Source organism: Chionomys nivalis, chromosome 5 (assembly GCF_950005125.1).
Source record: "Chionomys nivalis chromosome 5, mChiNiv1.1, whole genome shotgun sequence".
Classification (NCBI taxonomy): Eukaryota; Metazoa; Chordata; class Mammalia; order Rodentia; family Cricetidae; genus Chionomys; species Chionomys nivalis.
In genome coordinates, this window is record NC_080090.1 from 67,667,551 (window position 1) to 67,911,343 (window position 243,793).

Here is a 243,793-nt window from a genome sequence, read left to right on the forward strand (position 1 = left end):
GATCCTAGAGAAGCTAAATAAGAAAGTGAACCCAAAGAAAAACATATAGTTATCCTCCTGGATATTAACCTTCATCAGGCGATGAAAGGGGACAGAGACAGAGACTCACATTGGAGCACCGGACTGAAATCCCAAGGCCCAAATGAGGAGCAGAAGGAGAGAGAGCATGAGCAAGGAACTCAGGACCGCGAGGGGTGCACCCACACACTGAGACAATGGGAATGTTCTATTGGGAACTCACCAAGGCCAGGTGGATTGGGTCTGAAAAAGCATGGGATAAAACCGGACTTGCTGAACATAGCAGACAATGAGGGCTGCTGAGAAGTCAAGAACAATGCCACTGGGTTTTGATCCTACTGCACGTACTGGCTTTGTGGGAGCCTAGGCTGTTTGGATGCTCACCTTACTAGACCTGGAAGGAGGTGGGAGATCCTTGGACTTCCCACAAGACAGGGAACCCTGACTACTCTTAGGGCTGCTGAGGGAGAGGGAGTTGATTGGGGGAGGGGGAGGGAAATGGGAGGCGGTGGCGAGGAGGAGGCAGAAATCTATAATAAATAAATAAATAAATTTAAAAAAAAGAAAAATCAATATGGCTCAGCAGGGTACGGTGGTGCAGACTGTAATCCCAGCGAGAGGCGGCAGGAAGATCACAAGTTCAAGGTCAGTCTGAGCTACATAGTGAGCCTTTGTCTTAAAAATAAACACAACCTAACTAACAAGCTCTAAGATAACCAACCTGCTGGTGGTTGATCTTGGTGGTCAGATTGACTGCACCTGGAATCATCTAAAGTGCAAGCTGCTGGTCATTCCTGTGGAAGCCATTCTTGATCAGATTATCTGAAGCAGGAAGATCCACCGCACATGTAGGTGGCACTTTCTGTGGCAGCCCAGAGAAAGGGACTCGCTTTTTGCTTTTTTTTAATTTTAGACAGGATTTTTCTGTGTAGCTTTGGAGCCTGTCCTGGAACTTGCTTTGTAGACCAGACTGGCCTCGAACTCACAGAGATCCACCCGCCTCTGCCTTCCGAGTGTTAGTACTAAAGGCGTGTGCCACCATTGCCGGGCAACCTCCTCCCTTGAATGGCAAGTTCATCTATCTCGCTGTTGCGGCATTCTCTCACCAATGTTAAAATCAACTTCTCTGGAATTCCACATAGACTGAAGACCAGGAGATCTCCAGGACTCCTCCAGGCTTTCTGTGCAAAATGGATTACGAAGACACTCAGCCTCGTGGGCTGTATTCAACCCTGCCAGATTTTAGGCCGCTCCAATATGAGACAACCACTGTTGGACTACCTAGATACATCTTGTTATCCAGTGTAATAACACACACACACACACACAGACACACACAGACACACACACACACCACATTCTATCAGCTCTGTTCCTTTAGTGGAGACAATCAATACACCAATTAATTCACTAACTATACTGGTATAACTCTTTTTAATGAGGCCCATTTAAGGATGTTAAGTTTCATGAAATGACCTTCATGAAACAGAAGCACTGGGCACTAGGACTTCTTTCTCTGTCCCCTCCCCATGTCTCCTCTCTCTGAGTCTTCAGGGCAGATCTCATAGGTCTCATCCCTTGCAATATTTTCTGTCTATCTATCTATCTATCTATCAATCTGTCTGTCTGTCTGTCTATCTATCATCTATAATCTATCATTTGTCTGTCTGTCTATCTTTGTGGCATAGGCTGTCCTTGAGCTCACTACAGAGTAAAGGTTGGCCTGCTTCCACCTCCTGAGTGCTGGGCTAACACCCATTCACTGCCACACTTGGCTTCCTTTTGCAATCTTTAACTTCTAAACTTAAGGCCATATTTTTCTTAAGCATCACCTCATTTTGAAATATAATTTTTCTCACACTGTACTTATTTCAGTTGCACATCATCATTTTATATTTATTTTAATCTCCCTTCATTGTAAAAATGCATGAGTTCACTTAATTTTACTTAAAATAAGAAAACTCGGGCTTTAGAATTAGTTTTTCCTCTAATAAGGTCAAATCTGTATAGTATTAACTCAGTAATCTTGTTAACATTCTTCAGGGGTAATTTAGATAAAATATAATTTCCCTCATCACATTAATGTTTAACATGCACTGAAGAACAGTGAGTGATTTCAGTTCATAAAGTAAACAGCAAACATCCGTAGTGTAGGCAGACATTTTTTCCCACCCACCAGTTCCCAAACAACCAAAAAGGAGATTTAATATTACTTATAAATGCTCAGCCAATAGCTCAGGGTTGTTACTATCTAATGCTATTTTAAATTAATCCATAATTCTTATGCATCCTCTGCCACGTGGTACCTTCTTTCAACACTAGATGTTCATCTTGCTTCTTTCTGTGGCTCTCTCCACTTCCCTCTGATTCCACCCTCCTTCTTCCCAGCATGCTCAGTTTGGCCCTTCTGCCTAACCTTATCCTGTCCAGCTATTGGTCCGTTAACTTCTTTATTAAATCAGTCACAGCGACATATATTCACACAGTGAAAAGGCATATTCCACAATATAGTCCATTCATTCCAACAGATGTTCCTGAAGGTTTGTTTAGAGAGAGGCTTTGCGGCTGGAGCTTGGGGCTGCTTGCTCACATCTTAACCAACGAGCCAGGGAGCAGAGACAAGAGGCAGCACCTGAAATAGGGCTCTACTACAACCCACAAGGTCTGCTCCACAGTGACCTGCCCTGCAAGGCCCTACCTCCTAGAGGTCCCACAGCTTCTCAGAAACATTGGTGCCAGCTGGGGTAAAATGTTAAGCCCATTAGTTAGAGGGGGCATCACACATCTAAGCCATAAACACTTGTGAAGATATTTTTCTATATAGAACTCAAATAATATATATATATACATATATATATGTATGTGTGTGTATGTACATGTACAATTTTTAGCATAAATAAAATCCATTCTAAATTGACCTTAGGCATATAAGATGTAATCAATTCTGAGCTAAGGGTTGCAGAACAACGTAGCTACTTTCTGTTGACTTTCACAGAGCATCTATGTAACTTCCAAGGGATGGAGAGTTGTCTCAGTCTTACAAGGCACATGCTGCTCTTCCAGAGGACCCAGGTTGATTCCTAGGACCCACGTGGCAGCTCACAACTGTCTGTAACTCCAGTCCTAGGGATCTGACACTCTCTTCTGACCTCTGTAGGTAACAGGCACGCACAGGTGCACTTATATCCATATAAGCAACACACTCACACACATAAAACAATGAAATAAAACTAAAAAAAAAAATTAAGTAACTTCTAAGGGTTATAGAGGACTATTAATAATAAAGTTAATAGAGGTTATGTTAATGAGCAAAGACATTTATAGCTTTGATAAAGCAATGGCAAATTTCATTTGTTGTCTTCATACAACAAAAATCAGACCATTAAAACAATTGTCTAAATCATTCAAACCTATAATAAATTTACCTAAAATAACTAAATCCTCCAGGCAAATGTATCACTTTGGTTTAAGTCATTGGAATCACTGAATTAATTAAGTCTCTTAAGAATTCATCCAAATAGACAATTTGAGCCTGTCGAAAATTTTAAAGTAAAAAAGTGTCTCTAGATCCTCTGATTGTAGCTCTCTTCATAATTGCAGTGCAGAGGGGCAGCTTCGCCTTTGAACCCAAATCAGGTCCAGTCTTCCACTAGGCTTCCTGCAAAAAGCACCGTCTGGGAATGTTTGGGGATTTCTGTGCAACCCAGTCCTGGAAAAGTTGCACCCCATGATATAGCTACTAAATCCTTGCGTTCTTACAGACTGCTCAGGCTCCTTCCAAATGCTAAAAATACCTTCCAGTTATTTTAAGGACTTAAGTGGAGTTGTTTAAATACAGTGCTCTAACATCTGGATTAAGGTATCAGACTCAGAGAAAACCACTCAAGAACCGACTGGATAAGATAAAGGATGTTGCATAAGATCTGACATCGTTGTGCATCAGGGAGTGACCAGAGGTAATGTGGGAAGGGAAAATGTATCTTCAGTAGACAGATCTTGTTTATTGTTGATTTTGGAGAGGACAGTCCTGTAGGACATCATGTATGTAATGGAGATTAGGCATTTCTTCTTTTACTTGATATGTAATTCAAATTTTTCGTTGTTGGAGAAAGATATATTTATCCAGTGAAAAGCTGAATTGTCTTGATATTGTAGCTTAATAATGACTCTAAAGCAATGGTTCTCAACCTTCCTAATGCTGTGATCCTTTTATACAGTTCTTCATGTAGTGGTGACCCCCCCATAAAATTATTTTTGTTGCTACTTCATAAATGTAATTTTCCTACTGCTATGAATTGTAATGTAAATATCTGTGTTTTCCGATGGTCTCAGGTGACCCTGTGAAAGGGTTTGGTCAACCTCAAAGGGGCAACAGCCCACAGGTTGAGAACCACTGCGCTATTGGTATGGATTTGTGAAGGAGACTGACAACCCCAAAATAAGAATATTAATGGCATGTGCTTTGTGGGTACGGTGGCAAGGAGCACACCCTTTCATGCCTGTGCAGGCTCTGGGCACATCTGTATCCGGTACAGTCTGCCTGGCTTTATCAACTGTCAACATTATTGCTATGAATTTAAAATGTGTTCAGTGTTTCCTATTTAAGCAGAGGATTGGACTCTAACTATGACAGAGAGTTTCAGATTTAATCATTCAAGCTAGGAATTGTGGAAATGCTTTCCATTGAAATTTAGAACCATGCTTAGAAAATATCCTTTCCACCTTCCGTGAGCCCACTTCCAGCTCTCCTTGCCAAGCCTGCAGCGGTCAGTTCGGACCCCACATGTACCCCATGGCAGCGCAGGGGAGAACGTCACCCAAGTGGGGCTTTGGTTCTCTTTCAGATCTGTAGCTGGGGGCCAAGAGGAAGACAGGAGAGGAACCGTCAGCTCCTGGAGGGTGAACAGCTTCCAGCTGGCTAGTTAACACCCCAGAAGGCTGCTTAGCTCCTCTCCAAGACTCTGCTTGTCCTCTGGATTGGTTTTGTCTCTTCCTAGGCAAGCCTTCCTGTGTCTCCTCATTAGCGGTGTGGAAAATGAATATCCCTGTATGAAATACATCAAAAGAGATGCAAATAAGGCGTGTGTGTGTGTGTGTGTGTGTGTGTGTGTATTTCCCTGGCCAAATATACCAACCAGCCAACCTCCGACAAAGAGACGCTCCCCCTGGGCTCTGTTCTGGCTTCCGGAGCTCTGAACCTGCTGAGGGCACTCTGTGTGTGCTGCTGCACAAAGTGGAATTGTGCCACTTCAGTTAGGGTTCTGCTTGAGGGAACATGGTTTCCTGGAGTCCAGCCAAGCTCAGGGAATTTATGCAGCTGATCCAGGAAACACTGAACCGTTTCCTTTTAAGGGCATTTTCCTTTACCCATTAAAAACAAAGCCAGAATTAGTTTGGTTTTTTTTTCTTTCTTTTTCTTCTTTTTTTCCACCTAACCACTGTATTTTTACATTTAAAACTTTAATACAAATGATGATATAATTAGAACTTTCCTGGGGGCGACTTTCTGGAGGGCAGGGAATTGGGGCCCACAAGTCTGTCTCTGTAGCTGGCATGCTAATGGCCAGTGCTTTAGTTTTATCATAAGTGAGTCTGAAAGCAAGTGACATGCCAGGCATTCCTTCGGAAAGTTAACTAAGGTAATGATGGAACCGGAGGCAAAAACCAGCATGTCACCTGTGATTCTCTTTGGGGCTCTGGGGCCTGGAGAGGTGACAGTTCCGTAAAATGATTTACACGGCATTATAAAAAGGAAATTCCCTTGGGTAATGACCGAATTGAAAATGCAACAATAACAGACAAAGGGGACTTCCAGGACTCAGCTGTGCAGGCCACGCCCAGTGGGAATGCCCCAGAACCTTCCAGTACTGTGGCAGCTTTGGGAACATGAGGCAAAACTCCAAGAGGCAACTTCCGGGGAAAGGAGAGTCCAAGATGCAACTTCCGGAAAAGGGAAGTTCAAGACGGGTTTGAAATTTGTACCCCTAAGTAAATATTCCAGAGAGGCCTGGCTACCTTTAGAGGTCGCCAAAATGGACAAGTTTCCAGAAGCGGGGCGGGGGGGGGATGGTGTTGAGGATGAGGGGGTCCTCCTGTAATTCCCAGGTGACATTTCTACCATAAGGACTGAGCTGGCTGCTTAGAGCGCCTCAGACCAGTGGAGCTGGCTTCGTCTCTCTTACGAAGACGCTGGTGTGTTTCTAGCAATGGCTTTGCCCTTGCACATTTGAAGTCAATCTCATCCCAATGTTCAAATACAGTTTTTTGAGATTTCCCCCCTCTTTTGTTTTTGTTTGGTTTGGTTTTTGAGACAGGGTTTCGCTGTAGCTTTGGAGCCTGTCCTGGAACTAGCTCTTGTAGCCCAGGTTGGCCTTGAACTCACAGAGATTCACCAGCTTCCAGTGCTGGGATTAAAGGTGTGTGCCACCACCACCACTCGGCTCCCTCCCTCCTTTTAAAATAGCCTCATTTTTACTTTTAATCCAGTGTTTGTGTCTATGTATTTGTGTGAGTAAGTGACAGTGCCCATGGAGGCCAGAGGTGTCACATAGGTCGTAAATTACCTGGCATGATGCTAGGAATCAAACTTGGGTTCTCTGCAAAACCAGCGCTTTCTTACAAATGAGCTCTCTCTGGCTCCACCCTCCCTTTAGTATTGCTTTACTGACGCAATTTACATACAATAAGTTTACCAATTTTTGAAGCACAGGGTATATAGCTAATAGGTAAAACATTTGCCTAACATGTTCTATCCTCAGTACAGCAAAATTATTCATTAATTAATTAAACAAACAAGCCAAATTTGCTGACATTAAGTATACATTTAAACTACATGAGTGCGTGTGTTCACCTGTTCAGATGTATGTAAGGTGTGTGTGAGTGTATTCAAATGTGAAGGCCAGAGGATAACCTGGGTATCATATTTCAGATGCCAGCTAGTTTGTGTTTTTTGAGATAGGGTCTCTCATCTGGGGCTTGCCTCTTTATCTAGCTGGCCATGGAGTCCCAGGGATCTGCCTGCCTTTCCATTCCAACCCTGGGATTACAAGCACTTTACTAACTGAGCTATCTCTGAAAGACCTAAGTGACTTTTGACTGTACGTGTATTTCAGATTCTCTTTCATCCCCAAACAGTATCGTCATATGCCATTACAGGCATTCCCTGTCTGCGGCAGCTATACTCCGCTTTCTTGCACTGTGAATTTTGCATTTCTACAATTTCCTACAAATGGAGTCACTTAGATCCTTCTGTCTGCTTTCTCATGGCACAGAGCTTCGAGAGTCATCTATGCCCTCCTGTGGGTCGACGGTTCATTCTTTACTGCTGCAGGGGAGTATCAGTTTGACTTTTGTCTGGATTTGGAAAAAAAGATATATTTATGTTGCCAGAAAATCAAATAAGTTTTGCTGCCATTTTGAGAATCACATACTAAGCTTAATCATAAAAATACAGTGGACTCAAATAATGACATCTTGAATTTTGCAGACAAATGGATGGAGCTAGAAAACATCATTTTGAGTGAGGTAACCAAGACCCAGAAAGACAATTATCACATGTACTCACTCATAAGTGGCTTTTAAACATAAAACAAAGAAAACCAACCCACAAATCACAATCCCAGAGAACTTAGACAACAATGAGGACCCTGAGAGAGAAATACATAGATCTTACATGGGTAGTAGAAAAGACAAGATCTCCTGAGTAAACTGGGAGCATGGGGACCTTGGGAGAAGGTCGAAGTGGAGGGGAGAGGCATGGAGGGAAGCAGATAAAAATGTAGAGATCAACAAAAATCAATAAAAAAATACAGTGGAATCTATCATCTCTTTATATTTTGCTTAAAATGTAGGAACTCAGTCCACCCTAAATGAAGTTCTAAATGGAAACATTGAACCTCAGGCAAGCGAATCTATGTATGAAATTTCCAGCTTTAGGGAAGCATAACGGACTGAGCCTGTCTTGTTGTCCTAGGAGGAGGTGGGGGCAGGAGCATCAGGAGGTGAGGGGTGTCCTTCCTTACACAGTGAGTTCAAGGTCAGCTGGGAAGGGGAGTGAAGCAGACAGCTGCAGATGGAGTAAAAATGCAAGTTAGTTAACAAATGAGTAAATTTGGGTGATCTAGACATGAACTGGGATAAGAGGGTCCCTGAGGTTCAAAAGTTAAGATTAAAATCGGTTAGCAAAAGCGGCGCTTGCTAGTGTACAAGGAAAGACTGGCTGGCGCTCTCCAGAGACAGCAGTGCTGCCCCGGCCACCACAAACAGTCGCAGCGGTGGAAATGTCATTTTCGAGCATAGTGTGGGCCTGGTGCTGTTCTGAGCCCTCGCTCTGGCATTTCTCAGCAGCCCTGCTAGATAAATGCTCTATCATTCTCCCCGTTTTATAGTAGAAGAAACCGAAGCTCAGAGAAAACCCAGAAACTCGCCTTGGTATTAGTGAAGGTAGGATCTGGACTCCGGATCCAGGCCTTAACTTTGGCTGCTGGAGTCCTTAACTCCAGGGAGGTACTGAGAAGAACTCTGAAGCTCATACAGGGTTGGGTACTGTTCCTGAATAAAGGGCGTGAGACCAGAGCAGAGGACACAGGCCCGAGGAAAGGGGCTGTGAAGAAGGAGAAACTGAGTCAAACTGGAGAGCGCCTGCCTGAGGGCATAGAATCCTGTTCTGCCCACAGAAATGAGGGGCTGGCTCATCTGGACCCCAGATGCCTGGCCAAGTGACCAGTGGGTCCTTTCAGAGCTGATGTCTTGGGGACCAGTATTTGTGGAGATTCCTGTGAGACTCGGCTTTCTGGACGTGTGCCAACAGTCATCAATCTGGCCATGTTGTGATGGCTGCTGCTGACTAACCTTTGACTGCATACAGTCCATTCGGTATTGTGAACTTATCTTTCTTTATGGTGCTTTTAAATCTGACTATCAAAGAGTGTATGAGTGGTGGAGCTAGATTGCCTGGCTTTGCCATTCTTAGCACGTTACCTAACCTCTCCAGGGCGGAGGCATGGGGATATCACAGTGTATCTCATCCACGGGGTTATGTTGAATGTTAAAAGGGCTAACATGTATCAAAGACTTACAGCAGACAGGTCTCTATGTTATTATTATTATCACTATAAAACGGTAGCGATGAAAACATTTGTTCCAACGTTCGAGATGTGATAAGCAATGGAAATCTGTGCTAAAAACACATTTTGTCTTTAAGATTTCATTTTGCGGGGCCCCATGCCTTCCTCCTCCTGCACCATGGACTTGGACTTGGCTGGCACAATTAATCTCAGTGTTTTCCAGTGGGTGGGTAGACACCTAAGGATCATGGCACCCAGAAACAGGGTCTCTCTCTTCACTTTATAGCAACTATCGGAAGGAAGGATTCTAGATACCTGCTCTCTAGGATTTAAAGTGTTAACAGCAGTAACTTGACACTGATTTTGAATGACTAGCTCTTGTAGACCAGGCTGGCCTCGAACTCACAGAGATCTGCCTGCCTCTGCCTCCCGAGTGCTAGGTGCTGGGATTAAAGGCGTGCACCACCACCGCCTGGCCTGTTGTTCATTTTTTGTTTGTTTGTTTTTTATTTTGTTTTGTTTATCGGGACAGGGTTTCCCTGTATTACAGTCCTGGCAGTCTTAGAACTTGCTCTGTAGACCAGGCTGGCCTCGAACTCACAGAGATCTGCCTGCCTCTGCCTCCCGAGTGCTGGGATTAAAGGTGTGTGCCACCACCATCTGGCTCTGTTACTCCTTTTTGTGCTAGACTTTAGAGGCGATGTCAGGCAGAACCCCATCTTGCCCCTGCTGTTCTTCGATGCTTCATCCAGTTCCTGGTTATAACCAGGTGTCTAGTTCAGGTTCTGTGTTCTATACAAAGCCATCCACAGTTCTGCCAGTCCGTTCCTACTAGCCACTATCACAGATAGAAACGGGAATTCTCACACCTTTGGCAATAATGAGTGGGCTACATTGTCTGTTATCTTAGAGTGTTAGCTGCAGAATTATCTGTAGTAGAGTCATTCCTTTAGTCAGTGACTAGGCATTTGTGGAGGGCCTCTGCCGTCCTACCATGGGAAAAGGGATGGGCTATTGGTTGTGATGGTTACAACGTGTCTATATAAATACTGGTCATTCTTAAATCTCTAGCAGGAACCAAAAGCTTTCTCTGACAGTCATCTCTAAATCATTCTCCTTACAAGTCCCCAGGACAGTGTGGGGCATCCCCTCCCCCACCTGCTGTTACTCACTTCAACTAGCCAGCGTGGATGTGGCTGATAGAATTGCTCCTAACGTTTTCTAGTGGATCTAGAGAGGATGACATGAAAAATACTCTCTAAGATGTTAAAAGCATAGGAAATTGCGGTCCTTTTTTCTTATGAATAGAGAGTTTGATGAACATCAGTTGTGAGTTAGACACTGCATCAGTAGTAGGGGTACCCAGTCTTCACCAGAGGCTGGCCTGCCGACAAGTGACTTCAGGAGTTGCTAGCTCAAGATTAAGGTAGGTAGACATAGGAGAGAGGAATCTTTGGTTCACCCTGATGGTTTTGTGTGTGTGTGTGTGTGTGTGTGTGTGTGTGTGTAGAGGGGGATTAGATGTGAGTAGATATGGATGGTGTGTATACCTGCAGTATTTCAGGAAAAAAAAAGTTGCCCCTTGATGGAGAATGGAGAGGATTCTGTTGAGACCCTCGGTCTGGTTAATTTGCTTCTCTGTCTTTTAGACCAGGGCAGAGGGGACTTCTGACTCCGAGGGATGGGTCAACGACTGTGCCCTTGAGAGTGTCCCGCCACCCCCAATTTGAAGACGGAGCGGCCACTATCCACGCGGTGAGTTCTGCCCGGGACCACCCCAGGAGAAGGGCTGTGGGTGTTGTGGCGCATTCCAGAAGGATCTCTGGGCCGCAGCCTCCGCACCACGCCCTCGGCGGGGCCAGGTGTGCGCCCTGGTTGCAGAGGGGGGAGCCGGGGGACCGCAGCGAGCGGGTTTACTGCTCGGCGTGCGCTGAGTGTTTGTCTGCCTCGGAGGGCTGGGTCCTCCTTGTTCACAGGTGAGTCACGCCCCGAAACACGGGCTTTCTTCCTGTCAGGACTGAGTCAGGTAGAAGAGTCGATAAAACCACCTGATCGAGGGCAAAGGAAGGCACAGCGGGGCGAGGACTCGGCGCCCGGCAGCCACCCGCAGTAGCGGAGCGCGGCCCGGCCATGCCTGCGCTCTGGCTCAGATGCTGCCTCGGCGTCGCGCTCCTGCTGCCCGCCGCCCAGGCCACCTCCAGGAGGGAAGGTGAGTGCTCCCACTGCGCCGACGACCTGCCTTTCCCTATCGACGGCGGTGACTGTCCGAACTCACCTCGAGGATTCTCACTTGGTCAGGTCAAGGGTCTCCGCAGAAAGCCTTCTCCCTACCTGGGGCTTCTTCCCAGGTGGGCTTTAAAGTGATAAAACCCCCGGAGTTAAAAATCACGAAGCCGATGGGTTGTGCCAAACAAGAGTTTCCTCATCTTAAAACTATTCCTCTTTCACATTCCTCCCTTTCTTTTCTTTTGTACCAAGGACAACCCCCCCCCCCCCGCGCCCGCAGCGCCCCATTCAATTAGTAACGTGGGGCTCTTTAAACCCGCCACTCTCTGTGTATTTACCAGCGGGAGTTGGGTGGCAGTTTTGTCATGCCTGGCAGCACCACACAGACTAAAAAAAGAACTTCTGTGATCCCGCTGTTATCCGTGTTGCATTTTTAAGATGGAGCGTGAATTTAAGCTTTTCAGTAACACTCAAAACTTCTGCAAAAATGCTACTTCTTAGAACAGCTTCACCTCCCAGCTATTTGTTGGACTCAAATGTGGAGTATCATTTTTTTTCTTACATCGGGCACCAGGTGGCTGTCATGTCTTGAGGAGTTAACTTCATGTAAACAAAACTTTGTGAGAACCTAGCAACTGCTTTTCATAGGCATGTGTCCTGTCAATAAGATGACACATAAGGCGGGTTGTCCCTGACACTTAGTCGAGGTGCTTTCTTCTGATTGCCCCAGCGTTTTACGTTTGTGTCACTGTTGCTTCCTGGACTCGGTGGCATTCCAGCCCTCGCAGATCCCAGGCCACAGTGTGTTGATTATGAAAATTGTCACCCAAAGGGGTAACTGTGAAATAGTAGACATGCTCGTTCTCTATAGTAACCATTGTGCTCCTTGTATCAAAACATGCTGTGTGCCTTAGATTTGCAAAATGAACTTTAAAAAGTACTTATGACAGTGGTCATGCAGAGTAGGCTCCCTTTGAGTTAGGATAAATTCGTTGAAACCTAGTAGAAAACATCCTAAGGACAAAAATAGTCCCCGAATATTAGATTTAAAAGCAGCTGTAAATGGATCAACCACTAAGAATCCTTTGATTGAAAAGGTGAGTGGTTGACAGTGTGTTTGCACAAGGCCACCCAAGCAACTCTTGGCAGTGCAGAGTCTTTGATCCAGGGGTTCTTAAACTGGAGCCTTTTTGACCACATAACAAAAGTAACAAAGAGAAATTTATATTATTATATTATATAATATTTTGTATGTATGCTTTTTCTTTTACAGGGTAAGTAACCATTACAGCAACTTTCTTCTTGGCAATAATTAAATGTATATGTGTGTGTTCATGTTAGATAACAAAAACAAATATGTAGGCTGCCACCAATTGTTTAATAGTAGCATCAACATCTGGGACACTGTGTTCTCACAGCGGACTTTGTAGCTGAGCGTCTCATCCAGACAGAAATTCAAAAGTGCTGCATTGAGTCATGGTCACACTTTCCCCTCCCTTAGAGACAGACTGAGATGTTATGCTCCCTTCTCAAAGGGCTTCATTTGGGGGCCAACTGAGACTATGAAAAACGTGTCATGATGGTAGGTCGTTCATAGTTTTTCATTCAGGGCACACTGGGATGTGCTAGGAGTTGGGCTAAGAGCATAGTACCTGTTCGAATCCAGAGTGACCTGTGCCTGAGGCTCCTGCGGCCTCTGAAAGTCTGAAGCAGTAATGTTGCTTCCTGGGTTTTTTCGTGCAGGTGAAATTATGGTAAAGATATAATTACCAAGACTTACAGGGTTGGCCTCAGCTAAAACATCAGCTTTAGAGTCAGCCTGACCTGGCAGATTTTTTTTGGTTTATTCACTTGTTAATGCCTGTCTTGGTTACTGCTCTGTTGCTGCGTAGGAATCACCATAACCAAGGCAGCTTATAAAAGAAAGCATTTAATTGGGGCTTGCTTACAGTTTCAGAGGGCAAGTCCATTAGCATCATAGCAGGGCGCAGTCCCTGAGAACTTATATCCTGGTTGGTAGGCAGCAGGCAGAGAGAGAAAGAGAGAGAGAGAGAGAGAGAGAGGACCTGACCAGGGGTTTCTGAAACCTCAAAGCTCCCCCATCCCCCATCCTCCTCCAACAAGGCTACACCTCCTAATCCTTCCAAAACAGCCCACCAATTGGGAACCAAACATTCAAATATATGAGCCTATGGGGCTCATCCTCACTCAAAACCGTCACAGCACTCTCTTAGTACCTGTACAGGCTCCTCAGCTGCTTGGAGTCCGCGTCACCTGCTAAATAAAAGCGTTAGAACTATGCAAGCTTTTAGCCTTGGTGAAAGGTAAACTGCCTTGCACAGCTGAGGTCCACATTTCTTTGAGAGTCTGGAGCCAGGAGTACAGGCACAGTGAATTCAGATGCCCAGAGGTCAGTAAGAACCACACAGGTTCCCATTTGGTATCTCATAGCTGGGTGAGAGACTACCGACTTGCGTACCCGAGGGTTTGGATCATAGCTCTGGGGGAGGTATGTCTGGAGATGAGCAAGGCGGAGAGGAAGATAGAAGCGTAGTGGTGCATCTGGCCATGGAGAGCCTCACACTCTGGGCTGTATATCTAGGATGGTGCCTTGTGAGCAAAGAAGAGTCGCAGAGAGTTGGTGAGCAGGAATGGCGTGCTCACATCCGTGTGTTAGGAAGGGCTCTGCAGGGCTAAGCCGGTAGAGAGAAATGAGGGGAACCAAATCAAAGCCATTGCAATAACCCAAGTGGGAGATGGCGGGAGTAAGACAGCAGAGAAGAGAGAGACCACAGAAATGCTAGGGTAAAGTCTAAAGAACGTGGTGACCCACTAAATGCACTGGATCTCTGGGGACTTCCAGGGCTTGGCTTTGCTTTCCTTTCAACACCCCAAGGAAGGTGCTGAGCATCCTGCTGTTCAGGCTGACACTACTCCAGGGTGTATTTACCCTGCCACTCAGGTGAGACATTAGACAAAAACAAGGTAGATGAGACTCTCAGTTCCGGCCTTTCTGTCAGTCCTTCTTGCTTTTGGTTGTCGCCCGGAACACATCACACACCGATTTATCAACCCCACCCCACACTCTATAGAACATGCCCGAAGCATGTAAGGTGGCCTTGCACTTTCTGATGAAAATTGGCCAGCTTGATTCTGAAAACACTTCGTGGTATATATGTAGTAGTTAACTGTCTCTTTATGATTAACTCAGTAAACGAGTCACACAATATATTTAAAGTCATGTAACGTACAAAGTGATACACTTAGTTCTGATTAGTTTGCTTTTCATGAAATAATTGCATCCATGAAGTAATTCCCATTCATCTTCAGAATTCAGATGCTTTCCTTCCTAAAGCTGCTTTCACACAAGTTCTTTCCCCAGAATTTTTTTTTTGTCTTTTTGAGATAGAGTTTCGCTGTGTTGTCCAGGTTGGCCTCGAACTCATGACCCCGTTGTCTTCATCTTCTGAGTGCTGGGGATCTAGGTACAAGCTACTGCACCTGGCTTTGAATCTCTCTCTATTGTCAATTGAAGGTACTAAGTTTTCCAAACAGTAGGAAGGTTTATATATTTCAGGAGTGCATTGTGATCTTCACAGCATAGTCACTGTGAACTTATTTGTGACAACTTCCAACACTTGTGATGTGAGATAAGAGATGGAGTGTTATGTTAGAGCATTTGGTATTTTTCTTACCGCTAAGTTTCCTGTATATTGAGTGAGGTCATTTTTAGCTTAGTGTCTTCCCCAGATAACACATAAGTCATTGAGAAAGTTCTCTGTAGCATGTAATATTTGCAAAGGACTTAAATGCACCTTTGCTCTCCCCAGGAATCATTTTTGGTAAAATAAAAAGTCTATACACACAGTAAATATGAGTAGAGAATTGGGATTCAGTGTGAGCTGGGAAGTCCTTGGGGGAAATTCATTTCAGTGTCCTGAACTGGGGCAGCTGATTTAGCTCTAGTGGTCCCTGAGACTGTTGATTTGTGATTGTGTTTATTGGAAAGTCAAGCTATGCAATTACCGTGTTGAGGCAATCCTGGGAGTGTGCTTCTTGTTTAAGTCCTCAGTAGGCCAACCAAACTGACATTGTTTTTTCTTTCCCTGGGGGAACTTTGCAAGGCAAGGGACAAGACCTGAATCATCAATCTCAGACAGTGCAGAACTAGGAGCCCTGTGATTCTAGAATTCTCTAATTTAGTCCCAAATGAAATTTAGCAGATTACTGAAGCATTCCTGGGGCTGTGTTGTAACATAAGCCCCAGAAAGGTGATGTAATGTTTGGATCATCTCCAAAGCCAAAAGCTGTCTTTTTTGGTGTTTGTGGGTGACTGCGTGTCGGCAGACGCCCCTCCCTGCTGCTCAAACCCTTGTCTCTTCGCATAGCAGCTGCGAAAGCAGAAGCATGTCGGGGCCGTCCCTCTCAAAGTGGCCAGCGCGTGGCTGAGTCTTCCCCTTCTGCGGTGTGAAAGGAGACGTGGAGACCCCGAGCCAAGGGTCTGTATCCCGGCCTTCCTCAGACAGTCCGTCCGTTACAGAACTTCCGCTGGATCTCTTCTGGATTGTATTTTTATTTATTATGGGAACTTATTTATTATATGAACTTCCATGTTGGGGAAAAATCAATTTGTAGCCAAATCACTTCCCATGGCTAACTCAAAATTAGACAAATTATCTAAACTTCAAGTTGTACTTTAAATGGAAGACTTCTTATAACAAAAGTTTGCATATCTCTGTTGTTTCCTAGAGCCAAATGCTTCTCCCCGTCCAATGCAGGACAGGGCAGAAGTAGAAGCTCCATTCACTCTGGAGCAACCTTGCTTCGTCCCACAAGCCCGAATGAGAATGTATCAGACACGGATGGACAATAAGTCTAAGGGGTCTCTTCACAACCTCTTGTTTTACAAGAGAGGATGATGATCAGGGAGCTAAAATCATTGCTTGGATTCCCAAGCTGGGCTCATCAAGTAGAACGCATGTATGACAGGGAAGTCAGGGCACCAAAGATTGCCCTAGCTAGGATCCTACACTAGTAAGAGGGCCCTAAGGGCCAGGATTCACTTGTACGTGAATGTTCAGTTCTCAAGATAGCTCCTTGACTTATTTCTCGTTGTAAAAAACACCCCCAAACAAAATGAAACAAAAACTATACATATTCCTTTTTATTAGTAAGAGTAGATTATGGAAGCTCTTAAAAATATTTTATTTATTTTTAAGAATATTTTATTTTTATTTGTGTGTGTGTGTGTGAAAGAGAGAGAGAGAGAGAGAGAGAGAGAGAGAGAGAGAGAGAGAATGTCATATGTTTGTGTGGACTCTAGAAGGGGATGCCTGATCTCCTGGAGCTGGAGTTACACGTATTTGTGATCCACCCGATGGGAGTGTTGGAACCTAGGTCCTCTGGAAGAACAGCAAGTGCTTTTAACCACTGAGCCATTTCTCCAGCTCTTATTTCTCAATCTTGTTATATACATTCATTTAAATTAACTTCTGTGGCTGGAGAGATGGAGCAGGGGTTAAGAGCATAAGTTGTCCTTCCAGAGGACCTGAGTTCAGTTCCCAGCCCCCCATGTCAAGTTGCTTACATCTGCCTGTGACTCTCGCGCCAAGGGATCTGATGCCCTCTTCTGACCTTTGAGGACACCAGCACACACATGGCAGACGTACATTTTAGTGCATGTGTATAAATGTTTTTGTCTATGTCTATACCACATGAGTACCTGTTAACCTTTGTTCAGCTCTGTTGTCAGAGTCTTAAAGCGGCTTGATGTTGACCAAGTGGTTTTGTTAAAAAAATAAAAGACTGGCAGTGTAGTTCGGTTGGTATAGCCCTGGTTTTCACACGCAAGGTTTGCGATCAGATATCTAGAAGACAGTCAAGGAAAGGTAACAAGCCTCTTTATTCCCCCTTCTCTTCCCTCATTCTTTTCGTTGACAGTTTGAATTTGTATGTGTATAATTATGTCTAGAGGTGTTTTTCCCTCTGACTGCTACGGGCTATTGAAGGCTTTCATGGATGGGCCAGTTACATGGCCAGAACATTGACCTCGGAAGTGTTACACAGATGACTGTTTCCTGTCGCTACCCACTTTGGTTTTGGTAAAAGGGGATTCCCAATGTTTAAATATCCTTTTGCATTTCAGTTCAATCTTTTCTCCCATAACAATGGATCCAGTGGCAATCCCAACCTGTGCTCTTGCCTCATCCAGGAAGCAGTACCATGATAGGATTTTTGTCCGCTGAGCTGTGTGGAGACCTGAGCAAAGTCACAGCTCCTGTGACTAAGACATCATAGCAGACTTTCTTTTGGCCACCAACCAGCTCCCAAATAAAGACATGAAGACTTATTAATTATGAATGCTCAGCCTTATCTTACGTTTGTCCCACCAGCTCCTATAACTTGTTTCTCTTCCCCTACATTTTGCCCCAGTGTATTTTACCTTTCTTTCATTCTGTCTGTCCTAACTGCACTGCTTCCTCCAAGTTTGGCTGGCTGGTGGCTGGCTAGTGGCTTACTGGCGGCTGGCTAGCCCTGGGAATCTTCCTCTCTTTCTCAATCTCTCTTCTCTCCTTGAACCTAGCTTCCTCCTCTTGTTCTCTTTGTCTGCCAGCCCTGTCTATCCTTCCTGTGCCTAACTAGTAGCCTTTCAGCTTTCTATTAGACTACTCAGGTGCCTTAGGCAGGCGAGGTGAGCAACACCACATCTTTACATAGTCAACCAAATGCAGCATAAACAAATGTAACACACCTTTACACACTTAAAGTAATAGTCCGCAACATAAACAAATGTAACACACCTTTACTCACTTAAAGTAATAGTCCGCAACATAAAGAAGTGTAACACACCTTTACACACTTAAAGTAATAGTCCACAACATAAACAAATGTAAAACACCTTTACTCACTTAAAGTAATAGTCCGCAACATAAACAAGTGTAACACACCTTTACACACTTAAAGTAATAGTCCACAACATAAACAAATGTAACACACCTTTACACACTTAAATAGTCCGCAACATAAACAAGTGTAACACACCTTTACTCACTTAAATAGTCCGCAACATAAACAAGTGTAACACACCTTTACTCACTTAAAGTAATAGTCTGCAACATAAACAAATGTAACACACCTTTACACACTTAAATAGTCCACAACATAAACAAATGTAACACACCTTTACACACTTAAAGAGTCCGCAACATGAACAAGTGTAACACACCTTTACACACTTAAAGTAATAGTCCACAACATAAACAAGTGTAACACACCTTTACACACTTAAAGTAATAGTCCACAACATAAACAAATGTAACACCTTTCCATAGTTAAATATTCCACAGCAGGCCATGTTGTTTCTAACACCTGGTGGGAGTTTTTATGGTCCATTTTCTTGGGGTATTTGCTACTTCCCTTGGTGGGTGAATAGCTGTAGTTGGGCCTCTAATTCATTCTTCTGACTTCAAGCAATACAATCATTTTAAGGAGGATTTTTACAGAAAATCATCTTACAAATATACTCCATGCACATTTTCCAAACCTTGTAAATACACAATAATTACAGCCATCCTTTTGCTAAAACTCGGAAGAATAGCAGTGCATAATAGACAGGCACTTATTTAAGTGAGTACGGAAAGGGTTGTGGTGACAGCCATAAGCTGTAGCTGACATTTATGTTTGAAAACTTCTTGCTCATAAAAACAGTAAGGGATTTGGGAGAAATATTTGTCTGCCTGGGCTCTGGTGTCCTTACAGGGTGTTGTGGGAGATACCTCTAGGTCATCAGGTTGAGTCACCTGCCAGCCACACACGGGAATGCTAGCCTAGGTTGTGATGACATGAACAATTAACAATGTGTGTAATGAGCTAGTAGTGAAAGTGAGTACCGTCTTTTGGCTCTGTAGTGCGCCTCGCTGGGGCCTCTGCACCCACGCGGCATGGGCAGCATGTGGATCGAGGGCCGTCTCAGTAGTTTTGGCTATGCTGACTTCAAATGCAACTGCCAAAGAGAGGATGGGATTCAACGAAAGGCCTCTTAGTGAGGGAAATACCCTTATTCTAATTGTGTCATTTAAGAATTAAACTGGGACAGACATTCACACACTAAGCCTTAAAGTTCAAGATAAGTTTGAATGATGAAGTATTCATACTTTGTTTTATTTACTTAAATGGAGGATCATTTTAAGATGTCAGAAAGAGACATTTCACGGAGGAGATTTTAAAACTCATAAATCTTAGAGCTGGAGAGGTGACTCAGAGGTTAAGAGCACTGGCTGCTCTTCCAGAGGTCCTGAGTTCAATTCCCAGCAACTACATGGTGGCTCACAACCATCTGTAACAGGATCTGATGCCCTCTTCTGGCGGGCAGGTATAGACGCAGAACTCTCATACATAAGATATAAATTTACAAACCTAGGAAATCCTTATGACTTTCTCATTGTCACACAGAAGCATGGTAGGAAGTAGCATTTTCATCTTGCGTAGCTCAGATTTGAAGACTGATTTTTTTTCAGACAGGATCAAAGATTCTAATGAGACTGGGACCAAGTGACAGCTGCAGGGTGTATTTTGCTTTGGATTTTGTAAGGATTGTATGATTTGAATATTTGTAAAATAAATTTAGGAACACATTCGAATAGATTCCTGTCACCTTTGATCACTGTTTTTGTACTTCAAGCAGCCTGTGGCAGGTGTTTTAAAGGGGAATAAATGTTCTCTCCTTAAGCCCTATTCTCGGAGTTCAGCGCAGGTGGACTTCTTACTGCGGAACCTCATGATAGGTGAGTTATCAGAGATGGGGGGTGACAGTTGCTTCCGCTGAAATACTAGGGTTGCTAGTTTACGGGAGACCAGTCCTTTGACTCAGAAGTAGGGCATGGTGTCCAAGAGGGTAAACTGACATCTAATGTTTAGTGTAACTTCTTCGAACAAAGGGAAGAACTATTTGAGATTTTTTTTTTTTGCCTTAACTCACTACTCACTATTCCCCATGATGGTTTCCTTTTATAAGGAAGAATTATAAGAAGCAGAGGAAAGAAAGAGATCAACTAAATAGTGTAAGCCAGGCTGCTGGAAGTCCTGCAAACCCAGCTCTACAGGAGGGTGAGGCAGAAGGACCTCAATTTCAAGGCCTGTTTGGATCATAGAGCAAATTCAAAACTACTCTGGTTAATGTGCGTGATCTTGTTAAAGTAAAAGATGAATGAGCGGACCGAGGTTAGCTCTGTGGTAGAACAGTCACCTCGCTGTCTAGGCTCAGTGCTTACTACGATCGATCGATAGATAGACAGACAGACAGACAGACAGACAGACAGATAGATAGATAGATGATTGATAGATAGATGATAGACAGAGAGATAGATAGATAGATAGATGATAGACAGATAGATAGATGATAGATAGATAGATAGATAGATAGATAGATAGATAGATAGATAGATAGATATGGTCATATGGAGGCATTATGTGAAACTAGGCTGAAAAGAAATAGAATCAGGGGGCTGGAGAGATGGCTTAGCAGTTGAGAGCACTGGCTGCTCTTCCGGAAGACCCGGATTTAATTCCCAGCACCCACATGGCAGCTCAGAACTGCTGCTCATAACTCCAGTTCCAGGGGATCTGACATCCTTACACAGACATACATGCAGGCAAAACACAAATGCACATAAAATAAAAATAAATCATTAAAAAAAATAAATAGGATCAGAGCATGTTCATCCTTATAGGCAGCATGAAGGAATCCCAGTGTTTAATCTTAGAAGAAAATAATGGCAGTCGAAAGCTTTAAACAGAGAGGAGCTAAGAAAATTTATATTTTGAGAAGATATTCTGGCTGCTGAGTGGGTGGAAGGAAGTGAGAGAAGCTTCATGGAGTCCGGTCAGAAAGCTGGTGTCAGTTCTGATTTGCTCAGGGTTGAATCTAGAATGTCCATAGTGGAGACAGACTTGGGTGGACTTGAGCTGTTTGGTGGGTTAAACGCCAGTGTGGGATAGGCTACTGGCAACTGAGGTAGTTGTCTCTGAGTGGTGAAGTTGACTTCCAGCCATCTGACTGGAAGCAGTGAGGTTTTGTTGTAATCTGTTTGATTATTTGTTGTTTTGGGACAGGATATCACTGTGCAGCCCAGTCTGACTTCTTAAACTCTAGTTCCACCTGCATCAGTCAGTCAAGTATGATCACTATAGGTTTCTGCCATCATGCTTGGTCTATGAGTTTATTGTTAAATAGTTTTTGTCCAAAGATATAGCCAGCTGGAGAAGTGGAGTGGACGGTTGAAGTTGGGAATGAGATTTGGTTAGGGAACTGTGTTGGAAGGTGACACCTACTTACAGTGGTTATGAAAACCCTTGTCTTCAATGGGAAAGTCAGGAGAGTTCTGGAGGGAGAGTCACAGGGCACAGGCCTGAGTCTTGAGGAAACAGCATTTGGAGTTGGGAAAGGTAGGATTCAACAGGGCTTGGTGGTGGAGATCAAGCGCCAGGAGGAAGCCTGTATGACACCACACTGCCTAAGAGGGCTCGAGAAAAGCAGGAGGATCTGATGTCTTGGAAAGGGAACCCAGAAGGCAGGAGAGGAGGCAGGAGACAGGCAGCTTTCCCTAAATAAGGAAGACAGCTCTGTGTCAACCTTAAACGTTCCTACTGGATGCATTCACAAGAGATGACTGTAACGCATGCAGAGCTGTACCCAGAAGCTGAAATGGCAGCAGAAGCAGCGAGGCTCGCGTTGGCCAGCACAGCCGGTCAGGTTCAAACTTGCCGCTGAGATGCCTGGCTCCTGAGGTAGTACTGCTTACGTGGCAAGCACTCTGCCCCATCCGGACCTGCTGAGCTCATGCCCCCAGCCTGCTGCACCCCTACCCCTCCTCCATGTAGCCCTTGGCTTGCTGCCCACCAGTGGCTCCTGTCTCACAGGCCAGGGAGAGAATGTAAGGCCAGGACAGAGATAGTTCCTCTGGGGTTAGAGGCAACCTGCCAGAAAGTTCCAGTCCTTCCTTGAAAACACCTTCCTCTCTGGAGTCTTTGCTTATCTCACTGTGGATAGTTTTCTGTTGAAACAGTCATTTTGTTGTTGTTTTTGTTTTTAATACAATGAATGCCATACAGAAACAATAACAAATGTGCATCGTATCGGGAGATTTCCTGGGGTGCAACCTGGAGGTATTCATGTAGCAGACACTGAACCCCCTGAGCTACATTCTCTAGTCCTACATTTTGTGAAATGTCAAAGTGTGTTCCTGGACTTCTGGGGAATTCTGGGGTTCTGGTTTTTATTTGACTTTTCTGTTTTTACATTAATTGCTAATTTATTTATTTGTGTGTGTGTGTGGTTGTGCACATGCCATGGAGAACATGTAGAGAGGTCAGAGGACAACTTGTAGGAGGGTTTTCCTCTTTCTACCATGTAGACTCTGTGACTTGAACTCGGGTCTTCAGACTTGGCAGCAAGCTCCCTTACCCACTGAGCCACCCCCACCATGAATGACTTTTCTTAAGGTCAGATTGCCTTTATTACATCTCTCCCTACTCTTCCTCCTCCTTCTTTTTCTGCTCCCTTCCATCTCATCTGTCCTAGCAACAGTGGTGCCAAGCACTGGACCAGGTACCGTTAGAATAGAGGAGAGAGAAATTCTAGAGATGAACTGAGTATTGCCCACAGATATGGTGTTGTAGACGGGAGCCGTGAGCTCTGAGGATTACTACCGGTATTCAGAAAGAAGTCTGCAGGTTGTGAGCAGGGAAGTGCATAATCTAATACATGTTTCTTAGAGCATCCAGTCAGTTCTGCGGAAATGTAAACCCGAAGATCAGAGGTAGCAAAGAGCTTAGGGTTCTGAAATTCGTGCAGGGGTCTAGGTGTTGAGGCCCCGGGAAGAAGGTAAAGAGAGTTAAGGACATGGGCCGTGTATGCAGGGTTTTCAAAGGAGTTTGTGTCTTTTCATTTTGTTATTGCCTTTAAGGCACCAGCAAGCCCAGTGTTCACACACTGCTCTGAGGTGGAAATCAGATTGCTCTGGTGAAAAGTTGGGTGCATATATTATTTGTTTTTGTGGGGTTTGCTGTTGTCTGTCTGGGACAGATTTAGGCTAGGCTCACCTCTGACTCACGGTAGTCCTCCTGCTTCAGCCTCCTGATTTTTAGAATTACAGGCATGTGCCCCACAGCTGGCGCACAGCTTGCTTTTAAGTTTAGCACAATAGATGTGTTCTCTGTAACACCGGCGATCCTAGGCCTGCCAAGTTCTTACAATGTCTGGCAGCTCCTTGTTCCAAAAGATGCTATTTTCTTGTGGGAAGTTTAAAAAGAGTATTGCCTGGATGAACCTGTGCGGCCGCTGGTGCTTTCCCACGGCCTGGCCCCAAGCACAGCCTAGGAAACATCTCCACTTTCCTCTCCTTCTCTGGAGTCTACGGCTTGGAAACAGCCTTTGCCCCTCGGCTTCCTGTCCTAACTTGTCAGAGGCCAAGTGAGGGGTGGGAGTGCTGGGAACACCCCAGAGGGATTCCAGGAATCCCAGGCTCCATTGTTCCTTTGATCTGTTCTCCTGAGGAGCGTGGGTGGTAGTGGGTGGACCAGCCCACGTCTGGCTGCCTGGCGGTCTCCTAAGAAGCACCTGGAGGGTCAGCGACCAAGCTATCGGAGTTATCATTATCACACATACTGCAGATTATCACACACATACTGCAGCAGCGCACAGCACCGTCAGACACAAGTGCCAGCCACGCTTTACTAGACTTACAGAAATGTGTGAAGATCTTTGTAAGATGATTCCGGTTCCGAGTGTTTATTTAGGGCTGGAGGTGAACTTGATGAATTGCATTCCTTTATCTGTGGGGAGAACCTGGCTGGCTGTCAGGAGCTGGAGTGAGGGGACAAAGAAGCAGATGAGATTTGAAGAGGTGTTTCTGGCTTGGAAAGAGGGGCGTGTGAATGTCTATGTAGATAAATACTGACTGGGGGTAGCAACGGCGACAGTGTCATTCTGAGTCCCATGCCCAGGGTTCATGTGTGCCTTTTACTTTCTGTTTTTTTTTTCTCATTAGTTTTTGTTTCTGTGCATATATGTGTGTGTGTGTGCGGGCACATGCCACAGCCCATGTGCAAGTCAGAGGACAATTTATGAGAGTCATTTCTCTCCTTCCACAATATGGGTTCCAAGGATTGAAGTTGGGTAGTCAGGCTTGATGACAAAGTGTCTTTCTTTATCTGCCAAGCCATTTTGCCAACTCTGATTTTGTGTTTTCTGATGGAATATTTCATATTTTTTATCTAACTGTATATATGCATGTATATATATTTAAATTGTGTGTATGGTTTGTATGCACATGAATGTGTGTACTAACATGTATGTAGAGATCAGAGGACAATATTTTTCCTCAGGAGCAGTTTTTTGAGACAATCTCTCATTAGCTCAACGCTCACTGATTAAGCTAGCCAGTTGGCCAGCAAGCCCCAGGAACCCAGCCCTGCCTCTCCAGTGCTGGGGTTATAAGCATGTGCCAGCACGCCCACAATTTTAATGTGCGTTCTGGGGATCAAACCCAGGTCTTCATGTTTGCCTAACAAGCACTGACTGAGCTATCTCTCCAGCCCCTGTAATGACATCTTAATGCCAGCTCTAGATCCAGGCCTACACATAGGGAAGCTGGAAAACATGGGTAGTGTGGTGTTTAATGACTATATACAAATTATATATGGATCCAACATCATCTTTGGAAAAATACGTTGGTAGCTCTCTTATGAAATCTTGCTGGCTCATGAAGTATTAGTGTCCAAGCACCCAGTGTAGTCTCCCTGTTGCTAAGTGGTATCTATTAGTTCAACAAGATAAAGTCAGGTATGGTGGCTCACAGTGCTGGGGGGAAGATGAGATGGAAGAATTGCCATAACCTAGGCTGTATGGATTCTAGGCCAGCCTGGTACACACACACACACACACACAGAGAGAGAGAGAGAGAGAGAGAGAGAGAGAGAGAGAGAGAGAGAGAGAGAGAGAGAGAGAGAGGTAAATGGAGTAGGTGTGCATTTCCTGGGCTAAGAGCATAAGAGGGAAACTCAGTAAACTACAATCTGTCAACGTGATGGGGCATGGCGGCCCACACCTAAAGTCCCACACACTCAGGAGGCTGAGGCAGGAAGATCTCAACCTGGAAGCCAGTCTGGCTACACAGTGAGCTCCATTTCAAAACAAAAACAATAAAATCTGCTAAAGAGGCACTTTGGGGAAAAAAAAAAAAGATTTACCAGAAGGGGTAAAAGAAAATCTATAGCCTGGAATAAAATAACAAGGAATAATTTGTTATGCTTTTATGTTTGTGGTAACTTACTAGAAAGTCACTGTGTCCAGTAATAAATGGGCAGAGACAAGCAAAATGAAGCCTTAACTAGCAGAGAGCACTTTTCAAGCCTCCCACCGTGCCCTGTTCTCCACCCCATTTTTACACTTAGTTCTGTCTCCTGGTTTATATATTGCTCCTTAACAAACATCACTATCCCGAGGAGCTCTCTGTGCCACTCATTTATCTTGGTTATCTGACACCCAGATTCTCATGCAAACTCTGCCAGGGCTGGGACAGATGCTGGCTTTGTTTGCTGCTGGCCCTGGAGCTTGGAGTGGCCTGGCACATATTAGACGCCCAGTGTGTATTTGTTCAGAGTGGATGATTGAAAGTCCTGCTGCTGACTCAGGGGATGCCCAAGACGCTTGTCTTGACTTGCATGGTCATCACTTGCGTGTGTGTCAAGGCCTCCTGACGAAAGCTGGATGGTTTATTTATAATGTTTGACACAGGGTCAGAGTTTGGAAGAACAGCAACAAATCTGAAAAATGAAAGTGGAAAAAAAAATTTCCAGGCATAAAATCAAGCGCATCTAAACATAAGGGAAGGAAAAGTATGAAAATAAGGACGTTTTTAGAATTTTTTCTTATTTCAGAATCTATTGTAGGCTTGCATTTCAGTTCATCTAGGTAGAGTGAGCTAAGTTGGACTCCCATGGAGGACAATAGGAAAGAGTGACTGCTGAATCTGTATTTTTAATACATGTGCAGACACATGGGGGTAGCTCTTTAACTGGTGGAAACACAGATTTGTCTAGAGGGGTGGTGCTGGGGTCAGGTGAAATCAAAGCTCAAGCAGTTCTGCAAAAGAACCTCTATTTAGAGCAAAGCAATAGAAAAGGTCAGAAGACGCAGCAAGGAGCATTGGGCCACATGAGTGAAGACACTCATGCCCTGATTATTGTTTGTATTGTCTTCTGGAATTCAAGAGACGGAGGAATTCAGTTACTAAGGGTGTAGTATACACAGTTCTCTATTTTGATTGATTAGGTCATATAATCATTTTCTTTGTGCATGTCCTTTCTCTTAATGCATCTGATTTTAATCGCATGCATGGCCAGTATGCATAGGATGATACACACAGGCTTTTGCCTGGACATTCACTCGAGGACAAACACCAGCTCAGGCTGGTCCAGTCTTTCTAGTTCTCATACCTAGATGCCTTGAGAGTAGAGACTATACTTGGATAGACGCTGTCTTCGTTTGATGGCTATTAGGAGAAGACAAGTATCTTATTGTCCAGAGAGGGGTGTGCATGCAGGCTGATGCAGGTGCGGAGGGCACCCAGGGTATCTGGGTGCATTGTTTGGAGAGGGGCATGTTTACATAGTGTGTGCAGGTAAAGGAGTCAGGCTGCCGTATGCATCATTGGTAGAAAGGGGTGTGCATACTCCAAACCAATCAGAGTCCCAGGTTACTTCACATCAAAAGCTAGTTAGCGCTCTCTCCCTCTGTCTCTCTCTCTCTGTCTCTGTCTCTCTCTGTCTCTCTCTCTCTGTCTCTCTCTCTCTCTGGCGCACGCTCTTTCTTTCTACAGAATCTCATTCTGTAGCCCAGGCTGGCCTGGAACTATGCACTCCAGGTTGGCCAAGAACTCCCATTGATCCTTCTTCAGTTTCCCGAGTGTAGCAATTCCAGGTGTGAACCACCACATTCAGCAAGAGGTTTCCTAAAATTCAAAAGAACATCTATTTATTGGTTCATTCGCGAGTACTGAACAGCTGCTATGGAGCAGCTCTGAGCGCTGTGTGGTACCCAGGGATTTAATTTTCCCATTTCCTGTCTGTTGGAAGTAAGAAGCAAAGAATAGTACTTTATCCTTAACACAGCTTTGTTTTCTAAAGAACATTTTAATTTTTTTAAACAAACGTTTAAAATTCAATAGATTTCCTACACAAACCCAGATTTCCTTTGAAAAGTATAAATGGAAACCCTGATTAGAGTAGCCCTTCACCTGGCTGCCTGCTGCCTGCCGTCCCCTGAAGGTGAAGAGCCATTTTTCCTTAGGTTTGCTGACACAGTCTCTCTACTGGTTAGCCTACATCTAGCCCAGTGGATGCCTGGGGTCACCAGTAAACTCATGGTACTAGCTGATAAGAAATGACCCCAAATGAAAGACACTCATATAGACTGTATTATGTTTATTTTATTAGGTCTGGTTGCAAGAATATTCTGGAATTTAAAATATGAGGGGTTTTGATTTTTGTTTGTTTTATTTTCTTTTCCCCCAGTTAGGAGAGCAAATTGTCATTGGTTATAGGGACATCAGACCAAGGAGAAAATTTGGAGGAAGTCATGGTTCAAGAATAGACCAATGGCAGAAAGAACAGTTCTATGCAAAAGAAACAGGGTGAATTTTCCCTCATTGTCTGTGTGTGAGCGCTTGAAGCCTCAATGTTGCATCAGTACGGTTCTGTGGAACCCTAACCCTGCCTGGTAACTTCAGAGTCCTGCAAGCAAGGCTACGAGGAGAATCTTCTCCAAATTCTCAAGCAGTGCAGACCACTCAAGGCCAACACACTCCCCAGGTGCAGTCCGTCTGTGGGATGTGCTGGCAAACCCATTATCCCAACACTTGGGAGATGGGAACAGAAGGGTCAGAGTTACAAGGTCATTTTCAGCTCAAACTGAGTTCCAGGCCAGCCTAGGCTACATGAGATTCTGTCTAAATAAAATAAAACAACAGTCTTCTCTGAGTTAGAAGGGCTAATGTGGTTGCTTGGATACTGCACCTAGGAGGCACGGGCAGGGAGGGCACTGGTTTCTTGGCTGGCACAGTGGAAGAGCCTCACAGGGACCTAACACATGTGTTGGGCGTACCCTTCCTCGGTAGAAATTTCACAGCACTTGCCAGCTGTGTGGCACATCTGCTGGAGATTTTAACAATCAACTTCACCAGCATTAGTTGGGAAAGACTCAGCTTGGCAATGGTTCTGTGGGAGAAACAGAAAACAAACACCTCCAGAAGATTTTAATTGGTAACAAATTCAGTACGCTGTGAACTTAAGGAAATGTTGGGTTTTGTCCTTGTAATGAAGGTGTCTAGTTTCAGAACAGACGGGATTCTGTTATGAGCTGAGCTGTTCAGGCCTTGAAGGACCATAGTCAGTTTTTATCTTTTAAGTAAGGAGTGTGCAGCACAGGCAGTTAACCCCAGCACTAGGGAGGTAAAGGCAGGTGGATCAAGGCCAACCTGGTCTACTGAACAAGGTCCAGGGCAGCAGGGCTACACAGAGAAAACCTGTCTCAAACAAAAACAAAACAAAACAAAACAAAACAAAACAAAGAAAGAAAGAAAGAAAGAAAGAAAGGAAAAGAAAGAGAAAGAAGAAGGAAGACAAGTGGGGTTTGTTGCTAAAGGAATAGTCAGGAAGACTCTGGAAACCATGACAGAAATGGTTGACATGTCTAGATCAATTAAATAAATAAATTGATCAATTAAATAAATGAATGAAAATGAAAAGAGCGTATGTGTGTGTTTGTGTGTGGGTGTGTTGCTTTTCAGGGAAGAAGTAGGAACATGGTGAGAACTCCAGAGATGTAGACTTAAGACTACTCAGAAATAACCTGTGGGCCAGTGAGAGAACTCAGTGGGTAAAGGCTCCCACCACAGAACCAGACAATCTGAATTTGATCCCCAGCACCTGTGTGGTGAAAGAGAATGTTTGACTACTGTAAGATGACCTTTGGCCTCTGAAAGACCCTCGGAGTGGGGAGACTCTCACTCAAGTCTTGGGATAACACGACCCCCCAGGAACTCACGAGAGACCGCCCTTGCTGCAATCACACGAGGTTTATTGATAGGACAGGAGCCAGTGCGCTGGGGCCGAAACTCATTTCCCACGCAGGGGTAGAGAGTTCGACCCCGAGTAACTGGGAGGAGGGTATTTAAGGGAAGTAACCATAACCCAATAACCCAAAGGGGGTAGGGAGGGCATCATTGGAAAATTCCGAAAATACCAGTGATAATCACAAGGGGGTAACTCCCTGTTTCTCAAGATTATTCTCAAGATTATAATCTAACTTTATGGGTCAGCTAGTTCCTGGAACAGAGTCACTAAACTGGCTAACCTACATTTTTGGTTCTTCTCTCCCTGCTATATATATATATATATATATATATATATATATATATATATATATTTGGCTCTACTTTTTCTGCTAGAGGGGTCTGAATTTATCCAGGTCTTTCACCTCCACATGTATGTTATGGTGTATGACACTCCCCACATATGTGTTATGATGTGTGACATTCCCCCATGCAAAAATATATAAAATGATTGTATAACCAATGCACATAGTTGGTGTGTGTGTGTGCACAAGATTATGAGCTATTCCAGAAGAAGCCATAGGACCTCTGTACCAGACTAGATTCTTGAAAAGGGGAAGCAACGTAGACAGAGGCTTTGGAATCTCAGACCAGGGAGCAAATTCTGTCTTTGCTACTTAGCTGTTTGTGTAACATAAGGCAAGATTCATACCCCTCTAAGCATTCACCTCCCCATCCCCTAAACAGAGAGGTTAGACAATATCATGAGAGTTAACTGACTAATGGATGTAAAGTCCCAGAAAGAGAGCAGTTTGGTGGGAAGCAATCTCTGTAGATAAAGGCACCTGCTGCCAGGCCTGAAGATCTGAGTTCGATTCCTGCATCCCATATAGAGATGTAACCGATTCCCCAAAGTTGTTCTCTGTCCTCTACATGCATGCAGTACCATGCACACATAAAAGCACAAACACACATACAGTAGATATAATAACATTTAAAATAAATGAACCAGAGTGGCTCTGGGGTGATGCTACATATTCAGGGAGCCATTGAGATTGGTGACAGTAGATTGTGGCTTCAGGAATAGACGCGGGGCGTACGCAGGACCACAGCTCAGCACATGGGGCACATTCTCTGGCTTTATGGTTATTTCTCTGGACACTCGAGAAACAGCTGCGCATGCACCAAGGCGTTTCCTTGCACACCAAAGCTACACGACCAATGAAGACAGCGTGCAAAGATTTGCCTTCAGACCCTATGGTTCAAGCTTCTTCACCTTCAAGTGTTGGTTTTCATCTGTTTCTTCTGAGGGAAGAAAAGGAACTCACGCAAGGGCATTGACTGGTCCTTATTCAGACAGACCCTCTAACAGGTGCCAGGCACATTTGTAGAGGAGGAAGCAAGATGCAAAAGTGAAAGCGATCTGCCCAATGGATATAGCTCACTGCTAGAGTGCTTGACTTGTATACGCAGAGCCTTGGGACTGAGTTACAGCCACATCCCCAGGAAGGAAAGGAAATTTGTTCAAAGAAATGTTTCAGTTTTTTTGATTTCAAGGCCCATCACTTTATCTTGTAAACCATGATTAAAATGTTTTGAGTATCTATAATATGTCGGACACTGTGCCAGTTATTCCCATATGTGACTGTGCTGGCTATTTAGACCCCCACACAGAGTTGGCTGACATTATATGATGGTTTTCTCTGACGACTGACTTTCGGAGGGACATGCTAGTGAGGATGAGAAGGGACTGGTCCAGTATAGTCAGACGTTCTTTGGGCCACTAGTTCCCAAATGATGGCACAGAGCCCAGCGGTGGTGCACGCCTTTGATCCCAGCACTTGGGAGGCAGAGATAGGTGGATCTCTGTGAGTGTGAGGCCAGCCTGGTCTACAAGAGCTAGTTCCAGGACAGGCTCCAAAAGCTACAGAGGAACCTTGTCTTGAAAAAGAAAAAAACTTAATCTATTTATATTAATCTATAATCTGCCATGGGGCTGGTTATCTCTCCTCAGTACCATACATCTAACTTCCTCCATGTCTGACTGGCGAATCCTCGGCTTCAAATTCTTTCCCAGAATTCCCATCTCTGCTCGGAAGTCCCACCTATTCTTTCCTACCTAGCTATTGGCCATTCGGATCTTTATTAAACCAATCAGAAGGTGCCTTAGACAAATGAGGAAGGACATAGGCACATCTTCACATGGTGTACAGAAATAATATCCCAACAGTCCAGATGGTCAAATCAGCCACTCACCCTTGCTGTTGTTGAGGGACAAATGGTGTATATCTTCAGTAGTGGACATCACAGACTGCTAGAGAGTTAAGTAAGAGTTCATGACTGGCAATTCTCTTAGCTTGTTGACTTGCTGTTTTGGTTTACACAGTGACCAAACTGAATTCTCTGCAGATATTCGAAGCATGATTTGTCATATAAAAGCATTACCTAAGCTTTTTGGTTTCTCTTATGTAATTGGACAGTTTGGTGACCCTGAATTCGTGCTTCCCAGACAATGGTCACCCCAGCACCGTGTAATTGCTGCTTCCTTTAGGTGGAACAAGAGTCCTCATTATCCCCTAGTGGCCATGTCACTCTCTTTACACTGAGTAGTGTAAGCCAACATGTAGTGGTTCCTGTATAACCGATTTAAACACCTGGGAGAATATTCTGATATTTTTGTTTGTTCGTTTCTGACACTTTCTCTTCCCCTCTTCCTTAGTGTGTGATTGCAATGGGAAATCCAGGCAGTGCGTCTTTGATCCAGAGCTCCACAGACAGACAGGCAATGGGTTCCGCTGCCTCAACTGCAACGACAACACAGCCGGAGCTCACTGCGAGAGGTGCAGGGAGGGCTTTTACCGGCAGCGAGAACGAGACCGCTGCCTGCCCTGCAACTGCCACTCAAAAGGTAGGTTGGGAGAGGGCAAAGGAAGGAGAGAGTGGAGACGAGGGCGGGAAAGAGGACGGAGTGGAGAAGCAAGCCAAGATGAAGCTGCTGCACCACTGGGTCCCCAACAGACATTGGTCGTTTAGCAATTTCTGCCTGTAAGGGAACAGTTCTCTAACATTGGGGGTAATGGGAGGAGCAGGGTCTTCAGCACGAATTCTAGTGCGGAGAGTTACATACTTTGTTTTCAGTACTGAGAATTTAACACAGAGCCTTGTATGTGCTGGGCAGTGTTCTACTGCTGAGCTATATGCCCTTTCAGTGTTTGCAGTTTTGAGATGTCCTAAGTTCCCTAGGCTGGCCTCTCATGCTTGATCTTCCTGCTCAAGGAGTAGCTGGAATTACAGATAAATGCTACCACACCTGAAAGTCAGGTTGCTAACTTTTCCGTGACCTGGGGACAAAGGAAGCTTGGTTTCTTTCAGTGACAGTTCTGCACATCCACCATTGCTTCGACCAGGCTGTTGGGAAGAGTGATTCGCTGGGCGTGGTGGCATCAGTTTGTAATCCTAGGCCTTGGGAGGTAGAAGCAGGAGGGTCAGAGGTTCATGGTCATCCTCACGCACACAGGGAGTTGTCTAGGCTACAATGAGATCCTGTGTCAAAACCCAAAAATGAGGGAATAGACGGGTGGTGAGGACCTGTTTCTGTGGCCATGCTAGAAACAACAGAAAACTACAGGGAAGGACCAGAGCTGAGGAAGCTGTTGTTTGCAAGAGCAACCACCAGATAGGAAGATCCTAACTGGAAGGCGGGTTCACAGAGGAGCTAGGTATTATTGGTTTTGTTTTATTTATTTATTTATATTATTGATTCTTGGTATCTCCTCCAATGCCACTGTCCCAAACTGTAGGTGACTGTTAAGCACAGAGATGCCTACGTTGGATTGTGTTCATCACGGGTAAACAGTACACACAGATTAGTAAATGCATCAAGAGAAGAAGGGTCTGGAAACATACCGAGGTTTTTATTGGCTCCTCATTTGTCTCTTACCTTTCCTGGAATTTGTTGCTTCTCCTTGTTGGGAAGTGTTTAAGAGCATAACATGATGCGCACTTAAAGTGTCAAGCTGCGGTGTGGCTCTGTAGCCTTGTGGAACCAATGGACAGCCACAGCTGGAGGAGTCTGAAATCGAGCAGATTTTGATGGAGTGTGTCAGGAACTACCAAGAATACTGGAATGACCTGGAATGATGTAGCTCTGGGGTCAGTCCCAGGTTCACCTGGGTTGGCTGTTATGGTGTAGTCCGAATCCAGTCTGTTCGGTGTTTAGTTAATCCAGCACCCACAGCCTTTAGTTTTCTCAGTTCTCACTATGAACTGAAGGACTTCATGAAGCAAAAGCAAGAGAAAAATTATTCTATTTTAATGGGTGTTTGAGATTCTTGGGGAGACAAGATCCCCAGAAAACACGCAGCTTCACTGCATGTCACAGGAGCTGAATTGGCCTCACAAAGTGGTCAGAGTGGATGTAATCAGAGGCTCAGCGGGCTCCCCTGCAAAACCTGGGCAGAATGCAAGGTCCTAATTCCAGGGGAGACGAGGAATGAGCTGCTGGACAGAGAGGATAAGGAAGGTTTTCTCATCAGTCCTCAACTCGGTTTCAGGAAGCAAGTCTCTCTCTAGAGGCATCTGGGACTTTATGGGAGCCTGGTGGGGGTGGAGTCTGGTGGAGCCTAGTGGGAGGTGGAGCCTGGTGGGGGTGGAGTCTGGTGGAGCCTAGTGGGAGGTAGAACTTGGTGGGGGTGGAGTCTGGTGGAGCCTGGTGGGGGTGGAGACTAGTGGGAGGTGGAGCCTGGTAGAGGTGGGGCCTGGTGGGGGTGGAGCCTGATGGGAGGTGGAGCCTGGTGGGGGTGGAGCCTGTGGGAGTTGGAGCCTGATGGGGGTAAAACCTGGTGGGAGGTGGGGCTTGGTGGGAGGTGGAGCTTGGCAGGGGTGGAGCCTAGTGGGAGGTGGTAGAGACACATGGTGATTAATTTCTGGCACTGTGGTTTTTCAAAAAAATATTTATTTATTTATTCTGTATAAATATTCTGTCTACATGTATGCCTGCAGGCCATAAGAGGGCACCAGACCTCATTACAGATGGTTGTGAGCCACCATGTGGTTGCTGGAAATTGAACTCAGGACCTTTGGAAGAGCAGGCAATGCTCTTAACCACTGAGCCATCTCAGCCGCCAAACAGTGTTTTTTTTTAATGCAGTAATTAATTAACCTTCAGATATAACCATCTAGATAAGGTTTCTATCTTAGAAATGAGGATAGAAGGGACAGGAAGATGTCTGTGCAAGTCTGCAGAGCTGAGGGGCAGAGCAAGGATTTTAGCCTAGGTTTGCTTACACCACAGCGGACAACGGTGGATTTGGGAGCCAGACAGCCCAGGTTCAGTTCTTGCCTATGAGGCTACCTCTGAGTCACTCAGGACATATGGTGTCACCTCTCAGTGCTCTGACGTTCCCATTAGAGAAAAAGTGATCTCAGTATTTGCATCACATTATAGTTCAGGAATAATTAAGTACGTTGATAGACAGGTTAGCAAAGTATAGTCAATAATAGATTTTCTTATGAAGATGGAGGTTCCAATCACCTGGAACAGTGACTGTTTCAAACTATGTCTCCAAAAGAAAAAAAAAAGAAAAATAATAAAATAATATCCTGGTGGTCAGGTGGTGGTTTACACCTTTAATGCCAGTACTTAGGAGGCAGAGACAGGTAGATCTCTGTTAGTCCAAAGCCAGTCTGGGCTACAGAGTGAGTTCCAGAACAGCCGGGGCTTGAAAATCTAAACAAATAAAATCCTGGTACAACAGAAGCCTTGTAGTGACTATATATGGACCTAAAATGATTTTGTTAATATTTTATGTATTATTACCAACCTCACTTTAGCACTGAATATCTGGATATCTGAGAGTATTTTTTTTTAAGTCAGGGTTTTTCTGTGTAGCCCTGGCTATGTCTGTCCTGGGAACTCACAAGACCAGGCTGGCCTTGAATTTACAGAGATCTGCTTGCCTCTGCCTCCTGAATACTGATATTAAAGACATGCACCACTATTGCCCTACCTGAAAGTATCTTTTAACAGTGGAGAAGTTGACCTAGAAATAGTAGCCTGAAATCTCCTGGCAAGGTACTATGAGAAGGTATAAATGTGATTCAGGTCTTCTGTCCCCAGAACAGGTCCTTCCTGTATCTTCCCTATGAATGAAAAAGAGAAATCAGAATACTGAGTTTATATCCAAGGCAGTCAGGTCCCCAGAAAACCTAGATTTCCTAAGGGCTGACTAATGCTTTATCTTTTCCAAAAACATTTCCATAGCCTGGCAGGCTGAGCAGCTCACACACCCACATTCCTGGTGGAGAGACAAGAACTAAAGGCGGGCTGAGGGCCACACGGGTGGGAGAGACTGTCTCCACACTTGTAGCTGCGCCTGGGCTTTGTGCGTCACTGAACCAGTAGCCTGATTTGAGGAAGAACCTAGAGCCTGGAGCGGGCTGGGCAAGTGCCCTCTCTCTGAACTCTATCCCAATTATCTCTTCAGATTCTTTTACTTTGAAACAGAGTCTCAAAAATTAAGCTGCCCAAACTGTCCTTAAACTTGCTCTGTAACCAGCAGACCTTGGGATTGCAATCCTCCTACTTCAGCCTCCCAAGGAGGTAGAATTGCAGGTCTACTTTCAAGTTAATTTCCTGTGTGATTTCCTAGTCTCCAATTAACTGCAAGGCCATTTCTATTTTCAAGTAATTATTTGAAAGAATTTGTAATAGCAGTGAAATTGCTATTTGAATGGAAAAAAAGTCTTTAGAAAGAGAAAATAATTCCCATCACTTCACGTGTGGTTAATTGTAGTCAGTCTTTCTTGTGGGACTTTTTTTGGACTGCCAGCCCCCAAATAATGACCCAGAGACTTATTATTAACAATAAAAGCTTGGCCTTTAGCTTAGACTTGTTCCCAACTGGGTCTTTTAACTTAAATTAACCTGTTTCTGTTAATATATGTTTAGCCACGTGTCTCTTTATCCCTCCTCCATTCTGTACATCTGACTTCCTCAAGGTCTCACTGGTGTTCTCTATGGTGTTCTAATCTCTGAGTTCCTCTCACTCCCAGGAAGTCCCGCCTATTCTCTTTTGCCTAGTTATTGGGCATTCAGCTCTCTATTAAACCAATCGGAAGGCACCTTAGGCAGAAACACATCTTTACAGTGTACAAAAATATTAGCTCATGTCAGAAAATGAAGCCAACAGTTCAATGGTGCTCAATGTAGTTTGGCTTTCATACCAATTTCTCATAAATTTAAAAGTGAGCTTGTGTCACATACGTGTCTGTGCAGATGTGGTGTGTTTATGTGGGAGTATGTATGTCTGCATGCATATAGGCACAGGTGTGTGTGGGTTGGTGTGCATGGTGTGGAGACCAGAACTCAGTGCTGGGTGTCTTCCTTGATTGCTCTCCATTTTCTTCACGGAGGTGTAGGGTCTCTCACTGAACAATGACACTGTGTTACTCTGATTAGCATATTTCAGTTATTTAAAACATCTTTAAAATAAGTTTATGTGCATGTGCGTATGTGTATGTGTGTGTGTTTACAGTGTTGATGCTTGAACCCAGAGCCTTGCAAATGCTGAGCTATATCCCTAGTGTGTGGACACGGACACACACACACACACACACACACACGCACACACACGCACGCGACAGGGGGAAGTGAGAGAGGGAGGAAGACTTGGCTTTATTTTAAGTATTAATGACTTTGACACCCCCTGCCCCCTCAGATGCACACAGAGATTGGCTCCCCGAGCCCTGAGAACACTCCCTGAGACACAAACCGGAAGACTGCTCTTCAAAGTCAGTTGTTCACGATCCCGGAGCCCGGATCATAGTGTAGATTCAGGGCAGGTGATTTCATTCTAACAAGGTGCTTTTAAAACCCAGGGCTGTTATTTTAGCTGTTTCAGAACGTGAGTTAAATTAGTCATGTTTGCATTGGGAGACATCAAACAGTCCCATGCCAGCTTTGAAGACCTGAAGGATGACGCCTCAGGGGTAAACTGCTAGTATGGTGTTAACACAATAATGGTCTATTAGTGTGCTGTCGACTACATTTTTAAGCACTATATGTGAGACATTGGACCAGGCACCTCTTAGATATTAGCTCTTAGTCTTACAACATCCCTGAGAGGTGTGTGTTTATATGTTTTCATTCGCGGTTGAAGGGCCTCACAGGGGAGCAGTTTGCAGAGAGACGTGCAGCTAGAAGCGCCTGCTGTGTGACCTGAGATCCACTGGACTCAAAGCTGGTGCTGTTTTCTGGTCCTCCAGCTTCCTCTAGAGCAGTGGTTCTCAACCTTCCTGATGCTGGGACCCTTTAATACAGCTCCTCATGTTGTGGTGCCCCACAACCATAACAGTGTTTGTGTTGATTCTTCATAACTGTGATTTTGCTACTGTTAAGAGTCGTAATGTGAATATCTGAAATACAATCCATGGGTTGTGACCCACAGGTTGAGAACCTCTGCTCTACAGCGCTATTCTGCAGGTCGGGTATATAAAGATAGGGTCTTTCAAGTGGTAGCAGGTAATTCCACGAGAGTTCCAAATATGTTTGGAAACATTGGCATTGAAAATTTAAACGACAGGGCAGGAGGTATAACTCAGTTGTAGAACACTGGCTTGGCATATGCAAAAGACCTTGATTCCATCCCCAGTACTGCAAGTAATCTAACAATTACTATCATTATTAAGCAAGCTTCGGGCCTATTGTATATATGATGTCATAATCCCCATTTTGAACACAGTATTTATTTTCATAGGCTAACAGTTAATACCTCTTAGAAGAATATTCTAAAGAATAAAATTTGGACTATTTGGGCCAACCCAAAACAGAGTTCTCTTTGCCACTTCATGATAATAATAATTTCCTTCAAGGGGAGGAAGAGCTCTTAATTATTTTGCCTTTATTCATTTATGGGTGAGGGGATGACCATGCCACAGTGGACATGTGGATGTCAGAGGACAGCTTGAAGGAGTCTGTTCTCTTCTTTTACTATGCAGGTTGCAAGGATTGAACTCAGGTCATCAGATTTGGTGGTGAACACTTTTATCCACAGAACCATCTTGCCAGCACAAGAACAATCATTTCCAAATATGTTTTGGGATTATCAAATCGTCCATTTATGTTTTAAAAAAATTCAATACAGAGGGACGTCTGTGTTCAAAATGGGTAGAACTGGAGCTCATATTAGCCGCTCATATTAGCCATAATAAGAAAGACGCAGAAAGACAAATATTATGTTTTCTCTCATGTATAGAACCTAGGCTATATACACATGTATGCATGTGTATGACATGAAGATAGAAGCAGGAAGCAGAGCAGAAGGGAAGAGTGAGGGCAGGTGGGTAAGTGGAATGGGGGAATTAATTTGGTCAAAGGCATGATACTCCTGAACTAAATGGTCATTCGGAGCTGGGGATGGAGCTTGGTTGGTAGAGGGATTGCCTAGCATGCCTGAAGTCTTTGGTTCAATCTCCAGCACCGCATAATTGGTGTGGCGGTACACACCTGCAATCCTAGCACTTGGGGGGTGCAGGAGGATCATGTGTCCAAGGCCATCCTTGGCTACAGAATTGTAAGCAAGCCTTACATACATGAGGGCCTGTCTCAAAAATGCCCTTATTAAGCCCATCAGTGTATATAATGAATACACACTATTGAACAAAATGAATAAGACCACTGCTCTAAGACAGTGACTGGGCCACCAGGAGATGTCCCATAAGTGAAGTTTTCTGCTTCTCTTGGTAGGTGGGCGCATTCTTGGCTAAGGGACTTTTTTCGTGTGTGTGGTTGACACGGCCCCAGGGCTGGGGAGATAGCTCAGTCAGTAAACTGCTGGTGGGACCGCAGTTTGATCCTTAGAACCCATGCTAGAAACAAACACTGGGAAGGGTGGCACACACTTGTAACCATGGTGCCAGGGAGGCAGACGCGGTCAGATCCTGAACTGCCTGGTCTACTTGGTGAGTTCCAGGCCAGCTAAAGATCCTGCCTTGAGGGGTGGGGACGGCGGGGGGCAGGGTGAGGGTGTGAGTATGGGTGGAGAATTCCTGAAGAAACACAATTGCAGGTTGTCCTCTGGCCTCCATCTGCCTGCTCACGTTCACATAAGCACACACGAGTCGAGTATTGGCCCCTAAAAGACGGTCTCTGGTTGCTGGATACAAGAGAGAAAGCTATTCCTTCTAGTATGCTAACATGCTCATTCGTTGATTTTTCTCCTTGAGTCTTGAACTAACCATGTAGACCAGGCTGACAGAATTGCGGTCATTCTATTGCAGCCTCCAGTGTGCAGGGATTATAGGCATGCATTACTACACACATAGATGGGATTTAAAAAAGAAGAAGAAAGAGAAAGATAGGCACAATGTGTTCCTTAATGTTCAGCCAGAAGGAATATGTAAACAAAGCTGTTTTTGTGAGTCAGTCCCTTCTTCCTGTGACGCAGCCATCCTCAGCTGTCAAAACGTCCCCTCCTGAGTAGAGCATCCAATGACGCGGACTCCTCGTTAAAGGCGCTGAACAGTTTAGTGGGTACAGAGTTCCCATGGGGAGATGGACATCTTTTTTAATGCCTAACAAGTATTTTTTTTTTCTTTTCTCTTTCTTCCCACCGTGTGGGTTACAGGTTCTCTCAGTGCTGGATGTGACAGCTCTGGACAGTGCAGGTGTAAGCCGGGTGTGACAGGACCCAGGTGTGACCGGTGTCAGCCTGGCTTCCATATGCTCACTGACGCTGGGTGTGCTCGAGACCACAGACAACTGTAAGCATCTGCCCTGATTTTTTTTTTTTTTAAACAACTCAGGGAGGAAAGGGTTTACTTTATATTTCACTTCCAAGTGACAGACCACTGTTGAGGAAGTCAGGGCAGGAACTCAAGGAACGAAGACCATGGAGGGATGCTGCTTCCTGGTTTGCTTTCCAAGCATGCTCAGCTCCCTTCCTTACACAGCTCAGACCCGCCTGCCTGGGAATGGCTCAGCCCACAGTGGGCAGGCTCTCCTCCATCAATTAGATATCAGGAAAATGCCCATAGGCTCACACCCAAGCTTGATATGTAGCTCAGGCTGGCCTCAGATGAACCCCCTGCCTCACCCCCACAGTTGGGGCTATAGGTGAGAGTCACAGCATTCAGTTTAGAGCATTCCTATTTCTTGTCCCTCTGGTGTGGCCTTCATTGTGAGGGCCTTGGTCTGGGGGACATGGATATTATGAAAAAGTTGGGACATCTCCATCCACAAGTTCTCTTGTATCCGTTTGGTTCCTGAATTTTGGATTCAGCATGAATAACAAGAAGCGCATGCTCCTGGCCAGCTGTTTCCAGTGGTTGGAAATGTTTATTCCATCTCCATATTCAGGCCATCAGATTGCAGCCTTCAAACCTGGGTGAGGTCAAGCTGTGGAGAGGGAAAAATGCTAATTTTCTATAATACCATGTAAGTACAAAATTGTTTAGACTCTGGAGAAAAATCATACGAAAATAGGACAGGCTTGATAGCATCACTTCCCTGTCACACCTGTTTACAGTCCGTGCCCAGATAGGCACATCCTCCCGGCCTTACTGGCAGTATCCTAGCTACCATCCAATTTTCTTTCCTCTGGGCCTTTGCATAGATCACTCTCTTTTAGCCTTCCCCGACCTTTTTAGATCTGTTTCTCATGGCTCTCCTGGTCCCCGCACTCCAGCCACAGTCCCTGCTCCAAAGGCATCAGTGTGTGGCCTCCATCCCTTTTCCTGCAAAGCCATGGAGCTCTTCAAGGGCCTCCAGGACACTGCATCCTCTCCTCCAGGGCACCACGTCCTCTCCTCCAGGGCATGCATCATCTCCTCCAGGGCATGCATCCTCTCCCCCAGGGCACCGCATCCTCTCCTCCAGGGCACCACGTCCTCTCCTCCAGGGAATGCATCATCTCCTCCAGGGCATGCATCCTCTCCCCCAGGGCACCACATCCTCTCCTCTCCTCCAGGGCATGCATCCTCTCCTCCAGGGCATGCATCCTCTCCCCCAGGGCACCGCATCCTCTCCTCCAGGGCACCGCATCCTCTCCCCCAGGGCACCGTATCCTCTCCCCCAGGGCACCGCATCCTCTCCTCCAGGGCACCGCATCCTCTCCTCCAGGGCACCGCATCCTCTCCCCCAGGGCACCACATCCTCTCCTCTCCTCCAGGGCATGCATCCTCTCCCCCAGGGCACCGCATCCTCTCCCCCAGGGCACCACATCATCTCCTCCAGGGCACCGCATCATCTCCTCCAGGGCTGGTTCCTATGTCTCATCCACCCCTTGGTTCTTAGCGCAGTAGATGCAGAGAATTTGTTTGTTGGTTGATCTGGATAAGTACACGGAAGAAGCACAGACACAAAGGATGCCAGGGGAACCGAAAGACAAAGTCTGGGGAGGGATTCTGGATTTGAGCCTGATTAGACCTAGCATTGATTGGATTGGGGGTGTTGAAGGAGTCAAGCAGGCTTCAGGTTTGGGTAAGATTTGATGGGGTCACAGGACAGCCAGAGGCGAGCATTGCTCACTCTCCATACTAAAGTCTCTGGGGTGGTTGAGAAGGGTTTGGACAGCAGGGAAGAGCTAGCAACTTCTAGACTGATGAGTTAGATATGTGAGTGGGCGATGGAAACCAGTGCGCACCAGGGAGACGGTGCCAGAGTGAGCGACGGAAACCAGTGCGCACCATGGGCCAGGGAGACAGTGCCAGAGTGAGCGATGGAAACCAGTGCGCACCAGGGAGACGGTGCCAGAGTGAGCGATGGAAACCAGTGCGCGCCATGGGCCAGGGAGATGGTGCCAGGATCGAACGACAGCCCTGATGCTGCTACTGAGAGTCTCATCCCTAAGGAATGCAAAAGCCAGCAAAATCCACAATTCCACTCCTAGATACGCATGCGTGATAAGTGAAAATGTGTAAAATACACAGAACCTTGTATACAGAAGTTCATGGAAACATCATTCATTATAGCTAAGAACCAGGAGCAAGACAAATACATATCAGCTAGTGAAGAGATAAACGAGTTATGGGAAATCCATGTAGCCATCAGAAGAATATGTACTCCATGGTATGACGTGGAAGAGGTCGTCACAGGTGGCCACATGTGGTGTGACTTCGACAATAGGAAGCATCCAGAACAGGCAAATCTGAAGGGACAGAAAGACCACTAGTGGCCACATCCAGCTGGGTGTGGGACTAAAAGGAGGGACTGGTATGGTTCTCTGAGGAGACCGGAAATGTTTGTGACTTAGTCTTAGTAGAGGCCTTCCCCAAAGGAAGAACCTGAACATACTACAATAGCAAATAGATGGGTTCCACCGTCCTAGAAGACATTATTGAATTAAGTTACTTCATGTATTAAATTATTAAATTAAATGATATAGAAATAAATTACAAATTTAAGACTACACTCTTTGGTCAACCAAACTAAAACAGTTTGTAAGAACTTGACTTGCATTCTGGCATTCTGGTCTCATTCTGGGTAGCTAGCAAAGGATTCATCACTGGTTGCTGCCCCACTGGCTTAGTTAGTACATGAGTCATTAAAGGCACGAAGAGCTTGATTGCTAAGGGAAGCCCCCCCCGAAGAAGGGCGTGGCCAATAGATGCTGCTCGCTAGGGGCAGCTGACTTTAGTTGACTGTGACGCATTAGAAACTGGCTCCTAACTGTCTTTCTCTCTTTTCCCAGAGATCCCAAGTGTGACTGTGACCCAGCTGGCATCTCTGGACCCTGTGATTCTGGCCGCTGTGTCTGCAAACCAGCTGTCACCGGAGACCGCTGTGATAGGTCTGTGTGAACCATGTCTCTGAAGGCTTCGGGGAGACTGCCCTGGCACCTGGCATAAGAATTAATCCCCCACGTACCGTTGCGGAAAGCAGATTCTGAACAAATGTTGAGAACTTCTTACAACCTCTCTTCCAAAGCTGAGCTTCCAAAACAAAAACCCAAGGCCCGTGGTTCACTGCAGTCCATTTTCTGCTTTGGGTCCCTTCTCTTTGCTTTTACTTGACGGAGGCAGAGGACCCCAGAGAGTCCCCTCGCCAGTTGGCTGGGATTCCTAGGTGCTTGCGTGTGAGATGGTATGCAGTAATGAGATCATATAACCGAAGTGGGTCTTGGGAAATGCCGGGCCTAATTAAACAAGTTGAGGAAAACCCTTGTAAGGGAACCATGGCAGCGTGTGGCCATATATAACCATCCCGTACTGAAAAGGACCCGCCCCAGGGAGGGGATGGTGGTTACATGCACGCACATGAACTGAGGCACCATGTTAGAGCCCTTTGGGCCCGAGCCATGTTGGGGCAGGTGGAGCAGTGAGGAGTCGTTTGCCCTCAGTTGCTGCCTCAGGACATCCCTTAAGTACAAACTGTGTTCAGACTGTACTCGGCTCTCCCCTGAGATGGCGGTGCGCAGAGGGGCTGTGAGGGTGGCCTCACAGCTGAAAGCCTCCTTCACAATTCCTTAAAAGAAAGCAAGCGTTTTCCTGGCACCCTGCCAAACGCTTCTACCTGGGCGGAAGAAGTGCCAAGTGCATTCCTAAACTTGTGTTTGCAGGGGCTTCTTTGCTGCTGAAGAGAGAGTTAGGAACAAATAGCTTGAGTGTTAAGAAAACAATCTCTTTGTGAAAGCCTTCATGTATGTGGTGGGGGGAGGCCCTCTGGAAACACGCTCATCAGTTAAGAGTCCTTGCTGCTCTTCCAGAGGGTCATAGTCGGAATCCCAGCATCCCTGTCCAGTGGCTCACAACCACCTGGAACTCCAACCCATTAGTTCTAGTGCCCTCTTTTGGTCCTGCCTACATACATGCGTCATACCCCTACCGGATACACACACACACACACACACACACACACACACAATTTATTTTTAAAAGAAAGCGTTTGTAGCAGTGGTGGGGAGACAGAGGCAAGTTAAAACCGAGTTTTCCTCTGTGACATAGACAGGCTTAGAACTCATTGTGTAACTAGGCTGGTCTTGAAGTCCTGGCAATCCTCCTGCCCCATCCTCCCAATGCTAGGATTATACCACTTCCTACTTGAAAGTATTATTATTATTATTATCATCATCATCATCATTTTACTGTTTTGAGACAGGGTTTCAAACTAGCTACAGTAGCAGAAGGTATCCTTCTGCCTCTATTTCCCAAGTACTGGAATTAGAGACATGCCACTAAACCTGTCTTTGAAAGCCTTTTTAATTCTAGACTATGAAATAAAATAGCAAGCTACCTGAAGCAACAGCTGCCATCACCACAATTAGTGTCCCACATGACACTGGTGGTCCATTTGAGTGGCCACTGCTGGCATGCATGCTGATCGTCCTTGCCTCTTCATCCTTTGCCATCCGACAGCATCCTAAAGTCTTCTTTAGGGTCCGCATGACCCCTTTTCCTTCTTCATCCTCCTCTCTCCGTAAGTTTGAATCTTGCCTCATCCCTCTGTCCTCCTCCCCTAAGCACATCAGAAATGATCCCAATCTCCTCGGCTTCAGGGCCACTAAATGGAGCAGTAGACATAGGGCCTGAAGCACTGCAGCACTGAGCAGTCACAGGGCAGTTCTTGTTCCATGTAGCTCAGCTTGGCCTGGCAGCTGTCCGAAGAGAAGCTGCCCGAAGGCTTGGACTGGAAGCAGGGGTGGAATGCCAGCCTGTGGTTGGCTGCTTCAGGGTGTCTCTAGACCTTTATCTTGGTTATGTCCTTAGTGGCTCTTTCCTCCCTGGGCCAGGACTGGGTTATGATGAACAGGGTGCTAATAAACACTCAAAGGTCTTGGGGACTGGGGCAGCTGAGTAGGCACTGAGGTAAGAGACTTGCCCTTCTGGTCCTCACTTTGCCTTATGGCTCTGCATACTCCTGTGACCTCCCTCCCCGCATCACACACCACCCTCATCCATCACTGAGGATGGGTCAGTTATCAAGTTTTCAGACTACCAAGGCTCTGTTGAAGGCAGAAAAGTGAACACACTTGTTTGTGTGTGTGTGTGTGGGGGGGGGTTTGTGATCGCCTCTGGTGATCTGGAGTGTATGTAAACCTTGCCGTCTTCCCCCCTCTGGGAATTAATAGTGCCAAGTGGGAGAAAAAGTAGGCAGAGGCTGAATCAGCATGGTTCAGCATGATCGTCTCTGTGAAATAAGAAATAATTGCAGCATCGTCCTGACGTCTACAATTCCGCTGCAGGTGCCGACCAGGTTACTATCATCTGGACAGGGCAAACCCTGAGGGCTGTACCCAGTGTTTCTGCTATGGGCATTCAGCCAACTGCCACAGCTCTGCAGACTTCAGTGTCCACAAGATCACCTCAACATTCTACCAGGGTAAAGTCTCTCAAAACATATATAAACATTTAAAACAAATGAAAAATTTAACACTGTACAAGGATCTATGATTTGTGCTTACAACAGTGGCTTCTGTATTCATTCCCTAGTCATCATTAGTAGTTCTCTTATTAGTGTTTGTTAAGACACAGATTGTTCAGACTGGCCTTGAACTCCACAGGCAGCAGAGGAGAACCTTGAACTTCTGATCTTCCTGATCCCTCCCAGGTCCTGGAATGACAAAACTGTGCCATCACACCCAGTTAAATTCTGTGCCTGGGATGGAGCCCAGGACCTCACGCGTGCGATGCATTTACCCATCTCTAGCCCTCTTGTATTGTTTTGTGATGCACATTATTCTGGGTTAAGACAAACCATGTATCTTGAAAAATTACAGCTGAAGAGCATATGAATAATTTAAAAACAGCTAAAAGAGACCAACTATTTATATCCCTCTGCTTCCCACCCATGTCTATTTCAAAACCACAACGAATTATTCATGTGGGAGAGGGATTTATGAGGACATCCCAGAGTCCACACTCACTAATAGCGAGGCATCCGCATATGTTGAGTCAATGGATCTCCTTCATTAGCATGCTTCAAAACAGGGTGAACATGTTGGAAATCGATATTATTTCAGTTGGTTTGAGAGTCTGTCTGACCTCATTAAGGCCAAATCTTGTTTTTGTAAGTATGAGAAAAGTACAAATTACAGGTAGATGAAAACAAGCCTCAATCACAGGAGCCCAGAGATAGGAGCCAGCCAAAGATAAGGCAAAGGGCCAGTGAGTGAGCTCAGGGGTAAAGGCACTTGCCGCCAAGCTTGAGGACTTGAGTTCGATTCCTGGGACCCTCATGGTGGAGAAGAGAACTGACTGTAACAGACACTGTGGCATGTGCACACACACACACACACAAACACATGCATGCATATACACATAAACATGAAATAAATAAAAAAAAACTTTTTTAAACGTGAAAGCAACCATGGACAGGAGTTGGTGGGTAGTAATGATTGGGGTATTTGGAAAACTGTAAAAGAAGGGGGAAGAAAACCTGTCTACTCCTGCGAAGACTTTTTGGCAAGCAAGCCTTGCCTTGTTTAAGTCAAGGGATGACGGGAGTTGTCTCAGAGTGCTGGTGTTGTCTTGCAGATGTTGATGGCTGGAAAGCAGTTCAGAGGAACGGGGCTCCTGCAAAGCTCCACTGGTCACAGCGCCACGGGGATGTGTTTAGTTCCGCCCGAAGATCGGACCCAGTGTACTTTGTGGCGCCTGGTACGTGAGGGGCGGCTTCCGCGGACGCTGGTGCATAGGACTACAGAGCCAGGACAGACAAACTGACTCGGGAAGTGTGATGTGGGATCTGTCCCGCTCCTGGGACCAGCTGGAACGCAGGCCCACTTTGATAAGTCACCATGTCCTGACACTCTTCAACAATCCAGGCATCCTGGAGGTCAGCCCCTCCGGAGAGGCCCACGTTAGCCAAATGGGACGTTTCTAGATTTCCCATCAGAGCGTGAAATCAAACTTAACAGGGCTATGGGAAAACAAAAACAAAGCATGTCTTCTTAAAAGGTGTAAAATTTTAATTCACGAATTTTGTCTGAGTGTGGGGATGCTCACGTATGCAAGTTCCCTCAGAGTCCAGAAGAGAGTGTGGGTCTCCCGGAGCTGTAGTTATAGGTGGTTGTGAGCCACACACTGTGTGTCCTGGGAACTGAACCCAGGTCCTCTGGAAGAGCAGAAAGCACTCTTAACTGCCGAGCCATCTCTCCAGCCCCAGAGCATGCGGTAAAGCTTTAAAAACACCGTCTGAGTGGCAAAGGTCTGGCTGGAATCTGAATCACGGTTAATATAGCCTGAGCTAATGAGCACTTCCCGAGCAAATTGTCCTTTTAGTGTCTCTGAACTTCAGTCTTCTCCACTATTCAATGAGAATGGGCATGCCAATAGTCAGGAATTATTGCCATCAAATACGTGTAGAGCTGGGGAGATGGCTTAGTCTCTAAAGTGTTTATTGAGTAGGCATAAGGATGTGGATTTGAATGCTAAGCACTCACACGGAAGCTGGTCACAGTGGAATGTGCCTGTAACCCCAACCCTAGAACAGCAGAGACATGAGAATCCCTGGGGCTTGCTAGCCAGAGACGCTTGCCTAGTTGATGAGTTCCAAGCTCCATGAGAGACCATGTTTCCAAAACTAGTGTGCAAAGTGATTGAGGAAGACACCCCACATCAATATCCAGCCTCCACATGCCTGTTCACATATGTGTACACACACATATTCATTCTCACCTGTACACACAGAAGAACATGCACACCAACACATACACACAAATGTGATGTCTGCAGAAGCATTACCTAAAGTATAAAACACTTTGTAACAAATGGCAGTCTTCTTGGGTCTTTGTACATCAGCCTGTCTGGGATGGTCACACCGTGAGCCATCTAATAGGTAGAATTGTCTTATGACGAGGCTCTTTCAGCACCGCTTCCACAGCCAACATATCATGTAGATGTCACAACCATGACATTTACTGACCCTTTTGTCGGGGAGGTTTGAGATAGAAGGGGGATGGGTAGGTCACACGGGACTCTCACAGAAACTGACAACATTAATCCAGTTTTGTACATGTATTTGCCTTCCCAGCAGTACCACTGATCTTTCAAAAATCTACTTCACAGCCAAGTTTCTTGGTAATCAGCAAGTGAGTTATGGGCAGAGCCTGTCTTTTGACTACCGCGTGGACAGAGGAGGTAGACACCCATCGGCTTACGATGTGATCCTGGAAGGTGCTGGGCTACAGATCAGAGCTCCCCTGATGCCTCTTGGCAAGACGCTTCCCTGCGGGATCACGAAGACTTACACATTCAGGTAAAAAGAAGCCCAGGCACACCAAACAGTGTAAGGTGTGAGTCCCTTGTTCCTGCGCTCACACAGGCGTGCATTCATCCCGTGAGCTCTTCTGAACCCCAGGAGTTGCCAGACATGGTTGATACATGCAGAAACAGGACACAGTTGCTTCCCTCCGGTAGCTGACAGGTTCACAGTCATGGGGAGGAAATGATGGCAGTGCCACCTGATGGTGACTGAGACGACAGGGTGGACACAGATATTCTGAACGAACACAGGAGGTACAGCTGTACTGGAGTGATAGAGATGTCACAAGAAGATGAGACAAGCGTGGAGAGCCATCTCGAAGGAAGGGAAGAGGGGTAGGCTAAGGCCAGAGGACGTGCACGTGGAACTCCCAGCACTTGAACACGAGTGGAGCAAGAAGTGAGGTGAAGGGTGATGGGAGGACTGAGGTCAGAGAAACTGGCGTAGGGGACATCGTAGAGACTGCACTCATCCTATGGGAGTGTCTTGGGAGTGGTGTGTCCACTCAGTGCTCCGAACTGTGTTAGAGGGTAGGAAAGAAAGATGGAATAGAAGCTTGGTCCTCCCAGAGCTTGGGGTCTGGTGAGATATATAACACACCTAAAAGCAAGCGCAATTCCACAATCCAGTAGCTGCTTTCGTGGTGGTGTGCGTTCATTTCAGAATGAACTTGGGTATGCCTAGAGTCACCAAGGAGAGTTTCGCAAGGCTTCAGGTGTGTCAGCTGAGAATGGAAGGATACACAAGGCTTTTCCAGGAAGAAAAATTAGAGAAGGACAACCTCCATCCGTGTGCGAACTTCTGAGGATGTGCAGAGTCATTATATAGGGGCAAACTACACACACACACACACACACACACACACACACACACACACACACACACACACATTCGCCTGGTGTCCTCAGAGCCCAGAGACGCTGTTGGATCCTGGAACTAGAAATAGATGGTTGTGAACTGTCATGTGGGTGCTGGAAACCAAACCCAGCTCCTCTGGAAGAGCAGCTGGTGCTCTTCACCACTGAGCAATCTCCCCAGCCCATAGAGGATATTTTCATGGTTTGAAGATAGCATGTAAAAGGAGATAGATAAATCAGGTTGAAAAGTCTGGAGAGTACTTATCAGACTGTATCTTAGGTATCATTTCAGAGCGCTTAGATCTTGTCTATGCTGGCAAGATGCCCCAGTACTTAGAAGGTAGAGGCAGGCAGATCTCTGTGAGTTCAAGGCCAGCCTGGTCTACAGAGTGAGTCCCAGGACAGCCTGGGCTACATAGTGAGATTTGTCAGATAAAAGCGCTTGCTGCTCAGATCTGGTAACCGGAGTTTGAAATCTGAATCCCCTCAAAAAATGAAAAGAGAGAACCAACTCCATAGAGCTATCCTCTGATCTCTGCATATGTGCTGTGACAAGAGACACCCCCATCATGCACATATACACAAATAATAATTTACACTTCTTAAAGTTTATTTTTGATTGTGTATTCATGTGTGTATGTGTGTCAGGGGATGTGCGTGAGTATTGGGAGCTGACATCTGGTCCTATGCAAGAGCAATGCATACCGAACCATCTCTCCAGCCCCATTTATGTACATATACGGCATCCTCTGCACCTGTCTGACCGGAACTCAGCCATCTGCCTGCTTCTGCCTTCTAACTGCCCAGCATAATTAAAAAAAAAAAACCAACTTTTGTGTTTTGGGAGGGGGTGTATGATGTGTATGCACATGTGTGTGCGACTGTGTCTGTGTGTGTAGGTGTATGTGTATCTGTATAACTGCATGTATGTATAAGTATGTGTGTGCACATGTATGTGTATGATGTGATGTGTAAACTCAGAGGACAGCCTCGGGTGTATGCGTATCTGTATAACTGCATGTGAGTATGTATGAGTATGTGTGTGCACATGGATACGTATGACGTGATGTGTAAACTCAGAGGACAGCCTCGGGTGTATGTGTATCTGTATAACTGCATGTGAGTATGTGTGTGCATATGTATGTGTATGACGTGATGTATAAACTCAGAGGACAGCCTCAGGTGTCAGTCTTCACCCCCTACCTCATCTGAGACAAACTCTCTTTGCTATTTGTAGTTACAAGCACTTAGCCTGCCCTCAAGCTCCCTGGGATTCTCCTGTTTCCACCTCCCACCTGGCCGTCAAAGCTCTGTGATTACAGGCGTGTGCTACTGCACACACTTTACACGAGTCCGGGGATTTAAAAGCAAGTCTTTGTGCTTGCATGGCAAGCACTATACCATCAGAGCCATTTCCCCAGCCCTGGGTAAATTTCTTAACGGAACCGACGGAAGACATTCACAATGGACCAGTGAGGGACTGTGGGGGCCAACCTGAAGTAGAAGCAGTAGGGTCAGAGAGAGGCAGACGCATAGCACACACGCAATTAACTGAGTGTTTCTTACTCTGATGATATGTACACACCCTTCCTGGCTGGATTCTCACATCCTCAACCTAACGAGGTTCTCTGGGGTTCAGTTTACATGCTTTTTTTTTGTATGAGCTTTCTCCAAACCCAGGCAAAGATACAGACATCATGCGTCTCTCTGGTGTTCTGTGTGTGAGCTGCTAACAACACTTTCTGCACCATATTGTTATTGCTCACTCAGGCTCCCTGGCTGAATGGCGAGCACCCCTACCTAGTTTGCTTTTCCTCCAGGCCCTTAACTTCTCACCCAAGCCAAGGGCACAGTCAACTTTGTTGTTGTTTTCATGAATTTATTCTTTCACTGTAATGCTGAGTTGAACGCAGGGCTTCCCACGTGTTAGGCAAATACTCTACCACTGAGCTGCATTCCCAGCCCCACAACCAAATCTTATTTAACCAACCAGTGAATGAAATGAAAGGGTTCTTCTTGCAATCAATAGTCTAGTAAAAGAAACCTGAACGTGAGCACAGAGGCTACTGGTAAATACATGAAGGCGGTCCTGCCACAGATGCAGCTCAGTGGTAGAGCACTTGTTGTACGCGCGCGTGTGCGTGCGTGTGTGTGTGTGTGTGTGTGTGTGGCCTGGGTTTGATCTCCAGCACTCACTTACAGGATGATTCAGGGAAGGTATAGATTTGGACATTTGAAAAGAACCAGTGAAATGTGCTCAGCTGACAAGTGAATCATTCAAGAGCAAAACTAAGAATGGAGAACAGCTTTCGAGGGCCAGCACTTGGGGAAGTCAAGTGTGTTTAGTACAGGGCTATGCAATGGTTAAGAATACTGTGTGTCGAAGGGTTTGGGACTAGGTTGCAGTGGCTCCTGGAAGCATATACACTGCACCCCTTCCAGTGCTCCCTGTGGGATTTGCCCTCCTAGTAACAGAGAAAACCCCAAGATGCTCTCTACCAGAAGTCTTCCCCCAGGCAGGGCTCCAGAACCTAACGGTTCCCACCTTCTCGGGCGTCATTTGTATCAGGTAGCAAGGTGGCATGACTTGATTTGTGAGCACTGAAAAATGTTCAATTCTGCAGGTTAAATGAGCATCCAAGCAGTCGCTGGAGCCCCCAGCTGAGTTATTTTGAGTACCGAAGGTTATTGCGGAACCTCACCGCCCTGATGATCCGAGCTACCTACGGAGAGTACAGTAAGTGACTGAGAGAGAGAGCAAATGATCCCATTCTTCCCCGGTTTGAGTGTCATCTGCTTCCACACCCCATGGGGGTAGTAGGCTCCAAGTAAGGAGACAGGCCCCTTGATGTTGAGTCTGTGTTTTATGTTTTTTTTTCCTAAAAGGAGTGTTTCTCTAGCTCGAGGTCAGCTCTCATGAATAGAAATAAATGAATAATACCTTCTTTGCTAAGAGTCCCTTCAGTTCAGTTATGATGACCGTGTTTCGCCACAGCCCCGTTTATTCCTCGCGTTGTTAGGCTCAGAGCTACTCTGTTTGAACATGTCTTCTGCTAATTCGCTGCTGTGAACTCCCTATGCTGGGCCTTCTAACCCCACCTGCAATTATTTAAAACACACTGCTAAACACTGTGTCCAAGGAAGTGTGGCTGCTCTGCCATGTCCATGTCTCTAATGCCATAGAGCCAGTGGGGAATAGGTGTTGGGTTGTTTCTGTTTGCCAGGTACATCATGTCACATAGTGTTCCATTTAATTTTCACAACAAACCAAGGGGCCAGATAATGCTACCACGTCTCTACTAGACTGAGGACACGAAGTCTGGAGATGTCAAGGAATTTGCCAAATTCACACATTAATGTGGATCCAGCCACAATTTAAACCCTCATTTTCCTGACTCCAGAGTACAGACAGCAACTGCTATAGCTGTCCATGTACCATGTGTGAACACCACCTGGATAGAGAAAATAAAACCCTGGCTGATCTTGAACAAGGCTGGCCTTGAGTTTGCAGAGATTCTTCTGCCTCTGCCCCACAGTGTGCTGGGACTATAGGCCTGGGCCAGCCACCACTCTCAGTCCTGATTTTAGACATTGCTACATCAAATTTCTGCTTTCTCTTGCAGGTACGGGCTACATTGACAACGTGACCCTGATTTCAGCCCGCCCTGTCTCTGGAGCCCCAGCACCCTGGGTTGAACAGTGTGTATGCCCTGTTGGGTACAAGGGACAATTCTGCCAGGATTGTGCCTCTGGCTACAAGAGAGATTCAGCAAGACTGGGGCCTTTTGGCTCCTGTATTCCTTGTAACTGCCAAGGGGGTGGGGCCTGCGATCCAGACACAGGTGAGTGAAACGAAACCTGGACCAGGTGTCTGGGGGGGGAGGGGGAGGCAAGAACTGGGGAAGAAATACCACACCCGAATTCACTTAGGAGATGGGAAAAGAACGGGGCGCAAGGAACTGAGGTCAAGGGAGACGGGCGCGGCGATAGTACACTTGACCCCTTTTGTTATGGAACCGCCACAGGATTGCGAGAGAAAGGTGCCAGGTTACAGGAAATGACTGTCATGTTCAGGGCAAGGCGGGGGAATTGGTGTTGAGTTGCAGGTATTATGTGGGGAGATCAAAGGCCAGTCAGGGTCTGACTGGGGGTGCCAGCAAATGGTATGACCGTGAAGGACAGGGGAACAGTGTTATGCTGTGGATCGTGAGGAAGTGTGTGTCTATAGAATGTGAGGGGTAAGGGTGAGACCCAAGGTGGTGGCCACGTTTACATTTGGTTTATGGGTAGAGATGAATGCCAGGGTTTGGATGCTGGGGGAAGCTTTGAGAAGACTTGGGGCTGTGTAGTCTGATCCCCACATTCATCCACATTGAAGGAGATATCTTGTCTGACTCTGCTATTTCTCTCTCCTACCTTCCAGGAGATTGCTATGCAGGAGACGAGAACCCGGACATTGAGTGTGCTGACTGTCCCATTGGTTTCTACAATGACCCACACGACCCCCGTAGCTGCAAGCCATGCCCCTGTCACAATGGCTTCAGCTGTTCAGTGATGCCTGAGACAGAGGAGGTCGTGTGCAACAACTGCCCCCCTGGGGTCACAGGTAAGGCCAGCAAAGTGGCCTTCAGTCCGCTTCTTCCTGGACTGATGCCGTGGACTGTGCAAATAGCTTCCATCTTGGAGACTTTCTGGAAGTCATTATTGCTTCGGGTTAATCAAAATGTGCACATTCTAAAGCTAAGGATATATGGTACCTGAGCGGTGTTACCGATTGAGCAGGGGCTGGTGTGGTTATGGGGGAGGGGAAGCACAATGCTGGCTTGTTTTAACAGTCCTGTGTATTTGTTTAGGGAATGAAAGGTTCAGACCAAGTAAATGGGAGGTCTAAAGCCCCCTGCTCCTCCAGGGTCTCCTGTAGCCCGAGCTGGCCTTGAACTTAGTTCTTGAGGATGACCTTGAACTCCTTTTGAAAAAAAATATTTTTAATTATCTGTGTAAGGGGAGTTATGTGCGCATGAGTGCGGGTACCCACTGAGGTCAGCAGAGGCCATCGGATCCCCTGAAGTTAGTCAGAGGTCATTGCGAGCCATCTGATGTGGACGCTGAGAACTGAACTGGGGTCTTCCACAGGAGCAGCATGTGCTGCTAACCACAGTGCCATCTCTCCAACCCTGACCTTGGATTCTTGGTCTCTTGCCTCCACCTCCCTCATGCTGGGAGTAGAGGTGTGTGCTACCAATCCCGAGGGATCAAGCCCAGGGTTTGTGCATGCGAAGCCAGTAATCTACTCTCTGAGCTCCATCCATGGCCCCGGATTATGTTATTTCCTGATGAGCTAGGGTTCGAAGGAGGACTCAATGCCCCTGAGTGTCACATGCCTCTCAATCCGAAGAACGAAGCACTCAGCAGCAGCCTTGATATCATTGAAATTTCACTGCCTTTGCCTTCCTGCTGGCTTTGACCCAGCTAGCTAACTAAACCTCTTTGTGGGGCTGCAATGTTCTAACCTGTGGTGACCAAGGCCACCGAATGGCATACCTGATGCCTGTCACACGCACCTGTTCCTGAGGGTACTGTCCCGGGGGCCTGGGTTTAAGGCCTGCCTTAGTTAAGGTGTTGCTGTTGTGAAGAAACACCACGACCGTGGCAACTATCATACAGGAAAAAATTTAATTGGGCTTCAGAGGTTTAGTCCATTATTGTCATGGTAGGAAGCATGGTAGCACACAGGTGGACGTGGTGCTGGAGAGGGAGATGAGAGTTCTACGTTTGGATCCGAAGGCAGCAGGAAGAGACAGTGACACACTGGGCCTGGCTTGAGCATCTGAAACCTCAAAGCCCACTCCCAGTGGCACACTTCCTCCAACAAAACCACATCTGCTCCAACAAGGCTACACCTCCTAATGGTGCCAATCCTTATGAGCCTATGGGATTATTTTCATTCAAACTACCACAATGCATCTGCCAGGTTCTTTTGCCTGAAGCCTTAGACCTCTCTCTCTGGTCCCGGCTGCCGTTAGGTAACCATCTGGGGTGACCACATCTTCCTTGGTTCCTTCCCAGGTGCCCGCTGTGAGCTCTGTGCCGATGGCTATTTCGGGGATCCCTTTGGGGAACGTGGTCCAGTCAGGCCTTGTCAGCGCTGCCAGTGCAACAATAATGTGGACCCCAATGCCTCTGGGAACTGTGACCGGCTGACAGGCAGGTGCTTGAAATGCATCTACAACACAGCGGGTATCTACTGTGACCAGTGCAAGGCAGGTTACTTCGGGGACCCGTTGGCTCCCAACCCAGCAGACAAGTGTCGAGGTAGGACTATATCCCAGACAAATTAAGCACCCCCCCCCGTGTGTGTGAATGTATGCGTGCACATATGTAAACACATATGAACTTGCTAGAGTCTATAAACGGATGCAAATTACAGACAAGGAGACTAATATCGTGAGGCAGCTGGTTCCATGACCAGACTGGCTCCTGACCAATCTGCACCATTCACTGCCAGAAGCTTTAGAGCAGTGGCCCCTGCACCAGACTCTGGAACTGGTGCTCAAGGCTCTCAGATGGTTAAACCTGGGTGGGAGAAGTTAAAAAGGTCAGGTTTACATTCCTGAGGGGAAGAGCAGATAAAGTGGGGCCACATCCTCTGCCCAACCCCAAGGCAGGTAGGCAGAAAAGAAGCCGCCAGACCTGTCCCCGGAGAGCAATAAAGGACTCACAATTGAGCTGAACAAACGGAAGTGGGGAGGGGGCGGGTCATTAAGCAGTTTGAGAGACCCTCTCGGGAAGTCAGTGTGTGTACAGAAGGTAACCCTTGGAAGTGCTCCTGAGGAAGCCCGGCTTCAAAGCAGCTGTTGCTGTTGCAGGGGCTGGGGGGCTGGGAGGAGGGGGACAAGGGCTGCTTGAGATCAAAGCCTGAGTGTGCAGGTGCGTTTCTGAGCTCAGCGTTAGAGTCCAGGCCCACGTTCAGCCCTTAAACACAGATGCTGATGGTAACTCTGGTGTCTGGCACTTAGAAGTGTCCCTGTTATCAGGTTAGGACACCAGCGTGTCTACCTGAAGGTGCCTGAGGACCCCTGTGACTAGATGTGGCGTTCATGCCTATAATCCCAGCACTCATGAGGCTAAGGCAAGACATTTCTGAGTTAGAGGCTGAGCTACTGAGGAAGACCTTGTTTTACTTTCATTTAAAAAGTAAATAGACACAAGGGTGTATAAATTAACCCTTTCCTCATTTTGCATTTCATTAAAATTAGGCCATATACTTCTTCACTTAGCTGTCTAGGCCCGGCCATTTGCGGCAGTTTGCACCCCAGTACTAAAGTGACAAGAACATCCTAGCTCCTGGGGGTTCATTGCTAAAAAAGGAAGAGGCATGGGAAAGATGTGTGTGTAATACAGAACACTCAGCTCCGAGAGAGCAGCCCCTCACCCACTGGGACATCCTTGCCTCCTAAACAGAAGCTGGCGCACAGTAGGGCTCCTGCCTCCCCTGGCCTTTCCTGCAGCACCAGGAAAGGAACATCGGCTTTTCTGAGCCCTCAGGGTCCCTTGCCGTTTGTTTGTTCTAGGACCTGAGCGAATTATTCAACCTCTCTGAGCTCACATTCCTCATCGGTAAAACAGAGGGCAGTGTTTACATCAGGCTCAAAATAGGCCCTAAAGAAATGCATTTTATAAGCAAAATCGCGGTGCCAGCAAAGTGCCCAGTAGGCTTTCGGTTCAGGGAGAGGAGGAAGATGAGAGCCATCCTGGTGCCTCTTCATTCACATGGGTGGATCACTCTTGTGTGATTCCTCCGACCTGACACGGAGTGAGTGACAGGGGCAGGACACGGTCCTTTTCCCTTGCCACACCTCCCTTTCTGGGATGAGTGGGGTGGAAGGGTACCATTTATCTGCCTTTTATCTCTTAGCCTGCAACTGCAACCCCGCGGGCTCCGAGCCTGGAGAGTGTCGGAGTGACGGCAGCTGTGTTTGCAAGGCCGGCTTTGGAGGCCTCAACTGTGAGCACGCAGCACTGACCAGTTGCCCCGCTTGTTATGATCAAGTCAAGATTCAGGTAAGCCTGCTTCTCCTTCCCAGCCCCCAGCCCCAGGCGGACAGATTCTGAATGACTCTGTGCCCTGGTCCTATCACAGGTGTACAAACCCCAAATTTCTTGGGCATTGGTATTTGTGTTACTTAAAAAAAAATATGCTATGGGTGCAAAATGGCTCTGTGGACACAGGCAAGTCTGACAACTCTGAGTCCAATCCCTAGAGCCATGTAAAGGAGTAAGCCACCTCCCTCCCAGTTGTCCTCCCTGGCATGTGTACACACACACATGCACTCAAACACACATACAATAAATACAGTAAAAAATTTAAATTACACTAGAAACATTGCACGTAATAATTTTACGGTAGCTTTCCATTCTCATCTATACCATTTTCAACACCTTCTGGAAGATCCCGTCTCACTTGGTACTCAGGACAACTTAGTAAACCTGGGGAGGAAAGTATTCTGAATTCAGTTCTCAAGGGTTACTGTCTGAAAATACTTGTGATGTTTTTCAAAGTGGCACACCACATGGGATTGGGAGTGACGCTCATGTCCCCCAGAGTCTTTCCATTTGTCCTGGTGAGCAAATGCCCCCATCATATTACCTGGAGGCAAGTCTGTGGGACAGTTTCTCAATTAGTGATGGCTGTGGGAGAAGCCAACCACTCTGGTTGGAGCCAGCCCTGAGCAGGAGGTCCTGGGCTGTACAGGAAAGGCAGAGATGGCGTGGAGAGCAAGCCAGTAAGCAGCGCTCTCCGATAGCTTCTGCTCCTGCTCCTGCCTGGGATTCCTGCTCTGACTTCCCTTTATTGTGAACTATAAGCAGCAAAATGAAATAAACCCTTTCCTCTCCAAGTTGCTTTTGGTCACGGTATTTACCACAGCAACAGAAGGCAAAGGAAGACCCCATTGTAATGTGCCACTTCTAGCAAGGTTCCCTCTGACTCCAAGACATGACCTTATAAAACAAGTTCCAGAGCAGATCACGGTGACTCAGGTTTGCCTTCCCAGCCTGCAGGAGGCTGAGATTATCGCTCAGAGTTTCAGGCAATCCTGAGCTAACTAGTAAGTTTCAGACCAGCCATGTCTACAGATGAGACCCTGTATCAAAAAATAAAATGATAAAATTCAATAAAAACTTAAACTTCAAGCCGGGTGGTGGTGGCACATGCCTTTAATCCCAGCACTCGGGAGGCAGAGGCAGGTGGATCTCTGTGAATTCGAGGCCAGCCTGGTCTACAAGAGCTAGTTCCAGGACAGGAACCAAAAGCTACAGAGAAACCCTGTCTCGAAAAATCCAAAAAAAGAAAAGAAACAAACAAAAAAAAACCTTAAACTTCAAAGATGGATGAACTTGATATTGATAATTACTAATAATTCTTTCCTAGAGGGAATGATTAAGGGACAAATTGAACTTCATACGTAAACAATCTGGTTTTTTTTAAAGATTGGTTTTTTTTTTAATTATTGTTTTAAAATGTGTATGGGTGTTTTGCCTGCGTGTGCTTATGTTTGTGCATCTCAGGTGTGCCTGGTGCTCACAGAGAACCAAAGAAAGCCTTAGATCCTTTAGAACTGGAGTTACCATGCGGGATTGGGAACTAAACCCAGGTCAACACATGGTCTTAACCACTGAGTCATCTCTGCAGTCCCTTAATCTGGTTTTGGGGTTTTTGCTTGTTTGATTGGTTGTGTTTTTTTGTTGTTGTTGTTGCTTTTTGGATTTTGTTTTGGTTTTTTCGAGACAGGGTTTTTCCGTAGCTTTGGAGCCTGTCCTGGAACTCGCTCTGTAGACTAGGCTGGCCTCAGACTCAGAGATCCGCCTGTCTCTGCCTCCGAGTGCTGGAATTAAAGGTATGTGCCACCACCTCTGAGCTACATTCACCTATTTAAGAGCCTGTAGAAGGCTAGTTTGAGGGTCTCATGTAGCCTAGGCTGGCCTTAGACTCGCTATGGAATCTGAGGCTGTCACTTTGAGACCATGATCCTCTTGCCTCTGTCTCCCAAGTGCCGGGATTACAGGTGTGTTCCACCACAGGTTGCTAAAAACCATACATTTTATTTTCATTTTGTGTAGTAGTAAGAACTGAACCTTGTGTCTGCTAGGCAGGTACTCTAACACTGAGCTATATCTCTAGCCCTCAATAGCCTTTTCTAGAAATTTCCTGATGCCAGGTTCTGGTGGGCATGTGTAAATATTAACTCATTGAACACAAGAAATAACTATATCTTTTTAGCACCCCAATTTTATAGAAAAGAAAATGACTTGCCAAGGTCACTGCCTAGAGTAGTGAGCCAGGATCCACACTAAGTAGGTCTAGCTCAAGAGTCTAAATCTCAACCACCATGTTGTCCCCTGGATACCCGCTGCAGTTATGGGGATGAGCTCCGGTCCTCATCCTGTGCTTTCATTCCTTTCCTTTGTGTTTCCAGATGGGCCAGTTTAGCCAGCAGCTTCAGAGCCTGGAAGCCCTGGTCTCACAGGCCGGGAGTGGTCGCCGTGGTGCAGTCTCCAGCTCGGAGCTGGAAGGCCGACTGCAGCAGGCTGAGCAGGCCCTTCGGGACATTCTGAGAGAAGCCCAGATTTCGGAAGGTGAGGAAGGCCAACTCCCTAATAGCTAGGAGATTCATGGCCTAGAAAGAAGTGTGACACTAGGTCATAAACAAAGTCTTCTGTGGCTGTCAGCTCTGCAATATCTGCAGCCAGCCTTTGCCTGGGTGAAAGTACTGAATATGACAGTCTCCTGGCGCCTAAGTGACAGGATGAAGACCGACACAAGCGTCCATCACCCGCGTTTTCTCATTCAGCTCTAAGTTAGTCGGCCTTGGGGGTTAACTTGGTTATTCTACATCAGTCTTGCTTTTTCTCTTTGTGCGCAGGTGCCAAGAGAACTCTTAGTCTCCAGCTGGCCAAGGCAAGGAGCCAAGAGAACAGCTACCAGAACCGCCTGGATGACCTCAAGATGACTGTGGACAGGGTTCAGGCCCTGGGCAGTCAGAACCAGAACCGAGTTCAGGATACAAGTAGGCTCATCTCTCAGATGCGCCTGAGCCTGGCAGAAAATGAAGCTTCCCTGCAAAACGCTGTATGTTTGGCTGGTTAGGGCATTTACTCTCTGTATTTAATTGGTTAGGGTAGTCATGGTGGCCATGTTGGGGGCTGCTCCACAGGTCTCACTGGCTCACTCTCTGTCCCTAGATGTCTTGATCTACCTGGCAGGTAGCTGGGCTTTTCTTCTTTGTAACAGATGCATCTATCTATCTATCTATCTATCTATCTATCTATCTATCTATCTATCTATCTATCTCTGTGTCCTTTGCCCCTGCAATTTCCCACAGAACTGTATTATACACCCCTCTGTAGTTGATTTCTTTCTAGCTAGACACATTTTCATAATAGACAAAATCCTGCCTTTCCTCTTTCCTTTATGTGGAATTTAGTTTATTTCATATTTGTATTCTCTGCCCCTAATGCAGTATGTAGCTGTTGTAGTTATTTGCTGCATAAGTGTAAAAAAAAGATAAAGAAATGAATTAATGAGGGAGTGAAAACCAGAAAGAAGGAAGGAAGCAGGGAGGTGGGAGGGAGGGCCTCTGATGGGAACATGGGGCTGAAAGCGAAAGAGTGAGCTGGTGCCTGTGCAATCAGCACATGCTCCTTGGTAGTCCAAGCTGCAGTAGTAGAGGGAGATATAGTTGAGCCCCTTATATTTATGAGTTTGGAGGCTGTGGTGTAACTGTGCTTAGTGTCGAGAATGGCTGTGATCTCAGCACTCAGGAGGCCCAGGCAGAAGAGCAGCAAGTTCAAGGTCAGTCTCCACTATACAGTGAGATCCTGGCTCAAAGCCAACCCAAAAAACAACAAGGGTAACAGAAGCAATAACAGCAGAGACGAATAAAGAAAATGGGACTGAGTTTGGCGGAGGCAGGAGGACCAGGATCAAGGTCAGCCTTTGCTAGATTAGGGCCAGCCTGGGGTATAAAAAAACTAGATTCAAAACCAAAGCAATGAGCTAAATAAGAAAGGAAATTGAAAGATAATCAGATAGTATAATGAAAAAAAAAATCTCATTGATGTTGTTTTGACTCCCTCGTTTGAAAAGTATTTATTGTAGAAAATCAACAAAAACTCCCTATGAACCAATTACCACTAAATAAATATTCTCAAAACTTAGTATACTGGTCAGGGAAGAAGGCTCAGTAAGTGTTTGTGGTGGCAGTGTGGAGACCTGAGTTCAGATCCCCAGAACCCAGGAAGAGCCAGTTGTGGCGGTAAATGCCTCTATAACCCCAGTGCTAGGAAGGGGACAGGGACAGGAGAATCCCAGAGACTCACTGGCCAGTCAGTCCAACCTGGTAAATTGTTAGTGCCTCAAAAAATAAGGTTGAGCGTGAAAAAGAAAGACATCCAAGATCAATTTCTGGCCTTTACACATGTATGTGCAGGCAGATGCACCTGCGCGACGCACACACACACACACCATGATATATATGTGTAGAATGTATTTTTTTTTTGAGGCGGGGTCTCACTATGGAGCCCAGGCTAGCCTTAATATCATGATCTTCCTGTTTCTCCCCCCAAAGAATTACAAGTGTGCACCACCAAGTCAGAGAAATTGATATACTTTTAGATGCATCTATATTTTGCATAGCCTTCTTCTGAAATTGAATAGCTACTTTGTTCTTACCAATGCACACCTTTTTATGAGTTATCATGGTGACCAGGGCCCTTTGGTGTGTCAGGGCGAGGGCTCTTCTGTGTGGCTAGTGAGAAGTCCTGCTGGCTCTTCTGTTGAGGCTCCAGAGTCAAATGTAAAACCTTAACCGATTCTCTTTTCTTCCCATAGAACATCCATTCCTCAGAGCATTATGTAGGACCAAATGGCTTTAAAAGTCTGGCTCAGGAAGCCACAAGATTGGCAGACAGGTAAGCAGCGGTATTTGGCACCCCTGCTCCAGACTGCCTCTGTGATTTAAGACTATGGAACATAGATTTGCCTCCTCCAGGCTCCCGAGCCCTCCTCCCCAGCCTTCCTCCCCAGCCTGGAAGCCAGTTCTGAGCCTCTTAGCTTCCAGAGTATTGCAGGGGACAGACAGTCCACAGGACTGTCTTGGCAGGAGCCAGCAAAAGTATTCGTTTCCCAGCTTTCTCCATGACTCACAGATGGTTTTAGTGCATGTTCAACGTGAGTCCTCTGACCGTGTGAAATGAATCAGCCGCTGGAAACGGGTGTGTGCAGCTTTCAGGGACTCCTCAACTCCCACACCAAGCCTGAGAACAAGCAGCAAAGAGTTGTTTACTCACTTGTGGGGGTTCAAAGGGACCTTCCCCCACCCCCGGAAACTGGTGCTGCAGGACCCCAGAGATGACAGGCAGCTCCCTGGTCCTGACTTCTCACTATAAATCCTATCGTGTTCAAAAGCTTTGCGAGGCAGGGTGGAAGACTCTGCTAATCTCAAGAGGAATTCAGTCCATGGGGGCTGGCTTCTGATTTTGTAGCATGTGCTGCCTCCCGAGCCCCTGTTTTTGCTGTTTTAATGCTACTTCCAGGAGATCAGATATTGATAGGAGATTTTATTGACAAGTATTGCCCCTGTTGAAGCCCACTCTAAAGTTCCAGCACAATGAGTAGGGATGTTGACTCTGGGTGGGGAAGCCTTGGGGGTTCTGCTTGTGGGAAAACAGCTTATAGACACGATGTTCTATCGCCCCGAGCCACTCCCATCTCCCCTCTCCATACCTGCTCTGACTATGGCAGAAAAGGAGACAACCGCCAAAGGGCGATGACATGGTGGTGACATGAGACTGTTCTCCAGAACACCTGCTTCTCATGCTTCTTCTGACTCCATGCCTTCACGTCACTTCCGATTGGCTTCTACAAGCAAACCCAGTCCTTCATTCTTTTTCTATGTCTGCAGGAACGAGTTATGTTACCAACCTATGCTGATATTTCTATGAAAACTCTAATTCTTGATCTTTACTGTCTTCAGCCACATTGAGTCAGCTAACACGATGAAGCAACTAGCAAGGGAAACTGACGACTATTCCCAGCAAGCGTTGTCCTTGGCCCGCAAGGCTCAGAGTGGAGGAGGCGGAAGTGACATCCTGGACAGCTCCATGGTACAAGGTCTTATGGGAAAGTACGTTCGACTGGCTCCTCTGGGTGGGCCATAAAAGCTGAGCCCTCCCTCTTGAGGAGCATCTCATCTCTTTGAAACTATACATTAATAACAAAAATAATAATTTGAAATTATACATTAATAATAATGATAACTAATAATAATGAGATGTGTGTGGAGCTGTAGTTGTGGCTTTCTGCTCTGCAGGATGGGTGTGTGAAGGCTGTTAAGAGGAAGGCCTACTCTGAGAGATGCCTTTGAGCTTTAGAAGGGAGGGAGAGGGTAAAACTGACAACTGTGCTGGGAAATGATCAGTGATCCAGAGCAAAAATGAGGCCAACACGCTCCAGCACATGATGACAGTGACTGATGGAGATCTTATCTGTCAGACTACACCCCCCACAACCGAGGGGATGCAATAGTCTGCTCAGCATATGATCGGGAACTACCGAAATACAGTGTGAAAGTTGGCCTGACAAATTATACCGCAGCCTGTTGTGCTGGTGTGCTGCTGGCCCGCAGGCTTCTTGGTAGGTTTGGAATAGACAAGACCTATGAAGGCCAAATGTAGGTGCCTGGAGAGGAATACAGCATGGAAAGCATTGATGGTCAGCCTGGTGCCTTCACTTGCGTTTCGAATGCAGGTCTTGCCCAAACTACAACTGGCAATAAAGTTTTTGGGGTCCTGAAGGAACTGTGGATGGAAGATTATCTACCCCTTATAATACCAAGTGACTCCCTGGTTGTGATTCTGAAAGTAGGGACTTCAGCACAGAAGGCCATCAGGAGCACAGCATGAGTCAGAGTATTGCAGCTTACATGCATTACCTAATAGAGGAAGATGGAGATGCTTTTAAGAAACAGTTCTCTCAGTACATAAAGGATAACGTAACTCCAGACATGGAGGAAATGCATAAGAAAGCTCATGCTGCTACCCAAGAGGATCCATTATATGAGAAGAAGCCCAAGAGAGGGGTTAAGAAGAAGAGGGGGCTGGGTAGTGGAGGTGCACACACAGCTTTAATCCCAGAGGCAGAGGCAGAGGCAGGCAGGTTGAGTTAGAGGCCAACCTGGTCTACAAAGTGAGTTCCAGGACAGCCAGGGACAGTCAAGACAGAGAAACTCTGTCTCGAAAGACAAAACAAATAAGAAGAGAAGGTGGTGGTGGAGGAGGAGCCGTACCAAATTTTCCCTTACCTGGAAGATGACTGGTAGAAAGATCAGATTGCTCAAAAGAAGGCAAGCTTCCTCAGAGCTCAGGAATATCTGCTGAGAGCTAAAGCAATTTTCTGTGAAGGTTTTTTCATAAAGACAATAAACACATTGATCAAGCCAAAAAATAATAAGAAGGGTATAACAATGAGTAATACTTTGGGGGCTATTTTTAGGACTGAGAAAAGAAAGGTTGTGATATCTAAGTAAAACTTAAGTTCTGAGACATGATGGTGCATGGAGAGATGGTTACCCTCTGGTCTGTGAAGGTAAATATAGACCCATCTGACAGGACTGACGACAGAAAAGTCATATTTATATCATCAGCCGTTGAAAAGCTTGAGTTTTTCTGACCAAACCTACATAAGCCATAAGGGTTAAATTTAGACTGTAGCATCACGTAGCTAACATATAGTCTAGCTTGTTTTTCCATTTTTCTAACTATACACACACACACACACACACACACACACACAAAGGGGGAGGAGAAAGAGTGAGTGTGAGCAGCCTTAACTGGCTTGTAACTTCCTATGTAGATCAGGCTAGCCTTGAACTCACAGAGATCTACTTGTCTCTGTCTCCTGAACGCTTTGAGTCCCATGCCTAGCCCACATTTTTAAAACCACAGGATAAACTTTTGATTTTTTACAAAGAGTATTCTCTTCCCCATGTGGTTGTGCATACCTGCAATCCTAGTTCTTGGAGGCAGAGGCAGGAGGAGTGCAGTAAGTTTCAGGCCAGCCAAGGCTATACAAGATTCTGTCTCCAAAATGAAAAGGAAACAAAGAGTATGTTCACAAGATTCCTCCCTCCCTCCATCATCATCATCATCATCATCATCATCATCATCATCATCATCATCATCATTATTATTATTAACTATCTGCTTTTCCTGCCTACAGATTAGAAAACACCAAGTCCCTGGCCCAGCAGTTGTCAAGGGACAGTACCCAAGCTGACATTGAAGCAGATAGATCTTATCAACACAGTCTCCGCCTCCTGGATTCAGCATCTCAGCTCCAGGGAATCCATGATCTGTCCTTTCAGGTGAGGCCACTAATCCTATGCTCCTCACCCACAGACAACTGGCCAGGAAGCCCCTTTCTTCTCAAGGAATTTCATAAGGTTGTTCGACCAGAAGATTGTTCTCCATGTTGACTGTGTTAGCATCACATCAGCATGGTGCACAGCCAAGGCAACAGACTTTTTAGGGAAAGAGTTTCTTCAGCTGAGTAGTTCAGACATTTAAAGGCACAGTGCCTGCATTAGCTGTGTTCTGCTAAGGGTGGCAGAAGGCCATCTCCAAAAGACAGAGGAAAAGATAGGCGAGTGTGCACAGTCCCTTTTGAGATAACAGGGCCTAAGGGCCTCCCACCATCCCCACAAAGGCTTTCCATAACCCCGTTAGCACCCCTTGTCAACCAGATGCTTACTGTGTGGGTGGTGACCCGTATTGAAAGGGTAGCATCGACTTTTTGCTTTGTACTGGGAAGGGTATAGGTGCTTTCTGTTGTCTGTCTGTTCTTGACCCCAGTCCTTGTTCTTGAGCTTGTTTGTAGAGAAACATTTTATATTTCCTCCTTACTTCTGACCCTCAAATTGAAACCAATGGGGAATTATTATGGAGTTTGATACATTTCTCTGTTCTGCTAACAAGAAGAGTTTTGTCATCAGAAGGTTTGCTTTTTTTTCTGCATCATTCTTAGCTATTGCAACCTAGTTGGATTAAGTTCATCTGCATACCTACAGCTAACGTCACTCACAATGATCTCCATAGAGATATGTTACATGAATAGATAAAGCTATTGTTTTTAAAAAGTTAGAGTCTGCTCTTTAACAAAACTTACTGTATTCTTGGGAGACCTATTGCCTGTCTTTCTTTGGCACACTGCCTCTTTTCTGGTAAGCTTTGTGCTTTTAGGGCCAATGTCTGCTTTCTCGACTTCTTAAGGCTGGCACTAATTCAGATGGTGACACCGGGTCCTGAAGTTAGTGTGGTAGCTTGTGTGCAGACAATCCAACTCATTTATACCTTTGTGCCCACAGGTGGAAGCGAAGAGGATCAGACAAAAAGCTGATTCTCTCTCCAACCTGGTGACCAGACAGATGGATGCCTTCACACGTGTGCAAAACAATCTGGGGAACTGGGAAAAGGAAACACATCAGCTTTTACAGACTGGGAAGGACAGGAGACAGGTACTCTCTCTGTTCCAATCACTCCGACAACAAGCATGTACTAGATGCCGGCTGTGTGAGTGAAAAGGTCAGGGCCTCTACCAGAAAGCCTCCGAAGGTCACGGTGCCACTGGCTGCAGAGAGAATAGCCAAGATTGGAGTTTTGATGGCATTAGCCCTACCCACTGAGTCAGCATCTGAACCCTGGAAGAGGACCCAGGCCTTCTATGTCTCATTCTGGTCCAACTCGTCTATTATCTTGGTTTCAACAAGTATCTAGTGTTTAAAACGATAATTTGCAAAACTCTTCCCACCCCTGATGGCGGACAAGAGTTGGAGACTCTCCTGTAAAAGGCGTATCTTGTTGACTTACAAAGTCTTTCCCTGATCAGATTGTAGAGGGCTTTGCTCTAGCACCCTCAGCCTGTGGTGAGTCACAGCGCTCTGTTGTCACGGAGAAACTGTGTCAGGGTGATTGTGCCAGCAGGAATGCACTTATTCTAATCTTGTTCTATTTACAGACATCAGAGCAACTGCTTTCCCGTGCCAACCTTGCTAAAAACAGAGCCCAAGAAGCGCTAAGTACAGGCAATGCCACTTTTTATGAAGTTGAGAATATCCTGAAGAACCTCAGAGGTTAGTGCTATGTGATCCAGGTTGGCACTTTTAAAGGTACATTTATGATTCATTTAAGTCCTCGTTTCTCTCCTTAAGTGGTGGTGGGTGTATTGGTTATTAATAGATGCTTAGTCACTGTTTTTCTAAGGTAATGATGATCTCACTAATGCTTGCGGAAGGCAGTGGAAGTAATTCACCAAAGTAGCAGAAGTCCTGAGTTCCGGTCCTTACTGGGTCAAACTCTCTGTGTGGTCATAGAAGTCATACAGCCTTTCTAGATCTCTGTGTCCTCCTTAAGGGTAACAGGACATCTCTAAGGTCCTCCACATCCAATATGTCACTAACGAATTGATATTTTCCTTTCCTTGGGTGGCCTGGTCACCAATATGGTTGTTCTGAGGTAATGACATGTGGCTGTCAAGGAATTTGAGGTGTGTCTTGAAGACACTTGATTAAAATTGTAGCATCATTCGCTAACATGGCTTGGATTCTCTCCCGTACCCACTGTGACCATCCCAACTCTGTGACCACACCCAGTTCAATGACCACACCCCAGCTCTGTGACCACCCCAACTCTGGTCATTGTCCTCAGGCTTGGCCTTAGAGCTTTGGGCTTCTGGGATTCACCTGCTGTGTGTGGTTCACTTTGGATGTTGGCATCCTTGCAGTGGTGGAGTCCCAGACAGGTTAACTGTCAGTGGTTCCCCCAACAGCTCTTTTAAGATTCTTTCTCTTGGGAAAGAGTCACCCAGCCACATCTCTTATCTTTCAGGATTTTTTTTTCTCAAAACATCAGGCTCTCTCATTCAGCTTTTACTTATAATCCTGTGTCTGTGAAAATGGGTTTTTTCTTTCCTTTGTTTCAGAGTTTGATCTGCAGGTTGAAGACAAAAAAGCCGAGGCTGAAGAGGCCATGAAGAGACTCTCCCATATTAGCCAGAAGGTTGCAGAAGCCACTGACAAGACCCAGCAAGCAGAAACGGCCCTGGGGAGTGCCGCTGCCGACACCCAGAGGGCAAAGAACGCAGCTAGGGAGGCCCTGGAGATCAGCAGCGAGATAGAACAGGTAAAGAAAAATGGATGTGCAGGTTGCCACAGGCAGTGCCTGACACAGGATGCTTCAGAGAGAGAAGACTTTAGCTCAAGACAGTTCCTGTGGCTCAGAGTCCTGGACAGTCCACAGCAGCCCCACTCCCCACGCCCACCCCCTTCAGCGGGATGAATGCGGTCACTGGCTACCAGTGGATACATTGTATTCAGCTGAATATACTTTGGAAAGTGGAAATGACTTTCTCACCATTCCGGAGGCTAGGAAACAACACAATTAGAGAATCAGGAGTGCGACAGTCCTCCGACAGCTCCAGGGAGAAGTGTTCCTTTCCTCTTCCCAGCTTCTGGGGATGGCAGTCAGTCCTTGGTCTTCTTGAATCACAGCTTCGTCAGTCTACTCCCTGCTTGGGTGGTCCCGAGAGTTCTCTGTCAACTCTTCCCTTCTTCCTTCCCTCCCTCCCTCTCTTCCCTCTCTCCCCCTCCTTCTCTTCCATCCCTCTCTCCCTCTTTATCTTCTTCTTCAAGACATGGTTTCACTATGTAGCCCAGGCTGGCCCCTGAGTTCATCTCTCGGTCTCTTCCTATAAAAAGGCATCAATCCTGTTGAATTAGGGCCCACCGCACTCCAGTATAACTTCACCACGTGAGGTCATCTGGGTTGAGAGGGGTGAGGAAGGGAAGAAAGTCTCCACCATATCTTTGTTTGCACTGGGTAAGCTCCCTACCGATGAACAACATCCCTAGCCCTTAGGATTTCAATGTCTGTTTTAGGGTGCTAAATTTAACTGGTAACAATTGCCACTAGTACTTTGATTCTCTCTATGAAATCCTGGAGCTCTAGAGCCTTCTATAACGCGTGTCTGAGCTCGGCCTTCTTATTTTACTCTGTTCTCCTCTGCGCATGATTGGGACGAAGAGAAGAACTGTCTGGTCTCCTGCTTGAGGAGCACTTGTAACTGGGTAACTGGGGTAGCCAGCTGCGCTCTGCTTACAGCCCATGCTGTAAACTACAGTGGAAGGAATGCTCCTTGGCCGAAAGAGCTCCTTCCTTAAGCACAGCTTCTAGAGAGCTCGTGCCACTCCAGAAAGCCCAGAAGGAGCGCCTGGTATCCAGACTATTTGACCTCACTTTTAGAGCACTTGGTAACCTACAAAAATAATTTTTAATAATTTCCCTTGAAGCTTGTTTCATGTTCCTTTCTTTTTTTCTCATTTTTTAAAAATGTTTTTTCAAGACAGAGTTCCTTTGTGTAGTCCTAGCTGACCTGGAACTTGCTCTGTATACCAGGCTGGCCTTGAATTCTGAGATCCACCTGTCTCTGCTTCCCAAATGCTGATTTGTGTGTTACCACCACTGCCCAGTTGCACCTTTCTTTACCTAGCATCTAGCATAAAAATTCCTGCACTTATTTAATTAAAGCTTATTGATGAAAGGCATTGATGAGCTCTTTTTCTTGCAAAGACAAAAATCCACCACTCTAACTAATTCATTGTTTGCCTTCCAAGCACAACTGTCTTGGGGAAATCCTAGTAAAGTCTCAGAGACGAGGGCAATAAAGGACAATGATGAAGGACCATGTTTCTTGTCCTCTGGATTTTCTCAAATGCTTCCTGATTGTTTTTCAGAATCTCCTAGGCATTGGACTGCACAGACCCTCCCAGTCTCCAGAGAGCTAGCCTAGAACTAACTTGCTTGAGGCCTGCCTGGGGAAGGGTATGTTCCCAGGCCTGCCTTGCGCGTTGTTCATCTGACTTACTCTATCAGAGCCAGGCTGCAGCTGTAGTTTTTCTGCAACTGTCCTTGGGATGTTTTGAGCCTCACCCTCTCTCTCCTTCCGTCCCTGGCTCCTTTTCTTCTCCCAGGAGATAGGGAGTCTGAACTTGGAAGCCAATGTGACTGCAGATGGGGCCTTGGCCATGGAGAAGGGACTGGCCACTCTGAAGAATGAGATGAGAGAGGTGGAAGAGGAGCTGGCCAGGAAGGAGCTGGAGTTTGACGTGGACAAGGACACCATGCAGCTGGTGAGTGACTGCTCCTTCCCAGAGAGCTCTCTTGAAAGTGGCCGAGACAAAAATAAGCTCTCAAGACACCTTTGTAATCCATTGCAGGTGATTACTGAAGTCCAGCAAGCTGATGCCAGAGCCAAGAGTGCCGGGGTTACAATCCAAGACACGCTCAACACATTGGACAGCATCCTACAGCTGATAGGTCTGTGCAGCATCCACGGCCTTCCATACCAGGGACTGTCCCCAGAAGACTCGATATTCTTAGTCCTGTTGGATGGATCTCAGTTTTCCCTGAGAACATCTGGGAATCTGCTTTGTTTCAGGGCTCAGACGCTTGGGCCGGGTTGCTTTACATTGTCTCTGTTTTACCATCTCTAAGATGAGTCACTGAGCACTTGTAGCTGGAAGTGAAGATGTGAGTCAGAGAACTGGGGGTGTTCCAGGAACTTCCCAGAAGACTGGCCGGCCTGGGGGTCCGGCTAAGGAATCTGGTCTTGGTTCTGGGGGGTTGCCTGGGCAGTTTTGAGCAGGAGAGTAAAATCATTACTGCTCTAGGGAAGAGAATGTGGTGGCTTAGATAGAACCTGGGAAGGCTACCTGGGGAACAGTTGAAGCAGGACAAGGTGTCAGGGGCCATCCCTGAGACAGTAGAAGTGGGGAGGGGAAAGGTGTGGGGGAAAGGGCTCCCCTAGTCTGAAGGACCATCCGATGATTCTGCGGTCTGTTCCTCCCCAGACCAAACCTATCCCTGCTATGACCAACAGGGGAAACATCCAGAGGAAATGTGGAAAGAGCAGGCCTAGGAGATACTGTGAATTTCAGGCTAGAATAGATTCACTAGTGCAGTGTGGCAGGGAATCAGGCTTTCTCATAGCCATTCCCCCAAAGACACTGATGTTAATTAAAAGTCTGACTCTGGAGGCTGGAGAGATGGCTTGTTGTTCATTCTTCCAGAGGATCCTGTTTTGGTTCCTGGTACCCATGTTGGGCAGCACATAACCATCTGTAGCCCCACTCCAGGGGTAGCTGGTATGTTCTCTGGCTTCCACACACACCTGCGCGCGCGCGTGCACACACACACTCACACAATTTTTTAAATTAAAGTCTACACTTAAGTAGTTAATAGGGAGCCCTCACCAATAGAGATTGCAGTGGATAGGGAGTAGGAACTGGATCACACTAGCCCATGACATCTTAGCCTTAGCTCTGCCCCAGCAGTTCTGTAGAACAGCTCCAGCACGGAGGGCTCTGTGGGATTATCATCACACTGAGAGACCACTGCCATCTGTGTTATTACACTAACGGGTCTGTTTGTGATCCAGCCAGCCCCGCACAGTAAAATGTCCTCTACAGATTATAAATGCAATCTCAGCCAGGTGGGGATGGAACACGCCTTTCATCCACCTCTTGGGAGGCAGAGGCAGGCAGATCTCTGTGAGTTTGAGGTCAGCATGGTCTACAAGGCTAGTTTCAGGACAGCCTGGGCTACACAGAGAAACCCTGTCTCAGAAAACAAAATAAAACCAATAAACAAACAAACAAAAAAAACAAACAAACAAACAAAAAAAACCACAGTCTCCCAGTTGAGATTTTAGCCGTATTACTTAGCATTCTAAAAAGGGTAATGAAATTAGTGGAGCCTTTAAAGGAAAATGAGTGGGAGGGAGGGTAGTGGGAACTGTTGGCATTTACTGCGTCACGTACTGTGCCAGGAGCTCTCGTGGCATAGCCATTTAAGTCTCGTAAGCCTCTGGGAGATGAATTTTATTATTTTGCCTCACAGGGGAATGAACTGAGGCTGCACAGCACACAGCCAACTGCGGGGCAGGGTTTACACTGTGATCTGTGTCTCCGTGTTTCAGTTCCTTTCTTAGATTTGGCTTCCCATAAACATGTTATTTTGTTCCCAAGCTTACTAACATTCCGTGCTTGTCATAGAACCCCTAATTCTTGAGTTTTGTCCGGAAGGGTCCGTTGGGTCAATATTTTCATTATGGTATAATTTCCACTCTAGGCACTCTCTTAGTCTTGGGATAATAACTCATTCAGTGCTCTAACTATAATGTATAATAAGATCATGCACCCAAATACTGGCAATGGGCTTGAGGAAACTGACTCTCACAGGTTTTCCTCTGACCTTTACACATGTGCTGTGGCACAGGCAGACAGACAGTCAGACAGACCCACATACAAATAAATAAATTTAACTTAAAAAGTTATGAGAAAACAAAAAATAAGGAAACAAATCCTGTGTCTACAGCTCAGCTGTGTGAGGCAGCCTGACCTTGAGTTTGGATTCACTCGAATCTACCCGAATCTACTTGAACTAAATGTATATGGCAAGTGCCCTCATGTTGACATAGGCTTTACAAAGTGTATGGGGAAAATATACTGGAAAAAATGCAGTGACATTTGCCATTGGAAATAAATAGATACCTAGCCAGGTCCCCACTGTTCGAGCCAGAATGAAGTCTTACCTCATTCACCTTGGCCTCTGTAAACCCTGAAGCTTAGCCAGTTTCTAAAGGTCTCTTAGCAGAAAACAGCAAGCTATTTCCTCGGGGTGATAGACAGCATGTTTGGCGTTAGTTCGGGTCTCAGGGGTGAACTGTGTTAGGCAGTTACCTTGGACAGTTCTCAGACCCCTATAACCTTTAGCTTTCTGTTATTTCAACCAGATAGAACTCCAGACTTCCCTGGCTGCCTGATGGAGCTTAGTCTTTTTTTTTTCTTCCTTTTTTTCTTTTTTGGAGCTTAGTCTTGAACTAGGTTATTCATAGCATAAATACATGCTCAGTGTTCTCAGATTTCTACATTCCTCTTAATTTAAAGCCATTTCAATGTCTGACATGGTGTTTTCTCTGGGCAGGTGAAATCAAGTGTTCCTTAAGATCTCGCCACAGCCTTTCTCTATTAACGTCTTTCTTGTTCCCTAAAATAGACCAGCCTGGCAGTGTGGATGAAGAGGGACTGATGCTATTAGAACAAGAGCTTTTCCAAGCCAAGACCCAGGTCAACAGTCGACTGCGGCCCTTGATGTCTGAGCTGGAGGAGAGGGCCCGGCAACAGAGGAACCACCTGCATCTCCTGGAGACAAGCATAGATGGGATTCTGGCTGATGTGAAGAACCTGGAGAACATCCGAGACAACCTGCCCCCGGGATGCTACAACACTCAGGCTCTTGAGCAACAGTGATGCTGCCATAGAGATTTCCCCGCTAAGGTTCTTGGGACATAGACCTAAGGGATCAGGAGCCATCTCATGGATGGGGCGGGCTGAGGATATTTGAACATGTTTAATGGGTTTGTTCAGGTCTGTTGGACCCAATTCCATCCCTGAGACTATGGGTAGATGGATGGTACCAGTGTGGTACTGTTTGCTTGCTGGTGCTGGCTGGCAATGAGGAGACCAATCAAGGACCAACCACACTAACACATGTTGACCTCAGAGCTGCCATAACCTGAGACCTGGAATACACAAAGTGCTGCTGCGTAAGTCAGGGCAGGAAATCCAATTCCACTGTGGCCAGTAAAGCACCCTTGCTTCACCCACTGCAAGCTTTTGTTGGGCAGAGTTCCTCCACTGCCTACCCAGTAGGTTATGCCCTCGGCTTTCAGGCTGAGCGCAGCGAGCAGTGATGGGCATAGGACTGGAAATCTGGCTCCTTTGGAGCAATGGTGCCAACTGCCACCCTCTCACCCTCATGCTCTCGGCCTGAGTTGACATCCTTTCTCCTAATGCTGCCAGGATAGCGTAGAGACTGCTTTCTAACGAAAGCATTTCTTACCAGCCAAGCAATCACTGGGAAAGCATCTCATTTCGGTTTCAAAGCGATATAAAAAAATGTGTCTTGGGCATTAAAGGAAGTGTTGTCCAGAAGACATATCAATCTCCATCCAATCCTCCATTGCAAACTCGAAGACTCATCTACATCTGTATGTGTATCTTATTTCCTTTCTCTTTCCCTAAATCAGGGATAATCCATCCATCTAACCTATATTTATTGAGTCCCTAGGATGTGCCAGGGGTAAGTGGAACAGTCCTGACATTATCTACCCTTGTGAAGTTGACTGTCTAGCGAGAAGGATAAACATTAAAAATAATAAATGGAAACTCCTAAGCCTTGTTCATCTCAAATGATATTTATTGCCGTCACCCCTCGGGTTGGAACCTTGCTCAGTAGAACATGTGTTCCAAGACAGCCCCGCGGGGGTTCTTGAGTTAGGGGAAAGCTGACATGGTTTTGAGTTGTATACAGTTTTCTGTGTTCCAACCATCCCTCCACCCCTTCCCACAACAGACTATTACGACAGACGGGTTGCCTCAGGGCAATCCCAGTGGGAATTGCTGAAGGAGCCAGAGGCACTTACACCTCAGCTTCGAAGACTTCGGGACTGTTTCACATCTGCGGTTCCTGGTCTTTTTGTGGATGCGTGTCAAATAAAGGAACGTTAGATGCTGGACTGAATTTCTGATTTTATTAAACTCCTTGTCTGGCATGGAAGCACCAGAGCAATGGGGTGAACACGCCATCCTGATACTGATGGCCCTGGAGTTAGCGTTTTCAATTCCTGAGGGCCCTGCTCTGCTCCTTCCAGCTATGAGAGCATGTCGTAAGATTTCAGTGATGCTGTATCCCAAGCACGAAGCATTATTTCTAGAAAAACCCAAACTTGGGTGGAGGCTATAATTAATATTCTTGTCCTTTTCATCCACTATAAAATAAAGTTAAAATCTGTAGTTTGGGGTGTATATGTAATGCCTTTCAATAAATTACAATTCAGTAAGTTAAGGTCTGAATTGACTTTTACGCCAGGGACTGACAGGAGGATTGTGGTTTTGTCTACGGTGACTCCTAAGTTGTGAGAGGTCAGACAACTTGGTCTTCTGTGGAAACAGTCTGACAATTCTATCTCATGTTCGGTCCCACAGCCTATAAACTTTTTGCAGTCATTTAAGCCCTGACAAGTATAATATGTGGCTTCTAAGGCTGCCTTGGGGCAGGAGGAGGAAGCAAAAGAGCAGAAATGATACACCTGGGAAGTCTTTGTAAGCCAGGATGAGGAAGTCTTACGCTCTATTGTTCCAAGCCCTTATTATTATAATTTGCAGGGGTTCCTTGAAAGGAAGCATTTTTCAGGGACAATTGTACACGGTGAAAGGGAAGTACCTACTGCTGGCTAGCTATGCCTCTGCAATCATAAATCCCTACCCGGTGGATGGTTAAGAAAGTTATGAGAATTAGGGTGGGGATGTAGTGCAATCGATGGAGTTCCTGCCTCACATGCAAAATGCTCAGGATCCCAGCAATCAGGCTGCGGCCACACAGCGGAAATCCCAGGACTCTGAAGGCGGAGGCAGAGGATCAGTAATTACCATCCTTGGTTATGAAGTGAGTTTCAGGCTAGTCTGGGGTACATGAGACCATGCCTCAAACAACAACAAAAAGTGATCAGGATGTCTTTCTTAGCAAATGGCACGGATCTCAGTAGAGATGGGGAGTGTGAAGTGACTGTTGGGACTGAAGTAGAAATGACACTCTCATTCTCGAGAGCCTGGAAAACTGGCCCTACAAAGAAGCAAGGCTCTGACTCAGAAGTAGCCTTCCCTAAGCCTAGGGCTAGTCTTGATCTGACCCTGCCCATGGGGAAAGATGTTTTTTTGATTTCTTGTCTCTATTCATGAAGACCGTCCTACAGTCTCCTCTGGGGTGTCCTGGTAACTGCAATGGTACACTACTCCACATACCCCGATCTTCTGTGGCTCATAGAGACAAAGCTGACCACAGATGGAGACCTGGTGTTCTCCCAGGATGTGGTTTCTTTCTAGGACTCTAGGGGGGCAGATAGAAGGGTCAAAGGATACTCAGCCCTGTCCACTGTTTGGAACAAATCTCAAGGACCATGACTGTGTTTATCGTGTCTTCTTTAATGTTTTGTACGGTCATGGGAATGTTATGGGTTTGTACTGTGTTTTAAGTTTCCCACTTGGAAAACTGTAGAATTTCTCTTTTATTTCTTTATACTATTGGCCACATAGAACTTCTTGGGAAATTTTGAAATATACAGCTTCATGGTGGGACATAAGGAAAGAAATGCTTATGATTGTTACCTTGTAATATATATATATATATATTAGCAAATTAAGTCAGTGTTTATATTTAATTTTAAACACACTCATTGTTATGCTCTCAAGGTGGGGGAGGTGCTGTGGTTAACTTTCTGAACCAAACAGCAAATACAAACACAAGTAACCAATTTACAAAATATATCAAGCTTCCATAAGATATGTCGTGAAGCCCCATGTGGATACACACAAAGTGGGTATTATTCTCAGTTTAAAGAAGGAGGGGGAAGAGGAGAAGGAGGCAAGGAGGAAGAGGGTGAGGAGGAGAGAGTGGAGGAGGAGATCTATGAATCCTAAAATCAAAATGTTCACAGAAGAGAACGGAATGAGTCTGGCATGTATCTAACCCTTGGCTTGGGACAGGGAAGTGTTGTTGTGGCCGGTGAGTCACAGCTGATGGTTGGGCAACAATAACCTGATGGCCACCGCTCAGACCGGCCAAGCTAGACACGTCCTAATTAAAAAGGGAAACGAGAGGGCTGAAGATCACAGCAGGAGCCAGCAATTAGCAAATCATTGCATTTTGCTTATTTATGCTACTAAAGGAAATCGTGAGCTTGACCATTTCTTAGGGGAGATTGTGCCAAAAATCTAAGCAAGTTTTTAGTTTTCACACACATATGTTTTCTTCATGATTTTATTAAAGAGACAAAATTGCCAGTCATGTTAGCACACCACTTGAAGAATCCCAGCTCTTGGGAGAGGCAGTCAGGGTATCAGTAAGGAACCCAAAAGCAAGTTGGGGGCCAGTGAGAACCACGTAAGACTTTGTCTTGAAAATTTTCAAACAAGCAACTGAAATTAACCAAGAGTGGACCCTGTGGGCTGGTCTGGATCTTAGGTTTAATTTTAAATTATTTGCGCATGTGTGGAGATGAGTTTCTATGCCGTGTGAATACAGTGCCCATGGGGGGCAAGAATAAGGCCTTGGGTACCAGGAACTGGAATGGTTGGGAACCACCATGTAGGCGTGGGGAACTGAACTCCGGTCCACTTTGAGAGCAGTAGCACTCTGTCCTGATGGACCGTCCAGCTCTCTGCTCTTTAAGGATTACTTTTCTTAAACTGAGAAAACTTAGGCACAATTTACAAATTGGCCAATTAGCCTCTTAATATATCCTTGAGTGTGGAGATGGTGGTGATGGTGGCAGTGGTGGTGGAGGTGGTAGTGGTGGTGTGTGTGTGTGTGTGTGTGTGAGAGAGAGAGAGAGAGAGAGAGAGAGAGAGAGAGAGAGAGAGAGAGAGAGAGAGAATGCCCTACTATGTAGCCTAGGCTGACTTGATTTGTTGGGGGAGGCTTGTGTGTGCCACAGTGGACCTGTGGAGATCAGAGAACTTCCTGGAGTTGGCTCCCTCCTTCAGTCATGAGGATTCCAGGGACTGAACTCAGGTTGTCAGGGGTGACAGCAAGCATCCTTACCCACTGCCCCCCCCCATCTATATCACATGGTTACATCAGCTAGACTAGGAACGACGCTTGCTGTAAGCATATTTTCACAACTGTTATCTCCCACCACGTAACAGGAGGGAGAAAAAGTGATTACTTCTCAGAGCAGCTCATAGGGAAGGTTCTGGACAAAGACACAAGACACTAGTAGCATTGTCTGGTTTATTAACATAATTGAAACATTTTGCTGATAAAACTCTTGCCCATGACTAGTCTAGCAACAAAACTCTACTAAAAAATATTTCACTGTGAAATGGTATTGTAACTTGGAGTTTTTATTAAATGAGTTGATTTTCATAAAGTAAATCTCACTCTTAAATCAGCAGATGATATGATTACCAAAAAAAAGCTTCCTTCTCCCCATTCCAACCCCATGAGGATCAAGCTGAGGGCCCTGGGACTCCACTGAGGGTGGTGAGAAAGTGCTACAACTCATTTCTAACTAACTGGAACAGGCTCCTAGGACACATTCAAACGCACACTACACAGAAACCACACAAGGAGTTGAATTTACCAGTCAGCTCACAGGAAGGTGTGGGTTTGGTCAGCCAGGCAGATCACACCCTCCTTCTTACCACGGGCTATCTCTAAGGTGTCTTAATTCTGTCAGCTACGAATTCAGCCTGGCTTCATCCTTCTCTAGCTCCCCTGCTGCCTCCCCTGCTGAAACCTGGGGAGAAAGCCTGAGCTTTTTCTACGCTTCCTTTGCACTGCTGTTTTTGTTTTGAGACAAGGTCTAATGTGTCTGGAGGCTGGGCTTGAACTCCTGATCCTCCCGTCCCCAGCTCTCCGTGCTGGGATCGCAGGTATGGGCCACCACACCTGGCATGGTATTTCTTTTCTAATAGAAACAGAAAATAGAAGGCATGCTTCTCTTAGACCCCTACAAGTGTGTGTGAGAATATCGGAGCAAGGGAGTGAATTTGGGCTCTCTGTAATCTTCTGGCTTTTGATGCCATTAGATTATCAAGTTTTACTTCCTACTTACTTGAATAGCAAGTTCGTGGGTTCTCTCAGAGATTCTGAAACTTGAGACTAGAACATGTGGCCAAGCCAAAATGGGAAGAGCAGTGTCTCTGGAAACCAGCTGTGATTTCAGGCACTTCAGTAAGAGACTTCCTTTGCTGGTCAATGTACATTCGAAGCAAATGAAAGCCAGGGGCCTTGAGGCTACCCAGGACTGACACAGTGTGGCAGACTGGCAACCCAGGGTCGCTGCAGCCCCTTTCCTGGAGGAGAGTGCTCGTAAAGTTTCCCTCCTGTCTGTCTATCGGGGAAGTGGCAGGGAAGTTGTTTACTGGCAGCAGGAAATGATCAGATCATTCCCTTCTGTGCCTTCATCAGCATCTCTGAACCATTCTAGTGATGGGCTAGCCTTCCCAGGAAGCAGCATGTCCCTGAAGACAAGTCAGACCCTAGAGGCTATCCTGAGGACATGTGAGGTACCGCTTAAAACTGTCTTGACTGGGGCAGGTCACAGTCACAATGTGCTGTTCTTCATGAGATGAGGGTGGAGTGGAGAAGTTCTACCTTTGCTCCAACAGAGGGACAAAGAGACAGGGAAGTGGATGGACAATTTCACCAAAAAGGGACTCGTTTCTGTTTGTTAAAGGAAACCATTTCCACACACCTCACCAGGGTACAATATGCCCGCCTGCTTCCCAGAAACCCACTTCTGCATCTGTTCTCCCAGCTCACCTTCTCCCCTTCCTTTCCTTCCCTGCTCCTACCTGCCTGTTGCGCTGCGGATGCTGGGCTAGCCTGGGACCTTATCTCAGGCTGTGGAGCAAATGAGACTTGACCAGAGTCCAGAGGAGGAACACAGCGAACCAAAGGAACGAAAGAAAAATAGTCTTTGTCGGATCTGTTTATGTGGGCCCTCGGCAGATCCAGAGCCTTCCAAACGCCATGCAATCCAGCTCCCGGTTTTCTTTTGTCTATGGAAACAGCATCTCTCCTCATGCTTCCCAGGGTGCGCTGCACGGTCCTGCACGAGACACTGACTCCCAGGGGTTTCTGCTCCCGCAATGTCAATGAGCCTGGGAGCAAACGGATTCTGCAGGTTTTCTCTGTTTTTTTTTTTTCTTCCCCCATGACTTTTAGCCAGACATCGGACCTCTAGATTATAGAAATAATCTCTTCCTCTGGAGATCGTTTCTACAGTCTACGGAACCATGGATCGGGAATGCTCTACGCGCCTCTGCTTCTTCCTCCTGGAGTCAGCCAAGAGGCTGGAGAGCTTTACCCCGGTTCAGTCCCACCTGGGCCATGTTCGTGTTAGAAGTTAAAAGTAGCCTCGAACTCAGGAGCCATTCCTCGTGAACAACCAGGAACTCAAGAGCCAGAGGCCGGATGGGAAACACAAAACATAAAAGTCATTTCCTACTAGCTCTCCGGGCAGGGCGTGAGGGTCCAAACTGTCTTCAGAGGTAGAAGGGGAGGACAGTAGGGGGATAGGGTGACAGCTCTGTTGTGAACCCATTCCTGACAGGCAAACCTTCAGGGCATTGGTTGCCGCTGCTGGGCCCTGCAGCACACCGATAGGGCCAATTCAGGAACAAGGGTGATCGTTTCCCAAGGAAGAAAGGGCTTTAGGTTCAGCTGGGCAGCCTCAGGTGGAGGGCGTGGGATCATGAATTCTCCTCAGGGTAACAAATTGCATTCTCCCAGATCAGACTGAGCTTGCAGTTCCCAGCCAAAGGGGCAATAAATAATCCCAATTAGCAAAGAATCTCTATGGGCAAGTGGATTCTGAGCGTGTTTCCAGATGAATGGGCTATCAGCCATTGGTCTCGCCCGTGATTCCTCTCACTAGCAGGAATGCATCTTACCATAGCCTCTAAGGGGTTCTTCTCTCTGGAAAAGCCTGGTTGGCAGGGAACCCACACAATGCCACCAGTGAGACACAACTTCAGGACCATGGTCATATGAAACCAGGGACTCAAGTTCTGAGAAATCCTACTCTTCCCAGACTTGTGTGCCAGGTTTCAGGACCTGAGCATCTTATTTCTGACCAAAGGGGTCTGGGGTTGCTGCTGGTGTGTGTGTGTGTGTATGTGTGTATGTGTGTGTGTGTGTGTGTGTGAAAATCTGAGTGCATGTGTGTGTACATCTGTGTGCATGTGTGTGCGTGCATGTGTGTTGAAGCAGAAGCAGCTCTGCTTTCTTTCCTGGGTGTGGCCCTCACGCACTTGGAGTGCTGAGACTGGCTATCGTGTCCTGTTAGAAGGGAAGTAAACCACAGGAGAGCATCAAGACTACAAGCATAAAAACCACACACACACTGATTCCATCCAAGTTCTACAAGAAGTAGACAAAGGGAAAGAAACAAAGAAAAGTAGCCCTTTGTGGTAAAGGGCATGCTGGGAAGGCGAGAGCCTGAGCCACGTCCCCAGAGCATGCTGGGAGGATGGGCACCAGAGTCGCCTCTCTAGAGCATGCTGGGAGACAGACACCAGTACATCTCCAAGGGCTGCACTTTCCTCAACTCCCACCCTGTTCCCTTTACCCACCCCCAACCCGGAGACTAGAGGAAAGTTTATCCAAAGATGACTGTGGAATGGGAAATGCCACGGTTCTTCGCAGGCCCCCACACTGTGGGGGTTACGTCAGTCAGTGGGGAGAACAGTCAAGATGAAGACAGAGAAACAGAGAGGCAGGGAGAAAATGGGGTCTGATAGTGGTTGGAGGGGTGTTGGCAGAGGACATGGGGAGAGTAGAGTGGACAGCTGGGTGCTGCTAGCCCGAGGCGTTGATGTAGAGCTGACTCTTGAGGATGTAGTCGATGACAGGCTGGGACAGGTAGTCCACGACGTGGCCGTCCCCATGCTGCAGGGCCAGCCTGCGTGAGAAGAAACAGCAGTCAGGTGGACAGCCGTGCCTGAGAAAGCACATAGCCCTGGTCGGCCCTCTGCCTCTCAGGAAAGGATCTAAAGCTGCCCTAAGCAGCGCTATGACAGCAGCCTTTGTTGGGCTGAGCGCACAGTACCGGCAGATCCCCATCCCCACACAGACTGTTCCTCCACCCCCAGCGACACCTTCATTCTGCCCTGCCACTGAGTAGCTAAGACACCTCGGGAAACTTATTTTCTTTCACATTTACCTATTTGATGTATAGATACATGCGTGTGTCTCTCTGTGTGTACATACATGTGCCATAGCATATGTGTGGAGACCAGAGGGCAATCAATATGTGGCACTCAGTTCTGTCCTTTACCAGGTGGCTCCCAGGGACTGAACTCAGGTTGTCAACCTTGGGGACAAGCACTTTTCCCCATAGAACCATCTCATTGGTCCGTTAGGCAAGTTGGTTAAGCCCCTTTCTTTAGTTTTTCCTTCGGTACAATTAAGGTAACATGTAAGTGAGTTACAGCCAATCATTTAAAGGATTAAATGAGTCATTGTGCCAAGCCCAGGGTCAACATTTTAGCTTTCCTATTATTTTTTCTTTTAATAGACTTTTTGCATGTATTTTTAAGAACTCTTAGTTTATCCCTTTGGGTTTCTCTGCTTGTTGGTCTCTTGAAAACTGGTCTCTTAGAGGATTCTTCAGCGTGAGCTCACCTTTCCCTCCTCCAGGAGCCCTTAGCCATGAGCCCGTGGACGGACAGCAATAAGTGAAAGATTCCAGGGACAAACTGATTTCTGCACACTTTTCCTCTGGCCTTCAGCTCTCTGCTCATTCCTGACACAACAATCCCAGGATGTCACTGAGCCTGGCGTGGTGCCCGGCTCCAAGGCAAGCCCTGCCTTTACCTTACAAGGAGCATCTTAAAGTGTCTCCCTGCACATTGAAACGTTCCGAAAAGTCGTCTCCAAATGATAGTTTCAACTTCATCAGACTCTGTGGAGAAGCTAAGTTTGAGTCCAAGTCCAGAAAATCCTGGTCTGGTTGAACCAAATGGAATACAGGAGTTTGTATGCCTCTGAGTCTAAGGAGCAGCCATGTTGGAATCAAAGCCCTGCCCCCTTCATTGCCCACTATCCTTGGTTTCTGCCCTAGCCTCCCAGTGGCTGCTGCTCCTGTGATTGTCTCTGTCTTTGCCTCCCAAGGGAAGAAGTCCAGGAGACTCTTTGAGTGACTTCTCTGAAACAGTGACCAGGTGGCAGTGCTCCATGACCAGATGACAGTGCTGGACTTTGGACTCTTCTTCTTTGGTTACCCAGCATCCCTGTTGGGGCTTCTAACTGCTCCTCAGCTCAGCCTTCACAGAAATGCTAGAAACCTTGCCATGATCCTGGGAGCAGCTTTCTCTTTCACTACTTGACTTTGTGAGCTCATCTGGATCTGGAATTTTTTCAATTAATTAATTAGCAAATGTGTATGAGTGTGTGTGTGTGTGTGTGTGTGTGTGTTCCACAGTGTAAGCACGGGACTTAGAGGGCCACTTTCAGGAGCTGGTTCTTTCCTTCCACCATGTGTGTTCCAGGGACTAAACTTAGGTGGTTAGGCCTGTCAGCAGGTGCCTTTTTACCCGCTGAGCCAGCTCATTTTACATGCCGCACATGCTCCTGGCACTCAGTTTGCACTTCCAAACTCCTAGGTCCTATATAGCTCACCATTTCACAGGCCAGTTCCACTTGGAGTTCATGGCAGAGACCGCTAACGGTCCCCAATGTTAATTCCTCCCCATTTCGGTTCTATCTCAATATACAGCTGCTGAACAATAAACCGTTTCCCAGGCCCTTCGTCCACAAGCCGGTGGTAAACTTACAACTCTGGATCACTTCATTATTTACCTTTTTAAAAAGATTTACTTAGTCTTATTTTATGTGTACAGGTGTTTTGCCTGCATAAATATCTATGTATCATATGTGTATGGTGCCTGTGGAGACCAGAAGAGGGCCTTGGAGCCCCTGGAATTGTAGTTATGGGTGGTCATGAGTTGCCATGTGGGTGCTAAGAATCCAATCTGGGTCCTCTGGAAGAGCAGCCAGTGCCCTTAGCCACTGAGACATCTCTCCAGTCCCTATTCATGGATTTTTTGAGATGGGCTCTTGCTATGCAGCCCAGGCTAGCACTGAGTTGTCTTCCTCCTGCCTCCACCTCCTGAGTGCATGAACCATGGTACCTGGGTGATTCACCTTAAAGGTAAACGTCCTGCCTTGGTCTTCGTCTTGCTCTTTCCTACTGGCTGAGAACAATCTTGGCAGTAGGTATGTTCCCAACAAGGAAGCTTCAGACTGAAGAGACCAGATTCAGTTCCTCTGGACTTCTGTGAGAACTATACAGCTACCTTGTTTGAAACTCTGAATTTTGAGACCCTTTTAACGGCAGCCTGGCTTATACTTTTACTAGTAATGCATGACTTTATCAGCACCCGAAACTAAGAGGCTGAAACTAAAAAAAAACTTCTTCTTCCCTCAAGCCAATTAAGATCAGTTAATGTGCTGTTTCCTCATTTAAAAGTAAATAGGGATAAATACATGAAGTCCAAAGAGGAGGCTGAGTACTGGGACAGCAGGTGTCCACTTGAATCTAAGTGTTGTGTAATGTCTTGAATGGGAATTGCCCCCATAGACTGATATATTTGGATACTTGGTGCCTAGTTGGTGGAACTGTTTGGAAAGGATTAGGAGGTGTGACCTTGTTGGAGGAGGCGAGCCACTGGGGTGGGCTTTGAGGTCTCTCTGCCTCATGGTTGTGGATCAAGATGTGAGCTCTCAGCGACTGCTCTAGCACCACACCTGCCTGCTCACTGCTCTGCTCCCACCATGGCCATTACTCTTAAGACCTAAGCAAACGTTTTCTTCTGCTAAGTTGCCTTGGTCATGGTGTCTTATCAGAGAAATGGAAAAATTAGCCAAGACAGGTTGCCTTTGACTGAGGAAAGCTATGAAAAAATTTAAACCAGTTTGGCCAAAGCATCCCTGATCGTTGCCAACCATACCTGCTCTTGGTGGAGCTGACTACAGACATGGGATGGTTGATGTCGTCCTTCACCACCATGATGTTGTTCTGGAAAGAAAGCAGAAAACACCCAGTCACTCTTGTGGACTGCTGTGGTGGTCTGAATGGGTGTGGCCCCCACAGGCTCATGTATTTGAATGTTGAACCTATAGGGAGTGAAACTATGGGGGTGTGGCCTTGTTGGAAGAACTGTGCCACTGTGGGGGTGAACTTTGAGGTCTCATATGCTCAAGCTGTGCCCACTGTGACATGCCTTCTGTCGCCTGCAGATCAAGATGTAGAACTCTCAGCTCCTTCCCCAGCACCAAGTCTGCCTGTACACTGCCATGCTTCCTACAAAGACAATAATGGACTAAACCTCTGAACTGTATGTAATGCATCCCAATTAAATGTTTTCCTTTATAAAAGTTGACATAAGCTGGTGGCGCACGCCTTTAATCCCAGCACTCAGGAGGCAGAAGCAGGTGGATCTCTGTGAGTTCGAGGCCAGCCTGGTCTACAAGAGCTAGTTCCAGGACAGTTTTCAAAGCTACAGAGAAACCCTGTCTTGAAAAAATGAAAAAAAAAAAGTTGACGTAAGTTGGGTGGTGGTGGCACTCGCCTTTAACTGAAGCACTCAGGAGGCAGAGGCAGGCAGATCTCTATGCATTCAAGGCCAGCCTGGTCTGCTGAATGAGTTTCAGGACAGCTAAGGCTACACAGAGAAGCCCTGGTGTCTCTTTACAGCAATAGAAATCCTAACTAAGCAGCTACTTTTGCTCCCCTCCTCTCCCAGGCCCCCAGAAGTTTCAGAGAAGGGCTGTATCTCAGGGATATAGCAGCAGGGGATGAAAGACTCACTTTGTATTTGCGGAGTATTGAGGAGTGATTCATGATTCGGTCTGTGTCAGCTGCATCCCGGGGCACCACCACGATCCCAAAGTCCCCAACAATCACCTCCATCTGGAGATCAGGGAGGGAGAGGGAAGGAGGAAGAGAGCGAAAGAACTTTGGTAAAATCTGTCACCCAACCTCCTACCAAGTGACTGCAACAGTGACGTTCTGCTGTTTTACCTGGAACTTTAAACATTAGTTTCCAATTTACCTCCTTAGCCCTATCAGTCAGCAACCTCAACTGCTGACAACAGTCTCTAGAAGGAGTGGGAACCTTGTCTGGCACAGAAGACACTCAGGAGATAGTTCTAGAATGAATGAACACTCGTTTGCATGTCTGAACAAGACCTTGCTAATCCTCAAAGCTTTTGTTTGAGTTCACAGTGTTGCAGGAGTATCCAGTGAACACCCTCCCAGGTAAAACGGATTCTGTTGTCCAGCATGTTTACCTCAGCCCTGAGTGGGACAGCATGAAATATATTGTTTTCCTCCCTTATGTCACATGGTTCAGTCATAAGCTGTGGGACTCTGCAACCACAAGCAGAGACACACTCAGAAGGAATCCCATATGCACAGGTAGTCATGGGGGTGCTGGCTAATTCTTATGGGGGTCACTTCTGAGGTGGAAGTCGTTTCAGCCTCTGGTGGAAGCTTGATTTCTTGTAAAGAAATAAAATCCTTTCAATAAAAAAAAAAACTTTTTTGGAAGTGTTGTTGAGAAAGAATCTTGATATATAGATAGCCTAGGCTAGCCTCAAACTCTCCATCAACTTGTCTTAGCCTTCCAAATGCTGAAATGACATATAGCCTAGGCTAGCCTCAAACTCATTATCTACTTGTCTTAGCCTTCCAAATGCTGAAATAACATATAGCCTAGGCTAGCCTCAAACTCATCTTCTACTTATCTTAGCCTTGGCTAGCCTCAAACTCACTATCGACTTGTCTTAGCCTTCTAAATGTTGAGATTACAGGTAAGAGACACCACACCAGCTCTTTAGTTTCTTTTTTCTAATTATAGATCTAATACAAGCTTGGGATATACAGAAAAAATTGAAATCAATCTCAGCCATACAATTCAGGTACCCATAGTTAAGCCCTCAGCGTATCCCATGGCTTTCCTGTGAATAGCTGTGTTAGAAGCACATTAGCATTAAACTGCAATGTAAGGCATGAGGCTTTAGTTCAACGGTAGGGTGCTTCCCCAGCATATATAAGGCCCTGCATCCTCATCCCAGGCATGGAAAAAATTTAAAGTTAATGTGTTTTAACTCTACGTGTGTGTGTGTGTGTTTGCGTGTGCACATGATCACGTGCACACTTGGGTGCAGGTACCCATGGGGGTCAGAAGCGATCTGCCTGATGCTGGTGTTACAGACAGTTGTGAACTGCCTAATCCGAGTGCTAGGAACCCAACTCGGGCCTCTGTAAACGCAGTCTGCAGAGTCATCTCTCCAGCCCCAACTTGTGCTCATATAGCATTAGATTGTGAGAGAGGATTCTGGGACATAATTAAGGTTATTGAGGGCTAGCCACATGGTTGAGCACTTGGCCAGAATTCAATGCCTGGAACCCACATGGGGAAGGAGAACCAATCCTGCAACTTGATTGGCCCTTGACCTCCATGCCATGCACTCATGCACTAAACAGATACATAAAAATTATGCGGAAGCATGGGTTTTAACATTTTCTATATTTTATCATAGTCGTACAGTATGGAAAGTTTTTAGTGACTCCACAGTTACTGCAACATAATTTTGGTGCAAACACTTTGATGACTATCTTTATACATAAATGTTTTACCGCAGCTCTAATTATCTCCTCATGATAAGAAGCAACATAATTGAATAAAAAGGTGTGAAGCAGAAGTATTTCATGCTCTTACGACGTATTACCAAATCGCCTTCTAGACATGTGCTGATATTCATTTCCAAGGAGCTTGGCATTTATAGCATTTGGTAAGTTTGGACGTTTAGATCTCAGTTAGGGATCTCAGAGGAGGAGGAGGATGCTACATGTGAGCAGGTCAGCTCACTGAGCAAGATCTGCTTTGGAGGTTAAAGACTCAGAATTTTCCCCAACCCCCATAATTCTTCAAACCAGTGTCACAAAAACAGAGATGATGAAGAACTGGGGTCTGTTGTGAAATATCATTTTAACTAGGCAAAGAGGTGTTACATTTATTTATGCTGCAAAATACTACTTTAGCCGTGTAAAGGTGTGTTCTGTTTGTGCTGCAGCTGTTTAACAGAGGAAGGCTGTGTGGTTAACTATGTAAAGATTGTTGCATTGGTTTCATCATGCCCAACGAAGGCTGAATGGCCAGTAACTAGGCGGAGCAAGGCCAGGCAGCACTTCCAGGCAGAAAGAATAAATGGGAGAAAGCTAGACTCAAAGAGAGGAGAAATAGAGAAAAAGAAGGAGAAAACGAGAGACATTCCAGGGTCAAGAAGCCAGGCAGCCTCCCCCCTCAGCCAACCAGACTTGAGAAGCAGTGGAAGAAGGATACGCATAAAGAAAGAAAACAGCCCCAAGTCAAAAGGCGAATGAAGAGAAACAGGTTCATGTAAGTTAAAAGAACAAGTCAGAAATGTGCCTAAACTAGGTCGAGCATTCAAGACTAATAAAAAGTCTTTGTGTCGTGATTTGGGAGCTGGTTGGTGGCCAAAAAGAACTGGTACAGTCAGTCAGTGGTCCATTCTTCTTTACCAGAAAATTCCACACTGTCAGAATGCCACTGTAAGTCTGATTCAATGTGTGTGTGTGTTTGGTGCATGTGGTGTGTGTGTATATGTGTGTGTGGTGTGGTATGTGTGTTTGATGTGGCATAGTGTATGGTGTCTATGTAATGTGTATAGTGAGTGTGGTATGGTGTGTGTGCAAGCATGTGTGTGTGTATGTGTGTGTGGTGGGATGTGTAGGGTATATGTGGTGTGGTGGGTAGTGAGTGTGTGGAGTGGTGTGTAGGGTGTATGTGGTGTGGTATGTGTGTTTGGTGTGGCACGGTGTATGGTGTGTGTGTAGTGTGGTGTACAGTGTGGTATGGTGTGTGTGTGTGCATGTGCGTCTGTGTATGTGTCTGTGGTGCATACCCTTGGATGTTTCTACCCATCTTTACTCTGTTTTCCCTATTGTTTAACATAGGATTGAAGCTAGAACTCTGATATTAAAATAAAAGGTCAGCCTTGAACACTCTAGGTGGAGAGAGACTACAAGCTAGATAGACAGTCTCAGCCTCCACTGGGTCTGCCATTGAGATACAGAGCAATGCGTTTTATCTAGGTGGGATCCAAACTGAGCAAGTGTGTTTCAAAGCTTTTGTTGTCCTACAGACCTGGCAATGTTCAGGAGAAGCAAGACAGGACGCCGGAGGGAGACCCGGCTCATCTTGTCAGCTTGTAGAACATGCACCAGGTTTACTATTTAGTGACAGACTTCAAACCCCATCGGAACTGCTGAGGAGACAGTAAGATGGCTCAATGGGCAGAGGTGCTTGCCACCAAGCCCAATGATCTGAATTCCATTCCTTAGGCCCTGCAAGTTGTTCTCTGAGCTTCATACATGACATGTGATACATGCATGCATACATAAAATAAAAAATCTAAATAAATAAATGCAATTTTTAAATATATTTAAAAAAGAATTACCCAAGGAACTTTGAAAATCCTAAACATGGCCACCCAGTGGTAGAGCATGCCTTTAATCCCAGCACTGAGGAGGCAGAGGCAGGTGGATCTCTGTAAGTTCTAGGCCAGCCTGGTCTACAAGAGTTAGTTCTAGCACAGACTCCAAAGCTACAGAGAAACCCTGTCTCAAAAAACCAAGAGGAAAGAAAAGAAAAGAAAATTCCAAACATGTTCATATCCAGGAACAATTAAAATAGAATCTCTCAGAACGGGACCCAGACATCAGTACTTTAAGAAAACAATATTCTCCAGGTAATTCCAATGTGCAATGGAGTTCATGAGGCAGTCATACATAGAGTTCAAACTGGAAAAGCTGGCATGCCAGGGAAGATGAGGGAGTAGAGAAGGCAAGAGAGAGAAGAGAATTCCCTGAAGTGGGCGCACAGGGATCCCTGAACTGCCTGCCCCTGGAGATGTCTTAGGATGGTCTAGTGTGAGTGAGCAATGGCAGCCTGCCCCCCATGGCTTGACTCTGGGAGCCAGACAATGCACATTTGATGGGTGCTCTCTGTATGGAGTGTGTGATAATGAGGGAATGTGACTGAATGTTCTAGCTTAAAGGATGATCAGAGCGGTTCTGTGTGGCAGTTGGTGCTCACGAGGGGACTCGCTCTTCGGGTGACATCAGTCCAGCTGCTGCTTTCCGCTCAGGACCTAATGACCTGATGCTCAAACAGTAACTGTGCCAAGGTGGGTGGCAGGCACACGGGGCCCTTGCTGCTGGAGATATTTTTCCTTCCTTACTAGTGGCTCACAGACCTGCCCCTGGGAACCACAGATGGGGTGAGGGAGATGGGGAGACCTGCAGATCAGCAGTGTTTCTCCCTGCCAGGTCAGACACTAGAGGTGACCTCTGCTCTTTGGGGTGGTGGGCTTTGTTTTCATGCCAGAGAGTGTATGGGTGGACAGAGGTGGCAGGTAGCCAATTGTCCGCCCCACAAGCGTTCAGCTGTGCATCCTACCTCCACCTCTCTGGTGCAGGCTTCTAGCTAGACTCTTGTCTCTCCTGGTTCTCCTTCCTCTGTAGACGTTCCTTGTTGGCCTCCATGCTTATTCTCACTCATCTCTGACCTTGGCACGCTGGACTCCCCTAGGCTTCTCTGTCCTTGGACCTTACGCTCATCCCCTTGATTATTTCATCCCATTTCGAAACTACTATCAAGACACACTAAAGGCTCTTGAGTCAGTATTTCCAGCTTCGGGTGCACTTCTAGCTTAACGTTTTCTGAGCCTCTGGACCTGCTGTTCTAAACAGGTTCTCTGGGAGTTTGAATGAGGTTCAGATGTTTGGCTACACGGTCCCCAGTTGGTGGAGCTGTTTGGATAGGTTTAGGAGGTGTGGCCTTACTGGAGAAAGTATGTCACTGGCGTGGGTGGGGTGGGGTGGGGGTAGGCTTTGAGGTTTCAAAAGCCTCCTGCCATTGCCAATACACTTTCTTGGCTTCCTGCTTCCTGTTCAAGATGTGAGCCCTCAGCCTGCTGTTCCACCTGCCATGCCTGGCACCTCTACTTGTCAGTCGTGGACTCTTAACTCCCTGGAGCCACTGCACGATGTGGCAGCAGCAGTAACACTCAGTAGAGGGAATACGGGGAAGTTCTAGTCACAAGGGCTCGGTGGCCACAGATGCATCTTCCGGCCCCAGGGGTTGGGTGTGGGAAGCGAGCTTTGCTGATATGCAGAAAGATGAAGTTGTACTTAGAAAATTACAGCTAATTATTGGTGGTGGCTACAGCAAAGGCCGCTTAGTTAACTTCCACAGCTTGGATCTTCCTGACAGAATTACCACACGACTGCAGGTGGGAGAGCTGTAGCTGCAGTTCCTATTGGTATCAGTCTTACAAGACTGACCATTACAGTGACTATTTGGCCATTGTAAAACTGACAAAATTCTGTATTGACAGAACTGTAATTTACAATTCTAACTATGATTTACAATAGAGCATGCAATTTTGCAATTGCAAATGCAGAAAGCCACCAACGAGTTTGCCGTATCCAAAAGATTTGAGAACGGAGACCAGAGGGACACAGTCAAATGTAAGGGAGACACATATGGAGAAGGACCCCGCAGTGGAAGGAGAGAAGTGACTCCCAAAAGACTTTCACCTGTCACACTTCTGCCCCCACCACATCTCTCTCTCTCTCTCTCTCTCTCTCTGTCTCTGTCTCTGTCTCTCTCTCTCTCTCTCACACACACACACATATACACACACACAAGATGATGATAAACCAATCTTAAGCTTTCTTACGTAGTTGCCTTTAGGAGTTGTCGCTTTAAATTACAGGGCACTATACTGAACCTTTGGGTGGGATGGGATGGGAACAGGCTCCTTAGCACCAGGGAGATTCCAGGGACAGTAGGACATTCCTCTGTGTGGTAAGGAATGTGGTTAGGACACACATCTAGTACATCTGGTCCCAGGACCCTGAGGACACTGAGCTCGGAGCTGAGCATTTGCTCTAGCTCTTCCTGTGGGTCTTGCCTGCAGGAATATGGAGGTAGAGCGAGGGAGGAGGTGAATGCGGTAGACCTGATTGTTAAATCTGACCCCCGATGTGGCCTGTGTGACCTCACATTGCCAGACCCTAGAAGACAGAATCACACAATGGTCCTCTCATTGATCCCAGGCCTGTGTGTCAGGCCTCAGAAGTCAAGTCCATAACATTCATCCTGTTTCAACATCCTGCCCAGCCCAGCTTTGATCCTATCTTTCTTCTTCTGGTTAAAGTTTTCCAGTGGAGATGGAGTCGGGAGGAAGGGAGGAAGTAGGTGGAGGTAGATTCTGTTTCCCCATATGTAGGGAATCTGAGAGAAGGATATGAGACCTGTTGAAGCAGGAAGCAACTTGGCCTCGGGGGAGAGAGCACTTCTGACCTAGGAGGCAAAGCTCTTGGAAGGAATTTGGAGTCTTCACCACCCCTCCACAAGGCTGAATTCTAAGACCTGCCCTGCTGGCTTTCAGGGATGCTTAAGTAGATACCCTGTGGTCTTAACCAGACACCTTCCTGCATGCTAATGACATACAGTTGAAAAAGCAGAAATTGCTTCATCCTCTGTCTAATGAGTGATATTAAAAAAAATATTAGTAGCCATCATATGGGTTGCAGACACAGCAGAAAGAGACCATCACAGAAACTCACAGCTAGTCAGAATACAGTCAGCTTACTATGGAGTGCCCAGCTCCATAGTACACATACATCTACAACACAGCCCCAGCTAAGGCTTGGGGAATATCTGGGAAGAGTAGGGGGAAGATTGTAAGAATCAGACGACCAGGACATCTGCAAGACATTGTGTCCTCTATCTCTGACAGGAAAGCTGTGCCCATGACATCTCAACAATATGGCTGCCTGAACAAGACTTGAACAATGACAATACCAGTTAACATGGCAACATGGATGGGGAAATCTTGAGGGTCCCATCCCTGGATGAGGAACTGTAGGCAATTAATGACTGCTGAGAGAAGAACCAATCTTCCCTGGGATGAGTCTCCTAATTGGTTATCCAATATCAAGTGGTCAGCCCTAAACACACGCACATAGATAGATTGATTGATAGGTAGATAGAAAGATAGATAGATAGATAGATGGATAGATAACACTAAATACCACTCAGTAGGCTATTTTATATGTGTGTATATATGTGACAAAAATGAAAGAAAAAAGAATAAGACATTTAAATAATTTAAAACTACAAATTAAGCAGTTAAACCAAAAATTATGGGCAAGTCAAAGTTCGGTAATCATCTTGTGACTAGCACATCATAAGCAACTGGCAAAAATAGCCAAATAAAACAAACAAACTCAGATTATAATGATGGTGGGTTTCATCCCAATACAGAGAGAGGCCACTTGAGAGGGCTCAACTTCATTAGCAATTGATGTGGGAGTGATTTCTTTCTAATCTGTTGCTTTCATTGGTTAATTAGTAAAGAAACTGCCTAGGCCCATTTGATAGGCCAACCCTTAGGTGGGTGGAGTAAACAGAACAGAATGCTGGGAGAAAGAAGCCGAGTCAGGCAGTCGCCATGATTCTCCCACTCCAGACAGACACAGGTTAAGATCTTTCCTGGTAAGCCAGCTTGTGGTGCTACACAGATCATTAAAAATGGGTTAGATCAATATGTAAGAGTTAGCCAGTAAAAGGCTAGAAATAATGGGCCAAGCAGTATTTAAAAAAATACAGTTTCCATGTAATTATTTCGGGTAAAGCTAGCCAGGTGGTGGTGGAAAGCAGCCCCACCGCTCCCACTACAACAGAGTGGCGCCCAACATGATTAACTAATACCACGTAATACCCATCAATAAGACTCATATTTTAGTGACTTGCCATTTCTCCAGTTTAAAAATACCACAACTTGAAAACACACTTGGTGATGTGTGGTGGTGCATACCTGGGATCCCAGAGCTCAGGGGCTGAGGCAGGAGAATCATGGGTTTGAAGCCAACTTGGGCTACATAGCAAGATCCTGTCTTTAAAACAAAATGAAAAGAAAGATATAAAGGAAGGATGGAAAACACCCACCCACCACCCACTCTTAGAAAAAGAAAAAATATTTCAGCCCTTTCTTCCCACAGCCTAAACCCTCAGTTCCTTGCTCTCTACTGCCCCCAGCAGAGCATCCTAGGTAGGGCTCAGGCTTCTGCCCATCTGGAGGGAAGGCTGGGCCAGAGCTAGTGAGATCAGAGTCGGGCAGCCAGGAGGACACTTCCAGGATGCCCCTAATGCAAATAAACAGAGGCCCCTCCAGTGGGGCTTCCCAGAGGAAAGCAACCCCACTGCATTGCCAACAGCTAGTGTGGGAAGGCCCAGAGTTCCGGACTCATGTCAAAAGCCTAAAAACCAAATCAACAGCACCTTTTACAGGGGAGCCGTGAGCAGGAAACAGCCCCGAGACTTGCACCAACTGGACTGGAGGTCCCTTCTCTGGTGGATTCAGCTTAGGTCTTACAGTGTGAGGACCTAATCCCCCAGGGACAGAAGAGTCCCACAGGCTTCCTGCTTCCTGGCTGGAGTTGGGCAGTGTGATAAAAAGCCATCTGAGCCTGAATAACCACATGTTTGTCTTTGCTCCATTTATCCTGGGGCCCTGGGATTTCATCTGGAGGGGCTGATGCCCCCGGCTCTTCCTCTGTTTATTTTCTTTGGTTATTTTCCCACAGCTGATGGCTGTAGGAAGCAGTCGGCCCACGACTGGTTGGTCGGAGGCACGCAGGGCACAACCAATGACAAGTGGCTGCAGAATGTGGGGCTTTGGGAAGCACAGGAAAAAAAGAAAACAGTCTTCTCATTGGCCAGTTTATGGTGTCTGGCACTAGACCTTTATATATTTAACCCTTGGGGTTAGACATTGACTCTTGCTTGTTTAAAAGGCCAGCGTCTGATAATGGTCCATAGGGGCGATCATTACACTTCACGATCTCTGCACACGTCATTTCAAATGCAATGAAGACCAACTTATTTACCTGCCATTTCCCCACAGCCCTGTCCCCACCACTGAATCTCTCATATCCTCCTCCCTATGTGAGAATCTCTTTTCTCTGTACCTACTCAACCTGGGACGGGTCGTGGTTCAACACCCGGCTTTGCCCTCACCCAGGCCAGCTTGGAGGAATGACGGCCATTATTCCCCTTGTTTGATTTTACCTGGAAAAGGGCTCTGAAGACAGACGTGAGACCCTGTTCTGCCATTCAATAGCTGTGTCATCAGGAACAAGTCCCAGTCTGCTCAGGCCTCCCTTTCCATGTATATTTAAACTGTTACATTTATTTATTCATTCAATGTGTGTGTGAGTGGCATGTCTGTGTGTGTGTATGTGTTCACATGCCATGCCATGCATGTGGAAGCCAGAGGACAACTTGATTGAATTGATTCTCTCCTTCCCACATGTGTTGGGATTGAACTCAGCAAGCGCCTTTACCCACTGGGCCATCGTGCTGTTTCCCTTTTCCATATTTTTAAGACGGGAACAGAGGCTCCATCTCACAGGCTTTAAATTGGATAATCAATAAGATACAGCCAAACACAATTCATTTATTGTGGGTCTTTCCCACTAGAAAGCACAGTGAATCACCAAATATTTAGTTTTTATCTGTTCTCCTAGCTGTAGCCTAGTGATTGCAATCACCTAGTGGGTGCTCAATAAATATTTCACAGTGAAAGAATGAGCCCATACTGGCGGTGCATCCTTTAATCTTAGCTGCTCACAAGACTGAGGCAGGAGGATCAGCAGTTAGGGAAAATTAGGAAAACTGTCTTTAAAATGAATAACACAGGTAAGCAAGATGGCTCAACAGGTAAAAGTGCGTGTCACACAAGTCTGATGACCTGAGTTCGATCCCTGGCACCCATAAAAAGGTGGAGACAAAACCAGCTCCACAAATGTGTCCTCCAACTTCCGCTTGCATACTCTGGCACTAGCATGCCATGTAATAATAAATAAGACAAAATCATTTTTAAAAAGAAAAATTAAAAAAAAGAGAGACAGGGCTATAGCTTAGTGGCTAGTATGCGATAAAACCTGAGTTTAAGTTCCCAGGACTTAACAGAAACAAAAAGAATAATGAAATACCAGTCAACAGTTACAGAGAACCTACCGGCTGGGTTAAAAAACTTCTATACTTCCTATATGCTTAATTTCATGCTGGATAATGAAGTAAGTATTAATAACTAGGGTATTTTTAGCCTGCAAGAACCTTGTGGGCAAATACATGCTTATGTTCACAAGGACACTGCTGAAAGATTGATTGAAGAAAGGAATGCCTAAATCAGGATTAATCTGCCTACCTTCCGCTATACGATGGACAAAGAACCCGGTGTGGACAGAGTCCACAACAGGTTAGGTTTTGTTTAAGCGGAGAATGAAGAGAAAAGGCAGGGCTCTGGCTGACCCTGGCGCCTTCGGCCTTAATTTAGTGTAGTTTCTCATCCATGTCTGGAGACCTGCACAGGTGTTTCTGTCAGGATCCAGAAAAACAAAGGACTAGGGCACTTGACGGAGATGTGATGGTTGATATTGTCAACTTGATGCGGCTTAGACTCGCCATGGGGACGCGGCTCTGGCCATGCCTGTGAGGTTGTTTAGAGAGACATTTAACTGGGAGAAGAGACTGGCCCTCCTGCGTGTGGGTGGCACCATCCCGTGGACTGGGGACCCAGACTGAAAAGAGAAGAGAAAACGAGTGTAGCGCCAGCGTTCATCTCCAGCGGTTCCCCGATGTGGACTCAGAGTGGCTGGTGGTCTCACGCCACTGTTGCCACGCCCTCTGCGCAATGATGAACTCCACGCCCTCTGCGCAATGATGAACTCCGCTTTCAAACTGAGCCACAAGAACCCTCCTTCACCAGCCTGCTAATGACGCGGGGCCGACGCTGGGCTGGCTCCCGCACTCTGAGGCTAGTCCAGCAGCCTGGGCTCTAGATTTCCCCCGGAAACCAAGAATGAAAATGCCAACCAGGAGGCCACACAGCAGCTCTTTTGTGCGCCACTTGAGAGAAACTTGATGAATATGTACGGAATTTTCTCTCCATGGAATGTAAGGGGACGGGTGTGTCATTGGTCACAGAAGGTCAGAATTCACTGTGGACTGGTAAATCTTTGTGCCTGGCTGACACAGTCACTGGGGAACTGGGTGGCTGGGTGTGGAGCGGTGCTTGCTGGAGTTTTGGTTCAGGACTTGTGACCTTGACTTTGTAGCAGCCGGGGAGTGACTGGGGGGAGACTCTGGCGATCCTGCAGTGGGATAGTCCCACTCAGGCAGTTTCTCCAGGGCATCAACAGTTTCAGTTTACACAGTAGGGCTGTATACCCCTTTGAACAGAAGTAGGAACAGATTCCTGTGCCTTCCCAGATCTGTCTGAACTGTTTTTACATCAGAGCCCTGCATCCTTAGATATTATTTCCCCTTTACATCTGAACAATGTTTCTAAGAACCTCACAAACTGGGAAGAGTTGGGAAGGGGCAATTGGCTGGGTGGTATCCTGATGCAGGGCTGCTCTGGGCTTAACTGAAAGGAACTGATTTTTTTTTTATTGTTGTTCTTTTGTTTTTCTTTGTTTTTTGTTTTTTTTAGAAACAGGGTTTCTTTGTGAGGCCCTGGCTGTCCTAGAACTCACTCTGCAGATCAGGCTGGCTTTGAACTCACAGAGATTGGGTGACCTCTGCCTCCCAAGTGCTGGGATTAAAGGTGTGCCCCACCACCACCTGGCTAAGGAACTGAATTTTTATTACTGTCCTGGACAGGATAGGTGCAGGGACTACTGTGTCCTCTGAGAGTAACCAGGGTGAAGTCCTAGACCTCTGGGGTGAGCAGCCACACAAGTTGTTCAGCCTGAGCCTTGAGGAGTTCTAAGACTGTGGAGGTTTTTGTTTTGAGACACCATCTCCTGCACGGCAAGGCTGGCCCTGAACTCACTACGTTATTGAGAATGACCTTGAACTTCTGTTCCCTTACCTCCACCTCCCAACGCTGGGCTTACGTGTCCAGTATATGGTGCTGGGGATTGAACCTATAGTTTTGTGCATGCAAGGTAGTCCTCTACCAACTGACCATAGCCCTAGCCCCAGGTTTGAATTTTTGTTAGGTTTTATTTGCTTTACAGGGCTGGAGACTTCTTCCGGGGGCTTCCCCCCCCTCCGCCCACCCCCATCCCACCCCTTGTTCAGGGAAGCTCTCAGTCACTACAGTCTCCTTAGCCTTGGGATTCTGCATTAAGTTTATCTGAATCCTAGGACAAGGGAGCTTGCCGACCACTCTCCCTGGTGCTGGTTTATCCATCCCTGGCTCCCACAGGATGTTCCAGAGTCCCTCTGTCCCTGGGGACCAGAAGTAAGATAGGGACACCCCTTAGTTTTTCATGCAAGCACCCCTGAGAGACTGGAATTCTCTGACTTGGTGCGGGAGAATTGTCTGTAATCTGTCAATCATGTTATAAATAAATGCTGATTGGCCAGGCAGAAAATATAGGCGGGAAAACTAGACAGGAAGTAGAAATGATATAATGAGAACAAGAGAATTCTGGGAAGGAGGAAGTTGATTACTCCCACTCCTGCCCAGACCACCGAAGCAGCAGGATGTGATCTGCCCCACTGAAAAAAGGTACTGAGCCACATGGCTAACATAGATCAGAAAAATGTGTTAATCAACATGTGAGAGTCAGCCAGTGAGAGGCTAAAGCTAATGGGCCAATCAACTTATAATTTATGGAGACCTATGTGTGATTTTTCTTTGGGAGATAAACAGTTGTGGGGTACCAGGCAGGACAGAAAACCCTAACAAACAAGCCAGCCGTCCATGTTACACTGACTACTCTCAGGAATCCAGAAAGTCAAACTGGTCGGGACTGTGGGGGATTCCCCACACTGGTGAGCCCCACATGTGATCAGGGGGAATACATTTAAATGAATGAAGCCTTCACTGTAACATTCCACAGCTACTGGCTTTGCAAAAATTTTTTTTGAACTCTGTATGTGGGCGTGTTTCATATGAGTACAGGTACACTAAGAGGCTGGAAAAGGCCATCAGATCCACCCACATTCCAGAACAAGGTTCCTCCCACCTCCAGTGACCACCAACACGACGTCATTACTAAGGCCAGTGTGACACATACCTACTGTCACCATTTTTGAGTGTGCACATGCTTCATAAGCCCCCATAAAGTCTGAGCCGTCGTGGTGCTCTCTCTCCCTCCCTCTCCTCTCTCTCCCCCTGGGGTTACAGGTGGTTGTAAGCTGCCATACAAGGGCATTGGGGACTAAACTGAGGTCCTTTGTGAGAACTGCTGAGCCATTTCTCCAGCCCATTCAATTCTGTTTCTTTTTTTTTTTCTTTTTTTTTTAAATATTTATTTATTATGTATACAATATTCTTTCTACGTGTATGCCTGAAGGCCAGAAGAGGGCACCAGACCTCATCACAGATGGTTGTGAGCCACCATGTGGTTGCTGGGAATTGAACTCAGGACCTTTGGAAGAGCAGGCAATGCTCTTAACCACTGAGCCATCTCTCCAGCCCTCAATTCTGTTTCTTAATCAGCCAGTGCTGGTCTCAACACCAATGACTAGGGGAAGCACGAAAGACCCAAGATGGGATGGGGAGCTGGGCTCCCAGGTCTTCAAATGCTGGCATCTGAAAACACCCAGAACAGCAGGTAGGAAATGAGTGTCTATAGAGATTTAACCAGGAGCCAGGAGAGGGACTGGCCAGGCATGAGGGGCAAGGGGTGTGTGTTTCAGACTCCAAGTAGCCTACTTCAGGCCCTGAAAGGAGGCCCCACAGGTCCCATTTAGTAAGTAGCCCCAGGGATTTCCTGTTCACACAAGTGACTCTTCAGACTACTGAGCCAGCTGCCAACCTGTCTCTCTAAATTCCCCGATTGACTGCAGGGGCCTCCCTGGAGGGGCCCAGGCAACCGCTCAGCTGAGATCTCTGCCAGTGACTTTTCACTTTCTCAGCACTCAGTAAATGGTGGAAGGCAAAGGCTGACTAAGCCACTGAATCCAAAGCTGAAAGAAGGCTTAAAATTTCACCTGCAGGAAATTGTCCAGGGTGGCGGATGAAAGGACCAACTTCTCGGGATGGTCGTCCTCTGTCACCCCACCCCAACAGCTCAAAACAGACCAGTATATACACCCTTCAGCGGGAAGAGCTGCTGGGTGCACCAGGGTGCTTGGTCCATACTAGTTGGATTTTCTCAATAGCATTTGTTACAAGCCTGGCATGGTGGAGCAAGCACTGGATACTAGTTCTGGGATCAGGAGATCAAGGTCATCCTCAGCTACCCAGCAAGTCTGAAGCCAGCCTGGGCTACGTAAAACCCTCTCTCCAAACATAAAACAAACAAAAACTGTAATGATCTGTCCTGTCCCTTTAAGAGAGAAGCCATGCCCTCTTCCTCCCCTCCGCTGAGGCAAGCTGATCTTCAGCTTCCAGCCTGAGTCCCTTCCTTTTCTGTTTCTCCTCCAAAGAGGCAGGTTCTGCCTCGCTCCATTCTTCCCCCTTCTCCCCTTACCCCCTCTCCCCTTCCCTTCCATAACTCACTAAATAAATATCCAACCTCACTCTGCATGGCGTGCCTATCTATCCATGTCTCTGTCTCTCGGCTGCTGTGTGGCTTCCTTCCCAGGACCCGCCCCTGCTGACCTGCTGCGTGGTCTCATGGCCCGCTTCCCACTGCACCCCTGGAGGGGGGGACCTGCAGCATTTTTACTTAATTCATTACAAAAACAACACGGTGTTTCATATTAACTATGTAACAAGCATTGTTCCACATACTTAAATAGTGTCATTTGAGTCTGCAAAAGACCACGAGAGGTAAACACTATTTACTAGCTCATTTTAAAGATGGGAGAAATTGAAACACTAGATGTGTTAAAGTAGAGTCTAAACTCAGATTCGGAATGTTTCCTTTCTCTTTATTCCTCTTCTAGAGATCTAAAAACAGACAACAAAAGACTTTCCTATGTATGTCATGTCTCCTAACACTTATCAGCAGGGGTGGTCCACACATTTCTTCAACATCACAGGCCACTGTCAATAACATACCACAGATTTCAAAACCAACTACAGTCCAGAGCATCACTAAGGAAGAGCCCAAATCGATTCCTGTGCTTTTTATTTCTTGCTAGCTTCCAGTCTGGAGGCCCGCACACTCCTGATAGCTTCTCCGGAGACAATACCTGACTAGGGGTCACCAGGACAGCAAGTGCCCAAGGTGTTTGGCAGGAGCTGGAGGCAGCAGAAGCTAGCTGAAACTACTAACCTATACAAGCGTCCAGTGGGTGACCTTCGGATGTCAGCCGGCTAAAGTTCCACCCTTTGAGCCCCCTAAGGTCACTATTTCCTGAACATAGCCCAAGTAAAGCTTTGAAGGCCCACTTACAGACTACTTCACTTTCCTCCTCAATTATTTTTCTCCATGGCTCAAACCCTGCTTATCTCATAAATGCTCCTCACCTGCCTGAGGCCCAGGGCACTCGCCTCTTAACATCTTGAAGTTGCCTCATCAATGAACTCCTTTTCGTAGAATGTTTGCAATCATTTCAGCGGCTGGCAGATTGGCATGCCAAACAGTGGGCAAAACAAGTCTCATTTGGTAACCAGAGGAGGTGGATGATTGACATGGTTGCCCAGCAAGCTCATAAAAAAAAGCATGAAGCCTGGCATTGCTGCCAGCAGCACACTGAGGCGGGACTGCCGGAGCTATATAGCAAGACCCTATCTCAAAAACGTCAGACTTGTTTAGGACCGTAGGACCCTGGGGTTGGAGGTAGTTTTCCCTCAGGCTGCCCAGCGAGTGAATTAATAAAAGAGCAAGAGAGAATAGCATGTGTGGGAAGCAGCGGGCTGACTTCCGAGTCAGAGCTGAGGACTAGAGATGGGAACTTCTAAGTGGTGGAGTTTGACTGATTCTTCCCCCTGTGCCACAGCAGTCACCTAAAGGATCCTACACAGCTTTTGCCCTCAGCTCTTTGCTTTCCCCCTCTGGCTAAGGGAGCCTAGGGTAGTGGCTTTACTACCTCTACAAAGACCTCAAAGGAAAGCAAATCGTCTATAATTGCCAAAGGGCAAAGGTTTTTCTCCTCCCTGCAGGTCTCCACACCCACTGCATGCACACCCCAGGCAGCGCCTGGAACAAGACTCAGAGTGCTTTTTTCCCAAGGCTTCCCAGGGGCGAGGAGGAGGAGGAGGTATGAGTAAACACACAGTAGGAGATAAAGCCTGGGGTAGGTGAGAATTTTCCTCCATAGTCATGGGAATGAATTGCCCTCTAGGGAACTTTGGGGAGGCAAGAGATTCCAGTCTGTGCAGGGGTGGGGGAAAGACCTAAGCTCAAGACAAGGATGCCTCTCCCCTCTCCCATCCTCCCTTTCCCCCAACAAGCTACTCACATCTGCCTCATTCCAGAGTCCTGGGATGCAGAAGGACTCCAGCAGGTCACTACCGCACAGCAGCAAGATGCGCAGCTCTGAGGAGAAGAGCAGAGTTTGCATCAGAGGGGGCCAAGGAGACAGCTCTCAGCTTCCTTCCCTCTAGAGCACAGCCGTCTGCACCGTTGGAACTGTGTGGCCCAGGTCCCCCAGACAATCCCACACCAGGGGGTCTGTAGTTCAACACCCCCATCCCCTCCTCCATCTCCAGTGGGATTTTCACATGAAGGGAGCGGTGCACGGAGGGTGGCCAACTGTCCTGCCTGCACAAGACATAGACACAGCCCTTGAGGGCCAAAGCAGGATGGCTGGGCTTTCTAGCAGGCTTTCCTTAAGGGCTCAGAGCCCCCATCCCCAACTCTGTAGCCTAGGCTGGTCTGTAGCTGACGCTTGAACACTGGAACCTGCTCTCCTAGCGCTGGATAACAGGAACTTAGTTCTGTCTCCTCTCCCTTTCGAGTGTGTCTCCCCTGACAAGTGCCAACATAGTAGGGATAGGATGGACAGAGACCACTGACTGCCAATGAAGTATCTGAGTTGATCAACTGTGCCCTCTCTTTTGAGGCCATAACCCTCCTCAAAGGGCTTGAGAAGCAAGGCTGGAACCTCCTCCCCTTTACCCGTGGTGCTTCCTGCCTGACAGTTGTTTTTTCTTCCCTCATTAAGCCTAATTTGAATTTTCCCAGCGAGGCCCATTGTCATTTAAAACCACCATGAAACAGTTGCTTATTACGAAGAGGTGGGGGGTCCTAGAGATTTCTGACATTCCACGCCAGGGTTGCGCATGCATCCCAGGCTGCCCAGGTTTCAGCGTCACCCAATGTGTCTGAGACCACAGAGCACCTGTGCAGAGTTGGCCAGCAGTCCTCCAGACACAGCCACTACCATGACCCCTGATGCTGAGAGCCTGACTTACCCCCTAGGACCGGGCAAGGACTTTCAGAGGCTGAGCTTACCCCTATTCAACAGAGAGTCTCCAGGTGGGAATGAAACAGGCAGATAAAATAGCCAACATCTCACTGTCCAGATGTCTGGACAATGTCTGCACTGGACCAGGGTTTGCACGCCAGCCTCCGGCAGGGGAAGCCCATTGAGTGTTGAGAGCTTATATGAACCAATGATCTTTTCAGGTACAGAACCTTAATTTGTCTTTCTGTCCCAGGGCCTGGCAGTGACTGGCTGGCACAGAGGGAACTCAAGACATCATGAGTAGTTAAGCCAGCAGATGATATGGTTACAGAGTCTCACAGGCTGCCTGAGAGCCTCTGGGCAGTTTAGGGGCATTTTTACAGGGTCTGGTTTTCATGCCTGGGGAGCAGAGACAGGTGTCACTGGCATCTGGTAGATGGGACACTGCTAAGGCAGCTTCCCACAGTGCACAGGGCAGCCACCCACACAGAATTATCTGCCCCTAGAAACTGGCAGCACCAGGGCTGAAAACCTTGAACAGGGGCTCCCATTCTCGTGCTAGGACTCACTCTCTTGCCCAGACTTTTCAAAAAGGTGGTGTAACTTCTGACATTTTCCCCAGGACTAGACCTGTCATTGGTAACAGAGAGGTGACCTTGGCGAAATCTGTGGTCCCATGTGAAGCCACTGGAGGGCAGCAGAAATTTCCACATCTCCGGTCTACTTCAACTGGGGTAGCCCCAGGGGAAGCAATCAACTGTTGAAAACTGACGCCAAGCAAGTTAGGAAAAGATGGCTTTTTCTCATGGTGTATGCAGGGGATTTCGTTAAGGGAGCCTTGTAAGTACCAGGACCTCACTGAGCATAAGGGTCAGGATGCAGGTTAGTTCCTCTGCCTCCACAGGGCTCTGCCTCCCTCCCTGGTCATCTTGACCCAGGGCCAGCAGCCAGAATCAGTCCTCTCCCTCTACTCTCCCCGCTCAGGAATTCCAGCTATGTGTAGCCCAGTGGCCCACCCCAGCTCCCACGGTCCACCGGCAGCTGTCACCTGTATCGCTGCAAACCTGGAGTCTATCTGTCAGCAGGGGCCCGCACCGCTCTCCCTTTCTTTCAGGAGCCAAGAATTCTTCATTCCCTGGCCCATTATCCCTTCCTGTCAGATGCTGGGGATCCTTTTCCCTTCTGGAGAGCAAAGGGGGTCAGAGGTGGCTCCGCAGATTTAAGAGCCAGAGGTGATATCCTCCCAGTAGGGACAGCACAGCCTAAAATGTACCCTGGGTGCCGGGGGGCAAACAGGTTCCCAGAAGTCCCATGCAAAGTCTGTGAAACATGCAAAAGACCAACACACACTGGAACACAATAGAAAATCCTAGGAGTGTTCTGAGTTCTGCTGGGCAGAGACTGCCAGTGGGGTGACAGTCCCTGAGAGGGAGGACTGCACCGGTGCAGGGCTTTGAGCCCAGTCCTGGCAGTTTTGCCCCATCTCTGCCTGTGGATGCTCTGGGCTTACAGAACCTGCTTTCTTTGTCCAGAAAGCTAGGTGCCCACTTTCCTGCAGACTTCAGAGCAAAGAAGCTGACGAATGAAGAACTAGGAAGAGAAGCACCTGAATACTCCCTCATTGTTTCGGTTTAATGCAATTTGTTTAACTGTGTGTTCCCGATATTTCGTTTTCACTAATGGTTCTGCTTAGCATAGTTGTAAATAGTGGAGAAGTCATCACTTCCGTACTGCTAGGAACCACAGCGAAGCCCAGCCCCCCAGGGCACACTCAGAGGAGCCTGAGGAAGGCATCCAGGCAGCTAAAAGTTAAATCCGTGTGGGTTCGAGACCAAGTTGCCTCTCCTTCTAGAGAGCCGCTGACCCTCCTGGCCACCTGTGCCAGCTCCGTTCTGGGCTGCCTCTGTCATCTTTTTCCAGCTGCAGGCATTTGGGGTCCCCCACCATCTCTGGAACCTTGCAAAGTCTTCAGTTTCTGATTTGCTTCAATTATTTACACAGCTGTCAGCACCTTCCCAGCAGACAGCTGTTTGTACCAGCTTCTGCCTACTCTGGATTGAGCACGGGGTCTCACCCAGACTTTAGCCCAGTCAGCCCTTGCCTCTTTCTCTACTTTAAAGCCCTGGAAACTGGACACTGTCTTGTTTGTGTGCAGTATGGGTGGGTAAACACAACGGTCTCTCTCATTAGCACTGATGCTCAGCTTTCGTCCTTTTAGATGAGGGAGGGGAGGCTGTGAGGGGAGATTGCCAGTTGATCCACTCCGACTGGAAGTGAGTCTAGTTAGGGGATGTTAAGTGGCATCTACGATTATCTGTAGAAGGACCATTCTGATAGTAGACCCAGCTGCAAAGAGACTCCAGAGGTTTCAAACCTCCACCCTCCCTGACAATGCTGCTTCCATGTGTTCCCCCTTCCAGAGCTCTACTCACCAATCTCTTCATACCGCATCACTGTGCCCAGGTTGGCATTCTCATCTGGGGAGAGAGAGTGGAGGGGGGAGCATTAGGGAGCTGAGATCCTCAGAGAGAGTGGCTGGGGGGCGGCGGGCAGATGGGGAAAGATCAGAGGGCAGGGAGCATCCCCTCCCTTCCTAGGGCAGAGCTTCATATTTCTGGGATTTTTATAGTTAGTTCATCTCACCAGGGAACCCAATGACAGACATACTGAGGGCCTTCTATTCGTGTGTCCACCAGAACCGTGCCCTTAGAACCTGGGACACAGGATTTGGGGTCACAGGAGATGGCCTCCTCTCCTTCCATTGCTTCCTGGTTTAAAGACCCAGCAAAATTGGGGTGTTGAGCCATTTCCTCAGTGGGACATAGCAGAAGCCGGCAGGAAGAGCGAAAGGCCAGAGCCTCCGGCACAAGGTCCTGGTGTGCACTGTTTGCAAGGAGGCGTACAAGGTACACATAAGTGCACACACAAATCTACAGCTGAGCTGCCTCATCCCTGCCTCTGCCTCCTCAACAGTATCTTAGTTCCCTATCAATAAGCCCCAAACTGGAAACCTCCATTAGGGCAAAAGGAAGCCCCAAAGGAAAAAAGAAGCAAGTTCTTTTGGCTTTTTTGGGGGCTCTTTAGAGTAAATTAGAGGCAAGCACGGGAAAGTGCTCTAGAGCCTGTGGTGTTCTCATCCTTGCGTCTTTGAGGAACACCCAAAGGACAGAGGGACCTAGGGACAGAGGTTGTGCCCACTGGAGGACAGACACTGCCTGAGTCAGGAGCCGGGCCCCACGGCAACCATTCGGTGTGTAGACATATGGAGTGCAAGGTGAGGAACGAACACAGACTGGAGGAGGGAGAGGACCACAAAAGGACTCCCAGGACCACGGCATCCTCTCGCTCCCATCGCCTCTTGACACTGTAGGCCTGGATATCCCTGTCTGGTCTCTTCAACTGCTGCTCTACGAATGATCACCCCACTAGGGTGTCCTAGTCCATTCAAGCTTTACAACCAATACCATGGGCAGGGTGACTTTCAAACAACAAGAATTTATTCCTGAATGTTCTGGAAGTTTGAAGCCTAAGGTGAAGGAAGCCTAAGGTGAAGGAGCCAACGTGGGTAGCATCATCTCCGTGTCTCTTCAGATGGTAGAAGGGTAGGCTAATTCTGCAGGGTCTTTTCTTTATAAAACATTTTTAATTACATTTCATTTATTTTGTTTGTGTGCAATTCACATTCACGATTTAATTATCTCTCAAATACCCTGGCTCCTAATACTATCCCCTGGGGGATTAACAATTCAGTCTATGAATTTCAGGAGGCGGGGCTCTTTGCTGATGAATTAAGAGAGATGAGGAGGAAGAAGAATGATGGACCCCCTTACCTACAAAGGTGAAGCGTTCCACGGGAGGGCGGACGCAGCAGATCCGGGTGAGGCTTTCTCCCACCTTTCCCAAGATCTTGGCTATGGGAGAGAAGAAGACAGACGGAGACAGAGGGAAAGGACCACTCACAACTGACACTAAGGTCAGCACAGCACTGGGGCCACTTTAAACCACAGGGGTGTACCGGGGAGGGGTGTACTGGAAAGTGGAAGGCAGGCAGGAGGGTAGAGAGAAAGGTCAGAACAATGACAGCCAGAAGTTCTTTCTTCTCATCCAGAGTTCAAGGCACAAGCACTGTGAGCCACAGGCTACTTTCTTGTCATGGTTATTGTGGAAAAGTGGAAAATAGAGGCAGAGAGAAGGGAGATACATAAAGAGAAAAGGAAACAGCACTCGCGATTCTACATCTAGCTAGATCCACACCTTAGCATCTTGGTGTGTTATTTAGTTTCTTCCATTTTAATGAGTATAAATGCATGTATGTTGGGTCAGACTGCAAATTTAATATGCATTTATACTGCTGCTCTCCCAATTCCTTTATTTATTTATTTATTTATTTATTTATTATTTCTCCCCAAGACAGGGTTTCCCTGTGTAGCCCTGGCTGTCCTGGAACTTGCTCTGTAGACCAGCTTGGTCTTGAACTCACAGAGGTCTTCCTGCCTCTGTCTCCTAAGTGCTGGGTTTAAAGGCATGCATCACCTCTTCCAATTCTTAACGTTCTGGTTTAAATTTTAAATGTCCCCTAAAGGCACGTGTTGAAGTTTGGTCCCCAGCAAGTGATACTGTGGGAAGCAGTAGAAGTCTTAGGAGGAGGAGTCTAATGAAAGAGATTAAGTCACTCGGTGTGGGTCCTGGTTTCTCCCTCCCTCCCCTTTTGCTTCTGACCACCACAAAGTGAGCCACCTCCCCTGCCACTCACTCCCATGATGCTCTATGCTTCCACAGCATCAAAGCAACATGGTCAAGTGTCCCTGGACTAAAGCTTCTGGAACCTGAGCCAAATACATTTTTGTTCCTTTAAGGTTGATTTTCTCAGGCATTTGTCACAACAACGGGAAGGAGCTGTCACTAACACATTTCTCGTGAGCTTCTCAGTGGGTTTGTCCCAAGTCTGTCATTAGCCACTCGTCCCACTAGACAGTAGCACCCAAATCCAAGGGACCTCAGCCTGTGGCAGACTCCACACTGGAGTCACCTCTGCTGGGCTAAGGAGAGCATGCCTGTCCATGCAGGTGGTCTTCACAGTAATCAGGCACCCTAGCTGGCTGAGAGGTGGCCTCTGTGACTCTTCTGTGATCTATCTCTCCAGGCCCTAGTCCCTAAACTTGCTTAGTATAACTCCATGCAAACTATGGAATCCTAGATCTTCTGTATAAATTATTATGTTTATAAAAAGCCTATAATATAATAAATAGTATGTGGTTTCTCAGCTTGAAAAGCAGTGGGCATCTCTCTTTTAGAATTTGTATTCAGCCGTTATGTTTTGTTTGAAACATTTCATGTAGACCAAACTGTCCTTAAAGTCCTGATCCTTCCGTTTCTCCCTCCCAAGTTCTGGGGTACAGGCATCCGCCAGCACACCAGTGTCATCTGTTGGAACTGACCTGGGAGAATCCCTTAGAGCATGTCCCTTGGACCTGACATCTCTTCTACCTTTGAGCTGCTCAACTTAGACTAACCACAAACCGTTTCTAGATCTTCGTTGTTTTATTTGTCAAAGGAAAGACATCATCTACATCACAGAATCACTGCGTTCAACGAGAACAGAAGACTGAGCACAAAGCACCCTAAGGCGCACAGTACTAGCGTGGAGGAGAAAGTGTTGGTGGCTTTGCTCTTTGTTGTCGAGGAGGTGGCTAAGAGTATGGGCATTATGTATGCAATGTGGCTCATGGCCCTGCTACTTCCTCACTGTGACCCTGGGTGAGACCCTCAACCTCTCCGGAAGAGGCAAAGAAAAATGCTCCCTTTCATATATTAAATCCCTATTAAGGCAATTATATTTATATTTAAATACATAAGAAAGCACACTGTCCTCTCCTCTCCTCACTCCTCCCTCTCTTCTGCTCCCCCCACCTCCTCCCTCCTCCCTTCTCTTTCCTATGCTTCACCCTCCTGCTGCTCTTCCTCTTTCTAGATTGACTAACTCAAATGCTGGGTGGGCCTTCTAGGTGATTCTGGGTAAAGGAGATCTTTGCCCAGTGTCTCTTACCTGCAGTGGGCTTGCTGGACACATTGCTGTTCTGGTAAATGGGCTGGGTGTTCTCGTGTTGTGGCTGTCCAATCACGGGTGTCATGGAAGGCGTGTTGACGTTGGAGAGGATACAGCCAGTCACCCTCTGGGAAAAGGGAGAAGCATTGAGTCAGTGTCCTTAAGCAAGTGACAGGTGCTGAGAATCATGGCCCAGTTGTCGCCATGGACATCTGTCTGCCCAGCAGAGTAAGGCAGTCTCAAGCCTAGGGATGGTCTACAGTGGCAGGAAACAGGGTAACTCAGCAAGAAAACTTGGGACGTGACATCCAACAGCCCTGGGTCCCAGTTCAGGCTCTCCACCTTCTAGTCATGTGACCTTGAGCAGTCCCTGAACCTGAATTCAAGTGTGATAATACAATTTGCTTTTTTTTGAGATGAGTTTCTCTGTGTAGTTCTTGCTGTCCTGGAACATGCTCTGTAGACAAGATTGGCCTCAAATTCAGAGATCTAGCTGCCTCTCCTCCTGAGTGCTGGGATTAAAGGTCACTACCACCCATGACCTTAAATTTTCTATCCACCTGTTTCTACTTCATGAGTACTGAGATTACAGGCTTTCGTAAAACACACACACAAAGTGAAGTGTGTGTGTGTGTATCTATATCTAGGTGGAAATCAGCCAATCTCCTCTCTTAGGAGTTAGCCCAGTTGAGCAGATCAGTCTCCTGTCCTTCAGGAATGCAGGCCCACCTTAAGCCATTTTGACCGTGGCAGAATTATCTGAGCAAGTCCATGCAAAGTGCCTCTGGAGTGCCTGACGCCGGCAGGGCTTTGTGTAACCTTCTGCATGCCATGGCTATCTGTGAGCCCTGCCTACTTCTTGGGGCTCAAAAGAGATCATCTCGTGAGGGAGCTCAACAGGCGTGGGAAAGGTCAGCCCAACCATAGGCATCATCAGCCAGCCGCCTCAGCCTCTACAGGCCAGACACATCAATACCACGGCCAGCTAGAGACCAGTGCCAGGCAGGGCAGGTTGTATCTGTGTCACAGGAAGCGTGGGGCCTGCTCATCAAAGTCCCCTGGGGCCTGCTCATCACACTTCAGAGCCACATGGTGTCTTGAGATACGTTATTCATTAACCTGTGCTATCAGGACCCACTGCTCCCTCCAGTGATGTAGAAAATAGAATGTAGCCTCAGGGGAGCCATAAGCAACTCCCTTTACCCAGGGTCAGAGAATGGCAGAGAACCACGGGACTAAGCACATATTCAAGGTTCCTTCCCAAAAACCAGCATCTCTGGGGTGATGGTGCCCATTGCATTTCCAAGATTGAAGTCCTGCTGTGAAAAGACCCTCAAGTCCCAGGGATGGCCAGGAAGCCCCTCTGGGTACAGTTTCTATAAGCCATGCGGCAGGCGGAATGCCTGGAGTCTGTCTGAGTTCCAGAAGAGCGGACATTTGTTTTGTGGCTTAATCCATCCCTTCCATCTGCTCCTATGATAAGAAGGTCTCAGCAACATCCAGTTTCCTCCGCGAGGCAGCGCCCCAGCCTGCTCTGTGGGCTCCTCTGGCCCGCTTGGCTGACAGAATAGGAGGATGATCTGCCCTTTTATTATTTTATCACCAAAAAAGACAGTGCCACGTTGTCCCTTAACGGCTGCTCTGCGGCTGAGGGATTTCTCTTGCTGCATCCTTAGCTCCATTTGACTTGCTCTGACCGGGGAGAAAATGATTGGTCACATACTCTACCCTTGCCTGTGTGCTGCTCAGTCCCCCATAACTCTCGTGTCCTCGGCAGTTTTTACAAACCCAACTTTGAATGGCCAGCTCCCTGGCAAGTTTATCCTCCAAGCCAGGCACACCAGCCTCATGCCAGGACGGGGCAAGGAGGGGTTATGAGGAAGCAGCTCCTCTCTGGCTGTGAGGCTGGGGACCATCTGTAACCTCTACCGTGAGCCAGCGTCTGCTGGGCACTAATACAGCTGGAGCTTGGGGATGCACTTCTCGGACTCAGGCTCAAGCTTTGGGCATGAGTATAAGAGGAAGTGCCCAGGTAGACTGGGCATTTGGACAACAAAAACAATTGCCAGGTTCTATGGTCATTATAACCAGGACAGCATTCAGAGATGCTTCAAGCGTTCCCGACTCTCCCCTTAGCAGGGAGCTGAAGGCCTCTGTGAGATTAAAACGAACACGGTGGCAGGTGACAGTCCCCTCTCCAGCTCACGTGGCAAGTGTGAGAGATAAACTGATGTGAGCCACTGATAATTTTGCTTGTTATCCCACCACATCTTCACCCATCCTGACTGACCATCCTTACACAGGAAACGAGGTGTCTCTTCGTAAAAGGTTGCGTCACTCATTCTATGCATGCATGTGTGTCTGTGTGGGGGCAGGTGCGTAGGAGAGCAGTGTCCACAGGGGCGAGAGACATCGGATCCCCTGACCTCCCGTCCTCTGCAAGAGCAGTTAGCGCTTTTAACTGCTGAGCCATCTAGTCGGTTCCAAGACGTCTTCTGTCACTCTGCTGTAGCGACTGCCACGGAAGAGTGAGAGGAACCCAGGTTCACTGTCCCTTCAAGAGGACCACAAAGGAATCAGGATAGCTCTGAAAGTTTTGAAAGACTGGTTGTATTTAATTCTACAGAGGAACTTAATAGATTGGATTAATAGATTGGACAGCAGCAGTCTGGTGGCCCTCCATGCTCCTCTTGCTCTTGGTCTCCTTTGGAATCTAAATCCCATGTGGTAAAATGAAGCCCAGCTGTGTGGTTGGTACAGCGTGTATCCCTCGGTCAGGGACTGTGTCATTAAGAGAGGATGACGACAGTCTCTCCAGCAGCCATGGAGACAGGCGGGATGCAGGTCTCCTGGGATCAGAACAATGCTGCTTAGTTTACTTAGGGCTGGGGATTCTCCACACAGAGTGTAGGGTAATGTCCACCAGTCAGGGGTTTGGCCAGACAGTGCTGTTTCTCATCCTGCCACTGCTGACTCTGTGAGCTGATATGGATCTGCGGAGGGCGCTCTGCCCACACTGTGGCTGGCGCTGCTGGGTAAGCAGCTGGCCCTAGGTCACTGCAGGTTTTAGACTGCAGTGGGGAACATAGGTGCTCTCCTTCATCCTGGATCAATAAATGTCACTGTGTGTCCTCGGGTTCACAGGCTCCTCGCTGTGCCTCCTGTTACCCGCTAGCAAAGAGGGGATTAGCCACCGTCACCCAAAAGGTTCTTGTATGGAGGGAGGCATGGGAATGAGGGAGCATTGATCCTTAGGTGTGGCATCCTGTCCTGGAGTCCCTAATAGGTGGGGAGGGAACCTGGCAACTTGTACCAACTCTAAGAGGACATTGTTTAGTTTCGTTTTAATTATTCTCTTTATATACATTACATACCAACTGTAGTCTTGCCTACCTCCACCTCCCAGCCCCCTTTCTTCCCCCAAACCCCCACTTCAGATCCACTCCTTCTCCATTTTCCCTCAAAAATAAAAAAAAAAAACAGAAATAAAGAAAAATGAAAAGAGCAGGCCTCTCAGGAATATCAACTGAGCATGGCATAACAAATTACAATAAGGCAAGGCACAAACTTAATCAAGGCTAGATGAGACAACTCAGCAGGAGGAAGAGGGCCCCAAGCTCAGGGAAAAGCATCAGAGACACCTCCCATTCCCACAAGAAGCTATACAACCATACCATATAATAACATATACACAGAGGACCTAGCACATGCAAAGCTCGTGTTTGTCTCTTCAGTCTCTGTGAGCCCCTGTGAACCCTGCTTAGCTGATGCTGTGGGTTCTCATGGTGAGGACATCATTATTTTAGCCCCAGCTAACGACATTGAATTTCTGATCCTCCTACCCCTACCTCCCCATAGAGGGGTGCACATCCCCGTTTTTATGTGGTACTGGGGAATCAAACTCAAAGGGGTTCACACATACTAAGCAAACACCCTAGTAACTGAGCTATATCCTCAGCCTGAAGGGCATCTCTGTCCCTTGCCTAGCCGGCCCCCTTTCTCACTGAAGTCTTACAACTCTAGTCTCTTCTTGGTCCCTTTTGAATTTGCTTCTCCAGCTGATGACAGCCACCCATGTCAAGTCCAGCAAACAACATCCTGTCAACCCCCAATGGGAGGACAAGTCAGAGAGTGGAAGGTAAGGGAGCAAGGCCGGTGCTGCTCCAGGGGCCTAATCCACCGTCTTCCCCCAGAGCCATATACAGACTGGTCCACCTAATAACTGGCAGGGAAACAGGAAGCAGATGCCAGGGCAGCAGGGCACCAGGCCAGCAGCCTCTTTCTCCCACCCCTCTCCGGCACCTGGCTCATCCACCCACCCTTGGCCACAGTCCGGCTCACCTTCATGAGGTCTCGATGGTGTTCCAATACACTGCAGGTCGTCTGCCAGGTGTCTTGGTAGCACTCCCATGGGTCCACTCTGCCGTCACAAGAGAGGCTGTCCTTAGTCTCCATTGTACGCCCTCTCTCCCCACTGCTTCCTTCCACAGCTCAGGGAGCTTAGCAGGCCTGGCTGTGCTGTGTGCTTCGATCTCAAGTTAGGTTAAACCAGCTGTGAAATAGGCTCCTGAGCCTCAGTTTCCCTCTCTGTAAAATGAGAAGTATCTAGCATAGGCAGGTGAGGAAGATGCTGGCGTGAATCTCCAAGTTTAACCCACTCTTTCTAGTGTGAGGACTTGGGAAATTTTATATACTTACTATATATATATATATTTGGTTTTGGTTTTTCGAGACAGGGTTTCTCTGTGGTTTTGGAGCCTATCCTGGAACTAGCTCTTGTAGACCAGGCTGGTCTCGAACTCACAGAGATCCGTCTGCCTCTGCCTCCCGAGTGCTGGGATTAAAGGCGTGCGCCACCACCGCCCGGCTACTATATATAAAGGTCTTACTAAGTGAACGTGCCTAGCAGAATGGCTTGTGCTTATTTTCACATGGAAAGGGGAAATCTTCAGGCTCTTGTGGGACTGTGATAAGGATTAAATGAACCAGGGGCTCAGCAAGCGGGGACGGAGCAAGCCCTGGAAAAGCAGCCCCACGGGCCTCAGCTGAGAGGAGCAGTGCCCAGAGGCTAGAAGTAAGGCTTGACAGCTAGACTAGAGGGTAAAAACCCACAGGCCAGCTGACTCCTCCTGCACAAGAGGCTGGGAAGTGAGCAGGGATCCTGCCCCAGACTGATGCCTCACTTGGCCTCAATTGCCAACTTAATGAGCTGCTAAATTGAGCTATTTCTGAAATGTTCTCTTCGTGGTTGAGCATCCCTGCCCATTGCCTGCCAGGCACCCTGGGTTTCCTGAGTCAAGGTCTTACTAAGTGAAAATGAAGGGGGTCTGCCTGCCCTCGCCTGGTTCCTCCTGCCCTGTCCCTGTGCACATGAATGTGGGAGGTGAGCAAACCTGTGGACTCACCAAATGGGTACCCAGGGTCAGGGCTAGCTCCCCAGCTTCCCTCTCCAGAGCTCACCCTCAGGATCCTCAGACGCCTCAGTTCTGACCTTCCATGTGGGGTAGGTGGTAGTCACTCAGTAACTATCCATCAGATCAATGAAGGGATTATTCCAGAATGTTTTTTAAGCTATTTAATAGGAATAGCTTCTGCCCAGTATGTTCTCTGGATTCATTTCCCACAGGCGATTAGACAGTCATCTAAGCAGCAAGAGATTTGGTTTCGGATCATAAATGGACTGTCTTCCAGCACTTCGACTTCTCTAGGCCTGTTTCTCATCTGAGAAAAGTAGCCACTCTACCCAACTGTGTATTTTATTTTATTTTTTTTTAAGATTTATTTATTTATTTATTTATTTATTTATACAGTATCCTGCCTGTAGGCCAGAAGAGGGCGCCAGATCTCAGTACAGATGGTTGTGAGCCACCATGTGGTTGCTGGGAATTGAACTCAGGACCTCTGGAAGAGCAGCCAGTGCTCTTAACCTCTGAGCCATCTCTCCAGCTCCTGTATTTTATTTTTTTTAAAGATTTATTTTTATTTATGCATGTGAGGGTGCCTGCCAGAGAGGGTATCAGCTCCCCTGGAGCCAGAGTTACAGGCAGTAGTAAGCTGCCCGAGGTAGGTATGGGAACTGAACTCCTGTCCTCTGGAAGAACAACCAGAGCTCTTAACTGCTGAGCCATCTTTCCAGTCCTCAACCCAAAAGGAAGTCCCTCGAGGGTGAGGCTTCTCGTACAAACATCCTGCAGGTCCACATGGACCGCCGCTTGATTATGACCGTGCTATCCTTGACTGCCCTCAGTTCTGCCGGCCCATCCCTCCTGGGTTAACTGCATCCCTCACTCTGAGGTCGAGGCCCCTCCCCTCATGGAAATTTCTAGGTGCTGCTTATTTATCCACTGTCGGAAATTAAAGCGCAAATGATGTGCCATTATTTTTTTTAAACACCATCTTCTCATGCAAATTATAACGGTAGGAACGTGGGGGACATAATTAGCATAATTAGTGGAAGCTTGCTTTAATTACACTGCTGGCTCAGAGCATGGGAAGCGCTGCCATCTTAGCGTCTTAGCAGCACAGCTAGTCTAGTGATGTGTGTGGGGTGGGGCGGGTACGGCAGTGATCAGAGTCTGAGTTGGTAGAGGTACCCTAGAGAGCACTGCTCAGCGGCCCCATACCTTCGTCTGGGAGTCAGTGTGGACCCCTGAGGGACCCTGAGGTCGGAAGTGGGCAGTAATCAAGGGCCACAGACTTTCTCTGAAAGGAAGGGAGTTGGGGCGAGAGTTAATGGAAGTCGGTGGGGATGTGAATGAGAGGCATCTGGAATCTGGGACCAGGCTCCTCCCTGCCGCGATGGTTTTAGAAACTCTAAGAATCACACCAGGACCCACAGGTACAAAGCTCTGTAAGACAGCTCTTTAATTTTGATTGTTTGGTTCAAAAATAAACAAAGTTATCAATTGGGCCACCACTGGAGAGCTACCTAATTATGACCGATATAGGGCTAATCTCTCTCCGACTTCCTCACCCTTGTGGGTTCCAAATTACTGACTCTTCCTCTTTCCCGTTCCATCCCATCTGCCTGTGGCATCACTCGCAGCCCTACCTGATCCAGTCGGAATTCTGGACAGCCAGTTGACACATGACCAGACGATGCCGGCTCGACACAAGGCCCTGGGAAGCAACCACACTGTGAGTAGGAGGTGGCCCCAGTCTCCCACAGCGCCCAGAGACACCAGCGTAAGCTACCCCATTACGAAGTGTAGCCATGTTTGATGGTAAGAGGAAACGAGAGTTGGGACCCCTTGACTTGTCCCTTTGCCCCGCACACAGACTTTGAGTGACAGCGGGAAAAGGAAAGGAATGAAGGATGCGCAGTGTAACCCACTGCATCCGAGTCCAAACCAGCCAATGCCCACTCTACTAAGGTTTGACACGGTTTAAGCACGGTTAGCCTGGTTTGGTGATTAGAGTATCTGTGGGACAGACAGAAATGACTGGGCAAGTTCCCACATTTTGGGGGACCTGTGACAAATTGTAAGGGCACTGGGATGCTTTTTCCAAAATAAAAATCACAGGAACTATTTGTCCAGTGTAGCTCAGCCCATAACCCTCTGCCAGTCTGGAGCCCAGCAGTTCCACGGAGCCGAAGTACTTAAACCGCTGCCTATCTGGAGCCCAGCACAATCCCATGGAGCAGATGTACTTAACCCTCTGCCAGTCTGGAGCCCAGCACAGTCACAGGGAGCAGACACACTCACTCCTCTCTGTGAGCATCTGGCTGTGATGGGTACCTGGCCCTTCAGCTGTGGCCAGACACCCAGGTCTGACTGTGGTCCAGGGATGAAAGCCAGATGCTTATTGTTAGGCGTTTTGCATTTTCAGGAATCTCAGAGACCATGATGGGTCAATTTCATCCAGGGGAGCAGTCATGGGGAGGGAGGGTGAAGAGAGAAGGGAAAACCCACCTGTTTTCCATAGGAGTCGTGGACAGGAGAGACAATCCCACCAATCACAATGAATCTTCCAGTCTTGTGCAGGTAATCCCTGGCTCTTTCTAATTAAGAGAAGAAAACCGCTTATTACAAGAGAAAAGAGGTGGATTAAAGGTGATAATTGAAATCAATCTGTTTGGCCCTGAACCCACTAAGGTTTGGTGCTTGCTATTTAAATAGAAGGTGTCAACTTTCAAAGCAAATGGTGGTGACTCAAAGGTCCAGGAGGCGGATCTTAGCCCCAGAAATGAAAGGAGTTAGAATTTAATCTTAATTCAAGGCTTAATCCAGTGGTTAGGGTCCGTGCTGGAGGAGTCACGGGAGCTGGAGGGGTTTAAACAAGAACCTCATTAAGGAGCACTAAGAGATGCTGATTGGAATCGGCTCCTATTGTCAAGCAGAAATTCCAATAAACAGAAAAAGGAAGCCTCCTTAGAATATGAAAGATGGGCCGATTGCCTCATGCAATTACCCAGAAGGAAGAAATAGGAAAACAAATGTAAAGGGCCTTGTGCATAACCATAGAGAGTTAACCTGTACATAACCATAGAGAGTTAACCGCCAGCCTAGTGAGTCGGCTTCGTTACAGTTGCTTGAGATAAAAAGCCCGACCAAAGGAAAGCCTCCTTAGGAGAGTCCCGTTCCTTACCCAAATTGATCAGGCAAGCCCAGGCTCACGTTCCTAAGAAAACTAGTGAACCAGAAAAGCTTTAAAGTCTAGTAGTTTATTTCCGCCACCGCAGCAGCCTGCCAAGGGGGCACAGTGGCATTAAAACTTCACTCCTGTCTTTCTCGGAATCAGATCCATCTGGCCCTCTGGTCCTTGGCCGTCCCAGACACAGACCTGCAGCTGCAATGAGCCAACTCTTCCTTACTCTCATCATTTTTCCAACAAGTGTTTGTTTACTCTTTCCTTATCCATGTATTTCATTAAAAGCCCAGCTCTCTCTCGAGTCCAACATGTCTGGTCTGTCCAGCACGCTTTCCTAACACTGATCTGTGTATCCAGCTCAAGACACCTAGAAATTCTCTCCTGCTTTATGGATTTCTAAAAGATGGACATATTACTATAGGTAAGGAGTCCCACGTGCACAGCCAGAGCAGGCATGAGGTTAACATATCATATGAAAGTCAAACTGTACATAGGCCAAACAATGTTGCCATTGCCTTTGGACCACTGTCTGGGTCTCATTGTGCTCTAATCTGACTCCCATGCCAAAGACTTCATTGGTTTGCAAACACCCAGGAGAGTGAGTTGTCTGTCGAGCAGTGGGTACTCAGCAAATGTTCTCACGTAGAACAGTGCTACTCTTGCTCCTGTAGGGTGTCCTTCTCTAAGAGACCTTGAACTGTCCACTCCATTCCATAGACCACACTCGTAACATCCGGGGAACCACTTGCACCAGTGAGTTGCCATATTAGTTGTCACTCTTTCCTCCAGCCAGGATAAATGACTGCACTGCTTGCCATGCTTCAGAGTTCACTGTCTAGTGGAGAGGCAGTTTCAGAGAGCATTTCCCAACTCTAACTGAGTCAAAGCGCTTCAACCTGAAGAGTTACTGTGATCTTGCAGCTCAGTTCAATTTAGGGAATGCTGATGGAATGTAAACCCACAGTGGGTGCTAGAGGGACATGAGGATAAAGCTGACTTCATCTGTTCTCTTTACTGGTTATGTGCAAAGGGAAGAAAGGGTTGTTTGGCTTACATGCCCTGACCACAGGCCACCATTGAGGGAAGCCAAGGCAAGAACCTAGAGGCAGGAACTGAAGCACGGACTCTGGAGGAGTGCTGCTTACTGCTTTCTCTCTCAGCCTGCTTTCCTATACAATTCAAGACCGCCTGTCCATGCGTGGCATTGCCCACAGTGGGTTGGGCTCTCCCTCATCAATCAGTAATCAAGAAAATGTTCCACAGACATGCACACAAGCCAGTATAGGGGAGGCGATTCCTCAATTGAGGTTTGCTCTTCTGAAGTGACTCTAAAGCACAGCCATAGGCTGAAGAAGAAAATTTGCCGGGCAGTAGCGGTGGATACCTTTAATCCCAGCAATCGAGAGGCAGAGGCAGGACCACCCAGCAGAAAACTAAGTTATTTCTATACAATAGCAATCAAAATATAAATACAAGGGAATTTGTACAAGTCTCAACACAATAAAGTTTTTTTTCCAAAATGATATGTAAATGTAATGCAATTCCTATCAAAATCCCTGCAAGACTTTTAAAAGTGAAAATATAAAATCTACTTGGAAAGGCAAACAACTAGAATAATTCATAGATGTTTTATTTTTAAGAACCAAGTAGAAGAAAAAGCCAAAATGTACTACAGTCTGAAAGTGGCTAACACATCATCTCAAACAGCAATCTATACACACCACCGAGTACTAGCCATCAGTAACAGGAGATGATAGCAATACACTCAACAATTTGGGTGTGCTTGAGTCAAAGTCAACCACACTTCATATCCAAACCAGAAGAGGTGCTCAGAGGAACAATCTTAAGCTTAGTGAAGAATAGGGAATCTCAAAGACTGGGAATGCACAATTCAATGGGTATTACATAGTCAAAAAATTCGTATTTGCCAGGGAGTAGGGCAGGGAGGGACGGTAGGTATGACTTAGATCTCCAGTGAGATCTCTGTATAATAGACCAGGTTTTGTTTGTTTTGTTTTATTTTAAACTATGTATGTGTGTGTGATTGTGGGTGTGTGCGTGTGAGTGGGCATCCACAGAGGGCAGAGACATTGGATCCCCGGAGCTGGAGATCAAGGTGTTTGTGAGTCACTTGACATGGTACTAAGAATCAAACTGAGGTCTTCTCTAAGAACAGTGCACGCCCTAAACCACTGAGCCATCTCTCCAACCTCATGAACTGAATCAGTTCTTGTGTTGTATCTAAATCTATACATGTGGTAAAATGGCACATACCGGATGCCAATTACAAATATTCATTATGCCAGTGTCGAGGTCCTCATGTACTGTAGGTACACAAAATGTAACCACTAGGCACTGAGTGATTGTGACCTTTCCAAATTCGTTTGTTGAATCCTAAACTCCAAGGTGTTAGTGTTGGGAGGTGAGGTCTTAGGCGGGTGACTAATTAATTGTAAGAATGGAGCTCTCAGGAATGCCTGTGCCCAAGGGGGACCATTTACTCCTCTGCTGCCCTCCCACCTTGTGAGTCTGTAAAGGGGGTGCCACCTAGGAAGAAAGGATTCTCACCAGACATTGACTCTGCTGGTTCCTTGACTTGGGTCTTCCCACCCTTGAGCACTGTGAACAAAGTATTATGTTGGTTGCAAGTTGCCCAGTTTAAAGTGTTTTGTTATAGAGGCTCAAACAGACTAAGACAGTAACCACTGGTAGAAAGCAGACAAAGCCCACATGAATGGGACGTCTTTGCCTTATCCTTGTAACTTCTACAGATTAATAATTATTTCAAAACAAACCATTATTTTAGAGTTCATAGGAAACCACCAGATGTTACACTTTTAGGATAGTCCTGAGCAAACCCAGGCAAATGGCCAGCAAGCTGGCTCCATTTGGGTACTTCTGGGAGGTTCCATTTTGCTGCAGTTTGGATTCCAGCATTTGGAGCTATGACAGGGCAGCACGGTGCCTCTCAAATTCCCATGTGCTCATTGAGGGTACCTGCGGAGCCGATGTCTGGTGAGGCTGCTCCTATGTGGCACCTTCTGGATGGTCTCGCACTGTGGGAGGGCGACAGAGGAGCGAACGGTCTCCCTTGAGCACCAGCACTCTGAGCTCTGCTCTCACAACTAACCAGTTCCCCGAGTCTCATCTCCCAACCCCATGACAGCAGAGACAAGAGTCAATGTGTGGATTTCAGAAAGATCACATTCAGCTCATAGCAGACCCATTTTGTGGGACTATAGTACAGTACCCCTTGGTGGGGCTTGTTCAAATCCAGATTCTGATTCTGTGGGTCGGGTGGGACCTGGGATCGTAGTGGAGCAAGAATAAGGTGACAAGGGCTTCTCCAGGTCCAGGATCAGGTCCTGCCTTTATGTAAAGTGTTGCTAATTTGTTCATCTGAACGTGATTTTTTTTTGTGAATTAATTTTGATGTTTAAAAGTACTGTTTATCTGCTGGTGAGACGGCTCAGCAGGTGGAGGTGCTTGCTGCAAGCCTGATGACCTGACTGTGAGTCCAAGACCCACACCGTGGAGGAAGAGAACCAGAGAACCAGCTTGCTAAAGTTGTCCTCTGACGTGGGCACAGTGGTGCATGCCTTTAATCCCAGCACTTGAGAGACAGAGGCAGGCCTACAGACTACACCCTTGGGTGTGTGTGGTGGTGGGGCAAGCCACTGTAAGGTTAAGGCACACCCCACCGCATACACATAAGACTGTCTACTTTTTTCCACTCCCCCACTACCTTGCATAACAAGGGCCTTTCTGGGTCTTGGTAGGAAGCCAGCCCATTGGCAAAGATGTAGCTAGGGCTCTGGGATTTAATTTCATGCCAGGCCTCCCAAAATGCATTCTATTTTCATCCATATACCCCAGGGAAGGAGCCAAATTGCTCTAAAGTTTACACTCCGGGCTGATGGCTCTTCTGCTTTCATGGAGAAGGAGGACCAGAGTCAATGGCTCCATTGTCCTTTCTGTCCTCAGGACCCTGAAGACCCACCATGGCCCCTGGCTTATTCCAGGCCACTGAGACTGACCTGGCTAAATCTCTGTCCTGACAGGATAGCTACTGCCAGACTGACCTGAGCACAATCACAGCACAGGTGATCTTCCTGTTATTAAAAATTCAAAAGACAGACCAGCCTGCTGGCTTCACAGTGAGCCGGGCTGATATTGTGGTCTGCTCTGCTCTTCCAGGCAGGGGTTCATGGAGGGGAACATTGCGTTCAGGGTGTCAATACTAACTCAAATTTTCCTTTTTGGGTTGCAATTAGAAATGGCCCCAGCTTGTGTTCACAGCCGGCGCTGCCTGCATTTTCCTTGTTTGTGAATTGCACAGAGGCTGTCTGGATTTTTAAACATTCTAAATTGCAGAAAGATCAAAAATTGGCTAATCAAGGAAGGACTAGAGCTATGAGTCCCTTTAGGCAGAGTTATTTCTGCTTAGGGATTATGAAAAATAATTCTTAAAGGGGCCATCCCTGTGGCCTTCCAGACTGAACCTTGAGCATTCTCCAGCAAAATGTGATGAGATCTTACTTTGCCCAAGGTTCTGTGCCAGCTGCCTGGAGGAAGCTGGAGAAACGACACAGTCACCATCACCAAGGAATCTGGAGGGTTTGCGGAGCAGAACAGCACTGATAACAGCAAAAGAAACAAGTGACTTAGGTGACGAAGGATTTCACAGGGGAGGGAGTCATCCCAGTGGACGGGGTATGGTGGCCAATGGCGAAGGATTTCACAGGGGAGTCATCCCAGTGGACGGGGTATGGTTGCCAGCGTAGCCTTCTGAGAACACATGACCTCGGGCAGGAAACTGACCACAGGAAAGAGCATGCTAGCTCATACACGGGCACAGTAATCTTCACAACACCTGGAAGGCTGAAGAAGGAGAGTGCCCTGAATTTGAGACAAGCCTGGGCTGCAAGGTGAATTCTGGCCAGTCTGGGCTAATAGAGTGAAGCTCTGTCTAAAACAAACAAATGACTTTATTTTCTATATTCTGTGCTCTGACATGGAAGTCTTTCAGTTGTCTCAGAGTTGTCTAGTTCCTAAAGGTCTCAAACAGTGGGCCCTTGGGCACATCTTTAAATGCAGTCATCAGTCTCCATCCATAGCACCCTATGGATGTATAGCACCCTAACATGGTGGTATACACCTGTAATCCCAGTATTCTGGAAGCTGAAGCAGGAGGATCACAAAATTCATGAGTTAGAAACCAATCTAAAGTACATAGTAATATCCTGTCTCCAAGCAAGTGAATACAAAAGCAGTGGGCAGACTGACCCTCATTCCAGGGATGAGGCAATCAAGCAGATGAACTGAGATGGAATGAAGGCTCCATCCAGATCTTCGCTGGCTTTGTCAATCAGTAATCCATGAAAAGACAGAAGTTCCAGCTCCTCTGAGCTGATCATTGCACATTGTATGTGTAACAGGTTATCACGCTGTATCCTACAAATACACACAACTGCTGATTCAGTTAAAAATACTTGAGGGGCTGGAGGAGGAGCTGAGGGAGCTGGGAGGTCACATTCACCTGGTAGATGAAATAGATGCTCACACCAGACCCCGCCCCCATGAATTTGTCCATCCTGTTAGGTTTCAAGGGACATTCCTACTCAAATCTGAAATAAGCTTTGGGCAAGGAAGGAGTCTAAGAACAGAGCTGATTGGTGGAGAACTTGTCTAGCATGTCATAGGTCTTGGGTTCAATCCCAGCAAGTTACGGGTTTAAGCTTCACTGGGAGCCCGAGTTTCCTCTTCCTTTCTCCTGGATCATCATGGACCACTGCTCATCATCTAGCTGGATGCAAAAGCACAGTGTCCTGCCGCCTGCCCCACGACCTCCACCATAGCTGTAGACAAAGTCATGGGATATGGAGCCCTTGAAGTAAAAAGGCTTTCTTCAGAGTGAGAGTTTCTTGTTTTGTTCATTTTTTATTTTGTTTTGCTTTGGACCCAGGGCCTTGAGAGTACTAGGCAAGAGCTCTACTCCCGCGCTATATCCCCAGACCTCTGTCTACTCCCGCGCTATATTCATCACTAAGTTATCCAGTCTGAGCACGACATACTCTGTAGTCCGGGTAAGGCCTGTGCTTTCAATTCTCCTGCCTTGGCCTCCCGAGTGCAGGGATTACCCTGCCCAGCTGAGAAGGTTCTTGGTCCTATTGTTCTGCCTCAGGAACGCAAGGGATGGAAGCTGGTCTCCTGAGAATGTAACGGGGTGCCCAGACCTGGTACGTTTTCTGCAGCCAGTGGTGGAGCGGGGGGTGGTGGTGGTGGTGGTGGTGGTGGTCCAGATCTGGACGGAGATGAGGACCAGGCTGAGGTGCCCGTTCAGAGAGCAGCCTTCCGGGAAGCGCCTCTGAAGACAGAACCTTTGTCTTGCCATCTCTGTCTCCCTCCAACTCCCCCACCCATGCAACTCACGTGTAGCATGAATAATAAAAACCTAGAGCCGGGCGCCTTTAATCCCAGCACTCGGGAGGCAGAGGCAGGTGGATCTCTGGGAGTTCGAGGCCAGCCTGGTCTACAAGAGCTAGTTCCGGGACGGGCACCAAAGCTACAGAGAAACCCTGTCTCGAAAAACCAAAAAAAAAAAGAAAAAAAAAAAAGAGACAAATATTGAGGTACAAGCTGAAGATCAGAAAAGCAAAGCAGCCAGCAGTAGAGATCTTACCTCTACTAAGTCTCAGACAAACAAAGAGTGATCCTACCTCAACAAATCCTCAGATTGAGACAGAGAGTGAGACCTGTGTCCAACCGTTTTATATTCCTCTCTAGTGCTGGGATTAAAGGTGTGCACCACCATTGCCCGGCTTCCATGGCTATCTAGTGTGACTGCTGGGATTAAAGGTGTGTGGTGTGTGTCACCACTGCCCGGCCTGTGCGGTTGACTAGTGTGGCTGCTTTGCACTGATCTTCAGACAAGCTGTGTTTATTAAAACAGATAATACACCACTCACTTATGAGAGAATAAGAGGTGCTTCCCAGAAGCCCTCGCCTGCCTGGCTGTGGTCCACTTCCTGATTTCCATTTATCCGTTGGCTTCGGCAGCTGCTCCCTGCGTCCCTGAGCCGACTGTGGGGTGACACAGATGGCACTGGGGCTCCCTGGCTGCTGCTGACCTTTGGTTGCTTTGCTGGCTCTGGCCCAGTAGCTGAGCCCTTTGCCTTCACAGCTGGGGATGATTTAGGACTCTTGCTTCCTTCGTTGTCACTCTTCACAGACCTCAATGAGTGACCGTCTCTCTCTTTGGTCCCCACCACAGGAGCCATCCCAGAGGTCTGGCCCCATTTAAAACGTTTCCCAGACGCCATTCCCCCCAAACCCCTCTAAATCAGGCTCTTAGCTAGGCATGGCCGCCCATTCCTGTTGTCCCAGCACTCAGAGGCAGGAGCAGGAGGAACAGCGCAAGTTTGAACCCAGCCTGGCTGATCCAGTCAGCATTGGACCAGCCAGGCCACAGAGTGGGGCCCCATAGCATAAATGCAAATTAACAAACAAAAATATAGAAATAGTGGAAACAATAAACAAAGAAATAAATAAGTAACCGTGGCACTTGGCTGGGAATCAGCCGTTTAACTTGTTCTCTGTAGCCCAGGCTAGTCTCAGACTCGTGATCCCTCTGCCTCAGCCTCCTGAGTGTTGGAATCACAGCCAAGTATCACCATGCCCAGCCTCAAAATTCAGCCATTTCAAAAAAGATTTAGAAGTGTTTATTTCTTCAGAGGTAGAAAGCTAAATGTGAGTGTCTTTGCATAACTCTAAAGCTAAATATATATAGTTTGTATCATATATATGGCACAAACTAAATATAAACGTAAAAATGTGACAAAAATTAAAAAGCTCTCTCTTTAGTGAAACCCTAAAACCCCTGAGAGAATTATTTTAGAATCTCACAGACTAAAACATAGTGGGTGCGTGGGCTGGAGTGGGACTGAAAACAGATGAAGAGAGAGACCAAAGACAGAAAGCCTCCAGGGTTCCACATTAGGGATCCAGTCCGTGTCATTTGTATGGACTGGGGTTCTACTTTAAGCTACTAGTCTGTTTGTCAGCCTACACCTTACTGACCTCTGAGTACAGCTCACCCTGCAGGCTTCTGACTCAGGCTAATGTAGGCTCTGATTGGGTTTACCTGGGGAGTAACTTTGTTTCTGCCAGGTGCTGCAGGCAGACTCTACTTAACCCCCCTTTTAGTGGGAGCGTGGTCATGCTGATGTGGTGATGGGGCCTAAATGTTCTTTTTGCCCTAAAGAATACTGTAGGAGGGCTGGGGAGATGCCCAGCAGTTAAAGGAGCTTGCCAAGCAAGCCTGGCAACCTACACGCAATCCCTGCATAAAGGTGGAACGGGAATGTACTCCACAAAGTTGCCCTCTGACCTCTACACAGTGCTGTGGCATTGACACCTGCCCACACAGACAACAATAATTACAAACTGGCAAGCATCATTTCCTTCATTGCTTTATTACTGACAGGAGTCTTCCTTCTACGTACCCAAGTGGAGCTATCTTCCTTGTTCAGAAGCTTCCTTCTACAGGGACTAACAAGGACCTGACCAGGCTGGCTGGGCAATCTTTTTGGCTTTCACACTAATATCCCCATGTTTCAGAAAAGTTTTGTTTCCAACAAACGGAAGGGTTATCTGGTAGGCTGAACAATGGCCCTCTAAGAACACCCACCAGCAACCTATGACATGGAAAAAGGAACTTCGCTGATGTCACGTGAAGATCTTGAGATGAGGAAATGATCCTGTTTTTAATCTGGGAGGATCCCATGTAATTCTGAAAGTCTCCAGGGAGGGCCAGGCTCTGAGGAGAGTGACCGCAGAAGCAGAGATGATGAGACTGAAGGGTGCCATGAGAACATGGATGACAGGGAAGACAGGAAGGGGCCAGGAGATGAGGAACACAGATGGGCTCTGGATTTTGGAAGAAACAGAATCTTGCCCAGGGCTTCCCAGAAAGAACACACCTTGATTTTAAGACTTTCTGCAGTACAGGACCACAGAAATGCTGGGCCCGTGGCAAGGACAGCAGAATAATTTAGCAAGTTGCGAGCTGAGAAATCTGTGCTGTAAGCAAGTACACTTCTGGCAACACCAGCACATCTAGTTGTCACCCCGTCTGTCCCCAGATCAGAGTGTCCTGTGACCAGGGAAGCTATTCATGCCCAGAACCAGAGTTTTCTGTGCTCAGCACAGCGTGGAAGAACAAGAACTAACCACAACAGATGTGGCGAGAGGAAGTCGCCTCACAGGAAGTGTGCCATGAGGGGGGGATCTTACAAGGACACAAACAACACAATTTTAGGATCATTCCACTGTTATTTTTAAGTTCCGCTGGAGGGAAAAAAAACAACAACTAAAACTAAAGCTTCACAGTAACTTCGCAGCCCCAAATAAAACCTTCACAATTCTTTCAGACCAAGCATTATCTAATCGACCAAGGTTCAAATCCTGCCTCTGGCATTAGTCAGGTAACTGTTAGTATTTAGGCATCTGTACTGACCTGCCCTTAGGGTCCTGACAGGATCCGTCCTCGGCTGTAGCCACTAAGAGCATCTCTCGTGCACATTTGCTACACCCCCTTGCCCACCTCCTGTCTCTTTCCCCCTCTTTCCCTCTCTCTTTTTCTTTTGTTTTTGTTTTTAATTTATTTATTTATTAAAGATTTCTGCCTTCTCCCCGCCACCACCTCCCATTTCCCTCCCCCTCCCCCATCAAGTCCCCCTCCCTCATCGTCCCTAAGAGTAATCCGGGATACAATGTTCTGTCTGTGTGTATGCCTGCAGGCCAGAAGGGGGAACCAGACCTCTTTACAGATGGTTGTGAGCCACCATGTGGTTGCTGGGAATTGAACTCAGGACCTTTGGAAGAGCAGGTAATGCTCTTAACTGCTGAGCCATCTCTCCAGCCCCTCTTTCCCTCTCTCTTTTCCACCACTCTTGTCCCCAGGGACTGGTCTCTGCCCACCTCTCTGCCCCCTTTTCTCTCCTCTTCCAATAAACCGCCTATATGAGCCCTGTTGCGTGGTGTGACTTCTCTTCGTGGCATTTTTAAAAATTACAACAGTAACCGTGGGTTATCTACCAGTTGCACAGCTGCTCTGACTGCCACACCTCTCAAGTTGGAGACCATATATTGGACTTAGAGAGTTGTGATTTCTGTTGTTTTGTTTTGTTTTGTTTGAGACAGGGTTTCTCTGTGTAGCCCTGGCTCTCTTAGAACTCATTCTGTAGACTAGGTGGGCCTTGAACTCACAGAGCTCCTGAGTGCTGGGATTAAAGGTGTGCATCACCACCCAGTGGCTTGAGGGTTGTGATATTAATAAAAAAAAGAGCTCAGCAAGGTGCTGGGGTGGCATAGCTCAATGGTATAGAACTTACCTGACATCACAAGGCTCTGCCTGAGTATAGTCCCAGCGCTACATGCCAAAACCAAACAAAACCCCCTGAACAACTTGCCAGCACTTGGGGAGCATAGGCCCTATCTTTAGTTTCTGGGGCAAGTCCAGTAATGTCTCTGGGGAGGAAGGCAGAAAGGGAACAAGGAAAACTAAAAAAAAACTCCTTTAAATAGTTTATCAGTGCATGGTAGTGCACAGTTTTAATCTCTGAACCCAAGAGACAGTGGCAGGTAGAGCTGTGAGAACCTGAGGCCAGCCTGGTCTATAAAGTAAGACGCTGTCTCAATAAACAGACAAGTCACCAGCAGCGACAGACACACCATATTCAGCCTGTGTGTGAGAGAGGGGATCGAGTCCAGGCAGTCTCCCTTTGGGCCAACAGAGCTTACGGTTTGCCCCGAAGAGATGCTTGTCCTATGTCCCTCGCCTCTTTTGTCAGCCTACCCACCTACCAACGAAGGAATTGTTCCCAGATGGAACTGGGAAGCGACATGCAGTCTCACCAGACCCGCTCTTGACTGTTCTTTCACCGAAAGGAAACGAAGGGTTCTGAGTAAGCACAGAACAGACACCCTTGGAGGTGGTGGCAGGTTGTGCTTGGGTAGCCCGTTGTGCCTGTGAGCCTCAGCTGGCAGCTGAGCTACCAAGTGTGTTTGGATGATGGATGGGTTAGGGAGCAGCAGGCAAGCCAAGTCAACCTGAACCACACTAGCCAGGCTGTTGGTGGCGTTCTGTGAGTGCAGAGCGTAAAAGGTTTCTGTTTTGATGAATGAGGCGACTTTGGAAGGTTTGATTTGTCCTCTGAAAGTCTTCCAGAGGCTTCGTTGCTTCTCTCCAGCCCACCTGTGGCAGACCCAGGAGACACTACTGAGGAAAAGCTTTCAAACAATCTGCCTTGCAGGACTGTGACCTGGAACTAGGTGTCCCTCGGCAGAATTACTTAAGGCTAGTCTTTAAAATGAGGCTACTGACTGTCACAGAGGAGGAGGGTGGGGTGCACATTACCCCAGAGCTGGTGGGGGATAAATTGATGAAGCCTTTTAGGAAAGCAATAGGGCACCCGGCATCTATCAAAATGGCAGATGGGTATAACCTTTGACCTGGCAATTCCATTTCCAGGAATCTATACTACAGGAAAAACTGGCATATGGGCAGAGATATTTTACTTCAAGTGTGATTTGTGATAATTAAAAGTCTAAACCAATTAAACAAAACTCAAAAGTAAGAAAGAAAATCATACTACATACATTCAAAGGAATATTATGTATCTATTAAAAAGAAGAAGGTAAAACTATCTGGTATGGCGTGAGAAGGTCTCCGAGTCACATTGTTAGGTGGGAGGAAAAAGCTAAGTCACAAAAAATGCAGACTGGGCCATTTAGACACAACTGTCTGAGTATGGAGTAGCTTCCGATGGTGATAATATAAACAGAGGGGAAAATCAGAGCTAGGGGACAGACGGGTGGCACGGGTCAACCCCATGACTCACACTTGAACAGAAGGGAAAATGTGCAGAGTTTAGGGGCGGCTGACACAGAGTCCCGGGGGAGAGGCAGGCCAGGTGGCTGCCGCACAGCCAGGACAACCAGTGGTGATGTCAGGACTCAAGGAAAGGACAGGAAGGAAGAAGCTTGGGACTGTGGGTTAAGTCTTTAGTGCACTTCGAGCAAGAGTTTTAAGGAGAGTGCTCTGAGTTTTGCTTCCGAAAATGAATTGTAGGGAATAAAGGCAGAGGCAGTGAGCACAATTAATTAAGAGAGGATTCCAGGAAGCAGTACAGAAATGACAGAGGCGAACCTCGCTAATCTCTATGCCCCATGGCACTTACCCTTAAATTAGATAGGCTATTATGGAAAGGAGTGGATAATAAGCTGTTTTTTTTTTTTCTTCTTAAATTAAGAAAGCCTACGGTCTGCACTGAACGGTAAAACTGTATAGTGCAGAGCCACTAGCGGTGGGACACACCTACCATCCCAACACTCCGGAGACAAGAGGCAGGAGGATCTACCTAGATTCATTGCCAGCTTGGTCTACACAGTGAGTTCCAGCCCAGCTAGGGCTACATAGTAATAACCTGTTCCAAAAAACCCAAACAAACAAAAAACTAGTCAAGCAAATTGCATAGCGCAGTGCTGGCTTAGCTGTTTTAGTTTATATTAGTATACTCTATGACGTTCGCACGGCACAGAGTCGCTTAATGAGGTGTGGCCTAGGCTGTGACCCCATTAAATGATATAAGACTACATTACAATAGAATCCAATTTTTCAATAGCTCATTACTTATGCAGACTTGCTTTGTTGTGATTGCATGTGATCTGGGTCCACGGTGTTTGCAAAACAAGGTAGCTCATTCCTTGCCAGGCGTGGCAGTGCGAGTGTGTGAAGTAAGAGGCAAAAGGAGACCCCAGGAGGTACAGCCTTGGCACAAAATTCATCGGGAAGCAGCGTGGTCCCAGAAGCTAAAGCTAGAGCAGGTCAGGGCATTTTCAGTCTAATTTAAAGTATTGCAGAGCTCACCAATCAAGTGAACCCTCTCAGCGTTTTCTTAAAGTAAGGTAGGTACCTTTGACCTGGTAATCTAGGGCATTCGCCCATGTGACCCATGTTCCATTCTTCAAATGTAAAGAAGAGCCCTATGACCTTTTGCCTAACAGGGGTTTTAATTAGGAGAGGAAGATGAAGGGTCTAGGTAAATCTGGAGACTCAACCCAGGTGGGGCTCAGACGGTTGCTCCAAAAGCATTCTTAGGATGCCAAATTCTTCCTTCTGATTGATTAAAGACAGCCTGGCAAGCCAGATCTGCATCTCTTTTAGTTTTCTGTTCTTCAGGATCCTAGTTCTGCTCTCAAATACTCCTTATACAAAGCTGGGTCAGGGGTTCCAGCACTCAGGAGAGGGCTGTGGGTTTGAGACCTAACTGGACTGGCTGTATAGTGAGTTTGAGACCAGCCTGAGCCACACATCTGGACCCTGACTCAAAAGTTAACAAACAAACCAGGCATATGGTACACGCCTTTAATCCCAGCACTAGGGAGGCAAAGACCAGTGCAGCTCTGTGAGTTCGAGGCCAACCTGATCTACAGAGTAAGTTCCAGGACAGCTAGGGCTACACAGAGAAATCCTGTCTCATCAACAACAACAAAATAAAAGGGACAGCAATAGAATGTTGGAAGCTCTGGAAGAGCCAGTGTGTAGACCCTCTGGTCCCAACACTCTGCTAAGGGTCATCTAGCTATCATCTAGCAAACTGTATCGTCAGAATGCCTTAGCCATGGAATCTTAACCACTTCTCCCTGCATTAGGCCGGCCTGAATCAAGTGCCTTCAGTTTGGTTCCCTCCAACCTCCAGTATTTTTCCTAAGATAGGAAAGACTATCATAAGAGATTTCAGACCCAGCATCCTTAGCCAGGCTCTACTGGTGACATCTGCAGTTGTTTTGGGTTGTGACAACCAAAATGGGTAAGTCCTGACGTCTAACAGGTTGTGGTCAGGGATGCTATTAAATACCCTATAATAATACACTGGCTAGCACCCATGGCAAAGAATCATCTGTTCCCAAGTGGGCCTGGTGTCAGAGACCTGTAATCCCAGCTCTTCTGGAAGCCAAGCTGGGAAGATCTGAAGTTCAAGGCCAGGCCGAACCATTTACAGAAACTCTTCTCAAAAATCACCTTTTGTAAGTAAAAAAGGGCCTGGGAACACCATGCATGAGGCTCTGGGTTCAATCCTGAGGAGCTCCCACTCCCCAAAAGTTCTAGTATGTTGATAGTGTAGTTGCTTTGGACAGGATCCTGTGATGTGGGAGTGACTTCTTTCTAATCTGTTGCTTTCATTGGTTAATTAATAAAGAAACTGCCTTGGCCCATTTGATAGGCCAGCCCTTAGGTGGGTGGAGTAGACAGAACAGAATGCTGGGAGAAAGAAGCCGAGTAAGTCAGTTGCCATGATTCTCCCACTCCAAACAGACTCAGGTTAAGATCTTTCCTGGTAAACCACCTTGTGGTGTTACACAGATTATTAGAAATGGGTTAGATCAATATGTAAGAGCTAGCCAATAAGAGGTTGGAATTAATGGGCCAGGCAGTGTTTAAAAGAACAGTTTCCGTGTAATTATTTCGGGTGTAGAGCCAGCCGAGTGGCAGGACGCAGCCCCGCCGCTCCTATTACAACAGATCCTGTGCTGGGCCCCACTGACTAGACTTTAAGTCCAGTCATGCACCCCAAAGTTCCAAGTTCCATATCCTCCGTGTTGAAACGAGGTTGTTTATTTGTCCTGAGAAGGCAGGGACTGACAGATAAGCTACACTCCCAAGCAGTAGGTTTGCAGGCACAGTGATGTCCTTTTGTTCCAATCCCCTCACAAAAAAAGGAAGTAACTGATACCCATCTGTCTTGATTCTATTTCTCTGTCCACCTGTATTAGTGCTTCATTGAAATGACCCACCTATCAGCTTTTCTTGCTTTCTTTTTAGTAATGGTTTCTACCTTCTTCCAGCTTTTTTTTTGTCTGTAATCCAACCTCATCTACTTGACTCATTGTGGAGGCCCAAAAATGTGTGTCTATTTCTACCTGAAGGTCAGAGTTTCAGCTTGCTCAAAGTTGTTACCAGTCCACCCTGACCAAAGGTCAGAGAGTTGGAACTTCTATTCCTTCAAGGTTATTGTCTGTTTCTACCTCAAACAAAGGTCTCACCAAGATTTAGAACAGAGAGTTCTGCTCTCTCAAGGTTATTGCCAGCAGCTGCGGCTAATATCCAGACATTGTATTTCAGGAATAGAGAAGTAGATATGTTTCTATTCCCCCCAAAAAGTCTAAGGGTCCTACTAAGTTCCTACACCCTTAAGGAGATAACAATGGATTCCCCCCAGGGAGTGGTTTGGCGACAGAATGTTTTGGTCTAGAGTGTAAGCCCTTACTTATCTTGTTCTAGCAACAAAATTTTTAACTAAAAATGTAGCCTGCAATCTTCAACTGGTATGTTCATTTTCTTGTATCATGTTAAGGCATTTATCTTACTCCTATCTTTTGGGGTCAGGGGTATTTTAAGCAAATGGAAATTAAGCATGGGCAATTTCAGTACTCACCAGAACTCCCTCCTGGCACTACCCTATGTTTCTGTTCCATTATTTTCACTCGCATCTTCGTCCTCTTTACTATTTTTCTAATCCCCACACTCCTACCCTGGTAACTGTTATTTTTGTCGAGGCTGGTCCCCAACAGCTCGTCAGAATATTTCTTTTATTTTGGAGAACAAAGTGTCACTGGGTACAGGAACTGAAAACAAGGCCAAGATCTGTTAATCAGGGCTAGTAAGATGGCTCAGTTGGTAGACGCTCTTGCAGCCAAGTCCAAGGACCCAGGCAGTAGAAGGGGAAAACTCCTCCCACAAGGCATATTGTCCTCTGACTTCCGTGAGCTGCTGTAGTAAACGCACACATCCTCCACCCCCAAGCACACAGTAAAAATAAATAAAACATAGTGATAAAATGTCACAAGAAAGGTTCTTAAATTGTTTTAAATCTGTCCTTTGACAGATCCAAGGTTGATGAAACCTCTTCTAGACCCAGGAAGTAAAGCCCCCAGCTGAAAGATTCAGCGGTAAATAATGTTACTTCAGGTGGAAGAATTATGGCCCCCGAGGAAGGGAATCAAGGGACCAGTATTTCACATTGCCCTGTTTCTAGCACAAGACAACACTAATGGAAGAAACAACCAAGCCAAGAACCAGCGTGACAGATTCTTGCCTGGTAAAGGCGGTTCCTTTATAGGGAGGCTGCATGAGCTCAGGGCTAAGGTCCCCATTTAGCCTTCCAGCTCAGCCTGCTTCCTTCCCTGTTTTACAAAGGTCAGTCTCCCATCGGGCCTCTAATGCTTCAAAAAATCCTCCTGCTCCAACAGAGGAATGGTTTCTGTGGCCAACAGTCAGAGTTCAGGCTTTTGGAATGAGCAGCCCAGGCCCTTGCGGGGAAATTCCTGGCTGAAGATCAAGAGAGACCCTTTCTCCTCACAAGTCCTAATTAATTAATTGGTTCTTTATGAAGAGCTGTAAGGAAATGATTACTACCACCAACCGGGAAAGGGTTTTTAAGCAGTCTTGTATTTTCAAATCCAGAATAATGTCACACAATAACCAGGCAGAACGTACTGCTGGGGCCCCTTGCCACTCTACTGGCAAGGGTTTTTCTTCCTCCTGGAAGTTCAAACAGCAAGGAGCTCTTTGTACTTCTCCGCAGGGGGTGGACAAAGAGACTTGTCCCAAGGCATGCTCTAGGCAGGACCTCTTTCCTCTTACTTCTCAGAGGGATCTGCTGTACAGCCCAGGTGACTGACAGCCGTGAAATCTAGTTCCCAGTGCCTGAGAAATGGGCCTCCTCTAAGGACCCACCCCACGCATGCATGAATCTCTCCCCATGTTCTGTCAAATTTAGCCAGGATAAATTTAGAAATTTATAAACACCACAAGATAGAAAAAGCAGACTCTTTTTTTTCTAGACATATTAGTCACAGACTTGGGTGGGTTTTTGTTTGTTGTTAGAACGGATATAGATTTGTAAGGAAAAATGAGAATGAAGTCCTGTGCTTGGAAGGGGCTCAAAGGCAGAGAAGTCAGTAACTTATGGTTTTAAAATTTCAGACTCAGGGGGACTGGAGAGATGGCTCAGAGGTTAAGAGCACTCACTGGCTGTTCTTCCAGAGGTCCTGAGTTCAATTCCCAGCAACCACATGGTGGCTCACAACCATCTATAATGAGATATAGTGCCCTCTTCTGGCCTATAGGGATATATGCAGACAGAATATTGTATACATAGTAAATAAATAAATCTTTAAAAAAAAATTTAGACTCGGGCCAGGCAGTGGTGGCACATGCCTTTCTTTAATCCTAGTACTCAGGAGGCAGAGGCAGGCAGATCTCTGTGAGTTCGAGGCCAGCCTGATCTACAAGAGCTACAAGCTCCAGGACAGGTTCCAAACTACAGAGAAAAACCTGTCTTGAAAAACCAAAAAAAAAAAAATTCAGACTTGGGCCTCTGAGGTGACTCTACAAATGAATGTTTGCTATAAGCCAGCAGCCTGAGCTGGATCCCTGAGAGCCCGCAGTGGGAGGAGAGAAATGACTCCTACAAACTGCCTTCCTACGCACATGTACACTGTACACAAAACACATACAACATGTGCAATACAAATATAAAATTTAAAAATTTCACTTACAAACAAGTTACAGAAATTACAGTTTTCCTAGTCCATTCTTTCTGCCCCTCCCCCTAGCAAACCATTCCTTATTTATTTATTTATTTTGATTGCATGTGGGGTGGAGACACTCAGGCACATCACTGGAGTAGAGGCCAGAGGACAGCCTGCCTTGTGGGGCTTGGCTCTCTTCTTCCACCTTCCGTGTCTTGGGGTGGAATTCGGGTCAGCAGACTTGGCCATAGGGACCGTCACTCCCTTGAGCCATGTAGTCAGCCCAGCATTGACCGCTTGTTGATATCTTACCACATTTACTTCATTATTTCTGTTCTCGTATCTTCATATTAAACTATTTGGTAGTGAGATTTTTTTTTTTTTAATGCTGCAGTGTGTATTTCCTGAGGGAAAAGACACATGTCAGTTTATCAAACTCTTATGTCTCTCACTAAGGAAAGGGCCAACATTTGGCATATGGCTTAAAATTTGGGCTAACAGAGTGAAATCCTGCCAAGGTTCTCCTGGTAAAACAGGATCAAATCTTGACTCCACTGCCTTCTGGCACCTCATGGAGATGACGATGATATTGCCTTACTCCAGGGTCACTGTGAGGGCAAATGAGCTAAGTCACGTAAGACTGTGCCTGATATCAACACAGCTTCACCACTAGGATTCCCTCCGACCTGTTTCATTTTATTTTATTTTATTTTATTTTATTTTGAGGCAGAGTCTCCTGTCGCACATGCTAGCCTCACACTTGAGGGTGGTCTTGAACTCCCGATTCTCTGTCGTCCACTCCCTGGATGCTGGGATTACAGGTGTGTGCAACCACACCCGGCCTCCTGTTCATTTTATTGTTATTGTGCAGGCCTGTTAGTTCTCAGCATTTCTCCAGCTAGTGTTCTGTCCAATAAAGCCAGGTCAGTTTTCAATGTCAGATTCGTCAGGAAATACAAGCCCCCAACTTCTCATTCCCACTGCCAGCCTCTGCTGCCTCCCGTCCCTAACACACAGACATCGTGGGGTTCTGGGATGTTGACAAGCATAAGGAATAGAGAAGGATGGAGCGACATTGAAGTACCCATGCTTTACAGCACGAGGCCACAGAGAGCCCAGTGTGCCTGACACACACGTCATAACAGTGAAGGAACTATAAACAGAGTATTCCCCCAACCCTGAAGAGAAGGGGGACCTTGGCCTCCAGTATTTGGGCCAACCAGCTAAACTCTCTTCCCAAGCATGGATAAGTGGGTGTTTGGTTAGTAAGGAACAAGAAAACATACATTTAATAGCAACTTGTCAATATTCCTGGCAGTCTGCCCAGATGTTTAGAGATTTTCTATTTTAAGCATTTCTTTTTTTGACAGATAGGCCTCTTCAAATCTGCCATCAATGGCATGTAATAATTAATCCCTAATTATTATGAAGGGGGTCCCAAAGGGGAGGGCTGGCACAAAGGACCTGAAGCGGGAGGTCTGACGTCAAAAGCCCCAGCTCCTGCTGGTTCTTCTTCTCCAGGCACCAGCTAGGTGTGCAACCGTAGGAGCAGAGGGCTTCTGATGAGTGACAGCTTCACGCCACACATTTGGGAAGCATCCCAGCTAGCAGTGGTCACAGCGGGACGTACCAGGCAATCTCCCACATGGAACCTTCTGCGCAGCTCCAGAGCCCTCTCTGGGGGCTTGCAAACCTTCCACAATCCCTTGCCTGTAGGCGAAGGCCAAGCTCTGTGTATACCATGAGTGTGTGTGTGTGTGTGTGTGTGTGCGCGCGCGCCAGGAGTTATTCTTCTCATGGGAGCCCCTCAGCTGTCTCCCCTCACCTCTGACCCTATCTCCCAGGGACACGCGCCTTTATCCGCTAATTTCTTTTGCTTCAGCTGCACTTGCCCTCTTGGTAACACCCACCAGCCCTTCAGAATCCACCTGCCATGCCTTCTTCAAGGGCGGGATGCTATCCTTCCCCATCGCTGCATGTACCACCAGGATCAGGCTGACCACACGCTCCCACGAGGGAAGCAGCGTGGCTAACTTTCCTTTGTCACTTCAAGTCCTTGACCAGGGTCTGGACCTAGGCAGTGATCAACTAGGATTGAAAGGGTTAAACTGAAGGGCAAGGGGTGGAGCTATGTGAACCCTTCCTTCACAAAGAGGCATTTGTTAGTAGTCACGATGTGTGTATCCCTGAGCTGAGCACGTGTGCAAAAGGATGGGCCTCTTAAAACCTGGGTTCCCAGGATAAAGGTGAATTTTGCTCTTACAGCTGCAGTCTCTCCTGGGGGAGGGAAGGGTAGGACGCGCTGTGTGTGCTGCTTTTAAGAATTTAAATTCTTGCCAGGTTGTGGTGGTGAATATCTTCCATCTTAACACTTAGGAGGCAGAGGCAGGCAGATCTCTGAGTTTGGGGTCAGCCCGGTCTACAGACCAAGTTCCACGACAGAGAAAGCCTGTTTCAAAAACAAACAAACAAACAAACAAACAAATAAATAAATAAAATTCCTAATACCACCTCATGCAGACTTTAAGAAAAGAATGAAATAATGGGGGAAAAAAGAATTTGGCATGGTGGCACATGCCTTTAATCTCAGCACTGGGGAGGCAGAGGCACACAGATCTCTCCGAGTTCCGGACCAGCCAGAGCTATACAGTGAGACCCTGTCTCAAAATAAACTAAAAAATAAATGATAAACAAGCAACAATAAATTTGGCAGAGTGTGGTGGTGCATACCTGACATTTCAACCACTCGGGAGACTGAGGCAGCAGAATGGCAAGTTCAAGTCCAGCTGAGTCAACAGAGTAAGGCCTCTCTCTCAAAACGGGTTTTTGTTGGGTGTGTGTGTGTTTATTTTTAAATATTTAACTTGCATCTTACTTACCTTGGGTATGTGGGGGAGCGGGGTGTGCTGGGGCACCACGCATGTGAATGTCAAAGGACAGCTTTGTAGACTTAGGTCATTCCTTCCAGCATGTGGGTCCTGGGCATTGAACTCAGGTCACCAAGCCTGGTGGCAGCCCCTTTGCCCACTAGGCCATCTCAGTAGGCCTGCTCCCACCCCACACTCATACTTTCCTCTCTTTTAAGGCTGGCAATGCAGACTATACTTCCCTAGCACATGGGAATCTCTGAGTTCAGACAAGGATTTCAAAAACAAACAAACAAAACAAAACACAAGTTTGGAAAACCAGGTGCAGGGCGCACTCCTGTGAGTCTAATACTCCTAATACTTAGGAGGCTGAGGCAAAAAAGATTGCTGTGAGTTCAAGGCCAACCTGGGCTACACGGATTATCAAAGAAAAACGAAAAGCTTAAATTGACATTCTATCTGAGTATTTCAACCAAATATATATATATATATATATATATATATATATATATATATATTCTCTTGTGGTTTACCTCTCTCTAAAACTGTACTGCTGGCAATTAGGGGGGAAAAATAGAAGCATCGTCAGCTGGCTGTCCAGTACACTGTGGTGGCCCCACGCTCCAAAGTCAAGCGCAGCAGGCAGAATGTGGCGCTTTTGAACAGCCTCCAGTTGTCTTAACAGGATGAAAAATAAGCACAGACTCACCCGCTGCCAAGTGTCCCCACACTCTGAACACTCAGACAGGCTTCCTGGGTGTTGAGGGAGATATTCAGCAATTAGTTCTAGATCCTTCACAGAGTGCCATCCGCAGAGAACACCCAGCGTGTAATTCCACCCAGTTAAAGCATCACAGCCAAAACAGTTTCAAAACATCACAGTAGTCCGGGGACTGAGCAAACCCCCAGACTCAGAGGCTTCAGAGTGTATCTTCCTGACAACCGCTGAAACAATTTGCCCCCCTAGGGGATGGGCGAGCTTGGCTTCCTCTCCTTGGGCTGTTTCTGATCTACACACAGCATGTGCACATTGTATTATTTCTCAGAAGAGGTGGTGACATCACAGGAGTCCCCTCCAACCCCACAGGTTCTGGTTCCCAGGAACATTCTTTCCTGGAATCTGGTATTCATTTTGGCACAGGTCACAGGAGTCATGTAAACAATGAAGAGGGAGTGGGTGGCAAGTCAAGGGTCTGTGTCACTGGGGGGTCTGCGGCTGTGACTCCTTCCTGAGATCACTGGCTGCTTGCTCTGTATGATGTGAGCGGGAGAGGGCTGGCCCCTTCCTCCCCTCCAGGACCTCCATCTCGAAAAGGGAGTAGACTCATCCCACATACCACATGTGTGTGCATGTGTGCACGCGTGAGTCTGCTTGCTCACACCTCCCCCCACACTCTGTCTCTTTCTTGTCTATGGAGATCATAGACTGAGCAGAACAACAACCCCAGGTTACCTCCAAAGGTCACTGTAGCACCCGGCATCCTGGGCCTCAGAGCTGGCCAGGCGTGGGTGTGCGAAGGACTGTCCAGGGGTGCGGGGTACTGCTAGTTTTCTGGGGGATAGGGACTGTACCTCCTCCAGTTGATTGCTTTACTGACGCTCCCCACCCCAGCCCTTAGCAGAACACTGCAGATATTGCAGACACCCCAGAAAATGCTGATTGGCTGACCGAGTCTGAGCAGTTTCTCACAGGTCATGTGTATCAGGCAAGATCCCATGGAAGTCACAGTTAGCTAATTCTCTCCACATTTAGAGCCAGGGGTCTTCCTTCAGCAGTGCAGAATCCTGTGACTGGTCTCTGGCCTTCACTCTGGAGCTCGGATTTGACATCTAGGAAGCGTCCATCTCTGTGCTCTGGAGATCAGCGCTTCATTGTTGCTACTTTGTCATCTAACACTAACCACAAGCAGACGTGTTTGTATGGTCTCACCTGACAAACATACTTTCATAAAGAGTCTTATGTAGCTCGGGCTGGCCTCAAACTTGCTCTGTCACTTAACTCCTGGTCTTGCCTTTCCCTCCCACGTGTGGATTGTAGACATACACCATCTTGCCCAGCTTTGGGCAAGTCTCAGGAAGTGAAGAAAACAGGGAAAGTTGACTCCATTTTCCTCTCACTTCATTAGAAGAGAACTGAAGGCCCAGAAACTAAGAAAATCTAAGCTAGAAGAAGCAAGAGGATCCCTGAAGCTTGTTCCAGGTTCTTTATATATATTATATATGTATATAAAATTATATATATAAATATATGTTGGAGATTAACTGAGAAAGACACCAGAGTTCACCCTCTGACTTCCTCAGACACTTGCATATACATGTACCCGTATACATACGTGTGTGTGCGTGCATGTGTGCATGTGTGTGTGTATCAGAATTAATTAGAAATGACATAATATCAACAGGAATTCCCGAGTCTTTTAATGTGCCAGTCATTGTTCCCTGGGCCTTAAGGTAAGTGCTAGCCTAGCTATGTTCCTGTGTTCTGGAAACTCTGAGTTTAGCTGGCAGAGTGGGAAATTGAGTTCCCTATGTGAGTTGCTAGCTGGAGACCACCTTTGTCTCCCTTCCCTATCAGGTCAGGGACTCTGACAGATCTGAGCCCACCTCCTCTGGGCTCCCTGGGTCAGTCTGAGGCTCCACTCTGATGCTCTTTCTTGTTTGCAGCCCCCACACACGTCTGAGGGAAAGCGTCCAGGTGGGAAGGTAGCTCTGGCCTCTGCTGCTGGGGGTGGAGAAGGAGCTGCAGACCGAGCCCAGCAGGGAAGAAGGATCCATTGGAGTTCTGTACTGAGAGTCAGGTCAGCTCCGGGAGGACTTGTTCCCAGGCAGCTTTGAAAAACCAAAGAGAGGTCATTTTGTTCTCCCTGAGAAAGGAAATCCCCTAAAGAGGGCGGTGGGAGGAATTTCTGAGGGCATAGAGTCTCTAGAAGCCAAAGGGAGGGTCAGGGAGGCCAAGGCAGTGGAATCATTACACAACCCCCTCTCCCTGGGAAAAGTCCAAAAGTCCTTCCTGCCTGGAATGAGCCAGAGATCACGGGCTCCATCTGCTGTGGCTTGATGAGACACACACCAAGGAAGCCCAGACTACTGATCTTCATCTATTCTGTCCTTTGTTGGATGCCCAGCAGAGGGTGCCTGAGACCCAGATACACACACACACACACACACACACACACACACACCAGGGAGAGCATGGACAGGGAGGCTGAGGCTGGGAGGGTAGAAGGGAAAGAGTACAAAAGAGCAGAGGGATTTTCACTCACTCCTGCCACTATTACCCCAACTATCACCACTACCGTCACATCAACAGCATGAGGTTGGTGGCACTAAGCGCAGCTCCCAGGACAGGCTTGCTCTTTCCCTTTGCTCTCCTTCCTCCCCATCTTCCTCCTCTCTTCCATCTTCCTCCTATTCTTATTCTTTTAAAAATTATGTCTAGCCAGGCATGGTGGCGCACGCCTTTAGTCCCAGCACTCAGAGCAGAGGCAGGCGGATCTTTGTGAGTCATAGGCCAGCCAGGGTTATGTAGTGTCTCAAACAGCAAACAAACAAAAAGTTATGACTCTATGTGTGTGGGTGGGTGAATGTCGTGCATGTAAGTTCAGGTATCCATTGTGCTGGCTAGCTTTATGTCAACTTGACATAAGCTAGAGTTATCTGAAAGGAGAAAACACCAATTGAGAAAATGTCTCCATAAAATCCAACTGTACGGCATTTTCTTAATTAGTGATTGATGGGGGAGGATCCAGCCCATTGTGGATGATGCTATCCCTGGGCTGGTGGTCCTGAGCCCTACAAGAAAGCAGGCTGATAGATATAGTGGTGAGGGCCTTGATCTCCCCTCAAAGCAATGTGCTAGGCTTTGTTGACTTCCCATGGGAGTGGATGGGGGGGAAGGTGGAGGGAGTGGGAACTGGGATTGGTACGTAAAAGTTTTTTTAATAAGAAAAGAGAGAGGGGGAGGAAGGGAGGGAAGGAAAGAGGGAGAGAGGGAGAGAGGGAGAGAGAGAGAGAGAGAGAGAGAGAGAGAGAGAGAGAGAGAGAGAGAGAAGAGCAACCGATGGTGAACAAACAGTAAGCAGCACCCCTCCATGACCTCTGCGCCATCAGCTCCTGCCTCTAGGTTCCTTCCATGTTTGAATTCCTGTCCTGACTTCTTTCAGTGATGAGCAGCAATGTGGAAGTGTAAGCCAAATAAACCCCTTTCCTTCCCAACTAGCTTTTTGGTCATGGTGTTTGGTCACAGCAATAGAAACACTAAGACACCCTTTAAAGCCAGAAGAAGGGTCAGATCCTCTAGAACTGTAGTTAAAGGAAGCTGTGAGACCACTGATGTCAGTGCTGGGAACTGAACCTGGGTCATCCACAAAAACAGTGCTAACTCTCTTCCCTCCCTCCCTCTCTCTCCCTCCTTCTTTCTCCCCTACTCCCTCCCACTCTCTTTTCTATCTTTCATTGATTGATTGATTGTCCCACTATTCTATGAGGGAATCCTCAGCAGGGGAACAACAGAACTTTCCTGTCCCATCAGTCATTGGGACTGAGGATGAGATGGGAGTGACCCCCACCTTTCTAACTCCCAGATCTGCTGCTTGAAAGTTCCTTTGCTCTCCTTTGGGTGCCCCCATTTTCCACCTCCACTAACAGCGTTTGTCTTTTCTGTCCACCGCAGGCATGCTGGGATAGCTTTCTTCTGGCCAAATGACTAAAAGAAAGGAGAGTTGAGAAACCCGAGGCTAGCAGGACTCATGTCCTTGGAGAGCAACTCTTTGAGTTCCTAGTGGAGGTAGAAGAAACAGACCCCAAGAGTTCAGTGGGAGAAGAAGAGGAGAACCTTCTGAGGCTTTTGGGAGCTGGAAAGAAGTGACAGTATTCGGGAAGGAGAAGGGGCAGAGGCGGGATTAAGTGTTGTCATGGTTTGAATAGATTCCTTTGGTGTTTGGCAGGCTGAATAGCAATGAGAGATGTCCTCCAAAGAATTCTGAGGCTGATTTGGAAGCAGTGGCCCCTGCAATGGGAAGATGTAATTCTTGAGGACCCGGCAGGGAAAGTGTTCAAAGGAGAAAATGAGGCAGTGTTTCTCTGAGCACGTGACCACATCAGCACCGGGTCAGGAAGCAGCTGTGTTTTCCATGGGTTATGCCAGCACTCACAGAATCTGATCTGATGCCATCTGTTCTAGCCTCTGTGTTACAGTAGGAGACTGGGAGCCAGAACAGCCCTTTGTTTGTTACCCAGTTTCCTGAGCAAAGAGCGAGGCTGCCTCTGTCCTCCTGTGGGAAGGGAGGATGGGGAGAGGGGAGAAGAGGACATCACACCCACTTTCATGCTGGGGAGCAGATCTCTTCTCTCTCTTTTAAAGCACTGTGGCTTTAACACCACATTTATCTGAACCTTAGGTTACTCCCATTTCAAAGTGGACTCCTAAGAACTTACTGCAGGATTGGGATCGTCTCATGAGGACTTGAGTTTGGGTCCCCGAAGCCATGTGAAGCTATGCATGCTAACAGATCTGTCATCCGAGCCCTCCTAGGGGAGACAGAGAAAGGAGACGTCTCAGAAGCTTGTGGTCCGGTTAGCCTAGCTTATGCAGCAGCACACAAGAGACGCCGTCTCACACGAGGTGGGTGAGGACCGACCCCACAGTTGTCCTCTGGCCTCCATGTATGCATCTGCATTCACACGCGTGAACACGCATGCACATACCAATGCACACAAAGATTAAAAAAGAACACACTGTAAGGTGTGGAAGAAGTGCAAGCAAGTCGCAGAAGGACAGTTTGACTTAGCTGGGAGCCGAAGCTAAAATCCTCCTCACTTCCGTTCATCTTTCTCCCACATGGGATGACATCGCGCCCCCTAACCTCCTTTATTATGTACAGACTGTTCCTGAATTGCCGTGGTTCTACTTGTCATTTCTTGCCTTAATGATGAGGTAAAAGTCATAAGCATTCAGTGCAGCTCAAACTGAACCATAATCTGGTCTCTGACCAGCAATTTGTCCTATAGGCTACAAGCATCTTCCAAGTTGTCTGTGATGACAACGGCAGCAAAGGATCGTCTATATTGTCCTGGGTTGCTAAGCTACCGTGTTAGTAGATTAGAGGTATTAAACGCATTTTAAAGTTATCATGTTTTCTAGTTAAAATGGATTTTTCAGGATATAACCTGGAAGTAAACCAAGGAATATCTGTATGTAGAAGCCAAGCCCATATCCATAATAAGGGGAGCAAGGAGATGGGGAGGGAGGAAAGAGAGGGAAAGAGGAAGAAAGGGGGGAGGAAAGGAGGAAAAGGGGCAGGGAGGGAGAAAGGAGGGAGCGAGGGCGGTGGTGGGAAGCTGGGGTGGCAGCTGTGTAGGTAAGGGAGGTGGGGCTAAGAAGGAAGTGGGTTATTCGGGTAGGGGGTGGCTTTGAGAATGGTGACACCGGAGCAGCTGGAGGGCGTAAGGTGCGTGGACAAAAGAGGAATAAGAATTGAATTAATGTTACTTTCATGTACTCGAATGCCTTTAATGCCCTCGATGGATTCCTTTACATTGTAAGGGAAGACTGAACTGACTTTGTTATGTGCGATGCCTTCTGAGATGGATGCCTATGCCTTTCTGCATTTATAAGGAATATACACGTGTGGGATCCTACCACCGGACTCTGAGATCCTCCAGGAGAGAACATGTTCAGGTATATGGTTCCAGTCTCTCCTTAGGCCATGAAACTGTGGTCTCGGGGCACTATTTCCTGTACCACACCTCAGCCTTGAAGCTTGAAGAACGCTCAGCACCATCCAGGTCTCAACACCTTGTTCTCACCTGGAAACACCTCCTTTACCCACCGCAATCAGCTGTGCACACTCGTCAGCCTCCTACTTATCCAAAGATTGAGCCCATCCTAATTACTATGCCCAATTGGGAACTGCTACACACCACCAGGCCAATCGAGTCTCCAGATTGAGCCACAGCAGCTATCATGGGATCCATACTCTACCTGCTGGGCCTAAGAGCCCCCAGAGCAGTCAGGTGGAGCTTGAACTCTCTTCTTCATCCAGTACATGGAGCGGGATAGTTTTAGGACCACGCAGCAATGCCTACACCCTACCAAAACACTTGAGACTACATGAAGTCCATTTCCATCACTTAGCACCATCTGTCTGCTGACATCTTCCAAACTGATATCACCTTATAGATCTTTCCTCTGAGAACGAAGCTCAGAAATTTAATTATCTGCCTGGCATCCTTCCCTAGGAGGTCTCTCACAAGCATCTCGGTTCAATACCAAGTCTTGATACTCGTCTGTAAGTCTGTACCGCACAGTCTCAGTCCACACAATTATACTGTGCCATACTCGGGGTGTTATCCTTGGTTCCTCTGTCTCCCTTAACGCTACATTCCTTCCAACCGCAACCTCTCAGGTCCACATGACTTCAAGGACCCTGTATCTTACCTGGACAAGGAATGGATTAGAATGTGAGTTTTGCTTACTGCCTCTCCATCCATCATTCCCGAGGCATATAATCAAAATTCAAAATGTTTCAGAAGTTGAGAATGGGAAGAACATGGCCTATTTCTCCCTAGAGCTCTGCAGATGCTCTGTCAATGCAGACGAGCGTGTGAGGGAGGAAGGGGCCAAAGGTACCAACTCCCCCCACCAGCCCTTCCTCCTGGGTGTCCTTGCCTACTAGGACAAGGAGGGTGGGTCTAAAAACAGTAGATGTGAAGCCCCTGTTTTACTCACAAAAAGGAAGCATTTCTTCCATCCTTAAAGGGACCCAACTGTGACTTGGGGGATGGGATACAAGAGAGCACAGAGGAGGCTGGGGTAGGAGAGTTTTGTTTTGTTTTTTGAAGGATAAGGCCAGAAAAGGAGACAACACGGGACAGGTTTAGTCAAGACTGAGAGGAGCTTGAATGGCTTCTCAAAATGAGAAGATCATCACAAAATGAGCAAAGGGACCCAGGGTCAGAGTAGATGATTCCAAGTGAGGACCCTACCTTAGGAGGCATAAGAGCTGAGGTGAAGACAGGGTCTGGAAGGCGTTAGCTCACAGACTCCCCCAGAGAAATTGTTCATGTTGTGAAGGGCAGGGGAACAGGTGCTAAGGTTTTATGGAAGATTGACAGGAGCAGGTGCCTCTCCTTCAGCACCAGGAAGACATTCAAACCCTGGGAGTTATGAATGCATGGCGGGAGTGAGGGAGGCGAGGAAGAGCTCTGAAGATGCTCAGAGGGCAGCAAAAGCGACTGCCCTAACAGCATTGGGGCAAGGGGAGCTAACCGTGAGCTAAGTGGAGTCTCAGAGGGCAGCAAAAGTGACTGCCCTAACAGCCTTGGCAAGGGGAGCTAACTGTGAGCTAAGTGGAGTCTCAGAGGGTAGCAAAAGTGACTGCCCTAACAGCCTTGGCAAGGAGGAGCTAACCATGAGCTAAGTGGAATTTCAGCATGAGAAAACGAAATTAAATGTTTGCATAGTGGACAATGAAGTGACATTAATGATGTGAAAATACATTTATACTGTTTCTCTTTCTTCATTTCAAGACCCCAGATTTTTGACCCAGAAGGCCCTGCTACTTCCTGGGTACCGAGCCAGGGTGCTGAAGCTCAGAGTTGAACCAAACTCCATGGAGTTCACATTTTCCCACCACTGCTGGTATTTATTTTTAATAGACACATAAACACTATGAGCGCAAATAAGACCGGTGTGTAAGTAGTGAGCAGAATGCCGTGATTGGGCACACGGAAGGGAGCTGTACCTCGGTGTCTGTCAGGGAAGATGTAGTGGAATAATTCATTTGACTTGGAGACCTGAATGATCGAGGCTCCAGGAGATGGAGGCTTGGAGGCTGTGCCTCCCAAGTGCAAGCGTTAGAAGAAGCCAAGACGGGAAGGCAGGAGCTCAGTGAGTTCCAGGACAGGAAGAGTCCAGTGTCATTGCAGCAGGCTTCAGGCTCCGTTTATGGTGGATGTTCTCTAGGAGACAGGGTGCGTGTGTGTGTGTGTGTGTGTGTGTGTGTGTGTGTGTGTGTACGTGCATGCTTACGTGTCTGTGTGTGAAGCTGCTAGAGAAACCGAGAAAGTGAGAGGCACAATCTTACTGTGTCTTTGTTTTGTTTTGCAAGACAGGATTTCACTATGTAATTCTGGTTGTCCTGGAACTCACTCTGTAGACCAAACTGACCTCAAACTCAAAGCTATTTTCCTCTGCCTCCCAAGTGCTGGAATTAAAGGTGGGCACCACCACATCCCATCTACTTATGCCTTAGGAAAAGCACCTGGGCTGTGAGCAGAACAGATTGAGGAGCCAGAGAAACAAAATCATAGCGACCACGATGAGAAGCCGTTGGCTGGAGAGGAAAGAAAGGACTCTGGATAAGCATTCCAAGCAATCAGAACTGTATTTCTGATGTGGAACAACCAGAAAACAAGGTGTCAAGAAGAGGACAGGGAGAGGACCAAGAGGAAGTCAGTTGACCCGGTCCCAACTGTATGAACCAGAAGTGAGAGCAGGGATGGCAAACACCAGTCATTTCCCAACATGCGCCGAACTCTTTTTTTTTTTTTTTTAAATAGAAAAGTGGAGACAGAAACTGAGAAGGCGCTCTCTGTCAGCTCACACAGCACATTATGGAGATGTGTTGACGGAACACTACCAAGCCAACAAGCCCATGGGCCATGTTGGCATGCATCCCTTCTCACTACAGCCACAGCTTCCTCACTCCGGCGCTGCTTGCTGTCCACGGTCCAACAATGCTTCCAAACCTCAAATATCTTTGAGCCATTCAGGGACTAGTACGTTCCAGAACATTCATTTGCCATGGGTGAGTGGAAGGAGTGAGAGGCTGAGGAAGAGTGGAACTGTTCATTCAGCAGCACAGAGTTCTCTGCACCCACGCGCCGGGTGACTTCTGGTTGCCACAAGGACATTTCTGAGTGGCTCAGGCAGCTCTCTGGGGAGCGGTGCCTGGAGAGATGGAAATAAAAATAGTCTTTGGATGCCGGTCTTTTTCTTGTGCCCTGGACAGAGCCTTGTTTGTTCTGCTCTTCTGCTCCCTGGCTTCCCTATTTTAGAGGTACTGGCTGTCAATGCCACACGTCCTCACCGATAGCCTCTTCAATTTGGCAAGCAACTTTCCTGCCAAGCCTCTTATAGATTGGAGCTCATTGCATCAGCTGTCCCTGTAGCTCCCAGGCAGTCAGGGAGATGGCTACAGCTAACTCTCCAGCCAGAGGGAAGAGAGAAGGGCGTTCTTGGAGAACACTGGTGTCGGAATTGCAGACCACACAGAGCTGTGTCTGGATTCTAGCCGTGAGAGCACACAGTGTAGTCAGGGCAACTAGAGGTAAGGGACCAGATGTCACAGGTCAGGACCTCACTCCCCATCACCCTGCTCTACTCCTTCTCACCTCCAGAGGTCCTACAGGGTTCTGCTTTCTTCCCACATAGTCTGAAGTTGAGATCAGCAGACTCAGGATGCTCAAAGAGCATTCTCACGAGAGAATGCTTGATTGCTGCTATCAGAAAGGTTAACAAGTCTCTCTGCAGAGAGCCCTCTGGTGGAATGCACCATCTCTGCCTCTTTGGGCAGTGTCCTTGGACTGTAAATAGGCCTTTGTTCTCCAGACCCTTTGAAGGGGCCTGGAGAGCACAGCAAAACCCTGGCCAGCCCCAGGCTGAGTCAGCAATGGCATTGTTGACCTGCTCATCAGGCATGGCGTCAGGAGCTGGTGACTCTCCTGGCTCTAGTCCAGGATCCTTGCTTCCCTGTGCCCTACCCACTCACCTCCCCAAGTAACACTAGTGCCATGTGCACATTTACCCCCTGTGCAGGAGATCCCAGGAAATGTCTGCCTGGTCTACAGTGGCTTTTGTTGTTGTTGTGTGTTTTATGTTGACCTGGGAGTCCGCAGTGACAGGAAACTGACAGCCAGTTTCACCTTAGCTGAGAGGACTAGAAGCATCAATAGCAATCCTGCCTTGGATATCTGGATGAGAAGACAACATGCAAGGGAAACATGCAGTCAACTCAACCATTTTTGAGCTGTCTGTGCGAGGGAAACAACTCGGCAGAAAGAACAATAAATCAGATACAAAGCGAGAGGCAAAGATGAGAGATCAAATACTTCAGGGGCTCCCCACTGTTTTCTCGGTTGGGGTTTCCGGTTTCCCTGAAGCCCATTTCTACCTGTAGGGTTCATATTTTTTTCCTTAAATAAAATACATATTGCTAAAATGATTTTTATCTTGAACACCCCAGATATAAGAGCAGCAGCAATGCTTTCATTGTTCATTATTTCTAACACACAGTGCTAATTTAAACTGTGTGTGTGTGTGTGTGTGTGTGTGTGTGCATGCACGTGCATGTGCGTGTAAGGGGTTTTAAACACTGATAGCCAAATTGGTGACATATACTCATAATCCCAGCACTCAGTAAGCAGAGGCAGGAGGATTGATGAAGCTTAAGGCTAGACAGAGCCCCCTAGAGAGATCCTGTTTCACAAAAACAAAGCACAAGAAACTATTAATGAGACTTATTCCAACTTTAGAAGCGGTCAACACAGAAAGCTTAGTCATAGCGTTAAGAAAATCGGCTCAGACATAAGCTCCCTGGTTTGCTTGAGTTTTGACGTGGGATTTTACTCTATAGTTCATACTGGCAGGAGTTTCAAGAGACGCCTGGGCCTCTGCCTCCCGGGAGTCCAAGTGTGTCTTATCACGCCCAGCTATTTTATGACTCTTAAGTAAAATGACCCATTTTAACCCAATAATTGGGTTATGTATGTCCCCAGATTATCTAGAGGGAGCTGGAGTCTGTTCCCATGAGTATGGGAGGATACTCACTTGGGTAGCCTTCCGCTAGGAAGGAACAGCCCTTAGCAGTCTGTTCCTCTGCTGAGATTATTGCCCAAGGTCTTGCTGTCTCCCTCACGGAAGCACACAACCACAGCCAACTGTGCTGTGCTCTGTTCCTTTCCAACGGGCCCTCTCTCTCCGTCACCTTTCTGCTGAGCATCTGCCTTCCTCCCTCCTCCATCTCCCACGGCGATCCTCAAGGTGGCATCCAGGCAGCTACAGTGACAGCTGGGCCCAAGCTTGGCTAAGAGGCTCTGGAGCATCCCGAGCATGCATTACTGTAGAGAGGCAAGCTCATCTATCTAGCACCTCCTTTGAAAGATGTGGAGCTGGTCTCTGAAAACACACGAGCACAGGGGCCCCAGGCGACAGCACACCAGAACAGGGATCGTGCTTATTCACCTCCAAACTGGGCTCCAGTGATGCTGTCAGAGTTCCTCTTTACCATCAGATATCAGGGTTCAGAGGGCACCCGGAAGGCTTCCAAGAACAAGGAATTGAGCAGACACAGAGTCAAGCAGTTTATTAAGGGATACTAACTTCCAAGTGACCAAAGCAAAGATACAACTCAGCACAGTGCACAAATGACAGGTGCTTTTACGTCACGTTGCAGAGGCTTTGGGGACCCTTTGCTTTCTTATGTCTGCTCAACCGGTTACATTAGTTCTACATACAACTTCATGCACCACACACCTCATTATCATACTAAGTCTACACCCTGGGTGTTGGTTTTAGTGTTGTAATGAGCCATAGGTACCCGGTGCCCTATGCCACCTGGTTTCTTTCCTATGTTAATTTGAAAACGCTACTCAAGGACCTCCAGAACCTCACTCTTCTGCCTCAACTCCAACCCAATGTGTGTGTGTGTGCGTTTGTGTGTGTGTGCAGGGGGGTGACTTGTCTGACAGAGAAACTAAGGGACAAAGGGAGTCCTGGTGAGAGGCAGCATGACAGTGATTGAGAACCTGGGTCTGAAGCCACCAGGTTCAAAGTCAGATCTACCATTCTCCAGCTGTCTGGATATAGGCCGGGTACTTAACCCTTTGATGCCTCTATTGCCTGCTATAGAACACAGTCTGTCACACGGGGTTAGCACAATGCCTTAACGAGGAATGTTCATAATGTGTAAGGAAGAATTGCCCGACACATAGTAACAAAACCAACAACAAAGCCAGCAGAGCTGGGCTTGGTGGTTCGTGTCTGTAAAACCAGCGGCTCAGGGGCTGGGCCAGAAGGATGGGAAGTTCAAATAGGTCAGTGCTCGTGTGTATGCCTAAGATGCTGAATGTCTAAGCCCCAGAATTGAATAGAAAGAAAGAAGGGAAGAAAAATAAGGGAGGAGGAAGAAGAAGAAGTGAACCTTCTCCGAAGCTCCTGATTTGGAAAGGGGTGTAGCAGCACCCTGGAACATGGGCTGAAAGGAATCTCAGTGCCAATCTGTCGGCCATGTTACAAAAGGCAGACAATGGAACAAAGAGGGTGGGACAGATGCTGGCTGGCAGCTTGGGCTTCTCTGGCAAGCTTCCTCACTGTGTTCCCTCCCCTGGAACCTTCCATATGTCTCCTCAGCTTCGCTTCAGCTAGTGGACCTTTGGGAACAACGTGATTGGTAGTATGGCCACATTCTGCTGACATCCCACAGAAGGAAGGCCTGGTAGGAGAGGCTGGGCTCCCCTGCAGGAAGAGGCATCAGGAGTCCAAGTCAACCAGCTCGATATGGAACTGGGTCACAAAGGCAGCCGGAGGGAAATTCTAGAACCACGAGGCATTTCTTACTATCCTGAAAACAAGTATTTTCTTTTCCCAACGTGTATCTTTAAGGGTTAATTCAAATAGGGTTTGTAAGGTGAAGTCTGTTCCAATCAGCAGTTCCTCCCCTTTCAGGAGCTCACAGACAGAAAGGGTTCCCCCTCCTCCGGGGCTCAGAAGTCCCCACCCCTATCTAAAGGAGCCCGGTGTCTCCAGCTCTTCGTACACCAGCTCTCTTGTGCTCCTTTCTCTTCTCCCACTCCCCCCGAGTTTCTTCAAGGTCCACGCTAGATTTCCAGGCTACATCTCAGCTGGGATCCCCCTTGCTCTCACAGCCCTTGCAGGGAAAGCACAAAAACCTGCAAAAGTGTGGGGGCCTGTGAAGGTGGGCTGCGGCTGCCGAGATGTACTGGAGCCCTGAAACTGGAGAGGGGGCAGCCATCAATCACAACTGGCAGCATAGAATATGCATGAGAGCCAGGGGACCCGGGAGGACTTTGAAGCCGATTTTTCAGCCCACAGCTGGGGACTTGAGGAGGAGGAGGGCTGATGGAGAGGCACGAGGAGGGAGAGAAAGCAGGAGGGGGAGGGGGCGCTGGCAGCGGCCCCAAGAAGAAGCAAGATGAAAGAGGAGAAGCAACCGGGAACTACTGAGTGGCAGAGAGAGACAGAGACAGGTTTGGCCTCTAGGGGCAGCCAAGAGAACCAGGGAGCCTGGAAAGTAAACACCTTTTTCTCCTGGTGAAAAGTCCCCAGGTTTTCTTTGTGAATTACCTTCCTTCCATGGTCTCTGTCAGTGAGCTGTGACAGACTCCCTCAAGCCAGCTTCAGGCCTCAGGCTGGAGCCTTCCGGAGAGAATCAACCTTCCTGCCCGTAATTCAGAGCGCCCCCCAATTCCCACAGGTGACCTCTGGTCCCGGTACATCCCACTGTGCCCCCTTCCTACCTCTACAGACCAAACCTGCATCCTTAGATAGGCCGAAGCCTTGCGCGTGCTTCTCTGTAGTTCTGTTTGAGAACTATGTATTCTACCACAAAGAGCAGCGGTCCTTTCCCACTTTTTAAATTTTATTTGAGTTCAGTTCGAACTAAAGTGTGTGTGTAGATGTGTCTTTGGGGAGTGATGTGCATGATTGTGTGAACGTGGCACGTATGTGTCATGACACCTGTGTGGAGGTCATAGGACAACCTTTCTGGGAGTAAGCCCTCGGATTCCACCCTGTTAGAGGCAGGATCTCTGTTGTTTCCGCCAGTGGCCAGTGTGCTGCTTTATGTACCCTGGCTAGCGGGCCTGGGAACCTCCCTGGGAATCTCTGTCTCTACCTCCCGATAGAGTACTAGGATGATAGATGGGCACTACATGCTGAGTGAAAAAAAAAAGAAAGAAAAAGGAGGCCAGACTGCTCCTAAAGCATGGAAAAGGTTTACTATAGATATGTGAGAGAGTCTAAGAGGAGGAGCTGTGTCTGCGGAGTCCACACTGGACCTTGCTGGCAGACTGACCTGGCGGGCCATAAGAGGGGAACTTGGAGCAGTGGCCAAGGCGCAAAAGGACCAAAAGGACAGGCATAGTCATATGGCTGAGTTATAAAGGGAAGACAGCTGGGGGAGAGGCAGCCCAGTCCAGCGCTGAGCTGGAGAAGTTCAGGCTGGGGTAGGGTAGGCCAGCCAGGAGGATCCAGTAACAGGTTGGGATTGAGGGATGCTGGGAGAACCTGGGGGCCAGCGTCAGCTTTGATATGTTAGTAAGCACCTAGTTGGCCATTTGTCCCCGGCTTTGAGACCTAACACAGGCAGCCAGGTTTTTATATGGGTTCTGGGGAATCTAAGCTCATCAGGTTTCTTCAGCAAGCTCTTTGCCCACTAAACCTCTCTCCCCAGCCCTCTTGCTAGAATTTGTATGTAGGGTTCAAACTCAAAGTGGCACCTCCTTCTTTCCATAGATTCTGATCTCACTAGTTTGGAACTTTTTAAAAACTTTTTTTAATTGACAGCCTTATCTTATCTAACTGTCTTTTGGGGGAATTGATAGCCCAGGATGCATGGCAAAATTAAATTAAAGAATCAGGACGTTATACGAATCACTGAGAACACTAAGTTTAAAAAGCACTAAATGCTGAAAACATTGGAATGGAACCGAAGGGAAGGAGAAACAGCAAATACAATGGGGAAGAGACGTACTAATACAAGGTCTGGGATCTTCAAGGTGTGTGGGCTCAAAGTGACATTCAATCAGAGACTGTCACCAGCCAGCCCAGCACTAGAAAGAGAAGAGAGGTTCTTTTTTTTTTTTTTTTTTTTTTTAAGATTTATTTATTTATTATGTTGTTCTGGTGCCTGCAGGCCAGAAGAGGGCACCAGATCTCATTACAGATGGTTGTGAGCCACTGATGTGGTTGCTGGGACTTGAACTCAGGTCCTCTGGAAGAGCAGCCAGTGCTCTTAACCTCTGAGCCATGTCACCAGCCCAAGAGAGGTTCTTAAAAAGTAAAAGAGACATGGACCTGCCTTTCAGTCTAAATGACAGATGCTAGCTGCCATGCCATAGATGTGAGCTGTCCCTCAGAGGCTCATGTGTCCAAACACTTAGTTCTCAGCTGGAGGTCATGGAACAGCTAGGAAGCAAGGTCTTACCTAGCTGGAGAAACTGGGTAGCTGGGGGTGGGGGCGAGAGTGGCTTCTGTCTGGTTCCGGTTTGACCTGGTTCTGCTTTCGGGACAAGCCCCCTCCTGCCGTACCAGCAAGCTGAGAGTCAGTTCTGCCGCCACGCCTTCCCCACTGTGATGGGCAGCACCCCTTAAACTAGAAATCTTTTCTCCCTTAATTTCTGTCTGGTGTCCTGTCACAACAAGGAAAATGACCAAGGTGCTACCCAAAGCCAGGAAGATCACCTCGGAATTGCTTTCAAACTGTGCCGGAGCAGAAGAAAATCCTACAGCTTCCTTGGATACAGACTGTGGCAGTTTGAAAGAAAGTGCTCCCCAAAGAGTGTGGCACTATTAGGAAGTGTGTCTTTGATGGAGTAGGTGTGGTCTTGTTAGAGGAAATGTGCAATGTGGAGGCAGGCTTTGAGGTCTCAGGTATGCTCAAGATACCACCCAATGTTTTAGTTTACTTCCTGTTGCCTTTGGATCAAGATGCAGAAGTCTCCAGCACCATATTTGCCTGCACATTGCCGTGTTCCTTACCATGATGACAATGAACTAAATCTCTAAAACTATAAGCTACCTTCTCAATTAAATGTTTTCATTATAAGAGTCGCTGTGGTCGAGATGTCTCTTCATTCTATTGGTTTCAATAGAAACCCAAACTAAGACAGACTATAGAGAGTTCCCAGCCTCACTCAGGTCTTCTGTCATCTCCTCTGCTGGTCCCCCCCCCGCCCCCCTTCCTGGTTTACTTTGCTGCAGTTCTGTGTGTTATAAGATCTTCCAGGAACTCAGAGACAACGGGGGAAGCCCGTTTGCAGTGTCAGTGTCCCTGGTAATGGTACTGACTCTGGCATGAAGCCAGAATGCATTTGGCTCCGCTTGAAAACCCCAGTGGGCTACACAAATCCTTTGGGGGTGGGTAGGAACAAGATCCAGGAGGAACCCTAAGAACCCTCAAGTGGATACTCAGAGCATGGAGAAGTGTTTCCTAGGTACAAGTGAGGGCCCAAGGAAACCACCTAACACACTCTGTGGGTGGAAAGAAAGATTTGGGAAATTCAAAGTGTCAAGGCTATCTGAGGGGGTGGGGGACAGAGAGAACAGCAAAATGGCAGCCAGAACCGGGATAGTTTTAAGGAGACAGGTTTGCGGTGGGAGGAGGCGTGTAAGCTAGCACAGCCTGGGAAGCAGAGCAGTGGGAATGGGGGCGCGAGGACAGAACAGCCTGGGAACTAGTGTGGAGTCTTTGATCTACTTCAGGTTTGTTTGCCTTAATGGGGAACGAAGTGCCCATTGCCATGGTAGCTGGCTATAGGGGCAGACGAGGGAAGCAGTGGTTTTTCTGGACAGACAGGAACCTGTTTCTGAGGAATGCTGTTTCTAAGCTTTTGTTTATCCTCCAGCAATCCTTCTGCTTTCCAGCCAGAGTCCAGTGTGGGCTGAGCCCAGACTGTAGGTCACACAGCGTCTCAGCTGCACTCCCATTTTGGAGGCCTGTTTTGGACTTAACACTGGGTGTCTTCAGACAGGACCCCAGACAGAGGTGTAGGTTGAAAAAAAAAAAATCAAGCCAGATATGGGTTGAAAGGGTCACTGTACTGATAAGATAATACCCTCTCTACAAGGTGTCCAGAAAGATCCAAACTTTCACAGTCTGTGCGTAAGCACTGATATGATTTGGGGAGTTACCCTGACTTTGTATCCAAAGTCACATGCAGGTCCTCACTATAAGAGAGGGAGGCAGGAGTCCTAACCGGAACCTAACTGACAGGGAAGCCGAGGTCAGAGTCAGGCAGAGCTAGCAGCCTCTGGAGCAGGTGTGCCCCCACGTAGTTCATGGATAGTTTTTTTTAAAAAAAATTTATTCATTTATTGAGCATACAATGTACTGCTGGCAAGGAAGACACCAGGTCTCATTACAAATGGTTGTGAGCTACCATGTGGTTGCTGGGAATTGAACTCGGGACCTCTGGAAGAGCAGCCAGTGCTCTTACCCTCTGAGCCATCTCTCCAGCCCAGGATAGTAATGAATGTAGCCCAGCACATTTACAGATGACCACATTCCGCATTGTGTCATAATATCAAAGGGCTGGACATCCCTGTAGTCTACGAGACAGACTGCACAAGGAAACAGACCTCTCTCTTCCTAGAGGCTCCGAAAAGAAGAGCCACCCACCGAACTCACGCTACACTTCTGACCCCCAAAACTACAAGGTGATAGCTTTATATTAATGTAGGTGTGTGGCAATTTGTTAAAGCAGCAACAGGAAGCACCCACATGACCTGTCTCCCCCGTGGCTTGAGCTGTTTCTGGGTAAGCCTGTAGCATAGCGCCCTTCGTGGCTTTTAAACTTCTCCCTCCTGACATCAATGCCTCCATTAACACTGTCATTTCTGACTGTGAACTGGCCCTTCCGGGCCATCTCAGAGAGCCGCTAGTTCAGTTTAATGGTTTCCACAAGCACAAACATTGGAAGGAGGAAATGATGCATACAGATACTGAGGGGCTGGAGTCTCTGCAGTGCCTTGTCCTCACAGCATCACGAGGATGCCGGGAAGGACCTCCTCAGCCGGGAACAGCTTCTCTACCATCCCTCCCAGCCACCCTCAGGGACACAGCAGGTGTCTGAGCCATGCCACGGAGATTGTCCTTGCAGATGGGCGTGGTTGGGGCTGTCCCCATAGAGGTGCTGCAATGTCAGGCAGGTTGTGTGGCTCTGGGCTCCCAATCGCCGCAGCCACCTGAGCTTTGTAGTTAAACAGGCATCAAAGGGGACCTTTCTGAGCCTCCGGAGCCTCCCGAAGGGAACAAGGCCAGCCTCTATCCCACTCCGCAGAGGCTGGAGCCTGGTTCAAACATTTCTGAGCTTTCCTGATGAAAGCCACTCTCTCCTTCCACATTCCCACCACAGGCAACGGCTCTCAACCCTGAGGGCCCCACTAACAGTTGCTCCTGCAGCAGACGACCCACCATGCTTAGGGGCAGAGGAGATGGATCAGTGCATGAGGTACTTGCAAACGTGAGGGCCTGAGTTCGATACCTAGAGCCCATGTGAAAAAGCCCCGTGTGGTGACATGCATTTGTCATCCAACACTGGAGGCGGAGGTGCACAGCAAACCCTGGCGCTCGCCGGCTGCTTATCCTGCCTACTTAGTGAATGAGAGACTCTATCTCAGGCACCTGAGGAAGGCTGCCACTTGACGTTATCTTCTCTCCACATGCACATGTATGTGCATACCATGTATACTTACGTGCACACACACACATGCCTACTGGGCTCGAAAAGCCAAATTCGCCTGAATTTGCTTCAAGACTCGAATCCCTCTGTGTTTGTCTGACATGGACCAGCAGAGGGGAACACTACAAGCCCACTGACAAGCTCCTAACTCTGTCACCCTGGACAACTGCACGTGGATGCTTGAGAGACTGCAGGCCGTCTTCCTGAGGAAGGTCTGGGCTCACTTCTGCCCACTCGAGTGGGCAGGTCGGGAAGAGGTCACAGGATGTTGTCCTAGTGGAGACAGTCACGGGACTAGGGCACAGTTTGGGAGCCGGCTGGACAGACGTCTGATTCAGACAGGTCTCCCTGCTCCTCGTGCACCGGTGGATACGACTGTGAAGTGTGGTGTGCCGGGCGCTTTGCAGGTTGGTGTCTTCCTAATCTACTCAACTATCCCATCACTCCGATTCTCCGGGGCTTCGCTACAGCCGAAGCGACAGCTCCACGTCAGGCTGATCACTTGCTGCAAGGGTTCCAGCAGCTAAGGGCAGCAGAGCTTGCATCCTGCCTGTGATCCTCAACCAGTTCCAGGCCAGCCGGGGCTACATAGCAAGACCGACTCAGAAACAAAACGGCTCCCCAAATGACAGCTTTCACCTTCTTCATTAGGCCCCATACTGCTAATGGCCGCCCCCTCCACTCAAAAGCCCTGCTTAGAAATGCAGGCGAGAAACTGTGGTCTGACTTACATTGCATTTCTCCATTATTCCAATCCTAGTCCGGAAAACTGACAGAGCCAGTCATGCGCAGATGAAATGGCAGCCCTTTAGTCCTTGGGGACAGAGCCAGTCACGTGCAGGTGGAAAGGCAGCCCTTTAGTCCTTAGGGACAGAGCCAGTCACGTGCAGGTGAAAAGACAGCCCTTTAGTCCTTAGGATAAGATGTGGAAGAGTGACCAGCATGGCCACTGTCCGGGTCTGTATTTGTTATGATTCAAATCTAAAATGTTCCCCATATTATGTATTTGAGAACTTGATCCCAGCTGGTGATGCTGTTTGGGGGTTCCCTTTAGGATGTGGGGTCTACTGGCAGAGGTGGCCCTGGACGGTTATGCCCGCCCGCCCCTGGTTCTGTCTTAGCTTCTTTGGTTTCCCTGTCAGCGGCCCAGATAGGACAAGCTGCCGTGCAGTACTGCCACCATGAAGGAGCTGTTCCTGCCATCACGCTTCCCTCAGAGAAAAGGACTAAAACTCCTTGAAATCAGGAGTCCCAGGAAACCCATCCTCTATCGAGTTGCTGCTGAGAAGTATTTTTATCTCAGTGTCGAGAAAAGTAACTAATTTGATATTATTATTTTGTTATTATCATTTAAATTGCTGGGAGTCAAAGTAGGGACCTTGTGTAATTGGTCACCCACTGCCTCTTATATTATTTTTAAAATATTTGTTTTGCCGTTTAAGATATAGTCTTTCAGAAGTCAGGACCATTACTAATTGTTTTTAACCCCCAGCCTCACCAGTGGCTTGCACGTTATAGATATTCGTCAACCCCAGCCTCACCAATGGCTTGCATATTATAGACATTCATCAGACTCTGTTGAGTAAATGATGCATGTATACAAACTAGTCTGTTCTTTAGGCATAGGATGATAGGGAAGCGGACAAGTCTGAACTCAGTGAAATTCCCTTCTGGGTATGACTGAAGTAAAGTAGAATATTGTGTCCTGAATATATGTAATTTCTTCTTATACCTGCTTAATCCCCTGAAACAGACATCGCTGGCCTCCTGATTCAGCACCTGACTGACCTTGGTTGGGCTCAAGTGCTGCTGTTGTAGTGCCCCACAACGGACTCTATATCAGAGCAGCTTAGGAATCAAGCCAGGGTACTGCGCGAAACATGGTGACTGGTAACCCGGCCGGTCACTGGCCCTTTCCAGATTCACATAATCCTCATTCTAGACTCCGGTACGCATGGAAGACTGAGCATGTTTGATCATTTCCACTCTATCGAATTGCCACTAAAAATGGCAAAGGAGTTTATTTCAAATGAGGAAAGATGAGAGAAGATCACTCTAGACAGAAGATGCCTGCACAGCTTTAGGAAGTGGACAATGGATACATGAGTGATAATTGACTTGGCAGAATGTAGAAAGTAAATATTAAGCGCTAAAGACAGGGAAGCTGATAATAAACATGCTAATTTGCACCATCAAATCCCAGAAGGCTTGGGATTTGAAGTGGGGAGCTGATTATAGAGCAATGGGGAAAACGAGACTCCTAGACGCACCCCCATTCCTCTTTACCCACAGTGGGTTGTTGCTCCTCCTTGACTCTGGTATAAGATGGCAATATTATTGTTTGGAGCAAATAATCCCAAGAGGTTCTAGACCCAACAAAACCGAATGAGAAGCCAAGAGAAAGTACTTTTAGCAACATTATAGGGATTAAATGAAAGCCACCCCCCCACACACACACACACACAACAGTGAGATTCACAATCCCTTCTCCATAAGGCTCCTAGGCTTAAGCAGACTGATTTATGTTCCTCAATCAGAAAGCTGAGGCTACATCTTTAAGGAAATGGAAAAGCTCAAAGAAAATACAGGTGGATATTTATGGAAACACTTCTCCATATTCATAATGCTCCCTAGTAAGCAAGTCCATCTGTGCTTCCATAGTGAACCAACAGCCTAGGACCCCTGTCAATCAAAGAAAGCCACCAGCATAAAGGGCAAAGCCCAACTAAGCAAATGGGAAGAGGGACCCTGAGAGCAGAGGAAATGGAGAAAGCAGAAGTTCTTCCTTAAATCTTTGTATTCTTAGAGATGTAGGAAGATCTTCTGGAGGAGCCAGAGAGATGGCGCAGTGGGTAAAGGGCTGGCTGTGCACAAGGCCCTGGGCCCAGACCCCCAGCGCCCATGCAGCAGGTGGCTATAGCCCCAAAACTGGAGGGCAGAGGCAAGCAGATCTCAGGGACTTGTTGGCCAGCCAGTCTAGACAATTGGTGAACTCCCGGATCGGGGAGAGACCATCTCACATAAAGAAAGATAAAGTGGGCAGCAACACAGTGTACACAGGTGAATAAACCCTCCTCACACACTCACATCGGGGTGCACGCACACGCGTGCACATACAGGTCTTGTGTCCATTTTGCTATAAGGAAGAAATAATTATTTGTTAACTCATTCATTAGACATTTACTATGCCTCTTTGTACAAGGCTGGCATTATTCCAGGTGATAAAAACACAGGAGTTAATAATAGGGTACAAAACACTTACACATCCTGTATTCATGAAACAGTTCTGGCGGGCACCACTAGACAACATGTAAAGAAAATAAGTTAGATATAACATGGAAGATTGGGCTGGAGAGATGGCTCAAAGGTTAAGAGCACTGACTGCTCTTCCAAAGGTCCTGAGTTCAATTCCCAGCAACCACATGGTAGCTCACAACCATCTGTAATGGGGTCTGGTGCCCTCTTCTGGCCTGCAGGCGTACACATAGACAGAATATTGTATACATAATAAATAAATATTTTAAAAAATGTTATTAAAAAATAACATGGAAGATTATGGTAAATGCTAAGGAAAATCTGGGGGAACAAGGAATGGGGACAGGCAGAGCTAACAGGCAAGATTTTAATTTTTTTAACTCTTAATATTAATAATTTTTTGTTTTTTGAAACAGGGTTTCTCTGTTGCTTTGGAGCCTGTGTTGGAACTCGCTCTGTAGACCAGACTGGCCTCGAACTCACAGAGGTCCGCCTGCCTCTGCCTCCTGAGTGCTGGGATTAAAGGCATGCACCACCATGGCCCAACCAGGCAAGATTTTATAAATTTAACTCATTGATTAAAGGAGACCTCACCGGCAACTTGACCCTCACACATAGACACAATGAAGACTAAGGAACAAATAGAAGAACAAGAACTTGCCAATTAAATCTATTACAGCCGAACTTGAATATACTCTAAGAACATCTGGAAAGACATGAAGCTGAACACATAAAAGGTGGGGAAATGCGAGTCAAATAATCCCAAACTGACTCTGAAATTGTGCATTCTAAGACCTTTCTTTAATAAGGGGAAAAACTCAAGGAATAGGAACAGGGGTCCAACCTCAAGGTGTGGAGCAGGGGAAGAAGAGAGGAGAGCTGGGTGGGACAGCAGCTTTGTGGGAACCCAAAAGTCATGCCCCCACCTGGTCCAGCCTCTTAAAGGCCATTGGCTGAAGGAGGTTTCCTATCACCTCCCCCTTTTGTCTAAATAAGAGAGTTCCAAACCTACTACAAAACTATATACACTAAGAACAGATATCAAGTATAAAATCAGAATTACAATCAGCTTAAACAATATTAAGCAAGGAGCATATGCCAAATGTTTTAATAATCATTCTATTCTAAGGAATCTAAGTCTTGTATTAGAAATGACTTGGCTATATCATAAGAGGAAGGTAACTATGGCTATCTAATCTTTAATCCCATCGAAGGCCTGAGAAGGGAGATAATATTACTTGAATAGACAGAAAGTGCCACAAACTGTGTGTATGTATGTGTCTGTATGTGTATGTGGGGGGGTATAGTATGTGTGTCTGTGTGTACATGTGTGTGTAATTCAATACCTATCTAAAATGTAACTCTAATAATCAGACAATAAAATATAACAGCCCAACTGGAAGACAATATATGAAAACTGGACAGACATTCCTCAGAGGAAGATAAACGGAAGGCCAAAACTACATGAAAAAGTCTTACAATTATTAGAAAGCAGGAAAATGTGACATAAAGAGTAATGAAATACATTTTGCATCAGTTTCTAAAAACAATATCATCCGGGCATTGAGGCATGATGCCTTTAATCTAGCACTCTAGAGGCAGAAGCAGGCAGAAATTTAAGGCCAGTCTGGTCTACATAGGGAGTTCCAGGGCAGTCTTGGGAAATATAGAGAGACCCTCTCTCAAGCAACCACAACCAAATGCAAAAAAAAAAAAAAAAAAAAAATTTGAAAAACTTTAAAATTTTTATTTATTTAGGGGTGGGCCCGTGTGACACACATGTAGAGGTCAAAGGACACCTTGATGAGTCAGGACTCTCTCCTTCCCACGTGGATTCCAGGGATTGAACTCAGGTCGTCAGGGTTGGCAGCAGATGCCCTTACCCCCTGAGCCGTCCCAACAGTCTTGAACAACGTTCTAAGTTGTAAAGAATTACAGATTTACTGGAAGTCGCAATGAGGGCAGATAGTTCTCTTCCTGTTTTCCCTTCCGATTGCATCTGTTTGTTGTTTGTGTTGAGGCAGGTTCTCCTGCACTGACTGAGCCAGATCCCCAGGCCATCTGGTTCCATCTCACAGTATTTCCACCCAACATCCCACTAAAGACACTGACAGTTCTGTTGTTAATATGGAGGGAGCAGGACACCCATACTGATGATGAGATGGTAAAATGGCACCTTCTTTGGAAGCCAAGCCAGTGACTTGGTGATTCTACTTCTAAATGTATACAAAAAGAAATGAAAAGATCTCCATAAAAATGCTTCCGCGAAAAACTTCTATGTTGTGTGTTCACATTAGCCCCAAACTAGAAACAACCAGGTCCCCATTAAAAGAAACACAGACAAACAATAGTAGCCTCATAAGGTGAAACACAGCTCAGTGGTAAGAAAGGACTGTGCTGTGCTTCAAGAACACTGATAAGGGCTGGGCCTGTGGCTCAGCTAGAGGAGAGAGTGCTTGCCTAGTACATTAGAGGCCATGGGTTCTAGCTACAGCACCATGTAAAACCAGTCATAGCCTGAAATCCCAGCACTGAGCATGAGGGAACAGAGAATCAAAAGTCCAAGATCATGCTTGGCTAATAGTGAGTTCAAGGCCATAATGGGCTTACTGGAGATCCAGTCTCACCAAACTAAACCAAACCAAACCAAAATGACTACAAAAACTTATGACTCTCTAAAGCATTATGCTCATTCGGGAACTCAGTAGGAAACTGTCTGTACTGTGTGTTTTCATTCTTCTTGAGTTCATGAATGCATAATGAACCCGAGTGACAATAACCAGAACAATGTCTGCCTGTCAGGAACAAGGACTTCTGGGAAAAGCCTCCCCCCCCCCCCAAAAAAAAAACCTCTTTGAGATGATGGGACCACTCCAGACCATTAATAGTATCTGGAGCTGGTTATATGGGTGAATATGTCCATCCAATTAAGTGTATACTTAAGACCCGTGCCTGCGATTTTATGTACTTTTTTTCATCATTTAAAAATATAAAATGTTTTCCATGGTGAGAAGATAATGAGATAATGTGGGGAGAATTGAGGGAGAGGGACTGCTTCTTACCTGCCAATGATATTGTACTTTTAAAATTGTAAATATGTTTTACTTGGATGAAAACACAAATTTAATTCTAAAGTCTTTATGCCATTACTTGACATTTTAGTTTATTATTATTATTACAATATTGATTTTATAAATAAAAAGCTCATAAGAGTAAGTCACTTACTGAAAATGAAGATCCCGAGTGTAGCCTGCCAATCATCCTAACCAGCTGCTCTGTGAGCAGACACACGGTGTACTTGAGAAGCGCTGGTGAGAGCTGCCCTCAGTCAAGGGGCTTTTATGATTCTGACCTCAAGGATAATGGAACAGAGAGTCGGGGAAGCTTCCCTCTGCCAGTCATTTCCTGCCTCCCATTTAAATTCTTAATCACTTGATACCTTGCGCCGCCAATATTCTCCAGCCATTTGTGCTATTACTTCCAATTCCAGGACTCTAATGCCATGGATAATGCCTGCCGGAAGATGCCACAAGCTTGGCTTTTTATGTAAAGAAGTTTGGTGCTTCAATATTTAATGCTCCAACAGTGGAGATGCAGGGGATACACGGGCTCATAGAGCTGGTCCTTTATTTGCTAGAGGAGACTAAGAAATAAACCAGTCTCTCCCATCTCCTCTCTCTCTCTCTCTCTCTCTCTCTCTCTCTCTCTCTCTCTCTCTCTCTCTGACAGTCTTATGTAGCCCAGGCTGGCCTTTCGTAGCTGGAGGTGGGCAGCAGCTTTGGATCCACCTCCCTAGAGATAGGTCTGTGGGCATGGGTCTCCATGACTGGTGTTTGCTGGGACTGAATCCCGGGCTTCACTCATGCTGGACAAGCACTCTACTAACTGAGCCACGCCCCCAGCCAAACAAGAAGTTCTGAGCACAGATTTCAAATAGTTTTCCTGTTCCCCAATGAGATGTGTGCAGAGGACTATAAAGATGGAAATGCCACAGAATGCAGATGGGAGATGGAAATGACCCTAGAGACCACAGTCCTAGTATAGGGGTCCTATGTGACAATTCTTGAGGTGAATATGATTATTGGGAAGCGGAAAGCCGCATTATACTCCCCTGAGAGCTACAAGGGACCACTGTGACCTCTTGTTCCAAATGCTTTCACTTTACATATGAAGGGGGAGGGGTCAGCGCTGTGAACATAGAGCTGGGATTTCTATTTTAACAACCTTGGTTTTTTTCCTACCTGGTTTTCACTTATTAGAGGGACAGTCTTGATCATGGGCTTAAACTGAGCTCTTTTGTAAAACAGAAATAGAGACTCAGTTTCCATCACTTCCGATCTGATAAGACTCAAATGAAATAGAGGTTTGGAAGCTGTTTTGTTAACTCTCTATTAATGCTGACTTTTACTGTTGTCCAAGCTGTTAAATGGAAAGACTTTTAAAACCAGTAGTCAAGTCTCCTGAGACAGCGCTATCAGTCTGGAAATGCGACGGCTCTCTGGTAGAAGTCCATTTTCACCAAGGGTTTCTGGCTTCTGGGGCAGCTGGAAGCAAGTAGAAACTGGGATGTGCTCAGAGGTTTAGCCAGCAGTTAGACATGCAAATGCAGACTGCATTCCCAGCACTCAGGAGACTGAGGCAGGAAGGTAGTGAGTTCAAGGCTAGTCTGAGCTTCACAGTAAGGTGAGAGGTGGTAGAAGAAGAGGAGGAGAAGAAAGAGATACGGAAGGGGAAGGGAGGGAAGGGAAGAGAAGGAGGAGAGAGTGGGGGAAAGGGAGGAGGAGAGGGAGAGGAAGAAGGGGAGGGAAGGGAAAGAGGAGAGAGGGAAGAAGTGGAGAAAGGGAGAGGAAGGAGGAGACAGGAGGAAAGGGAATGGGAGGCTGGAGAGTGCTCACTTGGTCTCAGACTAGAGCTGGAATGGAGAAGGTAGGAAAAACAGGACTAAAGGACCAGGAGAAGGACGTGTCAGAGCCAAGTACCCCTATTCACTGTTGGCTGGATTCTCATGTCCTGCAGCGAGCTGTCTTCAATGGCTCCCAGGGACAAGTGCCCCATCATGGTTAGGAATGCAGTTCCTGAGATCTTAAAACCTCAGGGATGAGAACCTGCTCAGAGCAGGCTGGGAAAGCACTCTTGTAGTCCCTTCGGAGGTTTCGAAGAGGGTTGCAGGTGACCGGCCCTTATGTGAGAGGTAGTCTGGCCATGAGCATTCACAGGTTAAAGGTCCTTGGGCTGGCAATGTCCCTGACTGAGCTCCATAGAAAGAAATCATTTAAAACTGGGGTGGTAATAATAATAGCTTCTTTATAGGATTATCATGAGAAGGGCGATAGCAACGGCTGGTGTTAATGGAATACTATCTGCTGCGGACTGTTCAAAGCTCTTCACCCCTGTTATCTTGTTTAAATCATCACACAACACAGTTTTGGTTGTTAACTGTCTTGGAGCTGGGAGGGACCATGTGTAATCTTAAAATTAAGTTCCTTTTGAGCGAACTCTTTTATCTCTACCTTCAGGGTGGCCTAGCAAGAGGTTCTAAAAGAGGCATGTCTGTGCAAGGGTGCTGGAAGCATTCATTTATGCCTAAAGAACACAGGCATGTCCTGGAGTCAGGGAAGTGCTTATTAAAGACCAAAGCCCTGAGAAAGCGAGGACGTGAAGGCAGGATTGGCTGTTCTAGACCCTTGAACACAAAGCCCTTTGGGCCAATTACCATGATTACCATGAGCAGAGAGCTCAGTTCCATCACATTCCTTAGGTCAACTGCCAACCAGCCTGGCAAGGGTTCCAGGATACAGAACTTGCCCCTCTCCAGTGGGTCCAAACATCAGAAAACATCTGCCCTGGTCAACAGAGATTTCCTCACATCCTTCCACTAGAGCTGGAACTCAAAACCTGGTACCTGGGGATAAAGTGGTTGGTGAACTGTAGGGACGCTTTATTTTGTTTTGTTTGTTGAGGCAAGGGCTCACAGGGCCAGGCTGTCCTTAAATTATCATGTAGCCAATGATGACCTTGAACTTCTTTTTAAAAATTTTTATGTGGGGCAGAAGAGATGACTCAGTGGTTAAGAAGGTATACCCTTCTTCCAGAGGTTGCAAGTTTGGTTCCCAACACCCACTCCAGGCAGCTGACAACCACCTGTAACTTCGGCTCCAGAGAATCCAACATTTTCTTTTGGCATCCATCAACAACTGCAACCAAATGTGCATACACATACATAGAAACATACACACTAAAAGTTTTTTAAAATGAGAGAGAGAGAGAGACCATGGAGCATGGAGAACGATTCCAGGTGCCATCTTCAGGAATGTAATCCATCTCATTGGTCTAAGAGTCATCATTTTGACTAGGTTGGCTGATCAGGGAGGTCCAGGGATTCTCCTGTCTCTGCATTTGCAATGCTGGAATTCATAAGTATATTATAAACACTTTACCTACTGAGCAATCTCATCAGCCCAGCTGTGAATTTCTTAACCTTATGCTTCTACCTTGCTTATGCTGGGTGTGCACCTGCTTATGTGACGCCGGGCAATGAACCCAAGGCTTTGTGCATGCTAGCAAATGTACTAGCTGGATTACATCCTTAGCCCCTAATGGTCCCTTTGGATGCTGGCAACTATTTTAGCTGATTGACTGCTTCTCATTGGTAGCCAGACCTAGAACCTGTTTGACTTCAGTGTGAACATACCTGGCTGGATGATGAGAAGTATCTGTCCTCCTATGCCTGCCAAGCTGGACTCAAGAGGCACAAGCCAAAGATGACTTGCTGAGCTGCCGGCTTATTTAATTATAGCATCCATCCAGTGGCCAGATGTTGGCAGTGTTCTTGACCCAGGGCTCCTCCTAACAACCTGGATTTGTATTAGGGTGGGATAATGACTCACACACTAATATCCTTTACTTAAAGGCATGTTGGAGTGAGCAGAGGTGTTAAATGATTAGAGCTGTTGACAAGCTGTGAACTAAGGCCAGACATGTCCTCATTCTACCAAGCAGACCCAAGTCCAACAGGCTCTGCTACTACTCCGTGTCTGCTAATGCCTGGTCCTTGGGTTTCAAATGGCTGGCAGAACAGCACACTGTGAGTTGCAAGTGGGCACTTCCCTGAGGCTCACTTCAAGATCTGGAGAGCACTGGGTCTCTATCATGTACTTGTAAAATGGCAGCCACAAGACTATGAAGCAATGGAATCACAAGCCTTTTGGACAGCGAGTCATGCATAATGAGTGCCCCTATTATGTAACAACCGAATGCTGGTTGTGCTTAGCTCTGGAAAACTGCTTCCTCCAGTTCAGGTTAATCTCAGACTCTGTGCTTAAGACTCCTTTAATTCCATTAAATGCTCCCACTCTCAGAAATAGGCAGAAAAATATCAAAATACTTAGGTCCTCTCTGTTCTGTTACTGTGTTTTAGTTTGGACACATGATTACCAAATTATTGGGAAAATCTGGGCTCCATTCCTTCCCAAAGGCTTTTGCTTTGGTGTAAGATCTCGTCTATAGGCTCTCTTGTGGAAGGGGTCTCAAGGATGCATCTAATGATGTGACTGTCCTACCATCCGTCCTCATTGCCACCCTCCTGTTTCCTAGGCGTCCCTGCCTGCTGCTCCTGTTGTGGGCCAGCCCATGTGATAAACTCCATCACCATGGAAAAACCTCAGCAGTGGCTCCTACCTGTCAGGCCAGCACTTCACAAACCCTAAGCAGAGCCACAGAATGAACTCTCTAAGTGGTCTGGGGAACATCTGGACCTGCCAGGAAGAAGCCACAGAACACACCCTCCTTTCTGCAAAAGTGGTGGGACTGAAGGCTTCCCTTGGAAAGATTCTGGTCCTTCATCTCACCAGCTGGGTTGTGCTCTCTACCTTCTGTATGCACTCATCCATGGTGGAAGGAGAGAATGGACTCCCCAAATTGTCCTCTGACCTACACACAATGTGACATATGCCCATGTGTGTGAGTGTGTGCACAAAGCACAGTTGTAGTGGGAGCTGTGGGCTGCATTCCTGCTGCCCAGCTCCCAGCCACCCAGCTAGCTCAGTTGGTAGAGCATGAGACTCTTAATCTCAGAGTCGTGGGTTCGAGCCCCACGTTGGGCACCATTTGTAGAAGGAGCTACAGGCAGGCCTGCTTTTCATCCCGCCGGCTCCTGGCCACCTGGCTAGCTTATGCCCTGAAATAACAACACATAAATTGTATTCATTTAAACACTGCTTGGCCCATTAGTTTCAGCCTCTTCTTGGCTAACTCTCACATCTTGACTAAGCCATTTCTAATAATCTGTGTAGCACCACGAAGTGGTGGCTTACCGGAAAGGATTGTAGTGTACGTCCATCTTGGGCTGGAGCTTCATCGCATCTGACCTGGAAAGGAGCGGCATGGCGATTGCCTCACTTCCTCCCAGCATTCTGTTCTGTCTACTCCACCCACCCAAGGGCTGGCCTATCAAAAGGGCCAAGGCAGTTTCTTTATTAACTAATGAAATAACAGATTGACATATAACCTTCATACATCACACAGTAAGTTTGCAAAAAACTGCTAAAGGCAAGTCAGAGGGCTTCATCTTCCTCCCAACCCTCCTATCTTGTTCATCACCAATTCTGACCCCAGACAACAGCCCGGCTTTGTTTCTGGTTTTGCTGCAGACTGTAGCTGACTTAGTTAGGGTTTCTATTGCTGTGAAGAGACATCATGACCACTGCAATGCTCATAAAGAAAACATTTAATTGGGGTGTTTCGCATACAGTATCAGAGGTCCAGTCCATTATCATCATGGCTGGGAGCATAGAGGCATGCAAGCAGGCATGGTACTGGAGAAGTGGCTGTGAGTTCTACATGTTGCGGGCAACAGGAAGTCAAGTAACTCCCTTGATGCTATCCTGAGCATAGGAAACCTCAAAAGCCCGCCCCCACAGTGGCACACGTCCTCCAAGTAGACTATACCCACTTCAACAAAGCCACATCCCCTCATAGTACCATTCTCTATGAGATAATGGGGGCCAAATAAACTCAAACTACCACACCCCCCATCAGTGGCTGTTCATCACTTTCCCTGTGTTCAAGGAACTGCACCAGGTGGGCACAGAATCTTCAGGCCCCTGGGTATGTATGTTCTCCTCCACTAAGACCTTTGTACTGACCACAATACACTGGTAACAAAATGAGGGTTGGATGTCTGAAGGGGTACAGGGAGTAATTGAGAAAAGATAAATGCTTGCGTATGATGGAACAGGCCAGTCTTGAAGTAGGCTTACTGGAATGAATATACATGCTAAGAAGCATTTTAGGCAGAGTCTTTGTTTGGCAAGATGAAACTCCAAATCCCTCTCCTTCCTCAATCCTCCAGTACACGGCAGAAATGAGCAAGGATCACACTTGCTAAGGTCTTGACTTTGGATGAATTCCCAATGTCTGCTCTATTGAATTTAGCACTTCGCTTCTGATCCTTCCATTAGCTAGTAAGCGGGACTCCCTGAAATCACAGGGCAAGTCTTTTCCAGCTATTCAGAAGCAAAGCCTTGTAAGTCACGGCAGCCCTTTCCCATAGCGCTTAGGGAAGACAGAACTCTAGAGGAGGTAGGTCATTGCCAGGAGAAGCGACACCAAAGCAAATCCTGGGCACACTCAGCACATCAGGCTACCCCAATCTTGTCTGTCACAAAGACAGAGCATCATCTATGAAATCCAGCCCAGGTGGCAGAACTTGGCTGGTTTGCAGGACCTGGTCACCTGTCCGCAGTCTATACTATCCAACGGATTGCCTCTGCACTTCAGACATAGCCCAGGTGCAAGCCGCCACATGGATTATGGTTCCTCCGAGGACAGAGCTGCGCTGGTTTGCGATCTCAAATCATCAGTTTAATAGCTGCATTCTTTGTGGTAGGATGGCAAGCAGACTTGGAAATTTTCACTGCCAAACTTAAGAGCCTCTACTCCTTCCGGCTGCCTGGGAGGAGCTTTCCACATCCACACCCAACCCTGGGAAGCCTGTGCCTGCTCTCAAAAGGACCAGTTAGCCATCCTTAAACAGCCACACCCACAGAGAAAAGGCTGGACCACACTCAGGCAGCTTCAGCCCTGAAGGCAAGGGAAGAAGCTGAAACGAAGAGATGTTAAAGGCCTCTTTCAGTCCTGCCTGAGGATTTTAAACACCTTCTCCTCTGGCATATTTGAAGTCTGTGTGTTATTGTTTGTTTAACTTACATTCCCCCTCATCCCCACAAGCCTCTGAGATCAGGAGAGCTGAGTCTTTGCATGGTCTGTGCGGAATGCTGAGTGTGCTTTCTGTACTTAGAGCAGCAGGAAACAACACTGCTAAAATCAGCAGCCGCCAAGGTGGCCTGGGTCCAGAGGGCAGAAGCCAATGGGGCAATGTCCTCTCGAGTGTGTGAAAGGGCACCATGTCTCCAGAGCCGTAAAGCCATGCTGGAGGAGGAAGGGAATATCAGCTACAGATGTCTTCCTAGAAATGAGCACTGACCACACACTGGGAGAGTCTAGGAGGGAGAGCCAGGAGGTTCATCCTTCGGGGAGAAGAACTCAGGAGCCATCCTGCTGTTGATGTTGCCATAGACGCATGTGTCAGGACCAAGTAGGAGGATCCCTTGCTGCCACCGGAGGAGCAGAAACTCCAGAGTTGAATGTATATGCCAGGCAAGCCCTCCAGCAACCCAGCCATACTCTCCACACATTCTGTGGCTTAGATGCTCTGAGTCTAGCTCTGTACCCAGCATGAGGAGGCACGTGTGGGATATTTAAAGATGTAGAAGATCTTCTCGCCACCCGGATAATGGAACAGGAGGCAAAGAGTTATTAAGTGAATTAATTGAAGGACCTGATAGGGTTCTTCCTTCACCTTCTGTCATACATCAAACAAGAGTGTTTTAGAGTATCCAAGAAGAGAAGCACGTCTCCGAACCTACTCACTCTCCAAGATCAGGAAACTTTCTTGCTCAGGTTTAGAAAAAAAATCAAGCAAATCACTCAAAGATCCTACAGGCTGATACAGGAAAAATGGGGGCGGGAGTAAAGAGGGCAAAGGAAAAAGAAAATGAGGTCTTCTTCAGAAAGAAGACGTATTATCAGTACGTGTTTGCCGTCCACATGAGTTGTCTTTAGTAAGCAATGGGGGAGGTAGGCTTCTTTGTTTGTCTATTAGAACTTGAAAAACAAGCAACAGGGCAGCTGCCCGGCAGAGGAATATGTGGATGAGGGACAGTACGGGGAATCATACCTTTGCGGTTAATGTCCGAAGAGCAAATGGGGCGGGGGGAGCGTCGAGAATCCTTCACAGAGGGAATGAGGATGTCCTTGGTGTTGGCATGCTTAGGATTCAGTGTCAGAGGAGACAGAAAGAGTGGGAAAGAAGGTATATGCTTTTAGTTAGAACCTAGAACCGTGGGCCGCTGTGGGGCTCTCTGGAAATACCGCAGGCCTGACTTACAAAAGCAACACTTGTGGCGTCATTACTGTGGATAGTCAGCTCTTAGACAGCTTAGCGGTTTATGCCTGAAATCCCAGCACAGGGGAGGTGGGGAGAGGAGGTTTAACTCAAGTTTAAAGCCAGCCTGGGCTACAGAGTGAGATCCCACTTCCATGACAGCAAAATCAGCTCCTAGAACACTTGTGGGAATCATTTTATATTTCGATGTGCCCCTTGGGAGCGGAAGAGATTCTTTACAGACAGGGTTGGGGACGCTGCTGCTACAGACACCCAACTTCCACTCCGCGTCTGTCACGTGCTACACCTTCCAGGTCCATTCATCCAGTCTTCACAGTAGCCCTGCTGAGTAGGCAGGCATTTTATATCTGAGGCAGGCCTATCTCTGCGTAGGTGGACCTCTCCCCCCACCCCTTACTGTTAGGTAAACTAAGGCTAAGAAAATGAAGTGACTCTGTCTAAAGCCACTAAGGGGTTGAGCTGGACTTTGAATCATCAGTTCATGGAGATAAGATTTACTGGGAGGGAGAACTCCCCAGTTCTAGGTTTGTGCTGGTAAAATGGCAAGAGAACCTCACCATGGAATCTGGCAACAGGGTTTGGGGGGCATCCTTGGTAGCCATGTGTCTTAGTTAGGGTTTTATTGCTGTGAAGAGACACCATGACCAGGGCAACTTTTATGAAGGAAAACATTTAATTGGGGCTGACTTACAGTTCAGAGGTTCAGTCCATTATCATCATGGCTGGACAAGGTGGCAAGTAGGCAGATATAGTGTTGGAAAAGGGGCTGAGACTTTTACATCTTGATATGCAGGTAACAGGAAGTGAACTGAGACACTGGGTGTGACTTGAGCATATATGAGACCTAAAAGCCCACTCCCACAGTGGCACACTTCCTCCAACAAGGCCACACTTCCTAATGGTGCCATTCCCTATGAGCTTATGGAGGTCAATTACATTCGAAGTACCACACCATGTCCTAGTACAATCTCTAGCCAGCCCCCACAGTTCCAAATCTCCCTTCTCACACTCCAGGTCAAGGATCAGAACCTGGGCCCTGTTTTCTTAATGCCGTTCTTTTTGCTTAGTTGTTTATATCTTCCTGTTACTAATTTAATGGAAAATTATTTGCCTTCTGAGTACACGTGTCAGCTGATGCCAAGCCTGATGATTGTGAGTCAGTCTATGAGACTAGAGCCAGGGAGTGCTGTGACCATCCCAACACTCTTCCTGCAGGGAGGATCTCACCTGATGAGAATGTGTATGGCCTCAGGCATCCCCGTGTTTACCTCTCCCTGCGGTGAAGCACTATCTAGTTCTGAGATGTTTTGAATTCTCCAAAGTAGAGCACAAGGGTGTCTGAGTGGCCTGGGCCCTGCATGTGACAAGATCAGTGAGGGATCTGAAGAGAGGGGTAGGGAAGGAGGCCCTGTCCTTTTCTGAATACTTCCTAAGGAGAGAGAAGAACCAGTGCAAACACTCCCAGAGATCTTTGGGGACCAGAGGGATTTCCCTGTTCATCCTTGCCATTCACATATATAAAAACTGGAAGGTTTTTTGAAAGACTCTGAGCAAGTTTCAAGCCAATAGGAGATATCACAATATTAGGGCCTTAAGGTAGCCACTCTCTGTGGCTTACACAGAAGACTAGGGTGAGCTGGTACTGCCTTGCTTCCCGCCCTAGCCCAACTCACCACGTGGAAAACCATTGGACGCTCAATCAAACGCCAAGTACTCAGTCATTTCAGACCCTTGCATTTCTAATAACTGAGGAGATGCTAGAGGTTTTCAAAACTGCACTTGACTTGCCTCCATATTTTTGGGTTGTTGGTCTCAAAAAGGAGGTGGCATTCCTATTGCCATGGGAACGTCTACTTTGATTCACCAGCATTCAAACCTCCAGCTGGGAACATCCTGTTCCTGGCCTGGTTGCAGCTCATGACCTACTTCTTGTTTGAGCAGGAGCTGCAGTGAGACATCTGGGAGATGAGGTACCTCAAGTCCAGTGCACGTAGCCTGGAATTGTCTCTTTCCTTTCTAGGAGGGAGCAAGGCATGCCGCTCCATCCAGTGCTGCCACGGCAAAACCGGATGATAATGTGGGATCCTCTCTGGTGAGCAGAGTGTGAGTTTAGCACATAGAGGACTTGCCTATCACAGAGACCTGGGTTATTCCCTGGCACTGAGTAAGCTAGGCCTGGTTGTGCAAGCCTGTAATTCCAGCATGTGGAAAGTAGAGACAGGAGGATCAGAAATTTAAGATTGGTTTGGGACACATGAGGTCCTGTGTAAAGAAAAAAAAAAAAACCAGTTAAGGAGAATAGAAAAGATAGTGCCTGGACAGTCCTGCTTCCATGGTTTATCAGGTCAGGAGGCCTTTCTCAGACTTGCCAGACGGAGCCTTGCTCTTATCTCTGGAAGCTTATTACCCCAGCAAACAGCGTAATTAGTCCAAAGAAAAGAGACAGAGCAAATAGGCTGGCTTAAAGACAGAGATAAAGAGAGGGGAAAGTGAGGGTTACAGCTGACTGATATCTAGGGTGGGTGGGTACTGACACACTTACCTTCTCGGGGGGTCTTCACATCTGGTCTGCAGCTGTAATTCTATGATATTTCCCAAGAACCATCTTTAACTTTCTTTTCCCCTTTCTTCCCGCTGTCCAATACATCCCTAAATTCTATCAATTTTATCTCTAAACTATATGCTTCTCTCAACCACCACAGCAGCCAAATCAGTGCCCAGGCCAGCACTTCCGCGAAGGCTTCATATCCACTCTCCCATCACCACTCCTGCCTCCTTCTACCCATCTTCTGCACAGTGCGACAAGCTGCACTTGAAAAGATAAATCAGAGCAACATTTCTCTGCTTAGTGAGGGCTTCCCTTCTGGGCACAGCACACAACCACAGCCCTCTGCTGGACTCTGGGCCCTGCATGGTCCATCCAACCACACCCTGTTGATGTCACAGTCCTGCTTGCCCGGTCCTTACTGTACTTTACAGAGTCACTGGCCACCGTTTTCCCAGTCACTCTCTGTTCCTCACTTCATCCTCCCCTAGTTCTTTCCCACTTACACAACCTCAGAGAGCATTTTAGAGGCTGTTTCTTCGGAGAGGCCTTCAGCCTTCTGAGACTCTCTTCCATATGAGTCAAGACCCATCTTGCTTGTCCAGAGCTCCACTCCCTGGACCGATCACGGTCTATTACTAGACACTAATGGTTTCTCAACTTTGGCTCTTAGAGCTGCAGCCTCATTGTCACTGGAGACCCAGGAATGCAATGATGAGGCCCCATGTCAGATCCCTGGCATCATAAGTCAAGTGTTGGCTGTCATCTGGGCTCTAACTGACCCTCTGGATCTATCTGGAGCCCCCAAGTGTTTGGGGACCAGTGCCAACACCTGGGGCAGTTTAGCTGGCATCTGACTCTCTAACTTGAAAAGTAGTCAATGTCACAAATCCTCAAAATAATGCCATAAATAGGCTATCTCTCTACTTTATAGATTTATGTATATTATTTCAATTTTGAGGCAGTCTCTCACTGTGTAGCCTGGCTTGGCCTTAAACACTTGATCTTCCTACCCTAGCCCCTCAAGTGCTGGGATTACAAGCATGTGCCACCACATCCTGCTAGATTTTAAAATTATATTTATCAAGTTGCTTCTTAGCTGAGGATAACGTTGAACTTCGGATCCTCAGCTCTCCAACTCCCAAGTGCTAGGATTACAAGTGTGCCCCAGATTTTTTCCTCAATGAGACATAAAGAGTATTTTGTCTTACATTACTCTTTCAGTCGTGGCAAAGCCAAGAATTTTAGCCTGGTTTTGTCCAAATAGAACTCATTGTAACCTCAAAGCTACACTGTTCCACCTCTATTAGAAAGAGCCACAGCGCTGTGCGCCATCTCTGGTATACAACCGGTGTGTCGGGGTGCATCTAAGCAGACCCCTGGTTCTTGGAGACTTTACAGTGGGCAGTATTAGGAATGACCCAGGGTGCACTTGGTAGCTCCCAGTTCAGGTGGGCAATCTAGCATGTACCTACTAAACATCAGAGCATGAAAACGCAGTGTTGCCACCATGTACATCTGTTCCGGATCACATGTGTTTTGTTTCGACTTGGACTTGGCCAGGCTCCCCCTCCCCACGTAGATCATAGATCCCCAGTGACTCACATGCCAGATACAGGACCAGCTAAGTAAAATGTAGGTTCTGCACAATTGGTTTTGACATGTGTTGTGTTTATATAAATGAGCTGAGTTAACTAGCAAGGAGGTGAAAGGCTAACCCCTGGAAGACAAAGAACTGTTTCTGGTAGTAGAGGATGGAAGTTTCTAGGTCACATTAGCTACATCTGAGACTAAGCCTCCTAAAGCCCAAATAACATCTCACCAACAGGGTCAGGTCTGCCGTTCCAAATTTAGGTTTTAGTGCTGGCAGCGGTCTGAGTCTGCATTGTATTCTACAGATTATAAAAATGAGGGCTGGGCATGCCACTATACCAAGTTCAAGACTGGAAGAGACCTATTCCCCCCCCCAAAAAAAAGGCAAAATAGGTAAGACACAGGCACTTTCCTCAAAAAGCTTACATTTATGACACGAGTTGAGGGAAAAGTATAGAGAGTGTTGGTGAGGTGCAGAGGCGGAATATAAGTCACAAGAAAAAGAATTTAGGTGGCTGGGAGAAGAGAGATACTGAATTCAATAGAACACTCTGAAGGACGATGAGGAAAGAGAGAAGGCTCAAGCAAAGGGGAACCAGCAAATACATCCCACAACACCGTGACCCGAGTTTAGATAGCGACAGAGAACTGAAGAGCTAGTCAGAAGAGATACAAAAATCAGCAGCTAGGGAGGGAAAACGGGGTACTTGATTTATCACTCCATATCCCTGGGCCTCCACCCCAACCCAGCCATCATTTGACCTATCAAATTCAGGTTCCTAAGCCTACACATTCCTAAATGTTCCTAAAATCTTCAGGCTGGCCAAGAGCATGCAGCTCTTCTGCCTTCTCACTTTTGTTTTGTTACCAGAAGGCAGCAAGCCAAGAGGTCCAAGGTGCAGCTTGCACTGCTGCCCAGGGAGGCTCCCTGCAGAACCGTTTTTCATTGACTCTGGCCACACTGCCCGGGAGCTCCAAGCATCAGGAACATCCTTATGACTCAGAGCTAAGAAAGCGAATTGGCTTTGCTCGGTGAACTGTTCGAACAAACTTGATAAGATTTCTTTTGTATTATGTTGTTTTAACCAAAATCCAGACAAGAAGCTTGAGGGAAGGAGGCTTAGTTTGGTCACAGTTTGAGGACATGGTCCATCATGGCAGAGCTCGTGGGAGTGGGAACACAGGGCTGGGATTCCCTACTCCTCAGTGGACCTGGAAGCAGAGAGCAAGCCTGGTGCCTACCTCATTCTATGACCCACTTCCTTCAGCCACCCTGAAGATTCTACAGGTTCTCCAAATAGCGCCACCCACTAAGGAACAATGTCCAAACATAGGAGCCTGTGGGGGACATTCCACGTTTAGGTGACAACTTTCCTTCTAGACTTTAAACAAAACAGCCAAACTTAATACCAATTACAGAACACACGGAAAGATTTGTTATCATATAGACGATTTTATTGTGTTTTAATGAACCTACCACATTTCCCAAAATATTACCTCTTTCTGGAAGTCTACTAGGATTTACCCTGAGTTCCCTCAGGCTTCCCCAGGGCTGTATTTACCCCCGGATTACATGAGTGAAGCCAGAATCTTGTCAGAACCCACGTTCTGTGCTGCTATTGAAGGAACAGGAAAGGGGAAGCCCCCTCTCTGTGTTTTGGGCAACAGGAGGGGTACTGTAGCCCACCGTGCTGTCTGAGAAGGAGAATAGAGGAGGAGATGCAGGGACCAGGCTCTCTGGACTTTCTGGATCATTCCATAACTTGAGTCATGTGACCTGAGAATATACTACTCTTTTGGATGAAGTTGATCAGTTTTGGATACAGGACACGAAGAAGGCGGTGTCTGGTCATCTTAGGGGATGGATGAGATGGAGACAGCTCAGGATGGGGAATGTACAGCCCTCTGAGCTGCTTGCATTTTGCTGCCTTGCCAAGGACCTGGCTTAGCAGGAGGGGCGGGTACTGTTCTTGGAACTGTAACTGGATATAGAATATTCTAGGTCTTTTTGTAGAGAACCCCATAAGATCATGAGGTTTGTTTGTTTATTGTTTGCAACATTCTAGAATGAAAATTCACTGTGTGTCCTTGATGTCTGTTTTGAGCACACTCCTTATATAAAATTAAATATGCAACTTTTGCAGGGGGTGTACTCTGGAGGCAGCTGGGTCCTTCTGCAAGTTTGGGGATTTCACACACTTTTGAGTTCCTCTGAGTCTGGCAACCAGTCACTCAACTGTGGCTCTGTTCTTTTCCTTCTCAGTCATGAAAAAGCCCCACATTTGTTCCCAGGGAACCTAGAATAAGTTTCAGGCCAAAGCTAACTAGATTGTCCTCAAACCTTTAAACAAGGAATTATGAAGCCCATTCCATAGATAAGAAAGCCATGTCTTAACCAAAGGCAAATAGCTTTTTAAGCCAACTCTGTAACTTGGGGGCCAGGTAAAATACATGGGATTGAGGTAACTCCTTCCATTACTAGTTGAAATTCTCAGGTTCTCACTCTCCAAGTCCCGTTCTCTCCGCTGCTGCCGCCGCCCCTCACAGACTCCTAGAGAAAGAGCCTGCTGGCAGAGTCCTCCAAATGCCAGATATCTGAGAAGTACCAGCAGGCAGGCATCTGAGAGGTACCCTGTGCAGCTGAGGGTTAGAACATCTGCCAGGTCATCGATCAACATCAAATGACAGCAAATTTGCCCATAATGGAAAACAGGCTGAAGGAGCAGAGAGCAAGTCTACTGAGCTGGCATCATGCCCTCACTGCAAAGGCTGCTCTGGGGCTCACAGAGAGAGGATCCATCAGTGATGACCCTAAAACCTAAGGGAACCTCGGAGTTGGTTTTTCCTGAATGTTCTCTAATTGGTGGAAGCATTTTAATCAGCTGTGTCTTAGGAAGTAATGGATGATTATAAACACTTCATTTTTTATTTTAATTTTTATTTAAAAGCTTTTTTCTCATTTTACATACCAACCACAGTTGGTTCCCCCTCCCTCTCCTCATCCTGCTCCCTCCCTCACATCCCTCCCATGCAACCCTCCCCCATCCACTTCTCAGAAAGGGTAAGGCCTCCCATCCTCTCATGGGGAGTGAACAAAGTCTGAAGTCTGGCATACCAAGCTGAGGATCAAAGATTTCCCCCCACCCTTACCCTGAGGTTGAGAAAGGTATCCCTCCAGAGGGAATGGGCTCCAAAAAGTCAGTTCAGGCACTAGGAATAAATCCCGATGCCACTGCTAGTGGGTCCACGGACTGTCCAAGCCACAGAACTGTCACCCCATTCAGAGGGCTCTGTTCGGTCCTATGCAGGTTCCCCAGTTGCCAGTCCAGAGTGATTATGAACACTTCATGCCTTATAAAGGTGAGAGAGACGGAGGGCTCGGGATTATTTCAGTGGCACATTGCTTACCCAGCAAGCAGGAGGCCCTGGGTCCACTCCCCGGGATCAGAAGGAGAAAAGGGTGAGGGTGAAGTCATTCATCTTCTTTATTTATCTTGCCCTTCTCTCAGTGCTACACTCCAGAGCTTCAACTGCAAAACCGAGAGGCTTTTCCATCTTAGTGAGAGTCCCTATCCTTAAAGCCGTAATCTGAAGTATGTGCAGATAATACTAAACTCTCCGCATTGAGCGTCCGTCATGTGCCGCATGCAATTGCAAGCCTTGTATGCACACGCTTGTTAAATCTGGAGGACATCCGGTGAGGTCGCAGAAGGTTCAAACCCAGGCATGTGATCTCAGAGTCTGGGTGGGAGACCACTCTCCTGTCCCTCCCAGGCCTTTCTCACCCCCTAGCTATGACTTCTGACCAGGCATTTCTCACTACTGAGTCTCTTTTCTGATCCTTCCCTTGGGGTGAGGCAAATCTTGGCACAAATTCTGTCTCTCTCACTCACTAGCTTTGAACAACTTTTCAGCCTCTCAAAGCCATGGCTTCTTCACCTATGAGATTAAAATTTGGTGAAGCATTTGTGAGGGAATAAATATGAAAACCAGTACTGTTGAGAACCCCCTAGATGTCCCACAATCTTTCCAATCATTTTTACATTTATTCATGTGTGTGTGTGTGTGTGTGTGTGTGTGTACGTGTACCAAGACACACCTGTGAAGGTCAGAGGACAGCTTGCGGGAGTCATTGCCTTCTTCCACCACGTAGGTTCTGGGAACTGAACTCAGGTTGTCAGCCTTGACCGCAAATGCCTTTACCTGGTGAACCATCTTGCCAGTCCCATAAATAATTTTTAATTATTATTATATTTTGTTTTACGTATATAAGTGTTTGGCTTGCATGTATGTCTGTGTACCATGTGTGTGATTGGTGCCCAGGGAGGCCAGCAGAGGGCATTTGGATCCCCCAGAATTAGAGTTACAGATGGATGAGAGCTGCCATTTGTTGAGAATCAAACCCAGATCCTCTGGAAGAGCAGCCAGTGCTTAAATTCTGAGCCATCTCCCCAGCCCTCATGAATATTTTTAAGTAAATAAATGTGTAAAAGTGGCAACAGCTGACCTTAGTACTAAGAATACATTATACTGTAAATTCTGGCCTTGTCTCCTACTATCTGCATGCTCCCTAGCACCTCAATCTCAATGAAGAATCCTTAATACTATTCATATCAAGGGAAGAATTTTCCAGAAAAAAAGCAAAAGAAGCATGCTTTCTGCTTTGGGGACCTCAACGAAGAAGACTTCGTTTCTGAACTTCAGATTTATTATTGGTAATAGGGGAGAAATCGTCATAGCTTTTCCCGGCTGTTGTGAGGAAGAATGAGACTTGAAAACTCAAGCACACTTAGGCGCACCTAACAAGCACTCAAAGCTTTAGACGTGTATTCCCTCAGGAAGCCAACTGTGGCCTTAGCGGGCTAATTTTGGTGTGAGCAGGGAGGGGGATTGAAGTCTAACAGACAGCATCCCCAAACAGAAGAGGTCTGTGGGCATATTACAGCACCTCCTCTACAAAACAATGCCTCCACTTTGAAGCAAGAGGCAATATGACTAGCTGACCTCAGCGTGGCATTGCCCAAACACAAATAACCTCTCAGAAGCTCAAAAACGAGGAGGAAAACGATGGTTAGAAGAGAGGGATCCTAACCCTCAGCCAGCACTGCGCCCTGTGCAGTCTTTGTATAGCAAGCCGGTAAGAGCGGGGTGGCTTGGGAGGGCTGGGCAACATGACATCAGTCTGGCTTTCCATAACCGTCAGTCTGGCTCTTGCTTATTAACAGTCTCGCAGTGCCCAGACCTGTCATTTGTTCTTTCTCTAATGAATGGATAGGCTGTTTAATTTCCTGATAGGCAACCTAGTAATTTTAGTCTCCTACTCTGAGCCTCTGTCTGGCTCATTCCATGTGTGTAAAAGTAACTTTCTTCCTCCTGTTACGGTGCGCCGGCTTTCTTTCCATTGCGGCTCAGCTCTGAGGATATTCCCTCTAAGGCTTGAGTAGACTCCCTTATTAGTCACGTGTAAGCCCCAAGTGACCGGTGAGGCTGATAGCCACACTCAATCCTGTGATTGTTAAGCTGGTCCTGTGGGCAAGACACTGCACTGTGTATCAGGAACATTAAAAAAAAGATACAATACAGTCTTATGCCTTGAAAGAGCTCATAATATGTTGGGCAAGATGTCTGTGTAAAGAGATATTTACAAATGAAATCATAGTTCAATGATTGGTCTACAGTAGATCTTGTCGGAGTTCACAGAGAAGAACTTGCTAAGATAGCAGACACTGAAGTCCCAGCTCTCTTCAGGCCTCGAAGGGTGAGCCCTCCATGTATGTGCGGTCAATACCGGGAGGAGCAAGACAGGCATCTCGCTCCTTCATCGCCCTGTGTTAAAGCACGAGGCACAGAAGGAACCCAGGGGAGAAGAAAGAAAAGAAAAGTCTAGGGATCCAGCCGGGGGTGGATGGGGGCAGAGGCCCTGAGTTTGCTCTCTGGCCCTGGAAAAAAGAGGGAGGAAGGGGTGGGGACTAAGAGGAGAAATGAGAAGAGCAGATTTTCATTTTTGTTTCTTTCTAAACAGAAACACAGGTACAATTACAGGCATTAAAATCAGTTTATGGCTGGAGAGATGACTCAGGGGTTTAGAGTACTAGCTGGTTAGTGCTTACTGGTTAGTACTTGCTGGTAAGTATTTGCTGATTGACACAAGTTCAGGACATCTGGGAAGAGGAAACAACTGAGAAAATGCCTCCATAGGATTGGCCCACAGGCAGGTCTGTGGAACATTTTCTTAATTAATGCTTGATGTGGGAGGGCCCGGCCCGCTGTGGGCGATGCCAACCCTGTGCTGTGGTCTTGGGTTGTATATGAAAGGTAGATGAGGTGCAGGCCAAAAGCAGCATTTTTCTATGGTTGCTGCTTCAGTTCCTGCCCTGCCTTCCCTTCGATGGTCTGTAAATTGAGAGGTGAAAGAAACCATTTCCTACCCAAGCGGCTTTGGGTCATGGTCTTTATCACGATGGAAAGCGAACTAGGACACTGTGAAATAAAAAGACCAGAGCTCAAATGCCAGCACCCACCCATCACAACAGCATTTTTTGAGGGAGACCAAACACGAAACAGCCTGTTGGCTTCCAGCTTAGCTAAGGAAACCTGGATCCCAGAATTCAGGGAGAGACCCTGCATCAAAAGGAATAGGCAGAGAGTAATATAAGAGGACTCAGATACCCTCTTCTGGGCTTTCTCTGACTGTGCAGGCGCGCACGCACGCGCGCGCGTGCACACACACACACACAAACACACAAATAAATGTATCTTTTGTTTGTTGTTTATTTTTTGAGACAGGGTTTCTCTGTAGCGTTAGAGCCTGTCCTGGAACTAGCTCTTGTAGACCAGGCTGGCCTCGAACTCACAGAGATCCACCTGCCTCTGCCTCCCGACTGCTGGGATTAAAGGCGTGCACCACCACTGCCCGACAATAAATGTATCTTTTAAGAAATTAGTTTACAGTTCCATTTTGTTAAATAAAATGTCATGAGAAATTTAGGCAGGGGAAAATAAGTCCCTTTCCTCAGAAGGTGACAAGGGACTCCATTTGTTCTGTGCCCCCACACAGAGTCCTCAGTCTCCTCTGCTCTAGACCTCCTCTCACTCGTGTTTGAAGTGAAGACATCAAACCAGCATGTTCTGGAGACTCCTTAAGATTCTCACAGCCTGTGGACAAGGGTGAACTGTTTGTGTCTTTCTTTCTGGGAGAAAGGAAAATGGAGTTGTCTTAGTATACCCTTGGTTGTGAAGGGTAGTGAGAGGGAAAGACCCTACAACTGTGCTTCCCGCTCTATGGGGAGAGCAGAACCAGTGGACCATAGTGCTGAGCCCTCCAGCAACAGAGAAGAAGCTGGAGCAGAGTGAGCATCAGCACCAAGAAGGCAGCAAACAGGCTCAGACAGCTCCATTGCTCTAGACTAGAAAAACACTCAGCATGATAGAAGGATGTAGGTACCAGGAATGGACCCTTTTGTTGTTTTGTTTTGCTTCTTGAGATAATCTGGCTTGAACTCCCGATCTGCCTACCTCTGCTGCCCATGTGCTGAGATTATAGGTGAATACCTCTATACCAGCCCAAGAATAGATTTTTAAAATAAGGAACATAACAGGTGGTATAGCACAGCACAAACCCCAGGTATGTGGCTTCCTGGGGACACTTGTCATGATGCTTTTGTAATCAGGGTTGGGTGAGGCAAAATGCCAACACCCCTCTGCAGGCACAGACTGCAGAGAAGCCATCCTGACTCATGCCTCCAACCAAAATAGCATCTTGAACCCGTCAGCTTCCTTCTCTTCTCCATCAAGAATGCTTTAACCCTTTCTTTAAAAAAAATCAACTACATTCAGTGTGTGTGTGTGTGTGTGTGTGTGTGTGTGTCTGTCTGTCTGTCTATTACTGTAATATGGACCACATTTAAGTGTATGTAACACAGGCTAAGCACTCTGCTACTAGGAATTCCAAAATGACTAAGTCTCCGTTCCTACCATCAGAGAGCATATGGCAGTCAAAAGCAGCACCCCTACAAAATAGCCTCGTCGCTTTATATCAAAAAGAAACTACTTAAGACATAGTAAGGAGGCAAAATCAAACAGAGAGTAACAGAATGCATGGAAGGGCGAGGGAGGGGAGGAGTCTGATGTAAGGATGAGGAAGGGAAAGTGCCATTGATATACCGAGACTTGAAAGGCAGGCAGCTGCACAGATCACCATGGAGTTGGGCGATCAGGACTACTGATGCCAGTGTGGGTATTACTGAAAGTTAAGCAGCTCCAAGGGAATGAGAGCTGGTGACCAGTATGAAGACCTTGATGCCTTCTTGTGTGCTAGTATCGAACCAACCCCTGCCACATACAGCCTTGTGGCCCCTCAACACTTCTTGAGGCAGCAGCTCCCCTGGGGTGTCTATCTGAGCACCCCCCCCCCAGGACAGATGACCTCTCTTCTAAGTCTCAGAATTGTTCCTTGTAACTCGCTGAACATAACAGACAATGAAGACTGCTGAGAAGTCAAGAACAATGGCACTGGGTTTTGATCCTACTGCATGCACTGGCTTTGTGGGAGCCTAGGCAGTTTGGGTGCTCACCTTACTAGACCTGGAAGGAGGTGGGAGGTCCTTGGACTTCCCACAGGGCAAGGAACCCTGACTGCTCTTCGGGCTGATGAGGGAGGGGGACTTGATTGGGGGAGGGGGAGGGAAATGGGAGGCGGTGGCAGGGAGGAGGCAGAAATCTTTAATAAAAAAATAAATAAATATTAAAAAAAAAAAGAATTGTTCCTTGTACACACGTATTTGGTCATGTATTACTAACAGCAGCAATGTGCTCACAAGTGTTTGTCCGAACTTAGACCTGGACTTTGGAAGGAACGGAGCTTAATTCCTCCTCGTGGCCTCGGCATGTTCACGATCTGATGCTGCCTTAGCATGCCATGCTCAGCTGGAATTATCTCACTCTCTTTCCGCACCGCCCTTGACTCTTCTCTTTTTCGTTTTCTTTTACATGTAGTCTAGGCTCAAACTTGTGGCCTTAGCCATCCTAGAATTACAGGCCTTAGTTATAGCCACACTTAGTCCAGCTTAATCAATAAATAAGCATAGTTCTTCAAAGAATGGGTAATTTTCTTATTATTTTAGTATAGTTTGGCTATATAAAATGGTAGTCGTGGGCCGGGCGGTGGTGGCGCACGCCTTTAATTCCAGCACTTGGAAGACAGAGGCATAAGGGATGTCCCAAAGAGGCCCAGCAATAACTTTTTTCCTAAATCAGTTTTTTTTTTTTTTTCAGAACTGGAGTGGTGGTTAAGAGCGCTGGCTGTTCTTGTAGAATATCTGGATTTGGTTTCCAGCCTACACGGCAGCTCGCAGCCATCTGTAACTGCAGTTCCAGGGAATCTGATCCTCTTTTCTGACCTCAGTGGCTACTAGACACACAAGGTATACATACACACATGAAGGCAAAACACTCATCACATAAAAAATTAATCTTTAAAGTGTTTTTTTAATATAACATGTAGATGTTTCACTGTGACTTTTTACCCACATATACCCCCGCACTTTGCTTAACTGAACACCCCATTGCAACAATAACTTTTCTATGTGTGGCTGAGGGTAGCCAACTTCACATATTGTTGACCACAGAACTTCTGGGGAAAAGTACAGCTCACCATATATAATTAACCTGTTATAAACTAAATGCAGGTATTAAGTTACTCTTGAAAACATGCACAAAATTTAAAAAGGCAATAACTATAAATAAAACTGTCATAATTTAAGAACAGTGGTCAGTCGGGTGGTGGTGGCGCACGCCTTTAATTCTAGCACTTGGGAGGCAGAGGCAGGTGGATCTCTGTAAGTTCAAAGCCAGCCTGGTCTACAGAGCAAATTCCAGGACAGGCTCTAAAGCTACACAAAGAAACCCTGTCTTGAAAAACAAACAAACGAATAAACAAAAGAGTGCTCTAGAATAAAGTCACTCAGAATTTGGACCTGCAACCAGGCATATGCCATCTTGTTACTGGTCTATTGAACTTTACACATGAACACGACAGTGAAGGGAAGAAGCCACCTAGCGACTTCAGAGTGGGTGCGTGTCTGCTGAATGCAATAACTGAGTTGGGCATGAGTGTGTAATCCCAGGAGGCTGAGAATGGAGGACCACCGCAAGTCTGAGGCCAGCCCAGGCTACACAGTAAGTTCCAGGTCAGCCTGGGCTACAGAGTGAAACCTTGTCTCAAAAACAACGAAAGCAAACCAGCAACAGCAAACCGTGGTGCTGGGGACTTGGTTCAGTGGTAAATGCTTGCCCTGGAAACATGAAAACCCCAAGTTTGGCCCCCAGCGCCCATGTAAAAGCCAGATGTGCCAGTGCTAGGGATCCAGAGACCAGAGGATCCCTGGAATTTGCTGGCAGCCATTTTAACCAAATCCATGAACTCCAGGTTTAGCAGGAAACTTTTCCCGAAATGTAGTGGAGAGTGATCAAGGAAGAATATGGGTTTTGACCTCTGGCTTACCAGCTCACACAAACATATGAACATGCACACACACACACACACACACACACACCTACTCCCCCTTCTTATACGTTAGACCTGTTTCCTCTTTCATTTTGTCCTAACTTGATTTTTTTATTATTTACTGAAGGAATTTAGTAACTTGTGTCTATCATATAAATGTATTAATCTCACGATGGATTGGAAATAAAAGAAACTGAACATAAGGTCTTTCCCCTCCTGGGCTCCAGCAGCCCTACAATAGTTCACGAGTCACACAGAAGGCATCCAAGAGCAAGTTACACAGACGGTTAGGTCCGTGAGGTCCAGAAGTAGAGACTGCCCCACACCAGAAGTCCCAGAGACCTCAACAGGGACAGAGGTGTCTCTCCTCCCTGCTCTGCTCCTGGCGGGGCTGTCTACTTTCCCTGAGCTCCCAGGGCCTTTCTCACAGAAATTGTCTCAGTGTGAACAATGCTTGGAAGCATTTCCTACAGCCCCTTTCTAGGCAGCTTTGCTGCCCTTCCCTCCTCAGTGCCACACCTGGCCAGCTGTAGCTTCTGATCTGACCACCAGGCGCTGCCCACCTTCACCCCATCCCTGTTGATACTCTGTAAATATGGTCAGCAAGGCCGCCGGAAACATTTACACCCCTTCTCTTCTCAGACACGCTGTGCTAAAATCACTTCACTGAATGCTTTCTGAAGTGAGCCTGCAACTCTTTTATTCTTACATTAGCCACCAAGTTCAGCTGCTGCTCAGAAAAGGCAGCTCATGGAGTGAATCTATGCCAAAAAGGGCAATTCAGGCAGCGGTGGTCCGTTTACGAGCTTCGTGTTTGCCACGGCAGTGGGCATTCCTGCACGGAAATGCATACTTAGCAGCCTGTCCTGACTGACAGCTGTCTCATCCCAGGGACTTGGAACTGTTCCAGGAGCTGCTGTGAAACCCCTTCTGAAGGTAACCTCAGGCAGGCGGGTGCTACAAGTCCTGCCAACTTCCCGGCCTTCTATGGGAGGGGTCAAGACTGGGGCCTGCAAGAGCTCAAGTTCAAGGAGCCTTTGTTGCATTCGGGCCCATCTCTAAGAGCCTAACATGCAGTAGCTCACAATCTGGCCTCCCTAAGACCTACTGAGGAAGTCATTCTGGTTCCTTAAATTACAAAGTGCTTTTAACACAAAATTCAACTTCTGGGACACAAGTGTGTGTGTGCATGCATATGTGCATGTGGGGGGGGGTGTGGGTGTCCGTGTCCCAAGGTGGCCTTAAATTTGGGATCCTCCTGCCTTTGGCTTTCAAGTGTTGGTTTTGCAGGTATGTACCACCATGGCAACATTGGAAAGCCGTGGATCAGTGATCTTGAGGACATGAACATTGTTGATCTACCATCACCACTGTCCATCTTCAGAACATTTTTGTCTTTCCAGGCTGAACCTCTGCACTCAGGAAATGTAAATGCTACTTTTCCCTGCCTCTAGCCTCTAGCAACCACCACTCTACTAGTTTCTATGGTTTGATTACTGGAAATGAGTGGAGAGTCTGCATTACAGAAAAGGAAGCTGGGGCGGTGTCTATAACTTGTCCAAGGGAAGACCACTAACAAAAGAAAAGCTTAGATTAGAACTCAGGAACTCTGGCTCTGGAGTCTATAGGGCATGCTGAAAAAAAAGGCATGCTAGCAAAAGGAACTAGCTGCTTGTTCCCTTAGGACGTCACAAGTCCCCACACCCAGCTGCAGCTTGACCAGAGCAGAATTGCACCCAGCAGTTGTGATATATTAAGTGTCTCTCCTCGGAGAACTTGGCTGTGCCTTTTGGGCCTTTCATTTTCTCCCCTCTATATGAGAATGGAATGATCTACCTCCCAGGTATGCTGAGAATATGGGCAGAGTGTGCACACTGAGAAGAAACCCCACAGTGTGTGCTCTCACCCACCTTCTCCATGCCTGCTTCCCTTGGAGGAGAAATGAAAACCCACCCTGACAAACAGGAGCCCAGGCAGACTGCAAGCTGCTCCCAAGAGCCAGTGTGCTGGGAAGTGAGGAGTGAGGAAGAGGAAGGGGCATGGCTTTGGGGAGAACTGGTGGAGAATGGAATAAAAGCCCTGGAACTGTACTCGTAGCTTTGGCTTGTCAGCATTGGCAAGAGAGCTGCAAGTGAACCTTGGTGGGCTCTTGGTAAAGAAGAGCCAAGCCTCTGCAGGAGGGCAGTGTCTGCCTGTCTGCAACCTCAGTGTAAACAAACAGTGGGTCCTGACTGGATGCAGAGCACCGGACCACAGTGCTGTGGGTTTTCCTACTTAGGAAATAAACTACCTGGACATGCATTCATCTGTGATTCCCCACACTCTCCACAGAAAATAAAAAGCATGAAGGATTGATTATGTGTAATAGGATGTTTCTGTCCCACCCAGTCCCATAACCATACAGTCCCAAAGAAACACACAGAGGCTTATATTAATTATAAACTGCTTGGCCTATTAGCTCAGGCTTATTATTAACTAGCTCTTGCAACTTAAATTAACCCATAATTCTTGTCTATGTTTAACCATGTGGCTTGGTACTTTTCTCAATGCAACATTTTCATTATGCTTCCTCTGCTTCTGGCTGGTGATTGCATACTGAGCCTTTCCTCTTTCCAGAATTCTCCTAGTTTGATTGCCCCACCTACACTTCCTGCCTGGGTACTGGCCAATAAGCATTTTACTAAACCAATACAAATGACAAATCTTAACAGGGTACAAGAGCATTATCTCACAGCAATTATGATTAACACTTTTGGCCACCTAGGGTATGAGGCAAACTTCCACATTGCAAATCCTAGGAGTTTAGATTCCAGTGAAAGAAGCCAACTGAAAATGGGCTGTCCCAGTCATTTGAAGATGGTTTGTCCTTTGGAGACTCGGTGGCCAAGGTCAGTCCCCACTGAGCCACAAGGAAGGTGGAAACTTTATCCAACTATAATGCACCAGGCGAAGCCTTCGGATAGTGATTAGAGCTATATGGTTAGTTAATCTAGGGTCCACAGCTGTGTCTGGTTAGATTTATCAGAAGAGGTTAGGGTCCGAGTATGTACCCACATGCTCCCAGTCTCTCTGGGTGATGCTGTGTGTCCCCATGAAACTCTATCAGTAAGAAGTTCACCATCAAATGCAATCCCTTGACTTTTGATCTCAAGAACCATAAGCCAATCTAAACTTTCACCACACTGGGGTGGAACTCCAAACGCCACAAATGCTAGGGAGGCGCTCTCTCACTGAGCCAACACCCCCAATCTGTACTGCATTTTTAATATCAGAAAACCACCTAAGCCGGGCGGTGGTGGCACACGCCTTTAATCCCAGCACTCGGGAGGCAGAGGCAGGCGGATCTCTGGGAGTTCGAGGCCAGCCTGGTCTACAAGAGCTAGTTCCGGGACGGGCACCAAAGCTACAGAGAAACCCTGTCTCGAAAAACCAAAAAAAAAAAAAAAAAGAAAACCACCTGGGACAGTTACACACTGTGTCTACCTACTGTTGAGTCAAACTCTTGGACATTCTGGAAAAGACTCCAAAGTGACAACACTAGAAAATCACTAGTGGCCAGGGTTGGAGGGAGGCAAGGATGACAGAGTGGGGACAGCACGGTGATACTATAGTGGTGGCCAGGTGTCACCGCTATGCCACATTGCCCAGGGACCTAAAATGTGCACACTAAGAGTGAGCCTGCGTATACACTACGATCTTTCTGGGTGTTGATTATGTATGGATATAGGCTTAGCAAATTTAACAAGTGTGTCCTTCTGGTGGAGGGTGTTGCTATGAGAAGGCTATGGGAGGAAGGGCAGGGGATATAAAAGAAATCTCTGTACCTTCCTCAGTGAGCCTGCAATTGTTCTAAAGAAGAAAAATTCTTTTCTTTTCAAAGAAGTGTGATGGGGCCCAGCATGATAACATGTGTCTGTAATGGCAACATTTAGGAAGTAGAGGGTAGAGTAGAGGACCAGGAGTTCAAGGTTACCTTCTGCTACACAGTGGGTGTGAGGCCAGTCTGAGCCACAGGAAACCCTGCCAATAAAGAAATAAGATAAGATAAGAATAGGACCAGAACCTGAGGGGTTCTGAATTCCGCTGGTAACTGGGGGGCGAGGAGAGAGACCAGTGCTACATTTTGCAAACTTGCTTCTCTCCTTTGTAAGAAACATGTTGAAGTTTTCTGGTTCTCGGGGGGAAGGGGGGAACAAAAGGCAGCTTCAGGAGTACACTTGAAACTATTAGGAAGCTCCTGAAAGAAAGATATGCCCACAAGAAACTGGCCCACTGAACTTTGGTTGGTGGGAAAATATGGTAATAGCATGAAGAGTGGAAGATACCACCCCAAAGGGGCACAGCTTCAGAAAGATGAACTCAGAAGATGCAGCAGCACCACAGGGGAGGGAGGGGAGACAAAGGAGAAAATGGTTAAGCCAGCAGAGGCCCAGCCCAGGGGAAAGTAAAGGTGACCAAGAACTAGCTTTGGCTTTAGTGACAAATGATTAGCTGTCATTTGCATAGGGCCACCTGTGCAGAGTGGCAGATGGAGCCCTAGGTCCTAACAGTTCCTCATCATAAAATAGATTCTCATTTGCATGAAATTAATGTTCAGACCCATTGCAAAATGGCTTCGTTTATTGTCTGCTACTTCAGCAAGCAAGCAAACAAAATGCTTCTTTCTCTTTCATTTCATGGTAGATAATTTTCAAGGGGCTTTGGCAAATCAAAATCCCAAAGTGAGCCTGGAGAGTGACCAAACTGAGCAGCTGCACTTAAAGAGAAGTGGTTACAGGGACAAGACATTCTGCCACAGCAAAAAGAATTTGGGCCTGGTGTCATGTGGCCAGCTCAGCCGGGAAGTTGAACTTGGTAGAGGAATGAATATTGAAAGTTAATCCCTATGGCCTGCAGGTGGGAGACACTCTCCATAGAATCTCTGTGGATTGGAGACTTAGATATCTCTCATTTTCTGTATTCCACATGAGAAGGACCAGCTCCCTCATGGAGCCATGAAGTCGTGCCTAGATGTCCCATTCCTGAACAGGAAGACTCTAACAGCTGTACGCTCACTAGTTTTATGTCGGCTTGACACATGCTACAGTCATTGAGAGGACGGAAGCTCAGTTGAGAAAATGTCTCCATACGATCAGGGTGTAATTAGACCTATAGAGCATTTTTTAATTAGTTCTCAATGAGGAAGGGCTCCAATGTGGGTGGAGCCATCCTTGGACTGGTGGTCCTGGGTTCTATAAGAAAGCAGGCTGAGTAAGTCATGAGGAACAAGCTGGTCAATGACTCAGGCATATTTTCAGCTAGCTCTTACATCTTGAATTAACCCATTTCTAATAATCTGTGTATCGCCATGAGGCTGTGGCTTACTGGTAAAGGTTCCAGGACATCTGTCTCCTTTGGCAGCTACAAGGCATCTCCCTGACTCCACCTACTCTATCCCTGCATCACTATTTGGTTTTCCTGCCTGGCTCTATTCTGCCATAGGTCGAAGCAGCTTTATTCATCAACCAATAAAGCAGCACACACAGAGAAGGACGTCCCACGTTGGGGTGCTCTACCAGTGCTCTGCTTTGGGTCTGAAAGTAGAAGTCGAAGTCAGGACTCCCCTTCCTTCCAGTTATCATTTCCTGACTAATTTAAACAGGAAAAAGGTCAGACAACATTGCCAAACAAAGTATCTGAGTCTCCTTAGAAGATTAGCCTTTGTCTTGGCTATGTAGCTCAAGCTGGCCTCAAACTTGGAATCCCCTCGATTCAGTCTCCGGAGCACTGGAGTTATAGGCAAGTACCACCAGGCTTAGCCAAGAATACTGACTTTTAAGTCAGGCATGATGTGCATGCTTTTAATTTCAACTCTGGATACTAAGTTCCAGAACAGCTTAGGCTACATAGTGAGACTCTGTCGCAAGAAGGGGCAGTATTGCCTAGGAAAATCAAGTATCTAATTAATGTCCCATCTGTGGGGCCTGGTTGCAAAAGGGCAGTTTGTGTGTGTCATAGCAATAATTACAGGTACACGGAGTCTGATCGTGGGCAGTACCAAGTCTCCCCTGGTTCCTTCTGCTACAACATAAATTTTAGGAGCATCACAGAGTTCCAGAGTCAGGGAAGGAACCGGTGTTCAGAAGAAAGGGTCTACACCCCTCTGTAAAGAGGGCTGAGCTTTACTAACGATGAAGAGGAATGATCCTATACAGAGTTCCCACTGTGTGTCTCTTTGCTGTATATATATTGTGACCTGGAGGCTGGGTTCTTTTGTCCCAAAATTCTAGAATTAAGAGTGGAGTTAGGCTAACTGTATCCAAGGCCCCAGCTCCAGGGAGGAGGGCTTGAACTGGTTCTAGTCCCAAGCCAGTATTTAGCCAGTCCACTATCATGTTATTTAAGAACTTTGAGAAGTCAGAGTGGTGGTGCACGTCTTTAATCCCAGCACTCGGAAGGCAGAGGCAGGCAGATCTCTGTGAGTTCCAGGCCAGCCTGGTCTACAGAGAGAGAGAGTTCCAGGACAACCGGGACTACACAGAGAGATCCTGTCTCAAAAAACAAACAAAAGAAGGAACTTTAAGAAGCATAAATTAATCTTCATAAGCACAGCTGAGCATTCATCACATGGAAAGAAACTCCAGAGATCAGTTTTCTTCTCCCTGGCTCTGGGTAACATCACCTGGGTGATTCCAGACCCATCCGTGTGTCCCGAAGAGACTGCTCATCCCTGTATCTCCTAGCCTATAGAGCATGGCCTTTTCCTAAGCAAGGACAGAGTTGTAATCGAGTCCCCTCCAGAAGGGGCTGTGATTCACATCTGAGCTTCAGAAAACAGTGTTCATTTAATTTAAAGGGGAGAGAAAACAAAATAAGCGTATGGGTGCTAACACATTTCTCCAGACCTTAATTTGCATTCATTTTGCTTCCCGAGCATTTGATTTGTTTTTATTTTCAAACTGTGTTGTACCACATGCTATGGAAATAGATTTACTTAATCTGGGTCCTGTGATTTCATTGTTTATCGATGTCAATAATACCAAGGAGATGAGCGAAGCTAAGAGAAGCATCAGATGCTTCTCTCTGGAAAGCAAAAATGAGACTCACCAAAGCCCAAGACTTACCAAGGCTGAGACAGCCATCATGGCCAACAGCCACACCAAATGTCAGCTCTCAAGATATTCCCACGCAGCCAGGCTGACCTTGGCGCAAATGCAATCGAGAGCCCTCAGCTCCTTCCCTAAAAATAGGATCTGTGTTGATGTTCCCAGCGTGTGTCTAAACTTGCCCTGTGTTTAGCTTGAGGGCTGACATTCACTGACCCACAAACATTTCAAAAGAGTTCGGAAGGATCCCAGTCTGTCTTTTATGGAGGCAGAGAATTTGGAACTGCAAGACTGGACCACTGAGGTCTTCGTTAGATTTCTCATCACAGTGCCCAAATACTGGACAAAAGAACCTTAAGGGATGGAGGAGGCAGGCCCAGAATTTTAGGAGAGTCATGGCAAGGTAGCCTCAGCAGCAGCAGCAGAAGGTGTCTGGTTAAAGTTGCATCTACAGGAGCCATGGCTCATCATCGGACTTTCTCCTTTCCTTCCCTTCATTCAGTCCAGGCTCCCAGCCCTTGAGTTGATGTTGTCCACATCAAGGTGGGGCTTCTCTCCTTACTTAAACCTCTCAGGAAACACTACCACAGACAGGCCCAGAGGTGAGGCAGTGAGGTGGTTCTCAATCTAAGTTGACAATGGGGAGTAATCACCATTGAGGTCATTTGGAGCGATCCTCATGGCTTCCCACCTCCTGCGCCTGTACCTCTTCAGCATTACTTCTTCATCCTTCACAAAGCTCCTCTATGATATGATTATTCAACCTCCCTACTCAGGCTACCAAAACAAAATACCAAAACCCTACATCCAAGACCTTCATTTATTTATCCAGTCAGCTACGTTCGGTTGCTCTGTGCTGCCTCCTTTGGTTCTGACCGCCTCCCACCCTCCCCAACTGCACTGCTCACACACGAGAGCAGCCCACTGAGATTTCACTAATTTCTATTTTTCATTTATTCATGTATTTTTTTAAACAACCTCTCACTGTGTAGCCCCAGCTAGCTTGGAACTATCTATGTAAACCACATTGGTCTTGAACTCACAGAGATGACTTGCCCCTACCTCCTTGGTGCTGGGATTCAAGATCAGTGCCACCATACTGGGCACGTTCCTTCCTCTATGCCTTTGCCTAGGCTATTCCCTGTGACTGTTTCTCTTCCGGCACATTTGTGTACTAGAGTTCTGCCCAGTCACAGGAACACAATTCAACTATCTCTTTCCCTATAAAACATCCTCAGATTTTCTCAGGTCTGTGTTAATCACTTCTTTGCCTAGCTGCCACTGTCCTATACTCCGGAAGGGGCTGTTCCCTTTTTTGAACTGCCTGATACTGTCTCACAAGCCTGTTACTTCCTTATATTTCAGTGGTATCATCTTATTATCATTCATTCATTCACAGTCCGTCTTCTTCACCCTCCACAGACGTCCAGAAAACAACAGCCACTTGGAGTATTTGTGGGAATGCAGGCATATGAACCCTCTCTCTTCTGTTCTCATGGCCCTCCGTGTTTTTAATTAATGTCTTGCTTCATGTTTTAAACATAATTGATATAAACGACTCAGAATAAAAATTTTGTCTTTATATTTGTCTTAGGAATCTTTAAAAGATCTGTGGTAGTATCAAACAGTAGGTACCCACTAATCACTGTTAAGATGGAAGATAATAAAATTAAATTCTCTTCTTTTCAGGTAGCTCTTGGGAGAGAATCAGTGGAGAGTTGGGGGTGGGGACATGCCAGTCAATATTTATTTAATCTGACTAACATTATTAGGAAATTTTATTATTAAATTAATTAAATGTTGCTAAATTAATGGTAAGAATGAACTGAAGATTGGCCCATTATTTGCTGAGTGTCCACTGATAGAACACATTTGAGAGCTAAGTTAAAGAAGAAAAGATACAGTGTGATCTGGATTTCCATAAGGTCACTCAAGAATACTGAAGACAAAGTCACATGAAAAGTCACCTATGTAGCTGGGCATGATGATCCCATCTGTAAAGCCAGCACTTGGGAAGCTGTGACAGAATTGCCATGAGTGTCACGCCATTCATGCCAACCTGGTTACAAAGTGAACGCCAGGCTATCCAGGGCTATATATGTCAAAATTATATCTTCAAAAAACAAAAGAAAAGAAAGGAAGAAGAAGAAAGCCTACTACAGGTAGTGACTCAAGACCTGAAGCAATCCGTAACTATGACAAGAGGAAGGGAAAATTAAGCTCACTTAAAAAATTAAGTATGCTGAATTTAGCCATAGCTAAATATATGCCAAGGGAAGGACTGTTGGCTGTGCTGACAGTATGTCCTGTTCTCGGGTGGGTGTGGGTGGGTGAATTCCATGTCCCTTTATATGGGAATGATGTGTGAGCTGGTGGGTAGCTCTAGTCTGCTAATGAAAGGTTGAGAAAATAATGTGGATCCTCTCGATTTAAAACACAGTTTGTTAAAACAGGCTCATGTATCCCAAACGTCTCAAATTCTCTTTCAGCTGAAGCTGACCTTCCTGCCATACCTTCCCAGTGCTAGGATTGCTGGCGCGCACTGTGTGCCCAACTTTCCTTTTATTTCTATTACTTTTCCCTAAAACCCAAACCTAGGGTCCACTGTTTCTTTATGTAGAACTTGAACGTGAGGGTGTATTTCTTTGTGTGATCGAGAGAGTGAAAACAAGCCTTTTGGCCAAGAAATACAACCCACAGGAGCTACAGCAGCCCCTCCATGCAGAGTGAGAGTGGCTGTCTCTCCAGGCCTGGAATGTTCAGGAACCTCAGCTTCCATGAGCGGAGTCAACCCCACTCAATGGATGTCAACACCTGACACCGAGGCTGTGTTTGCAGGCTGTTCCTTTAGGGGTTCAATTAGTGGCTTCTAGAAGATAAGGTTCTTGTGGCTCTGGGTAGCACAGCCCCTGATGGGAATCTACCTAAGGAAGGCAGCACTCGTCATGATGGGCAACACAACTCCATAGGAGCAACACATAAGAATTACCATAGAAGCCTTGTAAGCAAGACAATAATGGAGTGTCTTCTTGTGATGTGTTCTGCTTTGGTTTCCTTTCGGGTTTGGTGCTCTGGAGATTGAACTTGGGGCTTTGAGACACAGTCTTGCTGTGTTACCCATACTGGTTGCTTATTTGTATGCTAAAGTGATTTTCTTGATTCAGTCTCACGAGTACCTAGGACTGCAAGTGTGTACCACTGTGCTCATGCTAAGAGCGCCATTCTTAAAGGCAAGAGAGTGAGAGGAATGGGTGGATAGATGGAGGAGAAAAGGGAGGGAAGTAAGAAGAAAGGGAGAAAGGAGGAAGGAAATATTGCTTAATCCAGAGATCTAAAATCAGAAGACGTAGCTCTCAAAGTGAGGGAGAAAGACACCTCCTCTGAACAACAAAGCCAGGTTACTCATTGTGGTGGTTTGAATGAACATGGCCCCCATAGACCCCTAGATTTGAAGGCTTTGTCACCAGGAAGTGGTACTATTTGAGAAGGATTAAGGGGTGTGGTCATATTTGGAGGAAGTGTGTCACTGGAGGTGTCTTTGAGGTTTCAAGAGCCCAAGCCAAGCCCAGTGGCTCTCTTTTCCTGCTACCTTTGGATCTGGATGTAGAACTTTCAGCTACTTCTCCAGTACCATATCTGCTTGTGTGGCACTATGCTTCCCACTGTGATGATAATGGACCAAACCTCTAAAACTCTAAGTCAATTCCAATTAAATCCTTTCTTTTGTAAGAGTTGCCATGGTCATGGTATCTCTTCACAAAAATAGAACATTGACTTGCATTACCAACAGATCTACCCCATAGGAAATATTAAAGGAAGTTCATCAAGCAGAAGAAATATAAGACAAAAATAACAAAAAAAATGAACAAGGAAAAAGAAACTTTTTTATTAGTTTTAATTATTTTAAAATATACCTGTTTAAAGCAGAGATAATAACAATGTGTTATATGTTCACAGTATATACAAAAGTAAACTATAATGCAACAGTCCCATAGGATGGATAAGAATACAGATTATAAAATCCTTAGTGAACCCCCAGATCCTGAATTTCTTGTAAACAACTTGTTTTCCTCTGCTCTGAGACAGTCTGCAGCTGCTCTGAGCATGAGACCCTCAGGAGTTCCTGATGGCAGGAGAATGGTTTCTGGTGGGTTTGACTGGGGTGTGGCTATCAGTTAGGGATCACTATATAAGTGGCTCAGGTACACAATAAAGGGGGCATTCTTCTTTCAAGGATTACTCTGGTCTCTGTCTGTGTGTCTTTGTGTGTTTTAAATTGCCAGGTCCTTGCCTGGCACACAAACTGTATGGCAGCACATAGAGCACAGATGGGCGTGGTGTGCTACATACTTAAAGGCATATGGTGTTAAGGAAAACTCAAATTACTTAAAATAAGTATTATAGGACCTTGAATAATTCTAGTATACATTGAAAGTCAATAAAGAATATAAAAATAGAACCCTAAAATTTTCTCAAGTCACCCATGGTAGTGGGTGACTATAACCCCAGCACTCAGGAGGTGGTAGCAGGAGGATCAAGTCAGGAGTTCAAGGTCAGCCTTAACTACACGAAGAGTTTGAACATGAGATCCTGTTCTTGTCCCCAAGACTCACACCCACACACACCTGAACACACAGTATATGCACACACATAGACACACAAATATATACACATGTAGTAATATGAGCGGCGGGGCTGCGTCCCCGGCACCCGGCCGCCCGCATGGCTTATGCCCCAAAATAATTACACGGAAACTGTATTCTTTTGAACACTGCCTAGCACATTAGTTCCAACCTCTTATTGGCTAGCTCTTACATATTGATCTAACCCATTTTTAATATTTTGTGTAGCACCATGAGCTGGCTTACCAGGAAAGAGCTTAACCTGCGTCTGTCTGGAGTGGGAGAATCATGGCGACTCACTGACTCGGCTTCTTTTTCCCAGCATTTTGTTCTGTTTACTCTACCCACCTAAGGGTTGGCCTATCAAATGGGCCTAGGCAGTTTTTTATTAATTAACCAATGAAAGCAACAGATTAATACAAGACCCACCTCCATCATTTCCCCTTTTTCTGTTTAAACAAAAAAGAAAGGCGTTTACTTTGACATAGTAAAATTACATATAACAAAACAGTTATCAAGCAAGAATTACAGTTACAATATTTATATCTATTTTATCTTTTATTATAACTAAGGAAAACTATAACTAACCATTCTTCAACTCCATCAAAGACTCCAGAAGGATATAATATTACCTAAGTAAACAAGAAATAAGAAACTTTAAATTTTAGAAATGACAGATACATCTCGTTGCCTGGACAGTCACCCAAAGTTCTTTTGTACCATTAGGGCATCCATCTTTGACCTACAGGCCCATAGTTTTTAGCAGACATTTCCATGAAGTAGGAAAAATTTAAAGACAGTTTAGTCATTTTCTGCTGTGTCCTGCAGAATGTCTCATAGATTCTTTTATGAATCAGGAACCCCGAAAGACCATCTCATCTTTAAGCAAGTTTAGCAGTCCTTTTTCTGCGGGTTTTTTGTGTCCAGTTTATGCAACAGTCCAGGCATGAGCAGTTTCATGCCCAAATGGCTATCAAACTCCATAAGGAGCCTCTTTGATGTCCATCATCCTCTTGAAGTAGATTGGTGCTGCCAGGAGCAGACGTGTCTCATTGTCATGAAAAGCCCTAAGTTATTAAAACATTAAATGCCATGTTCTGTAGTCTTTGAAAGATATGAAGAATGTCTAATTGAAATATATCTCTATATATCTAGAAAATCTAACTAACGTGACTACAAGCTTGACTATTATTTATGATTATCCAACCTATATTTCCTAATTATATATTACATTTTTAAATGAACTACACAATCACAATACCTTAATCAAGATCAGAAATACATATACATATAAAAAATTGACCTTAAAATCCACCTCCATCATACACACATATATAGATGTAGAGACACACATGTTTAGATGTATACACACATATATACATACACACATACATATATGTATACACATATACATACATAAACACACACATATATGTACACATAGACACACAAATATACACATACATACAGGTACACATATATACACACATATGTATACACACACATATATACATACATAAACACACATACAGGTACACACATTTTATGTATACATACAGATACACACATAAAGATGCACATGCATGTATATACACACAGACACATACACATATATACATATACATAGACACACAAATATTCACACATATAAACATACATATATACACACAAATATATACATATAGACACATATATATGAACAAACACACATAGACACAGAGTTCTCAGTTAAACCTAGAAAAGACAGAAAAAGAGCAACCAGAGCAAATAAAAACTACTGACAAAATGGTAAATCTTAATGCAATCTTATCAATAATTATATTAAATGTAAATGACCCACTAAAACCAAGTTAGATTTTGAAAATAACCTAATTCTATACAATCTTCAGTAACTTTTTATTTTTAAATTTTTGTTCATCATCATTATTATATACTCTGTGTGTGTGCATGCCACTGCACACATGTGGAGGAAGCCAGAAGATGACATTCTGGAGTCAGTTCCCTCTTCCTATGTTATCCTTGAGCCATCTTGCCAGTCCAGGAACCTTATTTTTACTGTAAGACATAGCTAGGTTAACAGTAAGCAGATGAAAAAGATATACAGGGAACACTAAAAGAAAGCTAAAGTAGCTATGTTAATTTTGGTGAGCGTGGACTTCAGTCCAAGGGATGTAATCAGAAATAAATGATGTGGGAAGTCTTTCTGTATTTATGTTGCTTTTATTGGTTAATTAATAAGGAAGCTGCTTTGGTCTATGAAAGGGCAGAATAGAGCTAGACTGGGTGGGGGAAGGGGAACTAAACCGAATGCTGGGAGAAAGAAGGTGGAATCAGTGAGACACCATGTAGCCGCCAGAGAAGAGAGATGCACTGGAACCTTGCCGGTAAACTATGAGCCTCATGGTAAAATATAAAATAATAGAAATGGGCTAATTTAAGAATAAGAGCTAGCTAGCAATACGCTTAAGTGATTAGCCAAGTAGTGATTTAATTAATATAATTTCTATGTGGTTATTTCAAGTCTGAGCAGCCAGGAACAAACAAGAAGCCTCTGCCTACAGATTGGTGCCAACGTGACCAACTACATTTACATAAAACCTGAGAGAGCTTGGTAAAAGTTCTAGACACAAAATAAACAGGGTTTAGCACAGTTTCTTGGTAGTCACAAAATTTTTTTCTCGGTGGGCTTGCAGCTCCTTTGAGAGAGGTGCAGTAAAAACTGTGCAGCTTCTTTAAAAACAGTGGCTTCCTGGTTCACCAGCACAAATGGCCCTGACTCTTTTGGAAGGCCCAGCTGTAGAGCATTTAAATGGGGATTGTGAGCAGAGTGCTACAACTTACTTAATGGCAACATAGACTGCTGTGTGTCTGAAAATGAGGCTGTAAGCATGGTTTGCAGAGGCCAACAGACCTCCACCATTTTGGACTAGGCAGAGTCAAAAGGCAAAGCAGCCTTAGTCCTAGCCACACCCACTTAGCATTAAAAAAAAAAAAAAAAGCAAGCACCCCTGATCATAAAATAACAGATTCAGATAAAAAAGACCTCTTAATAGGTCACAATGTTGGATAAATATATGTAGGCTTGGGAGAGAGAAGAAATATTTATAAAAGGAAGTAAATGGGTTAAAAAAAATAAAATCTTCAAAGAGACAGAGTTCAGACAATCATAGATTAAAGGAATAAAAAAAATAAGCCACATAAAGACATAGAGTCTGGATTATACATATATTGTGTTTTATTTGAATTTTTTTTTTTTACTGTGAATGAGCTAAGTACAGAGAGACATTCCATTGTATAAGCTGCTAAGCTAAACATTACACACACATATGTTAAAGGTATCTTGATTTCAAAATTTGGGTCTAAGTGTATGCTGCTTTGAAAAAGAAGTTCTGCTTTTGTTTTCACATAAAATAAGAACCTGTGGATTCCTTCCAGACTAATGTGGTTTGATGAACCAAAATCCTCCAAAAGGTCTCCACGAATCCCCCAAAAGAAAATACTTCACCTAACAAAAAGCAGGAAGCAGTTTGGAGAGAACTACGCCCACTTTCCCAAATATTGCTTATAAATGTTGTTTATACTTAAAGGGGGGATATGTTATAGAGATTTTCATTGGTATGGATCTTGGTTTACTGATAAAAATTTAAGGTCAATTTTATTGTATGTGTATTTCTGCTCTTATTTAAGGTATTGTGTTTGTGCAACTCATTTTAAAATGTAATATATAATTAAGAAATAGAGGTTAATAGATGGTCATCTATAATAATCAAGTTTGTAGTCATGTTAATTAGGTTTTCTAGATATATAGAGATATATTTCAGTTAGATAATGTTCAATACTTTCAAAGGCCTACAGAATATAGCATTTAAAATGTTTTATGAAATTGGGAGTTTTCATGACAGTGAGACACATTGGCTCCTGGCAGCACCAATCTATTTCAAGAGGATGATGGGCAACAAAGAGGCTCCTTATGGAGTTGGTTAGCCATTTGGGCAAGAAACTGCTTTTGTCTGTATTGCTTGATAGTATGTTATATGAACTGAACATGCAGAACTCAGTGAAAAATGATTGCTAAAGTTGCCTAAAGGTGAGACGGTCCTTCAGGGTTCCTGCTTCATGAAAGAGTCTGCCAGACATTCTGTAGGACATAGAAAAAAGTGACTGACAAACTGCCAATATAGGTGGAATTGTCTTTGAAATTTCCTGCTTCATGGAAAATTCTGCCAGATACTATGGGCCTATAGGCTGAAGATGGATGTTCCAAAGTTACAGAAGAACTTTGGGTGACTGTCCAGGCACTGAGATAGATGTCTCTGTCAATTCTAGAGTTTCGGAAGTTGCTTACAATGCAATTCCTATTAACTTAGGTAATATTATATCCTTCCGGGGTTTTTGGTGGAGTTGAAGAATAGAAAGTTATTATTATAGTTTTCCTTAGTTATGATAACAGATGAAGTAGATATAAATATTGTAACTGTCTTGCTTGATATCTGTTTTGTTATATGCAATTTTACTGTACTAAAATTAAAATCTTTCTTTTTATTTAAACAGAAAAGGGGAGATGATGTAGAATGACCTTTTGTATATGTATTGCTTTTATTGGTTAATGAATAAAGAAGCTGCTTAGGCTTATGACAGGGCAGAATAGAGCTAGGCAGAAAAACTAAACTGAAAGCTGGGAGAAAGAAGGTAGAGTCAGTAAGACACCACGTAGCCATCATGCCAGAAACTTGCCAGTAAACAACGAGCCTTGTGGTAAAATATAAAATAATAGAAATGGGTTAATTTAAGATATAAGAGCTGGCTAGTAATATGCTTAAGCTATTGTCCAAGCAATGTTTTAAATAATATAGTTTCTGTGAAATTATTTCAGAAGTCTGGGCAGTTAGGAACAAACAAGCATCCTCTGCCAACAAATAAGGAGAGATACTATGTAATTAATGATCAAGGGGTCAACTAGAAGTCATAACAGTTTTGAGCATACTGTACCTAACAATAGAGCCACAAAACCAAATGTCTGCTCTTGATTTGTAACAGCAATAGTAACTGCACTAAAGGACTTGACCACAGACTTAAGCTTTCTCAAACAGTAGCAAGTATATTCACCTTAGTCAGTAATACAAAGGATTACTTGAAAGATAAACAGTCCCCTTTTATACTGATTTTAAATTGTATTCCCTAATCTAGTCAAGCAATTAGAAAGCCGTGCATGTGAACTGTACTATTTAGGGTCTCACAGGACTGTTTTCTTAATTGCACCTTGATATTCTGCCAATGACTTAAGCAAAAAAAAAAATGCTGTAAGAAAAACCATATGACTCCTTATTGGTTGTATACAGGCTTATTGTTGGGAAACAGTCAATAGATCACACAATGTTCTCTTCATAAGAGGACCTATGAGAGATTTTGCTCAGGTTTCAAAACCTTGGAACATCTCATTTTCTTTGGTCATAATTCTCCATTTCCTTTGGCATATGGGAAAATCAGAGGGAAGTTTTCAGTTTGCAGAAATTGTACAATGTAAGTTCTATACTAATCTTAGCCCTCATTTCCTTTTACTTTCCTATCCTTTTCATTCAAATTTTCCTATCTGTTCATTTTCATTCTGTTGAGTGTTTGCCATGTCTTTTGTTTTGAATAAAATTTTTAGAAGGCATAATTTGCATAAAATAAATGAACAGTGTATGGCTTAATGTGTTTGGGCAAATATTACCCTATCCAATTTGCTAACCATCTAAAAAGCAGTTGGCAAGATGGAAGAGTAAATATAAATGCCATAAGAAAGTCTGAACAAAGCACTTTTGGGGAGAAACAAATGCCCACGGGAGCATATGGAGAGACAAAATATTCTGAATAGAAAGGTAACTGGCGCAGAAAAAAAAATAACACTGAAGCAGAAGCTTTATATTAAAAAATATTATCTTGGGCTGGAGAAATGCATCAATGGTTAAGGGCACTTGCTGCTCTTTCAGAACCACCAGTGCTTGGTTCCCAGCACCCATGTTGGGTAGCTCACAACACCTGTAACTCCAGCTCCAAGGGACCCAATGTTCTCTTCTGATCTCCAGGGGGACCCAATGCTCTCTTCTGATCTCCAGAGCTACCCACATACACACGGTATGCACAGACACATAAATACAAAATACATGAGCCAGGACTTCAAGGCCAGCTGGTCAACACAGCAAGTTCCAGTTCCAGCTTGAACTATATAGGAGATCTTGTCTTAAACAAAACAAAGACAGAAATATATAAATCTTTAAAATATTGTCAGCCATGTACGGTAGTGCATACTTTTAATCTCAGCACTCAAGAGGCAGAAGTAGATGATCCCTGAGTTCAAGGCCAGCCTGGCCACATAGTAAGGCCATGTCTCAGAAATCCAAACAACAGCAAAAACACCCCAGCTAGGCATGATATACATGCCTATAATCCCAGCACTTGGGAGAATCTGGAGTTCACGATCATCCTCAGCTACAAGAGAGTTGGAGGCCAGGCTGGGACATAAGAGACTTTGTCTCAAAACCCTAGCAACAACCAATAATAATAATAATAATAATAATAATAATAATAATAATAATAGTGATGACGGTCTCTCTCTAAAATTTAGAGATAGAAATTCATTCAATTAAAGTGGCTGAAAAGATAATTTGGAAAAGAATAGGCAGCAAGTTGGAGTGTGGGGAAATGAGCTCTTGACATAGGGTAGGAGGATCTCAGAGCTAAAAGAGCTTTTCTTATATTACTGGAAGGCACTAGGGTGGCAGTGTTAACTTTCAACAGAGAAGGATGATGTGGGCAGGGCTAGGAAGACTACTTTGGAAGCAGTGTGAGAGCTGGATAGGATGCTGGTGAGGCTCAGGGAGGTAGAGAGAAGAGAGTCGGGAATCTTCAATGGTTCAGCAGTAGTATAATGACCTGAATCAATGGCTACTGTGAGAATGGCGGGGGGGATGAGACAGGTGCACTGCGGCAGGCCGTCTCTAGGGCCGGTCAATGGCTGGGAGGATGTCTGAGAAGCAGCTGGGAAGGAGGGCAGCATCGGGATTGCCTGTCCAGGTGGAAGATGGATAGGACCTGGGTCTTCCCTCTCCCAACACTCTGCAAGCAGAGAAAGCGTAAGTTACCAAGCACACACACACTCTTTCCTAGGTAGTTTGACTAGTCATGATAGCTCCTTCCTAGCAAACCAGAGCCAACAGCACGGTTACTTGTGATCTCAGCTTAGGAGGTTGGAACAGGGGGATCTTGAGTTCATTGCTAAGTGGAGCTACATGGTATGATCCTGTCTTCAATCAACCGGGTAGCTTAAAAATGCCAACTAGTGCAGCTGGATAGGTAGTTCAGCAGTAAAGTGTGATTGCTGCTCTTGCAGAGGACCCAGGTTTGGTTCCTAGCATCCACACAGCTGCTCACGACCATCTGTAACTCCAGTTCTGAGGGAGTCTGACACCTTCTCGTGGTCTCCATGACAACAAGTGTGAGTGTGATACACATACATGGAGACAGAACACTTATACATAAAATAAAGATAAATCTTCAAAAAATAATAAATATCAGCTGTATGATGCGCAGCTCTAAGCACTGAACCCCAGTGAGCGGGGAGCTATTATCTACCCAGTCAACATGTAGACAAAGGAGTGTGCTACTCTACACCACACAGATGATAAAGACCAGAAACAAGGGATGATTTCTCAACTCATCTTCAACCAGTGTCTCTTGCTGCCTTCCGCTCCCTGGCTTAGAGATGAACATAAATTAGAAGTCCCCAAAAGTGGCTACCCACGGTATTAGTTATTTTCTCCCCTGTCAGTCACTGTGACCAAGCAGCAAGCCATGCCGGATGTCATGTACTCACTGTGACCAAGACCATTGCAGAATACAGACATGTTGCCACAATAAAACACTGGGGGGGGGGGGGTTGGTCAGTGCTTACATATGTGCACGTGTGTGCTTGGAAAACGTGAATGGTTGACAACGACTCAGTAAGGATGAGCATGACCTAAAATCCACAGCAACCAGAAATTCCTGGAGAAGCTATTCACCAACTATCTAACTATCTAAAAATACATCCCTAGCAGACAGGCTCAGATGAAGGCAGGCCCAGATCGGGTAAAGATGAAGCAGATTTCCAGGCTACACACATACTGAACTTGCTTGTCTCCTCTGAAGACAAGAGGCCTGGCACTCTCACAAAACTGAAGCCTTGCGTGTAAACAGACAGCCTGGACCCTTTCAGCAAAGCCCCCACAGCCATTCAGCAGGCCTTCTCTGCCCCCCTCCCCCTTCATCGCCTCCAGACTCGGATCTGACCACCCATACATTTAGACAACAGATGGCGTCTATCTGAATCTGTGTATACAGTTGGAATCAACAAACGTTGAAGTCTGCATATGACACCCATTTGGAATCTGTACCCACTCTCTAAGATGCTGGAATGATTCCTTATCACGTGATGATGTGTGGCTCTTATTCTTTACATTGCTGACTCTGGCTCCATGCCAGGGACTGAGGTAAAAATCAAGACACAGTGTCTGCCCTCGGGACACCCAGTCTCTAGTCCAGTAGTTCTCAACCTTCCTAAAACCGTGACCCTTTAATACAGTTCCTCATGTGGTGGTGACCACCAAACATAAAATTATTTTTGTTGCTACTTCATAACTGTAATTTTGTTATTGTTGTGAATCATAAGGTAAATATCTGATATACTACCCCTGTGAAAGGGTCATTTGACCCTCCCAAAGGGGTCATGACCCACAGGTTGAGAACCACTGATTTAGCCAGTCATAGGAATTCAGGGTATAAGAGGTCAATTACTAAGAACCACCAGGGGGCCAGGCAGTGGTAGCACACACCTTTAATCCCAGCACTCAGGAGACAGAGGCAGAACTCTGTGAGTTCGGGGTCAGCCTGGTCTACAAGAGCTAGTTCCAGGACAGGTTCCAAAGCAACACGGAGAAACCCTGTCTCAAAACAAAGAAACAAAAGAGCCACCAGGGGACAGGCCTTAGGTACTGAACATACAGGAAAGAACTAAGTCACATGTCAGGAAAAATGGAGAAGAGACATTAAAGAACCAAGATCTGATGTCCATTAGAAAGATGGCCCTAGGGATTAAAGTTTTGTGGGTTTGTTTTTGTTTGCTTATTCGACTCTAGCATTTTGTTTCTTGAAGAACTGCCATTCAAACAAAATTACACCCACTTTGGACAGGGAGTGCATTTCAGTGAGAGAGCCTTTGTCTAGTGTGAGCAAGCCGCGTGTTCAATCCCAGCATATCACACACACAGTTAGACACACTTTGAGATGGTCAAAGCTGGATGTAAAGGGGCCACAAGATTGTTCACTGTCAATAGGAGAAAGGAGACCATATATGTCTAAATATAATTCCCAGCTTCCCAAATTATTCCCCAGGAAAATTATCTCACATATATAGCTTTCTAGAACTGGGGGCCAGTGAGATGACTCAGTGGGTAAAGGGGCTTGCCACCAAGCAAGAGGGCTGAGCTTGATCCCACCCGCACAGCGGAAGGAGAGAAAAAGCAACTTTCACAAACGGTCATCTCACTTCCACTAGCACAGGTGACATGCACGCATGCACACATGCACACACAATAAATAATTTAAAAATTAAACTTTTATAAAAACACATTTTTAAGTATTCTTCAATTACAGCTACATACTACTTGGCAGATATAATATTGACTTCAGACACCTCTCTTTCCATTTAGGCATCTGTCTTATGGTTTCTATAACCAAGAAGAGACACCATGACCAAAGCGACTCTTATAAAGGAAAACACCTACTCGGGGCTGGCTTACAGTTGCAGAGGTTTAGTCATTATTGTCGTGGCTGGAAGCATGGTGGCAGGCAGACATAGCGCTGGAGCAGGAGCTGGAGTTAAGACATCTTGACTTGCAGGCAACAGGAAGTGGTCTGTCTCACTGGGCATGGCTTGAGCATATACGAGACCTCAAACTCTGCCTCCACAGTGGCACACTTCCTCCAATAAGGCCACACCTCCTAAAAGTGCTACTCCTTGTGGTTCAAGGATTCAAACACATGAGTCTATGGGGGCAACACCTATTCCAACCACTAAAGTATCTGTAGATAACATCTGATGATATTAACAAAAGGGAAAACCAGACAAATCCATCACAGCAGTGGTGATTGCTCCTGGGCCCTAAACGCACAATGGAAGGAAGGGTGGGCATCGAATACAAGATTTTTAAAAATAAAAGCAACTGTTTGGGAGGTTTTCTATAATTGAAGTTATGTGATCTCCCTATAAATAGGTATCCTGCCCTTTCCACTTAAAGTCACTGTGCCAATATTTTGCACAAAATGAAAAATTCTTTAGTAATTAAAAAGATGCAGTGTGACATGTAGTTTTATGGTAGGCATGATGTGTGTAGCAAAATTTTACCCTCAACTACAAGTATTCATCTATGCAAGATAAGAACAATTGAATTTTCATTTATCCTAAAGCTAATTTTTGTTTTTTGTTGCTGTTTTTGAGACTATGTTGCCCACGTAGGTCTCTAACTCATGGTGATCCTCCTGGCTTAAACCCCCAAAGGCTGGTATTACGGGCATGTACCACAACGCCTTGCAAAAAGCATCTTGTGTTAGACAACTTAAACATGAAGGCAGCTACTTATGCAGCTCTGCAGAACTATTCAAAAATCTTCTGATGATTCAGAGATCCACTTTGCCGTTGACAAAGGCATTGATTCTGAGACTGTCTCTGATGAGTTTGAATAAAGCTGTCTGATGAAATGTACAAGAAGAAGAGCAATATTTAAGGCTGGGGGTGTAGCTTGGTGTTAGAGAGCTTTCCAGGCATGCATGAAGCTCTGGTTCATTTCCTCAGTACTATGAAAAGGGGAGGTGATGTTTAAAAACTAATACATTATCTCATAGAATTTACCATTCCCTAAATCTTTGCAAATAATAACACTCATACATTATATTTATTTAAATGCCATTTTTATGCCCTGAAAATTTATAGATATGAGATGAAGAATCTATCTTTTTTACTTCTTTTTTTAAAATTATGGAGTGGCTTAATTTAGAATATATAATTAATTCGTTTGTTTTCTTGGCCAAATCTTGCAGAATATCTAATAGATACATAAAACTAGATAAATAATAATTTAGAGAAGTTTTTAAAAACTACGTAGCTTCGAGTCATCCAGCTTTGGGATAATCAACTCCCACACCTGCATACAGCATTATAACCGTGAACAAGTCAGGAGCCCCCAAATCTACAATAGTGCCTCATTTGCCCATCAAGTCTAATACAATATCCTTAACATCCACCTGCTTCCGCAGTTTGTGAAACCGCTTCCCATGCTCCCATATTTATCGCGTAGTCGTGACTCTGTGCGGTCAACATGCAGTGAAAACAAAGCAGTGTTTCAGTGGCAGCCCAGCTCCAGGACCTCAGCCCTTCTGGCTACAGTGTTTGTCCTCTCACTAGAGTGGCTTTCTCCCCCCGTGTCTCCCAAGTGCCTGTGCCTGTGTCTTCCCCATCTTCAGGCCCAACTCAAATTCATTTCATTTCAGTTGCATTTGTCTCAAAAAGAGAAAAAATTTCTTTTTCATAGCCCTAACTCAACACTGTCCTAGAAGTTCAAGTGTGAAGTGGGGGAGAGCCTTGATGAGACTGGCTAACACCAGAGCAGAAGCAACCAGCTCTAGTTAAAAGTTGCTGTGCCCAGTAATCCTTTAATCACTTTAAGTATATTATTGAATTTGGTCTTCACAAGAACCTCATGGATTAGGTTTCGCATTAAGGTCTCTAGATAAGGAAGCTACAGAAAAGGAGGAGTTTCCCATGGTGGTTCAGCTGTAAGTGCTCAAGCTGGGAAACTGGGCATAGCCATGATGCTCCCTGCCACCCTTAGTGGAGACTAACAGGAAGATGATGAGCTATGAGAAGGGAGACAGATGTGGAGGCCTGCGGGTTTAGTGGAGGGGTGGTAGTGAAGGAGAAGCACGAAGCAGATAGAGATTGAGCCAAGAACATAGAAAGACGGGCTCTGAGGCTTTCTCCCTACCCCGGGCCAATTTCAAGAAATGCAGCCGGGCGGTGGTGGCGCACGCCTTTAATCCCAGCACTCGGGAGGCAGAGGCAGGTGGATCTCTGTGAGTTCGAGGCCAGCCTGGTCTACAAGAGCTAGTGCCAGGACAGGCTCCAAAGCTACAGAGAAACCTTGTCTCGAAAAACTAAAAAAAAAAAAAAAAAAAAAAAGAAATGCACCTTGGCCAAATACAATATGACGTTCATTCATTGTGGGTTCTTCGCCTCTTTCTAAACAGTAATAGCACGCCTGCCGCATCTTCCCTATTGACCAGGTACACTTTGAAGAATGTCCAGTTCTCTTACTCTACTGTCAGGACTGGACTTCGCACATGACCAATAAAACTCTATTAAACAAATGTCCGCAAACCATTAGTCCTCAAATAAGCCAATACTTGTCAAAGATACTTAAGGAGACATTTATCCAGCATTTAAGAATTAAATGTCCATTATAATTTCCTTTATAACACTTTGATATATTGTTTGTTTTTAACTTGCCCATCCCCCTCGGTTAGGAGATAATACTAAGGGGAGAGACTTTATTTTTGTTTTAGCATGGTATTTCTGACCTTAAACAATGCCTAGCACATAGAAATAGCAGAGTAAATATTCATGAAGTGAAGGTTTGAAAAAGCGCCTGCTATAAGGACATTCACCAGACCATTGTGGGTTGCCCGCCTCCTCACCAGCCCAGCCCGAGTTAGCACACGGACGCTGTTTCGCTCTTCGGGGCCTGAAGCACTCGTGTTCTAGAACACGAAGGGAGGAAAGGGCTTTGCTGGACATCTAGGAAGGCAGGTGGAAGACGGAGAAAATGAAAAGAGGACAAGACGGCTCCTAGGTATGGTGGAGGGGGTGTTTATCGTCGATTTGAAGGAGAGCATGGCCAGAGGCAGAGACACGGGCATCTGAGAGAGTCCAGATGAACATGGCCAGATGAGCCAGGCTGTGTGAGGAACGAGGACGAGGGAGAGCAGTAGAGGAGCTGCCAACCAAGAGGACCAGTCTAGGCCAAGAGGTTGCCCAGGAGACTGACATAGTCAAGATGGCTAAGTTATATAGGGGCCAGGCGAGAGAAGCTAGGGGAAAGGAAAGCTTGGCCTAGTCTCTGGGCTAGAGAAATTTTGGGTGGAGTGTAGGGTATGTCAGTCAGAAGGACCCTGTAACAAGTAGGGACTGAGGGATGCTGGGAAAACCTGGGCACCAGCGTGAGCTTCCACATGTTCGCTGTTCATTCTGGGTTTGAGACCTAACGTAGGAGACCTCTCATGAAGGTCAGCTGTTCATTCCTCCTCAAGCCTCCACTGGGCCTCTGTCCTCAGCAGCTTGCTCTGCCTGCCAGCTGGCCGTCCCTCCGTCCCCTCACCCTGCCACCCTTGACACTGTAGGTCACAGTTGCCCTCTGTTCCCCCTGTATCTCTACATCCGTCATTATGCTTCCTCCAGCCTGCTGTCCATCTTTGAAGAACAAAGAACCTGCTTGCTGTAATACATCCTTGACTCCGTAGAAGGAAGCTTGGGGACTCTAAATAAAGTTTCTCTCTTAAAGACATCATTATATTTCCTGTCGCATACAATGACCTTAATCTGAGTCCAAGTTTTTACCACTTTTTAGGTCCGTGATCTTGATCAAATTACATGTGCCTTACCACCTAGGTCTCTCCGTCTTATAACATGGAGCTACTCTGAGAATCAAAGAGAACACAATGGGCAAAGCACCCAGTGGGGAGTAGCCATTGAGGAAGATAGGCATTTTCTGCTTGTCTTTGAAGTAAACTCTTGACAGTCGGCAAAGCACCATGAGCGAGGAAACTTGAGGTTCCACAGAATAGCACACTAGAGGCCATCATCACTTAGCACACGTGGTACCTGGGGCTTGAAGCATATCAGTTATTTTAGGCTGATATTCAAGGACAGCGGTGTCGAGGGGGTAGGGAATACAACTAATTTTTCTCTGTGTTTGTGATTCAGAAGTTAGTAGGATGATCTGCGTGCCTCACTGTTAAAATAGTTATCAGAAGAAAAAAATAACCCTGGAAATACATGGTGTTGCACACCTAGAATTCTACCTCTTCAAAGGCAGAGGCAGGAGGTTGAAGAGTTCAAGGTTATCTTGGGCTATATCAGAAGTTCTCCACCAGCCTGGGTCACAGAAGACAGGTAGCGGATTGGGGGAAATGAAGGAGAGGGGAGGGAAAGAGAAAAAGAAAGGAAATACCCACGATGTCAGTCAACCTTGGAAACAGTGTTCTACACATCTTAAGGACCAGAAGGAATTTGGTTTGATGTTCACAGTGAGGAAAAGTAACAAGTCAAGATGCCCACCACACCCTCACCTTGTCACCATCCCTCAGTCCTCAGTTCCTTACTATGAACCGCTGGGCCTTTGAAGGAGCCCTACTCGGCTCCACTGGATGCTGACTGACAGAAGATGCATACCATCACTGCACCCTCTTCCCAGGCAGCGGCAGTGGAATCACCTCGAAAAAAACCTATCAACTAATTCTAACACTAGTTATGCAAACTATACTTACAACCCTAATTGAAGACTCTTAGCTTCTAAGAAGAAGGCCTTGATTTCAGTGAGCATGAATAACTAAAAACAGGGCCTGCAAGACGGTTCAGTGGGTAACGGTGCCGGCCATTAATCCTTATGACCTGTGTTCCATCCCAGGGACCCACATGGAAAAATGAGAGGACTGGCTCCTACCAGCTGTCCTTATGGTACACACACACACACACACACACAGAGTAATAAGTAAATGTAATGTAAAAATATTAAATACATAAAATAACTCAGGCTAGGATTCCTAACCCAGATAAATCAAAGTCATTATGTCATAAAGAATTTTAAAGGCTGGCAAATTTGTTCAAAACAGAATAGGAAAAAAGTTCGTCTTCTAGACAAAGACTGACGCTCTAGAGATGTTTGGGCAAAGTTCAATCATGTAATGCTGCAGACATTTGGAACATCTGGGAGGCCAGTTTAGGTCAGTGTATAATATGTCTTTCTGCTTACTTTTTCACGAAGTCTTTCTTCCTTTCTACCATTATTTATTTATTTATTCATTCATTTATTTATTTATTTTAATTTGAGGCAAGGTCTTACTATAGAGCCCTCGCCAATCTATGGTAGGCAAGACTGTCCTCAGATTCACCGAGCTCTACCTGCATCTGCCTCCCGAGTGCAGGATTAAAGGCGTGTGCCCACTGCCCAGCCACTAAGTCACATTTTAAAACCAGTATGCCAGTTCTAAGAGCTCTGAAGTCTGAAATCCTTTAGTGTGATGTACTGGTGAATTTGACACAAAACGTGTGCCCCAAGCTTGTGTCAGGAAGTGAACTGAAGAGTCCCTTCCCAGAGTGGAGCCCGGAGCACTCACGGAGGTACTGCCAGCACTAACCACTTGAACTCTGTCTCCACCGCGTTTACCTACTGACTTCTCTTCTTGCTTTCAATCCCGATGCCTCCTCCACCCACCCATTCTCTCTCTTCAGGGTGACCCTTCTCCCTATTTCATTGAAAGAACAGACGCTCTCAGGAGAGAAACCCACCATATCCGTCCTCCTAGTTGCACGTGATCACGCCTCTCCTTTCTTCTGGTCGGATTCATTGCCAGCGCTGGCAGGCAAGGCCGACTCACCTACCCATTCTGCTTAGAGGCAGCTCCTCTCACCTACTCAAAGGTATTTTTCCAGGAATGGGCCCCCTCCATGTCCTCTACTGTTGGGTTTTCCGTACCTGTTGGATGGTTCCTATCATCACACTAATGAGTTATTTCTCCCATCTTGAAAAATAAACGACAATGACAGCAGCCAAACAACCTGTGGCCCTGCCCAGCCCACTCCTCTCTGCTCACTTTCCAGTTAACACTCCTTAATAAAGCGTTAATAAAATAACTCTCTTCAATTATGGCCCTCTTGCTAGTTTATACGCAGGCCGGACCAATTTCTCTTCCCCGCTGCTCTAGCAATCTCTCTCTTCTCTCTGACTGTCTCTGTCTATCTGTCTAGACAGACTCTCTCTCTCTCTCTCTCTCTCTCTCTCTCTCTCTCTCTCTCTCTCTCTGTCTCTCACTCACTCATTTTCTGAAACAGGGTCTCACTATGTAGTCTTGGCTGTCCTGGAACTCACTGCGGAGACCATGTTGGCCTTAAGCTCACAGAGATCCACCTGTCTCCTGACTGCCAGGATTAAAGGAGTGCATTCCTTCATTTTTAAAGACAATCCACAGCTAGAAAAGAGTGTGAGGGGTGGAAAGTGCTGTGGAAAGGAGGAATAGAAATTGGTGACGAGCGGGGCAGAAGCCATGTTGGATATCTTGAAATAAGTTACGGACACGCTAGTCACATATCTGTGTCTGATAAAGACATAGTGGTACTTCAGACAATGGGCTGGGAAAGCCACAACATAGACTTTTATACATTTGGGTCTCAGAATGTTTATGTTATGGGTCCCAGTGTGGCTGGTCAGGATTGGGCAACGTTAAAGCTAAGTAAAACAGCCTGTCTGGCAGTCCCAGAGGCAATACTACTGATGTTGCAAGGCAACCAGTATTCAGGAGCACAAATGTTTTCACAACTTCAGGTGAGCTTTCTAACAAGACTGCCCGGCAATGGAAGACAGGAAGTGAGCTCGAGCTGTGTAAAAGATCCAGTAAGTACATTGAAAGACCTCTGGCCTGTCTTCCAACTGCAGGTCTTCCTAGTTTCTGTTTCCACGGAGCCTCTCTCCAGCCTTCTATCATCAGCTCCAGTGAGAAGTCCCAGAAGAGTGAGGAGAGGTGATGGGGTGAGGACAGGCACAGAAATCTGGCACAGGGCACAGCTCTCTTGCCAGCACTCAGAGAGGATGGGAAGGCACGTGATGCTGCTCCCAGATCCTTCCAGCAAGTTGCAAGACCTGCATCTGCTGTGAGATCTGCCACTGCCTTCCCTGCGGGACCCAACAAAGGCTTGAAGTTAATCCAGGTTCTCTGCCCACTGGGCACAGACAGTATCTTTTCTTATCCCTCGGTTCTGACAGTTAAGCCCACAGTAACAGCAAAAGGAAGAGCCACCTGCCCTGCACAGGAACCTGCTCCTTTGGTGACTTCAGGAGACTCAGTGACAATGTAGACATGTCTACAGGCCTTCTGAGGTCTGGGCCAGCTTGCAGCACGCTGAATGGCAATCAGCAATTCTTCTTTGCCTTTCATCCCTCTTCTGCAACTGTCTATTCACCTGGGCAATTAGACCTCCGCTGTGACAGTGTGCTGGCCCAGGCATGACATCAGATCACAGATATCGGTGACAACTGCTAATATTGCCTCCATTTATCAAGCACTTACTGTGAACCAGTCACTAAAGCAGTGTGCTTAGGAATGCCATATATGGAAGACGGGCTTTGACCCTGACATGTATGGCAGGAATGTGCCTGGAGAGCTATATAGCTAGCCAGAGTTTCATATGCTCAGTGGCTTCTGATTACTGCAATGAAGCGGGCAAGCTAAGGGATTTAAAGAGATGGCAGAGGTGACAGGAGAGATGAGCTGGGAAAGATGGAGGGGGTGTAGGAAAAGCAGTGTGATGCAGGGAGGGAGATGAACCCGTTCCACAAAGGGAAGGATCAATTGCCCTTTCCCTGGAGTTGACGGGGGACATCATGGAAGTGTTGGTGATGTGTCCCGTACGCCTGTGCCCTGAGGAAAAGCCATGGGAAAAGCAGTGCTTATGACCTGTTCTGTGATTTCACAGGGATTGCAAGGGACAGACAAGTCGAGGAAGTGCACGTTATTTCATTAACGTCTTACACGGGCCAGTGAGGTAGGTGCTATACTCCGCTTCTGGGGCATGTGGAAAGGCGGGTTACTGAATCATTCTCTGTGGCTTCTCTTCTTGCCTCTTGCAGTGTAAAAAAGGGCTGGGAGGTAGCTCGGTGAACGTTCTTGTCAGGCACATCCTCATTTCTTAGCCCCTTTACCACCTTCTAGCTTTGTAATGACTGAAGAAATAAATTTGTTTGTTTGTTTGTTTTCCATTTCTTTAAACAAAATGTTCACATATCACAACAGACTAAAATAAACCAATCTGCATCTAAAAGAACTTGTGTGTGTTAAGCCCATGGATGCACTTGACGGGTGGTCAGGGGCAAGTGGAGGGTCCTAGTTAAAGTAGCTGGGTTCTTATCTACCAGCCACCATTGCCTCTCCATCCACTGCCGGAGCTCAGATCCCGAAGAAAATCACAGCCAACCTGAACAAAGCCAGCACAGCCAAGAAGGGCAAACCCCAAGGCCTAGAGGAGTCGGCAAGTCGTCTCAATGAATATTCAAAGCCATATGATTTACGGGAAACTGGGGTAAGAGGGCTTAACCCCCCCCCCCATCTGGGCTCTGGGGAAAGTTCTTTATGCACTATATTTAAATGCAAATGTTAACAAAACAGATGACAATATACTGAGAAGTTCATTTAAAGCAGCGGAAAGGGAGGATTAAGGGACAGACAAAAGGATTTTATTTTAATTTTATACGGAGTTTAGTCAAGCCAAACAAGCCCAGAGCTGAAATGCTTCTACAGGCGCCAATTTGGCCTCTGAACAGGATTTGTTTAATCATTTTCCTTCTCTTGTGAGGAAATGGAAGGGGGAAGCATTGCCTTCATTTATCAAGGGCACCTACAGGCAAGAAGCCCCAAGCTGGATCTAGGCAACACGTACACCTGTGTGGTGTGTGGTGGTGCATTCCTATAATCCCAGCCCTCAGTTGTGAGAAGCAAGGAGGACCAAAAGTTTAAGGTCACTCTGCTACACTAACAAGCTTGAAGCCAGCCTTGGGTGTCATAGTAACGTATCATTAAAGGGAAACAAAGGAGAGAAAGGTACTTTTGGGGTTACTGGAGTCAATCAGGTCCTAGACCGGACCCTTATTCTGAGTGTGTGAGAATGCATGGCTGTTTCGGCCCCAGGCTGGGAACCAATCTGCAGGACCGCCTCACTAGTCCTAGCATAAAGACAATGGGTAAGAGCTCAATGTTTTGTGTCAGAGAAGAATAGTCTCTGTGTCCAGTGGGAGTTGCACTGGGAGGATGCCTCAGAGACCGCTTGTGGTGGGAGAAAGGGAAGGGCCATAAATCCTGTGCTCTCAAGGCCTTGCTTGTGATAAAATGTCACCCCTGCCAAGGAAAGGAGGCATTGTGTTGTCTGTGCAAAGACTATCTCCATACCAGCCCCATCTGCAGCCCAAAGCATCCAACAAGCAAATAAAACAGCAAGAGGAGAGCCTGGCTGGGAGAAGGGGTCAGACACAAGCAGTTCTGTTGCAGTGGGAAGGATCTCCCCTTGAAATAACGCAAGGCAAGACCGATGGGATTAATAAATCAGGACAGGCGATAAATTGATCATTACAAATCCCAGGCAAGCTGATAGTCACAATATCATTCTGGTCACTTTTCCATCTGTGTCAAATTTTACATAATGGCTTTTTAAAAAGTTTTCTAGACAGGGTCTCACTATGTAGTCCTGGCTGGTCTTAAACTCATGGCAATCCACCTGCCTCTGCCTCCCTAATGCTGGCTTTATTCCTTTGTTATCTAGTATGTTTTTTATTCTTTTTCTTTTTGTAAGAGTCTGCCTTCTTTACTTAAGTGTGACACAGAACTTTTGTGCTGGAACCAACTCACTGTGGCAGAGAACAAGAGCATTTTTTTCTGCTACCACTAAAGACTTATGAATTGGGTGGTGTTCCAGGCAGGGCTAGGAGGTTTGTAACTTGGTAAGTCAGGGTGTTTCAACATGGACAAGAGTGAGTTGACTTGGAATCTCACAAAACCCGTTTTTAAATGACCACCTTTTTAGTGAAATTCCAGGAAAGGTGATACGTCTAAGCCTGCCATGGTAGTGCACACCTATAATCTCAGCACCGTGGGGAAGTGGAGGCAGGAGAATCAAGAGCTCAAGACCACCTTCAGCTATACAGTGCTGCACATAGCCAATCTGAATAAAAAAGAAAGAATGAAAGAAAAAGAAAGAAAACAAAATCGGTAATTTCGGAATTCAGAAAGGTCTACTCTGGATGCTAGTAGACTTGGCTCAGGAACAATAAAAATGAAACCGAGGGGCCAGCAAGTTGGCTCAGCAGCCTGCCAACAAGCCTGATGACCTAATTGTGATACCAAAGGACACACATGATGGAAGGGGAGAAACGGCTTCTGAAAGTTGTTCTCTGCCCTCACAGACACACAATACTGACAGGAGTCAGGCTTTTATGGGGTTGCTGTGTTAGGCAGGTGTGGTAATTTTCCAGCAGTCATGCCTCTAGTATTTATAAAGAAGATTGTTTCTTATGTGAGACATAAATGAGGGTGAGTTTGTCCTTGAGGCCACCGTGGTCATTATTGCACATCTTGTTTCTCTGGTCCCTGCAATGGAAGTAGGAAGGTTGGGAAATGCAAGTACCATATACTACTGAAAGACTAAGAGAGGAAGGAAATAATAGCTGCAGATTAAGCTCTCAGAATTTATCAACTCTTTGTCCCTGTGGTGGCCCCTGACTATCTAGTCTCAGCCCTAAGACTGAGTAAGAAAGTAAGACATCTTTCTTACTGAACATCTTTCTTGAAATATGGCTGACAAATTCATAGTACTAAAACATAAAAATGCTGCCTTGCAAAGTTCCAAAGATGATATCTCTTAAATTACAGACCAGTCTCACTCATGATCATTGATGTAAAAATACTCAATAAAATACTGGCAAACCGAATCCAAGAACATATCAGAAAAATCATCCACCATGACCAAGTTGGCTTCATCCGGGAGATGCAGGGATGGTTCAACATACAAAAATCTGTCAATATTGTGAACTCACCAAGGCCAGCTGACCCGGGTCTGAAAAAGCATGGGATAAAACCGGACTCGCTGAACATAGCGGACAATGAGGACTACTGAGAAGTCAAGAACAATGGCACTGGGTTTTGATCCTACTGCACTTACTGGCTTGGTGGGAGCCTAGGCAGTTTGGATGCTCACCTTAATAGACCTGGATGGAGTTTGGGGGGGGGCGGTCCTTGGACTTCCCACAGGACAGGGAACCCTGATTGCTCTTCGGGCTGACAAGGGAGGGGGACTTGATTGGGGGAGGGGGAGGAAAATGGGAGGCGGTGGCAGGGAGGAGGCAGAAATCTTTAATAAATAAATAAATTTTAAAAAAATTCACCCTCTAGCTCAAGGATTAGTCTTTTTAAATCATTTATTGCATTTCTTTCTTAAACAATAAAGTAAAATGAGTTTTTTTTTAAAAAAATCTGTCAGTACAATCTACCATATAAACAAACTGAAAAAAAAAACACATGATCATCTTATTAGATGATGAAAAAGCCTTCGACAAAATACAACATCCCTTCATGATGAAGGTCTTGGAGAGATTAAGGATACAAGGAATGCACCTAAACATAATAAAGGCAATATACAGCAAGCCAATAGCTAACATAAAACTAAATGGAGAGAAACTCAAAGCAATCCCACTGAAATCAGGAACAAGACATGGTTGTCCACTCTCTCCATACCTATTCAATATAGTTCTTGAGGTCCTAGCTAGAGCAATAAGACAAAAAGAGATCAAGGGGATACAAATCAGAAAAGAAAAAGTCAAACTCTCACTATTTGCTGATGATATGATAGTTTACATAAGTGGCCCCAAAAATTCTACCAAGGAACTTCTACAACTCATAAACACTTTCAGTAATATAGCAGGAAACAGGATTAACTCAAAAAGTCAAGCCCTCCTTTACACAGATGATAAATGGACTGAGAATGAAATCAGAGAAATATCACCCTTCACAATAGCCACAGATAACATAAAACATTTTGGGGTAACTCTAACCAAACAAGTGTAAGACCTGTATGGCAAGAACTTTAAATCTCTGAAGAAAGAAATTGAAGAAGACACCAGAAAGTGGAAAGATCTCCCATGCTCTTGGGTAGGTAGAATTAACATAGTAAAACTGGCAATCTTACCAGAAGCAATCTACAGATTCAATGCAATGCCCATCAAAATCCCAGAAAAATTCTTTACAGAGCACAAAAGAACAATGTTCAACCTCATATGGAAAAAAAAACCAAAAAAACAACCCAGGATAGCCAAAAGAATCCTGTACAATAAAGCAACTTGTGGAAGTATCACAATCCCTGACTTCAAACTCTGCTACAGAGATACAGTACTGAAAATAGCCTGGTATTGGCATAAAAACAGATAGGAGTACTAACAGAACCAAATCGAAGAACCAGATATCAATAAGTCCACATACCTATGAACACCTGATTTTTGGCAAAGAAGCAAAAAATATCAAATGGAAAAAAGAAAGCATATTCAACAAATGGTGCTGGCATAACTGGATATCAACATGTAGAAGACTGAATAGATAGATAGATAGATATCTATTGCTATGCACAAAACTCAAGTCCAAATGTATCAAAGACCTCAACATAAAGCCAGTCACACTGAACCTTATAGAAGGAAAAGTAGGAAGTACACTTGAACGCATTGGCACAGGAGACTACTTCCTAAATATAACCCCAGTAGCACAGACACTGGGAGAAACAATTAATAAACGGGACCTCCTGAAACTGAGAAGCTTCTGTAAAGCAAAGGACATGGTCAACAAGGTAAAATGGCAGCCTACAGAATGGGAAAAGATCTTCACCAACCCCATATTAGACAGAGGGCTGATCTCCAAAATATACAAAGAACTCAAGAAATTGATCATCAAAAGAACAAATAATCCAATAAAAAAAAATTGGGTACAGACCTAAACAGAGAACTCTCAACAGAGAAATCTAAAATGGCTGAAAGACACGTAAGGAAATGTTCAACATCCTTAGTCATCAGAGAAATGCAAACCAAAACAACTCTGAGATTCCATCTTATACCTGTAAGAATGGCCAAGATCAAAACCACTGATGACAACTTATGCTGGAGAAGTTGTGGGGTAAAGGGAACACTCCTGCATTGCTGGTGGGAGTGCAAACTAGTATGACTCCTTTGGATATCAGTATGGCAATTTCTCAGAAAATTAGGAGACAACCTATCTCAAGACCCACAATACTATTTTTGATTATATACCCAAAGAATGCTTAATTATACCAAAAGGACATGTTCATAGCAGCATTGTTTGTCATAGCCAGAACCTGAAAACAACCTAAATGCCCCCCGACTGAAGAATAGATAAGAAAAATGTGGTACATTTACACAATGGAGGATTACACAGCAGAAAACAATAATGACATTTTGAAATTTGCAGGTAAGTGAATGGATCTAGAAAACATTATATTGAGTGAGGTAACCTAGACCCAGAAAGTCAAATATAACACATTCACTCATAAGTGGCTTTTAGACATAAAGCAAATAAAAAACAGCCTCTAATTTACAATCCCAGAGAACCTAGACAACAAAGAGGACCCTAAGAGAGACATACATGGATCTAATCTACATGGGAAGTAGAAAAAGATAAGATCTCCGGAGTAATTTAGAGTGTGGGAATCATGGAGAGGATAGAAGGGGATGGAGGAGGAAAGGAGGGGAGAGAAGAAACATATATAGCTAAAAAATATAGTTAAAAACACAATAAACGATAACATATCTTTAAAACATACCAGTTAGACTGTTTAAACAAATTAGAGTTGGTTAGCAGTTTAATCTACCAAATTAGCCAAACAGTCATGATGCTTTAGCCTGCAGGTTTTCGTAGCATGCCTAACCTGACACAATGAGAAAGGGACAACCACATCACAAATAAAGGAAGTCACCTACTAAGCCAAGCTTACTAGTAGGTCTCCCAGCACACATCAAGCCCTGTCAGAATGCTGCAGGATGAGCTGGGTGTGCCATTTTCAAAGGGATATAGACAATAAGGAAAAGTTAAAAGATGAGCCAAGGCACCATGAAAACTAGACATGTGGCTATCAGTGGAAGGAAGCCTAAAGAGAAGGCTGGGGCAGATAGAGTAGCTAGCATTGGTTGTCTGGATGTCTCACAAGTAAAAGGCAACCTAGACTCGCTCCCTGGATGTCAAGAAAAAGAAAAATGGCTAACAGGTGGGAGCCCCAGTTAACCAGCAGCAGCCAGGAGGAACATTTCTGAAGAGGTAAAGTTGTGCCAAGTGCTGTTTGGTGTTGTGTAATAGTTTTCTCCAAGACCAAAACATTCTACCTTGTAAGGAAGCTCCTTAAGCTGAAAGATAACAACTCAAGAGAGCTTCAGGAAGTTTCTGAAACTGACCAGACTCTCTAGGCCCCTCCCGGCCAGAGTAAGCAGTAAAAGCTGAGAGTCCCTCTCAGATGTAGGAAGCCAAGCTGCAAAAAGACTAGACCAACTACCTGGAAAAAGCAGAAACCAGAGGACTGGAAGAGGTTAGACCAACTGAGGCATCTCAAAGGACCCACTCCAACCTGTTGAGCTGCCTGCAGACTGTGCAGTGTGCTCTGGGATCCCAGCTTTGTGAGATGTGACCCATGCTGGGTGGGCTTTGATGATGTAGCTGTCATTGAGTTATTTCTGTCACATATTCCTGTAAGTGACACCAATAAAACTCATTGGTTCACCAAGCTGGACTTGTTGGCATCTGTATTTTAGTCTGTCGTGGGCTCCTTTATCTAGGGTGAGTAAACATGTGTGTAGCATCTCCCCAGGAATAGTTTTGTCACACAATATTTGATTACTTGGAAAAATAGCATTTTCCCTGAAACTAACCAACCTTGAGAAGAGAAAGGACAGGCACTTGGGAAGCTGTTTTCCAGAGGATTCCAGAACTAGATGCATAGATGCTGTGGGATAATGCTCTTGTACGCTGTAAAGATTTGTCACTTGTATTGGTTTTATAAAATGCTGATTGGCCAGTAGCCAGGCAGGAAGTATAGGTGGGGTGACCAGACTAGGAGAATTCTGGGAAGAGGAAAGGCTCAGTGTGCAGTCACAAAGGAAGCAACGTGAGAATGGCTCACTGAGGAAAAAGTACTAATCCACATAGCTAAACATAGACAAGAATTATGGGTTAATTTAAGTTGTAAGAGGTAGTTAATAATAAGCCTGAGCTAATAAGCCAAGCAGTTTATAATTAATAAAAGCCTCTGTGTGTTTCTTTGGGACTGAATGGCTGTGGAACTGGGTGGGACAGAAACTCCATTTACACAAAGCCTCATGGTTTTTCCAGTATTCCAAGAGACAGTCCATGAGTTCTAAAAATGAAAACTTACAACTAACCAGCCACGGGGCATTGTTATTACCGTTGTCTTGTTCATTTGTCTGAACTCGAGTAAATAATTTACAAAGCTTCCTTTTGCCTGGCGCAGTGTACATAAAACCTTTTTCAAACTGTGAATAAATCAAATCCCATTCCTTTCTCCTACTCAAACCCTCTTTTACCATGATGTGCACCGATGCCTGGATGAACAGTGCATCTGCCTAAAACATCCAGAGGACAGTATCAGCATTCGACTCTACTCTCAACACCGTATTTTCATTCCTACCAGTTACATACAGGACCTTCCCGCCCCACCCACCCTCCATATATGGGGAGAATGTATTCTGTGGCATGGTTCCTTTTCCTGGGAGCCTTTTTGTCTTTTTATAAGTACATTTATTTGGGGCACATATGCATGAGAAGGCCGGAGGATAACTGTTGTCTCCTTCTACCATGAGGGTCCTGGTGGGGGGTGAATTCAGGTTGACAGGAGACAGCAAGAGCCTTCACCAGCAGTCTTCCTCAGCCCTTGTTTTTGTGGTTTATTTGTTTGCTGACGGTTTCACGCTGTAGTTTAGGTTAGTGTCAAATTGACTATGTAGCCGGTCTCGTGTCAAACTCATGGCAACCCTCCCACCTCAGCCTCCCAAGTGATGGAATTACAGCCATGAGTCAACAAACCAATAGGAGCATTCTTTTTTTTGCACCAAGAGTTATCTAATCTTTGAAGTCCTTGAGTCCTTGGCACCTTGTATATATTGGCTGTCTTGTTTTCTAACATGGTCTTACTTGGATCCCTGCTTTCCTGTATTTCTTTGTTCCCAAATAACTGTCTTCTCTCAAATCACCTGCTTTACCTAGGTATCGAGATTCTGAATTTCTTTTACAGTTTAATGATTCAGCCATTCATTTGCTAAATATTCGTTATATATTCCCTGTGCTTAGGGCAATGTGTTAGGCACCTCAGGAGACATAAAAAGTCAGAAGGCCCTGGCAAGGCCCCAAGTCTGATAGGGAAATTGAAGTAGAGGCATAAATAGCTGCAACCAAGAGCAAGATGTGCTAAGTGTTATAAGAGAGGTACAAACCAAGTGCTGCTGTCAAGGTCCAGAGGGAGGTGAGACGCAGATGCCTGCCAGAGGAGTCTGCAGACTCATGATGCAAAGGATGCTGTGTTTTCAGCCTCCAGCATAAGGGATGCCAGCACTGAGCTTAAAAAAGGAGGAGCTGAGCCTCGAGGAAGGTGGGACTGAGTTCTGAGAAAACACACCCGTGTTCAGCGGCAGATGGATGACTGACGAGGGCCGGAGCTAATCTAGGTCCAGCATAAGCCAAAAGCCACAAAATTATCCCCGCTGTACACATGAACATTGGCCCAGTTGGCCAGAAAAATTACAATCGGTCACTAAAACTACACTTGCTGCTTAAATGAGTCATTTTAGATTCAGTGAGACTGAAAATTGTTCATTAGATGGATCCTCTAGGCCATGGGCTTCGGCAGCCCGGCCTGTTTAAGGACCCTTCAGACTGGCTGTCATTCCAAGCCCCTCCGGTAGACAACCTATTTCAACAAATGTCCATTTTAGATTTCTGTATTTTTCATTTTGTAAATTGTTTACTGTAACTGCTCAATTCTGCTGTTTTAATGCAAAAATGTCCATAAATAATGCACATGGGAGCGAACCTGGCTTTGTGCTATTAAAACTTCAGTGAATGCTAAAATCTTAATTTCAAAAAATTTTCACACGTCACAAAAGAGTATCCTTATTTTATATTTTTTCAACCATTAAAAGAAAAAGTAAGCCATTCTAACCTTCATACCTTACGAAAGCAGGTGGTAAGCCCCATTTGATCACAGGCCACTGTGTGACAACCTCTGAGTTACACTGATCAACCAATGTTATAGATGAGAAAAATAAGGATCTGAGAAAGTAAGTATATTTACAAACGAATTATTAGGCAGCCTGTTCAGGTGAAGGAAGAAAATGCCTCTGGGAGGTAGCTCAGTCAATAAAGTGCTCGGCCTGCAAGCATGAGCCCTGGCTTCGACCCCCAGAACTCACATAAATGAGCAAGGCAAGGGAGAAAGGCAAGCAGAGGTCTGGGACTTACTAGCCAGGACGTTCGTCTAGTCTACTCAGCAAGCTCCAGACCAAGAGGGCCAACACTGCAAAGAACAAGGCCAATGGTGGCACCCAGGAAAGACACTTGAGGTCGTCCTCTGACATCTACACTTACGCGCACACACATGCATCTATACACACGTGAACACACATGCATAATACATATACATTATATACGTACATACATTCACAGACATACGTACACACAAAGGAAAAGTATTTTAATAAAGGAGAAAAATGGCATATTTACCCACTTCTTATCAACACTGTTCACAGCAGGGGAAAAAATCATATATTATAGATCATCGTTGACTCCCTGGAGCAAAACGAGTAAATAACTTTTTAATGATGCTTAGCAAGATTGGTTCATAGTAAATAAAGTAATTACGACTTGAATTTGTATGTACAAGATTTTATAGTCCTAGTTTCAGTGTATAATGGATGCCACTCTCTAAACCCTAAAACACTGCTTTATTTTAAAGACCCAGCAGTTTACAGTCACGTGCTGCTAAATACCCATCAGCACATAAATGCCTTCAAAGCCAGTGGGGATAGATATTGATGGGGCTTAATGTCCGCCAGTGCTCCATGGATGAATATTGTGCTTCTCTGTGGGTACCAAGATGAAGGGTTAGGAAAATGAAGCATTGGAAAGCCCAAACCCTCCCTGGAGTGTCATTTAGTTGCGACTTTAAAGGGGTATAATAATAATTCTCAGCCATAGAAAATGAGTCTTATATCAAGAATGGAAATGTATTATTTGTTTAAGGCCTCCAGGACAAATTAAAACAAGCATCCAAAGAAAGGTCTTCAAACTATTTACTTTTCAATTAAGCAGAGACAAGAGAAGGTGCATAGCCAAATTCTTCAAAATTATAGACGTAACTAAGGTGACAAGGACCCTGGGGACAGCAGAACAGCAGGCACATCCTGAAGGGACGGAGGAGAGAGACTGAGGGCCTAGGTGAGTGTGGCTTCTCACAGGGAAGTGAGACTTTTGTTTATTAATGTTTCAGATGGTTGTATCGCAGTGTAGTTCCTCCATAGAATGGTTTGTACAATGCACAGTGGTTTCATTTCAGAAAAATCAATAAATAAAACCACCATAAAAAGAAAAACAAAACCCTATTTCAGAAAGCAACACAGAGAAAATAGCATCACAATGTTGTTATGATGCTGTCTATCTCTAACAGGAGGCTAGTAGCGGAAAAGCTTACATGTGGGGTGCAGGTCCTGTGACTGTGGTGCAGCCCCAGCCGCTGTCACCTCCTCTACAGGTCTTATTAACTGTCGGACTGAGAGTCAATGTGCTTGCTGTCAAGACTGACCACTTGCATTAGTTCTCTTTCCACCCTGTGGACCTCAGAGACCAGACCTCCATAAGTTGTCCTCTGACCATTGCATGTATCCACCACATATGTGTGTGCACGCATATGTATATGCACACAATGTGATTTTTAAAAACTAATGAAAGTACTTACTTTTGTCTAAAGCCCTTGGCACCCCTAGCAGCCTGTTTTCTGCCTCTTATCTTCTGCCTCTCCTGTGCACGCTCACACATACTCATGCTTATACCAGCTTCTTGGAAATTCTGTAGCATGCCACACTGTTGGAGACCTCCACACCTCACCACACCTATCCTTCTCTCAGCCCCAAATGCCAGTCTCCACCCTAACCCCTGGGCAGCTCCCACTTTCAAAGTCAGACTTTCATAGCTATTCTGAGCCACATGTGGCCCCCAGGCTGAGGTCGAACATTCCTGGAGAAGATTCTTCTCTGGCAGCCAACACCAGGGATTCTATCCAGCAGGGAAAACCATATTCCAAGGATGAAGTGCTACCTTTGCTTATTTTTAGAGATCATTCACAAGATGATCTTCCTGAGGCACCACGGAGAGTGTTGTAAATTTCCATATCTCTCTTTTTAAAAAAGATTTATTTATTTATTTATTTATTTATTTATTTATTTATTTATTTATTATGTGTACAGTGTTCTGACTGCATGTATACCTGAAGGCCAGAAGAGGGCGCCAAATTTCATTATAGATGGTTGTGAGCCACCATGTGGTTGCTGGGAATTAAACTCCTCTGGAAGAGGAGCCAGTGCTCTTGACCTCTGAGCCATCTCTCCAACCCAAATTTCCACGTTTCTAAGGTCTAGTGCAGTGTCTGGGGCACATTCAGAATTCAATACTTACACACAATACAAATCAGTGAGTGCAGAGCCTTCCAGGGACCCCACCCTTGCTCACCACAAATCTACTAAAGTCTTGAGATGGGGTGGAGGGATGGCACAGTAGTTAAGAGCACTTGTTGCTCTTGCTCAGGACTGGGGCTCAATTCCCAGCACACAGCGGCTCACAACCATCAGTAACTCTAATTCCAGGGGCTCTGAAGCCCTTTTCTGGTCTCTGAGGGTTCCAGGAACTTATGGACACAGACATGTACTCAGGCAAAACATTCAGACACCTCATTTTTCTTAAAAGACAGACTAGAATGTAAATGGGACTGATACTTCATCCATTTACTCATCCGGTAGACATTGGCTGAACACACACGGTACCAGGCACTGTTCTGGGAGCCCCATGCATTGGAAACTGGCATTAAGTGAATATTGATTCCAGGTCTCTGGGGCTTCAATTTTTTTTCTAGAGAGGTAGGCATTAAATAAACATGCCAAAGAAGGAAAAGCTTTGTGAAAAGGGATGAGAGACTAGGGAAAGGAGGCATAAGTAATGAGATTAGGGGAACTGAGAGGTGCAAGGTCAAGACGCCCTGTCTGGGGAGGAGGACTTGCCCAGCCGAGGGGAGGAGGACTTGCCCAGCCGAGGGGAGGAGGACACCATGACACAGCTCTTCCAGGCAGAACTGAGCATGGCTAAGAACGAGGCAGAATAGGACTTGAGGGCGCAGTGGCCGGAGGATGGGCCGCAGGGATAATGGGGTGGGCAGATCTTCCAGTTTTTGCTCTGCGTGAAACAAGAAACCCCTGGAGGACAACACTGCCTCACTTAGAGCTGGCATACATTTTTTAAAAAGGCTCTCTTTGACTCTTTGCTTAAAAAAGTAAGTGTTGAAACCAGCCCCAACTCCAACCCCACAACATAAACAAATGAATAAATGCAAAAAGACAGAGGGGGAAATTAAGTATCGACGGCCAAAGACAGAAGTAGGGAGTCCAGTTAAGAGGACAGCAAGCAGCCGGGCAGTGGTGGCGCACGCCTTTAATCCCAGCCCTCGGGAGGCAGAGGCAGGCGGATCTCTGTGAGTTCGAGGCCAGCCTGGTCTACCAGAGCTAGTTCCAGGACAGGCTCCAAAGCCACAGAGAAACCCTGTCTCGAAAAACCAAAAAAAAAAAAAAAAAAAAAAAAATAGGACAGCAAGCTGAGGATGTAGTTCAGTTGGTAGAGGGCTTGCCTGGCATGCGTTGTAGATCTGGGTTCAACACTCACACAGCATGAGCTGGAAGTGGGGGCCAGTGCCTGGAAACTCACAGGAGAATCAGAAGTTCAACATTATAGTGAGTTCTAGTCCAGTCTGAGCTACATGAGACTCTGTCTCCCAGAAAATAAATAAAAATCATTTTTTAAAAAGGCTGCTGCACTCACTTGAAAGAGCAGCAGCAGTAGCTTGGGATGGGATTGTAGGTGAGGTGGTTAATCCTACTGATCCTAGTTAAATGACAAAGACATAGAGACCCCCAAAGATTTGCTGACATTGCTAGGGTATGAAAGAGGGAAGAATTGAGCCCTAGTCCAAGAGTTTTAGTCTAAACAAGCAACAAGTGAGACGCCATGAGCACTTACTTTTACTTGGGGACAGTCCCCTGTTCCCACTTCTGTGGTGTGGTAAATGTTTTTTTGGTTTGTTTTCTTTTGGCTTTTCAATGCAGGATTTCACTGTGTTGCCACAGCTGTCCTGAAACTAATTCTGTAGACCAACTTGGTCTCGAACTTAGAGATCCACCTGTCTCTGCCTCCTAAATATTGGGATTAAGGGTAGGTTCACCCTCACTGCCCAGCAATGTTAAAGTTCACATGCCACAGCAGGGCTACTCACATAATGGGTAACAATAGTGATGCAGATAACAAGGGTGCCATGGAGATACCAACCCTCCAGGGACCAGCTCTCCTGGTCTCTGCTTACCTCCTCCTTTTACCTTCGCTATCCCCCTAATTCTAAGAAGTGGGGTGTCCATTTTAATTTTATTCATATGGGTGTTTTGCCTTCATATATGGATGTGCACTGCATACATGCAGCACCCATGGAGGCCAGAAGAAGAGGGTGTCTGATCCTCTGGAACTAGAGTTACAAATGGTTGTTAGTAGCCACGGGGGTGCTTGGAAATCAAACCCGGGTCCTCTGAAAAAGAAGTGAGCGTTCAACCTCTGAGCAATCTCTCCAGCCCCAGAAGTACATTGCCTAGCTCCTTATCCGAGACTAAGGGACATTATGCAGCAGATTTAATGGAAAGCAGAGGGATAGCAATGGGTGTAAACACTCAGATACGGTAGCCACAGTGAGGATGATTCTGGTGAAGGCGGTAGTGGGATTGCTTTCTCTGGCTTGCTCAACCTGCTTTCTCATACGGTCAGGTCCACCTGCCCAGCGATAGTGCTTTCTTTCCACAGTGGGCTGAGGGCTCCCATACCAATCAACGATCAAGAAAATGCCCCCTAGACACACCCATAGGCCTATCTGGTGGATGCAATTTCTCAGCTGAAGCTGTCTCTTCAGGCACGTCAAGTTAGCAAGTTAGATCGCCCATTGCAGATTAGGGCAGACTTTCCAACAGTCTCTGCGAGGGCCTAAATATACATCTGCCTATGCATTTATGTGAAGCAGCATTCTCAACACTGATGATTATAACATTGAAACAGCGATATCAGAGACATGAAGGTATTTTGCGTCCTGCAGCATCAAACATTCAGCCAAGATTTAATACTTTGTTTCTGTTTGGCTTGGGGGTTTAGTTTTATTTTGTTTTTCAGACAGCTTCTCATGTAGCCCAGACTGGCTTCAGACTTATTTTGTAACCGAGAATGACCTTAAACCTCTTCTGATCCTCTCCCATCTACTTCCTGATGAGTGCACCACCAAACTAGGTTTATTTGGAGATCAAATAATCTCAGGAATGTCTACCAAAGGAAAGACATCTCTAGCCTCAAGTCTTGATTCTTTATATAAAACTAAACTAGCATGCAAATTTGCTTTCATCTTTAATAAATGATAAAGGTATATGCATATGAAAGAGTTGTTTTAGAATAAATTATTTTATGATTTATTATCATTAAATGTTTAGTTTATATACCTATTTTTATATATTTATGTAACCAGGGTTGAGTAAAAACTGTCTTAGGTGAAAATGGATGCTAACAGAAGAAACTTCAGAAGTCCTGTCCTAGACTGTCCTTGGCTTGGGATGAATTCTGGGTGGGATATTTGCCTCTTACAGTGAGCTCCTGTCCATGTAAGGGCGGCCAGCCAGTTCAGCAAGAGAAAGCATGTTTGTACCAGCTCCGTCTTCCTGTGTCATGAGCACACACAGAGAAGCAACCATGAGAGGCCCAAGTATAACCTTCATAGAGACCTTCAACTTAGCAATGTGTTTGGTGGGATTCCCCAACCCTGCTTGACAGTGTTAACACAATCACCATCTTGAGGATAGGCAAGTTTTGGAAAGTTTTGTGGACTGTATATCAGTTGCTTCCATTGCACAGCCTCCACATTGAGAAACAAATGGTCAGTTTAAGAACTTGACCATTGGAAGAATTATCTTCCAAATTCATATTTTTAAAAAAGGTATATTTTTTATCATTTTAATTTTCATAATACTGATGAACTTCAGTAATATTCATGTGCGGAGAACTTTGAAGAATGTACCTGGAGCTTCCTGGGGGCTTTCATACAGCAGTCAAGTATGCCAGGCTGCAGAGAGACTTTCCACACAGCACTCAGATATGCCAGGCTGCAGAGAGACTTGGACCTTAGCTATTTACTTCTCTTGCTCCAATGCTTGCTAAGAATATGTATTTCCTAAAATTTGGAGCAAAACCCACTCATATTCGCTTTGTCCACCAGCTAAAATCTGCTTCTCCTCTGTGTCCTCTATTATCTGTCCTGGTCAGGAACTTACAAATCAGCAAATATGGGCTTCTTTTTACTTCCCCAGTGACTTTCAGATATACTCACTGCCCTTCCCAAGTAACAACAGCAGCCCAGCCAGATGGCCATCATCTGTCTTGACTCTGTATTGCTGAAATGCGTGCCTAAGAAATCACCACGTTCTTCCCCTTCACCAGCCTCCGCCTACGTTGAACAGTCAATTACAAGGGCTAGAGAAGACTCAGTGGTTCCAAACGCTTGCTGCTCTTCCAGAAGAACAAAGTTTGGTTCCCAGTCCCCACCTCAGGCAGCTCACAACCACCTGAAACTTCAAGTCTAGGGTAACCTGTGCCTTCTTCTGGCCTCCAAGGCACACACATACCTCTCCTCTCTGTACTCTCTTCCTTGAGGCATCGTGAACTTTTCCTGGTTCTGATAGTTGCTCACTCTGTTTCACTGTGCTCAGTTCTTCTGTCTGGCCCAAGAGTCCATCCTGTTGTTTATTTCTTATTGATTTAGCAACTGTTGCAGAGCACCTACTCTATGCTAGGTATTAGGAAATTGTGATGAAGTCATACATTGTTTCTCTCCTTATAGAAATTCAACTGTAGCATGGAAAATGGAATTTGAGCTGAAATGTGAGTTGGAAGTGAACTGAGAGCTACGTCACAGACGCATTTTCAGACGGCGAGGAAGCCAGTGTTAGGGAAGCCAGGCTTATTTGGAAGTCAGCGGGGTTCTCTTGAGAAAGTACTGTTGAAGAGAAAAATCTAAATAAAGGTGTCAGCTGAAGTAAAGAGTGGGAAGGGAAGAGAATGTTGCGGGAGGTGGCAGAAACGTTTTGAGAGCACAGTCAAATCGGAAAAAGTGAATACTAACAAAAACAAAGACTCTTCTTGGCATGAGCAGAAGATGTCTCTGTTGAATATACTTTGTTGGTGGCCTGTGTTATCAAAGGGGAATAGCTGCAAGGTTCTCCTTGCCCTCCATTGTCATCTCAGTGCCGATGGCTCCCCTTTCAGCAACACTAGTGAAAATATCATCCTTGAAATCATAAGGATGGGTATGAAAGGCTACCGTGCATTTGAGTCTGGTTTTATGAAAAGTGGTTCCTTCCTGATTTTCACGTATGCTCTTGTTCAAATGACACACTGTCCTTCCACTTTGCCAAAGGAGGCAATACTGTGTTGTAGCTCAGCCAGACAAGGTGGCACACAGCTGTTAGTCCCAGCGCTCAGGATGCTGAGGCAGGAGGATGGTAAGTTCAAGGTTACCCTGGGCTATATAGCAAGTTGTAGCATGGTCTATGTTCTATAATGAGAACTTGACTCAAACTCTCCCACTTCTGCTCTCCGCTTTATCCCAAATCCATTCTTCTCATAGAATAGCAAGCAAATCTATGGTATGGAATACTATGTTGTGTTTATTGACCTCTCAAGCATGTTAAACCATCCCCCATCCCTGCCCACAGATAAGGTCTTGTGTGTATCTCTGGCTGCCCTGGAACTCTCTGTGTAGACAAGGCTAGTGCCTTAAATGCTTTCTTACTTCCTGGCAGCTTCCTGTCATTGACCTCCATTACCAGCTATAAATACAGAAGCTACATTCCATCTGCACCCAGATGAAGCCCAGAGAGCTGTCTCACCACCCTTCAGAAGGACCGGAATCAGACCATGTCTCTTTTCAAACAACCTAATTGCTCAAAGTAAAGGCATACTGAAATAGAAACATTGGGAAATCTAGTTATTTTACAGTCATCAAAATCAGGATATATTTCAACTCCAATTAAATCATTTTATTTTTCTAGCACTTATGCCCAAACTAATCAATCAGTCTTTTTTCCTCTTCTATTTCAACTTTCTGTTTGATTACTCAATGGTCAACTTACAAATAAATGTATCAATATAAATATCTAGTATTATTAATTTTTAAGTAGAGATTATACATTAGTACGCTAGAAATGGTATTTCAGTATAATTTTCTTTAAAGTTATGAAAACTAAGAATTTACATAAAAATCCTTCGAGCTCCACATTGCCCTTTTAGGCAATGAAGTTGACCCATGAAATATGGCACCATTAATTTATGGGTTTACTTTGCCAAAAGCTTTTAATTTATCCCTAAGAACATTTTACATACAAAATTGTCAATTATTTAAGTCACAAACACTATGTTTTCCTCTGTTTCTGTAGTCCACAAATTGGATAAATAAGCTCATCTCTCCCTTCAGAGTAAAGAAAGGGTTCATTCTAAAATATTTTACAAATATCCAAGCTAGTACTTGGTGTAATTTATAAAAATGAAGAATTTGGCTTGTGGGAGGACTTAATTAGTACTTTCCTCTAAAGGACCTGAGTTCAACCTCTAGAACCCACATTTTAAATAGACCTTAGTGACGCATCCTTGTGGTCCCCACACGGAGGAGGTGGAGACAAGTGGGTCCCCGAGGTTTGTTAGTGAGAGGTCAGCCAGAGGCCATCTTTAAAAAGGTGGACGGTTCCTGAGGGTAACACTCAAAGTTGTCCCATATCCTTCACGTACACCTGTTCACACACATGCCCCCTTACACATACGTGTTCCTGAACACACATAAACATACCCACATACATTTCAAAAAAGAAAAGTGAGTTCTTAAGTTCTAAGAGCTGATTCTGTTTGTCTGTCTGTCTGTTTGTTTATATTCTTTCTCTTTTTCCCCTCTAGGAAGCAACTGGATTGTAAAAATACAGGCCCTTTACTAAAGAAATTTAAGGTTTTCTTGAGGCACTGTCTCATGCAACTAGCCTTATACTATGTAGAAAAGGCTGCCCTTGAATCCTGATCCCCCTACTTTTGCATCTCGAATTCTGGGTTATAAGCATGTGCCACCCAATATCACACATCTAAGAAAGTTTGATAATTTAATTATGTTAAATACTCATGTGTTCGTGGGAGAACATCTTAACATTGTTTTTAAAAGGAAATAGTTCATGGATAACTTGTCTCTCTTGCAATGAGAAAAAGCTCTTAAGGAAATGCATGACCCAGAGTGCAGCCAGCTGATAGTCAGTTCCATTCTAATTACTATATGTCTAAAGGAAATAGTGTTCAATAGACAACCCAACCAGATTAACTGAGTGCTTCTTCCTGGCTCAGGCAGTACAGCTGTGTCTGTAAGAGGGGTCTGAAATGTAAGGTTCCAGACAGCCCAGCCAAGGGAGTGGTGGTGTACTCATGTAACCCTGGCATTCAGGAGGCAGAAACAGGAGAGTCAGGAGTTCAAGCTGTGCTGAGGCCAGCCTGGTGTACTTGAGACCCTGTCTCAAGATCAGATCACTTTGCTACCTGTTCAGTCTCTGAATATCAGTTTCCCACTCGGAAAATAGTTGGTGATAGTTGTCTTTTAAGACTGTGAATACGAACAAGTTCAAAACATACATGAGACGCTTTTAACTAGAAACTGCCATACAAGTTATTTATTTATTTATTTAGACACAGTTTCTCTGAGTAACAGTGCTGATTGTCCTGGAACTTGCTTTGTAGACCAGGCTAGCTTTAAACTTAGAGATCTGCCTGCCTCTGCCTCCCGGATTAAAGGCGTGTGCCACCACTGCCCAGGCAAAAGTAATTTATAAAGCCAAGCATGGTGGTTCATGCCCTTTCCAACACTTGCAAGGCTGAAGCAGGAGAATTACCATAACTTTGAAACCATCTTGGGCTAAGAGGGAGACCCACTATCAAGAAACATAAAACGAGATAAAATCAGTTCAGGCTTATAATCCCAGTACTCAAAAGGCAGAGGCAGGTAATTCTCTGCGAGTTCAAGACTGACCAGATCTACATAGTAGATGCTAGGCCATGCAGGGTGATACAGTTGAGACAGGGTCTCCAATAGCTAAATAAGAGAAACAAAAGCATGATTTACAGGGCTGTTAAGATGGCTCAGAAGGCAAAGGGGTTTGCCACCAAAGCTGACAACCTGAGTTCAGTGCCCAGTACACACAATAGAAGAACAGCAGCTCTGACCTCCCCATGAATGTCGTGGCATACGCATGAACACACACACCTAAGAAGAAGAAAATAAGATACCAAACGTATATCAAAATGTGTATCAAAGATACCAGTAAGAGAGTCCACAACATCTCGTTTATCTTCCTCTCCTTGCTTCCTTGTCACGTGTTTATGTACTTCTAGAAGAGCCTCCATTAGTAGAAAGATCCCTAGACCTATTGTGAGCACATCACAGCTTTTTCCTGTGTTGCTCTCTAGGTTACACTAAATGGATCCTCAGGAGGCTTTGCTGACAGATCTTCTCAATTGGTCCTTGACGCCAATGGGAAGTGAATAACGGCCACAGCCAAAAGTCTCCTTTCACTTATTCTAAATGTAAAACCTTCTGCTACAACCCATGCCTGCTTTCACAGCCTATCCCCAAAGCTCCTGGAGAATTGGCAGGTTAGCATCCCTGCTCCCCCTTATCACTGCTACCAACCTCTCCAGCTGCAAGAAGGTGTTCTTGCACTCAATCAACATCTGATCCACTTCTGATCCTACAGCAAATGGAATTTCCCACATCCTAGGTTCAAAGAAAGGAGGAGCACCCACCGGCCCACTAAAGATTCCTAGAGCTAAGGAGCTTCCAAGGAAGCGCAATCCTTCCTGGCCAAGGGAGAGGGAAACAGTATCAACACAAGACTGCCAAAGGAAAAGTGGATGAGGACTAATAATACAAGAGAAAAGACGCTGGACTCACAGGAAAGTAAAAAGTGGGGGATACCTGGGTTTTGCTACTTCAGAAGACTGGGAAGGTGGCCCACCCCACCGCTGGTATACCTTGATGCTGTAACAAAGCCCTCTGTTTAACAGGCAAGTTGGCGCCATCTCTGAATAAACACTTTTAAAAGCTTACAGAACAATGCGGAAGGGATAGCTACTAATTAGACTCCCTCTTCCCAGTCTGTAAGGTGGCTGCCGGATCTACCCTGTGCAGGGTAGTTTTATAACCTTGTCATGAGTATTTTTAATTTTTAATCGTCGGGCCAAGTGAAGATTCATCTTTTAGGTTTAGAGACGGGTATTTTTAGCTTGAGCATTTGGGGTCGTCTTTATGGGTACGTTGTGGCTTTTATTCAACAGCCTAGGAAAGCTCTGGCAGTCCTCCAGCCCTGGGCAAACACGTGTGCCCGCAGCCAGTGGCAGTGCGCTGCGTTTCAGCACCGCCGCCTGTGGAGAGCGCCTCACCGCAGGGCTGGGTCAGGGCCTCTCACCCGTTCCTTCTCCTTTCTCCTGCATACTTTCCCTGAGTCCCAGGAAAAAGCACCCCCAACTTCTAACTTCTCAATTCCTGCTTTTAAAGTGACCCCCGCGTCCCTCTCTCGGGGCTCTAAACGCGCACACACCCTGCGAGCAGCTTCCGAGCCGCGTGGCTTCCGTACCGGTGGCGAGAAATCTCCATACTGCGTGGACAATCATCTGCTGGACCTTACACACGCACCCAGACGCTGGGGCTCCATCCCTCTCGCTGTACACCCCAAACCTCAAAAACAAACTCGTGAAGACGCGTCCCTACCCCACTCTCACGCACTTCTACACATCCATCCTCACAATCAAGCTGCAAGGCGGCCGAGTACCATCGCCGCCCTGGACAGAACGTTGGCCAACTTGGACCCGGATCCATCTCGCCAGCTCATGGACCACCTCTCGCAACAGCCGCCCAGCCCCCTCCCCTTCCTAGGCAGCCAGAGCCAAACCTGGGCTGGTCAAGGGGTACCCCTCGCCATTAGTCAGGATTCACTGCTCCGGGCCACACACAACCACAACACCCAAACATTTGTCCCTGTGCCTCCAGGAATCGCCGGCCAAACCCCAGTCCCTGTCACTGGTGTGTCGTGTGTGAATGTTTGTGTCTCCGAAGCACATTTAACTCCTTCAAGATTTCTGTCTATCCTAAACAAACAGCACGTTATCTCCAACCCTCTCCTCCTTCCCCAACCACTGCCCCCATCCCTACCCTCGCCCGCCAAGTAGTCAAATCTCCGCACCGTCGCGCTCCAGGGCTATAACTCGGAGCCCCCACCCCACCCCAGAGGACATTCACCCCCCACCCCGAGCCCCGCACCTCCCCCACCCCTGGCCCTCGGCGAGGCGATCTGGCCCCAAGCTAGAGAAGCCTGGAAAAACGCAGCCTGCGTCGGCTCTCGCTAGCGGTGATCGCAGGGGCTGACCTGGCACCAGACAGATCAGCAGGCGCACCCCTCCGGAGGGGCGCACGCCTTCCTGCCCAGTTGCCCTGGAAAATCCTGATATTGGCGAGAGTAGAGCAGCGGAAGCAGCCTCCGGGGTGGGCGGGAGGACTCACCGAACATCTGAATGTGCCCTTTAGTGATGGGATTGAAGCTGCCGCAGGCCAGCAGGATAACGTGGGTCTTTGTGGTCTCGGTCATGATGGGAGAAGGTCCCTCGCACTGGTCTGAAGGTTGCCTCTTTTTGTGTCTCGATATGTCTGCAGACGGAGAAAGGAAGGCGAGGCTCCGGCGGTGGATGCTGTGGACTCCAAGGAGCCGCTCTAGACGCAAACCGCGTCACTCCCCGCCTCCCTTTAACGCTTGCAACTCCGGCGAGATCCGAAGCTGCTTTTGTATTGCTCTCCTCTTGGTGCTCAGCCCCACTTCCTCTCTAGCTTCTTTCGCGTCACTGGTCCTGATGCCTGACCCTATCATTTCTATCCTCCCCATCCCACTTCACTGCATCACCCCATCTTAGTTTATCTACATGGCAAGAAGTGGTAGCAAACCCAGAGCCTTGCATGCTCACAGCATGGTGTGTGGGCTATGTCCGGCCTCTTTCAGATTTTGTTATCCTAACTCACTCCTTTTCCCTCTCTGTCTACATTACCTACCATATCTAACTCCAAAAATGTTTGAACTTATGAACTTTCTTTCTCACAGCCTCAATATCTTAAGTGACAAATAACAGTTGTTCTTTTCAATAGTCTTCATTTCAGACGTTTTTCTCCCTTACTCAGTGATTCTAAACTATTGAAAGGAGTGCAGGTCTTGACCCGTGGCTACTAAGAAATAGTGAGGGTTGAGAGCCCTTCTGTTCATGCTGGTTCTTTGGGTGGATTGAAGCAATGACTGATTTGAGCCACGGGTCAAGACCTAGCTAGGTCTTAGGAAACTCATGTTCTGTCATCACTTTATCCAAACTGAGACGGTTAAGAGTCCATCTTTATTACTGGAGTGTCCACTCTCTAATAGATGCTGTTATGAACCCCTCTGATAATGCCTCTTCATTAAGTTTATGTTCTACTGGAGGGAGGTTGATAATAACCAGAAAGAAAAATAATAGGTGCAATTGTGCAAAACATAATAAATGAATTAACCCATTCTCTGACAGAACAGATTGGACACAGGGGTGATCTGAGAAAGCCTCTCTGAGTACATGGCATTTAAGGTGGACCCACGTGCCCAAAGAGTTGCTAGTATGGACATTTAGGAACAGGATAGGGCTTCTTGCACTCATGAACCTGAAAGGAAGCCCATGGAACCAGAAGTCCTGAGCAGGCTGGAAACGAGTAGAGAAGTGGGTGCCAGTCATCACACGGGGGTGGGATAATGGGTCAGAAGTTTTTCTGAATCACTAACTTATAGTGGAATAACAGAAAGAAGCCTTGGAAACCTTTAGGCAAAAGAGCGCTGGATGATTTACATTTTTATGAGATTTCTGGCTGTTGGGAGGAAAGCAAATGGGAAGATGGGAATGTGAGAGGAGGCTGGCAGCCATAGACAGATGGTACTGGCCTGGGACTTAGGGGGTTGGCAAGGGACGAGGCTACGCAGTGGCGGGACAGATAGGGTAGATTTTGTAGTTTTTAATCTTTGCTGATGGATAGAATTTAGAGAAGTTCTGGAATATGCCTTAAAATAGGAGGAAAGGAAAGGTTTGAAGGATGGTCAAATGTTTTGTTTGGATGCAATATAGAACCAATAATTAGCTTTGTGATTCAGAAGCAAAAATGTTGCTTTCCCAGGCTTCAATTTTCTAACAATTCATTGCAAGAGTCTGTTCTCTCCTTCCATGTGTGGGCTCCAGGGGTTGAACCCAGGCCATGAGACTCTGTAATAAGTACCTCTGCCTGTTCAGCCATCTCTCTAGCCCTTAGATAAGAAATAAAGATTTCTTTTTTTTTTTTTTTTTTTTTTTGGATTTTTTGAGACAGGGTTTCTCCGTAGCTTTTGGTTCCTGTCCTGGAACTAGCTCTTGTAGACCAGGCTGGCCTTGAACTCACAGAGATCTGCCTGCCTCTGCCTCCCGAGTGCTGGGATTAAAGGCGTGCGCCACCACCGCCCAGCAGAAATAAAGATTTCTTATCTGAGAGTTTGTGGCAGGTGTGCAATGACTATTTCTTAATTTATGCTGAATAGTAGATCAACCTCAGCTATGAAGAACTTTTCCAGTTTATTACTTTGTACATATGCACGTGTGTACACACACACATGTGTTACAGCACTACTATAGAGCTCAGAGGACAACCTACAGTAATAGATTCTCTCTTCCCTCCCTCAATGTGGGTCTTGGAACTCAGGCCATTAGCTTTGGTGACAAGTGCCTGACAAGCCATATTACCCGCCCCAAAGTTCAATAGAAGGTTCTTAAGAACTAATATAATTCACAAAGAAGTTTGTAACTTCTCTAGCATAAGATGCAAATTAGTGGGGCAGAAAGAGCAAGAGATTTTATAAACTGGGCAATTAACATAATTATAGTTAAGCAATAAATATTTATTGAATGCCTGCCATATACCAAGCACTGATTTAGGGGTTGTGAACAAAATGAAGTTCCTGCGTTAATTCAGTTCACACTCTTGGCAAAAACCAACAGACCATTAGATAATGAATAGATGCATTAGTAACCAGATCATATAGAAACGTAAAGCAAGGGGAAGGAACAGAAAAGGAAAGAGTCTTCTCTCAGAGGAGCTGAGAATAGACAGGCTCTTTGATGAGATAGTACTGGAGCAGGAACTTCAATCACACAAAAGGCCATGTTGCATGAGCATTCGGGGATGCACATATAAAGCAGAACGGGAAGTAGAAAGGGGATGGGGAGTGAGAGTGTTTAGGGGTGCTCAGCACACAGCAGCAGTGTGGCTGAGAAAGGAAAACCATGGAAAGGGTGGGGAATGACCAGCAAAGTAGGACAAGGTACCTAAAGCCTCGCAGGCTTTCAGTGGGGCTCTGGTTGCTTCAGCGAGAGAGGTGGGAAGCATCCGCAGTGATTCCTAGTAGAGAAGTGACATGAACTGGCTCGTATTTGGAGAGATCTGTTTGGCAGGAGACATAGATTTTAGAGTTGTTAGTCTAGAGTATTTTTAAAGTCATGGGATTGAATGAGGTCACCTAGGGAGGAGCAGATATAAAGACAGGAGACCCTCAGATTCAGCCCAGAGCACAACAAATGAATAACAGTAGCTACATTCATCGCTCATTCAGAAACCCTGGGACTGTGCACTGTTTAATTTACTTCACATTTTATGAGTCTCTGAGTGCATAACGTTTCAGGGAGAAGCATTTGGAAGCACAGAGAAATGAATGATCTGGGTTCAGACAGCTGGTATGTTCAAAGCCAGTTGCACGCGCTCGTCATTTTGATCAAAGGCTCCGCTCTGCAGCCAGCATTTACTCTCCGTTTGCTTTGCTTTTATGCCAGAGAAATCACATTTAAACATTTATTTAGTTTAGCTTTATTTTTGTTTATTTTTCCCTTTATCCATCTTTTTTTCCTTTCATTTTTTGGGGGAGGGGTGGGAGGATAGGGTCTTGTGTAATTCAAGCTTGCCTTGAACTGTCATGGAGCTGAGAATAACCTTGACTCCTGAATCTTCTGCCTCCAGTTCCTAAGTGCTAGGATTACAGGCATGCACTACTATGTCCAGCTACCAGCTACAATTATTATTATTATTATTATTATTATTATTATTATTATTATTATTATGTGTGTGATGTGTGTGTGCATATTCCATTCATATGGGGGATCAAAATCGGTTCTTTCCTTATTCCTTTATGTGTGTTCAAGGACCAAATTCAAGTTCCCAAGTTTGCATGGCAAGCACCTTTTTCGACTGAGCCATCTCACTGCTCCTTGACTACAAAATAAAGGTAATAGCATCTACTAGGACCTGAAGATGTGCTGGTCATTGGTGATTAGGTAGAACATTGAGCGCATACTGACAGTTAAGGAGAATGCTTAGGAGAGGCAGGAGGGAAGCATGTTTATAACACAGCTCAGTCTACATTCTCAGCCTTGTAGGCTACGCCTTAACTAACAGTTTAAATTCTAAATTTAGAGTATTAACCTAACATTGTCTCTTTTAAAAGTCCATTTTATAAAATAATTAGTAGTTTAAATTTATTTATTGGGGAGGAGTAAGACATGCATGCAAAAAAATCAGAGGACAACTTGTGGGAATGAATTCTGTCCTTCTGCAGTGTGGGTTCTGGGGATGGACCTGAGATCATCATGCTTGGGGTGTACAACTTTGCTTACTGAGTCATCAGACTGACTCTGTAATATTGTCTTTCACTCTTCATATTCTTGAATATATTCATATTTACCTAAAAGGGCTCTGGAGTTAGAATGTGAAAATATGATGGCCAGGGATAAGAATGTAGCTCAGTTGATAAGGTTTTCATGCTGCATGCATGAATCTCTGGGTTTGCTCCCCAGCGTGGCATAGACTGGGTGTGGCATACATAGTGATTGCAAGTTTTAGGCCAGCTTGGGATATATGAAACTGTGTCTAGGGGGAAAAAAAGGAAAAGGAAAACATAGAAGGCAGGACGTGGCTTACTGGCTCAGCCACTTGCTAGTTGAATGACTTTGGGCAAGTTTCTTCATTGTTAAGCCTTTATTTTCTCAAGTGGAATGGCGCCTATTTCTAGGCTGTTAAGATAGCTACTATAACCTGCAGTAAGACTGCCTATATCCTGCCGGATAAATACATTACAATTCATTTAGAACTATTATCCATAAGGTGCATTCTGCGGTACATGGACTGTTTCGCGA

At 46.1% G+C, this 243,793-nt stretch overlaps 2 protein-coding genes, 1 non-coding gene and 1 pseudogene across 3 annotated transcripts; 3 read left to right on the top strand and 1 right to left on the bottom strand.

The window, feature by feature from the left end:
- Nucleotides 1-11,147: 11,147 nt before the first annotated feature.
- Nucleotides 11,148-74,047, top strand: Lamc2 (laminin subunit gamma 2). The gene is made up of 23 exons (XM_057769701.1): nt 11,148-11,292; nt 32,139-32,327; nt 40,045-40,180; nt 43,108-43,206; nt 45,598-45,734; nt 46,889-47,011; nt 48,422-48,611; nt 52,099-52,211; nt 53,098-53,316; nt 53,898-54,080; nt 55,541-55,786; nt 57,390-57,535; nt 59,950-60,109; nt 60,397-60,602; nt 62,364-62,443; nt 63,508-63,657; nt 65,751-65,895; nt 66,895-67,044; nt 67,545-67,659; nt 68,508-68,707; nt 70,555-70,713; nt 70,801-70,900; nt 73,640-74,047. Exons 1-23 carry the CDS (start codon nt 11,214-11,216, stop codon nt 73,891-73,893), a joined length of 3,579 nt encoding a protein of 1,192 aa, XP_057625684.1. The 5' UTR covers nt 11,148-11,213; the 3' UTR covers nt 73,894-74,047.
- Nucleotides 63,800-65,030, top strand: LOC130874489 (60S ribosomal protein L5-like; annotated as a pseudogene).
- Nucleotides 74,048-78,414: 4,367 nt separating the features above from the next.
- Nmnat2 (nicotinamide nucleotide adenylyltransferase 2) lies at nt 78,415-239,277 on the bottom strand. Its single transcript, XM_057770411.1, has 11 exons — nt 239,085-239,277; nt 117,535-117,623; nt 116,673-116,740; nt 113,963-114,041; nt 109,622-109,748; nt 107,406-107,486; nt 106,008-106,052; nt 102,628-102,704; nt 86,022-86,123; nt 85,162-85,229; nt 78,415-82,112 (listed from the first exon to the last, which is right to left on the bottom strand). Exons 1-11 carry the CDS (start codon nt 239,167-239,169, stop codon nt 82,010-82,012), a joined length of 924 nt encoding a protein of 307 aa, XP_057626394.1. The 5' UTR covers nt 239,170-239,277; the 3' UTR covers nt 78,415-82,009.
- Trnak-cuu (transfer RNA lysine (anticodon CUU)) lies at nt 169,445-169,517 on the top strand. Its single transcript has one exon. It is a non-coding gene; the product is annotated as a tRNA-Lys (tRNA).
- Nucleotides 239,278-243,793: the final 4,516 nt, after the last annotated feature.

What these genes read in the sequence shown, in the direction of transcription:
- Lamc2 (XM_057769701.1), top strand. Translation starts at nt 11,214, where the DNA reads ATGCCTGCGCTCTGGCTCAGATGCTGCCTCGGCGTCGCGCTCCTGCTG. An exon ending in GCTCGAGACCACAGACAACT is followed by an intron (nt 40,181 to 43,107) that starts GTAAGCATCTGC and finishes CTCTTTTCCCAG; the next exon opens with AGATCCCAAGTGTGACTGTG. An exon ending in AAGCTTCCCTGCAAAACGCT is followed by an intron (nt 60,603 to 62,363) that starts GTATGTTTGGCT and finishes TTCTTCCCATAG; the next exon opens with AACATCCATTCCTCAGAGCA.
- Nmnat2 (XM_057770411.1), bottom strand. Translation starts at nt 239,169, where the DNA reads ATGACCGAGACCACAAAGACCCACGTTATCCTGCTGGCCTGCGGCAGC. An exon ending in AGGGCACATTCAGATGTTCG is followed by an intron (nt 117,624 to 239,084) that starts GTGAGTCCTCCC and finishes TCTCTTAATTAG; the next exon opens with AAAGAGCCAGGGATTACCTG. An exon ending in ACCATCGAGACCTCATGAAG is followed by an intron (nt 109,749 to 113,962) that starts GTGAGCCGGACT and finishes CCCTTTTCCCAG; the next exon opens with AGGGTGACTGGCTGTATCCT.